At 40.9% G+C, this 288,358-nt stretch overlaps 5 protein-coding genes across 18 annotated transcripts; all 5 read right to left on the bottom strand.

The window, feature by feature from the left end:
- Window positions 1-1,321: 1,321 nt before the first annotated feature.
- On the bottom strand, window positions 1,322-43,421 carry CCDC138 (coiled-coil domain containing 138). 4 transcript variants are annotated; one of them, XM_055702513.1, is made up of 15 exons: window positions 43,354-43,408; window positions 40,342-40,480; window positions 39,487-39,602; window positions 36,819-37,003; window positions 35,646-35,804; window positions 32,101-32,220; window positions 30,579-30,656; window positions 30,389-30,499; window positions 28,066-28,230; window positions 27,178-27,294; window positions 25,889-26,081; window positions 21,610-21,786; window positions 20,907-20,984; window positions 5,177-5,315; window positions 1,322-4,064 (listed from the first exon to the last, which is right to left on the bottom strand). In XM_055702513.1, exons 2-15 carry the CDS (start codon window positions 40,473-40,475, stop codon window positions 3,893-3,895), a joined length of 1,944 nt encoding a protein of 647 aa, XP_055558488.1. In that variant the 5' UTR covers window positions 40,476-40,480; window positions 43,354-43,408; the 3' UTR covers window positions 1,322-3,892. The 4 variants fall into 4 exon arrangements, with proteins under 4 accessions (XP_055558488.1, XP_055558485.1, XP_055558486.1 ...); XM_055702510.1 differs by lacking the exon at window positions 43,354-43,408 and adding an exon at window positions 42,962-43,209; XM_055702511.1 differs by lacking the exon at window positions 43,354-43,408 and adding an exon at window positions 41,145-41,930.
- A 1,770-nt stretch (window positions 43,422-45,191) lies between these two features.
- Window positions 45,192-80,143, bottom strand: RGPD4 (RANBP2 like and GRIP domain containing 4). Of its 4 annotated transcripts, none has more exons than XM_055701313.1 (30): window positions 79,843-80,143; window positions 77,392-77,459; window positions 76,785-76,896; window positions 75,760-75,912; window positions 74,724-74,954; window positions 74,140-74,285; window positions 72,417-72,609; window positions 71,631-71,721; window positions 70,538-70,747; window positions 69,854-70,032; window positions 69,585-69,760; window positions 69,149-69,272; window positions 68,635-68,796; window positions 68,239-68,376; window positions 68,002-68,148; window positions 67,353-67,529; window positions 67,185-67,265; window positions 66,574-66,712; window positions 66,303-66,400; window positions 61,150-65,737; window positions 60,053-60,130; window positions 55,561-55,725; window positions 54,052-54,144; window positions 52,962-53,158; window positions 49,810-50,038; window positions 49,131-49,229; window positions 48,820-48,962; window positions 47,712-47,985; window positions 47,230-47,564; window positions 45,192-45,760 (listed from the first exon to the last, which is right to left on the bottom strand). In XM_055701313.1, exons 1-30 carry the CDS (start codon window positions 79,915-79,917, stop codon window positions 45,455-45,457), a joined length of 9,207 nt encoding a protein of 3,068 aa, XP_055557288.1. In that variant the 5' UTR covers window positions 79,918-80,143; the 3' UTR covers window positions 45,192-45,454. The 4 variants fall into 4 exon arrangements, with proteins under 4 accessions (XP_055557288.1, XP_055557287.1, XP_055557289.1 ...); XM_055701312.1 differs by having other exon boundaries at window positions 55,561-55,728; XM_055701314.1 differs by lacking the exon at window positions 60,053-60,130 and having other exon boundaries at window positions 55,561-55,728.
- Window positions 80,144-82,663: 2,520 nt separating this feature from the next.
- LIMS1 (LIM zinc finger domain containing 1) lies at window positions 82,664-159,075 on the bottom strand. Of its 7 annotated transcripts, none has more exons than XM_055702420.1 (10): window positions 158,914-159,075; window positions 100,860-101,019; window positions 94,201-94,267; window positions 92,066-92,186; window positions 91,050-91,199; window positions 89,712-89,862; window positions 88,785-88,877; window positions 87,335-87,383; window positions 85,003-85,078; window positions 82,664-84,174 (listed from the first exon to the last, which is right to left on the bottom strand). In XM_055702420.1, the coding sequence occupies exons 1-10, from the start codon at window positions 158,958-158,960 to the stop codon at window positions 84,060-84,062; spliced, it is 1,029 nt and encodes a 342-aa protein (XP_055558395.1). In that variant the 5' UTR covers window positions 158,961-159,075; the 3' UTR covers window positions 82,664-84,059. The 7 variants fall into 7 exon arrangements, with proteins under 7 accessions (XP_055558395.1, XP_055558397.1, XP_055558394.1 ...); XM_055702422.1 differs by lacking the exon at window positions 158,914-159,075 and adding an exon at window positions 153,447-153,466; XM_055702419.1 differs by lacking the exon at window positions 158,914-159,075 and adding an exon at window positions 126,636-126,695.
- A 6,070-nt stretch (window positions 159,076-165,145) lies between these two features.
- Window positions 165,146-193,606, bottom strand: GCC2 (GRIP and coiled-coil domain containing 2). Its single transcript, XM_055701599.1, has 23 exons — window positions 193,471-193,606; window positions 190,498-190,560; window positions 189,748-189,832; window positions 188,651-188,718; window positions 187,705-187,809; window positions 184,446-186,935; window positions 183,680-183,749; window positions 182,913-183,013; window positions 182,734-182,832; window positions 181,336-181,455; window positions 179,723-179,887; window positions 179,242-179,346; window positions 178,514-178,676; window positions 177,881-177,981; window positions 177,678-177,755; window positions 176,881-177,018; window positions 174,758-174,879; window positions 173,303-173,479; window positions 171,644-171,861; window positions 170,053-170,247; window positions 169,115-169,254; window positions 168,095-168,296; window positions 165,146-166,983 (listed from the first exon to the last, which is right to left on the bottom strand). Exons 1-23 carry the CDS (start codon window positions 193,564-193,566, stop codon window positions 166,913-166,915), a joined length of 5,172 nt encoding a protein of 1,723 aa, XP_055557574.1. The 5' UTR covers window positions 193,567-193,606; the 3' UTR covers window positions 165,146-166,912.
- A 7,032-nt stretch (window positions 193,607-200,638) lies between these two features.
- SULT1C4 (sulfotransferase family 1C member 4) lies at window positions 200,639-207,866 on the bottom strand. 2 transcript variants are annotated; one of them, XM_005438818.3, is made up of 8 exons: window positions 207,730-207,866; window positions 206,590-206,767; window positions 204,802-204,939; window positions 203,436-203,533; window positions 202,986-203,112; window positions 201,326-201,420; window positions 200,934-201,114; window positions 200,639-200,786 (listed from the first exon to the last, which is right to left on the bottom strand). In XM_005438818.3, the coding sequence occupies exons 1-8, from the start codon at window positions 207,742-207,744 to the stop codon at window positions 200,674-200,676; spliced, it is 945 nt and encodes a 314-aa protein (XP_005438875.3). In that variant the 5' UTR covers window positions 207,745-207,866; the 3' UTR covers window positions 200,639-200,673. The 2 variants fall into 2 exon arrangements, with proteins under 2 accessions (XP_005438875.3, XP_055558956.1); XM_055702981.1 differs by lacking the exon at window positions 207,730-207,866 and adding an exon at window positions 207,245-207,335.
- Window positions 207,867-288,358: the final 80,492 nt, after the last annotated feature.

Here is a 288,358-nt window from a genome sequence, read left to right on the forward strand (position 1 = left end):
TGAAGGAACAGAGCACAACTGTGCAGGCTGGCTAATGTTAGCCCTCTTTATTTAGATCTGCCAAGTTTCTGCAAATATAACTGTCCCCCATCCAGGGAACAACCTTTCTTACAGATCTGCCAAATCTAGACTTTGTAGATCAGGTCTGAAATACTGTCTTGCTCATTTATTGACAAGAAGCCTTTGATAAACAGCAAGAGTGATTACAATTCCACAACAGATAGGTTTGTTAAAAAAAAAAACAAACAAAAACAAAACACCAAACTATTTCTCTTCAAATTTAGTAGCCTTTTCTGGGATGAAAACTATACTAACATGAGCAGATACAACATCTTGTTGACTTTCCTAATGAGGACTCTCACAGCTGTGCCAAAAAAACAGCAACAAAAAAATACAGCTTAATTCTTTATCTTCCTTTAAAGTGGTAGGTTGCAACTACCAGAAACTTTCTTCGTTTCATGCCAGTGATGGTAGTTGCTCACTTCTGAAGACCTACCTTCAAGCAAGACATGGCAGACTGTAGGAAGTCTGAAGACACATGTTCTGACTGACCAGCTGGCTGCTCCCAAAAAGCGTGAGTCTCTGCCCTTCTTTTAAGCACAAGTATTCATAAGACCTCTCTTTTCTCCTCAAATTCTCTCAAAAAAATGGTTGAAAATTGATACTCCTGCCTGCTGCCAAATCTGGCCAGAGGTGGCTGGCATACTCAAAATAGTGTATCCCTTTTCAGGAATGCTGATTAACAGTGATCACATAAACCATGTTTCCTCAGGGATTTGGGAACCGTGGGAAATAGCTGGAGTTACAGTTAACTTATTCAAATGCCTCTTGTAGACAGTCTTCCGAATGAAGGATAAAGTAGTAGAAATTCATACTCATATTATAGTACCCAAATGCTACAAAACCAAAAAACCTCCAGGAAATTCTAGATTCCATTTGAGAAGGCAAGACTATATAAAGAGATGCCCAAAGCGTGGCCAGCCTGACAGAAATCCATCCTTCCAAAACCAAAACCAAACCAAACCCACAAGACAGCAGGGAATGCAACCAACTTGCTCCGTTCCCCTTCTCCACGGAGACTGCCAAGACTACTCAGGGAATGGTAACAGGATGGGGGTGTTTGAGCAAGGCCACAACATGGACCGGTGTGGACAGCTGGGGTAGGCTGGCCCACAGGATTGATGTTCAAGACAAGTACAACAGGCAGGTGTGTACAACACTTGATATACCAAATATTTAGAAGTAGAAATATAGAAATAACTGGTTTTGGTACAGTATTTATCCTAGTACCTACTTCTGCTTGTTAATGACAAAGGCAAGCCAGGTTATCTATGCTTTTAATGTAGAAACCATTATTAATTAGCTTAGTTACTCTAGATAATCAATTACAACTTTAAACAGAATAGATCTAAAATCTCTATTTCAGTTTCTAATTTCCAGTCATTTTAGTTCCATTTTTGGTAGACAGGCATTTTACTTCCGTTGAAGTCTTGGATCCTGAAATCATGTTGTTGTAAGACAGTCTTTCCACTTGTATTTATAGTCTGCAGGTCTCATAAAACCATGCACACTTAAAGATGCAATCCAACGCAAACTGAAAACCTGATGGCAAATAAAACCAATTCCAAATCCATCACTGTTCTACCTTTCTAGATATTAGGAGGCTTCATAAATATTTCTGCATTAACAGGATTGATTAGTAATAAATCTGGGAAAAACCATGGCATGGTTTATATTCTTTAAAGATATTCACTGAAAGTTTTATGACAATGTCCTAAGGAACTACTGTAAGTTGTCTGTCAACAACTGGCTTAAAAAAAAAATAAATCACTTCTACCATTGCAAGTCTAGCCTCTGTATGACTCTACTAAAGTGTATTTGTGACTTCCATTTTCTGTGCAAGAATTATTAACCTGAGTTGAAAATCGACATACACATTTTGGAACTTTATTATAGCTTTTTTAATTTATAGAAGTAACTATTCCTCACAAGACATTTCATATTTATTTGTAGAATTAATTTATTTCTGTTTGTGCTTACTGTAACATGAATGTGAAATCAAGAACTTGTATTTTTCTTCACAGAAAGAATATTTAGTTAAATTCACTTAAAAATCAAAATTTTTAGTCTCATCCTTAGTTCATCAATTTAACTGCATTAATATTTAACAGATTCAAATTTTTTTTTTTTTCATTTTAACAGAAACATTCTAGATGATAAAAACTTGAAATTAACAGTGATTCATCTTTTCAGGCTGTAAATGCTACTGCATATAAACCACAAGGGACCAATAGTAAAAACTACACCATACTCTATGCACCTCTTTTATTGCATTACCTTTGCCATTATTAGATGAACACATTGTGTTAAATTGGTACCACAAGGAAGATTAGCAGATTAACAGTGATGAAGTTTGAAAGCCAAGAGCACAATCAACATTCCTGTGGATACAGGAAACCTAACAACTTTCTATAGCTTTTTTTGGTTATTAATTTTCTAGTATTTTTAATGACCAAACAGATGGAGAAGCACATAAGGACTGGGAACACACTTCCTAAATATGAGAATTTTGTCTCCAGCCAAAGGTATATGCAAGATTTTGCACTGCTGGTAAATCTGACGGAAAACCAAAACTACTGATGAAGAAATACTTATTCCAAAACATTGTCAGCAAAAGCTTTTAGCTATGAATAGTGTTATTTAAAAATTACCTAAAATTGGTTTCCTGCCCAAAAAGCATGCACTGCTTGCTCTCCCTTCATACTCTGCCAAATCTGGTGTAGAGGCCTTTCATAGGAAAGTGTGTCAGAAATGTACATCAAATTGCTAGAAAAATATTTGCAGTTAGAATTAAACTTCAAAGACTCAGTTCAAAGACTTCTGGTAAAAAAACCAAAGGAAAACAAAAAAAAAAAAGTATGAAAATGAGAAGTAAACCCCTCTGAAGTTTTATATTGATTGCCAGTGTTATTCAAAGGCTAACATACAACAGATCTTTAAATTTTAACTGCCGTTTCAATTTTACAATTACAGAGTTTCAGTAATTACAGTACAAATCAGAAATGGAAGACTAAGTTGAATTTTTAAAAAGTATCTTATTTCCTATGAGTAAGAACTTGTGAACACTGAACGGTGGCAGACAAAAAACATATTCATTGCACTCAGAAATGTGGATACTATGAGGACTGTATTGCAAATTAAGACAAAATATAGCAGAAACAATAAAATACAATAATTTTTACATCAGGGATCAATATTACCAGGTATTTTAAGAAAAGCTTTTATTTACTTTTGTAGAGATACTACATCTCAAAGTTACACTAGAAATTCATTCGAAGCAGGACAAAATACTAAATGCTACAGAAATACAGGAAAAGATCAAACACTATGACATTCTGAAATCAAAACAAAATTTCTCATTCAACATGTCTAGTTATATTAAAGCAAAATCTGGTTTTAATCATTAAAAGTGTAATTATCTCAAAAGATACCTGTCTTTTACTTATCAACCATAAAAAGAAATGAATTTGTAAAACTCTCTGAAGAGTTAAAAGTAACTAAAATTCATACCTGTAAGGAAAGGCTGGTATTTCTGATCTGCTTACTCAAGGGATCCAATTCCTTAGATTGCATGAGTCATTCAGAACAGCAACATTAGTTCACTTTAAAAAGCACTGAAAAGTGATTTATCATATTATGCAATTTTTCAGTTTCCTTTTTATGAAAGAGGCAAGTATCAGTGAGATTCCACAAGATACAAAGTAACTTATACAGTACTGAGGTTCTGCTTAATTTATTTATATAAAACAGTATTAAAAAAAATTCCAAATTTCAAGTAACATATGCAGGTGGTATAAATTACGCAGAGCAACAGGCAGATAGAAAGATAATGCTAGTGACTTGTGCTTAGACTGGAGGTAAGAGAGTTACTCCTCAACAATCCCAAATTCAACAGAATTGAATTGAGGTTTATACAGAGGAAAGCATGATCTGGATTTGTAGCCCTATGCAGTTCTTGGATCATTTGGTGAAGAGCAAACAATTCAAACATCTTCTTATTGCTTCTGTAAAAAAAATTGCATAAAATAATTATCAATTGAAAATTGAGAGGTTTCATCTAAATACTAAAGATTCCACAGAAAATTATTTTTTTAATGAAATGTACATTATATTGGGAGTTTCATATCATCCCTTCTATGCTGCATACAATGTCTCTAAGCAGAAGGTTATTAATCAATGGTGAGAAAAAACTTGCAAAAAACACCAAAACCTACCTTTTCACTTAAGTGGTATGTACATGTAGTATAACGAAAGCTCAAGGAAAGGCTGTAACAGGGTTTCACTCTTGTGACATAAGATTCCAGACACATAAAAAGATTAAATAATTAGGATTTCTGAGAAAATTTTACTTTTAGTGTATTCCCAATGTAAGTTATGATTTGTATTCGATTATTGTACATGAAAAGATATTTTTTCCCCTAGAGTTCAGGTTTGTTCCTAATAAAGTCAAATGAAAACCTGTTTTGCCACCAGCTTTAACTCTAATGGAAAAAGTAGCTCATATATGCTTTTATAAATGAAACACTCGCATTAAGTAATGCACCAGTGGAGTCCAGCAGCACATTACTAGTGATACGATGAACACCTTTGTTACAATAAATGAATAACCAGTAAGCAATGGGAACGTATAAAGATTAACATTCCCAAAAGGGCTTAAATGGCTCAAGACTTTAAATTTTGTTTTTGAAGGAAATGCAAACTGAAGCAACTTGAATGCAAGTTTCAGATTAAGCTAAATTTCCAAAGGAGATTACTGCCAGGTACCGGAGTAAAACTGAAGGTCAGGAGGAAAGAAAAGAAGGGTTCTCTTCTAAACGTTCTTGTCATCTGCATACATAAGGAGCATTTCCTCTTTAGGGTAGGTTGCTTGCTGGGGTTTTTTTAGTTTGTACTCTGTAAATTGAACTAGAGTTATATGCAAATTGAGAGTCTTGTCTTACAAATCTGTGACACATACAGTTTAAATTTAACTGCTAACAGAGAAAGTCCAGCATTATCTACGGTGGAGTGAATAAAAAGCAAAACAGAAATGAGGTTTTTAAGAAGGAGAAAGATAAAGGTCCCCAAGTTTGCTAATCTAATAATAACTAACAGAATAATGGTTATAAAGGATTACTTTATTTTGGAGAGGTTTTGCAGTATAACACAGAGCTTCTCCAAAATCTGAATATCTAGCTTAGAACTTCGAAGCAATACAGAGCAAGCACGGAAGAAGGATTCATGACTGCAGGCTTCCAGGAAAGGCTGTAAGGAACCTGTAAAAGAAAATAATTAAAACACTGTATCACAGAGCTCAGTGGAGGGAAAAGTAGAACAGTTATCGATACCTTTAGAGACCTTTAAATGCCACATGTTGTGCAACTAGTAGAACAATGAAATAATTCAGTTTATGCTGACTGTGTGATGCAAAACTCAGGTAAAACTAGGAACTGAAAAAATGCAAGTTCCTAAGAATTCTGACATTACTGACCCTTGTATTAAAAGAAGGCCTATCCCCTTGAGAACAAAGAAAAACAGGAAACAGAATTTTAAACTCAAAAATTATCTTGAACATATTTATTCAATGCTCATTTATCATGGTTCTTTCCTTTTGATCATGTGAAAGGAACATTAAGCCATGCAAAAAGACTCAGAAGGACATATTTTAAGCTGCTGCGAATCACATGGACGGGGATTGCACATGTAGAAGCTAATGTGGTACCTGACAGCCTTTCATTATCAAATACTGCCACCATACTCTGCTTCAAGACAGGCAAAATAATAATTGAGAGTTAAAAGTAAGAGCTGGATAAGAACAGTCAAATACCAACAAAACTCCCTTAAAACAGAGGATGAGTTTTTAAGTTACATTGTATAACATTGCCCTCTACCCTGTTCCCCCAAATCTGTAATTTCAGAATAAGGTTCAATCTGTTCCCTTGTTATCTCATTCTTAGTTCTGGTATTATAGATTCATTTATAGCAAAACCAAGAGAATAAGTAACGACTGATTTTTTTGTTAAAATGAAAACATATAGCACATGGCATTTGCATTAGAAGAATACAGATGCGAGGGAAGTTTTTTAATGTTTACATAACATTAAAAACATTAAATGTTATACTTAATAAGAAACTGCAATATGCAAATTACAGCATAAACCAATAAACACAGATGTTAAAATTCTTTGCACATAAGCTAAATACTGTAATTTATAAATAGGATGTCAAGATGCTTTTATCAGTACAAAGAGGACTGGATGTATCTTTTGGTCAAATTTTCCCTTTCCTTGTCCAAGGACATACAATTTACTAAATATAACAAGTAGCCTTGGAGTGAATTCAAGGTTTTAATTTCTTTCAGGAGGCTTACTGATACAAAATCAGAAGAAATGCTACAGAAAACTGCTTGGAATAGGGCTTAAAAAAAAAAAAAAATCAACTTGGCAATTAAAGTCAGCCTGACAGCCTAAACAACTTAGAGTCTTATCTCAGAGCCTGGCATTTATACTGAATATTCAACAAGGACCCAGCAGTCCCCAGACCTTACTGTTAAGAAAATCTTTCAAAACCTGCCTTTTTTTTTCCAAAAAATACATGTCATTTGGCTACATCAATAAATGATCCTGTGCCACCCCTCTTAATGGTGAGTACATCTTATCATGCATTACACTATACAGTGAAATCAATGAGATTCGTGGGCCTTTGCTGGTTTACACTGTCAGATGAAGACACTGAGAAACAGCAAATGCCTTTAGAACAGATCAGAGAAGCTATGGCTACATGTAATCTTTCCTCTCTTTTCTGTGGAGGTGCTTTTGGCAGAACTGACTTAAAATGCTGGATTCAAAAGGCAGAATCCACGAAGTATGTAAAGGAATGTGTGGATGGAAACTATACAGATGCAGGATAATAGACTTCAGTAGCAAGGGGTCAACCTTGCAGCAATAAAAAGCAAGACATCAACTGATGTACTGTGAAATTTGGAAAAGGCAGGCAGATGTTTTCTCGTTTGCACAGGTGAAGTGCCCTCTATTCTTTACCCAAAGCAACACAAAACAATGTATATTTATTATCAAGGCAATAAATGGTTATAAATTAATTTGTTTTTCTGTTTACTTCTGTGTTTCTTGCATTTTTTTCTACCATGTTCAATGCACCTGTGGGTTTATGCATACTGTCCTCTCACTTTTAGTACTATCTCTAGTTACAACTTGCTGTCTCAAAATAAATATATAGTAATAAATATAAAACCAGAATGAAAGTAAAGTAGAAATGTAAGCAGCAATCAGTAAAAAATATACTGAAAAAATACAAGTACATATATATTTCTATGTTCTGCCAGTGAAGAGACAATTTCTCATTTTATTTTAGCTTACGGTCTTCAATTAAGAATCCCATGACTGAAGTGATGTGTTAAGTACCATTGAGAGCTTCTAAGACAAGAAAAACATCTTGGATATTAGAATAAAGAACTACGACTGCATTTTTATAAACCTGCAGATACCACAATACATTAAAAGCAAATTAACTGAAGATTGGAAGTTACAGGAGAATTCCTAAAAGGAACAAAGAAAAGGGCACAGCCTCCTTAAGATGAAAATAAGGTTCATGCTGAAGAATTACATTTTACATGTCTGCATAAATAAGTATTTTATAACAGATACATATAAAAAAAACCATTTGCCAGATATGTTTGAATTGACCTGAAAATGCCTCCTTATCAAATATCACAAGGGACCAGTGGAATGCTGATTTCACACACACACAAAAATTCTCTAAGGAAAATTTAAGTTGGGAATGGGAGATTATGCTGATGTACAACTCAATAGGTAACAGAACTGAACAAATTTGTCAGGAATCCAACAAGAGAACTCAGTAATGACTGCATTCTGCCCCTGGCATGTTATAGTTACTCAGGGCATACCACTTTTAATATTTCTCTACTTTTGCTGCAGAAGGTATAATTTTTCAGAAACTGTGATATCAAAACCTCAGGGCTGTCAATTAGAGCAAGCAGAAAATCCTTAGATTTCAGTATGTGCTAAATTTAGTGATACATGACTGACATAAACTTAAGATTCAGCACTCTTTATTGAGCCACTGCTATGACAGAACTTTGAAGTTATTAAATACATACAGCAGTGTCTTAAACCTGGAAAAATAATTAACCCAGAATTCACTTCTAGTATGATGGTAACATGCCCTAGTGAGTCTAACTTGCTAAAATCCATGAGAAGAAGCAACACAACTACCAACAGAAACAGCAAGTAAGCAAAGCCCAATGAACGGAGTCCTACCATTTTAAGAATACAAAGTATCAAAATCTTTCTCTCACCTAAAAGTGTTTGAAGTAAAAATTTCTACAAAGATATCGAGATAACTTTCTCTAAAGTAAAAAATCTAGGACTACAAATTATAACAACTTTATAGAAATTCTATAGAACTACAACTTTATAGAAATTCTGCTACAACTAGCTAGAACTCCTACAGATGACTGCCTGTTCCCAAGAAACAGAAATAGTCCTATCAATCTGCACTGCAGCACTAATGAAGTCTGTTTTAACAACAACTTGAAACAGTATCTCTTACTTACCAAAGATGTTTATCAGAAAGGTAAGAAAAGTGTAAATTAATGTGTGACAACACTGACATTCAAGAAGTAAACTGAGAAGAAAGGTTTTTCTTCTTTCTATTGCCTGTTAAAACAAGTAGCTTTAGAAACCTCTCATTTAACATGATGTCTCACTCAGCTGAACTCTGATGCACGAGAGATGGTAACAAGACTGCTGGGATGAAGAGGGTGGTCCAATAAATTATTCCTATAAATATCCCTGAATAGCCATAAAATGCTTTACATTCTTTTTCTGCAAGGGTAAACAAATACCATATTCAGGTGACCTGGACATTTCTTTGCTGCCTTGCTCTTAGAGGTTCCTTAAAAATACACACACAGTTCCTAAAAAATACACACACACATATATACGCTGTAAGAATGTTTTGATGGTCAAGTTTACAAACTAACATAAAAAATATGCATTACTTTTAAGACAAAAGGATTTTTACTATAATACAGGAAAGCCAAAGTGGAAATAATTTCTAAAAGTTCACAAAGTTGAATTATGTGAAAGTATACTGATAAAGGCACATATTTAAATGAACTTTCAGTACACTGCTTATCCATTCACTTCAGACAAGTTTTTGCAGAATATATTTTAGGTAATCAGAAAATGTACAAAACAAGCATACAATTTAAATGCATGTCTAGCTGATGAACAGAATATAAGCTTCACATTTTAAAATATTTTGGTAGTTTAGATCCGCACAGATTTTGGTTTTATTAACTATTTCAGAAAAACTGAATTGTAATTCATCTTGACAGGACTTTGGCACAATTTAAGTTAATCTGCAAAAGCCTCCACTGTTATCCTTAAAAAACCACAGCATGTTGTAGTTGCATTAGCTTAACTTGATTGGTAGACTTCAATGAACAATGAGCAATTTATCACTGCTGACAGAATTCATCTGAAATTTACCCTCAAAGTAATCAGTCATGCACAGCATAAAATCTCACCAGCTATAGTTATCTGGAAAATTCTGTTCTATACCTTAAGCTATGCCACCTCAGTAAATGAAGACTGTCAGGAATGCTAACTTTAAGTTCATGTTTTAATAAATTAACGATTATAGTTTTGCCTCATTTCTAATTGCATGAGGATCTGCTGGAGGAATGAATGGAGAACACATGAGAGCAATGCGAGCGAGTGATGCAGCACTGTCTACTAGCATGGAAAAGTTAACACAAAAGGTAAATATGCAGCACAGCAGACACACTTAAAAGGAAACAGTAATAGCACTTACATGTTGCTAATATCCAATTGTCTATAATACAGTCACCTATAAGATTTGAATTTAACTGATTAATTTGCTGGATTTAACTTTTTCTCCTGTAATCAACAGCAAGGACTGTTAAATGCACAGTTGTTTGTTAATGTGGTTAAAGCACAGTGGAGAGATGCTGACTGGAATCTCGAACATGAGGCACCTCAAGTGTAGATGCCTATGTGGGTGACCCTGAGTTAAGAGAGCTCAAGTGGCAATTTCAGCTGGTCACCCAATATATGTTGAATTCAGTATACTCTGAATTGCTCTTCATTTTCCTAGAATGTGCATGACATTCAGGCAGACATGAGACTGGATGTATGGGAGATCAATGTCATTCTCAAATGGTAACTGGAGGTTATACCCACAAAAAAATTGTAATAAAACCAGTTAAAAATTAGCAGTAATACTTCTGTCAGAAGAGGTGCCTGGAATGAAAAGAAGCCTAGAAGGAAAACAAAAAAGAAGGTCTTTTAGAGGTCAGAAACAATCTTTATAATAAAAAGCATAGTATGAAAACTCAAGTTAAGGCAGACCTCATTAAGAAAGAAGTTTTCCCAGACTTTTAAGTAAAAATAGAACAAAAAAGTGGTAGCAATGTCATCTCACTAACCAGGCTCACTAGATATCAAGCTGGGGGCTGGCATGCCAATGTTTGAGGAATAGTGTGCTAGCGAGGTCCTTCAATCTGCTGTTTCAGTGGAGGTAGGGGACAGAGAACCATGCAACAGCAAAGATACAAGGGCTACTGATGTGTAAGAAACCACGGAAGTGCCTGAGAATGGTCACATAGGAATTAGGGCTTCTCCCCACATAAAGGTGGCACAATCAATGCACGCAGTGTGGGCAACAAACAGGAGGAGCTGGAAACCCATGACATAGTTGCCATCATGGAAATACGCTGGGATGACTCACACAACTAGAGTGCTTCAATGGATGGATATAAACTCTTCAGAAGGGCTGGGCAAGGAAGGAGATGTGGTGGGTTAGCCCTGTATATTAGGGAGTGTTTTGACTATCTAGAGCTTGATGGTGGTGACGAGAGGGTTGAGTGTTCATGGGTATGAATCAGGGGGAAGACCAGCAAGGCACATATCATGGCAGGAGTCTGTTACAGACCACCCAAGCAGGATGAAGAGGCAGATGAAATATTCTGTAATAGCTGGGAGAAGTCTCACAATTGCTAGCCCTTGTTCTTGTAGGGAACTTGAACTTACCAGATGTCTGCTGGAAACGCAACGCAACAGAGAAGAAACAGACCAGGAGGTTCCTGGAGTGTGTGGAAGATAACTTCTGATCCAGCCAGTGAGGGAGTCTGCTAGGGAAGGTGCCCCACTGGAATTGTTGTTTGTGAACAGAGAAGGACTTGTGGGTGATGTGGTGATTGGAGGCCGTCTGGATTATAGCAATTGAAAATGATAAGACTTTTTGATTCTTGGAGAAGTAAGGAGGGAGGTCAGCAGAAACGATACCTTGGACTTCCAGAGGGCCAACTTTGGCCTGCCTGAATAGTTTAGGAGACTGCCTGACAAAGTCCCTTGGGATGCAGTCCTGAAGGGCCAAGGGGTCCAGGAAGGCTGGAGATTCTTCAAGAAAGAAATCTTAAAGTCACAGGAGCAGGCCATCCCAGTGTGCCAATTGGCCTGGCTGAACAGAGAGCTTTGGCTGGAACTCAGGAAAAGAGAAGAGAGCTTATGATCTTTGGAAGAAGGGGCAGGCCACTCAGGACAACAAGGGTGCCTTGAGATTATGTAGGGAGAAAATTAGAAGGGCCAAAGCCCAACTAATCTGGCTACTGCCATAAAAGACAATAAAAATGTTTCTATAAAAAAGCCACAAAAGGACAGCTAAGGAAAATCTCCATCCTTTACTGGATGCAGGGGGAAACAGTGACAAAGGATGAGGAAAAGGCTGAGGCACCTAATGCCTTCCTTGCCTCAGTGTTTAACAGTAAGACCAGTTGTTCTCCAGGTACACAGCCCCCCGAGCTGGAAGACAGGGATGGGGAGCAGAATGAAGCCCCCATGATCCAAGGGAAAATGGTCAGGGACCTGCTACACCACTCAGACACACTTAAGTCTGTGGGGCCAGAAGGGATCCACCCAGAGGTGCTGAGGGAGCTGGTGGGAGTGCTCACCAAGCCACTGTCAATCATTTATCAGCAGCCCTGGCTAACGGGGGAGGTCCCAGCTGACTGCGGGTTAGCCAGTGTGATGCCCATCTGCAAGAAGGGCAGGAAGGAGGATCTGGGGATCTACAGACCTGTCAGCCTGATCTTGGTGCTGGGGAAGGTTGTGGAGCAGATCATCCTGAGTGCCATCACATGGCACGTACAGGACAGCTGGGGGTCAGGCCCAGCCATCATGGGTTCTGGTTGAGTAACCTGATCTCCTTTTGTAACAAGGTGACCCGCTTAGTGGATGAGAGAAAGGCTGTGGATGTTGTCTACATACTTTAATAAAGCCTTTGACACCATTTCCCACAACGTTCATCTTAAAAGTTACAGAGAAAAGTTGGTTAATAAGTTCTGCTAGCCAAATACAAAAATTAAAAGGTGGGTATTGAAAAATTATTTTTTTAATTAAATCACACTTTAATTTCTTTGAATGAAACCATTTATGGAAACCTATAAAAATGTAAACTGTTTATAAGCAAGTGCAAGTTTAGTAAATAAGAGCAAACAGGATCCTAGTTGAATAAACTTCACTCTTATACAGATTTCATAAAATAAATCTATTTGAAAAGGGATGTGTATATCCAAGTACTGATATAAACAACTCCTTTGTATATCAAATGCTTTTAAAAATTTAAAAATGTTTTAAATAATAAATAAAATTTTTAAAAAATCAAAAATTTAGCATTCACATCTACCTTCAGAATGGTATGCTGCTTACGAAGTACGGTATTACCCTGAATGAACACCGAAGCTTTGCCTATTAAGTGACTACTTGGCTCTGCCTAAATTTACATTATTCTTCTGTTTCTTACTTTGGAGCGGATGAGACAGCGGTCAAAAATTCACAATGGCTAAACATTACACAACTGTTACTAGAACAAGACGAAAATAATGACAAGAACATTTTCCCTTATTAGAGAGAAGGCTACTATTACTTCACACTACATGTATTTCATCAAAATCTAAGTATGCAAACTAAGCTTGCAATTAATTAACAAAAATGTGTGCAAGCCTTTGGTGTACTTGCTTTCAGCAAGTATACAGGGTGGCTCTAACATCATCATAGGCTGCATTTAACAGAGTTAAAGAGATATTTATCTGTGGTTAGATTATTAAACTAAAACATCTATTAATCCAACATAATTATTCACTGTTTTCAGAAGAATGAATAAAAAAAATTACAAAGGTAAGACAGGATAATAGAGGAAGGATTTCCTTTTAAATGGTTTGTATTTCAATGTTCATCCCACATAAGCTGTAAATCATTCCTTTCTCTAGAGCTTCAAACACAGCTCCTCGGGATAACTTCACATCTGCCTTTCACACAGGTGAAGGGGAATCCTACCTTAGTATGGTATTCACAGATTTGACATTTTTACCCTTTCGGTACTGTAGAATAAGCTCATTTGAAAAGTTTCAATCTTGCAGTTACCAGTAAAGATAATATGTGGGAAAAATACAGTTAAGTTTTAATCTGTTTAAGCATACAGGCATTTTTTTTACTCCGTATCTTCACTGCTTGTAGTGTTTAAAGTCTCAAAATGCTAAGACTCACGGAAAAAAAATAATAAAGGACTGGGTTTGGGTTTCCTTGACAGATTCTGATCATCGACTTTTTAGAAGTACCTGTTGAACAGTGTGAATTGTGGAGTACTTAGCATTAGTTATGGAAGCACTCCAACACAAAGGAAGATGGGGAGTGTCCATATAGGCAGACCATATAGAAACATTCAGTTTACAAGTAAATAATCACAACTTCTTACCATAGAGACAGTATTTTTATGTCCACTGGCTTGATTAATTTCCTTATGAGATGAGTAAATCTGGACACAGACTTGGTTATCCATGACCATAATATTTTCTTACAAAAAAGAATTTGTAAGTAAGGTTCAGTGAATGTGTAAATACAGCTCACTTCTGCAGTTACTAAAAATCTTAAGTGACATTAATTAACTTACAGTAAGCACAAGAGATTAATTTAGAGAATTTTTTCAATACACATTCATCTCAGTTTGTGAATAAGCAGACACTAATGCAAAATACTCTCTGTAAAACAGAAGTAAGCTTGAAGACAAAGTAAACATAGGCTTATTTAAAGCAATGGTCAGCGCTTTGTAATGTCTAACAAGCAATTAAGTTTTGATTTCCTTAAATGAATGTAAGGTTGGGAAAGGGGAACCTACTCACCTACATTATAGAAGTCAGCTATTACTGCAGGAGGCATTTAAGGCATACGCTGTCCTTGTGTAAAACTGCAAAGGGCAAACTGAGGCAGGCAGCTGCTGGCTAATAGCAGACCTCAAATCAAGCATGAACCAGACTACAGTTCAACAATGGTATTTTTGATAGGTGACTATAAACTCACTACATCCTTTGGAACTCTTAACTGATTCACAGGTAAAAAAACCCACAGTAAGCTGCATGAGAAGTGAGAAGACAGGAACCACAGTATTCAACAAGATTGTATATGACAACTATTCAACTACAGAGTGATTTAATACTAATGATGTGATGTTCTTCAACACCCACAGAACAAATTTTCTTGCTGAGGTCATGCTACTTATTACTAGATTGTTTCCAGAAAATATTTCGTGTCTGGCATCTAGGAATTCTCTTGAACAATGTGTTACAACTAGTATCCTAGAAACAAGGTCTGCTGAGAAAAGAATCTGTATCCTTAGGGAGAGAACCTGAGGCATGAAGATGCCCTAGAAGCCACTGGTGTTATACTATAACAATCTGGCTGATTAGAAGTAACTATTAATTTAATTATTAAACATTAATTTTAATAGTAATTTAAATGAGAAATAAGAGCATTGTTGAACAATAGATACATTATAAACCATTTGACAAAACTGAAACATATCATTACTTAGCAGTTAATACTTCTTGCTCCCAAAATTTCAAAGGCAGTCAGAGCACCGCATCTGTGAAAGTATATCTATTTTCTGTGACAATACTATCAGAGAGGGTTTTGTTCTGTCTTCGGACAGGTTCATAGCTTAAACCAAATATGGCTTGGTAGCCTGCTTTCCTTAATGAAGGTAAGCAAACCTTCAAAAGCCTTGGTACCAAAATCTTTCTTCCCTGTCAAAGGAGCGGGAATATCTCTCTTCCCTTTGACTCAATGGGAAGCAAGAAAGATGTCTTCATAGACCACTCAGTTTCAAAGACCAAAAGAAGGACCAAGTTGTATTTTATGGCACTCATCTGAAGCCTCAGTTTTGAGCAAAATACTGCCACCATTAGAAAAAGACTGCAGGAGCTCCCTTGATTGTGCTTTTATCAGTCAATCTTCGCAGCGAAGGAAAGATGGGCATCCTCCAGAAAATGAACATGGATTCAAATGCTGGTAATGGGTATGGAGAGCCAAGTAAGAGATTGAAAAGGATAAACCTGAACTGGCACTCATCCCATCTGAGCATGCAACAAAATATTGATGAGATAGCGACAGTGAAGATATAGCTAAGCTGCTGCTTTGTTGCTGTGTTCCCATCTATCAGCTATTGGAAAGTACATTTAAGACAGAAGACTGAACAGGTTGAAATGTACCAATTTATGCACTATTATGGACATTTTTAGACAAAAATATCAGCAGAATGTAGTAAAAGAAAAGGGATAAAGTGTAAAGGGATAAAGTTGAGCTGATTTTTCTACTGTCAGGTTCCTAACAAGTTGTTAACTCTCCCAACTGTGGAACGTAGAAGCAATCTATTATTTCCACTGAAGACAGTAGACTAAACCAACTAGAATTCAACTTAGGCCACTGAGCTCATCCAAAGGAAAAGAATCACTGCAGCATGCAAATTACATGAAATGAAATATTGTTCATCCTAACAATTACCTGCAACTTAATTTCAGCTACTTATTAAATTTCTCATGTAGGTTAAATAAAACAACTATTTGCTAACAGAAAGCAAATGGTAAGGCAAGGACTCAGCTGCAAAGTTTCCTTCCTCAAATGTAGTAACAGTATAAGTAGTGAACAGAATCCACAGCAGTACTGGAAGATGTCAAAAAAGCCCCAAAATTCTAGTACAGCATGAAGGTAAGCTGAAACTGAAGTTCCCTTGATACAAAGCAAACTCTCTGAAATTACTGCATACCACCTCCAACAGCTCCTCTCACTCATACGTCCTGAGAAGCTGGGTGAAACTAACCTCAACTTTTTTCACCCGACATTTAAAAATCTGTCTTTGTTCCAGCTATAAAATTTTTTTGTATATTAAAATAACACTACTCAGTGTAACATTTTACCCTCCTCCTTAGGCTTTAACGTTTTTTTAGAAGAGGTGAGGCAAACAAAATTGGCACATATAAATATCTATCTGTATTCTGTATCCGTGACATATTGTTACAGTTTCAAAAACGTTAATGACTAGGTGTACTGGTTCTGGCTGAAATGAATTTTCCCCAGAGCAGCCCTTACAGTGCTGTACTGTGTATGGGTAGCATGAAAGGTGCTGATAACACACCAGTGTTTTGGCTGCTGCTGAGCAGTGCTGGCACAGCATCGGGGCTCTGTCTCAAACATTGCCCCTTGCCAGTAGGCTGGGGGTGGGCAAGATCTTGGAGGGGGGACACAGCCAGGACAGCTGACCCAAACTGACCAAAGGGATATTCCATACCATGCGATGTCTGCTCAGCAATAAAAGCTAAGAGAAGGCTGGCTGGGGGGGGTGTGGGGTGGGGTGGGGGGGTGTGATATTAATTATTTATGTTTGTCTTCCAGAGCAACCACTACACATACTGAAGCCCTGGCTTCCCTGGAAGTGGCTGGACATTGTCTGCTGATGGGAAGCAGAGAATAAATCTTTTGTTTTCCTTTGTTTCCATGCGGGGCCTTTGCTTTTGCTTTATTAAATTGCCTTTATCTTGACCCACAAGGTTTTTTTCCATCTTATTTTCCACCCCCTTGTCCTGCTGAAGAGAAGAGTGACAGAGCAGCTTGGTGGGCACCTGACATCCAGACAAGGTCAACCCACCACACTGAGACAGAATGGTGAGATTATTTTTGGCTGGCACCATACTTCAGAATTATACAATGGCACAAACACTCAATGATGTCTCAGAAATGCCAGTGCAGCTGGAATACTATTCAAGTCCTGACACCTAAAACATAACATCTGGTGACAAGCATGCACTTTGAGATCCCAATCTGATAAATACATACAACTTGAATCCTTCCCAAGAAATAATGTGACTGTACTGTATACTATAATGATGAAACTAAGTTTCAGGAAACATACACAAATAAGCTTCCCAAGGGTACCAAAGTTTTAATCATTTCTTCACAGAATTCCTGTGCTGTTAAGATCACTGTGTTTCTATGGTCTAGCTGGACAGGTACAATGGTGTTATCCTGTCTTGTACAGAATACCTGTCAATTCAGACAAATTTTTCATGAAGCTGTGGACCTCATGTGTATTTTTAATTTTAAATAAGCTTGCAGCTGGTTTATGATATCTAACAGACTGGTTTCATTCTTGTGGAATATGGTAAGCCCTCACTAACCTGAAGTCAAGAAGATTAAAGAGTAAACCCTGATCCTAGTGGTGACCGAAAACGTGCCAAGCTTTTGTAATGTAAAGTAATACTGAGAGGTGAACCAAAAAGAGCACCTTGAAGGCTGATAGTCCATCTTGTGGCTCTAATGAGGAAATGATGACAAATGGTTTTACCACTAAGAATGCAAATGGACAGACCTCTTGACACAAAGTGGGTCAAAATAAGATGATACTCTCCTTTTGTCTTTGGAGTAGGAACAAAATGCCCAGTCCCTGATTACTGAGGTTACATTTTCCACTCTTCTGTCATCTAAGTGAACATTCAGATGTTGCTTCAACAGTACCTCGTCATGAAGGCATGGATGGGAAAGATAATGCAAGAGTACAAATTCACAAAAAACTATCTGAATGCTCATATTTTCTGGCTCTCGTTAGACCTGGGGATTCCAAGTGAGGTTTCCTAAATGAAAGTCTGCCACTAGAAGTTGTGTAGGGGTCATTTGGTGTAGTAAAGCTGTGCTTCTTCCTTTGTACTTCACACAACCCAGTTGTGCAGTGCAAAGAAATGACATGTGCTTCCTTCAGGCTGGAATGTATAAGCTAACATGAAACACAGAGGCGCTCCAGACTCTCAATGTGCAGAGTTTCATTAGCCTTTGAACTGAAGGGGTACTGATCTTTAAATTAAGTGCATTTTATGGCTTGAACTCCAACCCTAATAGTTACCTTCATGAGCCACAGTCTTAAGGGCATGGATGTGCCCAAACATCCGAAAACATGTGCGGGCATACTGTATACAAGGTGGCACGACACACAGAGATTTTGGCTATCAGCTGCCTCTCACCATACAGATTTTAATTCTTCACACCTCTGTGTGAGTCTCTCTTTATAAACAGACAACCTGTTTTATTAAAGTTAGCCTTACCTTGACAGAAGCAAATGGTAAGTGTCAACACACATTTAAGAATGACAGAGAAGTAGATCTTGCCAAACAATTCCTGGTTTACTATCCTTTTTCTTGTAACTAAACTTACCTTAAGTGATCCTTGTTGCTTTAATCTTTCCCAAATAGTAGACATGAAATGCTGACTAGTGAAAAGAACGCCTTGAAAAGAATCATGGCATCTCTAAAGTGCCAAAAAATGATGCTGCAGTTCTATTACCAAAAAATTCCTTGTCAAATGTTATATGTTATTCCTAGCCTAGCAGGCAAAAAAAAAAAAAAAAAAAAAAAAAGAGGACAGAATGTTTAACACTATTTGGCTTTCTGGCCACAGTTTCCAGGAGGAACTGAAGAATCTGAACTTCATGCATTTTTTTCAGGTTTTGAAATGACCTGAAGCCACGCTCTTCCAAGCTTTCTCAGACAAGTAAATCACTCTAGAATTAATTACTCCTCCACTTCTGCCTCGTGATCCTTCTCTTCCTTGTGAAGAAAAGATCTAACAAAAGGTGGCAACAATCAGAACAGTAGAAGATATTATGTATGAAAGTGTACCCTGAGCTGGCCAGGACTGATGAATATATAATGACGAAGTCATAGGCAGACAGAGAAAAAAAGTAGTGAGGAATGTTACCATTTCCCACTGAAATGGTGTTGTCAGGCCTCTCCCAGATTCTTGATGTGAAGCTCCCGAACAGAAATATAGAGGGAGTGCATAAAAGGGCTGTGTGCCAGTAGACGCACAGCAGTAAGACTATTAATTTTAATTTGCCATTAAGGTCTTGCACATAGACAGAAAACAGATGATACCAATGCCTCAACTGTTGCATTTGACATTGTGTTTTCAGTAACTGAATGACTTATCAGCACTGTCAATGTTTTTATGAACATGCATGAATTGCAACAGAAACTTGGATCCTGGGCCCATTGTACCAGATATACTATGAAGCCAAAAGCAATGATACTGTTCCAAAATCTGAAAACGTGCATACCAAAATCAAATCAGTCAATAGGCTTAAGCATTACTTCAGATTCTCTTGTGGTAATTTCTATCCACAGAAATATCCATCTTAGACTAGTAGGTACTTATGCGTATGCATATATATGTGCATCATATGCAGCTTAAGTAATTTTCCTTAATATACGATGGGAAATCTAGGTTTCATTTCTGGAACATAAGGAAGATAATTTTTTTAAAGGAGAGCCTACATGAGGACCTCAGACAGGCCTGGACTGTACAGAACCATAAGCATTCATTGCCTCTTATAACAAAAAGTACACGCAGTTACACAGAGAAGTAGTGTAACCTTGCAGTTATTTCACATCTGAGTCACATCTTTCAGCCTGGGCAACTAAAATCTGAATCTGTAAAAGTACTTCACAAGAAATATCAAAACTTGAAAAATGAAGTTATAGAAAGGAATAGCCCAGGGGGTGGGGATGGGTGTGAGTGGGGGTGTGTGCCTAGGATTGTGCATCTTTCAGGAAAAAAACGTCTAGACTGCCTCCTGTTGTTCAGATGCTGTTTTTACAGGTAATGTGATTCCATATATGGCCAGCTACCTATGACTTCATATTTAAGGCTGCACACCAACACAGCTTTAAAATGGAGCATAAATTCCTGTTTTAATCTAATAGACCACCCTCTGAATATTCATTGCCACTTTCCAGTTTGTCCAAAAAATTTTTAATAGGGAACTTACAAAGGAATGAAAATATAACTTCCCATCGACAAAACTACTTCTCATTGTTAACAATTTCTTGCACAACACTAACTATGTATTGGTGAAACATGCCTACAACTTGTGTATTGGCAATTATTCCACCAAAGAGAAAGGCTCTGCAGAAGGCTTTTTACCCAGTTGCCAAGAAATAAATTCTCAATCAAACGTCAATTCAAATAAACATTATTCCTCCTTCCCTGACTTCACATATATACACCTTCTCTGAGAGGCAACAAGGCAAAATCTGAGTCTCTCACAATACATCTCCATAATTCTTTGAACTGCAGGCATCTAGTGTATTGGAATGACTACTGCTAGGTAGCAGAAGATGTATCGTTATTGGCATTATCCAAAGCAATACCAGACACCATCCACCTTGCCTATGTTACTTTTGCACATACAACTATCGCCTTCCCAAACACTTTAACAACCATATTTATGACTATTAGGGAGAATACTTTAGCGTAAGACTACACTAACTACATGGTCAGACAAAGAGTCTGCAAGGAAGAAAAATGCTTGAAATATTTCTGCCACTTACGTTGCTACAAAATGGCTTTTAACTCAATGCTATTCCACCCCACATCAAATACGCTTTCTATTTTTATCACTATAATGCATGGTAATAGAATACTTACAAAATAGCAACACATACGTCAAAAATAGCAGCAGACCCTTCCCCTCTTCTGTTCTAAAAGGCAGTGAGTGATTTTTATCTTTAAAAAAAAAGTCACAAGGTTTATTCCACATGGTACTGAAATGCCTCTCTACCTTCATGTTCATTCCAGTTAGTTACTGACTCTTAGCCTCTATCACTTGGAAAAGCCTGTGACAAATGAGATTATTAACCCTTTTATAATGCCACAGCACAGTAAAATTCAGCAAAACATAACCATCTCTTCTAGAAATGCCATTTGCAATTATTAGAAGCTGGGAAATTACTGGGGATGAGCCATTGATTCAAACTACAAAAATAATTTAAATAAAGCCTACTTTTTATCTCCACCTCCTGGCAGGTTTTCATGATATGGCTACTCTGGCACAGCCTGACTTCAAAGAAAAACATCAGCAAGGGAATACAGTGGAATAAATTGAAAAGTCAAACCAAAAATAGTAACAAAAAAATTCACATTAATATATAATTCAGTACAACTCTGAAAGAGACAGACAATTCAGAAATACATTTTATGTCTCCGATGAATTTACATGATACAAACAAATGCTAATACTAAATTAGATTATTTACACAGAAGAATCACGCTACTTTTATGCTGTATTTATGCTTATCTCACCTGTTTCCATCACAATTTTATCTATTTTTTTATAATTACCCAAATTTACCAGATTCCATGGTCATCTGAAGTAATCCATCAAGAGCACTGGAAAGAAGACCTCTACTGGATACTTTTAAGTGACTTAATATGACAGGCACACATTGGTATTCCAAAAATAAGGCCTTTCCTTCATCTGTCTTCAAGTCTATGCAAAGGGAATCAAACGCCTGAGCCAGGTAATCCACTGAAAGATATTAGAGCACAGGCAATAGAACTTCTGTAATTGTAGTTCCACTAAGCAATATATGAACAATTATCCTGAGACTTACTGTTGCAGATATATACTTAAAAAGCTAAACGGCTGAAAATATTAAATTTTATTTTTATTTAAAGATATCCTCTGCCTGCTTTTACCCCTTAACTTGTTGTGAGTGGAGAAAGAGATTCATATGTTGAAGAAAAATATACTTACAAATATAAAGTCCTTCTACTATTTTGCTTAAGAGGAAAAAAATTACAAGTTTGCATAGTTTGAGACAAATGTTGGTTTCAACATCTGGGAAACCTCTGTTAAAGGAGTCAAGGCCTGATTTGCCTGAATAAGAGCAATTACTTTCATGAAAGCAACTACTTCCATTCCTTTCTATAAAAAGCTGTAGTTTAAGTTTCATGCATACAGTTTACATACTTATACGTTGTGGCACTAAATTATATGAAAAACGTAGATGAAGTGAACCAATCTAGTTTTCTTAATTTACTGATGTCAAATCTTTCTCAGTATCTTGCAATAGAATTGATAACTAGAGTGCAGAAAATTAAGTACAAGGAAACAATCTATCCCACAGCAAAAGTTTAACTATGGTGACATCTACTGGAAGTTTTGCAGGAAGTGGGATATAAGTTCAAACCAAATGTACTACTTTATCACTAGATCATTAGTGTCATGTGGTCAGAGTGATCAAAATTCATACACAGTGGTATTCGACATATGCTTAATGACAGATCATATTTTCCATGTTATAGAAGCTAGCAGTAAAAAGCAACCATGAGAAGCCAAACTGATTCATTCTAATCAAGAATGTTCATCTGCTTAGGGTAAGTCTCTCCAATAACTATTTTTTGTATTCCAATTCTTCCTGCACCGTTTTTATCAAACATTTCTAGAAATGCGAGTCTCAATTTTTGAGTAATTTCATCAAAATATCTTGACTGAAATAGTTTCTTCCAACAGTTGAAATACTGTGTTTGTTCATTAATGATGTCAGGGTGGTCTTTCACCATGTTTAAATCATGTAAATTTTAAAATTTACAGTTTAAATATTGTAAATACCCATAATATAAATACTGCAAAGGTCAGCTAAGCATAAAGACACGTAAACCTGTTTAACGAACTAATCCAGAAGGATGACTCTCATGAACAAGAACATTGTTCATTATCTATAGATTTAAAATCTTTGGCATCCTCATTTAGTGTCAATCAGGGTGCCAGAGACTGCAGCAATTTTGTGATGTGGATCTCTGCTGTCTAAGAAATGGCCCAAAATTCTTAACGTATTTCATGCAACAGACTGAAAAAAATCATATGCCAAAGTAGGCATCTGATTCTGATATTCTGGCATGTTTTTTCAGGATTACTTTGAAAATTAACATCTCTGTAACCTGTCTCCATCTCTTTGTGTTACTAGCAGAGGGGATGTGTTACTAGTAAAGACATTTTAAAATAAAAACTGTTTTGAGAACAAAAGACAGCAAAAATAGAATCATGGAATAATTCAGGTTGGAATCTAGTCCAACCATCCTGCCTAAAGCAGGACCACCTCTGAAGTTAGGTTAAATTGCTCAGTCATAACTCCACTGAACAATTATTTGCTATCAAAATTATCTGTGCTTTTAATATGTCTTTGAAGAGGGAAAAATAAGTAGGTAGTATCACAAACAGTTGGAAAAGGGTTATAAATACATTGCTATACTATCCTTCCAAAACTTATTACTCCAGTTACGCAGCACCACAGTACTCCTAAGTTGCTGCAGGTAGGCAGTAATGACCTCTTACACCTGCTCTTAATGGTATATAATTAGCGTGTTCTGCCTGACTTCCATAAAAAGGACCTGCAACACCTCTTGTTCCCCATTACCCTTGAAGAGTGAAAAGGCTCTTTAACTGAAGGCAGCAGTTAACAAATCAGCTGAGAGAACAGTTACTCTATTCTTTGAGATAGATTTTCCACAGCTTTCCCTTACCCTGTCCAGACACAATCTGATTCTTAACTCATAGTGTCTGCTTTGAAACCTTTGCACGAAAGACCCAACATCCTCTATTTCTTTGCCAATACAAAATAATATAGGTTTTAAGTAGGGAATTCTACTTTACACTACTATTATACATATCTGCTAGTGTGAAAGGTGGAAGGATCCTGCGAACAAAGTGGAAATAGAAAAAAACTCACAGTGAAAGTGAAGAGTCGCCCTGTGATACCCCCCTGCATAACCCCCCTGACTCTTTTTGGTTAACAAAAGGCAGAAGCATAAGCTGAAAATGATGTAGCTGTTTCAGATACAATAATCCCCTAAGAGGCACGAAAGGCTGCCTGGACTATATTGTTTAAGAGGATATTTAAATTGTTTGGATTTTATTTTTTTGCCAAAGAAATAAATACACTCCCTCCAAAATCAATTCTTTATATAGTCAGAAGCTCAGCTTGGTAATATGTGGCAATTACGTTGCATTTAGGATTCAGAGGGGACCTATCAACTGCTGCTTTTATGCTGATGGACTCTCTTTGCATAGGTGATCAAAACTGCTTCACAGCAATCATTGAAGCCATTATTGAATTAAAACAATTAAGTCAAAAGAGAAAGCTAATAATAGAAGTCAAAATAAGACATTATTTTGGATCACTCATCAAATTGCATATTTATGAATGAAGAACCTTCAAGCATAATTCAGATCACATACTACTGTTGAAGTTTTCAAAAAGATCATACACAAATTAAAAATGGGTAAGAATCTCTTTAAATGACCAAGTTAATCTATAATTTTATTTTAAAATATCTCTATAAATCAGATCAAAGGTTTTTCTTCTCCGGCTTCTGACAGAAAAGTGTATATCAGTCTATATCAAAAGGATAAGGAAGGAAAACATTAAAAATCTGAGTTTGTGCCTCTTCTCAGTGTGCTGAACACAAGCTCACAAGAAACAGTCTATTTTTGTAATTCATTTAAATAAAATGTTTTATTCTTTTCAGATCATATCTGTTTTCAAAGAAGGCCCCACTGAAAAGATATGCCACAGCACCTTGAAAATTGCACAAGTGGAATAACCTGTCATGATCTGAAGCAGAAGTCACTGTGTTATCTTCTGATATGACCTTGTTCACTTTTGCCTAGTTTACAAAGTACGATACTATACTACATCAACATAGAGATTTTGGAAGATTTTGGATAAAAAGGTCGCTTTTCATGCTAGACAGGTGGCTTTGAAGTCTAAAACATTTTTATATAAAGAGAACATGGTGCCTTTGTAAATGAGTAACAGTGACATCTGAACAGACAAGTTTATCATGAACTGACAATTTCATGGAGTAGCATTTTTCAGTGTTTACAATATTTTATGGATAGCCATTTGCAGAGCCAGACTTGGTAGGAGAGGAGAGGCGCAGCACATAGGTAAGGGCTGGAGTATGAACTGTACACTAAACTTAGACCAAGGGACAAAGCAATTTCAGGACATCTATTGTATCACAATTCAATTTAAGTTCTAATCCACAACTTAAGTGGCTTTCCTTCTGTGACTACAGACTTCTGTGAGCAAGAACACCCATGAACATCAGCTTTATCCATAAAGATAAATGCAGAAAAGCTGTAACTACATCAGAAAAGAAACACTTGACACTGCAGCTGATCAGCCTTTCAGGGGATAGGTAAATAACCTACTAGCTTAAACAGGACAGTGAAATTCTAGAACTGTGCAAAACCTGCTACTTATTTCAGTTTAGAAAAAAGCAACTAGCTCTGCCATTCTATGCAGTAAAGATCTCTGCAATCCAGTCACTGCTGTAGTGACAGTTTGACAGAATTATCAGAATCTATTGTCCCCTTTAGAAATGGTGATGTGTCTGACCAGAAGTCATCACATTAAAAGGAATGCACAAATTTCAACATGAAATGAGTAATAGCAAGATTCATACTTGTTTCCAGTATATTTTGCTTCACAAGGTAGTAAGACTCAAGTAAAAACACTTTTCACTAATAAAGAAGAATAGACTCTACAGTATCACCAAAGTGTTTTTTGTCCAGGCACATACAGAAATATATAAATAAAACATAAAAACAAATCAGAACTTACCTTGTGTCACTGTTTTAAGCACAATTAAAGTTGACAGAAATCTCAAAGGCATACAGGAACTCTTAAAGAAAGCTGCCGATTTTGATTTACTCTCTGTAGACTGTTCAGAAGAACTATGTGGGTTTCCCTTACTTACTATGCCTTTGAAAATATCTTCACCAAGTCTCCTCATTGTTGATTTCATTGTTGCATGCTTTTCAAACAATGCACACAGTTAGTGTAAACATTAAACCACATCAAAATCCCATGTACTATATAAAGATACTAATGTTCCTCTAGCAATTAAACAGAAAATGGTTTGACCATGTATTGGAATATAATCTGTATAGGAGATACTACTTTGTGTTCCAAAAGCAGCTGAAAAACATCACAGCGCCTTATCAACACATACTTCACAAAGAGACTAGTTGCCAGGTCCCTTGATAACTGACATTAAGCTGCCTCTGGTTCCAGAGCAAGCTCAGCTTCAGCCAACTCTGTTTTGTAAGGTTGCCTGAAGTTATATCCTGTAAAACCATTTACAGGATCAAAGTCTAAATATGAACCTTAAGAACACTGTACAGGTAAGAACTATTGTCACCATAAGCTATACAGAAATACTACTTCAGAATCAGACTTTGTAGTATGCTCATTTAAAATACAGTTTCTCATTAGCACTAAAACCAACAGATTACTATTCTATTGAATTTAAAATCAAGACATTTACAAAGTTTCCTACCTTCTGCTTTAGCAAAAGCACTATTGACAGCACTATAGACTATATATTGAGTCTTAACAGTACAACTACTGTCTTTTTCTTTATTATACTACTAAATATTTTCTTTTAGCCGTCAGAGTAAGGAATGCCTTGTGGTTAGACACTGAGCAGAGAACAAAAAAATCAAAATTCATTTGCTGCTTTGCCACACACTTCCATCAATCTCAACAAATCACATGCATAAAATGAACCTAAAAATACTGCCTTTTTTAGTGCAAAAGTTTTGTAAATACATATATAAAAACAGAATTTCTGAGATGCTTAGAAACAACAGAAATCATGTACTTATGAAAACTATGTTTATATACACAATGCAAAATTTAAAATTAACTTGAAAAAGATTTTTTTTCTTTTGCCATATATCTGTGGTAAACACTATGAATTTACGCTTTGCAAAGACAGTAGAGTTTCTTTTATACATACTGCCTGAAAATATCCACTTTTCATATGTATTGGAAAGATAAAATCCCTTAATATCTTCTGTGAATTTAGTTTTTAAAAGAACATACTGCAAGAGCAATACTTGTTTTACCTGAATACCAGCGTCTAGCTGTCTTATTGACCAGTAAATAAATCTAATCACAGGTATATGCAGTTTAGGATTCACAAATGGCATCCACTGGAGTTGCTCAGTAGCTATAGGCAAAAGCTGTAAAACATAAAAAATTAAAATTACATGCAATATATGACAGTACTGTATAAGCTAACCATAAGGGAAAAACAAACAGAACTCCCAACTTTTACTTGGAGTTTAACAGATTACATATGCAAATACTCACTGGGCAGATCCAGCTAACAGAATTATGCACATACACAGATTTTAAATTTCACAGGGGTTTACATGCAAAAGTGGCGATACATCAGACGAGCTCAATCTCAGTAAATCCAATCTCAATAGCTACAATTCTTTAATATAGTGAAGAATAACATTAAAAGAAGATTTTCTGAACACCTTATTGAGTTTCAAATCTTGGTATCTCCAGAAGGAAAACAAGTTAGAAATATAGAATAGTATCACCTTTTATCAGTCATAAATTGAAACTTTTCTACCTAATATACACATCAAAATATTTTAAATTAGACATGTTCATCTCCTTAGATAAAAGGAATTATGTCCAGTATTACACAAAAATTATAAATTATCAACTGACAGAAGTGACTTGAAATAAAATGCTGAAACTTTCAAGTTGAAGCTGAACACTTTTCCTTAAATTTTATCTGTATGCTTTACAAATGACGAATTGTCACCTTATATCTCACTGCCGCAATAAAACTGACTTACCAACTGTGATTTTGTTTTAATTACTGTATCCAAAGCATGTATAGAACAGGCTGACCTGTATAATTCTCAAAATCAAGTAAGAACTCCTATAAAATCTCAAAACATATTCACAGAAGCAAACAATCCAACCCCCTTTACCTTCATACAGCTTTCCTGGATGCAGACTTTTTTGGAGGTCTGGGTAACCAGAAGTTTATGACTATCCTCTCTTTCTTCTTGTATTTTTATTTTGCTAAGGTGCTCGTCTGAGATCCAATCCATAAGAAAAGCTAAGAGCTCATAAACTTGTGAATTCAATGGTAGCTGTAATACATCCACAACAACAGATATTTCACCTTTCAAGTTAATGATTTTTCTAAGTCAAAACAGTAACAGACTGAAATATATGAGAGTAAATTAGTTCCGAAATATTATGCATAATTTAAAGGATGATGAGCATATGCCTGATAAAGCCTGGGAGGTATGTTACTGTATTGGGAGCCTGTGGAAAATGTTATGTTCAAGGAAACCATAATCTTGATCAAGCTATGTGTTCTCTGTTGGGCATTGTACCTAGGGTTTGAGAAGCCTGTATGTTATTAATATAATCTGTAACTTACATTATCTCTGGGAAAGGTAAACCTATGTGGATCAAGCAGTGGAAGGCAGCAATCCTGACCAGGAGACCACCGTACCTCAAGGAGTCAGAGATCTACATTACAGTTAATCTGAGCAGGTGCAGCCTGTGCTGTGCTGCATAGTTTATACTGTGTTTGGCCACACTATAAACTCTGCCAACAGTAACAGGAGCCTGCAGGCAGCTCCAACTCGGTACCAGTGATCATGCCTCCTGGTTGGCCTTGCCTTTGTATAAAAGGGCAGCAATAAGTTCTCCTGTGAATGTCCTTCAGGAACAGTATTGTTTTCTTGCAAGAAAATGATATAGTAGTTTGAACAGCCAAACAGGAGGAGCTTCTCTCCATGGACAGGACCTGTTCAGCCTGCCCTGGGAAAAAATCCACAGATGCTGCACATGTGCAAGGTTCCCAGCATCTGAAGGGACATAAGATTTACTCACTATCTATATTCCTCTTCTGTCTTATTAAAAGAGCTGTTTTATTAAGCCATCTGTTGTCAGGCCTTTCTTACAGAGAATCAGAAAGAACGCTGCATCATTTCTCTCTCTCACCCACACCTCACTCCCTTGCCCACTGCAGAACGAGTACTATTTGTGTTGGTTTCTGAGTATGAAAAAATACCCACGTCATTTATTTTGTAGATAGACAAACAGTTATAAAAGGCCTGGGAAAAAGATTTTCACATACAGTCACTCACTTTTTATACTTCTGGCCAAATAAATTACAGGAGAAGGAAATGTTTAATGTCCTTTGAATGTCAAAATTCTTACTTCAACATCCCTTTGCTTTATTTCACAAAATCCAGTTAAAATTTAACTGGGTAACCAGCATTGTTAGAAAAAGAACAAAGACTTCAACAAATTGTCACTCTGTCCCTGTACTACACTGCAATGAAATACTCTATGGAAAATATCCAGAGATACCTGAAGACAGGCTGCATGAACAGTTCTCTAGGGACTTCAAAAGTTTTCTTCTATCTATCTTCAGACAACTGTTTTCCTCTTTGTTCAGAACTGTAACTACCAATACCATTTATATTTCACTTGCAACCAAAGTACACTAAAACCTATGTAAACAGAGAAATATGTTGACTATATATAGACAGCACAGTTCTAAAGCATCTCATGCGGAATAAGTAGGATGCTGTGAATATCTCTCATTTCACAGTTTAGCCTCTAGCTGGAGAAAATCACCAGTTGGGAGATGTTGGTAGAGAACTATCAGAGAACTTGCTACTAAATAGAACAACACGGAGACAGAAAGCATTTCATTATGAGATGTAAGAAGATATTTTAAGGAACACAAGGTGATAATTTTGGAAATGTGTATGAATATTTTATTTATTATCTTTTCCTAATTAAAGACTACTTCTCAAAAAAATAACAGTAGTACAATCACTTTTGGCTTTAAAAATTAAGGTTATTTATCTGATACTCCTGACTGACTACTTTTTAGCTGGTGTTATTCATAAGAATGGCGCTGTACTGTAGCAGTAACCAGAATGAGTTTAAGATTTGCTCTGACACAGCAAAAGAAACCACATACAGTGTAGGCAGGTTATAATTTTAATTGACAGATGAAAGATGAAGTGACAGGAAGAGGAAAACATACCATATAAATAAAAATATATACATATAACATATACACAATGTAAAATCCACTTATTTTTAGCAACGAGCTTAATTATTTGTTAACTGTTTCCCCCCAATATAATCTGTATCTTTTCTTACTCTAATTCACTCATAAAATTGGAAATTATATTTTTTAATTCCTAGCAGAAGCACAGGGAATACTCCACTGCCTAATGTCTTTCAAACGAATCTTTTATTTTGCCCAGTTCTTACCTTAGCAATTTTTGATGTTACCATTGCTTTTGCCTGCTTGACAGGTTTCCTTTGTTGCACCACTTGACATATATCCTTAGACTTCTGCACCACTAAAAATTCATGCTTCCTCTACAACAAAATGTAACAATGAATTATATTTCACTTGTTACCTATAAAGGAAGCAGGTACATGCAAGAACAAACCTTACTTGTAGATTCTCTAAACGAGCTTGTACTTTTCTTGCTTGACCTTCCAACTTCTTGTTCAGCTCAGTTACATCATTTAACTGAAAGAATCAGGAAATATTAAAGTATCTGTAAATTCAAAACTCACTCGACTTAATTACCACACAAACTATTTGATGTTGTTGCTGATCAGCTAAGTTGTTTACGTTCAAGTTTTTTCTTGTGAGCATGTAAAATGATAGAAACAAAACCATCATCTACCTCCTCAACAAATCACAGAATCACAGACTGGTTTAGGTTGGCAGGCACCTCTGGATGTCACCTGGTCCAAACCCCCAGGGTCAAGCAGGGCCACTGAGAGCAGGCTGCCCAGGACTACATCCAGACAGCTTCTGAATACCTCCAAGGTGGCAGACACTACCACCTCTCCTGGCAATCTCTTCAGGACAAATAGGACAGCAGTAACTGTTTGTTGACCTGTAGCCCAACCTTTCAGTTTGCAGGGGAAGAATAAGGATTACAATGCCACTCTAGATAAACAGGCACTACCCATTTGATTACTTTTCACAGTAATCATAGAAGACCTTTCACAGGAGAAGTGACATAAAAATGGAGCACACATCTCAAGAATGGTCTAAGAGTCTTGTTAATGGGGACAGTGAATGTTTTATCCTCTGCAGAATGAAATAGTTACTGACCATGCTACAAAAAGTTTGCTCTGTGAGAGAAGATGAGGGAAACTGTACCCTCCGTTTAAATATAAGAAACATGGTCTATGCATACAACAATGAACAGCATGATTATCACAGAAGCCCTCAGTTTGCTCAGAAAAGCAAAGATTTTAGTGAGGGGAAATAAAGAGACAGATGAGTTGTATCAGAACCATCAACATTCCATGAATTAGGTCTGACCATCCCTAAGAGAAAGAATAAGGCTCTGCTGTAGACTTTTACTGTACTCAGAATATCAGAACTGTAATTAATTCAATAAAAAACAGTCAAATAGTTTAGACAGACTTAAAATGTTGACACACAAATTGCTAACTTAACAGTCACAAAATTCTTATTCTTGGTTTTACTATGAACCATTGTCTCAGTTTAAGAACTGCAAAAATACTACCTTAATAAACATTTGTAAAAAGAACTGAAAATACTCAGCAAAAAAAAGCTAGAAGTACATATTCTGTTTTTTATTTAATAGAATCAGCACAGCAATTCAGCACAGGTGGATTCTATTATGTTACACAATACTTTCTCTCCATCCACTCTCAGTTTGCTTCAGAGGACATGGATCTGTCCTTCCTAACAATTAGATGTTGCTAGTGGATCAGAGGAGTAAGTCCGACTTTTTTTTACACTGTAGAAGATCAGAGAGGCTAAATTTCAAGTATTGGAAAAAGGTGTGGAAAGTACTTTCAGTCATTCATCAATTAGTGTCTTACAGAAACAAAAAATCACCAGTTTTGCAAACTTAAGCTGTTCAAATATTTAAAATTGTTGACTGTAATTTATAAAATTATTGATAACAGGAAATAACTAATTTTACCTGTTTTTTTAAAGAGTCATTCATTTTCTTCAAGGTGTGAAATGATGACTTCAGCCTCCTGTTTTCTTTAGTTATTTCTCTTAAGGCTTCTGTCAGCTGTTTAACTTCTGCCTTGTGTTGCTATAGAAATAGCAAATTTAAAAACATGATTTACAAGGGAGTATTTAAAAATTCTAAGCTAAATTCTTTTTCAGTGTTAAAATAGTAGGACAAACTTTCAAAGATCAAGTTTGTAATTCTGCATAGCCAAATTTGCACATTCGACCAATAGTGAGAAAAACAACATAACAACATCCACACTGCATATTAAGAAGAATCTATAAAGAAACACAGCAATGTACACAGCCTATTGCTCTTAGTCTTTCCAGATTCTTCCTCAAAACAGATTATATCAATATGTACATTTCTCAAACAAGTCAGACGTGGGAAATGTTTGTGAAATAAAATCAATGGCAAACCTCTTATTTACAGCTTATTCTTCCATATAATTATAAAAAATTGTGATTCTGTTTTGCAGCAACTTTTGAGGTCTCAACTAGCTGTTCTGGCTTTGCTTACTCTGAATGATGCTGAGCAAGAAACTAACCCTGTGCCTCACAGACTAGTGAGTGTTCTGGTTTACAGCGCAACCATATGAACTGTTAACTACAACCTGCATATCCACTACTGTTCTTCTCTTTCCCCTGAATCTTATGAATGATTTTAGATTTCAGTTTCTTTGGACACCAGTGAATCTCTAGAGTACCTCAGGTTTGATAAAACAGCAAAGTTTTATTTTATTGAAAAAATATTCCAGCTATATATACTATCTTTCATTTGTCCCCTTCCATGAATTCACTACTCTTCATCATTCACCTCATTCTCGATTTTCCCATTTCCAATCATAGCCTCTCTTCCTACATGTGCAAATGATAAAATTAAAGCACAGTAGAAATTTAAAGGACACAAGCCCTGACGAGATACTTCTGTATATTTCTGCTTGGAAGCTCAGTAACTTCTATTCCAGCTATACAGGGAAACTACCCATAACTCCTTTTCCTCAAATGCTGCTCTTCTCAGGCAGCAGGCTCAGGACAGCTGTGGGCAGGACATTCTTGTCTAAAGCACCTAGCAACATTTGCCTAAGACGACACAGAATCATAGAATCATTTAGGTTGGAAAAGACCTTTAAGATCCTATGATCTTAGGATTCCAACCACAAACCTAACAGTGCCAAGTCCACCACTAAATCATATCTCTAAGCACCACATCTACACGCCTTTTAAATGTCTCCAGGGATGGCAACTCCACCACTTCCCTGGGCAGCCTGGTTCACAACCTTTTCAGTGAAGAAATTTTTCCTAATATCTGATTTAAACCACCCCGGTGCAACTTGAGGCTCTTTCTTCCCATCTGTATGAAATACTATTCATACCAATAAACACACAGATGCTGACAACATACAACTGAGGGCACCCTATCACATCACATGGAATGTTTCACTTCTGTTTTGCACATGCACCGTTAAGAGCTTTATCTGAAGTTCAGTAGTTGCTCTAGGAAGAATCAGTAGAGAACATTTAATCTAAAAGGTAAGTAGAACCAATTCCATTGTTAAGCCATAAGGTTATAGGTGATACCAGGATGTCTAAGCTATCCACTTCCATAATCAAATCAGGTGGTGTCATCCGTATCATAACTAGCTACACCATCTCACCCCTGCCAGACATTTGCCAAGTCTGTTCTTAAGTCCTCCAATTTTGGAAACACTACAGTCTTACCAATCTACCTGTTCATATGCTTAACCATTTTTGTTAGACCTAGTTTTTCCTATTACCTAATTTTCCCTTACTACCACTACTTCCTTTATCACAGGCATGAAGAAAACATTAGTTTCTTTTTCTTTGTTGCAGCCTTTTGTGTAGCTGAAGATTGGCCCATTTACCCTCAAGTCATCCTGTGTTTAATCCATGCATCTGCTCATCATCCTCTGTTTCTGTAGCTGGTATTTTTATTCAAATGCAATACTGTACACTCACACCTTCTGAACAGTATACTATTTTTTTCAGACCTACCATATCTTCAATTTGTCAAGAGAGATTTTAATCCTTATGTTCTTTTTCAGCATGCTTGAAATTCCCCCTCACTTGCTATTTTCTTCAAATTTAATAAACTGTCTTCCTCAACATCAAACTTCTTATTGAAAATACTGAATAACACTGGGATGGAAAAGATATTCCAGAATCCACTATGTACACTCCTTCAGCTTTACTGTGAACTACTGTCTCACTACAGCTCTACACCAACTCCATTACATTTATGTTATACTTTCCTAATATGATTACGCAAATGCTGCAAAACTATAAAAAAATTCTAATTAAGTCCAGGCATATATATAAGTACTACTCCTCCATTAGCAATACCCATTACCTTGCTAGAAATGAGACTAACTTAACAATTTATGATTAACACACACTAGTAGTTATGTATTGCATTGTTTTCTGCATTGTGCTTCCTGTGGTTTGTTGATAGCTTGTCTCAGGATCCATTTATTTATTTATTTAGAAATCTGACCCTAAGTTGATGGCTGTACAACTCTTTCCCTTTTGAAAAGAAAGGCACCACATTTTTTCGGTCTTCTAATACTCCATTTGACCTCCACAAATTTTCACAGATAACCTGTAATTTTTCCCAAGTTTTCATCAGCTGGTTCTCTAACTGGTGTAATATTCTTCTAAGCTCAGAAGATTGGAAACATCTAAATTAACACCTTAACTATTCCCTCCCTGTTCAAAAGTTGAGGTCCCGCTCCTCTGACACCCATTTTCCCCTTTTTAACACGTAGTCTATCCTCTCTCTACAGCTTGTGGGAAAGGTTTATCTGCATACTTCAAAGAACTGTAATTTCTCAGCTTATGGGTTTGACACAAAGTACACATATTTAAGGACTTCTCTTAGTGACCTTTTGGATAATAACAAAAACTTTCCACAAGACCTAAATAGCAAATACTCACAAGAACAGTGTTGTTAATTACTACTACTTGTTATAGAAAAGTCATACCATTTCCTCCCACACCCCCAAGTTAGGCTGATCTTTTCTTCCTTTGAACTTTTTGAGTGGTTTTTTTGCCAGTACCCTCTGCCATAGCTGTTACGTCATAAGATCTCATTGTGTCTTAAAGTCTTTCCAAGGAAATCTACTTCAACTACAGCTAATGCAAAGATAGTCATGTAAGTTACATGCCATTACAGATAGACAATATTTTTTTCTATAATACTGGTCATATAGTTTTTACTGTTTTAGAAACAAGTTACCTTCTTTTCTAAATTTTAACAGTAAAATGCACCTACACATCAGACAATTAAATACACCATCCTGAAACAGAAGCCATACAAAAACTCTAAGAACATTATTTGGTACTTCTAATGCAAACCTTTCATTTGGGAATTTCAAACATTTTAAAGAAATAAGCATTATATCCAGCAAACATGTGATGGCTTAAGATAAGTACAAACAAGTTAAATGGCATGTAGAGCAATAAATATCATCAAATATACTAATGCACCTCTTCCACAATTCCAAATTTTGTGTGAACTTCTTCCTCAACGCCTTTTATTTTAGCCAAAGCTGCTTCACGTCTAAAAAGCAATGCTTCTCGCTCTGTTAGAAAACACTCTCGTTTCTGGAGTTGCAGAGCATACTTCTGCTGTGCTGAACTTTCTCTCTGTATTAAGAAAAAGATTAATGTTGAAATTACTTTGAAGCCCATGAAATTGTCACAATTTCTACTGAACTTGGATTTTCTCTTCCAGAGATATGCTTAGCTTTTTGTAAAATTACAGTGTTACACAATAGTTGTTTAACTGATTAAAAATTTCTCACATCTACATTCAGTTTTCCCACATGTTAACCCAAACGACTTCAATGTGCGTCAGGATGGCTTGGCCTCCCAAAATACTAAATTAACTCTACATGGTTGTTCAAGTATAAGCCTAGAAAAATGTAGGCTTTTGCTTCCAAAAGTTTTGGATAACTGTATTAATTGTAAGACAAAACAGAGTCCGATGCAAATGTCTGTGCTGAACACTAGATTACTATATTGTTTCTTCAATTAGCGGGAAGCATCCTTGAAAAAGTGGTGAAGAAAGAGAGATACAAAATTATTTTTTATCTCATATGTTGCAAAAGAAAGACCTGGCAGGGAATAAGTCAGAAGCATGGGAGCTATTACAGAAAGAAACCATACAGGAGGTTCTTTTGTAAGTGGCCTAGGCCTGTTAGGGGGTGCACTGCTGGGATTCCCCAGCAGCACAGAAAGGTTTTTGCAGGAGGCCATCAAGGCGAGCACTCTGCAGTACCCAGAGTCAGGACAATAGTTTCAGGTGCTCTCAGGAGAAGCAATGGTTGCAGGTGCTTCTCTCCGTACCCACAGTGCATCAGAAAACACTCTTGGATGTAGCAGCACTGTGTTCAAATTCCCTCAAGCTCAATTTTATCTGATTTACCCACTACGCAAGTCAAAGCACCACTACCAAATCAGTGAATTAATTTAGGGAAAGAGGCAGATGATGACAAGAGTTTTAGCATGTAACTGATTGCGATTAGTTACAGTAACAGTAATAAATAATAGTTTTAGTACATAATAGCGATTTAACATATAATTTCCAAATCCTCTGTCAAAAGCAAGAATCTTCACAACACTACTCAACAAACATTTTAAGGCTATTCCAGTTCCTACCTGGAGCTTCTGAAGTATGACAAGTAATTCATCATAAATTTGACTGATGTGAGGTGGTATTAAGCTTTTACTATCACATGCTTGAGCATCAGTTCCACTCACTATTTTCCTTACCAAACAATTGGTAATATTTTGGCCACTATTTTCTTGTATATTGGCAGCCAAATGGGATGGTAAGGTACCGCCTATGGAAAGAAAAAAAACATTTCACATTAAAAAGTCAGTCTTAAATACTGACATGATTGTTGGCCCAAAAGAGCAAACTTTAGGCATTTAAAGTAACAAGTATAGAGCAAGAGGTATCAAAATGAGAAAGTGATCTAAAGAATTCTGGAGAATTGCTCAAAGGTAAGTTCCACGACTTGCTTGAATTGATCAGTTATCAACAGAGTTTTAGAAGTAAAACTAGGTCCTCCACTTCAGTATAGAAATCCCATAGATATCTGGATGAAATTTATGCACAGGTTGAATCATAACGTAGCCAAAATATCCTATTATTTTTCTAAGGGCTTCAGGCAAGTGATTTGCTTTGGCTTGCCGTTGGCCTGACATCTCAGTTAACAGAAACAGACTTAAGAAACTACCGGACACAACACAAGGATCTGTTGATCACAGTATAAGAAACTGATGAAAGTTGCAGATAGCACAGCGAGGAATGGCTGGGTTTCACAAATAGTCAAACAGCCAAAATTCACACATAATTGAAAGGAACTACTGAGCTCTTTTGGGGAGGGACACCTTGCAAGGCCAGCTGTAGCTAGGTATCACATCAGGCCAAGTTTACCCAGGTGACAGTATCAGAAATACAAATTTGGGTACTGTGCTGGTTTTGGCTAGGATAGAGCTGATTTTCTTCCTGGTAGGTCATACGGGGCTATGTTTTGGATTTGTGCTGGAAACAGCGTTGATAACACAGTGATGTTTCAGCCATTGCTGAGCAGTGCTTGCATAGTCAAGGCTGTTTCTGTTTCTCACATTGCCTCACCAGCAAGTAGGTCTGAGGTGTACAAGAAGTTTGGAGGGGACACAGTCAGGGCAGTTGACCTCAACTGACCAGAGGGATCCCACATCATTATGACATCATGCTCAGCAATAAGAGCTGGGGAAGAAGGAGGAAGGGAGGACTTTCAGAGATGTGGCACTTATCTTCTCAAGTCACCGTTACGTGTGATGGAGCCCAGCTTTCCTGCAGATGGCTGAACACCTGCCTGCTGATGGGAAGTGGTGAATGAATTCCTTATTTTGTTTTGCTTGTGCACATGGCTTTTGCTTTACCTATTAGAGTGTCTTTACCTCAACCTGCAAGTTTTCTTGCTCTTACCTTAACTGATTCTCTCCCTTCCTACTGGGGGAGCAGGGGGGCAGGGAGCGTGAGCAAGTTGTGAGGGGCTGAGCTGCCTGTGGGGCCCAAACCACAACAGGTACAGCTGTAGCAAAACTCAGACCAATGATGACAAAGTAATTAGGGATAGGTTGTTTATTTGACAGTCAACCAGGGAAGATAAAAGAAGGACAACGACAAGGACCCTCAAGAAACAGGAAAGAGGTTACTAGATAAGCAAAAGATGTAATCAGGGCTAACTGGTGGCATGCATTATGCAGCCCTGTGGTTGATCACCCAACACAGCTGGAGCAGGACAATAAACCAAACCTGTTGTTCTACCACAGCGTGATTGCTTCACAGGTGAGGAAGGAGAGTGTAATTATTACAATGCCACACAAATCTTAACAGAAGCATAAAAAAAAAAAGTGAAAAGAAACCAGAAAAACAAAGTAGTCGTATCTGAAACAAATGTATGTGACATTTACCAGAGTTTGTATTTATTTTCCCTTCGATCCCAGATAGTAATGCATTTTTCCTAGCACAAATAAATTTATTTATTTTCTTTTCACAAAGCATGTGTTTTCAGAAAGCTGTTCTTATACTCTGCCCACCAGTTTAACACAACCCTTGGTGAGAGTCTATTACAGTTCCATTGATCTGTTCTGCCTGGCTTCTGAGATTCCTTTTGGCCACTTTGGGGTTGGTTGGCTGGCTGGTTGTCACCGCACTTCCAGATACACTTTCAAAAGAGCAAATCAATGTTCTTCTAAAACTCCCCACAAGAGACAGAGCCACACTGATTCACAAACTCCTCCAACTGCAGCAGCATCTAAAACATCTGCAGTGAATTAATGCCACCTGAGCCCTGCTACAATCTTCTAGTTAGAACTTCCTGAGGTAACTGAACAACAAGTAACTCTTTCCTCATTGACAGTTCTCCATCCTTAACTGACAAAAGACATCTGACTTATCAGAGTTGCAGTATTCGTTAATGCAGCTAGCTACTTAAACCAAAATAAAACCAACCAAACAAAAAAACCTCAACCCCACCCTGTTTCTTTGTTTATATTATAAAGTCACCTGGCAACCAGTTTAATAAAAAGGTCGATTTTTATTTTTAAAATACATGTTAGTATTGCATCAAGTACGTCTGAAAATCCTAAACTGATTCTAAAGGAGTTACTCATATGCACATAGAAGGTTAAATCCCCAAATCAAAATACATTTTAGCTGATTATTGTATTTATGAACTGAGCAGAAATACATCTACTAGAAAATTTTTTAAATTACATGTTGTACTTCACACATGAGCTGTAAAAATATTTAAAATTCAGTATTTATTACCTGTTTTCACATATATAGCTGTACTTTGAATTACATCAGTTTCAGTGCAATTAATGGTCTTTTCTTCTATTTCTAGACCACTTGAACCACAGAAAGAATCTTGCTCACCATCAAAACTAAAAAAAATAAATTAAAAAAACCAGTAATTTGAAATTACTCGGTTCTTTTCTAACATGCTACATATATAGAGGACTGAGAGAAGTCTGTACAAAAAAGGAAACATTGCTCAATCTAAGATTTTGATATTTGACTGATAACAAATAGCAGAGTTAAATCATTTGGGTGGAAAGCATTATTACTCACAAGATTTTAACCACAACAGTTAATAATGTTGCTGACCTAAAAGTAGTAACAATAACTAGAATTTTCATGCTGTAAGCATATGTATACAGCAGGTAAAACCAACACTCTTCTCTCACCACCAACCAAATTCCAGAAAAGCTAAAAATATAAAATCTCTTCTTAAATTATTTTTACATATTTGGTGTAAAGTAGCCCCGAACAGAGATTTCTTGGCTTTTGGAATCAAATTATCTCTAAATAAACTTAAAGCTGTTCATCAGTCTGAGCTATCTGCTTTCCTCCTAGTTGCGTTTATATCATCCCTGTATCCCATTAGCAATTCCAACATACACAGATTAGATCAGAAAGTGAGCAAAACAATACTTCTCATCAGAATCAGCATTCACATTATTTCGTACATCAGCCACAAACATTTCTTTACTTAACAAGAAACAAGGATCTTAAAACTACTTCTGTATCAGTGCAATCCAAACATATTGTTTCATCATGGTTTACATGGATTATGAGAGATAATAAATGATAAAGGAGAGCTGAAGAGAAAACACCTCTTACCAATCCCAGTCTTTATAAGTCTGCAGAAAATCACCAGAAGATCTGATGCTCTTCTCTCTTCCACTTTCAGTAAATTCTGACTCTAAAGAACATCTGGATAAAGAAACAGTTGTATTTTCCAGTAAGCTGTCCATGTCACCTGGAATACATAAAATAATAACATTTTTATTTTGCATTTGAGAAGCTGACATTAAGAATTGGAAAAGGACTTGTTAGAAATACTTGCTTTGTAATCAGGTAGGTTTAAGAACCAAAAAAACCACTGACGCAGCCTGACAAATGAATTAAAAATTCTAACAGCTTAACCTATAGGAAGAATTATTCAGTTTTCAAACCTGATTTGTCTTTCTGAAGCTGTACAGCTTGCCTTCATATACTAATTTTTCTATAACCAAAGTCTGATAAACACATCGTTCTACCCTGCTGTCTGCATGTACCAGCAACACGTGTTTCTCAAGAAGCCCAAAGACATTCTAAATATTAAACACATATGTGTCTTTAATTAAAACCAAATGTATCCATTACAAGGTGGACTGCTAAAACTACTTCAAGTAGGACAAACACAAACAGGTTGGGAACCATTGTTCTAAAGCATTCTTTGTGCTCTTTATGTGAATGTTAACATTCCCAGGCTGGCTCCCAGATATCACATTCAAGAATGTCTACCTATTTAAATGAGAAAATACAAACCTTGAAGTAAATTTAGGAATGAGACAGTTTTAGTATATATTTTGTCTGAATATATATATTTGTATATATATGATGCCTGAAAAAGACATCAAAGCACCATTGTTTGTTATTACCTTTGTGTACCAGGGAGCTTCCACTTTTATGTTCAGTATGTAACGCTTCTGAAAGGCAATCTTATAAGAAAGCACAAACCCACTGTAATATAGTCAGAATTTTCAGGGAAAGTGTAAGTTACAACTGACTTGTTTAACAGTTACAGTGCCTTGTGACAGAATTCCTACCACCAACTATTGACTTTGAAAAGGGAAGTGGGTTTTTTTTTTCAATATCAAAATGTAAATGCCCCTCATATTAAGAGGCAAACATAGTCCCCACAGTCTAATAATGAAATAGTCATAGTGTTATATGTTAAAATATTTGAGATACTGTAAGACACTATGAAGACAGTAACATAAAATAAGGGCATAAAAGTAGGATCAGGTAATCACAGAAACAGTGCCATCTATCTTGATAGCTAAGCTTTTTATGTCAGTTTCCTTCTCCACTTTTTCCTACTAACTTTTAACTACATACTAAAAAACCAAATGACAGAAGTATTAGGCTACAAGCAAAATCAAGTAAACATACATTAGAAAAGATCACTCAACGCATGTCTCATGACCTTAGCTGCATTTCACTGCATCTCTCTGCTATGCTCTAAATGATGAGATCGACTGCTGTATTTTCTTGTACTTAAATACTGCTTTCTCATGAAATAACAAAACTTGAAAACAAATCTAGCATTTCCTTCCTTGCAAGCATTACACTTTAAAGTCTCAGTGATAGTTTTTTTAAAGATAACTTTTGGAAATTATTTTTCTTTAAAGAATAGTTCTGTAATTCAAAGCAAAATATTCCTCAAGAAAAACATAGCAACTAGAGCACTACAAAATGCTACCAGAGTTGCAAATCTTTCTGGAGAAACTATGGGCAAATACATCCAGATATTAGCTACTATAGAACTCAAACCTTCACCTCATATTTTAAATGGTTTCTGATCCTAAAATGGCAAGTCACACTTCCTCAGAAAAAAAAGGCTGCTTTCTGTATTTGATGATTCCCAGCACCAACTTAATCTCCCAATCCAACTACAAGTTAACTCAAATCCACCTTTCAATCAATCTCTCCCAGTCTTCGGCTGCTCACAGGTATTTTTTCAACATATTAGTTCCTTTGCAGCATGAGTTTGAACGCTTAAGGTCTGTTACACCCTGGACGTGCTGGAAGCATTTGACCCACGGAACTCAGATGCAAGCAACTGCAAGTTTGTCTCAGTGAAAGACAGACTTCAGGCAAAATAAAAGTAAGTGCCTAGTGAATGAGCATTCCTTCTACAAAGTGTCAAAGACTTTTGAAACACCAGCATGTGGGAGGAGTCTTTGCTCCTGGATTTTTAGGCAGATCAGTTTCCTAACCCAATTTGCAGACCCATACATTTTTACATCAGCACAAGTAGTGAAAACAGAGGAGAAGCAATCCAGTTCCTTCATTCCAATCAGTACAGAGAACCTGGCTTTGTCTGGTGTAAAATAAGACGACTTTACCTCAGCAAGGGAATGATACCCATCATAGTTTACATTCTGATCATTGTGGCAGTCTCTTCATGAACTACGGGTTTGATTCTAGGCGACAATTTCCTGCTCCCTGAAAACAGAACTAATCACTAGGCTTTGCAAAAAATCACAAACCCTTCTAACACATTCTAAATAAAGCTAGCAATTGCTGTGGCAAGAGAAGATATGAAATAAATGAGTTATCCTATTATATGTATTTCATATATGCCTAGCGTACTAAGAGGATCTACATATTATCTTGCCCAACTGACAGGTACCAGAAGGTGGTAGGCAAAAACTAAGTGCCAAGCTGCTCAGACTGTGTTTTGGGAACGCACCGAATTTGGAGTTGCAGTTTCCAGGGGAATTCCAAGCCCAGACAAGGACGGCGCTGCAGCTCTTGCACCGTAAAGCAATCAGAACCGAGGGGCAGAGGCACTACTAGCGGGAGGACGCCTCACACGTAAGCTCCTACTCTGTTTCAGTCCCTTTTCTGGCTCTACACCGTACGCGTACGCCACACGCCAGTGTTTACAATGGACCCTATGGAAGGGGACACAGACACCCCCGCCCCAGGCACCTCAGGGACCAGGCGAGGGACCAGCGCTCCTCCTCCTCCCGCCCCACCTCCCCCGGGCGCGCTACCCGCGCCCCTCCAATCTCACCCCCGCCGGCCCGCGCAGGCAGCGCCGCCAGAGACGCCCGGCCCCGGGGCCGCGGCCGACCATACCGCGCCGCCGCACCGCTCCCGCTCAAAGAAGCCGCCACCAGCCGCAGGCGGCGGGCGCAGGCGCGACAGGCCGCGGCGGAAGCAGCGGGCGCGCGGCGGGGCGCAGGCGCACACGCCCCCATCGCCCGCTGGGGCGGGGCTGGTGCCCCCGGGCCGGGAAGCGGCGGCGCCGCCGGGGGAGCGGGAGCCGGGGGAGCCCTCGGCCAGAGCGGGCAGGGGCGGGCGGGGCACCGGCGGGGCTGCGGAGTGCGGGAGTGGTTTCGCACTCCCACTCGGCTTCGCGGTGCTGTGCTGCGCCTGCCGCCCGGCCCCATCCCTTGGGGTTTATTGTCCAAGAGTCTTAATGCTGCTGCAGGAGCTTTAGGGAAGGAGTACTCCTACTAGCCTTAAAAAACTAATAAATCTCAAAGCAGAATATTCAAATTACATATTTTCAATTTAAAAGATCAAAATGCCAGATCGGTTACCTTGAAGAAAACTTTGATAATGGCAGCATTAAGATGTAGAGTAGGAATAAAAAAACCCCACAAAACCACAATTTTGCTCATGCTGATTCACTATTAAGAGACAAGTTTTTGTCCTGGTTTCAACAGGGACAGAGTTACGCAGTGGTTTGGGTCGGGTGTGAGACCAGTGCTGGTAACTGATGTTGTCAGTTGTTGCTGGCTGATGTTTGTATCGTCAAGGACTTTTCAGTTCCTCCAGCGAGAGGGCTGGCAGGGCACAGGAGACTGGGAGGGGACACAGCCAGGACAGCTGACCCAAGCTAGCCCAAGGGATATTCCATACCATGGGCCGGCAGGCCTGGTGGGGGGAGGGGTTGGCTGGGGGCTGCTGATGGCTGCTCAGGGACTGGCTGGGCATCGGTCAGCAGGTGGTGAGCAACTCTTATCATGCATCACTTGTTTTCTCCCTTCGGGTTTCCTTCCTCTCCCCTTCTCCCTCTTTTTAATTATTATTATTTAAAAAAATGCAATTACTAAATTGTTCTTACCTAAATCCTCAAGTTTAACTTTGTTCCCAATTCCCCTCCCCATCCCTTGGTGGGGGAGAAAGGGATGGGGAGTGCCATCCCTTGGTGGGGGAGAAAGGGATGGGGAGTGCCATCCCTTGGTGGGGGAGAAAGGGATGGGGAGTGCCATCCCTTGGTGGGGGAGAAAGGGATGGGGAGTGCCATCCCTTGGTGGGGGAGAAAGGGATGGGGAGTGCCATCCCTTGGTGGGGGAGAAAGGGATGGGGAGTGCCATCCCTTGGTGGGGGAGAAAGGGATGGGGAGTGCTGTCTGGTACTTAAGTCACCAGCTGGGGTTAAACTACAACAATTTAAAAAAGATAAAATGACCCATGGCATATGTAAGCCACACTTAAAGTCAGTTCTGCAGTGAGGTCAGACAAGTTGCCACAGCAAACAGCTAATAAACGTTGAGAAGATAGGCAAGACAGCCATGTCATAGCAGCTGCAGCGGGTTATACTACAGCATTTCAGGTAAAATCCCCATGTTAAGCAGATGTCTTTCAATAAACTAAGACCTTTAGAAATACTCTGTGTAAAAAAAAAGTTTGTACACTTCTCTAGCAAAATAGAGATTGAAATATTTAAGAACTATTCTCTAGCTTTCAAATATTGACATGCTATTCTGAGACTTCAGACAGCACAAGCCAGAATCTACCTGCCTCAGCTTGCTTTCTGCACATTTGAGTAAGCATTAAGTTTCAAATGCCTTCAGTTTACTGACCAGTAATTAGTACTTACAATTTACATATTTAAAATCGAGATTTGACAGAAGCCAAATCATGCAAGTTTTTCTTTTCTAAGCAAATCAGAGTGAAAACAAGACATTTATTTTAACAAGACTAAGATTTAATTTTTAAAATTTGACATTTAATACAAATATGTCAGGATAACACAAATACACCTGAAATATGCCAGTGTCTGAACTTATTTATCATGCAAAAAATCAATTAGAACACATAAAAAATCCAACTTTAAGCTGTAATTTTACATTTATACATCAGAAATGTCCATTTTAACAAGTTGAAATAATTAGTCAATAACATCTAAATACTGATTTATACTCCTAGAACATCTGTATACCCAAATTCTATATTTGCCCACAGTCTGTAATGACAACTCTTCCGCTCACTAGTCCTTTAGGAGAACCAAAGGATTCAATCTTTCTCACAACATCCATTCCATCTTTCACAAAACCAAATACCACATGCTTGAAGTCCAAGTGTTCTGCTTTTTTAAGTGTTATAAAGAACTGAGAGTTATTTGTATCCCTGCCCTTATTTGCCATTGACAACAATCCAGGACCAGTGTGTTTCACTTCGAAATTCTCATCTTCAAATGCTGTTCCATAAATTGACCGTCCACCTGTTCCATTATGGTTAGTTATATCGCCTCCCTTAAAAAAAAAAAAAGAGGGGGGGGCACACAGCATTAACTTAAACAAGTCCTGAAACATGAACCAACAGCAAAATTATATCCACTTTCAACAGTCAGGACTGCTTTGGAAGCACTCATTCTTAGTTTTCCACAAGTACCATATTTATTTAGATACAATGCTTCCCAGCTTCATTCAAGGTAATGGAAGCAGTAATGGAAAGTTTGTCCCTTGTTTATTCTGAATACAGTGTTTTATCTTCCTGCTCCGTGTAGCAACCATTCCTCTAGGCCAGTCTTTCCCACTGCCTGCTTCCTGCATCACTTGGCCTTGATAGCTGGGACCTGGTTATCTCACCGAAGGCCTGTCTTTGCTTAATCCCTGCAGGCACAGAATTGGTCACTTGAAAAGGGTTAAGGTACCAGTGACCAGTAACTTCCTGCTTCTGTGCAGGCATCGGCTTTTCCCACATTACTGCTTCTTCAGGAGAGCAGCTACTGCTAGTGAGCAGTGTCTTTTGTCTTTCTGCAAGGCAGCAAGCTTCTGTCTCCCAGTTACTGGACTGTACACATAAAGGTAAGAGCGTAGGTTATCATATCTTTGAAGGAAAGCCTTAATGCTCATTAAAAAGCTTCTCACTGGACCTGGAGAAAGTTTAGGCAAAGCAGAGCAAACAGAATACCCCAATTTGATGTGATAAAACCTCACTTTTTCTGAGGGTATGCACAGTGCAGTTAACTGTTTCAGAAGGAAGTCTGCTCCTTACGGGGTGTGGAATACCCCACAAGTTTAAACCCTACATGAGCAACACTGCTTTCCTTATCAGAAAGGCACAAAGTTTTAACAAGAGAGCCACAACGGGCATACTTCAGACACAGGTGACATCTAATCAAGAGACCGGATAGTTTTTTATTCTGGTGACAGGCCATTCATATATTACTGCCTACTTCTAAGTTTGTAGAGGGTTGTACCTCATCTTCAGGGATGTAGTAACATGCAGGAACATTAGTGCAGCATGTAAGGAAGTTGGTTATATAAGAGAAGCCTGGAAATATGTGTTACTAGCAGGTCAGCATACAGAAGTTCCTCTCCATAGAGAGAGGAGGCTGAATGGTAGTTTTGGGAACCCTTACTGTCCCTTGAGTTTCTGTTCAGCAACAGGCCCCTTGTCCATTTTAAGAGGAGATCCCTCTCTCTCTTCTTTCTTCCACACTAACATGTCAGTGCTAGGTAACACTACAGCATCAGGCAGCTGGCAGACACAGGTAAAAAGCATTTAGCTTAGGGCAGCATGTGCTGCTTGTACCATTTCTCATCTCCTGAAATGGCAGGAAGGCAGATGCCTGGAAGGGACAGATGAGCGTATCTCGCACACCAGATTCATGCTGCCAGTAAGAACGTGCTATCCTGTATAAGTGATTCTTTTAATTGCCATTGTTAGTCAAGATGCATCTCATTCTCTCAATTAAGAGCCTTCCTGTTATACTTACCTGACACACAAAGTCAGTGACTATTCTGTGAAAGCAGGAGTTCTTGAATCCAAATCCTTTCTCTCCTGTGCACAGGGCCCTGAAATTTTCAGCAGTTCGAGGGACAATATTTGAAAATAGTTCCATGGTTATGTGTCCTAAAGGTTCATCATCAGCAGAAACTTCAAAATACACAATGGGGTTGGTGTCCTTTGACAGTCCTGCTGCCAGAGATAAGTGTCCCTTCTGTAACTCTGACAAGCTTAGCTGGCATTCTTCAAACCTCCTCTTGAAAGAGTTAGCCATTTCTTGGCTTTTAAATCTGACTGCAAGCTGCTCTACTTTTACTTCACCATCTGAAAATAAATCCAAGAACAGGTTTCTTTAGTTCTGTTAAGTATAGTCAGAGACAAATAACTTTCATCTTACAATCTCCAGGGAAAAACCAAAGCCACAGAAACTACAGACCACTTCGAAAAACAAAAACCACCTGACAAACTCACCAGCATAATCTGTGGCTGTCCAAATTAAAGCATTGTTGGATGTATCAGAGGGCACTAAGTTCATTTCCTTGGTGATGACGTGGTTTGCACAGACCTTAAGAACTTGGTCTCTTCTCATTAGGACTCTGTAGTATTTCTTCTGTGTATGGAAGAGGATCTTTATCTCTCCAACACCACGCTCCTTCCACTGAGTAGCATCTCTGTCCCATCTGTAAAGTTTTGCCCTCTCTTTAAAGAGAATTTCTTCGTCTTCTTCTCCAGATTTTACCTCCACCTAAAAAACAGCAGAGTACCTGTGATTTCCCAAAGAACTGCTGTCATCAATGATATTAAGTATTACATACACTTACGATTCTGACCTATTACAATGGAAATTTATTCAGTGTATTCCTTTCTCCAACATCATATTCGCCACACACCAAAACGAGTAAAACATCTAACCTTTCCATAATTTAAGAGCCCAAGAAATTCCACTGTTTGAGATTAATTATAGTATTGCAATACTACTTCACCATGCTGCGTATCGTTTTGGTAGGTATTTGTTCCTGTTTTGTGTTGGGAGTGGGTTTTTTGTTTATTTTTCAATGGGTTTTGTACATGCATGTTATTTCTTAAAAATAAACCCCCCAAAAAACAACAGAAAACCCAAAGCACCAAGTGTTCTGGCAAGTTTCCCAGGAAAGGTGCAGGTTTGCTGAATGATGTGCAAAATGAGAAGCGAAGATACAGTACTGTTACCATTTCAGGCATTACCTTTTGAACATTGTTAAAGAACTTGATATTTGCACTTGAACAGAATGAACACCGAGTATAACAAACTGAGGCCACATGACAGCCGTATCTCCTCCTCACTTTATGTATGCATATTACTGGCCTCTAACCTCCTTTAGCTAACGTTATCTTCCAAAGATAAGAAACACTTGCGAGAACTGGAAAAGTAGGTAACCAACAACTCTTTGTGGAGAGAGAAATGAGACTGAAGGAGGGAAACAGCAAATAAGAGAACAAAGAAAAATCACGGAAGTTGCAATAAGCATTTTTTAAAAACTTGCTGTGTTAGCAGACATGCTTATATTAGTGTTGGTTTATCATCTAGAAGTCACCTTACCTCTGGTAAGGACACAATTGGCTCAAAGTGGATATCATCGCTATGTACCACCTCATCATCACTACCACCTTCATCTTCATCTACTTTATGGGCTGTCTCTCCAAACACAGCTGCTCCTGTATTTGCCCATTTGAAGTTTTCATCTACAATTAAGACAGTTACATTTCAAACTTTGTGTAGTTTCTTCTTCCCGACAAGAACTTACAGAAAACTGGTGTTAACTGATGGATCAATAGAAATTTGGTGCATAAAAGGTATACTGTATCAAGAAGTCCAGCTGAGTGCCTGTCTCAGAGACTAGTTTAACCCACCTTTTGAGCCAAAAGCAAAGTCTCCAGAGCTTTTGGAAGCCAGATCTGCAAACGACAAGCCTGCAGTATTGCCGAAACCAAATGAGATGATTCTGTTTTCTATCAAATAAGAGAGGAAAGTCAAAGGTTTTTTTTTCTCTGCCTTTCTTAAAGAAAACGCATTTAATATTATATATTCACAAGAATAAACTGGGAAGTATCTGTGGTATTTTTGCCTTCCAATAAATTTAAAGTTTACATAACACTTGTCACAACGATATCATTTAAGAAAAAGGCTCAAGACTGTGTGAGATTGTTTCAGTATGCTACTTCTGTGCAGATCCACAGAACTAGTAAGTATTCACGCGCTATTTAACAGTGAACTAATGAGAGAAAGTACATCATATATAAATTATGTAACAGCCACTAGCATTGCTCTGCAGTAGCGCTATCTGCACACAGCAGAATTTGATGTATATAATTATTTTAATCCCCAGTCATGTTTCTACTAGATTGGTACTTATGCTTCTAATTCAGTGTTGGTACTACTTCTCTCCAAGGCTACTACATTAGATAAACCAATCTACAGAAAAGCATACTTAGCTTCCTATCAAAAAAAAAAAGAAAAAGAAACCTAAACAAAAATCCAACCACCAAAAAGCCACCTCACACACCCATCAGAACATACCCCTGACCTTACCTTGTGTTGACTCTGAACAGTCCGAATCATTTTTTTTACTTGATAAGTCTACAGGTTTGTCATCGGCTCCTGATGAAGCTTGCGATACATGCACAGTTTCCATAGTGGAATCTGGTTCTTCATTGTTGGTAGCTGACTGGACAAATACTGTCACCTCACCAGCTGGTGGGCAAGGTACTTCTTCCTTACTGGTACAAACTAAGTCAGTTGAGCTTGTACTGTCATCCTCCTGAGATCAATACAAAAAGCAAAGTAGTAAGCTGTGGGAGAGGAGGATAGAGAATGTCTGAAGAGGAATGTGTGAGAGAAGTATGGAGAATGTCTGACCATTACTGATGGGAGATAGAGAGGAGGATGGAGAATGTCTGACCTGGCAGGAGATGAGAGAACAGGTGGGTATTGTGAAGAAGAGCAAGAAAGACAAACATGGTTATCTAGTAGCAACTAGACAGGTTTGCAGCTAGTGACTGTTAGAATGGATCCGTGACAAAGTGCCGGACTTTCCACCTGATGGCACTTTGCAAATTCCTGCCTGGCAAGCAGTCAGCAGACGATTGTATGATGCTGCTGCAGGGGGGGACTCAGCAGCAGGAATGCATTTAGCACCTTGGTAGCAAATTCTGACTACTCTTCACCAAGCGTGGACTAATTCTACTTACAGTGCTAAACCAGGGGAGGATGTAAATTCCATTGACAGCACCACTCTTCTCAACATACTGTCAATGATTGCACTGACCCTGTTTGTACCTCCTCTGCCCCCAAAGCTCCTGTCGCCGACTGCAGCAATCCTCACAACACAGGACCAAGTGCGGAAACAGGACAGCTCAGACAATGCATTGACACTGATAAACCTTTTGTTCCAGGTCCCACAGATCCAGAAAAGGAACTAGACCTTTTTCCTCCCTGCAATGGGTTGACTGTATTTTTGGGGAAGGTGAAAGGGGGTCCGGGGGATTGGTGGCAGGAATGCAAGTGGGAAGCACAAGCAAGGGGATTTGGGAGTTGCTGTGGCATGTCCAGTATTGTATTGGCCAAATCAGCCTCCAGAGTGGCAGCCTGTGCAATATAAGGCTGTTAAGAGTTAAGAAAAGCAGTGCAGGAAGGGGGTATTCATAGTACATTTGCTATATCCCTTCTTGAAGTGATGGTAGAGTCTTACACACTCACACTGCGTGACTCAAAGTCATTGCTTTGTATGGCACTAAGTCCAACGCAGTATATGATGTAGTTATCTGATTTTTGTGAGCTATGTCTAATGGCCTTGATTGAAAACCTTAATCAGGGAATTGCTGTTAACTATGAGCAGTTGGCTGGCAAAAATTATTATGCCGCTTCCATGACTCAGGCAAGGTATCACAGGGACGCCTATTTGCAAATTAAGGAGGTAGCTATTAAGGTAGTCCCGAAGACACTGAAGTCTGGGTATGAGTCCAGTGAGTCATCTGCCAGTCCTGCAGGGTCCTAAAGAGTCATATACTAACTTTATTGATTGGCTTCAGAATATTTTGCAACAACAAGTCAAGCATGGAGAGGAAGCTCAAGGGTTCCGTTTAAAACAACTAGCTACGATAATGCCAATGAAGATTGCAAGCGGGCATTGCAGCCCTTGCAAAATCACAACCCCACCACCTGTCAAATGTTTCTAATGCAGACCTCACAGCAGCCTGTAACTCTCGAGTTCTGGAATGCAGCGCAACACATTTTTGCTTCTCTAATCTCTTCTGTAGGAATAGTACATGCTCTTAACTTGCTTAGTAAATTAGGCTGCTAGCTTGCTGAAGAAAGTAATACTACAAACGCTACTCTTTCTGGCTTATTAGTTGATGTCAACCCTGTCCATTGTGCATCGCTACAGAACCAAGCTGCTATTGATTTTTTTATTGTTAGCACAGGGACATGGGTGTGAAGACTTTGATGAGATGTATTACGTGAATCTGAGTGACCACTCTGAATCAATTCACAAAATCTTACAAAACTTAAAAGTCTTTAACAAAGATTGGCAGCAGAGCCAGGGGTGGGATGTCTTTGGTCTCTTCTCACGGCTGGGAAACTTTAGGCTGTAGATCAAAAGTATTGCAGGATTTATTATAATTGCCTTAACCACCTTATTGATGTTTGTCTTATGTCTCCCATGCCTTTTTTTTTTTCCTGTATTCAGTGTTTAGTTGACCATAACATAAATCAGGTCACGGTCACCCAGCTACACACAACCTTTGCCTTGTCACAATTAACAAACCAAAAGCAAAGTAGTAAGCTGTGGGAGAGGAGGATAGAGAATGTCTGAAGAGGAATATGTGAGAGGAGTATGGAGAATGTCTGACCATTACTGATGGGAGATAAGAGAGAGGGGGATGGAGAATGTCTGAAAAGAGATATATGAGAGGTGGATGGAGAATGTCTGACCTGGCAAGAAATGAGAACACGTGGGTATTGTGAAGGAGAGTAAGATAAACATAGTTATCAGTAGCAAATACGCGTCTGCATGCTTGTAGTGATATGTAACTGCATGAATGGTTTCTACCCTGAGCCTGATTTTACATACAGCTGGAATTTGTATCTGGGCTCAGAGATACAAATATGAGCTTCTCTGTACAATGAAGTGTCTCTGGTTGCACCACAACCCGAGTCCATGCCTTCATATGCCACAGTAAAGCCAGAAGAGCCTAGTATGCAAACTACTTCCTCAGGAGACTAACAGTCATTTTAGAAAAAAGTATACCAAGAAAAATTGTTGTTGCAAGCTTTCTGAAGTTCATTATGCTTAACATGCAAAGACAAGAGACTGAAGTATCTTTGTAGTAGTATGCTTTCAAAAAACCCCCCACTATTATTTCCTGAAAGCAAATCGGGGGGGGGGGGGGGGGGGGGGGGGGGGGGGGCAGGCCAGGGAGAGACACATAAGATTTTACTAGCCAAAGCAGTGTATAATTTATGAGAACAGCTGTACCTCCTTTCCCTTCCTGAGGAACTTAAGGCCTAAGCTTCCATTTCAGTTGGCAAAGGTATGAGGCACAACCACAAGAGTCAAATATTTTTTCCCCACTGGATGTTTTAGTTCTCACAAGGTGAAAAAAATATGTTAAGTCTCACATGTATATGAAGTAATCACACAAGTTTAATGACAACTAGTTTAGGAAAAGTTTAGTTCTTACTTTCCTTTCTTGAATCTTAACTTTTGTCTGAAAGTCTTCTGGACTGTTATCCTTAGTGTCACTGCTGACACCACCGACAGATGTAGAAGGAACCTGGAGAGCTGCTGTTTCAGCCTTCTCCTCAGGAGTTGGTTTCTTTTCCTCAGTAGCAGCACATTCTCTTTCACTGTTGACTTCACTTTTTCCAGTGATGCCCACTGCAAAGAAATTTAAGTGGAAACTAGTTGGGAAGGCAGCTAAATACTGAAGTAATTTTTGGCACCTACATTATAAAAGATAGCCAAACTAACCTGAAGTAAGACTTAGGAGTTTTTCAAATAGTATTATTGTTTAAACAGTGGAAATGCAGACCAACTAACTTAACTCCACTTGGGGTGAACCAGAATTGGAAATTCATCATACTTTGTTTTCTATTGCTATCAGGGAATTTCCATGAAATGATTAAAACTTCAATCTTGCAGCTGCCACTGCAATAGCTTCTTTCCACATTTGTTCACATTTCAGACGGCTCAATACATACCTTCTTTTCTAGCACACATCCTCAACCCCCCCCCCCCCCCCCCAAACTTCACTTCTAGAAGTATCTATCCAAATCTTCAGTTATACAGCACTGAACTGAGGCACAAGCCAAAGCTGACAAACATAAGCAGCAAATTCACTCTTCTACAAAATATACCTGTATTTTTAGTATAAAGACCAATTTTTAATTGAACAATATTAACTCATAAGCTTATTTTAAACCTACTATCTGCACAAGTAGCAAGCATTCACAGATGTAAACAACTTATGTCTTGGACAGTATCAAGGCAAGCTGAATTCATCATATTCAAAAGGGGCTCAAGGTAGGAAGACACTTGAATGTTTTTGTTTAGAGGCCACCTGAAATGTACATTTCTCATTCAGGTACCACTTTACTGCTAACTAACAGTTCAACATACTACACTTAAAGATTTACTTTGAGATGCTCAGCATCATTGCTTCTAAAAACTCTCTCAGGAAACAAAATTAGTTGCAGTGCCCCACATCCTTCAGTTTTAAAGCTTGTATTTCAATATATAAGAAGTTTTAAGCACTGTGTTTTAAGACATACCTTTTACAGGATCTTGCAATTTCTTTTTCTTTTCTGAATCACTGGGATACAATTTCCCATTAAGTTTCTTAACAGCTGTTTCGTAGTCTTCATCTTAAATAGAGGAAATAAGGGATACTTGAGAACTTATGCTTAAGTACAGAGAAGTCTGCTAAGCCCTTCAGACTCATAAACATAGCAAGTATTAGTAATCTTTGCTTAGGTTTTAAAAGTTCCACAGATCAGCACGTAAGCTTTCACTTCCTATTTTGCATACATGTGTTTCAGTGTGCTATTGACACTTTTCTCAGCCTAGACTGTTGCAGATATACGGCACAGGTTTTGTTTTCAGAAAACACATTTCTTATTGAGTCATGTTGATTACGAGTACCACTAAACAGAACTGGGAAGAAGACTGAAGATCTTTTTTATATAAGCTAGCAAGCTCAGATGTTTGTGGGAGGGGGCTTGCCTTCTCACATTTTCTATTGAATGCAATGCTTCAGAACTTCAATTTAACAGCTCTGCTGCTGAATAAATGAGGAGTAATGTAGTTGCATCCAGTAAGATTTGATATAGAATATGTGCAGTTTTAGTGTCAGGAATTAGTTTTAGAGGAAAAATAAGCCATTAGTCTAGCATCTAGTGAACCTTAGAATGCTCCTTTTTTGATAAAGGCTGCCTTGTATTTGTCTCTAAAAATAGCTATAGAAGTAAACCTCTTGCTCAAATATCCGATTAACCAATTGCATCGGCAATGTGAGCGGCAACACCCATAAGACACCAATACAAATTCCCTCTAGTCATTCCTGGACCTCCGTTGTACTGTTCTGTCTCAAAGAAAGGAGTGTACATCCCTGGCCATAAGGAAGGTAACAGGATTATTTCCCATCAGTCCAAACAAAAATATTTGAGTGTCTAATGGTTCTGACAGTATCCAAAGAATCACAGAATATTTCAAGTTAGAAAGGACTCATAAGGATCAGAGTCCAGTGCTCTACTCCTTACAGGACTACATAAAAGTAAACTATATGATGTTGTCCAGATGCCCCTTGAACTGTGACAGATTTGGTGCCAGGATCACTTCCCTGAGAAGTCTGTTCCAGTGACTGTCCACACTCTCGGTGAAGGGCCTTTCCCTGATGTCCAATCTTAACTTCCCCTGATGCAGCTTCATTCTATTCCCTCATGTCCTGTCACTGGTCACCAGACAGAGATCATCAGCACCGCCTCCTCCTCTGCTGCCCCCCTTGAGGAAGTTGCAGACTGCAATGAGGACGCCCCTCAGCCTTCTCTTCTCCAAGCTGAACACACCAAGTGACCTCAGCCCCTCCTTCTAAGTCTGGCCTTCAAGGCGTTTCACCAAGTTGGTCACCCTCCCCTGGACACACTCTTAATAGTCTGACGTCCTTATTACACCAAGGCACCCAAAATTGCACACAGTGCTTGAGATGGGGCTGCACAAGTATGGTGTGTTACACCCTTTCCCCACAAAAAGGCAACACAAAGATCAATTTTGGCACTCCTTACCGTCATCCTCGTCACTCACATATCCAGGCTTATTCTTGTAACAGAAGAATGTTGAAGGTAGCTTGAGAAAGCCAGCGAGAGCCTTCTGTTCAGGGGTAGGCATTAACTCGTAAACTATTATAACCTCATCAGATGGAAGATAGTCTTTTGACATCGTTGTCTTCTCTGCTTTTTTACAGAAATTGAACAGACCATTAAAACTGAGTAATTTCAGAACAGGGAATAACATTAACACACTGCTATTATTACAGAACCAAGTTAATTCTAAGGCAGTTAGAAATACATTTGGAGCCTGCATTTTGTGCTGATCCACAAAAAACAATCAAAGTTAAAGGATGCTAGGACAGAACATCCTGTTAAAATTTAAGAAATTCTAAGCTGCATGTGCAACAACATCCTATTCCACTGCCTTTGGAATTCAAGTATCAGAACAGAAGCAACCCTGCATCTTTATATTGTTGTAACGATTATTTAATTCAGTCCTCATGTCAAACAAAGTACAGCTACAAAGAAGAGGGACAGAGGTGTTCTTCTAGAGGTAGAGTGACAAACTTCAGGCCTGAAAGAAGAAAAAGTAGTCTACAGCAACATGTCATATTCCATTGCTTAAAAGTGCTTTAAGTTCTAGACAATATTCAATATCAACTGAATAGAAATTACTTCAGATTACCTACAGGAAATTTGAACTTTTTGATAGCTAATCTCAATTTACCGTTAACAGCTGTTGCTGAAACTTTTATTGTTACAAAATAATTTTTAGTTCCATCTTGTTGAAGAACAAAAAAAAAAATATTGCTTTCAGTCTATTTAACTAGCTTTTCCAACAAGGACAAATAACACTATCAATTTTATTATATAGCTTTTTCTCCTCTCTGTTTCAACATTAAGGTGTCCATTCCACTTGTATTGAAAAAACCAGTGCATAATCAAAGGTTAAAGCTGAAAGCACAGCCTAGAGCAAACTGCAGAAAAACATAGAGCTATAAGAACAAGCAGACAGCTTTGAAAACAAAGATTTGAGTTCATTATGAAGAATGGAAACAAAGAGGGAGAATATACCAGTTTAAGCATGTATTGTTCAGCGTGGGTTTTTTTTTTTTGGGTTTTAGTGTTGCTTCGAGAGGGGGAGTTTGGAGGTAAAAGTGTAAGAAACTGATTTGTTAACCATATATAAGAATTACCCCATAAGTGAATCAGTAGCAACCCAACAGCTGTTTCTAAAATCAATTTGATAGCTTTAGTAGGTCAACCTATTTGTTAATGTTTTCCAGGTCTGAGTTAAACTAGTCAGGAAAATTTGAAGGGTGCTCCCAAAACCTCACTGTTCTGTTCATTAGAAAATATTTGATAAGTTTGTGGCACAGTGCAGTCAGTGTGAACCTAAATCTTCAGCTAGCAACCAGACTATTACTCATTTCCTGAGGAACACCAGTTTTCCTGCTCGTGCAATTTGATATGCATGATTGCAAGAGGAGACAAGGGTGGAAGTGGAATATTTATAGAATGCCCCTAGATCCTCTGACACAACTGACACTAAAATAAATCCGCTTTTTAAAAGCATTCTTCCCACTAGTATCTTCCAGTAGATAAAGAACAATATAAATAAAAATAGACTACAAACAAAATCCAAAGTACTAGTTTAAATTTAAAGTGTTTTTTCCAAGTGTTCCCTCCCCAACCTTTGCCGCAGCTGACACTCCTTTTGATTACAATTTAATCACATCAGGCATTTATACACCAGAGTGTAGCTCAAACTCATTACCAGCACATACACTCCTGTAAAGTAATGCTTTTCACTCACATTTTAGATCGCAATAGCTCTTCTGAGCCTGTATAAAGTAAATGTAGAATAAAGTTCTTGAATAGTAGATTTCTAAGTTCATATCAAGACGGCAGGCTACAGATGTTTTCATGTATTTTCTCAGAATTTAATGCAAAAAACTCACTAATTCCAGCTGATTAAAGAATTAGGAGTACAACTAGTACTGTGTTATGAATATATGCAAGTATCCTGCATATTAGCACGTGTTTTATTCTCTCAGATCAGTTAAGCAAGTGTCTCAATTCGACTGTGTAAGTCTGCACCAAATTCACCACAGAGGTTTAAGTGTGGAGTATTTATTTAGTCTTGCAGCCATTAAAGGTTACAGCAAAAATCAGCTTTCCTTAGATTAGAGAATTTTCAAAAAAGATAAAATTCCTTCTAAAGTTAGTCAGGTAGATGGTAAAAGTGTGGGCTTCCTTTAATCTGAGCACTATAAAGCTAGCTAGAAGAACCCAGCAACAGATGTAACAGTCCATCTATTCAACAGACAGCATTCCAAAAGCGTTATCATGCAGGCTCTTTGTGCAGGCTCAGTAGCCTTTGTGCAAAGTAGCAGTAAGAGAAACACATTAAGAAATTGCTTCAGATTAACCCATAAAGTTCTCCATGAAGATGATCTATGAAACACTGGATTAAGATTCTAGTGTTCCAAACATCCAAAGTGACAGAAGGGTTCAACACAGATTAAGATTACAACATGTATTTGCCCTCAGAATATTAAGACTGAACAAGATGTTCACTGGTTCAGTTCAGTCAGTTTCTACTCAGCCTCCTGACAAAAAGTTAACTTTTGTTACTCATTAACGCTGCAAAACAGCTTAAATATATCTTCACAGGCAGCCATGAAAACAATGAGCATGCATAGGTACAACATTCTTAAAAGACTGTTTGGTTTGTAATTAATAGAACTTTCAACTCAAGGGAAAAACCCAAACGAAACATTATTAGTATATGGAACAACCAAAATAAAGAACAATACGATGCACAACAGTTCTTATCACTGCTGTATTGTATTTTTCTTTTTGTTTCAACTGACATTAAGACCAGGTAGCCTAAATATCTAGCTAGTTACAGTACCGGTCATTTTTTCTCCTCACACATACATCCAGAAGATATTGACTGATATAAGAGAAAACCACCAGAATTTAAATGATAATGCATGTAACTGATACAGTAACATGCCACTGACATAACTCTGATTAAAACTTGGAAAGAACTTACAAAAAGCTCATGACCTGACCTGAGAAAAACTTAAGTACTTTTGCATGGAGGTGCAGAACTACTATGAGGCTGAACGTCTTTTGAATGTTACTCCAGCACAACTCAGAAGCTGCTCCCCAAAAGACATTCCCCAGGGGGAAGCCTCAGATTATATTTGCATTGGGTATGCTTGAAAACCCAATTTAGAAAGGACTTCTCAGAGTCATATGCTATTAAGTCAAAGCTCAAAACAAAGCTACCAAAAAGCTACACTGTAAATCATTAGCAACTGTAAATGAATCACTAAGTATATAATCATACCCTAACTGTCAGAAAAGTAGAAGTGAAGCACAGTTTGCCCTCACACCCTCCCAATATAAAACCAGGATCAGTGTGAGTTAGCAAAAGTTCTTGCATATATGCACTGGAGCAGAATGCTTTATCACTTCACATTATGAACATCAAATGATGAAAATAAAACTGAATCGTTAATAAACTGCATGCACAGGGATACCTAAAAACACAGAACAGCTGACTTCAGATCATATAAACAAAATAGGAGTTCAGTGTTTAAATAAGAACAGCTTCTCTAGAAATACAGTTTTGGGAAAATGGTGTCTGGAATGATATTTTGGCATTTTTAAACAATGTAAGACACTAGTATTAGACAACTGTCTTGCGCAGACCAGAAAAGTTTGCTTTTTAAAGTTAAATTGCTGTTGAACTGTGTAAGTTGAGTATACAGTAAGCATACTTGCAAGAAGCACCATTAATAATATCTTACAATGACAGACAATCAAACTATAAACTGTAACAGTTTTGATTAGAGGTTCTGAACATAAATCGCAAAAGTTTTCTGACCAGCTAAGGTGGACTTCACATTACACATGAGAGATATACACAGGAGCAGTAGTAAGGAGTTGGCTTTCTCATTTCTGTGCGCTTCTTGTTTTTAAAAGTGTAGTAGTTAACATAATGATAATAGAGAAACTGAATTAATTATTTCCAAGGGAGGCTAAATACATTCAAGCCTTCTACTGGATAACCTGTCTTAAGATCCTCAAGTGTACTTCATTAAAGTGCAAGACATCAAGTCGCTAAGAGATGTAGTCTCTAAAAATAAAAGAGCTAAATTTCTTCAGAAAACGGGAATTTTAAAAATCCAGTGTGCATGTTGAGCAAAACCGTGACGGAGCAGTGCAAGGCAGATACCCTCAGAAAATAAGGCAAACAAGCCAAAAGCTTAAACAGGGTCACCCATTATGCTAGTTCATATTAAAATACTAAGGGCTACAGACATTCTCCAACAGGCCAAATACAGTAGTCAGACACAGAACTTTAAATACTCTTCTTCAGCATGCATGTTAATTACAAGGATTACTGAGCCAACTGCTCTGACACAGTTGGGTTACTGTCCATGCCTGCTAAAGTGTTTTTTATCAAACATTCAGTGCAGTATGTAAATACCTTTACTATCAGGTTGCAAGGAAGATGTGCTTGTCCAAAAGGCCATTGGATTAGATTTAAAAAGGCTAAAATTAAATCCTAAAAAAATAAATTATTTGGATGTAAGTGTTTACATGGAATTTTAAAAGGGTAAACCAGACTTATCTAGTTCTGGAAACATTCCATAGTTGTATTTCACAGTAGGAAATTTAACCTGTTAATCCTACACAGCTTATCCAACCCATGTGATTAGACTGCAGCTCTCATCTTCCGCCACATCACTTACTATGCTTCAGTTAATACACAGACAGTACATCTTCATAACTCTGAGATTAGCATGGAAATTAAGAACTATAATCTGATTAAACAGTCTCACACTGATGGGAAGCAGCACACGAAGCCTTCAAAGAGAAGTACTCTACCATTAAAACACTAGCAAATCCCATTCTTCTCACAAAGACACTGCGGCACATTATAGTGGTCATGTTGCAGCAACAATTTCTGCAAGTGCATCTCTTTCAGTGAGTGTCAGAAACTGTGTAACTGAGGTATATAATCAGATGATCTCTTTTCAAGCTAAGGAAAGAGACTAACACCTGATGTTATTTAAGCTACACACCTGAAATTGCAGAGGCCAGTAATCAAGACTTTAAACATATGTACAGAGAGTAGTTTTAGAATACCCATCTGTTCAATCTGGTAATTCAAACTTTAGCCAAAGCATATGTTTGCTGCTCTCACACTTTACCACTCAAAGGCCCAGGTACAGACACTACCAATTCAACTACCTATTTAAGTCTTCAAAGTGAATCCATCCCTCCTTTAAGCAGTTAAGTCTGAGATTCAGGTACAGGACTTCAGAGTTACAGTTCTACCTGAAATTCCCCTTTCTCACTAATCAACAAAACTCCATTCTGCATCACACACTTTCATTTAATTATGACTTAAAATTCACTCATTTAGTTAAAAGTCTCACAAACTTGTAAAGATGTGGGTACCTGCACTGGAACTGAAAGAAACTATGTATTATTAAGACAACAAAGAGTAACCAACAGCATAGAGATGACTGCTTACTAAGCTGTGTGGTTGAATAGATTACTAGTTCAATTGACACTCACCTTTTTCCACAATTCTAAATGAGAAGTTACAGGGTCCACCTTGTGTTGAAGTTGGCAAGTTGTTTACCTTGCTGCCTAAAGGCATCTGAGGAGCACTAAAGCTTTTTGGTGGTTCAGAGATCAGTTCTTTCTGTGCTGTGTTCCGAGACGGTGGAATATGGTCTTCACTCTTTCTGGGAGGATTAAAGCTGAAGCCAAACAGAGAACCAGTGGCTGAAGTATTTCCGAACGTGAATGTCTTTGTCTTTTCATTACTGAAAATGCTCTTGACAGATTCAGATCCAAATACAAACTTTGGAGGAGAAACCACTGTTTTTGTTGGCGTTTCAGAAGTGTTTGACACCTCTGCAACCTCTACAGCTAAATCAGAAGTATCATCACCATGGCTGAGGTCAGTTCTTTCTCTGGTAGTTTCTTCTAATACGGCTACAGCATTTTTACCACACGGAGATTCCTTCGGCGTGTTGTTACGGGAAGAGAGAGGCGTTATCAGTGTCTCTCTCTCTTGGGCATGCTTTGCTTCATCAAAAATTTGCTTAAATGAGTCTGCCACATCTTGCAGCTTGAATCGCACAGCTAGAAGTTCTACTTTCCTTTCCCCATCTGCAAAGTCACACGCAGTCCATACCCATGCTCTATCAGATCCTTTCATTTGTTGCATATTCATATCTGGTGTTATTCTGTGATTGGCACAGAGTTTTAGTACCTGGTCCCTTCTCATTACTATGCGCACTTGTTTGTTGTCATAGTTCTGCAATATCTTGATATCCCCAATACCTCTCTCTTTCCACTGATTAGCATCTTTATCATATCTGTAGAGTTTAGCTCTGTGACTGAAGACAACTTGCTCATTTTCCTCACCACTGGTCACTTCCACGAGATCAGGCAGAGGTACCACAGGTTCAAAGTACTGCCCATCTCTCTCCTCTTCTTGAGTCACATCAGAATCTTCATCTGTGCCTACTGATGTTCTACTCTGGTTCTGTTTGGCAGGAGATTTGGATGGGCTCAAGGCAGATTTAAAGCTGAAACTAAAACCTGTTGTAGACTCTCCGAATCTAAAAAGGTTTTTCCTTACAGGGCTACTTGCAAGAGGAGATGCATATACAGAACTACTTACACTATCATCCAACGCTTCTTCACGCAAGTCATAGTTATCCCATTCCAGAGTAGGCCCAGTACTTTCAGCATGTGGCTTTATAACCACATCAGAAGTACTGCTGGCACAACCAGAGGTTACATGTTCCTCTTCTGACAGTTTGGTTTTGTCATCTGTCAGAAATGTTTTGAGATCTTTTAAATCACACTTCATTTCTTCTGCTTTCTGTATAAGTTGAGCTGTCCTACCTGTATCAACAAGTTTATGAGGTGTCTGCAGTGGTATATCTAGTAGTAGTCTCTGACATTCTTCAAACTTCTGTTTGAACTCCTCAGCCTGCTCTGGTGTCTTGAATTTTGCTGCCAGATGTTCCAACTTTGCATCACCATCAGAGAAGTCATTGGCCATCCACATCCATGCCTTGTCTGAGCCAGACAGCTGTTTCAAGTTCATTGTTGTTGTTATCCAGTGGTTTGCACAGACCTTCAGTACCTGCTCACGCCGCATTAATATTCTTACTTTGCCGTTAACTTCATTTTTAAGAATCTTCAAGTTGCCCACCCCACGTTCTTTCCACTGACTTGTTTCTGGATCGAACCTGAACAACTTTACTCTTTGGGAGTATAGCACTTTCTCATCTTCCTCTCCTGTAAATGGTTCTACTTTTTCAGGCATTTGAACTATAGGTTCAAAATGGATATCATCACTGTCCTCTGTCTTATATACATCATCATCCTTCTCACCAAGGTCAGCAGATGTGTTTGCTTTGTGATCTGTTTTAGAATCCTGTGAAGAGAACAGCTTTTCACCTGCACCTGAAAAGCCTTTGAAGTTAGGATCTTTCTTACCAAATTGAAAGCCTTCCCCAGGAGTACTTTTTGCAAGCTCAGCAAAAGTAAAAGTGCTGCTGTTTTGCCCAAAAACAAAGTCACCTTTCTCCTTGTTAGCTGTTTCTTGAAATTGGAATGTAATTCTGCTATCTGAAGGAGGTTCCTTTTTGTCTTTTTCATCAACACTTTTTGAGAAGCCAGTCGTACATTCTTTGGATGGTTCATCTTTCTTGGTGGTATTTTTACTAGACTCCTGTATTCCAAATTTAAATCCGCTTGCAAGCACTGGAAAGCTAAATCCTTCCTTTGCAGACTTAGCTTCAGTATCAGAAGGAATGCGAAATGTAAATGATGGCATCTTGCCTGGCTCATGACCAAACTTAAAGCCCTTTTCTGAGAAATTACACTTAAAGCCTGTTCCCAACTGTCCTGCAGCAGGTTCAGATAATTTACTTTTGAAGCCAAAAGTAGGAGCTGATGCAGCATCACTCACAGGCTTACCAGCTGGATTTGGTGTTTGGAGAGCTATGCAGGCTGGCGAAGAACCTTCATTCCCCATCAGACAAGTATTACAATCCCACTGCCCTTCCTTTTTAGCAAAAAGCCCTTCAAATCCATTTTTCTGTGGCTTACTTGCATCACCAATGGAGCCAAACCTGGGAGCAGGGGATGCCTGAACAGTAGATGTAGGCACATTTGGTTGACTTTGAGAGTTAGGATTCTGACAAGAACGACAGTTGACATCCTTTGCTTCATTCTGGACTAGGCATACAGAGCAGTCCCACTGACCTTCTTTTTTAGAAAAAGCAGTTCCCAAGTCATTTTGAATAGCCTTTGCAGCAATTGCTTGGCCAAATTTAGAGGAACTTTGTTGACCAGATACCGCTGTACTAGTTTTGTTTGGATTCTGGCAAGCACTACACTTGGAGGCAGTGGGTTCATTTCTCACTGAACAGACGCTGCAGTCCCATTGACCTTCCTTTTTAGCAAAAGCAGATCCAAATTTGTCCTGCACAGTGTTACCACTGGCTTTGAAACTCGCAGCAGAGTCAGGTAATGGGGTGCCATGTGTTTCCCACTTATCTGAATTTGGACTTTGACATGATACACAATTCTTTGCAGTAGCTTCATTTGGAACTAAACATACTTTACACTCCCATTGATCTTTCTTCAAGAGATGTTGTGCAAAACCACCAGAAGAATAGGTTTGTGGGGCTTCCTTTCCAAATGAAAAAGTAGTAGGGCCAGATGCAGTTGATGTAGCTGTAAGGTTGCCTTTGCCATCAGATTCACTGCTCACCCCATCTTTCGGGAACTGAAAGCCAAAGCTCAGGGTCCCAGAAACAGATTTGCTAGGCTCCTTGATGTCCTGATTTGTTGTTTCTCTTGCAGTCCCACTGTTCTGAGTCACAGATGTGTCAACATTTGATCCCAAGGTTTTTAAAATACTCTGTGACTCCTCAAACTTATTTTTGAAAAGCATTGCTTCCTCAGGTGTCTTAAATCTAATTGCAAGCTGTTCTGGTTTTGGCAACTCATCTGCATAATCTAAAGCATGCCACACAAATGACTTATCTGATCCAGCATTTGGAGTTAATTTCATATCTGTATTTATGTAGTGATTTGCACAAATCTTCAGCACTTGGTCCCGTCTCATTAAGAGACGAAATTTCCCAGATACTTTATGTTTCAGTATTTTTACATTTCCAATACCCCTTTCCTTCCATTCTTTAGATTCTGCATCAAAACGGAAAAGCTTAGCTCTGTTGCAGAAGAACTCCTCTTCATCTTCCTCACCTGTCTTTACTTCAATCTTGTCAGGGAGTGGCACCACAGGATCAAAATGAGGACCATCATCATCCTCATCTCCACCATGGGTGCTTCCTCCCTCTGTTTCATGACTTCTATTGGCCAAATCCGAATTTGAAGTCACAAATACAAGCTTGCTTGGTTCTTGGACACTAAACATATCACTCTTCTCAAAAGCCAGGTTTTTGTGTGCATTTTGTCCCATGCCTTCTTTAAAAGAGATGCCTGAAATATGTTTATTGCCAAAACTGAAGATATTTCTTTGACTGCCTGTGTGATCGTTAATTGGTTTTTGTTCAATGTATCTATCATCCTGTAAAGATTTATTATCAGATGTCAGAAGACCCAAGAGGCTTTCGCTACTATTAAAACCTGCATTAGGAGGCTGCATTGCAACTTGAAGAGAAGAAAAGGTGAAGTCTCCATCATTAGACTTGAAGTTAGTATTGAATTTAAAAGTTGTTGACTGGCTTGACTGTGCTGGTGTTGGCAGGGATGTTTTTGATCCTTCTGCTGTTCCTGGCTGGCTGAATTTAGATTTTGAAAATTCTATCACCTTTGATTCTGCAGGCTTTAAAGTTGGTGGAGCAACTGAAGGCTTTGTGAAATAGCCTGGTTCAGGTAATGGTGGATTTGTGCTTGCCTGTGGAACGCTGTAGTTGTAATAATCATCACCCCCACGCGGAGAAATGAGTCCAGTAGCAGGAGAATCAAAACGCAGAGGTGTGCCATATATTTCTTGGGAAAACATACAAGCAGAAGTGTTTTGCAGAGGTGGTGTATGCATTGGTTGTTGATAAGCATATATATGTTGCTGAGGTGCAAGTCTGTTCACGCCATAAACAGGAGCCTAAAGAAAAATCAGAGAACGATTTCTTTGCTTATTATGACATATCATAAGATGTGGAAGACAAAGTCTTACTGCGCTGAAGCCCACATAACATATACTCTTAAAAGCAGGTCATGCTTCCATACCAGTTTAAATCCAAACTAATTTTAACGTAGTTTGAACAGATTAGTTTAAATCTGGAAGGGCATCTGAAAACAAGCATTGAAAAAGGGCCACAAGATGAGTGGGTTTGTTCTTTTATGAAAAAAAGCTTGAAAACCACATTCTCTTTTGCCGTACTAATTTGCTGGGGGGGGGAGGGAAACAATTAAGCACTACTCATCCTTGCTCTGTAGGGACATGTACTAATGTATTGCAGACATTTTGCTGGCTTTTCCTCCCAAACTCTACATCCCAAAAATCAGGCAGAAAGATCAATTACTATCACATTAGTTTATCCCTAACAGTCCAAGTTTACCAAATATTCTAAACAGAACTGCAACTACATGCAACTGCATACAGAATCAAAAGCAGTCATTTTCAGTAAGTCATTGGAAGTAACTTAAGTAGACAGATTTGTTCTCACCTTTGTTGGCGTTACATTGGTTGCAGTAGTTCTGAGAAGATACTGAGAGTTATAGGCAGGCGACTGGCTGTAGTAAACAGACGGGCCAGTGGTAGCAACTAAAACGGAACAGCAGGGAAAATTTATACTTGATTTTTGTTGTTGTTTTATTGAATGGACTCTCCCAGGCAATCAGTTTTTAGTTGTGAATCATTACAACATCTCTGCATTGTTTTCAGAAGTCTTACTTGGTTTAGCTAAGCATTTAGATAAAAATTCAGCAGCAACTTACCTGTTAATGGAGCTTCATGAAGATTCTGTGCTCTCTGATATCCCTCTGACATTGTATCTGTTCCGTAACTTTCAGCAGGCCACCGATGAGATGACACATTTAAGTTGGAATTATTAAGTTTCATTTCTTGCATTTCATTCTGTGAAGACAGTGTACACTGAGAGCATAGAGTATATTTTACATAGGTATTTGTAGAAGAACACATAAGGAATGATTCAAGCTTAGGAAAACAAATTTAAAAAAATTAAGAGGTACTTGCCAGATCATGCAAGATCTGCCCATGCAGTACAAGGTACTAAGATTGCGTTCTAAATCCACAAGTAAAAACAGAGCCAAGGGATGAGAACCAAGATGATGAAAGTGGAACTCTTTCTGCACACAGTCCTTAAGACAGGTTGCCTCTGCATCCCTGCCCAAGTCCCAAATAAGAGTTTTTAAACAAAAACATTTACTCTTGCACTCAGTTTAGGAAGGCGTTTACAGAAGTTAATTCCACTGATTTCAGTAATAGTCTAGGAACTGTAAGTCAGCCCATGCTATTATCCCTAAATTCTCACCAGAAGTAAAAGGCCAACTGTTCTTCACTGAATACGATGAACAGAATTGTTTACCTTTAAAGCTTCCACTTGCTGACAGATCATTTGAAGTATAGACCTGTGATCTTCTGCCCACTGAGGAGTTTTAGGAGAAAACTAGGGGAGGGAAAAAAAAGTTAACTGAATCTTTTGAGTTTTTCTTTAAATATAATAATTCCCTGAAATAACAGCTGGCTAATATACCTTGTAGTTCTTAGATGGTGAAAGAGAGAACTTAGTTGGTGATGGAGCGGAATGTTTCATCTCTGAATCTACAGACACACCATTTCTGAAGGCAGGACTTCCATCTTCACCATTCTCACCAAGTTCCTGGATCACTGTATCTAGCATTTCCCTTACAGTTTCAATAGACACTGGCAGCTAGGAAGTTATTTGAAACATTAGTCATGATTGCAGTTCTCCCTCAGAGCAAGACTGACTACATTCAGAATTCTGGCTGAACAATTCACAAGGCTATCATTACACAAATGCTGTTTTTTCAGCAAAGCTCTAAATCTGTTAAGATTAGTGTAAGGAAACAATTCATACAAACATGAATTCCATTTTTTCAAACTACTGACCTCTATAAAAAGCTAGTGGCAAAAGCTATTTGCTTACATTAAAGCTTTCATGCAGAGTAGCCTGAATACTGCATGATCTGGTAGGTTACAGAAGTTACCGAGTTTATCAATCGACCAGTATTAAGCAGGTTATTTATCTTGAGCAAAAAATAAGTTTAACTTGCCTTAATGCAAAGACTGGCCTAAAAAAGCTAACATATGTGCAGTTTTGAAAGAGTAACCAAAACCACTGCATCTCTTTAAAACCAGTTTTTAAAGCAAGACTGAATTACTTTCTCAGTTACTGAGGTGTCTGAGGAGCCTTCCTCAATGATCTTCATTAGATAATGCTTGCTTTTAAGAAGATAGGTTTTGTGTTCTTCTTGCTCTTCTGGCAGCATGGCATCATTTTCAATCTCTTCTGCCTTTCTTTGGAAGATCTAAAGAACAGGATACAGATTAGTTAGGATCTATCAGAAGACAACTGAATAAAGCAAAGCATTTCAGGGTAATCAAACTCATGAACTTACCACAGCAAGATTCCAGTATGAAACCACATTCTTAATAGCTTCAAATGCTAATAAAGCATCATCAGTTTTGCCATCAACTGCATCCAACATTGCAAATGCTATATGTGCCTCTTCTTCATATGCTGCAACCTGAAAGGCCTACAAAGAAAGCGAAAGACAACTCACACCTAACAACAGAATGACAATGGTCCTCGTTTTTTTTTCCTACGTACACAAAGAAAATACGTTTTAAACAAAGTTGGTACTCAGGGTGGTTCAGTGCCTCCCAATCATATAGATAGTGTTAAAGTTTTGTAGTAACAACAGAGTTGTACAACACAGAGAAGAATCCCACAGCTACGTAAGTTTTTGACATAGACCTCCTCTTATTTCGGCCTTGGCTTAATTGATCTGTACCTGAATGTCTACACTATGGAAGTGTTTGAAGAGAGGATCAATAGGTTCAGGAATACTCCTCTTCTTTTTGATAGTTTCCAGCACAGGCAAAACTTTCTTCCAGTAGTAAACACTTCGTCCAATGTATTCCTTCTGGTCATAGAAAGAGTTAAGGCTAATGCCCTGGTGAAGAAGAGGGCATACAAGCACATGTTATTTCAACAAATTCAAGTCAAAATGCTAATCGTCTTGAAAAATTTCAAGAGTGCTTCTCCAACACCTGACACGACAAATCCCCCACGGTTTATCTCAAGAACTAAGTAACACTAAGCTAGAAAATAATGCTTCAGTTCAAGACAGAGTACTTTACAGAGTGACTAGAGCAACTAATTTACCTGACAAAATAAAAAGCAGTTCTCAATAATACATTCTCATCTGATTGCCACATATCCACCCCCACCCCTGTCTGTTTATAGCTGGAAGATAAGATAAAAATACCTGAGCTTCTACATACATAAGAATAAAACGAGCTTACTGTTTTTTGCAGGCTTTTTGCCCAGTGTATAATTAAGGCAGGTTGAAGGCCATGCTTCTCCAATGTTCGCAGAGTACTTATTCCATGCTGTACAATAAGTCTCAGTTTTGCTGCTGTTCCCGGTCTGAGTATCAAAAGAAACATTCCTCAATTAGTATTCTCTATTTTTCATCTGTTCACATGCCATTTTCTTGATAAATACAGCCCACAGTTTTAGTCCTAACTTGCCTCCAGTTTAGAAATACATTGTTAGAAATGAAAATTCTACTTTTAGAATTCTAATTTTAGAAGTCCCAACTACAACAAAGCTTCAATGTCCAAAACATGTCAAAACATAAATTTCATTATACAAGAATCTATTGGGACCAGTTCAAACTGCTGTAGCAGAAGCTGCCTAGCTGTTTGGTCAAACATTTCCAAACTGAAAAAGCCTTACATTGCTTTTCTCTGAATAAGAGTACGAACAGCATCCCACCAGGATCTTTGCTTTTCGGTATAGAGCTGTTTGCACACTGGCAATGGTAAAAATTGAGGCTGATGTGCACCAGAGTGAGAATTGAACTTCTCTTGCAATTGTAAGTTGCTAGTGAATACCACACCAAGTAGGAATACCTGTTTTTGTAAAAATAAATAAATAAAAGGTATTAAATATGTAAAAAAACTTCAATTGTGTAGTATGTTTAAGAACTTGCAAAGTTTACTTACTTCAAGGTCCAACAGGCAAATGGATTCGGGAGCATCTGTCTCAAGTCTTGATGTTTCTTGGGGCAAGTGAAAAAGCTGTTTTAACCATTTGCGCATTGGTGGTAAGACTGACATAGAGTTCCACTGCAAGCCAAGCCACACAAGGTGCTGAAGACTGCCATTGTGCATTCGAACAGCACCTATGCAAAAACAAAGTTGGGTGCAGATGTCACCTTCCAACATGACTGCAAGACTTGTATCCGATCAAAGCTGGGTTTCACATTTCGTTCTGTCAGAGCAGCCAAAGACACTGTGCAGAGCAATGAGCATCAAGATTCCATTCACTTATGAAAGATTTCAAACTTCAAATTAGCCAAATATATTAAGTGGCCAGCTCATCTTGAGTGTTCAAGCCATCAACCTCTTAAGCCTCTGAGGGGGCAACTCACATTTCCTTTCACTTCTATCCTCACCATATTCAGTCCAATAGGCAACTATTTTTATCAAATCCATTTACTACTTTAAAATCTTTAAGGAATTATTCAAGAAGCACTTTACTTTGCAATAAGTCTAAGTCTTGCCCAGGACATTAGGGCAACTTTGCACAGCTATTCCAGGTATTTGTCTCTTGTTGCAATATGAAGTATTCATAAAAGTTTCTGGAACAGAGAATTATGTTGTGTTTTAGAAAGTAAGCTCTCTTACCAATATCGTATTTATTAAGTTCCGTTTGCACTGGTGCTTGTACACTGACATTTCCAATATCATCCGTGCCGATAAAAGATCTCTCTCTAGAAGCTCCACTCTCAAACAGGCTATCAAACAACGTAAATGAACCACTCTTGTTTGCAAATGATTCCACAATCTCTTTAAAAAAGTCCTGCTTGCCATGGCTTAAGTTCAGGAGCATATGACCTAGAAAACAAAAACATTACTTCACGTAAGGCAGTGAACATTAGTATTTGATACACTGGATTTTCTTGCTACTGAAGTCTGGGTGGAAATCAGGATTTCCCTTTATGAAACGTAGATTGTTATGTTCTCCCTGTAATTAGGTCAGTGTTTCAGCACATAAGCTTTCCAAGCTTTTAGTGACAACAATCCCAAGGCATTTGTAAATCCAGTTCTTCAGGAAAAGAAAGCCATCTTACTATTATTATTCTAGGGGCATTCCAACTGTCCTTATAATAAGTAGCTGTTCATACCAACAGAAGTCTTACCAAAATCTGTTCTGAAACAATTGAACCTGATGATGATAACAAAGGAACACACCAGACAAGGCCCTGCAAGAATTTGTAGACTGAAAAACTGTCTATAGCATAGCAAAAAGAGCAAAGCTGATGAACAAGTAAGAGGATGGAAGAGACAGGGAAACAGTAATACTTCCTTTTCCTCTTGGGGCTAACAATACTTGCAAAATAGTATCAGCAGACAGAAGACATTTCCAGTAGATTAAAAGACCATAAAAGTTAATTCTATCTTAGTGTGCTGGAGAACCAAAAACTAGGAAAACACACCCCCACGCTTGAAAAAACAAACAACCCAACAACAAAAAAAACAAAACAAAAAAAAAAAGAACATGCTCTACTAGCATGCTAAAGATGAGTAAAAACCCTTCAGGTGCTAGGATCAAACTACTGTTTTATTTCTACATATGTAGTTGGAATCTGGAAGGTTTTGTTGCATACTGAAGTGTTAACGTTACATTTCAAAATAATGAATGTGTTCACAGACAACTTAGCCTTTAAAGTAACTATCCATAACACTAAAAATGGAACTAGGTAGCTATTTTTATTACCAGACTGGCTTTTTCGATCACAGGCCAACATTTCTAGCACATCTTGTCCAGTTTGATCCCCCTTTATTAGTTTTGACTTTGGTTTAGGAACCTGTAAGGAAGGAGAAAATTGTTACAGCTTTTTCACAATAAAAGCAGATTTTTTAAACTAGTTTTAAGAATTAGGAAAAGCTTTTTAGCATTAGGAAAACTAAAGAAAAAAATACATAATGCATTCTGAAGGTACTATATGTCACATATCTGGGGACCGGTGAGGGAGCAGGGAACCCACTCAAAACTCTGAGGTCGGCAGTTATAGCTATTTTAAGTAACATTAGGTGCACAGAATAGCAAGTAACATCTGGAAGGTAAGCGGTGGCATAAACAGCACAACCAATTTTACTTCACAAGGCAAAGAATTAAACCTGATTTCTTAGCTTTGCTGTGTACACAACAAATATATGGGAACTATTCAGTTCATCCCCTTTTCCCCCTACAGCAATAAGCCTAATTCCTAACATGTGTTCAGTGGTATTAAAACGGAATATAGTGTAGAAAATAAAGTCACTAACATTTAAGAGTCAGGTTACTCTGACAAGTGAAACATGCAAAGACACTTTTACCCCACACATGTCATTTGAAACCTTTTAAAGAACTGTGGAAGAGTAGGGTTTTGGCACATGAGGAGGGAGTCTCTCCTTAGGCACACAAACACTAGTTCATCTCAGCAATACAGGAGTTCAACACACGTACAGCAAGAACATTTCAAGAGCTGCATCAACTAAAGGCATAAATTGAAAATCTTACCTGGAAACTTATCAGATAACACAATGCTGCTAGTTCACACACAACTTTCCACTGTGCCTCATTGTGTTGGGCCATTTTCAGTAGCAAAGTTCCAGCATGCATGTATAGCTGTCCTTTCATTTCCACATAGGTACGAGACAACTCATCAGCCAAATTCACATATGGTTTCACTGACTGAAGCGCACGATCAAAACTAAAATGCAGAGAAGACTCATTCTAAACAAAGTCCTGGTAAAAGCTATAGCAGACGTTTTCAACTGATGTTCCTTAACTATGAATCAAGTAATTCCTTAAGTCAATGGTTAGTACTGTCTCTTGCTTAAACCTGAGTTGCGCTAGAAAGTAACCAATGGTCTCAAACTCTCAAAGCTCTCAATTTGTTGAAGTAAACCACACTAAATATTACCTAGATATTTACAGTCCTTTTCAGCACATAAGCACAGCTGCTTTCAGAACTACTCTCCCAAACTATGTGGACAGATTTGTTCACTACTGCAGATTTAGAGACATACAGGAGGCACCAGTTGCTCTGTTCTTCCCTTTCCTTCATTTATCAGAAAGGCCAAAAATACAGTTAGACAGGCTCTTCAAAAATAGAAGGTACTGTAGAAATCTGAGTAGCTGTAGGCTAGTATACAACCCACACTCAGGATAGGCTTTCCAGGAAAGTTAAAACACACTTTTGAATTAAACGACAAAACTATAACGGCTGTTAGCACTGCTATGATCCGGAAATGCTTCAGATGTGATCACTTTGAAAGGCTCTAATAAAATGGCACCAGAAAAGCCAAGATGGTTTTGGTCAATGTTAGAGGAGAAAAAGAAAATAAAACATACTTTGGCATTATGTATACCTCATCCATTATCTCTATTGCTTAAAATACTCATTCAAGACTGAGGAATGTAATTTAAAAAAAGATAATGTTAACAGCCGTCACATAACTGAGGAACAAAGGTAAGTCAATAAAAGCCAGTAAGAAAGGGAAAACAGAGAGAAAGGGACACAGATCACAACATACTGACTACGAAAACTGTTCTGTACTAGTCTAGGTGTGCAAAGATGATATGCCTTGAAGTCAGTTGGCTTAGCTGGCCCTGTAACACCACCAGTTTTCCCTTAAGGAAAGCATTCTTACTGCATGTGGCTTCCTCCCTCCCAATTACACCAAAGTTCCTAATTATTCCAGTATGAGTTGTGTTAATTTAGAACAAAATGAGCAGGAACAAGCTGACACACAAGAGGTGGCTTGGTATTTTTGTTTGGCTGGTTTGGGGGTTTTAGTTGTTTTGGGGGTTGGGGTTTTCTTTTTAGGGTTTTTTTGGGTGCTTTTTTTTTTAATTGTCTGAGAAATCTGTATTAGTTAATTGCCGAAGTACAGAATAATACTCTCTTACTGAAGGGAAAGAATGTACAAAGTTAATTGACCCAGGATATCAACAAGTACTCTCCATGGCTGTGTGCTGACTATTCAAACAAAGCTTGCATCTCTTATCAAAAGTTAGCTTGGGGTTTAAACCCAGTAAAAACCATGCTTAGTGGCAAGTAAGAGAAACTTCTGTCCCATCCACAAACAAGTTAAGCAGTGAAATAGAAGCCTGTTAAGATATTCTGTGACTCAGGAAAGAATTGTGCGGTGTGCTTTTTTTCCTTAAGTTGTTGGTTTTTTGTTTGTTGGTTTGGTGGTGGTTTTTTCTTTATACTACAGGAAAGTTAAAAGAGTACCTTTCAAGTGCCTCTCTGCATTCCTGAACATCTCTAGAAGAAAGCGTCATTTTGACAAAGCTGGAATAGGCCAGCAGATGATCTTTCTTGATAGTTCTCCAATTATTTTTATCAGACTCCAAGTCTTGTAAAGATTCCAGATATTCCTAAAGAAGAAAGTTCATCACAGGATAAGGAACAGTCATCCTTCCATGAAGGCAAGGGCAGTACTTCTCCAAAACATACTAGTAGCATTTACTGCATAATCCAGTTTCACAGGTGAGACCTTAACATATTCTTCAGCAGCAAAGTTCCAGGGAAATATTTGCCTGAGCAATTTCATCCCTAATGGAACTGCTGTATCTAACTCAGCTTTTGAAGTTAGCAATTCAATAGCTCTATAAGGCTTAATTTTAGGGAGAAAATTCCAATTTTAAAAAAAAAACAACCAAGAAGTATTTTGTAATTCCATTTTGTTTCAGTAGACTTGCATTTGAAGGAGTTAAATCCCTCGAGAAAGTGTCATTACTCTGACAGCTCTAAGAGAAACAGACCAGTTAAAAAGATACGGAAGACTATCACAGGATCAAAACATGATTAAACACCTCAAATGTCTCTACAACACAGGAACACCATTCCAAGCTTGACTGCAAAGGTATTTTCTTCTCTGCCTCCTGACAATGGAGCACAGCATCTCTTAATCTATTATTTGAACGGTAAAGTGCAACTAGTCTGATGTTTATGTAGACATCATCTGGTCTTGCATAAAGTTCTGCTTGAATCAAGTCAAAAAGCTGATTCCATCCATCTTCACCTTTACAGTCCAATAACTGCTCCTGTTAAGCATGAAGGCAACATGTTAATATTTCATTTCCCACGTAAGTCTTTTCAACATCTACAGTAGCAGACATTTTTCCTTCCTCCACTACACAGACTACATTACTCTTAATAGCTTTCAGGTATTACATAAAGTTCGATGAAATAGACATTTTAAAATGTAGATAGTGATCACAGAAGAAAATCCTCAGAAGAATTTGACTCTTACCAATGGTAAGTAATGCTTGTCAAACCACTTGGTTCAATGACAGCATACCCTGCCACAGACTACCTTGCTTAAAAACAGACATCTTAAGACGTCAATGTGATTGCTGCCTAACTACACAAAATTAATATACTTGTGCAAAAGTGAGATCGCACAACAAAACATTTACACAATATTTGAGAATTACAGCATTTCTCACATTCTGCAGAGTCCATCATAACACAGATTTAAAAACAAAAAAGCAGCGCAGAGCAAGGAAGTCTGAGTTCACAGGCCTGCTACCTTCCTGCAAGTGACACAATAAAAAGGTCAAGTAGTGCTTATCTAGTCTTAACTTCTCTGATGTGGCAATTAACACAGTTTCTTGGCATTTTTGAAGAGGATTAACCTTGGAACATTAAAAAGGGTATAAAAGCCTATAGCTGCAGCTGTCTTGAAAGCTAGACAGAAGTGTCAACCTGCAAAGAAAGTCACACCTAACAGATTTAAAGATCCTAAAACAATTTAGCCAAAGTTTTGTGTAAGATAATATGCAAAAAGCAGTTCAGTCAGATTCTGAAAGGTTTTTTAAGCCAAAAAAGAGGTAATTTGGAACTTACCTTCAACCTGTAAACAGCGGGACTCCCAGGGAAGAGTTTAGCTGCTCTCTCAACCCAGTATTTCGCTCTTCCATCAGTAATGTCATTACTGCATAGTAACTCCGCAATCTTCAATACAAGATCTTTCTGTGTTGGGTTCAACTCCACAGAACGCTAGTTTTCCCCACGCACGCACAGAAAGGAAAAAAACCGACCTTGATCTTATGATCCATATAGAACAGGAAAGAGTTATCCCCCCACAAACAGACCCAGCTATTCAAATTAGTTAGACCTATCAACACAGCCTATATTAAGAAAAGACCTTCTAAACACAACCAGTAGTTTACAGCACCCAGATACAACTGTTGGAATTCAGAAGCACATAAGAGATCTGTGTCTACGAGTAGCTACTGCCATATGCAGGCAGTAGGACTATAAGGTCCTCTCACCTAGCCAGATGTGGACACTTCTAAAAAATAAACAGTTAAGACACACACTTTTAAAAAGTGTGATAGCACTTCGTGGAGTTATGTTGGCAACCAGACTTCTGAGCTCATCATCTCCCTCCCCAAAACCAGAACAATAACATTCCAGTTGGGAATTTGACATTCATAGGCTTGCCTAATCAAAACTAGATTTGCCCCTCCCTTCCGCCCTGCCCCCTCGAAAACCAAACAACCCACCACCACCACTAGTAGCAACTAGATTCCTGTTGTCATCACAGTCCACATTGAGGAATTCTACAACAGTCACAGACCCTTACTCTAAAACAACGTATGATGTGGGAAGAGTTTTACAGCACATAGCACAAAGATCAAATCCCGAACAAAACACAAAGAATCAACTTAAAAATACACTACTGAAGCAAGTGAAGAATCTCCTTTGCAACGCTTCATATGCTTTCCTTTGTCAAATGTGTACAAATACTACAGTTTTTCCAGGAACATGTTTTCTTCTGTTGTTTGAGAATGTCCAGTACAGAAGGATTTTAAAAGTCCAATTACAAAGGAATAAAGCAGGACATTACAGGTCTATGTAGTACTTGCCTTGTAACACCCAAAAGCTTTTTCTATGTTATCCTCAGCTTCGTAAATCTGTCCAAGAAATCTGTGTGCTTTGGGATCTCTCTCTTGTACACTGAGGTATGTAGATATATACCTATGGAGGGGGAAAAAAGTCGTTTACTTGACCAGTATTTTTCAGTAATACTCCCTCACTCTGAGCTACAGTGATAACTTAATCTGCCACACAGGAAATACAGATGTATTTTGTTCTAGATTCTTTGTCTGTACCTTAAAGTAAGAAGCTACATTGTATTACATGTACAGATGCTACTTACTTGCCAGCAAGCATTTCTGTTTACTGAATAATTAAAAAAAAAAAAAAAAAAAGCAGTAGTTTGCAGATGGTAAGAACTACCTAATACACTGAGAAAAAAAGCCATTTCAAAGAGGTAAGTTTTTCAGTACTATATAACCAGCTTCTTTTAAACTGCTGTTTTATAAAGATTTAAATGGCATTCAATATCCATATAGTTACTACTACCTTAAAACAGCGTAATATTGAGCTTGGTTTCTCTGGTCTAATTCATATTAATTTAGCTTTTCTTTTACATTTAGAAAACAGAAAACCAAACATACACCAACACATTACCTTTTAGCAAGCTCATATTCTTTTATTTCAAAGTACAGCTTAGCAAAGAGGAATCCTTTAATTGATTTCTGAAGGAGAAAAAAACATGACAGTCATACTTTAGATGTACGTTACTTTTAAAATAATTCAACACTGTGACAATTCCTTTCCGCAATGCATAATACTTTTGAACGACTAAATTTGGCAACTAGCTATCAGTTCAAATCCACTCCTCATACTTATGGGTTTGGTTTCAAAAGGTGTAAGATTAAGAATGAAAAGAATATGGTTTTTTTTCCTATAACTGGCAAAGGCTACTAGGCAGAACAGAGATTACAAGTGAAGTAAGCAACAAGCCCTTTATGTGTGGTATTTCATAAACATTTCTGATTAAAAGAGAGTGGAAGAATGGGGTCATAAATGAGCTACATTTAATCTCTTTTGTGGCAATGTAGCAAGGGGGAAGAAAAATTCCAGCAAACCAAGAGAGATAAGCCCTTTAGACCTGCTGTGTAGACACTATGGTTTTAAATATACTTGATGAAAAAGCAGTTTCTACCCAAGTCATTCTCAGTTTGGGTAACGCTTATGCAGTAGTTTATTTCTGAAGTTACCAGCCTAAGATACACAGAAGGCAAGCAGAGGGCAAGATGGCAGAAGCATGGACAGGAAAAAAAAAAAAGAGCGAAAGGAATGAGTTAAAGTACAAAGTCACAAGCAAAAACCTTAAGGTAAATGTAAAACAGACAAATTTAAAGCTTGAACTCCCAGTATCGGTTCAAAACCAGATTTTGCTGGTGAACCACAAAATACCAGAATTACTTACATCTATGACTGCAAACAAGTGTGTACATTTTGAATACGCTTGAATTACTAGCCTCCCATCCTGCTATTTATGCAAAATTTTACAAAGTGGTTTAGAATGAAAGCAGGCCTCCTAAAATACTTCAAGTTTTCAGCCCGTATTTTTGAAGTATGTTATAAAAAGGAAATACTGAAATGTCAAGAGTGCAGTCACACTTGTCACCTCTTTTTAAACACGGATGAAAAGAAACCTCAAAATAAATGCTTTGCAGCCTTATAAGCACCACCCCTTAAAATCAACACAAGAAAACCAGTAACTATTTCCACCATTGACTGTACTAATACTATTAGCTGTAAGCATTACTTAACAAACAAACCAACCCTAAATATGCACCAGTTGGCCTTAAGCACATCAGAAGAGGATTACTTTTTTTTTTTTTTTTTTCCCCCGGTGCAGTTCAACAGGAACATCAAAACAATCTAAGAGCACTTCTGATTCTGGCAGTGATGTATTTGACATTTTCTAGTCTAAACAGCACCCAGGCCAATTACAGTCACCGGACAATTTTTTTGCTGTTGGGAAAAGGAGAAATGATTATGACAATGTACGGAGGCCATGCATAAAGACCCTACTGCATAATGGTGAACACTGATGCATTCACGCTATAGAACACACTGCTGAATACTCTACCTCTGCAATAAAAATCAATGCAGAGCAGCAGAACAGGATCTTTCGGGATTAAATAGCTCCCATGAATTGCATCAGACTGCTGTGACCTGTATACCATTTTCCATTATATCTGGAAAATGGTAACCAATTATGCAGAGTTCCTCAACCTTCTGTCCAGTTACTAATATACAGCAGGAAAATTATTTCCCCCCAGATCTCCCTCTCTTAATACTATTGTTTCACAAAGCAGTCACACAAACAAGAATATTAAATCATGCTGCACATAAAAGAAAGCTGAATGTGTCTCACATATTATTCCCTTTTTGGTTTGTTTTTTTTTGTTTTTTTTTTTAAAAAGAGAAACTTAGAAAACGTAGGAACTATGCTCCCACAAAACTGAAGAATTCCACACTTCGAGAGGCGGTGGGCTCATCAGAACTACACTAGGGCTGACCGGGTGTAACAGGCAGGTGCATAGCCCTGGAAAACCACTGCTCCTGGTAAGGGAGAGCACCTCCATCCAGTAAACAAAACCCCATGCCCTTCCTCACAGCAGCTTCCCCAGTCTCACTCGACTTCTAGAAACCCTGCGCAAATATGGACTCAAAAATACTCCCAGAGGCACCAGAACCCCTTTTTCCTCTCACCGCGAGGAACGAGGCAGGGCAAAGCCCACCCGGCCCCAGCACCCGGCACGGCGCGGGGAGCCGCACCACGGGCGGAAAGCAGCCGCCCCCCGCCGCCAGCAGGGCCGGCACGGCGAGGGCTCCCGGCGGCGCGGGAGGCCGCCCTGAGCTCAGCAGCCGAGGGAAGGCCGCCGCTGCCGCCCCACGCCAGCCACCCCTCCGGCTGGGCGCCACGCGAGGCGGCAGCGGCAACGGGCGCCGCCGCGGGCCGCGCCGGGCCTGGCGGCCGCCAGCAACCGCATCACCCCCCGGGACCGGCATGGGCGGAAAGACCACGGCCTCCCGTCAGGACCCGCCACCGGCAGCACTCACCTCTCGGGGGGAAGGCGCGGCGGCCTGCACGGAGGCGACGTACCGCTCCACTTCAGGCTTCGTGCGCCTCATCATGGCGCCGCGGCGGGGGCCGCGCCCGGCCTTCCTTCAGGCGGAAAGCCTTCCCAGCCGGCCTTCGCGCGGCGCCTTCAGAGGGGAAGGAGGAAAGGAAGGAGGAAGCGACGAAGGGACGCGGCAGCCGCCGCGCCTTACGCAAGTTCCCGCGCAACCGTACAGAGCGCCCTGCTCGGGCGAGTGCGCAAGAACCGCCCCGCACCCTCCTACCAGGCCCGGCCGCCTCCCAGCACCCGCGGCCGCAGGGCTCTGTGCGCCTGCGCCAGCCCCGCGCCTGCGCCGGGGGGCAAGGGCGGGAACGCCGCTTCCCCCGCTGAGGGGGCCGTGCCGGTGGCGGGGTGCGGAGCCTCTGCGTGGCCTCCGCGGCGTGTGCGCGGGGGCAGCGGGTGCGGAGCTCTAGGCGTTGCTGTGATACCAGTCTCTTCTGCTGGTTCCAGACTCTGTCGTCACAGGGAGACTGCTGGGCGCCGCCTCTGAAGAAACGTCATTAAAAATCCGCCCGGTCCTCAGCCTCGAGGAACCCATTGGCAGCTATAAGATTCCTGCTACGCTTAAAAAAACCCCGACATCCCCACAGCTCCTGCCGTCTTTGCAGGGAAAGTGTGGAAACACAGCCAACTTGCTCTGTAAGGAGACAAGCACCTGTAACACCCAGAAAGAGTTACCCCTCTTCTATTATTTCTTCTATCAATGGTGAGTTATTCAGGCGCTGGATTAAATTCCCTAAAAAAGAGAGTATTTTTTTCTCTGTGCTTTTTAATGTTGTGTCTACAGTTGGGGTTACCAGCACTTGCCGGGCTAAGTAATAAAAGCCTTGGTGCTGGTACAGAGGAGAGCACTGGGGGAAGGCCCTGCTCTTCATCTGATGGGGAGGCAGGGGGAACTGCCTCCACACAGGCAAGGTCCAGTGCCCTGCACTGGTCACTGTTTCTCACCCAAGCGTGTGGAAGTGGCATGTCCCCAGTGGTCACACCACCAGGAAGGCAGCTCACTAGGCAGCATTGCAGGTGACTAGCACTGTCCCTGCAACCTGACTGTGCTCAGCTTGGCTTGCTGCCTATCTGTTGGGACTTGCCACTGCCAGCAGGAGAAAGGCTTTAGGTTCAGCTTCTTCCCCCTACGGCTACATCTGCTGGGCTTTCTGAATTCTGAAGGAATCTCTCTCACCCATGCATGACTGATCCCATGCAGCAGAACGGGGCAAAGCTTCTGAGACATCCATTCCCAAATACCAGGCTTACAGCCTTTCTGAGAGACCTGGTACCCTGGGGTCATGGGTAGAAAAAACAATAATAAAACTCTGCCTCTTTCAGGAAAGTACATGCAGCTATGCAAAATATTTATAATACTGACAGCCAGGAAGTAAGCTTCAACACCAGGTGTGAAGTTGTCCAGGCTGCCTAATTGCTAGCTTGTTTCCTGGCTCTGTTTTAAAACTGCTTTTAATTAATCCTCTTCATGACAATGTCCAGGGTTTTTGTTTTATTGACAGTTGCCTCCAAAGACAGCTCCCAAGAGAGCAGCATGGATTTGGGGACCCTTCCACTAAAAACAGAACTCCAATAATAAATAAAAATTCACCATGAGGGTGATTAAGCACTGCAACACATTGCCAACAAAGGTCTGTAAAATCTCCTTCTGCAGAGATACTCCCAGCTTGGCTGAGCAAGACCTTCAATACTGATCCAACTTCAAAGTTAGACGTGCTTTGAGTGGATGGTTGGGCTAGCTGATCTCTACCTGTCCCTTCCAGTGAACATTTTTCCATGATTCATCAGGCTTTGAACCCTCAAGTACCCTTGGATGCTCTCAGTGCTACATTGCGGGGTCTGGGATACGTGCGTTTACGTTCATAAAACACAAACTGCTGCCTTGGGGAACCGTAGCACAGCATCCACCATCAGGACCTTGGAAACACAAAAAAACCCTGTTAGGGACACAGGGCTACCACAGAGTCAGGAGGAGACCCATGGCTGCACAGCGCAAACGAGGCCACTCTGTGGCAGATGGATGTAACCCCAAGCAATGCGGATGTGAGCCATGTCTTGCCATTTAGCCTCGGGGTTAGGGACCATTCCCGACTCTTTGAGCAGTAAGGCTGTGCATACAAGAACTGAAGGAAAAGACACGCAGTCAGTGTAATGTGAAAAACCTAGAAGTGAACTACAACTTAAAGGAAGTGTTGCTGAGTGTGGTCTAACTGAATCCATGGCACAGTCCAAAATGCCAACAGGGCTACCATGCTAGTTATGTAAACGATTTTAAACTTTTCTAGTCTTGAACACAGGCAGCGTTGCATTCAGTAATTATTAAGTATAATTAATAATTATTTTTAAGAAATAAATAAATAAATTTAATTGAATAAGACAGTAAAAAAATACCCTACCTAGCACTGAACTGGAAGTTTGAGGTGACAGTTTCATTACAGTGAAAGGAAAAGAGAAAAAATTGATAGGAAGGCATATGCTTTAAACTCAGACAAGATTATTTTCTTTAGGAAGACCTAGTTACTATGCCAATTCAGAAAATATCCAGAAGAATCAAGCTGTTCTTTATGAAACAAACTGCAGTTTCTTTCATGAACCTAAGAACTAACTACAATGGGATATTTAGGAAAAGCATGTCTCCTTTAAATCAAGATAATAAGTAAGTATTTACATACAGTCACCCATAAAAGCATAGGGAACCAAGAGAGCCTAGTTGCTTTCCCACCCTTTTCAAGCACTCATTTAAATGAGAGGTGATACAAGGTGTAATAACATAGCCTTTATTGATGCCACTGGAAAGCAGACATTTTAAAGCAACTAATTTTTCATAAACAGGAAATAAAATTTTACTTCCTATGATCTAATTACAGAAAATCTGTTTAAGTCACTAATATAAAAAAAAAATTAAAAAAAGTGTCTGCAAACTTCATAATGTAGTACCGTCAAGAAGTCCTAAGTAACTGTATTTTCTATGACAAAGGGAGAAATGAAACAGATTTGTATGGACAGAAGTCAATACTATAAAACATTAAATGTATGTTCTAAGGAATTCTGATGATTTGTGAGCTCATCAGTTCTTGAGGATGGCTAAAGAAGTAGATCCTAGCAGGATCAAACCCTGTATATTTACACTCATAGGTGTAAAAGTAATATTGCCAGTTAATTGAAATACATATTTTCAGTATTGTTCTCAAAATTAATGAAGTCTAGAAGCTAAATATTATGTTCAGGTGTGCACATCTGAAATAAAGTACTTCTTGCATCCTGTCTAATTAAGGCAAAGTATGTTATCCTTTGAAAATACCTTATATATAGTTTCTGCATAAAAATATGAAATAAAAAATAAAAATATATATATATATATAATGGAACACTGTTATGTATGGTCCAGCAGAATAAGGCACAAAAAGTAAATAGAATGCAAAAGCATATATAAAAGTTAATGTGTTATCTTGAGTGGAATATAGCAAATTTCAAGTAGTTCTGAGTATGCTCATTTCTTGCAATAGGAATACATATATAAGTATTTCATGCTAAGCCTGATGTACAAAGATTCATAATGTAAGCATAATCTATCAGAAGTAGGTCATTTGTACTGTGACTGTATTTAGAAATCTGATACTTTTCAAACCATCTAAGACAAGGCTCCTTAATGAAATGACTTGGCCTGAAATCCAAGCATGAATTTTTCCACAAGGCAAAGTATGTTGTTTTCTTGCCCAAGTCACTTGACTTGGGCAAGTTTTGTCTGCATGCTTAATATGAAGGTTAATACTTCCATTAATATAGATGAAAATACATGCCCCTAAAGTTGGACAAATTTGCAGTTTGTTTTTGCAGGTATTCACAAGCAAATTTTCTTGCTGTAAAATTCCACAGAGATTACTGTGCAGAATGGGCCACCTGCATCAGTCCAACTGCATTATCAGGGTCAGAAACCTTTTTGTCAGCTGGTATTTAATTTAGTTTGGAATTATGGTCTGTTTATCAACAAATAAACATACGTGTAGGGAGAACAGAGAATCTTAAGTTATTTTGATTTGATAGATGGCACACATCATCATTTGTTGTCTGACTGCAGCCTCAAAGCAGCCCTCCTCCCCCAAGTAATATACGTAAGATTTTCACAAAGGAAGGGGAGAGCTGATGAAGTCTTTACTTCCTTCCCAAAGTTTCAGCTAGTTTCTTCAGTCTTTTCTTCAGCTCTAGAGGAAACTTCTCATAGCACTTTTTGCAGACAGGTTTCATATCAAACTCAACAAATTTATTCCTAAAATGACAAAGCAAAAACCAGAAAAAGTTTTAGCAGCAGCGATAGTGAAAATACTATTTTTTAAAGTATCCTATTAAAGATGCACAGGAAAAAAATTACAACTGCAATTTATACATATCTATTAAGTTACTTTTACAAGATTATACACTATAGACAGCAATTACAATACTCTGTTAAGTCATGTAGTTTGTACCCAAATGTCCATATTTATTAACCGTGTTAATTAAAAAGCCTTTCAAACCTAACTGTAGAGCTAAACAGACTAAACCTAAGATAATGGAATAACAAATTAATATTTCAGGTTGCAGTTGTGTGAAAAGTATTTTGTTTTCGATTGCCATGAATTCATGTAAACACTTAAAATAGAAGCATTCTTAGCACTGACCAAAGAAGAAAGGAGTAGAGGTGGTGGTGAGAAGGAAAAAAAGTTTACAAACAGATTGGCTTTTTCTTTTTCTGCTTCTCTTTATCCCTTGCTTCACGTTCGCGTTTGGCAAGTCGTCGCTTAAATTCATCTGGCATTTTCTCGTAACAGTGTTTGCAGACAGGTTTTAGGTCAATTTCAACAAACTTATCCCTTTAGAGTTAAACACAGAAAAAATAAAGGACAGAAAAGAAGAGTTAAGAAGACTAACTGAAGAAAGACCTGAACAGACAGGTGAAAGAGATGTAAATTAGTAAGTGGAGCAAGAGGAAGAAATATGCATGTATTTCTTAATGCTGCTTATTTGTTTTTCATACCATAGCAGTTACACTGTAGCAACATCTACACATGGAAGATAACCACTGATCTGGTTTAAAGGGATCACACATTGATAAACTTACTTGAGTGTTAACTTAGTGTTGCAAGTTGAACAAGCAAAACAGTTCACACACCATGCCTTATTCAGAGCAGACACAACTGGGGTGATGAGAGAAAAAACCAAATCATTAGTGTTACAGAAACAAAAAAGCTAGGTAAAAATTTTAAACTCACATTTGTGAGGCATGAAGAACAGTCATTCGATTCTTGTATCAAGTATTAAGGACCATAACAATAATGTGGCAAGACTAGGTAGGCACATGTGGGTGTAGTGCAGTAGGACTGTGAAGCATTGATGAAGCTGTCTCTGAGACAAGACCCATTTAACAGCCACCTGTTTCTTGCTTCCACTTCATCTCATAGCATGCTGGCCTCAGGCAGCTGTTCTATGAGGCCATGTTTCCAACTTAATCAGGGAAACATCTTCAGCTGAAGAGTAATCCAGCAAAATTGTGTTTATGTTTCATTCCATTTCATTGCTCAGACCCAGTTCAGATTGCACTATCACCACCAGCAGCACTTGCCCAGCCAAAGAAAACAATGTGAAGCCAGCAGTAAGGATATCGCCAGCAAATCAGCACTAGCAAGGTGAAAAAACATTATGAACTCATGGGATAAATTACCTGATCAGGATAAACTTGGATGTATTTTTATTCTTTGCTTTGGAGAGAAAGTAACTATCTCAGTCTGTTCTCTGTTCTTCTTCTCTTTCAATATACCTTCCCAGTTTTTCCTGCCAAAATTTGCCTCTCTTCTTAATCTAAGTTAGAGGATGCAGGACAATGGTTTTCTCATAAACCCCTGTATTTTTTCAACAACAAACAGAACCAGAGAATTGTCACGCAGAGCTTCTTTCCTGCACTATGGGGCAAGAATGTCCGCACATCCACAGATGCATAGTTAATTCACTGCTTGTCAAAATAATACCAGTCAGATGAAAGTCCTCGTTCCCAAGCAACCTCTGTAATACCGTCAATAGACACTCTCCTGAAAAACTCCTGCCACAGAAGTTTGTTTCATCAGACAGAGAGAGAACAATATTGGATACTCGTAATTTGTGATGGCAGTGTCAAATTTGTGTGCATAAACAAAAGAAGAAATGCAACTGAAGATGTACATTGAAAATAAAGAAATTACTGTATTACACTATATTCTGTTCAGTTCAGAGACCAAAACAAACAACATGGGTGTCAGATTGTATGGTGAAAGGTCAGAACATACAGAGATGTAGTTATCAGACAAAGCTGAATTTATTAATTCACCTCAAGTTCCAGTTCTACTCATTCTAGCAGAATATTGCTGAAGAGGAGGACACAGTTTCCTCTAAAGCGTTCTGGATTGTCATTCTGCAGGTATGGTCCAGTCCAGAAAACGTTGGGAAAGCACATCTCTGGAATGTAGGTCTCACCCTATAGTTACATGACTATAGACTAGTTTATGTCTGGTTTTATATGTTAGAGGCTTCTTCCTTGCCCACTTTGCTAATGGCTTTGGCTTAGGTGAGGCTAACATTGGTATTATAGTATTTATTTTGGGCAGGGGTAACTAGGCACATAATGTTGCATTATTTCAGGCAGAATAATTTGCTTTTGGCATTTTATCATAGCTGGTTGTCAGAAAAACCCCCACCAACTCAACTGCCCCCCAAAGAAAAAAAATCAAAAACCCAAACAAAACCCCCAAACCAACAACCAAGCAATAAAAACCCAAACAAACTTAAACCACTTGCTTCCAGTTCTGCCTTTGCAGGACACATCTATCCAAGTATGATCTTTCCTGGTTTTGTGACATTATCATCAGCCTAGATTTTCAAAACACAGGTGCCTGCAATAGATGGGTAAATATCTCTAGGAACCAAACTGACATAATGGGAACTAGGCACTTTAAAAAAAAACAACAAAACCTTAAGAGTGCCCACCCATGTCTTTCAATATCTAAATACTTTTTCAAATTTGGTTCTTGGTTCATGATCCCTAAATTCATTTAAGGAGATGCCTGTGCAGTCATTCTCACCCTTGCATGTGTTCTTTTTGAAGCTGGTGGGGCAGGAAGCTCCTTCTGTGCATCTCCCAGCATCCCTGGCCTTTGAACATCACTAGGGGGTTTCCAGTTGACCACAGGTCTCTTCAGCAACTGGGTGGTCTTCTACCACCATAAAACACTTGCTGTAAGGTTTACTTGCCATTTGGTCTCTGACTAATCAGCTCTAACCTAATTTTCTGATCAAGAGAATGGCTGGTTTTGTTTTAAGGAGAACAATCAAGGATTCAACAGGGGGCTCCTTTCTCCCTTACTTCCACTTTTAAAGAGATCTTTCATCAGAAAGTAACATTAAGGAAATAGAAAAGTGCTTACCATCTCCCTCAATTACACGATTGCAATGGAAACAAACATCACCAAATAGCTGAAGAAGAAAGAAAAGTAACAAATTTTTAATGTAATTACTTTACCAAGGGTAACTTTTCAGACTAACAAAATAACTGTATTTAAGCTGATGGGCACAGTAGCTTTCCTATTTATTTTAGTAAAATAAAGAGATTGATGGCAAGTCTGGTTTGGTTTTCCAAGTATGTTTTGCATCATCTCATCACAAGAAGTCTTTATAATATTAAAGATGAAAACATTTGTTTACCTGTTTGATCCTCTGTAAATATGATTTTGTTTTGAATTTGAAATACAGTTGACATACAGCAGTTGGTGTCACATACACATCATTACTAATCAGCCAATTTAACATTTAGACTTACATGCATGACTAGAACAATATATTGCTCTTTCTGGCAAAAACTGTAAGAAATGTTATTTTATTGGAGAAAAAAAAAAAAAAAAGGAAAACGGAGGCCAAAAATTATTCATTCTATTTCCAGGCTTAACATTTGTCCATGATATAACAACTCAGAGGTGCCAAAAATGTCACGTATTTTTTCTAACTGTAGTAGTTAACCTAGTAAAAGACATCTACTCTAGATACAGCTCGTTTGGTATATGTGCTTGCCCCATCACGGCTGCAACACTATTGCTACTAATGTCATGGCATTTATTGTCCACAAGTATGCCAGCAACATTTCAATCATCTACCCTTCATCACTGAGAAATTAAAGAGTCCATCTGTAATTAGCAGATGCCTTACAACTCCCAAATGTAACCCTTACTCTTGTATTTATTTAAGGGAAGAGGTGGACGTGACACTATGCAGATGGCTTCCAAATAAAAAAAGTCTACGCATCATGGTGCTGGACTACGCAATCAAGGGGGTCTGGACAGAGATGATGGTACCAAGACATAGAACTCCTACATAAATGCAAGTGGTCACTAGGTGGTGTCCTCTGACAAATTTGGTGTTTGCAGTCTTCAGCAACCTAATGAATGAGCTGGATGGTGACGGTCATCCTGGAGTAGCAGCTGTAGAAAAAAACATGCTACTCCCTAGGGCCTCCTCCTAAACTGCAGCTACTGAGTGGCAAATCTTAAGCTTCTTGGGAATGACTGGGTGTCATTAGCTGCTCTGGTCTCACAGACATGTAAATAACAGCTCTATTTAAGTACCACTAAGCTCGAAGAACAACTCAATAGTGATTGTCCTGGCTAGCCTTTGTGAAATACCTGCAGTTTTCTTTCTCAATACCAGACCAATGCATGGAGAAACCTATACAAATTAACTGCAACAGAACATCTGCTAACTGACATTACACCCACAGGTGCCTGTAAAAAAACAGAAGAACATTCACGGTTTTCCATCTCTATCTAATAAAACCAATTAATGAGTTTACCAATCAACTCAATTTTTAAAAATATGCAACCTTACCTGATTGTAGTGGGTTTCACAATACGCCAAGCCTTTTCTCTCGTAATGGCGATGACCCAGGAATGGCTTTTCACATTTTGCACAAACAAAATGCTACAAAAAAATTTACATACATTGTTTTGGATTATTTGGAAGTAATGGCATTTTTTCTGGAAAGCAAACCAACCAAACCCAGTACTGAACATGACTGAAGTCTACTGAGATAGCTCTGCCATCTTGAAAAGGAGAGTTAAAACTATTTTGTTTCTACATTTAGACCATAAAATAATGTTCCTTTTAATGTCTTCAACATTTCGATCCAAAAGTTACCACCCCCACCCCAAAACAAATGAATTGATTCTCATATGTTATCAATGATCAGAGTGAAGAGATATTAAGTAATCTGCACCATTATTATACTCTTGTGAAGAAAGCATTTGCTGGAAGAGATTTTCAGAACAACAGGAGGAATAAACTGTTTATCTTTCTAACTTAAATGGAAGATGTGGAACTACATCTTGCACGTGGCCTTCAAATATGAACTCTCACACAAAGTGCTTTAGAGAGATTTACACGGCAGGTGACTTCGGAAGACCTAAGGGTATTACGATGCTCAGTAACATTATGGTTGCCACTGAATTTTACTGCCTTTCCAGAGGTACTGCTTTGCACTCTGAAATCTTATTTTGTAAGGACCTCACAGTGCCTCCTTTGATTACTGATCTTAGTTTCACAGTCAAAGCTCTCTGTAAGGTAAGATGTAACTCCTATTTCACAGTGGAAGACCAGTCACAATAAGGTTGAAGACAGGATTAGCAGAAGATATTTAATGATTTAATAAAAAAAGCATACTTTGCTAATCCTTTCATTGAAATTGATCAACAAAATCACAGACAAGTATGTTAATGTTTACATCTGTATAAGGCAATATGTTTCATCTGATTTTACCTCCACATGCCATTGTTTGCCCATAGCATTCACCACACGGCCTTCAATTGGTCTTCTACATGCCCCACAGATGGGGACACCCATTTTGTCATGGCAGGGTAAGCAGTATAATTCTCCCTTCAACTCACGAGCATCAGCAGTAAGTTCCTTCCTGTTCAGAAGTTAATGAATTGAGAGCATGAATAAAGGCACTGAATAATGTCAACTCTTGAGAGTTTCTGAAAAGAAAAAAATATTTTTTGGCATTTATTTTAGAAATTGCATTTGTACTGCAGTAATGTAGCTGCATCAAATATGACATAGTTCAACATATCTGATCACAGTGAACTGAGAACAGGCTGCTAAGCAAGATGCACTAAGTCCCTCTGAAAACAGCTACTGAGCTATTGTCATTCTGCGTTCTGGTTACGTAGCACGAATGACTGTATGCAAGCTCTAGACATATTTGGTTTATATTCTGGCACTCACATCACCAGTTTATTTTAGATTTGCATGACTGAAACTAAAACGTAGTCCTCTACGTCTAGGTACATTTTCCTTGTTGTACCAAACTTCAGAGAAAGAAAACTATGGACTCACAGGAGCTAGCTATGTTTATTCACTGCCAACTGAGGAATCTCACATACTCTACTTTTTTTTTGCATGGCTAAAATACTGAGACCAGCTAAACTTTAAAAATGACTGCACTCACTAATACTTTTAACTGGTTGCCGCTGACATAACATTACATGTTGTTATTCAAATCAGCGTTTGTTACGGCTCTGAAATGGTAGCTTCCTTTGCACCAGAAATAAAAAACTAAGAATCCACACTATATCCTACAATGATTCATGTTCTGTGCATCCGTGCAGGATGTAGAAATGTGCAGCTTCATGTACTGTAGTTGCAGAAGCTGACAAAATGAGGTGGGAGAAAGCTGCTAAGAAAAAACATAGGCTTCAGAAGGAGAGAACAGTCTCTTTTTGCATGCCACTCAACTAAAAAGAAGTAACATAGGCAAGAAGGTAGCTCAAGCAGCCAAGGAGGACCATTTTTCTTCCTCTAGTAGCAGAATAACAAAGTATCATTTCACTGCTACAGAAACTGTTATCTGGGTCCATACTTGATATTTTGTAAGGTACCATCTTGTCCTGCAGAGCCCAATCTTTACTCCCCAACAGGTCAGCTGCTGTTTGAACTCAAACCATCCCAAAAGCAGTAACACACATCTGGCTGCACGGCACCTAAAACCCCACCCGTCTTGCCAGCTGTACAGGACGGGTTTTCATTTTAAGATGTAAATTGATGAAACAAATAAACCCAGCATTTTCCTGTTTTCCTTTGCAGAACTCAAGTTACCCGCAGTTTGCACAGTTGAAATGATCAGGGTGATAAGGATCATTTTTGAATATGAGAGGCTGTTCATCAATAATGGCATGACACTTCTGGCAAATGTACTTTCCCAGGCCTCTGGCTTTTTCCCTGTTATGGCAAGGACGGCAGAGATGTCTGAAACAGCATAAAAAAAGAGAGGTAAGTACTGGTATCAGGTACCACAGTGCAAAATATAAACCAAAAAATCTATTAGAACCTCATTTCAATGAGCCCTATTTGGACGGAAAGTAAGTCTTTAAAACAATTTCCTTGCTAGGCAACCCAAGATTAGAAGAGGCAGGATGATAATTTTATTTTCTGTCACCACAGCAGTATTGTTTCTTCAGCTTATTTGAGCTTAAGCTGTGTTTTACTCCCAAAATCTTAGAAATTCAGTTTAGAAGCTGGACGAGCACACAGGTCCTAATTCTGCAGGTAACACTGTATATCATATTATACATATGGAGCCAATGGCCATAGAATCCACTTGTAAAACATTCTTCTGATCACAGCTGGTAAAAATATCCTACTCTGTGAGGAATCCCACTGAACTTAAAGCACTTATTAATAAATAAGGTGCTAAATTAAACCAAAATTGGAAAGCCAAGTTGGAAAAAGAAAGTAAAAATTTCTATTAAAAAAATTAAGACAGTGCTTCTGTGTCTGAATGTTTTCTCTCCTATTATGTTTTCCAATGGCCCCAAAACGTCACCGGGTAGAGAACATGTTTACCAAGAAACCTGGTGTTGAAGTAGGTAAACTGTTAATATATTAATTATATTATAATTACATAGAATAATATAAAATAATTATAATAATTATATTAAGTGTATGTTTAAAATACTCATTCTTCGTTTTGTGATGCACTCTTAGACCTTTTCACTACAGAAGGTGCTTCAGTTGTTCCACCTCAGCTGGAAAACTTCAGGAACCAAAACCTCTCAGTACCCCCTCTTAGTTCATTTTATTCATGATCAGTTAACCGAAGGGTGAAGACCTACCTGCCAGCATTCTTGACAAATCCAATATCAGCCAGTACTTGTTGGCAGATATCACAGCAGAAGCACTCTGGATGCCAGCTATTGTTCATAGCTTTAATAACACGACCAATAATGAACTCACCTGTAAGAAACACAGCACCAGGATGTAAAATACCATGCTAGGCAAAGTTAAAAGCAACCCACAACCAAATTGCTACAATGACATCATCATCCTCTCTCTCCCCCCCAAATCTGGCATGATACATGGCTTTCAGTATCACTGCTCTGGTTCTAAACTCTGGAATGTGGGTTTGTTTCAGGTTTTTTTTGCTAGGGGTCAGGAGAAAATGTCCTTGCTAGTGGAGGACCTTCTGTTCTTTACATACAAGCCCTTCTAGATACACAGTCCACCTTCTCTCTGTAACCATCCTTTTTAAGTCCCCTCCCTGGTTTTACTTCTCTGTTCTCAAGCTGTTTATTTAATACAGCTTTCTTGTGTCCTAATCATCTTTCTCCTCCTTTTCTTTAAGATGACAATTTTATTTTGCAATGTACACAGTAGTGGTTTCTACTCCACTAGGACCAAGCCTTGAAGGGGCTCTATATTCAAAGCACGCAGAACTGAGCTTGCGTGGCTGTGGACCTCCTAAAAAAACCCTCCCGTGGAGTCAGAACACAAAGCTGCAGTGAAGCAGCAGGTCAGTCAGTCCAACGCACACAACTTCTGACCTACCACAAGCGGTCCTGTCCTGTGAGTCATTAAAAAAAAAGCAGGAGAACTACTGCATGCATGGTGTGACTGTGCGGGGCAGGCAGCGGAGCGTCCAGCACACACACGGTTTAGTTGTTCTCTATGCGGACGTTGTGGCCAAGGCCCCTGAGCAGTGCAAAGGCTCTGCTTCAAATGTGCTGGAAGCTCAGCTTCCCGGTGCCGTGAGGGGCTGAGTCCTGGCTTTGGAGAATGTACAACTCCAACAGCTGCCAAAGGAGAGCGGTCGGGCAGGTAACCAGTGCAGACAATAACTGGTGTTCCCATGAAGTCATAGCTTTTCAAGAACAAAACCCAATGGACTCCAGAAATGTCAGGAATGCTCGAGGCCACATCGCTGACAACAGCCCCATCGATTCTGGCTGTGCTTACTAAATCCAGGCAGTGACAAAGCCCAGCTCTGCACAGGACCTTGATGAGGTTTTGAGGGAGCTGGCACTACAAGCAGCCAGGGCAGAAGTGGGAGCTATGCCAGCTGGGTAGGAGAAATCCTACCCAGGCAACATAGCTCCTCAGAAACGGCCACGGACCCATTCCTTCCTCTTCCCCTGCTTGTTCACATCTGCAGCCTTGAATTCAAAGGTCCATAACATCTGCTTCTCTCTCCCTCAGTGTTCAGTCCCTCCCTCCACATGAGGAAAAGCCTCACTGATCAAATTGAAAACCATAGCAACTTGTCGAGGTGCTACAGAAATACGAGAGCTTCCAGACCAGTTTAAGCAATAGCCAAGTAATGACTTCCCAGTCCTGCCCGAGCATGATGTGTCACACACAGGGGGAAAAAAACCCATGCAAATGATTACTGCACATCAGACACCCAAGCATTTACATCAGCAGTGGCAAATAAAAAGCAGCCCTCAGCGTGATGTTTGGTGGACATTAGACGCTGAAGCCTTAAAGATATTTGTTTCACAAATACAACAGGGGACCAGCTGACCATCATTTGATTATAACACTAGATGATGAAGACTGTCCCCTCTTGTATGGAGTAGGACAGCATGAGTGGGTTACAATAGTCAAAGCAGATGATAAAGATTTGTTGCAGGGTTTCAGCTGCATGAGAAGGGCCAAATACGAGCACATGCAGATGTACTGATATATATAATCAGGAATCATGAATGGTCTGTTCATTGGATCATTGGATCAACAGCTAAACTACTCACTCAAATAATGCAAACTTTTTTTTTTTTTTTTAATACTATTGTTTGATGACCTTCAGGAAAGGCAGCTACCCAGATTCTCTGAAGTCTAGTACATTCTGGAAGTTCAGACACCCAGATGCACAGTGCCACCTCCCAGAGAACACATACAAGGGTTGCTCATCTTCCCCCAGTGATGTTCCCATTTGTGAACAGTGTGAAGTGTTTCACCTCGATGTAAGACTTACCACATTGATGGCAGCAAGGGGCAAAAAGCATTTGAAAATCATGTTCGCAGTACTTTCTCCCTTCAAACTGCAAATGGAAAAAAACCTTGAGCATTAGAGGGACGAGGATCATGCCCTTAACATAAATGCTGTAACACACCAGTTTGTTTCCAGATGCAATTAGATAGTAAAATGTGAGGGGCTGCACAAAAAAACCAGACCATGTGCTAGGCATTAAATCCACCCACCTTAATTCAGCTACTAATTAGCACGTAGCATTAACAGCACATCATTCCTCTAATACTGCTGAGACTGTAAGGCATTTTCTGTCATGCATTTACATCACAAGAGACATCTGAATGTTGACAGACTGCTGAAACTGATGCAACTAAGTAAATTCTAGGCAGGAAATTAGCTAACAAAAACCTTTCCCAGGGGGAAGCATTTTCCCTGGATCCATTTGATCCCTCCTCCACTCTACATTTCCTGCAAGAATGACCCAGCATACCAGAGGAAGTAAGTACCGGGGGAGGAACAGCACCCAGGGACAGAAATCTTTGTAATTTATGGAGCAGTACAGCCCAAACATGAAGGGAAATAAGGCTTTTGCATTGTGATGCTTATTTCATAGAACCATAGAATCATTTAGGTTAGAAACGACCGTTAAGATCATAAATTCCAAGTTTTAAGGAACAAAGTTCACTACATAGACCAGATGAAACAGGGAACCGATCTTAGGGGATTTGAATCTGAATTTTATCACAGTTAGGAGAAGTTCAGATGCAGTTCAAGCTCAGGTAGAAAAAAAAAAAAAAAGAAAGAAAAAAAATTCTACAACACTGCATTAGTGACTTAGCCAAAGAATATGTAAAAACATGTAGGCAAGTATGTCCTGAAATGAAGGCAAATGTTTAGATACCTTCAGGCACGTCATTACTAGACACAAATGCCAACTAGCATGTCAAAACCAGACAGACAATATTAGGAATGCTATAAAATGTTTGGATTTGAATGTCTCAGTTTTTAACAGTGGGAAAAGGGGGATAGCAGGAAACCCCACTCCTTTCTTTTTACTGGGTCTAAGACAAAAAAAGCAATAGTGTAAAATAGGACCCACAAATTAAGTTTGATGCATGGACAGAAAATACAGCAATGTGCTTCAAGATTTCCTGTTTTATACTATGAAATTCCAAGGTTCAAATACAATATAAGTACAGTAATTACTCATGCAACAGCCAGGATGGGGATCTAATGAAACACTCTAGAAGTCACTGCGTAATTGAGCTCAGAAACTTAATTCCTGTGCCCAACATGAATTGCCCTTGCTAAAACCAGAAAGACATGTGCTCAATACAGACTTTTTCAGAATTCTCTGCTAGCAATTTATCAAGTGTTTTTCCAGTGTAATACTCTAAAACAGATGATGTTCTTAATTGGAGCTTTTTTTAAAGAAAAAAAATTGAGAGACAGAGGGCTATTACTTTCTCAAAGAGTAATGGAAATTACTGGTTCATCGTGAATCGTGCTTGCTTCCTGCTGGTTAAAATCCTTTTTAAATTGAAAAAAATCCGAAAGCTTCCTGTTTTGTGTAAACAGGTGATCCAATGGGAGATGCTTAGGTTTGCTTGGATTTCAGAGCCACCACATGTTGATCTAGGTGTACCAAACAGGTTTTGTTCCCTTCTGGTTTGCATCACACAGGTTGGTTGCTATTCAGTCTCATTTATATTTTCAGCCTTCTTGGCTCATTTGTGCTTCTTTTTGTGGATGACCCAGCAGTTCATCCATTGGAGGAAGCCTTGACCTTCTGTAACAAATCCCACAGTACATTTTAAAAGCAAGGTAATTTGACTGTTGTATGCTGGACGGCCATGAGTTAAATGGCTCTGCATAGAACATTTCACCATGACATAACCTCCAGCTGATCTCCAGGGTTAGCTAACTTAGTGGAAAGACATGCACAAACCCCAAGTCTTTAAAGACCCTTTCTCCAAGGCAGTTTCTGGTAAAGCCCGTTTTAAGAAAACACTCCAGGTGCAACTGGAATGGAAACAAATCTGACAAGCGCATTGCAGCTGCACCTTCCTTTTAATCTTCCTAGAGTATATTACAAACATCTTAGAAAAAAAACCCAAACTGAAAGGAAGTCCCTCTCATTTAGGATACAAAAGTCACATGCTATTTCATTTTATTATTTGAGATAATAATAACAACAATAATAGATACAGATTCCCCCAATTATGGCTCTTGTGAGTAATCCATAAGGATTCTGCTGCATTTCTTCTGTTGTGGGATGCACTGCCCTAAGCCCTTCCATCTCCCCCACCTCAGAACAGTGCAGAGCAGGTCGGGCTGCTTCTGAAAGCACCCAGCAAGAGGCTCTTAACGAACAGCTGGACCACGGGTAGGACTCATCTCTCCTAACCTCCCCTGCCTGAAGGTGAGGTGCCCACAGTCCCCAGTGGGAGATGGGGCAACCTCAGTAAGGAGGAGCCATCCTTGGACCCACGAGTAATGTGGGTTGGAGGAAATGCTCAATGACTGATTACGGTGGTGTCAATCTGTCCTTCTGAGCACACTGCCACTGAAGTTCTGCTATCAGTATAGGACTGTACACTGCTACCTATTGCAAGACTCTGCAACAACAGCTGTAGGGAATACATAGCTTCCAGATGGTGGAGTAAAAGCAGACCAGAATTACTACCACTTCACACCTGACAGCAAAGCATGGTGAGTTGGAAAACTGCTGGCACATGCTTTTGCTAATTTCTGGTTAGGTTGAGCGCATAAGAAAACATGCTAAACTGATGTGATGATATTGAGCAAACTGGAACACAAATATAACCTAGCAGGTCCTAAACCCACAGTTCCTGTACAGGATTAAGCACACAGCTCTCACTTACACCCTTATGCAACAAGGCCAACACTAGCTGGTTACAAATCCGTACTACCATTTCTAACAGGCTCACAAAGACATCAACAAAATTCCTGCTATGCTGTGCAGACTCCAGGCTGTGGATGGGCACTGCTCTGGCGTGAAGCTGCTTGTGCCTGCAGGCAGCTCATCTCTGGTGCCAGACCACAGCAAGCTGTGCTGCTCAGGGTCCTTGCAGGCAGCCTGGAGACACGTCCTGCGGTACACGAGACCTGCATTGGCCTGACCAGTTCAGCTCCCACCCATGGAACACAGTGTAAAAGCTTATCATGGCAGCATTTGACAGCAAATGTGATAAGCAGCTTAATGACTAACTGGAGGAACTCTGCAAGGCTTGCAATAGGCAGGGGAAGAATAGTTGACTTCCCGATTGCTAAGACCTGCAAATCATTTCTAAGAAACACTATCTTAGCTAAACCAGGCACAGAATAAACACAACCTTATGCTGGGCAACTCACAATGCCTGTGTTTACCCACAGCGAACCTGCTCAGAAAAACATGTTACCCAGCCATACCTCCAAACACAGAGTCACAGGAAGGTCAGGGTTGGAAGGCATCTCTGCAGATCACCCAGTCCAAGCCCCTGCTACGGCAGGGTCACCCACAGCAGGTTGCACAGAGTCGTGTCCAGGTGGGTTTGAATGTCCCCAGAGAAGGAGGCTGCACAGCCCCTCTGGGCAGCCTGTCCCAGGGCTCTGTCACCCTCAAGGTGTTTTTCCTCACGTTCAGGTGGAACTCCCTGTGTTGCAATTTGTGCCCGTTGCCCCTTGTCCTGTCACTGGGCACCACTGAAAAGAGCCCAGCCCCATCCTCTATGCACCCATCCTCTCAAAGAGCACATGAAGCCGGTCAGAGGAAGATACACTTTTCGCCCATCTTCTCCAGTCACTTTTCCTTGACAATGATACAGATCATCTCAAGTCCTCAGAACACTGTCAGCCATCTCCTGAGCACTGGCCAGCCTAAGACCACCCTCCACCTGCTCAGGGCTGTCCCTCTCTCTCCCCAAAATGCTGTCACCCCAGTACATTCTCATCTCTAGTATCGATGTGCCAAATGAAAGAAGAGCAAGCTGTGCCCTTGTCTGCTCTTCTCCCTGAGCAACACCACCGGAAAACATGTTGAAGTTTCCACTGCAATCATCTCACTGGCCACCTCAGTGCTAAGTGAGTCTTTCTGGCAGCATGGGACAGTCATGGACACCCTAAAGGGTGTGGAGACAGAGGGAGACGGCCCTGCCAAAGATTGCTCTCAATCCCAGTTGAAACAGCCCCAAAGGCATGGATATCCGCTGACCTCTCCATGCTCTAGAAGCCATCCAGGACAAGCCAGTATAGATGGGGAGGAAGGCTGGGTAAGATTTATGAGCCGTGACCTGAAGGCTGTCAGACCGCTTAAACAGACCAAAAAGTACCTCTCTTCCACAGCAGCAGACAGACTCACTGGTGTGGAGAGAAACTGCAACATTTTGTGGTGGACACTAAAAGGGCCAGTGGCAGAAGGGTGATGTGAAGTTCAAGCCACACACAAGTCTTTACGTATTAATTTAATCCTCAGCACAATTACTTTACCTTTATAATAGCTGTGGTAAAAAGTGTCTATTCTCAACTGAAACTTTCCACTTTCTATGTAACACCTCTCAAGAAAAATGTTTCTACTCAGCCTGAAAAAACCCTAGCAATGTTAACCAAAACCTGTTACCGAGCATTGGAACAGGCTATCCAGGGAAGTGGTGGAGTTACCATCCCAGGAGGTAGTTAAAAGATGCGTAGATGTAGCAGTTAGGGACATGGTTTAGTTGTGGACTTGGCAGTGCTACGTTAATGGTTGGACTCAGTATCTTAAAAGGTCTTTTCCAACCTGAATGATTCTATTATTCTATGTTTTAGTACATGGGGCTATTTTCATTCCCAGGACAATGTACTGACACTCACTTCTGACTTACTGTCTTTAATAGGGAGCATCACTTTGCAGTAAAAACAACCATAATGAATATGAATATTAACAAGGTAGCAGTAGGAAACAAAATGCCTACATCCAATATATCTAAACACCACCAGGATACTTGCTCCTGCCAAGGAGACTCAGGTGTGGCCACCCGTGAGCAACAGAGAGGTGGTAATGTTCCTGGACTAAGTGCAAAAGTAAGACTTTTTTTCCACCGCAGTCCTTGTCCATCACCTAGGAGATACAGGCTGCCTAGAGCAGGATTTCTCAAACTTTTATCTTTAACAAAGGACCATTCAACTTTCTGAAAGAGGTCCCTGGAATGTCTCCCTGTTTTTTGAGTCAGAAAAAGGATGAATAAAGTACTCATTATTTAGAGAAAATACATTTTATTGTTTTAAGAGAATTTTAATAACACCATTACAAATATCTTAGTTTTAAAACATTCGTATTGCTTTATGTTCGCCTGACATTTTAACATGTCAGGGTTAACTCCTTACCATGCAAGCAAGCAGGCAGCAGCTCAGTATAGACTAACAATTGTAATGCAACATGTAAGTATATAGAGGGTGTTTTGGTTTGTTTTTGTTTAATTGCTCCTGCCTTGCAGCTCACCTTTTGATGTCTTATAGAACACTAGTGGCTCATTTACCACAATTTGTGCAAACCTACCCCTACAGCACCGAAAAGTCTTTTGATCCTCAAACAAGGTGAGAGAAAGCAAACCCCAGGAATCCCCTTTGCCAGTGTCTTTTCCAATCCATGCTCCTCCCTCAGCTTCTCCCCATCGCTATGCGACGTGGCTCTGTAAAATCAGAAATATTACTGTGGAAGAGCAACTGCTCTGCTCTTACCACAAGGATGGCACACATGTGAGAACACAGCATTGTGTTTTTAACACATTGCTCTCCTTCCTTTTCAGATCACAGTATGACACAAACCCTGTAACTGCTACTGTAAGTTGGACTACAAGCTACCTTATCCTTCAGACAGTAATTCCCCGTCTTACCTCATCTACCCTTCCTTATAACAATCACTTAATATTTTATGAACTGTCTAAAGTTTTCACTAAAGCTACTTTGTGCTTGACATGGCTGAGCCACGTCCTGAATCCCCACAACAGGGGAAGGTAAAAAAGAAAACGACACAGATATCAAAACACCCACCTGAGCTGAGGGCAATCTACCTGGGGCTGAGAAATATAAGTGACAGGCGGTTTTAACCCTTGGAAGCCTGTAAGAACTACTAATTTTGAATGCTCTGGTTTGTTAAACCTAGAGTCGACCCTATGCAGGCCCCATCTGGTTTGGGCTCTCCACACACCCTGATCTCAGCATGCTGACTTACAGGTCATCTCTATGAGCAGCTTTTCAGATGCTGTGCTGGCCTCACTCGACTCAGCAATAAACCATCTATGGACTGCAGGATACTGGGTTTTCCCTCTGCATGACTGTGTTCCTCTAAGAAGGATGCTTTCTCTGTATTTCTGGTATGATGTATCAAATTTGCAGATTTTAGGGAGGAAAAAAAACTGCACTGAGAAAGAATCTCCAACAGTTTTTTCCACTGCCCTGAAAACATTAGGCTACACATTTAAATAAGGTTACATACACACATGTCCTCCAAATTAGCACATAAACACTTCTGTTTTTTTGTCCGTTTACCAGGCATATTCTTTCAGAGCCCAGTTCTTCTCACGGGACTTCCTGAGCTATCGATCTGCCCATAGCTACCTCTGATATGGGAATGAAGGCAGAAGGCAAAGGCTGGGGCGAGAGGGACGCTCTGCCCCACTTACCTCATAGAAGAGTCCTTCAGGAAACTGCTGAAAGCACTGAGCGCAGACAAAGCACTGCTCATGGTACAGCTCACCATTGCTGTTGACAATTTTCTCAGCAGGGGCAAAGCCACCCCTGCAGCGCTCGCAGATGGCATTTGCAAGCGCATTCGCCATGTTGCTGTTGTAAAAGAAAAAAAAAAAAAAGAAACAGAAATAACATTAGTTCAAATAGCCAATACCACTGGTTGTGGGTCTCTTTCTTTCTCCAAATCCAAATGCATCAGCCTAACACTAGGCTGCTCAACACAAGGTTTTCAATGGACTTAATGACTTGTGGCATCCCACCAGAAATAAAGTTGCTATTTCCCCCTGCTCCCAAACTCCTGAGAAACAAAACCCCCACAATGCACTCCAATAACTATCAATTAAAAAAATCCAACCAACCAAACAGAAATGTTGTTATTACAGATACATTTACAGGCTTTTTATGATGAGAAAAGGCAGGCAATTCAAAATAGTACTAAAAAAATGATGAAATACATTAGAATTACAGAAAACAAGGGCAAATATTAACAGTAATTGAGGACTGGCACCACATAGAAAAATATAAATGTTAATTCCAAAATAATTCCTAATTCTAAAATATATATATAACAGTGTTGGTTCCAAAGCTCTAAATAAGCAATGTGAAAGAGTGTATGGTATCTAGTCTGGCAAACTACTGAAAACCAGAGCACTGGTTAAACTGGTTAAAAAACAATTACTTCTTATGTAAGCTCTGCATAGCTTGACGTAATTTTACACATTTGGTTTGAAGTCATGGGATTTTTGTTTGGTCTGTTAGGGCTCATCTCAGGAAGCGCAGCTCATGGTATGCTGGCGTTTGTGCAGGGCCAAGGGGGAGGGTGGGAATGCCCTGGCTGCTCCACTGCAACCCACGTGCACGCCAACACAAGCTGACAAACCTGTGCCAGGGATGCAAAATATATTTGGTTGCTTCTCAAAGGCACATGACCATAAAATGACAGTGCAGTAGCTGCAAAATATGAGAGGAATTAGCTACTGCACTAGGATCATGTCCACATCTGCAGAAGACAGTACAGTTGTGTTTCAGTTAATTAAGGCTAGAAAAAGGTTCACTTGATTCTTCCTTTGCAAATATGTTCTTACTCATATCTAGACTCTCAAAGCTATGCCTTTCAGGATCACCTCTCTACCCCTAATATCATTTGATAGCACAGAGCAAATACAGCGCAATGGTCTAATTTCATTACAATCTGACCACAGCTCAGAAAACCACTGACTCGGACATCTGTCTGGAAGCTTCTTACACAGGTGACATTATTTTAAACGTATGTGCATGCATGCACACATTTTGGTTCAGCTATCATGCTGCGCCTGTAAGTGCAGAGCCCGCAGGCCTCTGCAAGATGCCAAGCCTTTCCCCGCCAAGACCTCTTGGCTCCCACCAGGTTCAATAGGAAATTAATTCATTCCTTGCACAGCATCCGAGGGAGCAAGCAAGCACCTAGCACGTGGTTCAGAAAGGAATGCGCTTTATCTATTTCTTACACTGTCTCACAGAAGAGCCCTATGCAAGGTCACATTTGACCAGTTATTATTAGTTGGCTTTCCCCCTCCCCCTCTCTCTCGAGATCTTTGCAGAAGAGAAAAACACTAACTGCTATCCAAATATTCACTGCCCTGTTGGTGAAACAAGTGGGCAGATTTCACAAGGAGATCAGATGGATGATGGTCTATCTCATACATAACAGACAAGCCTACAGACAAACTGCAGTGATTATATGTATGAACTGTGGTTAACTATAAAGCTCGCCGATGGTCTCCATAGATTGTGTATGCTTTCTGTGGAGGAAAACCTCAGCCACTCCACCTGTCCTCCTTATCAACCTGAATGAAGAATAATCACAACGAAACTGGGATCTTTCATCATCACCTCAACAGTTCTCGAGCACTAAGGGTGTTAAGTGCTGCCAGACATAAAGTATAATCCAAGCAAAAACACAAAACAAAGTTCAAAGACAAATGAAAACAAAGCTTTCCTCCTCAGTATGCAAAAGTACTTCACTTTGAAATACATCTTATATGTAAAAAGTGATGTACATAATACTTCTGCATTAGTGAATCAGTTTACCCATTTACCCAAAATAATAGGCAAACAACCTAAAGTCAGAGAGACAACTTGACAAATTCCAACCCCATTTCAACTGCCAACAAAAATTTCTGACGCAATTAATGTTGAAGTTTAAAGTAACAGTTCAAATTTTAGTTGATGGTTACAACTGGCAACGTATCAAGCAGAACAGTGGCAAAGGTTGCATTAGAGAATGGCTTGCACAGCCTGCCCGAAGCTCAGATAATAGAATACATATGTATGTTACACCAATGTCATCGTAGCTATACCCCAAAGCTGAACAGAATGAACTTACAATCTTGCATAAAAGTCACAAAACTCTTTGTAGAGTTTTATGTCACTGTGCCTACGTTGCAATTTTGACACCGGTTTCTCGCCTTCGTTTCCTGTGGAGTTGTGAGCATCAGGAGTGACCTTGTATGCAACTTCTTCATCTTCTGGGATGGGGTAAGGGTGAGCTCTGCGCTGGAAGTCCATCTCTCTCTAATTGCTTTCCTGGGTGTATATATTCTATGATTATACTGCAAAGAAGCTGTAGGCAAAGTCCTCAAACCAATATGCTGGACTTCCCCTTGTTCCCAGCAAAGTGATTTACTTTCACAGCTCCGTGTCATGTAGCCGGAGCTACTCAGCGCCCTGCTAGAGCTTCAAGTTAAAAGTTCAGTGGCGGGGCGGTCAGCCTGTCACGCTGTGATTTACTGGCACTGGCTGCAAGCAGAGGAGCACATTCCCCTGACAAGCCCTCATGCAAACTCGGATGCTGGAAAAGGGCTTTGCTGCCGGCTGCTGATAGAAGCTTCCCAGGAGGGCTGTGGTGTGAGTAACCTACGTGAGCAAGTACGTTCACCACCAAATTTGTCCACAGCTACTTTCTGCTGAGGCAGGGTGGAGGTGGATTCCAACACTATTTTATCATGGGCAAACCAGCAGTGGAAAGCACGAAGAGAAGACTTCTGTCATTAGGTAAATATTGCTTCAATACTATGGTATATTAATTACATTTTTAAAACAGCCTTTAATGTTCCTCTTGTGTCTTCTAAGTCATATGTGCTGAATTTATCTATAGGTGTCTTTCTTCTTGTCAGTACTTCAGAGAAGGGGTAGGTACAGACAGGTAGTTCAGCTTCTGTCGTGCTTCCCAGGCCATTAACTGAACTACCAGGTATGCTATAATGAGCAATATATGGAGGAAAAAAGAAGCTTGATTTCCAGTGATGTGCTGCATTTAGAACAATTATCTAATGTAAGAACACTTAGTGAAGTAATTTACTCTGGATATTAGGGAACTGAGAGAGCAAGACCAGGAAGAAAGAAGAAAGAATGAAAATTAATCATTCCTTCACCACAGAATGCTCTCCTAATGTTGCAATTATTTCATGGTTATGTTCTATTTAAAAGAACTTGTGCACTACTTACTAGGGAAGGCAGAGTCGATCAGCTGCACATCTGCAGCTAGTAATTACACCCCTGCAAGGTCTCCCTGCCTGAAGCACAGCGCTTGCGGCAGACACGGGACACTCGGCTTCCAGCAACTCGTAACTGTAGACAAAGCAGGCTTTGGGGGAAGCTGTCCCAAGTAATTATCTCTTGCACTGAACTGACTCAGCCACGTTAGCAATCTGTTCGTTGAACAACAGAACCGCCTGCGCTTTGTGCTCATGACACATGGCACCCTGGTATCTGAAGAATCTGCTCGTCTGCGAGGGGGTGTGAGAAAGCAGAGGAGGACGGGGGGAGATGAACAGAGAAATTAGGACTAGAAGGTGACAAAGGATGTGACGGGAAGTCCAGTCAAGGCTACTGCTTCTTAATATGCCTTCACTTTCCTAGGACCTACTGTAGAGGGTCTGGCTTATGGTGGTTTTGGGCCATCTCTCCCAACAGTACCTGGGCTAGCTTGCTCAGTAAGCGCACAGCAGCATGCACACCACTCTCCACACAGGCCTGGGCTTGCACGTAGCCACCTTCCTGCAGCCTAGCCAACACAGCATTACCCTTCTGCCGCTGCCAGAGTTGTGGAATGGGTTTGGTCAGCCATCTTTCCTTCACCTCCCCGCGGCAGGAAGCAACCCCTGGGCAAGTTATTCCCCTGCACCACGGGACACCGGTGGTAGGTGGGACCCAGGCAGCATGACCCCGCTTATTTACCCGTCCGTAGGTGTGATTATACAGCTTGCACCAGAGCTACCACAAGTCACAAGCTGTAACAGGCTAAGGAGGCTGCACCCTCACCACTGACACGGCTTGGCTGGAGCTCAAGCCCTATTTTTATCTGTCATGGAGCAAGCTCCAGATCAAGGAACACTCAGGTTGTAGCCCTAGGCCACGATGATCTTGCCAGAGCACTGTTGCAGGAAACTGTGCTGGAAGAAAAGGTTTCTGTGTCTGCTGGAGCACCAGTGATGAAAACGAGCGCTGTTTGCCAACAGAGATGCAGGCATAGTGATCTAAGTGATCTCTTCTCCTCCATCCTGCTTCCCAGCATTTCCTGCACAGGTCAATGCTGAGCCTCTCTCTGTATGAAAAACTTCAGGGACACTGACTGCAATGGACTAACCATGCTGATTCATCCAGGACTAGTACAGGTGCATCAGGCCACTAAAATAAGAAACAGCAAGTCAGGCTGTCTCCTCCCCTTATCACTGACCATCTCCTCAACAGTTTCCTTGCATTTTGTCCCAGATGGCAGCCAATTCTCCTGGGAGGCTGCTGCTGTGAATCAGAGCCCTGAAGAGTTTCTCTCAGTGGACTACTTCAGTCCCTGCAGTAACCTGAAATTCACAGGTTACCAAGGTGGCTGGAAGCCACTTCTACTGCCTTGTGTTTTCTGTGGTCAACTGGAAAATACTTGCTTCTTCAGCTTGCTGCTGTGCAGTCCTCTGCGTGGCTGTAGCAAAGCAAGTAGTACAGCAAGTCAGTGCAGTAAGATGTCCATCCAAAAAGCCTGTTTCAACCTTCCTAGCTTTTTTCAAGAAGCAGGCCTACAAGTTAATAGAGCTCCCTATGTGCAAGTAGAAGCTGCCTGGTTCTCGAGGCCTATTGCCATTGCTGCTGGTGGAATTACTCCCAATTTGTTTTCCATTAAGCAAGGCAGGAGCCTGCCAGGAGTTTAAAAAGGGCCTTTCTGCTACTGAAGCAAAACAGTTTCTACTGTGAACATTTGCTAATCCACAAATCCAGAGCATCTGGCCATCTTTCTCTTTTCTGTCATTTTGCTGGAGGCACGTTGCCAAGATCTGAAATAGTCTGTTAAAAATACATGGCATTTTCATTAGGGAATTCTAGGTTACTCGGAGGTGAAGCCATCCATGGGAGTGAGAAGCATGTAAGAGGTTGTTGATTTGCAGCAGCAGCTTCCCAAGGGCATTCCTTGGGATCTGGGACAAAACTTGCCAGCCTGCTGTTAAGGAAGCAGTGATAAGGAGAACAGGGAGAATCTGAGTATTTAACTGGAAAAGGTACGTAGGAAGGAAGAAGACAGAGAGGCTCCTCCTGGCACACTGAGGTTTTTATCAGAAGCCAAAGCCGATGGTGGGGAAGGTGCTAGAGGAAACAGCAGAAGTGAGGGGAAGCGTCCCACTGCAGCTATGGAGAAAGGCTTCGGAAAACAACAGCAAAAATAGCTGCACTGTTTTATCATTGCTGATGGATGACTGCCGCCCCACTCACTTGCTGCTTTTGCTGGAGAGCTTTCAAATCCAGCTGCCCGCGCCGGCGGCTGCCAGAGGCAGACGGGGACTCTTACAGAGAAGGCTCCGTGGCCAGCCAGCCCTGCTGAGCGTTTCAGTCCATGCCACAAATAGACGCGTTGAGCAGTCACGGCTCCAAACAAGGTGCTTGGCAAAAGCAGCTGCTGCTTGGCAACCTACTCGTGCCACCGTGAAATATCACTGCGTCACCAGCGCTGTTGGGAGGCCATATGCCCCATCGAGTTATGCAGCAGGGGGATAAGTAATCACAGTGTATCCCTCCCCTTCCCACATAGGCAAGGATGATTTCATTTTAACGATATTTAACACAGATGCTATGCAATAGCCCTCAGACGCAAAATACACAACAACTAGAACAGAAGTTTTGCTGCAAAATATCTGTGGACTTGCAGTGCCCTGCACTGATTTCTGCACCAACATTTTAAAGCACTAATTGACCTTTTGCATCTTTCAAAATTGAGATTAAATACAGTCTTGGGTTCTGGTTGCTGCAATTGTTTATCTCTTAAGCAATAAAATACTTTCCATGTTAAGCTGGTCTCCTAAGGCAATTTGAAAGAAGGTACAAATATTTTCTATAATAAAAATGGACATTATGGGTTGGATTTTCACATGTGCTCAGCACTGCTCTAACTTCTGCTACTATGAAAAAGGATGTAAAACCACCTTGAAACCACTGTAATAAAAACCAGGTGAATTCTGAGTGCTCCTAAAGTTTCATCCTTTAGTCTTTGCCACAAAAAGCATCATTAAGCTGATGTGGTGAAAGTTTAAACAGGGCAAACAAAAAGGCAACTCTAGCTGTTTCATATACTTCAATATAAACTCATTCCAGTATAAACATGTCCAAAAAATGCTTCGGTCTCTGCAAACAGAGAAGGTTCACATTCCATCTCTTCATAAGGAAATGAACATAAGTGGAACAAACAGGTAAGCAGCACCTTCTCATACAACATTTTATCAGCCATACAAGCACAGTGAAAAAACAGTCTCTGAGAGAATTTGTAGAAAGGGAGAGCAATATTTAACTGTAGAACTTTCCTGTTGTAAGTAATATTTTAAAAAATGACTGTATTTTCTTCATGCTGGTTACAAACACTACCAAATTAAGCCATGCCTCCTGTAAAACATGATGTTACTTCTTCTGTGTACAGATGTTCGATACAGCCATCTCTTCCCCCCCCCACTACTATTTTCTGATTCCTATGCAGACAGGAAAAACAAAAGAACAAAAAGATGCAGTATGGCCTATAAGAAGCTCCTGAGAGGTCTAATAAATTTGTGCTGCATAGGACAAAGCATACTATCAGTTATTCTTAAAATCTGAAACCTGTGTGGTTGACTGCATGTATACTTCAGTATTTATCCAAAGTATCCCAACTCAATACATTTTAAAGATGCATTTGCACTAATGCATTCATATAACAAAATTTATATCCCTATTTCCAATTTAAGAATAATAAAAAAGGTCAGCTACTCATACTAGGGGCTGCACACCAAATGCCTCTGAGACGCTCACTTTGAAAAGAACCATTTTTTCAAGACCAACGAGACAAGATCAGGCCCACCAAGCTCTAAAGTGTCCTTCCGTTTGGACATACACACAGTGAACTTTGTAACACCAAAGCCATTCAATTCTAAAATTTGAAAGTGTTTGGGCAGAAAAACGTTTATATTGGTGAAAACAACGCCACTGGAAAGTCAAGGGATGCACAACAGAGTGTAATCAAGTAATTGCAAGCAAATTACAATGCAGTGCATGTGTGCTCCTCCACCATTACTTAAGCAACAGATTTAAAGTTAAAATATGTAAAAATGTATGAGGTTGATCTTTGCATTTTCTGACAATTCAGGAAAACAGCATCCTGGCTTTTATTAGAAACAGTGTGGCCAGCAGGACTAGTGAAGTGACTATCCCCCTGTACTCAGCACTGGTGAGGCTGCACCTCGAATGCTGTGTTCAGGTTTGTGCCCCTCACTGCAAGAGGGACATTGAGGCACTGGAGTGTGTCCAGGGAAGGGCAACGGAGCTGGTGAAGGGTCTGGAGAACAAGTCCTGTGAGGAGCGGCTGAGGGAACTGGGGTTGTTTAGCCTGGAGAAAAGGAGGCTCAGGGGGGACATTATCACTCCCTATAACTACCTGAGAGGAGGCTGTGGCCAGATGGATGTCAGTCTCTTCTCCCAAGTAATAACCAACAGGACATGAGGAAACGGCCTCAAGTTGCTCCAGGGGAGGTTTAGATTGGATATCAGGAAAAATGTCCTCACTGAAAGGCTGGTCAAGCATTGGAACAGGCTGCCCAGGGAAGTGGTTGGGTCACCACCCCTGGAGGTATTTAAAAGACACATAGATGTGGCATTTAGTGACATGGTTTAGTGGTGGACTTGGCAGTGTTAGGTTTAGTTGGGCTCGATGATCTTAAAGGTCTTTTCCAACCTACACGATTCTAAAATGCTGCACTACTGTATTTCTCTTCAGTTTCCTAGCAGCAATATTCAGCTCCTGTCATCTCTCTTTGAAATTCACCAAAAAACTTTCGCTGAATCCTTAGTGTGAGCAAACTCCAGCCTTTGCTTCTGCCTTAGCCATCTACCCCGTGCTAGCTGGAACCCATGTTTTCACAAGCCAAACACCATGACCTGAGCAGTTCATCCAGGAGCTATAATTAATGCCGTGACTCAACATAACAGCCGGCTACCAGGAGAGACTTCCAGTACATCCATGCAGTCCCTTGTAGGACAGAGGTAACTGCGACACCAGGCTTCCCGCCTAGCAGCCACGTCCTTTACTACAGTAACACCACCGGAGACACCACACTGAGGACTGACCCTCAGCTTTACTAACACATCATTTCCACACGTCTCCCCTCTAATATTACTATTAATCTTCACCTCTAGCAACATAACCCCAGAAGCCATTTTTCACCTTCATTTTGTTTTTCTATTTTATATGAGGAAGTGCAAAGCTTTTCATTGCTTGAATTAATATATTTTGGGCAGAAGTCGAACGTGGCAAAGAAAACACTTCCTCAGCTGTTGCTCTTCTCTCACACACATGTTAAATCATAATTACTAGTCACTCTAGGTTTTGGTTTCACATTTTTCTCTTCCCACATTCACTGCAGCATCACCAAGCTTTAAAACCAGCAGAAGATGGCAGACAGCTGAGCCATCTGCAGTTAACATTGCCGAATTAAATAACGGGCCTAATATTCAACACCTGAAAGAGAATAACCTGAAACAGTTTATGTTGCTAAGAGTCAAGCATGAGCAATGTACTGACAAATAAAGCTAATACAAAATAGCATTGCTTTCATACTTCATTACGATGGTCTTAACATTTTGGGCGATACAAACAGAAGGTCTTAATCTTGTACTTTATATTTATTAGCTATTCAATGCTACTAGCAGACCTGTCAAGTAAGCATGCATGAATTTCAGTAGCAGTTAGTGCAAAGCAAGACTTCCACGCATTTCACAAACTGAAGGCTTTGGTAACTATAGCAAGGGGTTTTTTAAAGTTAGGTTTCCACCTCAGCAACTAACTAATCCTGAATGGGTAAAGCAAGAGTGAGTAGTTATAATAAGACTTGTGAGGGAAGATGTAGAAGTTACCCCTCGCAACAGTGTATCGCTGGGATTATCTGAAGGAGCAGCGCAGGTTATTTGCTTGGCAGAACAGAAGCCAAGAGAAAAAGGAAGATGGTGGGGTTATGTGCTTTGCATCAGAGGGGCTCAAGCCCTACTAAACCTCCTTTCCCTTTGCTACATACCACAAAGAAGCGGATATAATTTGAGGATTAGCTTTAGAAAGGAATGTATCTTAAAACTAAGCAATTACTTGTAGACTTCAGGCAAAATTCATGACATGCAACCTGGTAATTCATGGCGCTATCCTATCCTGAAGCTGCACTGCTACCATGTCCTTTAAAAAAAAAAAAAAAAAAAAAAAAAGTATAAGGAGCAGCTTTTTTCACATATCAGAATTATAGTGTATGCTTCAGTTTCAGAAATCAGTGAGGAGAAACGTACAAAACTATAACTGAAAAGCCAAACATCAAGCAAGACAAACAGCTTTCAATGCAAACTTTCCATACCGGAACAAGAAGGGGACCAGCCAGGGCAGTTTTGAGTCATGACTCCGAGTGGGTAACATTTTTCCAATAGCTGCATAGAAACAGAGTTCAAAAGGTAGACTGAACTCGGATCAAGAACTTTATGATTTATGAAGAGTGTGGCATGCATGCATTTAACATGCTGGAAAAGACAAACATCATTTCACATCCGCTTCACCTTCATCTGTTCATTCCTTGCTGGAACAGGTTGAATCTTTTGAATCTCATTTGAAAGGGCACAGCTGAGAAATGCTGCCAGGTATTGCTAGCTGTGTCTGCCAATATGTAACTTCCTTTGAGGATAATAGCTAATGCTTTTTAATTAATTTTCTTCTAGCTCTATCATGGCCATTACAGCAGAAAGAAAAGGCAGAAAAGCTACAGGGAAATATGTCACAAAAGGCATAAACAAAATTTCTCTTGTTGGACAAAAGGCTCCAAAAGATCATGGAGCTTCATCTCTTTGACATATAAAGACGCATCACAGGGTGATTTAAAATCTGCTAGCAAAGCTGAGCAGTATCATCCAAACACAATGCTCATAAAGCACTGTATATGAAACTGTCATTTCAGAATGCTACCAGGAACTAAGTAAAATCAGAAGTTTCTGCAAACCGGTAGATACAAAGATGAAAACTGAACAATGCCTGAAGCTGCTATGACAAATCAAGCAAAAAAAAAAAAAATTAACACACAACCATGTGCACTACGGCATCCAATCTTCTTCTCTGGAGACATTCAAAACCCATCTGGACGCGATTCTGTGCAACCTGCTGTGGGTGACCCTGCTGTAGCAGGGGCTTGGACTGGGTGATCTGCAGAGATGCCTTCCAACCCATGCCATTCTGTGACTCTGCAATCAGGTAATACACATGAAAACTCAGTGCATCACGCATGTTTGGGAAATGCCCCGAGATTGCTAGGTGTAAGCCAAGACTGGCAGAGTTAACCAACGGGAAAAACACTGTATGTCACAAACTGTAGGAAGTCCCTGAGCCACAGCTGGCAGCAAGCTGGGATTACTACCAAGGGAAATTCCATAAAAGGCCCACTCTTGCCTTCTACCTCCTTCCACAGGCATCAGCTTTTGGCCACCATCAGAGGCAACATACTTGGCAAGCTGAGCTGTTCACATGTCTGGAGAGCACCATGTACAAGGCTCACAGTCCTCTCGAGGTCACCATGTCTGTTAGCTTTGCATTTCCTAGAACAGCGCAGAGACCACAGGAAAACAAAATGAAATAAAAAGGAACCCAAACTTACGGTCTTTAAGCTTGTTCTCCCTAACGCCTGCAAACTAGTAATTTTTATTAAGTGGTGACATTGACAGGATTTAGTTTTCTCTCCACTGCAGAATACTTCTGTGCGTAAATACACTGAAGTGTGACTGACTGCATTCAAAGGAGAGCTTAACCATAACGAAGAAAAAGGAGGAATCACAGTACATTTTCTGTAGAGAACACCTCTGATTAACTGTTTTCAAAACACATGAAAGCAAAAGCAGAAAATAGGAACCTACAACTTACCATTAGCCAGCTAATCCTGTAAGAAAGAGCAATGAAAATCCTAATTGCTATAATCATTGAAGCTTAACAATTTATTGAAATCATAGATTATTACAATGAGGCAAGTGTAAAAGGAACAGTAGTAATTGCTTGGGTTTCTGTTACACAAGCAGCTACCTCTGGTCATTTGGAGTCACAGGAGGTGATAGTCAGGTGAGCAAGTCAAACAAAATTGGAGTTATTATGCAACGCAGGAGACAAGGGGTGAGAGAGAAGGCAAGAAGAAAAAAAGGGTGTGTTCCTCATGAGTTATTTTCATGCCTAGAGACATGAAAAGTATAGCACAAATGAAAAGTAATGCCTCTGGTCATTTGGATACCTTGGAACAGAAAATCTCAGTATCACGATACTAAAATAAAACCATGAAACATACTCTTGCTGGCTGGAAGTTACTATAATTAATAACAACAATTCAGTGTTATGGTTACATGTACAAATCCTCTCTTCAATTAGAGCAGCTAGCAGATGAGGCAAACTGTTTTTTAATCAAGAGCTCCCAAGCATCTGATTCAAATTAGTATTTCTAGGTCCCAACTCTCTATTATTCCAGAAGACTTACTAACCACAACAAATGAAGAATTTTCATTTTTTTGTGGCTTAACATTTATTTTCAAGCTCTTCCTGGTTTAATAAATTAGTCTCTTTTTTTACCAATGTATTGAATAATTACTGCTTTACCTGCTGACTCTGGCACCATGAGCACTTACAGAAAGCAGCTATATAAATAGTAACATTTGTGATGCTATTAAGAAACATTACCACTGGAAATCAAATTTAAGAATGCTTCCAGGTGCAGACAGGTCTTTTCTTTCTGCCTTCCCCCATCCTCAGTACTCTAAGGCATCTGAAAACTCAACACATGATTCCTGTTTTCCCTGATTCCTGATTCTCCAGGCAGTCCCCGACCAGCATCTTCTCTCCCTCCTAGGAAGACCAGGTCTTCAGGGGGGACATGCAGCTGGAAACAGCTGCACACCTTGGTGGCTGTTACGTACGGGGTTTTGATGGCAGGCTGAAGAGATTTGTGACCTCACACAACTGCCAAATGCTGTATTTCATGAAGAAAGGGAAGCACTAAGCCCTACTGCACTGCCAATGTTTGGGGGATTTTATTAATTTGATTCTTTTTATAGTCACCTATGAGCTTTGCTGTGCAGAGCCTATCCCCCCAAGGCTCAGTGGGACATAAGAATGTGCTTATGTCTCCTATTTTATCTGCATGGGCATCTGTGCGTGAAATTTTGGGGCACAGCCACATGCCTTCCAAAATGGAGTTGGCGTGCAGGGGCAGGCGGGAGCCTGAATGGACCCCGTAAAAGATTGCCTGCACCTACTCACGCAGATGTACCCATCAGCTTCAGCAGCAGAGAGCAAAGAAAAGGCAGACACTTTAAATCTATTAGTATGGAAAACATCTACAGTGCTTTCTGCAAAACACAACAGAGCAGTGAACTACCTGAGTAACTGACAGCCATCAACTGAAGCTTGCCAATGATTACTTGTTGCAGATGCTGAAATTTACTGTTTGGTAAAAACTTGAAACTAACCTCTTAAAAAGTTGTTTACATTTTTAATCACATTTGAACCCATATGTACTTAGAAAAGAGACCTACCAGCACTATTGATCAAATTGATTTTAACTGTAATTATAAAAAATAAATAAATAAATTACCCCTGTTCTTCCCAGTACCTTTTACTGAGCTTTGGAAATTAATAGTATCAAATTTTTTAGAGAAATAATTCTATTTTTACAAAGACTATGGGATGAGAAGGGGAAAGAGCAAAAGTAGCAAGCATACTTCTAGTTAAGTGACTCCTAATGATTAATCATAAATGTATGCATACAATTTCCTTTGCATCCCGTTTGCTGAGAAAAGCAAGAAAGAATAGCTCAGCATACAGTCAGAAATTTTTACATGCCATTTCTAAAGAAAACACAAGTTGAGATTTATCAGAGATGTCATTTTTTTCCCCCACCAAATCAATATAGCTGGAAAAGGACAAGTCTTCCCCTCCATTCTGAAAAGCAGACTTCTCAGGTTGCGGTTACTTCAATGACTGTTGCATCTGCTGCAGACAAAGGAGAGATGAAGGTGCAGGGCAGCCCCCAGCACTTTGAGCTCTGCACCTGGGGAACATCCTGCGTAGTGAAGGTCTAGGCATTGGTGACCCTAGCTCAAGCAGGGGAAGAGGACTGCATTCAGCATCCCTACCCAGCAGAGGTCTAAACCAAGCACTTTTTTTCACTGTGCAGGTTCAAGAAAATGATGAGCTATCCAGACCACATTTTACATGAGGCAGGGAGGCAGGCTCCAGCTCCCTATAAGGTCAGAAAAGCACCAGGAGCATCTACAGCAGCAGATTAAAAGGCTCCCAGAGAGGTTATGAGGTTTGTTAAGTGATACATGGAGTGGGAGATGTAGAAAGAGAAGCCAAATTTCCCATTCCCATCAATGTGCTGTGCTGTCAGGACAAGGGCTCCTTTCACCTCACTGCAGCTGCAGGGACAGCCTGGGCATGGGTTACCACCAGGAGGAGGTGGGGTGGAGGGGATGAGAGAGGCTCCCTGGGAAGGCAACTCACTCCAGCCTAGGATAGGTTTTTAAAAGAGGGGGATGAGTCCTACCTTCCCACCCCGGTCCCAATCTCAGTTGAGCTTAGGGCTTGCTATTTATGGCTATAGGTGCCACCCCTTGAAATGTCCTCACTCTCCTCAACTGGGTAGGCTCTGGTGGTCCTTCTCAGCCCCCTCAGGTCCTCACCACTGCCAGCGGGACAGCTCAGCTGCTCAGCCACTGCACCATACCAACTTGCAATGTTGAAGTTACAGCACCAAGCACCAGCCTGTAAACTGCAGCAGGGCAGTGGGAGCAATGCAAGGTGCTGGACTCTGTCTGCAGCAGGATGAGAAATTACAGCAACTGGGTAGGCAAAACGAGCAAAACCATGCACTAGAGTAAGCTCTGCTGCTTGTGAATCAGGCCCTGCAGATAGCCACAGATGCGTGAGAACAGTTCTCCTCAAGACGACCTGGCACCTACTTGCTAGAGCAAAAGATTTTTGGAGAGAGACTATTAAATATATTTAAGTATGTATTTAGAAGATGCTACTGTAAATGGAAACCTGACAAGCTACAAAACTTAATGGAAAGAGCCAAGCTATATTCCTATGGTCTTTCCTGCAAAAGACTGAGGGAAATGTGTGTAGAGACTGACTCATCATAAACTGAATAGCAGATCTGGAAGAAAATGATGGGGGTGAAATGACATCAGTGGACACAGATGCAGAAGCTAAAGCTCACCTTCCTGTTGTGGAGCTGAGTCCCATGGCACATGACCTATAATGAAGCTATGTCAACATAAGAAATTATTTTTATACTGTAAAGGTAATTGTTTTAAGAAATTTTGGTTCCTGGAAAATAAAATGTATGGGATACATTATATGATAAACATGCACTCTGTACATGTTTAAGAGTTCCAGTGCATTGCTGCATAGTGCCCTAATTATTAGTAATATCAGGTGGTTTAAGTACAAATGACACTGACAATGTCCCAGGAAGGAGCAAAGACAGAATTATGGCACCAAGCCCCCCCAAAGCTGCTTTGCAGCACTGCCACTGCCAGCGCTTGGCTAGGTTCAGCCACAGTTTGCACGCACACAAGCCCCTGTCCTACCAAGCAACGTCCAGCTCCTGCAGCAATGGCCGGACCCAGGAGCCACAATTACAGCGGTGCTTGCAACAGCAGAGCAGAGGCAGTCCCAGGCACCCTGCAGCCAAGGCAAAGGGGTGTGAGAAGCTGGGTTACTTACTGCTGTTTTGTGCCTTACCAGAGGAACACTCACCCCAGCCTAGATGCCAGGAAACCACTACCTAAGGAGACACAGACCTCAAAAAGGGCAGGAGAGAGAAATTTCATACTGGGGTAAGGTGTGAAAGGCTGTAAAATGAAAACTGGCAGAAAACCATGCATGACTTCAACAAAGAGTGATTTTCATTTTAATTTTTTTTTAAATACAGAAATTCTCACAGAATATCCTGAGGACATTGGCATCTCGATTACATTTTGGCCCAGGATTAGAAAAACACGGTACTTGAACTGAGAAAGCAGCTTTCAGTAAACTGTTCCTCAAGGGCTGATATTATTTAACACGTGGATTAATATGTATGTAAAATGAAACACAAAGGCACTAGAACAAAGAACTGGGGAGAGAAACTACAGGAGGGCATTGCAAAGCCATGGAGGATGGCAAGCTATATTTAGCAGATGAAAGAAATCTCTTGTCTTTCTTGTGAACTCTACATACTCTGAAAGTATTTGCTAAGGACAGGCGTCTAAGTGTCACCAGGGAGAGCATATGAAAAAAAAGCTAGATGTTTCCAGTTTTGGAAAACTACAGAACTTTTTCTCTTCATTCCTGATTGCTCTTTGCCCTGTTGTTACGTCGTTATTCTGTATTTACAATGCCATCGCCTTTTGTCATGGAGGATGCAGTAAAAATGACAAACAAGGCTGCTTGGCAACACACTGAAATATCACAAAATGGGTTAGGAAGGAGCAAGGTTTACTTTGAATAAGAAACAACTTAAGCTGTTAGCAAACATAAGAGAGGCTCTGTCTTTAGGTATGGGTTGTTCCCCTGCTCTAGAAGCATCATCTGACCATGCTCTATTTACCTTCCTGTATCTCCAATACCCTGCCCTGGGCTGATTCATAAGTCCCCTGATTTGCTGTTTCCCCCAACTTGGATTTTATTTCTCAAGATCGAGCCCCATTTCACATATTTCTCATCCTTAACCAGAAGAGGCTCAGGAAAAGATCAAAACACTTAGACTTACACTGGTACAGACAACCCCTTCCCCCCACCCAGCCCAAAAAGGGTCTCGTTCCCATCTTGGTTGTACATACAAATAAGAGAAACGGCAATACAACTGTAGAGCTAGTGCTCTTTTGTATGTACATACTTTAAAAAGCGGCTTTCTCTTCCATAAAAACATCTATTCTTCCTCATTCCTGAGCATAAAAAAGTCAAGAATCTCTGCACATCTCTTACTCTACTGATTATTTTTTCACCTATAGTCAAATTAATATAATATATATTGCTAATGCTATTAGAAATCCATCTAGGAAATCAATTCAGAAATACTACTATAAAGAGTTACCAAGCACACATTCAGACCCACAAGTTAGCACATTCCTAGAGCTGATCCTGTATTTCTGCTGTCTTGTGGCAAATAGTATCAGTAGACTACAGTCATATATTTTGCCACAGTGATTTTTAATTAAGGTGCTTGGTTATTACAAAAGGGTAATTTGAATGCCCATTGTTCTGAAATTGCTAACTCAGGTAATGAAAGCACAGTAACAAAAACCCTTTAAATTACACAGCACTCCAATCCGATGCACAACCACCACTGAAAAATAACCTAAAAATACAACACAAGAACAGGCATTAGGAGATAGGAAGTACTTCCTCTCCACTGAGGCTTTTGTTAGCATTTACACAGGATCCTTTTCTGCGGAGCTTGAAGCGGGAGGAGATTGCTTTCACACGGAGCACACTTAGAAAAAAAAAAACTTTGCATTTTTACTTCTTTTTTGTGTGTCTGCACTTACTCAGGTTACATACAATTCTTCAATCTCCCTGCTCCAAACAGAGGCTTTTTTGAAAATCCGCTGTTACTCTTTCAAAAGGCACATAGCATCAGGAAGATAACCCAGGACATTAAATGACTTTCCGATTTTTGGTCACCCTTCCTGGGTAAGGTCAGGCTAAGTGGTCCTGCTGCATTCTTTTGTCTAAAGCCCTTTCCACAACAAAGAACCCCCCATGAAGAAAGCCAGAGCCCAGGAGCCGACCCAGACCCTCTGCAAGGAAACCAGCCCAGCGGAAGGGCTGCGCCAAGACCCCCCGAGAAGCAGCACAACCCACAGTGCCCGGGTGACCCGAAACTGACTTCAAACCAGACCGAGCAAACTTGTCAGCCTGCAGAAAGTTATACTTGCAAGCGCTGGCTGTCAAAAGGGATCCAGAAGCAGCCGCTGGCTAACATTTGCCCTTCCCAGAGCCAGGGATGGGAGTCACACCATCGCCAAAACCCACAAGGTCACTGTATGGCTCCTGTTATCCTTCCTTTGGGATTTTTTTTTTCTGTAGCGCTTCGGGACTGCTTCTCAATGGATGTGTTTTTCAGTGACTTTCCAGAGCTGTGTTTGCATTTTATTTGATAAAACCACCGAAGCAAGCAGGCTGCCGAGAAGGGCTCGGCGCCCCGGCGGTACCCGTCAACTCGCACTCACCTCAGCTTCTCTTCATGTGACCCGGGCAGTCCCACGCTATCGGGGCGATCCCGTCTCCTTCTGTACAGACCTGAATGTGACAACTCTTTCAGCTGCAAGGCCGTCATATTTCTCCTCTACCTGGAGGGTTGGTTTTTTTAAGGGAGGGGGGGGTGTTGTGCTGTTTTGGCTTTGGGTTGGGTTTCTCCCCCCTCCGCCTCTTCCAGATGTTGCTGCGAGGAGCGTGCCTGCCAAGACGCCTGGAGAGAAGAGTCTCAGCGGCGTGTCGGCACACCTGCGCCCGCCCGAGCTACCAACCTCGGCAGGCAGGCAGGCAGGCAGGCGGCCGCTGCTCGGCTTCCTGTTTCTCATAGGTACACACCCTCCCGAAGGGCACCACATTTCCTTTATCACTCGATCACACCTAAGGGATGTCTGCAACAAGCTCACCCGCTTCCCTCCAGCTCTCTCCGAACTCTCGCTGTCCCAGCAGGCGCAACCCCGCCGTGTGCTGTGCAAAGCAGGCAGTTCTCCCAGCGCCTGCTGCGATCAGCTAAAAAACTCCAGGGCTGCAATGAGCTGTGAACTTTTCCATGCTATAATTTACGATAAAAAGAAAGTCATCAGTGCTATGAAAATTCAGTTACTCAAGCATGTGAGCAAACTCTGATAGGGAGATTAATGCAGCAAAGTGTGCCGCAAAGTAACTTCAGCAACCAGCATTAAAATACTCTATTGGAAACACAACAGCACTGTGCTTGTCAGAAATGGCTCTTTTCCACACATCTTGAAAATCAGAAGAAAACCACAATGTGTTTTTCTTCCTACTCTCAGCTATTAAAACATAACTACTTCAACTATTTGTCATATTTTGTAGTGATGGAGTGTCCTGTGTAATTGTAAAACAGGAATGAAAGCGCTTAAGGTTTCCTGTAAGACAGGAAGGTGACTGGCAGGGATCTGCATGCTCTGTGTCTCATCTTACTTAGTAATTTTTTAGTAATAAAACTCTCCATTTCAACTTAAAGGGAGGCTTCAAAATAGCTTACCACCTTTTGAAACATTTTTACAGTTTGACATTATCCTAGGCAGACATAAACAAAAACTTTATTCACAGTTTCTACTTCTACATTGAGAGTTGCAGAGGGTGTGTTTTTAGAATGAACTTGCATTTAATAAAAGCCAAGAAATGTAATAATTTGCAAGGACTGTTTTGACTAGGATAGGAAACATAGTTTACTATTCAAGTGTTTATTTTGTAGCAGGATACATATAAGAGTATTTCTGAACTCTTGTAATGGAGAAAAGCATAACATACGTAATACTGGGTGCACCACATGACACCAATTTTGTCAGGATTACCAGACTGAACACAGGCACAGTAATTTTATATAATACTATCAGCATGCTTCGGTCTGGAATGTCATCAACATATAATATAAAACATCACACAATGGAAAAATAACAGAAATTATTTTGGAAAAAGAGTCACATAACATGCCAAATAGATAATGGCTGGAAAAATTCAAAGTGATTTATATGATGTTAGAAGGTTGCACACACTGAAATGTCAACAAGTGCTATACATCTGAGCTCCTGTCCTCAGAAAATAAAAGAGGGAATGGTCACGATGTTTGCCTAAACATGCTGCAATCCAGTTTCAAAGTATTTAAAATTGTTTCTCAATATGCAGTAGGATAAGCTTAAACATAATTAAATGCCAATTCCCTGCAGTCAGTCAATCAGCGATTCAATGAAAAGTTAATGCTGTTAGGAGTGGAGGTTAAGGACGGCAGATGACAGACGCTCATGGCACAGCAGCTTTTAGACATTACCAACAGTTTTTACTGTGCTTTAAATATCACTGTACCAATGATTCACCTTTGTCCAAGCAATCAATTTTAGATCATACTAACCTAAAAAATGAAGACAGTGTACATTTTTTTGCTGTGAAACAGCTATTTGTAAATTAAAGAAATTGAACTATTACCTACAATTGTTCATAATCTTTTATTCACTACACTAGCACTCTCTCCAGTGTACACTGAATACTTTTGTATTAACACAAATCTATCAAAAATTAAAGGACAACTCTTCACCAACTTTGCTGCAAGTTGCGTTCATGTGAAATACACAGCATTAAAATTCATGTTTATCTGCATGAACAGCCACTGCACTTGGACAGCCTATGGGACAAAGGCTTTTACTAAAATACACTTGGAAACCAGAGCTGCACCAAATTGATATTATTAAAATTTAAAATCAACACCACCATACAGACCATGTAAATTATAGGAATACAAGAAGTCCAGACACAAAAATGTTTGTTATAGAGATCAAATCCATTGCAACATTTATTTAGGAGGGCAAGATGGTTAGTTTTTTACAACAGACCTGGCAGTGAGCTCCACAGCAACATTATTTCAGTGAACTCCAACAGGGGTCTAAGCTGATTTAGAAAAAGACTTTCCTGGAGGACTTGAGAACAAGCCTAAAGCTTTCTACAAGAAGAAATCCAAACTGGACACCTTTTTTGCCCTAGGGGACTCTCCATAAATTCTCATGAGAGATGAGGTTTCAAGTCTGAAATTACTCAAACAGCCAAACCTTAAGTTCTGAGTATCAAATACATATTGTTAAGGGCCAACTGTTTTTTTGGAGAGATGCTGGAGAACGCAAGTGATATTTCTGCACTCACTCGATTAAAGGTTGCCAGAAAACAACTCGGATGGACCTCACCCTGAAGGAAGAACTTCCTTAGCGAATGTCTCCTTTTACCTTCCAGCCCCTATCTGCTGTTTATAATTCCTTTTTTTGAGAGATTACATTCTTCTCATGTGGGATGGGGCCACTTGGAGCTTTCACATTCCATCCAAATTTTTGAGGACTGGCCAAGTTACCACAGCTTTTCTTATTACAGGTAACACGCAGCTTTCTTTTACGTCCTGTACTTTGAAGGTTCACTCTTCATTTTCCAGTGCATGCCTCTTCACCGCCTCACTCATGCAACCAACCATCCTCCCACCCCCAGAGAAAGCTAACATTGCTACTGCAATCTGATGGATAGGCATGGTATTATCAGTATTTTATTAGAGGAAAAAAATCACGCATGTCTAAGCAACAAAAGGTAGAACCTAGACAGAAACTATGCAGTTCTTCATTCATCCCAAGCCATAAATAACCTTTTATTACGTGGGACATGGCTCATGCTTGAGTTTTCATTGCAGTCCTACAAAGTATTTGTCTTGATATACCAGGCCTGAAGTGTGCTTTCTTAAATTTATGTGAAAAGTACAGCTTTTCTGGTGACTGTAGGAATTCAGCAGAATTTTGCACTTTAAAAATCATTTAAGACAGGTTATGTCTGGTTACTTTTCACTGTGTTCAAAGGGATGTGAACAGTAATCCATGTAATTGAATTTAAGAATAACAAAAAATACCAAGTATTTCAGATTCAGTACATTTCTTCATAAGTCTGTATTTACAGAGAACACGTTAAGTACAGAAACCAGAAAAGACAAAGTTTTAGCACTTTTATTCCACACAGAGAAGCCTTTACTGAGGTCATTGCTCTTTTTTCCACTCCAGTGCACGTTGTTCTGGGTTTGGGGTTTTTTTAAACTTTGAAGAAACCACCATATTTCAATTAAATTTAGTTGAAGATTTTCAAAGTGATAGAAAAAGCTGTTTTCAGGGCAGCATAAACAGTCAAAAAAATAATCAGGAGAGTGTTATAAGAACAGTATAGGAATATCAATAGCATGCACACAGTTAAAAGGTGACTGCAATGGAGGAGCATGTTTCTCCATCTTTCATCGCTCACCCAGCTTATCACAGGGATGAGTCTCCAGAGAAACGTGTCCAGGAACATTGGTTTTCTACTGTTTCTCACAAGGTTTGAAGAGAATCACTTTTTAAAGCCAAGGTAAAGGCTTGTACATCAGTGGGAATGCACAGGACGCACTGGAACAAGTGAAAGAAGGTGGCAATAACCCTTCCAGCAGTTTTGCCAGAACCACCGAAGCACCCAACTGATGTGCCAACCACAAATGAAGCTTTATGCCTCTCTGAATTAGGCTGCTGAGGCGAGTCCCCACAGATGGGTTTGGGTGTTGGGGAATAGCATACTGTGCCTTGGGTCCCCGCTAGGGCAGGCGGTGATAAAAGGAAATGAGCAGAGAGAAATCAAGCCACAAATCTAAGGATGCAAACCTTGAAAAAAAAATTTCAAAGCTTCAAGGGAGCCTAAACTGTTGATTCAAGGAGTTAAGTAATTAACTATCTACATGTTTCCTTCCTTGTCTAATGTGACTCCAACATCTGCTTCTTCCACTCAGCAATCAATCCTGAAGCACACACATTTAATCTGCAGATTAGGTTAAGTACTGAGGCACTTGAACTATATACCTAGACACCACAAAGCAGTGCTTTGGATTTATGTCCATGCTCTAGCTGACCAAGCATGTTTGCCACAGTTTAAGGTAGTTGCTGGGGTTTTTTAAATCTCTTCTATGGATTCATGCCCCTGCCATACAATGTAAAGTAAAAAACCTACATAACGGTGTGCTCTGCATCCTTCAGAGCAGTGACACACTCAACCCACCAAAGTCCTTTGGGGTTTCAGGGGGCAGAGGGAAGGCAAGGAGCTGCTGTGCTGATCATGGGGTCCCTCCTTGTCCTGGCAGAACCAAAGGCATTTCCACCTCCACTGCAGGCAGCCCATGAGTTTTGGTGAGGCAAGGCAGAGGTCCCTGCTCTCATTCCAACTATTCTATTCCAATAATAATAGAAAAAATATAAAAGCAAGCATGGGAAAACGTTCTGGCTACCTGAGTGAGGCAAGGTCTCTTGGCTGCCTCCTCCAAGCTCTCTACACACGCTGCCCCATGAATTCCTAAAATTCAGGGAAAAAACACCCTGCAAAGGCACATTTTTCTCCAGCAAGTGGAATCCTACTTTAGCTGAGCTTTACAATACCTCCCTCTACCGGGAAAATGCTGCCTTATTTCTCAATGCCAGTATTTCCCTCTACAGCCAGAGAGAGGTATGCATTAACCCGCGTGTATTTTAATAATTCAGACTGGGGCTTAGCTGAGAGCAGAGAAGAACGACAGACCAGCAGCTGAAGATACAGGTTAGCATTATAGCTAGAAATGTATGCTGTTCATCAGTGGATAATCAATGCTTGAGTAGCTGTGCAAAGAAGAATCCATGTGACACAGCATGAATCAATTTTGTCCTGCCATTTATACATAACCCTCTTTAAAAAAAAAAAAAGAGTGATAAGCATGCTGGCAAGCAGTTGAATCTTTAAGATAGGTACAATTAATCAAATGGACCCTGAACTCCATGGCATAAACATCTTTAAAAAGAGAAAAAAGAAAACGGAAAAAAAAAAAAGAAACCAAAAAGATGGGGGAAGGGAGGGTTTGAAGCCACCAAATTCAGAGTTTAGGTTAATCTTCATAGCCTAGAACATGTAGAAAAATACATGCAATTCCCAATCTGCATATCTAGATATGGGACATTCCCTTCAGAATAATTTTTAGTCTTGGGATTAAAAGCTTCTTCCCTTATGAGATTTTCAAACAGAGTCAGAAATATACTTTTTACATTTAAGCACTTTGTTTATGATGCATGAAGATGCTAAGTCTGAAAAAGAAAATTAGAAAGTCCTATCTTTAAACAAGGTGACTTGCATCCTACTACTGTATATATATTCAGGATGTTTACTTCACTGTAATGGGATAAAATGCCTTTGGAAATTGGGGTAAAAAGCCCCTGGTGCCAGCTGGCTTACTGGGCAACTTAAAGTCCCCCAGCAGATGACACAAAAGACTGAGGAAGCCCCCAAGACAAAGACAAAGACAGAAGCGAACCTGAAAATGGGTGGAAAGTGAAAAAAAAAACCTGCCCAGAGAACTGCTGCCCCAGATACCCTGTGGAATTACCTGCTCTGACAGCCAGTTTGTGCCCTGAAAGCCAGCAAGCCCTTCCAGGGCTGCAGAAAGGCTGACAAAGCTGTTCCAGACAGGCAACCACTGAGACCTGGTTTTGCTGGACATCTAGTGGGATATCTCAAAACAGGCCTCAGGCTGACTCTGCCTTTCCACTGAAGGAATATAAGGACCATTAGGAAGTCCTCATTTTTGTCCAAAACATCACTCATCAGGATTAAATCAATGCAAACAAAGCCACAGCAGCCTATAAACTGCTTATTCTGTTGACTGCCCAGCAATTATTCTCCTGGCCCCTTTGTTTTCCATCTCACAAATAATTTTCAAATTACTAACACTACATTACAAGTAGAGAAAAAAAAGCCTCTTATCAAGGTTTTGTGTTCTTTACACTGAAATTAAATTAAATTGCCAAGGGGAGAAAATGGCATGCTCCCCATGAGAAGGATGGAAGAGATGCTGGTGACCCTGAAAATGTGCACATGCTTTGAAGGCACCACCACCACATTGCGCACAACCAAATATGACCACCAAAGTAGCAGGTGACACTACTTTAAGGCTGTGAGTGCTGGGGTTTTGGAAGAACAACCCAACCCTGAGCTCCTGAGAGGGTACTGGAGGCTTTAAATGCTGTTGCTTGTAAGAACAATGAGCCGAATGGTGAAGGACAGTCAATTTAACAGCCCTGAGGAAGCACTGATCCTGACTGTACATCTGTGAATGTACCATACAGCCACCTCAAATGGCTCCTACTGCCAAAAAACAAGGTAGGGGAAACAAAGGAAAGAAAGTGAAGCAGTGAGGGCACAGAGAAAACACTTGAGATAGCACAGGAGACCAGATATGCTAAAAAGTGGTCCTATACTCTGACCACCATTTCCAGGAAAGGTAGAAAGCAGTGGTTCCTGTGAGATGATCACCTTTAGAAGGACAGAGACTAGTAGTATGATGTTTTCTACTGTAAGAACTAAGGTACTCTCTAAAGCAGAACATACAAAGTAGCTCACGTGTCTACAAAAATGAAGCTGAATACATGTAAACACTTAAGAAACACAGGCAAAGTGCAATTTTCAGCCACTCAAAAAAAATACCTTTAAGTGTAGGCATTTTCATTTTAAAGTTATTAAAACTTGTAATCCATATCCATGCAGAAAAAAATCCACACTGAGAAAGAAATTCACAGTGCGAAAAAAAATGAAACTAATTAATCCTGGAAATTCAGAATAATGTAAAACAGAAACACCACCACCCTCCCCAATGCTGCAAAAATTACCTCTGGATTCAGCACAAAAAATAAAAATATGATTTCACATGGACTTTTCATAATATTTTAAAGCACATGAAAAACACACTTAAGATTCTTAAATTAGAGCAAAAACCTTAAATCAAAAAAGTACAGCTGCCCTACCGTAAAAGGTTTGCTTCACTGGAAGAGTGACCAACTTCTGAACACAAGACTCCCTCAAATCGTATCAAAAGTGATAAAATTCCTGTAACGGGACAAAACTATTCCTTCCACTGGAATTACACTTTCAGGTTCAATTACTTTGTCGCAGTGCCCTCTTCCTCAGCTACCGCCAATTATCCCATTGCTCAAAAAACCCCATCAGCAATGAGTCATCTTCAAACCGACCATGAATCTTCTGTTCTGGGTGGGGACAAAATAGTGTCCCTAAAAACACTCCAGAATGGCAATGGATAAAAAACTACTGGGAATACCAGGGCTCCTTTACACATTTCAAGAACGATGAAGGACTTTTCTCAAAGCTCTGTTACCAGTGCCGCTCGCTTTTAGTAGTAATAAAACCTAGCAAGCAAAACTATTATCCATCCTCTTCCTAACTCTATTTATCACCATTCCCATGTGTGGCTCCTGTTTGTTAGAACTTCCCCAAGAATGGCTAAAAGACTGTAGAATTAGTTGCCAAGCTGCCAGCTTGGAAAGCAGAACAACATGCACTGAGGCAGACATGACAGACAGACCTCAGCCCGAGTGACTGGGTGGACACTTACCAGCACCGTGTAGCCTCCCTGGCAGCAGGTTCACAATGAACAGCCTTTCCCATATATAGCTTTACACTGAATACTCACTGTTCACATGTTATTTTTGTGGTTATGACTGGTAGTTGTGATAAAATTTTTTTAAAAAACAAAAAGTGACTTGGCAAACCACTTCCTTCTTTCCCCTGTAAAAATTTGATGCTGTAAAGAACAGGGAAAGTCCATCAAAGCTCACAGTTCAGCTCCTCAAATTGTGTCACGACAATTCTCCATCTCAAAACCACCAAGGAGAAAGAAAGAAGCAAATCCTCTATCCCACAAGAAAGGGTTCAGCTTTAGTTATACCATCGCTATTTTTTAAATGACAAAAGTACAAAACATGGAGAGGGAACAGCCAACAGCTGTGGAACCACTTCTTGGGATCACTGAGGTGTTTTCATCCTATACATTTCCTGATATTCCAGCGACTAAAGATGACTGTGACAACTTCAGTCCCTCTGGAGGTATACATTAACTTCTGGTTTTTTACAGTGTTATTCTAGGGACAAAGAGAAAAGGAACAGGCAACAACCCTGTGTGCCTAACCCCAGACATGTCAACAAGCATGACAGGGTCCCAGGTCCCTACTGCACAGGGCCACCTTATACCACCACAAGCACTTCTGTCAATGCCAAGGGGAGAAGGAAGACCCTCTCTCCCCACCTTCCCACCTGTTGAGAAAGGAGGGAAAACCCTCCAGTCCTCTTCTTTTCTGAGACAAAGACAGCCAGTTTCACTCTCCATCTCCTGGAAGACCACTGCCATCTCTGACAACCTCAGCACAAGGCAAGGACTAACTGGGAACAGAAAATCACCACCACCTCCTAGAGAAGGTTAGGGTGATCGACCTGCACAACCAAGCAAGAGTTGAGCTGTGTCTCTCTCTTGCGGACAGAGGCTCAAAGTCAGTTTTCCTAAAGCAATCTGGATCCCCTGCATGCCTCAAAGGCCCCAGGCAATCCTTTGCAGCTTAAAGCAGCAATATCCTCCAGATCGACAATGTTCCCCTGCCACTCGCTGCACAGAGCTGTATCAAGTGGAGCTTAAAACCTCGCTCACTGCCAGTGACGGGGACAGAGAAACAAGGCCTCAACATGACCTCCACAGGGGACATGCAGGGCATGCCTGCAGGCAGAACTTGTCCCCAGCTCTGTTCGTACAGCAGTATGGCTCCAGGCCACTTACAAGAGCAAATCTACCCACCAGCATTTTCTACTGCATGCTCATAATAACCTGCCTTTTGGCTTGCTACTGTTACAGAAAAATAAAAGTATAGTTTTTATATATTGTGCAATCCATTTAAAGGCAGCTTTCTTCCAGGTACATATTGGCTTGGACAGAGCAAGCCAAAAAGTTTTTACAGGTTTAACAGTTTTAATTGCAAATATCTAACCCTCATAACACTATTTTACCACTCATTGACACTAATGGTTACAAAGTATGTTTATAAAATTTACACAAGAATTCAAGAAAATGGGTATTTTTTTTTCTTGGTCACTCAGAAGGTTATTTATTAATTTGTCTGTTTATGGACAAACATAATTTAAAAAGCAAATACATCATGTGAAAACATGACTGGTTGCCCTCCATGCTCCCAAACTGTGAAACTAAGTAGAGCCAGCCCCAGAACTATAGCAGCATTTAATGGAGAAACTGATGTGCTGCCTTCAGACATAACATTTGTGCTGGCATTCAACAGTGACCCTAAAAGCAATACAGAGATATTCTCTATTCAGATATTTTAAACTGTACTTAGTGCACTGTTATGTGTTCATCTGCAAAATTCAATGCATCTTGGTGAAGTCTGGTGCACAAGACCTTGCCTTCTTATGAGATTTTTGGCAGATAATGCACATGCATCTCATTAATCTTTCTTACCTGCTTTCACCAAATAATGCTATGAGGGGCCTCATTTAATGAGTCTCTTTTTACTTTCCCCTATCCACCACATCTCTCTACATACTGCTTCTTGCTCCTTCTTTCTGTCTCCAGGCCACTTAACATTACCGCTAACCCTTTTCTGTGGGCAAATTAACAATGTAAGTTATCTTTCCAAGCTGCTGTTTCCCATACTATCGCATAGCACTTCCTCATTTGAACAACTTCTCTCCTGCAAAGGCCCTTCAAGTACAAAAGCAGCAGCAAAGTTGCATTAAACTTATCATTGGATAGTTGCTAACCTAGGAGAAAGAATGCACTACAGCTTTGTCTCTCAAAATAAGGTAGCAAATGTCAATGTAACAGCAGTTTGTTCTCAAAGATGAAGAAAATCACAATAAACCACTTCCATACAGAATCAAAGAGAGGCCTTGCTTGCTATTGCAATGCATGTTATTTCATATATTACTCATATGCCAGCAGTTTCACTTTTATAGGAAGACAAGGGCAGTTTGCTGATTCATGATAACTGTAAAAGCTGCAAGACTTCACAAAGAATGCCAATAAGCATCTGTTAAAAGGTAACTAGGAAAACAAGCATTAACTCTTCAATTAACACTTTTTAAAGCACGTCTGAGCCATTTATTAACCAGTTTGGCTTGGCTAAACTATGTTTTGTAATTTTGTTCACTTTGCAGTAGTTGGCCCTACTGTATCACCAATCCGTTTTCTAAAAGGGCTGTGCTAAAAGAAAACCTGTGAACAAAGCAAGCCTATCAGCTTGATTCTGGCACCAGGGCTTCCAGCACCAGCAGAAGATGGGATAAGCAGCTGTGGCTTTACAGTGATGATGAAGCTCCTGAGGTAGAAGAGAATGAACTGGACCTGGGCTAGGCATGAAATTAGATCAGTGGTGTCAAGCAAAGGTTGACTGTGGGAAGGAACCATTGCTTCAGACCCACATTCCCCACAGTATTCTTCTTTGCTCCTCTAGCAGGCCACCATGAACCAGAACAGCAGCATATGGGTGGAGACAGATCCCCAGGGCTGCTCCAGGCTGCTTAACACTTTGCAGCTCCTGGCCAGGTCTGCGTCCTCTCTGCTTCAGGCAGCTTGTGTAACCCTCCACAAGAAGATCTTTGAGGTGCCCGCATTGCCAGGAGCTGGAGAAGAAGCCAGACAGTCATACCCTGCAGCTGTCTGCCTTGCCACCCTGTGAGATCACCATTCCTGGAGCAAAATAAGCAGAAGGAAATACGTACACATGCCTCAGCTGTTCCAGTTCACTGAGGGTGTATACATGAGATGACTGAGCTGATCTAGAAGCTCACCATCACTGAAAGGGCAAAGTCTACTTCCTTTTCTCTCCTTCTGACGCTACTCCTTCCTCCACCACCACACTCCCTCCCCCTCTCACTCCACCCCAGCCCCAAGGAACATGTTGCATGGGCTTTAGGCCATCTCCTGTGCCTCATGAGAGCCCTCTCCTGGCCTACACAGCCTGCCAAACCAGCGTAAGACTCGGGTTTGGGGGGTAGGTTAGTGAATGCAACTAGTACAGAGCAAAGGACCCGTGAGCCCCATACCCAGCATAAGGGAGCAACTTGCAAGAAGCATCATATGTAAACTCTGGAAGCGTGTGTTAGATGAGCGGACGGTGGATTAAGAACAGGTTGAATGGCAGAGCTCAGGCAGTTGTGACCAGCACCACAGAGTCCAGCCAGAGGCCTGCAGCTAGTGCTGTTCCCCAGGGGTCAGTACTGGGCCCAGTCCTGTTCAACTTATTCATCAGTGACCTGGGTGAAGGGACAGAGTGTGCCCTCAGCAAGTTTGTGGATGATACCGAACCGGGAGGAGTGGCTGCGCTGCCATTCAGTGAGACCTGAACGGCCGACTCTCGTTGGGCAGAGAGGAACCTTCACTGAAGTTCAACAAAGGCAAAAGTGTAAGGTCCGGCACCTGGGGAGGAACAACCCCATGCACCAGTACAGGCTGGGGGCTAACCTGCTGGAAGGCAGCTCTACAGACAAGGACTAGGGAGTTCTGGTGGACCCCAAATTGACCACGAGCCAGCAGTGTGTCCCCATGGCCAAGGCCAATGGCACCCTGGGGTGCATGAGGAGCAGCATGGCCAGCAGGTCGAGGGAGGTGATCCTCCCCCTCTGCTCTGCCCTGGTGAGGCCGCACCTGGAGTGCTGTGCCCGGTGCTGGGCTCCCCAGTTCCAGAGGGACAGGGGGAGGGTCCAGTGGAGGGGTGATGAGGGAATGGAGCATCTCCCTTGTGAGGAAAGGCTGAGGGAGATGGGCCTGCTTAGCGTGGAGAAGAGAAGACTGAGAGGGGATCTTACCAATGCATACAAATATCTTAAGGGCGAGTGTCAGGAGGATGGGGACAGGCTCTTTTCAGTGGTGTCCAGTGACAGGACAAGGGGCAACTGACACAAACTGCAACACAGGGAGTTCCACCTGAACGTGAGGAAAAACACCTTGAGGGTGACGGAGCCCTGGGACAGGCTGCCCAGAGGGGCTGTGCAGCCTCCTTCTCTGGGGACATTCAAACCCACCTGGACACGACTCTGTGCAACCTGCTGTGGGTGACCCTGCTGTAGCAGGGGCTTGGACTGGGTGATCTGCAGAGATGCCTTCCAACCCTGACCTTCCTGTGACTCTGATCTCTCCATTTCAGCAGAAGTGCCATGTTCCCTCAGCGCGGGTGCCCTGCGCGGGGATGAGGGCCACGGGACTGGCAGACACCCTGCGGGCTGGGGAGCAGGGGGGGGGCGCGGGAGTGGGGGGGAGCAGGCCATGGGCACGGGTGCACTGGAAGAGAGGGGAACTTTGCGAAATCTTTGTTTGTCGTCTTTTCAGGACGCTTAGATCCCAGCCTTGTCCAGGTCTGCAATCATCTCTCCCAATGAGCCGCTATCAGTAAAGCACTGGCAATTAGAAGGCGGCCCTCGTACATTTCAGAAGGCACCCGCATGCGAACTGCGCGCGTCCCCCCGCGAAGACCCAGCCGGGTAAAACGCCCGGCTCAGGGGCGGTGCAGAGCCACGGCCCCCTGCCCCTCACGCCGAACGCTCCTAAACAGCTCCTGCAGCGGCCCCGCCCGCAGCCACCGCCGCCCGCCGGCGGGAGATGCGGCCCCGCAGGGGGAGGCCCCGCCTGCAGCCGCGGGCTGCCCCGGGGGCCGTGCCCCGGACCCACGCCGGGGAGCCGGCTTAGCCCGCCGTCCCGCCGCGCTCCCACCGGCAGGGGGAGCCGCCGTCCCTCAGCCGCAGCCGCCGCCTCACGGCCCGCCGGGCCCGCCCGCTCCCCACAAATCACCAAGCCGTACCGGCGCAGCCGTTCGAGAGAAGGAGAGGGGGGACCCCCCCGGACAGAAAGCCCCCGGGGTTTCCCCTGCAGTCCTTCCTTTCAGCGTCATCCAAGCGGCCACGCCAAGCCGCTAAGAACGGGTGACGGAAGGCTAGCAGAAAATCCGCTGAAATCAAAGCCGGACCTCCCAACCTGCCTGACTCAGGCTCAGGCAAGAAGTCAAAATGGCAGCCGTTCAAATGAGGAGGAACTTCTTCACGATGTGGGTGCTGAGACACTGGCACAGGCTGCCCGCAGAGGTGGTAGATGCCCCATCCCTGCAAACATTCAAGGCCAGGCTGGACGGGGCTCTGAGCAACCTGAGCAGGGGCAGGCGTCCCTGCTCTGTGCCGAGGGGTCGGACCAGATGACTTTTGAAGGTCCCTTCCAACCCAAACCGTTTTATAATTCTAAGAAACGGCACCATTAAAAATGTCTCCTACTCCCAACTGGCAAGAGGACTGACAGCCATTTCTCTCCTCTTGAACACACTGCAATATTTAAACACAACTTTTGAAATTGTGCTATCGCTACACCCGGGCCAGGCCTGGAGCGATACTCTGGGATGAACTGCACTGCTTGGCTGAGGGCCCCTCGCCAAGTCATGGGGAACACCAGCTCCACTGCTAGACCCGCTCTCCTTGCCGAGTGTCCTCTCCTGAGCCTGGTGGCATCTGCCATCTGAGCAGAGCAGGAGCAGACCACAGGGACTCGGAATACCAGGCACAGGCTGATGGCACACCTACTGCACTGTGGGACTGGACTCGCAGCAGCTGATCAGGGGAAGTATTTGATGCTGGGAGCCGTCAAAAGCTTCCTCTCCTCTAATGTGCTTAGGAGTAACAGCAGAAGGGCTTGACCTTTCTGCCAGCGTACTGCTGGGAGAAGCGAAATGGCATTCCTCTTGTTTAGCAGTTAAACAATGGAATCTGCTCCAAAACAATAAACATTACATGCTGGTTACTTTTTGAATCCCAAAGACATTAATGTTCATCTATTTTGAGTCTGCCCATGGTCCTGGTTACTGTTATAATCTCATCTGCAGAGTCCAAAGCCACAATGACCAGATCCCAACTCCAGGATCCTCATGGCCAGAAAGGGAAGACATCATCCCTGCCGTTCTCCCCAGCCGCCTCCTCTGCAGTTCCCATGATGGGGGAAGACAAACAGAAGGGCTAAATATTGCCCAGCATGGCTGGATGGTTCCACGCAGCCTGCACCCTAATATGTGGGGAGATGCGAATACCCTGCTGCATGCAGACAGCACAGCCGCGGGCACTTCTCATCCCAAACTGACACACAATCATCAAGAATATGTCAGGGCACAGGTCCTATTTTGGCGATCTCTTGTTTCCCCTACCTACTTCTCTGTAGCCATGCCCTTTCTGGCATAAGAGCACAGAAGGAGGAAATGCTGTTTTGGAGAAAAAAGTGATCTTAATTCCTGGGTAGGGCTATCATATTCCTCCTATTTCACTTACAGAGACTACAGACATATTAACAACCGAAATAGATTTGCCTTCCATGGACACAACCCTGTTACGTTTCAGTAAAGCAGCACGCACCAGCTAGTGGCTGCTGCACTCTTTCCAATCTTCAAGTACATTGTTGATTTAACAAGGCCTCTCTGTTATCCTCCTCTGGCAGGACAACGGCTCTTAGGCTTTTCCAGTAATGAATACACAGTCTCTTAAAAAAAAAACAACAAAAAACTAGGTCAACCCCTCTTTATATTTTACAAACAACATTTCCAAAATAAGCTCTGTGCAAGCACATAACAAGACATGCTAAATCTTTTCAATACATCCTCCAGATGGCCCAGCCCACATCCATTTGAATTCTCCTTCATGCGTACAACTCTTAGCACTTTGTGAAATTTCAACTTCTTCATTGTGGACCCTCTCTCCCGCCTGCCACAATAATTTTCAATTCAACTCCTATGCCCCTCGAGGTTCCTCCAAGTCAAGGACACCCACAAACTTCCTAAGCTAACTTTCAGCTCCAGCATCCATATCACTGATCAAGTTATTCAATGCAAGTGGGAAAAGAGGAACTCCTGCACGGTGCTGTCAAGAAGGTCCAGGGGTGGGGTGTGTGTGTCCGTGTCCATCCTGTTGGTGGCTCTGTGAAGAATTCCTACCCAAATGCTTCTTTTCAAGCAGCTGCACACCCGCCTTCTGGCAATTTGACCTAGACTATCACTTCCAAACTGCTATATGCTTTTCTTGAACAAGGCCAGCAGCAGTGAAAACTAGCATTGAGTCTGAACCAATACATCTCGCAAGAGGATGATAAAGGAAGGTAGGACAGCAACAAACCAGTGGCAAGAGTGGATGGGCCGATACTTGAAGAAAGAGAAGCTGCAAGGCTTGTGTTCCAAAGAAGTTAATCACCATGGCTCTAATTTTAGAGCCTCTTGTTTGCTTATAAAATTTTGTGCAAGAGGGCATCAGCAGATACACCTCATTTATTCCCTCCCTTCTGTTTACATGGCATGCTCATCTGTCAGAGTTGGAAAATTGGCTGCTTTGAAACTATCTGTTCTTAGAAATCCACACAGCTTTTTTAATGCTGTACTGCTCTGTAAGTGCTTGTATATTGACTGTTAGTTGCATTCATGCCTTGCTAGGGATCAAAGTTAGGCTGACTGAGCTTTAATTCTCTAGCAGCCTATTTTTGCCACCATTTTCAAATATAAATACAATGTTCCCTCTTCTGCACGTCTTCTGAGGCCTCTTACGTGAGCTCTGAAAAAGCATGCCTTATGAGCATTACAGCAGTCTGTGAACAATTCAGTACTACTGCTGGCACCACGCGCATAGTATTAAGCCAAAATATTACAGAAATGGTATCACACTATGCTTGATGTGAATGTTAAGAAAAGCATTCTTCCTCACCATTATTACTGCATACCATTATCTTTAAGGATTAAACAAGAACAGTGACAGCCAGGAGAAAATAAACAATGTGCAAACTGGAAGGTTAGGCCTGTCGAATGGTACAAAAGGACCAAAAGACAAATCTCCTGTGAGAAATTATTTAAACATTTCAGCCTGGTTTTGGCTCCATTCACTGCCAGGGTTTCATTAATCATCTCCCCCATCCCTGGGGTTACATTAAAGGGGAAATGAGATAAGGCCCAACCCTTCATTCTTACAGGCGCCAGCCCTTTGAAGAGCACTCAGCAGTCAGACTCTGACTAGCACTCTGACACCATCAGTAGCTGCTTTCCTCCTGCTTTTCTCCCAAACTTGCTGGCAGCGGACCAGGGGTCTCCCTCCGACACGTGCTGCCATGGATCCAGGGCCAGCTGGCTGCCCTGACTCCCTCTGAGCCTCTGCCTCCCTCCTGTCTCACCTCCCTCCCTTTTGCGCCCCACTGTCTCCCATCAGGAGTGAGGATATGAATTATGCCTTTCCCCCTCTCCTCCCACTGATATCAAGTAACTTTTGCTTGCCAGTGTCTCACCAGGCCACTGCAAGGGCTTGCCCTACTCCCCAGCCTTTGCAAGACGACAGCAGTGGCTCAGCTTGTAAAGAAAGTCCATGCACCCACTATATCAGGGGACATTTACTTCGTCTTCGAATCTCAGAGCCACCTCAGGGTTCTCTGGCTGAATGATCAGCCAAGATAATGCCTGCCTGGACTTGCCCACCCAGTCAGGGCTGGACCACAGAGAAGAGAAAGCTGGGGCATAAATGGCTGCCCCAGTCTGAGGGAAAACTCAGAAAAACCTACTCGCTGCAAAACTGGACTTCTTTCTAGAGCTATTTGCTCAATGTCCAGATTAACAGAATTATGTTACCTGTGGCAATCCTCCATGCACTGATGAACCCCAGGGTTACTGATTGACCGCAGCATTAACAAAAAAAAAAAAGTCATTAAAAAGGTTCACATTTAACAACACTACTAAAGGAATAAATTTAGGCAGCAGCAGAGGGAAAAACAAGTTGCTACATATCAGACTAGTGAAAATGAGCTCACTGAAATGGCTTAATTGTTTGGAGGGGAAAATACAGTGAGTCACTCTTCAAAATTTCAAGTGTTCTCAATATAATCTCTCACAAGACTGAAAAGTACTTTAAAGACTCAGAGAGAGACTGCAGGCTCTCCAATTCAAATATCCTACCTAAGAATAACTGTTTTGATTATTGGACTTCATTCACATTATCAGCTGGGTCCCCAGTTTGAATAAATCTTTGTTTCAACATGAAGCTGCCTTGAAGTTTTTTATTACATACTGGTTGGCATATTTGCATACTACACAAGCAACAGAAATTATTACCACCTATGTGTAGCACTGACTTCTGTGCTCACCATTCAACATCCCACCACACCTACCACACTGCTTTTCTCTTCTGCCCTTTTCCCACCCTATTTTGGGAGTCACAGAAAATGAAGAGTGCAAAGACTTATAAGCCATAATAGCCTGAAGTACGTCTATTCACAGGACAACCCTTTCTAGTCCACACGTCTGTCTTGCATGTCAGTGCAGTGACCCTCAAGAACTCCTCCACCCCTGCAGGTCAACAGCACTGGGGTCATGCACTTGCAGAAGTCACCCAGGCATCTCATCCAGCTCCCCTTCCATCACCCAGGTAGATTGCCAGTCCTTCCTCACCTCTCCTTCCTCAGCACTCTCACCCACTGGCTTATTCAGGCACTTACTGTGCTTTTATAGTAGCGCAGGGAGAAGGTGCAGCATTAAGTGCAGTAGCAGAGAGGCAGAAGTGTGTGCTGCATGTTTAAGCAGGTAAGGAGCAAAAGGATACCTTTCAGAAGATTAAAAAAAAAAAGTAACAACTTATCTGTAATCACTCACATTAAAGTCTTGTGTTTGACCTTAGAAGCATAAAGCTCTGGCATAATTAATATCAGCAACTCCTAAGAGCACCAGTTTGTAGAAAGTCAGAACACATATTGCACATATTTTAAAGCTCTTGCAAATAATTCTTCTTTATGTAAGAGTAGCTATGCAATAACTTTCCAAGCTGGCACCATTATTTCACTCTTCTTTTTCCCCTTGAAAAATGGGCACACCTTACAGCAAAGCAGGACACTCATATCTGCAGGATAACCCAAGGTACTACTCCATCCTGCTGGCTGTAACAAAAGCAATTGTTAAGGGGAAGCAGAACTACTTTCATTATAAATCAAGTTCAAGTTCAATCACCCTACTGCTTAGTACTGAATAATAAATCATATTGAATTAATTTACCATCAGTGCTTTTTTGTTTGTCTGCAGTTCCTCCTGTGAAATACTAAACACACTGCAGTTTCACCTGATTTTGCTTATTTTAGGTAGGAAGAAGGGGATATCAAGGCACGGACCTGCTCCCCAGATGACTAACCTTTTACATATCAGTCCTCCACTGTCTGCTTCCCTCTACTGTGTACAGATCTGACTGTAGTGTTTGAGCATCTTATGGTCCTTAAATTATTTGCCCTCAAGCTCAGCTGGCAGCCATGGAGCTGGGACAGAGGTAACACCATTTATCAAAGGTCCAGGAGCAGGAGGTGGTGCAGTGCTGGGGACCAAATCCTGCTCTGGGCTTGCACCCTCACCTCAGACCACCTGGAGCCTAGACATAAGCCCTAGCAGAAAGGCTGCTTAGTTAAAAAGAAAGGAAAAAAAACCCAGAATAGATTAACCTGAGCAAAAGGGAAGGACTTCAGGGCTCTAAAGCTTGCAAGCAAAGCACTCATTAGCGGTGCAGTCCCACCTCAGCTTGATCTGCAGCATTCCTGCCAGCCAGGGCTCTGGCATTTAACAGCTGGCTCTGATAGCGCTGGCTGGGGACACAACTACACAGGGGATGTCCATCTGTCCATCCGTTCCACTCTTCTTCCCTGCTCCTTTGCCGAAGTTTTTACACCAGGCAGTGCAAAGAGGAGCAAATTGCTTCCCCTCTGTGGCTGCCCACTTGGGTGCCCATGTGGTGGCCATGAGCATGAGCCCATATTTCTAACCCCAAATGGGGTGAAATCGCGGGTTCACCCAAGGCTCATCCAGCTGCCACTGGGAGCAAGATCCCACTGCTCTGCCCCACTAGAGGCCATCTTCCAAAGCACCTTGGCAGGCTGCTGCTTTTTCATTTTCAGAGAGGGCAGGGAAGCACCACTCCAAGAGAAAAGGAGTGGTGGACAGAAGGAATCCGGGCCCGGAGGCACAGCGGGGCGGACCAGTAGGGATGCCCCCTGAGTCACCTCACCTCTGCGTTTGCTGTGCCCCACCAGCCCCACAAATTTTGGCACTGCGCTTGCTCCCCTGCCCCGCTTCAGTCACCCTGCTGCCTGGCTGCGTCCCTTCCCCTTTCCTTCCCTTAAGCGTCCTCGGTAAATTGAGCATCAGACACTGGGCATTTCACTTTAGGAGAAGAAAACAACTGTTTTGCCTGAACCGGGAAACCAACCAGCTCCCATTCAAGTCAAAAGGAATGCATCCATCACGTGGATGCATTTTAATTAACTGTGCTGGAGAGGCAGACTGGCAAGCATGCTTCCCTCTCAGCCAGAGCCTTTTATTTGTGTCTTCTGTTGGAGAAGGGGTGGTATTCAGCCAAATTACCCGGGGGATTCATTTCATTACACAGTGGCTAAAATGTGGGAGGGGGCTGTATTTGTGGAGGGCTGAATTTAGCAAAGCTATAATCAGGTGGCAAATTAGGGATAAAAATTAAAGCTGATTTTCCATCTGCTACAGCTGTGGTCTCCAAACTATTTTGATTGCGTACCTCTACCAGTAAAAAAATTTTGAGCACGCACCCCCAATATATGTACATTTATTTATTTATAAATTATGTGCATGTACTACTGAAGTCTTAATATTTTCTTCCCACATTCCAATGCATCATCCTGCACACATACACCACTTTGGAGATGGCTGTGCCAGATAACATGGTGACAGTGGCTGCTTGGTGTCAGAAACAAGCCTCATATCAACTAGCAGACAATTTCTGAAACCAAATGCTCAGTCAGATGCCAGCTGAAAAGATTTAAAGATAAATGGTGAAGGAGATTGGAAATGAAGACCAGAGCAAGTTAGCAGGAGATCATATCTTTGCGTGCCCCCTACTCCCTTTTTTATTTCACCTAGTCTTCTCAGAAGTGCTTGTCCCAGGAAAGCTGACCCCAGACAGCCCCTCCACAGCCTGCTCTCCTTGGCAGGGACTAAAATAAGGACCACATCAAGTTCTACTTTTCTGCAGCTATACCTGCTCAGGAAGCCACCACAAGCAAAAATGCTGCTTGTGGGCTCTGCAGAAATGAAAGCACATGAACAGCCAGAGAAAAAGTGCACTTGTTCATACATGAAGACTGCAATGGTTGAAGTGCTGCTTCAATTTGACTTGGATAAACTGGCACAACCACCTTTGTTTGGATCTAAAGATCTTTTTAGGTTTAACTTTAAGGATGATCCTATGCACAGCTCACCACTGGTTCAAGAGGGATATAGATTCATGAACTGTCATCTGGTATCAGCCCCACCATGCAGGCTCTTATGCCAGTACCACCATGGCAAATACTCCATGGCAACTTTCAGGTAGCATGCGTATCTCAGGAAGGAAATAGAAAGCAAAAGGAAACACAGCCAAAAGAAAAACAGCACAAGGCTTTTTTGGAGCAAGAGGGTGTGGTATTTCTCTGAAATGTTCTCCCTTAAAAGTAATTTTTAAAGCCTCTGTGGGCACACACCCTTCATGAAAGAATGTGAAGAAGAACCATTCACAGGGATCCTAAAAACAATCTAAATAGGGGTCGCATATGAAGTGTGTTTGCATATAAATAATCATGTTCAGATAAAGAATTACTATCACAGCATACACAAGCATTTAAAAACAGAGGACTAAAGTCAGTACTAATCTGCAGTGGGTTTTGGCATGTCATTTGTGCTTCCTCTAACAGGCATTCCCATATCTACTTCCATTTACTTTAACTGCTATAAAAATAGCAAGTCATGAAGTTCCATAGCACATCAAATAGCATACAAATAAATATAAACATTAACATCAGGTTAGAGGTAAGGTACAGGTCACTTTTATTTGTGTGGAAAATAGGGCAAATGTAGAAGAATAAGGACAGTATCAGAACTCGTATGACAATTATATGCTTATTTTTTCCCTTAATTCATTCCTTTACGTTAAGTTACATGTTTATAATAATGATAGGAATAGATGAGGAAAACATAAGCCCTAGAAGGAAATGGCCTTTAACCTGGGACTTCCATAAACACTCAAAAGTTATGAAGAACTCATTTGAAAATACTACTGCCACACAGCTCCAAAAAACCCTGATGTACTACTTTCAGAATAACCATCACCACCCTAATTTGATCATTTTGCAGAAGAAACTGAAATCCCCAGATGTTGTGCCTAACAAAAAGTAAACACTAATTCTGTGTACTAGATATTCCAGTAATAGAAAGAAGTAACTTCCGAAATTTACTTTGTTGCTTTCTAATTAATACAGAGCTGCAAGGATTCCAAGTTATTCTGAACACTGCCCATAACAGAATTCATTCAGGACAGCAAAAAAGTGCCAGCCCAAAGCATCTTTATTTTACTATCATTTTTAGAGCATGGTAATGTCAATAACATACAGTTATCAATCCTGATGTTGGAAAAGAGTACCAGGCTAATTCTTAAAAAGTAACTTTGCTTGTCTAGCAGACACCTTTTTTGGTAGCTCTGATCTGCTAATGAAAAATGAGGCATCAGTCCAAAGTAAAGAGTAAATCCAGGGAGTGGGGAAAAAAAGGTCTTTGAATAACACTCCAAAATCTTTCCACTAGTTCTTTTGACAGAAAGAAAAAGAAGAAAAGCATTTTCATCTGAAACCACACATGGAAAAACAATTTGGGTTCCCTCAACTTCAGGGAAAAAAAAACCCACAGAGGAAGTTTTTATTAACAAAAAAAAAAAAAAACCATCAAAAACAAACAAAAAAACCCCCCAGAAACAACAAAACACAACTCAAGACAAAACCACGCTCGGCAGCTGGGAGCTCAGCCATGGGAGTCCACCTCCCTGCAGCATCTCCCACATGCCCTGCTCCCTGCCTCTCCCCGGGTACCACCCCATCGCTGCAGGGGGGTTACAGGTCTGCCACGCTGCGACCTGTGAGCAGGGGCAATCGGGAGAAAAGCGAAGCTTTCTGTCATCTTTCATTCCCACATGACACTAAACTTAAAGCCCTGGAAGATACAGTCAGCCAGACTGCAGCTGATGAAACCTGCTATTTAATGCTGGCACTTGTGACAACCAGAGATTTGAGAGACATTTTTGACTCCTGTTTATGTAAGAGCTTCGAAATACACTGGGCAGTTACAGAAATACGAAAAGACACTTCCCATTCTAAATGCTTAAAATGAAGAAAACAAAACAACAAAAACCCCTGGGTGAAAACAAGAATTAAGTAAAAGATGTGATGTTGGGCACGTACTCTTAATTCAAGTCTTATCTTTCAGACTGGGCCCCTGGCTGCTTTTCTGAGCCATTTGAATTTACTCAAAACTTCTTGCAGTCATTGCAGATGAAGCAGTTCAGATGGGATTTGCAGAAGTCAGTACCAGAGGAGCCTTCTGCCCCCCACATATGAGCAACTGCAGGCATGTTTTCCATCAGGACCACCCTGGGAAGAGACATCCACAGAATGGGGGGACAAAGGCAGCAATAAGCAGGGACAGCCTGGGTAGAAAAAGCTGGTGCAGTAGAAGAGGACTTCAGATGACTGAGGGTGGGAGGGAGGGGAAGGCAACTGCCAGCCACTGCCTGTAATGGGAAACAATGAGATTTCATCCTGGGAAGCCCAACATCCCACTAAGTCCCAATATGTTCCAGATTTATTAGTGGTTAGCAGTAAATGCTTGAAAAGAAAGCATAGGAATTCCAGTAAATGGATTCAAGGCAGTAATACAGCCAGACACGATGATATACCGACCAGTATGACATGAAATATATTATGTGACATGGGAGTAAGACTTAGTTGAGCACCTTCAAAAAGATGGTTAGGGCAATACATCTGAACTTCTGCTGAAATGAATGAGAATGGCTTCAGATGCTCGGTGGTTCCCAGAATGGGACTCATAACCCAGTGCCTTCTCTTCCTGGAATCATTACAGTAAAGCAGCTTTTAAATTATCCAGCTTTAAATTATCTTGAACGATCCTGTACCTAGAATTTGAAATTAAATATGATTTCCACAAAGAACACACTCAAAGTGCCCTGAAGTTCCTTTAAATTCTAGACTTTCCATGTCCTGACTTTCAGCCTACAGATGTGAAAAGATTTTTAAAACAAAAATGAAACCAGTTCTCAGCTTTGACCAACAGTACCAGGAACCATGGAACAGCAATTAGAAACTGGAAGTAAGAGGGAAAAGGCAAGAAAGACAAATGAAGATAAAACTTTCCTTGTGGTGAGATCAGCCATAGGATTTCTCACTGAATTCCTTTCAGCTATGGAGACCTTCATTAATATGTTATTCGCACATGGGTAAAGTACAACAGAAATGCATATTTTCAATAAAATCTTTAAGAATGTCTTTAGGCCAACCATGCAGAATACCTACCCAAAGGGAGGGATGAGATGACTGTTACTGCGGGCACTGTGCTATGCTACCATCACCCTCCAAACAGGAGCTGGAGGAGAACACTGCACTTCAGGGTTCAGAGCAACATCCTCTGCTCAGCGGGGAGGAGGCTGCTTTATCCTCAGGTCAATCGTTAATGTATGCTGAGATTGTATGCTCAAAGGCACCTGCCCAAATACAGAATAATCAGTCCAATCAATCTATAACTGAGGGTATAAAACCAAAGGATTTGTAAACCAGACACCACTAAGGAACAACAGAGACTGTTTTTCCCCCCTAAGGCAGAAGACGGATGCCAGTTAAAGAGCATCTCATCACTGATGTACTTAGGAGCAAGACATCTGGCACAGGAAAGGCTTCCTTTGTTTGCTGCTTGTGTGTTTTCTTATAAGCTCTCTTCTTCCCAAACAAACAACAACAAAATCTATAGGCCATTCCCAGCCCTGCTCTCTGACCTTCACCAAGCTACAATCTCCTTGAAATCGCAGTTCAGAGAGACAGTCTATGCACAGCCTGCTTCACAGCTTCTAAGGTAGGATCAAACATGCTGCCGTAGCATGGTGACGAGTACCAATCCACTATAAACTCTCCTACCCAGATCAGATATTTTTAACAAATATTGGCAGGTGACCTGTCCTGGTATAAAACCTACCAACATGAAATTATCTTCAGTCTTCCCACAGCTGGCATAAACACTGTGCCGTGTGCTCTGCCCAGTTCAACAGAGGTATCATTAGTGCCTGTGCCTGACCACATTTGTCCCACTGAGTGGTATTGTACATGGGTGTAAGCCCAGCCCCAAACTACACTTAACTTACACATAATGTGTGCCTCTGAACACCACCAGCCATTTGTTCTTTCAAAAACTGGGATGGGAATCAGAGTTGTGTATAGCGTAAGTGAAATCTGCCAGTACTGTTAACTGGAATAAAACACATCTAAAAATGCTAGCCTGTACTTTTATGGCATATTCAAATGTCAAGGCCATGCACAACATGCTCTAGAAACTTAAAAGCCTGTATTCCCACCTGGATGACCCATCAAAGAACATCAGCATTATAACCCTCCTTCAGGAAAAGATTTAGAGGACAGATAGCCTGTAATATATATGAATCCATTTTTTCTATTTTTTTCTAATTTTTTCTAATTACTGGGCAGCCCTCAAGTTTTTAAACTTCTCGAATAGACACCGCTTTTTTTGTGGTCAGTCATCTTTCACTCTTCCTGAGTGCCTGGGGAGAGGCTGAGTGAGATCTGGCATCCTTCCAGAGGAGTGGCAAAGGAGCTCCTGGATTTCCACCCAACCCTCTGACCAACGATGCAGGTGAAACACTGACCAGCATATGGACTTGAAGCTGGTCAAGTCACTTTTTGGAAGATCCTTTCCTCCTCTGCTCCCACAGCTAAACCTTGCTGCTGCCACCATACCAGCAAGGCTGGACCACAAGAGCAGCCACATGCAGAGGCTGGACCCACCCCTGCCCCTTTCCAGGCAGCAGGACCAAGCTGAGCATAGACCAGGATGGACCAAGGCACTTCATTGCCCTGCTCCTGCTGAAGACTACATAGCCACAAAACAAGCCTAGGGGAAAGAGACCTTTCTGAAAGTGCCCCTGCAGCAGAGACATACTCTTCATTTTATTGGCTTTTAGCAACTCTCGTAAACAAAGCACTCCCTCTCCCACCCCCTCGCCTTTGGGGATGCTACAATGGGAATCCTGCACAGAGGAAGCAAAAGTAGTCCAAGCATCTGCTTAATACCACATTTGGTTGCCACTGTTGTTGCCAGGGCGGGCAATCCTCTGTTCTAACATTGCCTTGCAACTATCCCCTTCAGAAGTTGGCTTTTCCTCATGTATTTATGAAGGAGATAAGAACAGGCAGCTCTGAACAGCCTGACCTGTCACTCAGCATTCAGCTGAAATCACCAGCATAAATTAATTAGGAACACAAATGCAATGCAACACACACAGATTATTGTTTCAGCAACTTAATGGATAAATCATTACAGTATTCCAGAATCCAGGAGTGGGGAATGATACTAAATGAACAGAAATCCTGTTTTTACCATTAAGTCCCAACGTGCTGTGGCTAATGTCATTGAGAAATACTGGTATAATGCCAGATAAGACAGAAAACATCTAGCAAGCAGTACAAATACACCAGGCACTTTAGACACCACAGTGACTCAGACATTATAGGTGTTATCTTCACTTTCCTTCCTTCCTTCCTTCTTTCTTTATCCTCTTCATACCGAAGTGCCCAGCCACAGGCATTTCAGAGCCCTGCTGCTTATGGGATGCACCATAAGTGATTAAAATCCCCTTGGCCAAGCTGATGTATAAATGCCATCTTCCCTGCTGCTGTTTTATTTGTGTACATCTTTCACTAACCACTGCTACAAGGTGCAGCACCTCTCCCTTGCTCTCCCTTTCCTGAAGAGGAGTTTCGGCTTTTTCAAAATATAACTACTGCAAAACACCGCCAGCCCGTGGCACGAGCTCCTCAGACCAGACCCACGCATGCCCAGCAGATCACCTGGACCTCCCCTCTGCCAGTGGCAGAGTCTGGATCACAGGCAGGTCACCAGGAGCCCTGCAGCCTGCAGTCCCATGGGACACCAATCCCACCCTACTCTCACCCACTTGCAGTAGTAACTCCACTGTCAACCCAGACCTCTGCTCCCTTTCATGACGCAACACTCACTGTAAAATTCACTCCCCAGAAATTATACAAGGATCCACGAAGGCTCCCATGAAAAGGCACCTCCTTCTTGCTTACTCATCTGTAACCATTTTATTTGCGCTGAAGCCCAAAGAACGCTGTGCAGGTCAGCAGCCAAGTGGCTACTGGGCTAAAACTGTAAATTAAATTACACCAGTTAGCAGCACACTGGGTTAATACAAGTTCTTAACACTGCCACATAAGACTGGAACCAAACTGTCATTTGAGTGCCAGCCTCTTGAGCAAGCAGACCTGCACTGACTCGCTTTTTGTAGCCTGCGGATCCAGACTTCAGTTTTCTTTCCCACATTTACATTTGCATGACTGTTTGCCAAACTATGCAAACCCAGTTATGGCAACAAAAGGGCGTTGCCAAGATCTGTTACAAAATGCTGCAAGTAAAACTATACCATCATATAGTACAACAATCACTTTTTAATCAAATTCGGGGGGGGGGTTATATGAAAAAAAAAAAAAGCTGAAACAATCTCAGTTGCTACTTACAAGCAAGACATAAATTATACAAAAGATACTTCGCTCCGTGTAAAATCCAACTTAGAACAACCTCACCGAAGGCATTTATCTGTGTGTACAAGCATGTGACACTGGGCAGGCATGTCATACCCATCTATCTAACAAGCAGCTGCTCTTCTTGAAATATGAGAAATGACAGATTAGCACATTATTTTGCCTTATTGGGCCATTGATGCTCCACTTAAGGACCCTGGAGTCCAAACCAAGACCCATTAAACAGAACAACGGAATTTCAATTGGCTTTGAGAAGAATTGGGAAAGACTTGCTGTAATCCGTAAGCACCAAATCAGTTAATCATGCTAACATTTAGCATTTGTACGTTATCACAACATTAAACAATGAATGATCAAACCATATGTCTGGAGGTATTTCTGTGTTCCTAATGACTTGCAGGAGATAATAAAATATTGCCTTAAACTGGTGCTGAATTCTTTATTTATAAGCATGCAGTCTTGAGGAATTGTCACAAAGCTCCACTAATCTATTTTTATTGAAGTTAATGATACAACCCCTGCAGATTTGAAAGGAACTTGATTCTGAGTAAGGGAAAATCACCTATATTTCTGACAGCTAATCATGTCAACCTTTATTATAGAAGCCGGCAAAGGTATAAATCAGAACAACCGTTTTTAATCAAAACTTTCTTTTTCTTTTTGAGGAGTTTATTTTCTCCATTAGAAATTTAGTTCCTGTCTGAGGCTACAAAACTCTCATGTGACTGAAAAGCTATTAACATGACAACAGCAATGGCAAGTGGGATGTCACAGTAAAACCTTAGGGCTCGTTCACAAACGGTTTTGTACTAGGACAAACTAATATCCGTTCTCAACAAGCATGCCCCAAATCTTCCAGATATAGGGCTCAGGGAAGAGAAAACTGATGGGTTTAGAATTAAAAATAAACAAGAAATAAAAAGGGGTGCGGTGGAGGAGGGAATATTCCTAAAACCTGTTCCTCAGGTATTTTCATATCACTGTCAAGCAGCAAAAAATGAAGTTACCCCCACATTTCAAAATACCTCTGCAAAAGCTGCCCTGTTTACAAAATCCTAAATGCAGCTGGTGGTCCATCTAATTTCCCTCTTGATATGGACCTGCAGAAAACCCCTTTTTGAATCACACTCCTCCAGTTTTGAGAGATGGACATGCTTCTTCCCCCGTAGAAGACACTTCTGTATTCTTAGAAAACGCTCCTGTATTCCTGGAAAAAAAATCCTGCAATTTAATCTTCATCTTCCCTGGGTTGCTGGCCTCACCTCCCAAAAGATACAGCCAGAGGGGTGATGCAGACAGCGGTTCTGCAGAGACAGCTCAAGAGAAGCAAGCAGTAGCAAGTTGGCCAGCTAACTAGAAATGACCTCAGTTTGGCTCTTTGTAACTAATGAATAAGCAAACAATTCCTGACTTCAGCTGCAGTTTCCTCTTTTCCCCCATGTATATAAAGTGCGATCAGTTTGTAGTGCAGCCTCAGTGCTGAGGAGGAAGAGAAAGTCACTGCTGTGGTTCAGGTTGACGAAGCATTGAAGACGTCCTCTGTAAAAGCACACATTTGTTAGCCCAGAAAATGCGTATTTGCAGAAGTAAAGAAACAAGATACACCTCAGCTATTAGCAAATCAAACCTTCTAGCATGCCATTATAAGGTAATAAGAAATTATAAGGTATACAAGAAAAAAAAAATAATTTGGTGTTGAGAATAGACAGGAGAGGTGGCATCACCACCTGGCAAGGTTGCCAGGAGGGTGCCCACACCCATGCCACCATGCAGGCTGCCGACCACTGCTTTGTGTCTGGATGTGTCTAGATGCTCTCACCATTTCTCTCAACTCTTTTGTTACTTATATGGAGCGAATCTTGCATTTCAGTGCACGTAGCCCACTGGGATAGGCACAGCAGGAAGGTCTGTAACTTTTACTGCTCACTGAGCAGCCACTTGGCACACCTCCTACAGCTGTGCCATGCCACGCCACCAGCTTCTCCTCGGGTATGGACAGCACCATCCTGCCGAAGGGCAGCTGCAGCTTTCCAGCATCCACGGGAAAAAATGCCATCAACGATAATCTGTGAAGGTGGTAGGCATAAACAAAGCACCCCTTGCCACAGTGATTCTGATGCTGTACCGTCATCCACTGAGGTTTTAAAATGTTAGCAACTCTTGTTGATGCATTTCTTGCTTCAGAAGAAAGGCTTCAGTTAGCGGCACCCTGTGTTTATAATACCTGTGTTTATATACCTGACCAGGCAATTGCTAGTAATATTTTGGAGGCAACATCCTGTTGCAACATCTGCTTGTACACAATGAACAGGGTTATGGAATGAATAAGTTATGCCAGAATCACTTAAAAAAAAAATCTGCATTTTCTCCTGCCACATTTCCTACCTCTTGGTAGTACCTACCTACTTGGTTGTTTTAAATACTTCACATGCTGAGAAATATATATCTTGTTAGAAAGCTTATAAAGAGAATGTGGTAGCACAGATGCAGTTTAACCCTCACATGAGGGTGAACCCAGGCCCTGTTAGTAGACGTATATCATGTCAGCTCCATGCAGTTTAGCTCCTGGCTCCAAGGATATGTAAATTTAAACTCATAACTTGACCTGAGTGAACTCAGGAATTTAATTCAAGCGCTCTGCATAAGCAGGACTCTATTGTCTTCAGACTAAATATATTAATCCAATTATTTTTATTTAGATACATTTCTCTGTCTATGAATTTCTGAAAAGCAAGTATGTCCTTTCTGTAAATTTTTAATGTGCACTTTAAGATAACAATATTTGAGACAAATAATATGAGGTCCTTGTCTTCCTCAATTTCTGTTAATATCATAAAGAAAAAAGCACATAGAAGAGTTTTCAGCAAATGCAATTATGTTAATATCCTTACAATATTTCCACTCCAGCACTAATTCAGCACTACAATCTGAAATATTGGATATTGATGGCATAAACAGTTTTGGTTTATTAAACTTTACATCAACATGAACTTTAGATATTTCCATGGTATGCAGAAAAATGTATTTTTAGTGTGACAAGTTATGTTTTTCCTTCTAATTAACTCAGGTAGACCTTGCATCCCCAAGACCAGCTACAAGAACTTTATCATTTAGACCATGAACACAGAGTGGATAACTTACTTTTTCCAAGTTTTATGGAAAACCTTTTCATCTACAACTAAGGCCCAGCTCATTCTGCACATACTTTCATGGCAAGGGATTAATGATATGTTAGAAAAATCTGGACTCAGCAGTTCTTTATTATATTCTCCCTCCACTGTGGCAGGGAGAACCGATAAATATCTGTAATGCAAACCAAACAAGGAGCATTACTCAACACATGACAGAAAAATCTTCTGCTTGACATTTGTACCATCAACATCCTTCATGCCTACAGAGGTGGGGCACCAGAAGACAGCTTTCAGTGACGTGGTTCCTCCTCTGGGAGGATGAAGTCCTTCCTCCCTAGAAAATGTCCCCACACCATGTTGCTACCACCCAAACTGTCCAAGTGATGGCTGCAATGGTGGTGGTGGCTCTGCTGGGCACACAGTGACTTACAAGCCAGCATCTGCCACATCCCTTCCGTGGACTCCGGCACTTGTTTCTGTACATGCATGGAAGTAACACTGCTGCACATTTTTAACTGTGCCTTTATGGACTTAACAGAAAATCCATTATGGAAATCAAGCCACTGCACAGCTACACATTATCAAAACACATAGGGTAAAAGCAACTAAACCAATTTTACCTCAGATGACACAAACACTCATTTCACAATTCTGCCTACCTTGGAAATCTGTCCATGCTGATACTGCTCTGAAAAGACATCAGGATCACGCAACAGCATCAAACTCCTTGAATATCTCTTTTAAATACAGCTTCACAAAGCTATTTATAAATTAATAAATAGCCCAAGGTGAGCAGAAAGCTTTTTCATGAAAGCTGAGCAATAACACAATATTACTGTTCCTGGATCCTCTGGCATTTTATCATGTTCTAGTAATTTTCCCAAAGGTGATGTCAAGGATCCTCTTAACTGTACTGTTTGCCCATCTCTGCATGGTGATGATAGAACTATTGATTTTCACATTTGTGACTCAGATGCAATTCAACACAAGAAATCCAAATAATTTCCCGCTTGCAGTATATCAGCTAAGCAATCGCAAGCACAAAGAGCTTTGTTCACGTCAAAATGAAGCAGCATTGTTAATATGTGACACTTAAAATAGCACTTTATTATCTCTGTATTTTTTAAAACAAAACCCTGGTCCAGCAGCTGATTTAATGCAGGCTGGGGAAGGGATGGTCTGAAGAGCAGTGTCTGCTGGGTGAGGTTTGCCTCAGATGTGAGCTGACACCGAGGAGCATCCTGCCTTCCCTTGAGAACAGAACAGTGCTGGGATCTGTACTCACCCAGCCAGAGCCGGGCACTTAGAACACCCGCACCGCTGAAAACCTTGGACCCTTCTCCAGGTCCCACCGGAGAGCTCAGGGCAATCATTCCCATCCTGCATGTGACTAAGGAAAAGGCAATTTTCAGTCTTAGACGAAGATTGGAAACTCTGACCTTTGGGCTTACACCACACGTAGCCATCGGCAGTATTCTATCCCTCCTCCCTTGCTTCACCTTGCTGCAAAGCTATGGAACTCATCCCCCTGCTGCCCCAGCCACACCTCAAAGCTACACTCAGCCTGGCGACTGGATGGCTTTGTACCACTGCCTGAAGACATCCAGCTCCCAGCATGGCATCGAGTGGGGCTGAGCGATGCTATTTCACAGGCGATGCTATTTCACAGGGGACATCACATGAGAGGGATGCCCAGGGAGAAGGGGAGCCTGTCTCTTTGAAAAAAGAAAAACTGTAACTGCTGAAGATTTCAACAGAGGGGGATTCATCCCAGGGCTGTGAGCCCATCAGTTTCCCCCAGAGACTATCCTGGCTCTACAGGTTTCTTTTATACTTTTTTTTTTTTTTCTTTTAATGTGAACCTGAAACAGTTCCTCAGTGTTTGAATGAGCAGGAAATCAGCCAAAATAATAAGCCCCACTGGCCTTTAGATTATTTCAAACAATTAACAATAAGTCACTATTCTTTGACATAGTTATAGAAATCACACTTCTTTGATGCACGACGACAAACAAGCATGCTGAAGGGGCAAAAGGAGGTAGATTTTTTTTCAAGAGAAGAAGTACTTTTCTAAGTAACACCTACCCTGAGGACCATATTTATACAACTATTTCAACAAGCGAGAGTTTTGAACGTCCACTTTAATCCAACTGATGAGAAAAGAACAAAGAAACTAACTGGAAGGCCAGGATGCAATCAAAATATTTAATCAGTGAGAGGTTTCTTATCTGAGCCATAAACTCAACGGCATTTCAGTGGGAGCTGTGGGAGGAGAAGCCGCGGTGAACACCTGGAGGCTTTGTGGCTGTGGCAGATGGAGCCCCATAGGAGAATCTTCCCCTGTGCCCTGCCACCACCCCTGTACGGGTCACCGCTGACACCCGCCATCCCCCATCTCCCATCATTTTCAATGCAGCTACATTAAACAACCAAGGGTGGAAATTGTATTCATTCCCCTAAATCCCACCACCTCCCCCGCCAAAGTTAAATATTTGGCCTTTGGTCAAACTAAACGTTTTTGGGGATTTTTTTTTTTTTCCTTTTAAAGCAAAGTCTCACGATCCCCGTGTGACCCCCGTGGGAGGACAGAGGGAGGCAGGGAGACCCCGCCGTGCACACACAGCACTGCTAGAGCCCAGTGTCAGCGCGCTGAACAGCAGAGATGGGTATAATGAGATTTTAATTACTTCCCTTCCCTTGGGGATCCTTTTCAATTTTCTGATTTTCCTCCTCACACGTTTTTTTTTAAATACACACTTAGCAAACATTAAAGAGCTACATATCTGGATGCAACTCACATTAAACAACTGCTTTGATAGTTTAATTTTTTTTAAACATAACAAATTCTCACTTTCTTTAAAGGCTTTACTTTTATTTGTTTGTATATTCCCTAGGTTATCAGGACATCTCCCTCAGCTTTTCTGACAGGAATATACATATCCTTGTAACTAGAGAAGTATGGGAAACTCTGGAAACATCCAACTGTGTACAAACACTTAAAGCTCAGATACCCTAATGCAAAACAAGTACCTCTCCGAAAAAAACATCTGGAGATGTTTGAACATATTTTTATATAGATATATATAAGATGTGACTCAGGCACGGAAAGCCAAAAGAATGTTCTCATTTCCTGAGGCTGGCTAACAAAAAGGAAAAAAACATGAATGAAGCAACAAAGATTTCGGAAGTCAGCTTTTTCATAACAGCAGCAGCTTTAAAATGATCCACTTCGATTACTTTTTCATATAATCAGAATATTGCCTCTCTTTTGCAACTGCATATACTCACAAAAGGAAACACAAAAGGAAGAAAAAACCCATTGTTTTCTGGGATGTTTAAAGTACTACAGAAATGTTGCACTTGAGAGGCTCCTGCCTTTCTCCTTTCAGCCCCAGTGAAGCTCACGGACGGCTCCCCTCAAGCCCCCTTTCCCACAGCAGCTTGCCTATCTCCACGGTACAGTGCTTGAGCAAAACACACAAGTGGCCACGTGCACCATGCCACTCCCATAGCTGTGTCTCTTATATGGTGGGACTCAGCCTGCAAGACCTCACAGACACAGCTCTTGCTCCATTTTTTTTCTCGACAGTACAAGTGGGTATAAACAGTGTTGAGTGCCTCTGGGACCCGAAAGCAATGGGTAAAGAAAGCCTCTGGGCACCCTTGAGATCATGAAGTCATACCATGCCAACAAATGTGACGTAGATTTAAACAGGCATCGATGTGTCACTATTCTCCGTGCCCCTTCTAACCATAACCTACATGTCACAGGGACGGGACATGGGGTCTCCTTCCTCTGAATCCTCTGAAGGTGAATTTCTGCAAACAAGCTTTGTGACAACCATGACAAAACCACTGCTGGGGTGGTTTCCCTTCAGGCAGGGCTGTAGGAGGGAACAACAAACTGCAGAGGGAACATATCCAAGTGTGCTTTCAATAGCAGCAAGCAAAAGTAATTGCCCAGGAGATCCTCATACAACAACCTGCAGGCAGGTGATCCCTCAATCCAGTTCAGCGGAGCATGGACGTGCTGCTTCCCGACACTGCGCCTGGGATGGCCGCACGCAGTCCCCAGCCCAGCCCACCGACACACACTGCTCCCTCCTTATTTAGATCCCCAGCCCCTCCTCACAGGACCCGAACTTTAGCACCTCTCTTCAGGCCATGGCTGCATGACCCAAGCACAAATCCACGTGTCTGCCGAAACGGGTGTTTCCACCTTTCCCACGTCCCTTCCCCTCCCAACTTCAGCACCACTCACAAGATCAAGGAATTGATCCAGATTGAGACAAACTCAGTTTTAAACCTAGATATCTACCAATGTCTCTCACCATGGGCTTTCAGCTGGCTCAGGTCCCCAGTGCTAACATGAGAGATATGGGGGGACAGGAGTGTGCAGGTCACCCCATTCAGTTGTAGCGCAACCACATGCCTAATTAAAAAGTCTCTGTAATCACCGCCTGCGGGAAGAGCAGCTGCCCTGGCATGGCCCAGAGACAGTCCGTCCGGCTTTGTGACACTGGCCAGAGCTGGGTCTGGGAGATGATCGCTGCCAAATGAATCTCAGCCCACTTACCAGCAGCTCCTGGCAAAAATGAATTACTTAATCCAGCACAAATGTTGGTCTCTCTGCCACGGAACACAGGTCTGTCCTGCGGCCGACACAGCTCAGACGTGCGTGGCGTTCACCTGCAAAGCTGCAAACTGTATTACGCGCCGGTGCGCAAGTGCTTCCTCGTGACCAGGGTTCACCAGATTTGCACGCAGAGGCTGCTGTGCTGATTCAGCCCTGAATCTGCAGGGGCCACCTTCCCCTGAGAGAGGCGGCTGCCAGCCCATGCTGCCGCCCCTGCCAAGCTGTATTCTTCACTCCCGAATCAGAGGTGGAGGGCTCTGGGAGACACGGAGGGAGCACGGGGGGATGCTGCGGCTCCAGAAGGTGAGAGTCTTGACAGCCAGTCCCTTGCCCCCGCCAGGCAGCACCCAGCCCCAGCAGGGATGGCCAAGCCAATCTCCAAGGCAGAGAGTCCTTGCAAAGCGCCAAGGCCCCCTTCCCCCCTCCCAGGGTGGATTTGAAACTATTTCTCTGTGTGGTTTTCTCTCCCCACATCAATCCCACAGCTGTTGCACGTCAGTGTGAGGTCTGGACAGGAGCCACTCTGCCATGTTGTTGCCTCCCAAATATTTGCTGGCGTTACTGCATTGCTTTGCTGTGGTCTTTCCCAGTGCCCCCAACTACACTAAAACAATACATTAATACAGAAAACCTTTATAACTCTGAGCATGGCAGCTTCCCCATGCTGCTCTGGCCACCCAGGAAACATTCGTAGTATCATTACATTGCCTTCGTTTCTCAGATTATCCACACCAACTCCCCATCCACGATGTGACCGAAAAACCACAAGGTTTTAACTCCACTGTTCCCACCAGTTTAGCTTTTACTCAATTAAAAGCCCATCCACCAGTGTGTTCTGATTTCTTCAAACTACATAATGCAAGCAGTGATTGAAACAACCTTAAACACACCAAGTGATTTTAGGTCTCATCTTCTTACCAAATTCTGTAGAAGTAGCTGGTGGGTTCTTGTAATGAATTAAAAAGTGATGAAAAAAGGATGATCAAAGGTGGAATTCAAGGACTACTTATTTAAAATATAAGGAAAAACAATATGAAAATTATAGAGTATAAAACTTCATCCTGGGTGCTGCTCTTGTAACGCTATTTTTCATGCATTCTAGGATACTCTAGACCATGCTATTTTTGCAGAGGAACATGGTTTCACTTTGCCCACAAATAGTTTGTCACTGGGCACACCAGCAGCTTCTGTCCCCTAGACCTTGCCGACAGTCTCCAGGCACCGAGACAAATTCATAAAACTGTTTTGCATAAAGGGTTATTTGGGTGCACAAAACCAGACAAAGAAATGACAGTATCTTGATTTCTTTTTTTTTTTTTTTCCTTTCTATCTGCTTAAAAAACATAAGTAAGCATTTTCATAAAGACACCACAGGAAAGGAAATGCTGAAGTAATTGCAAAGGAGTGTCCTAATTTGAAGAAAAGTATTTAACTCCAGGGCACAGTCCCCTACTACATTCAATTGTCAGACTGAATAAGGACCTTCCCAATCTTTCACCCTTTCTGTCCCAACATCAGTGCTTCTGTGCAAGCTGTGAGGGTGACGTGCACTGTAACACATCACTAAAACAAGGACCACATACATGGCTGCTTGATTCATGGTATGGATAGCTTATGCAAGGGAAGGCTTTGGCTATCAAAACATGACTGTCAGTTTGATTTTCCTTGTCATCAGCACCTGCCATCATGGAAAGACCTGACGTGAGTAATTTCCCCAACTATCAAGCTGCTTTTAGCACAGCTAATAGTTAAAAGCCTGCCTATGCTGAAAAGTAATGAGAGACCGCATTATGTTACAGAGTGAAAAACCTTTAAACTGGGCTTTGGAGATAAACAAGGCACAGATGAATCAGGATGTCCAACCTAACACACTTAGCACAAAGCCACAGTTGCAGGAGCTGAAAAGCCTGCCTTAAGTGCTTCAATAATAAATATTTTATTGTGACTTCAAAAAGAATTTGTTAACTATGCAAACCATCCTCCGTATATTGCAGGACATTAACGGCTCCCCTGCAGTAACTGTATGGAGCCAGTTCTAAGAAAAAGCCTTCTGCATTAAAACTGAGATCGAACTGCAGCATCACATTTGGCTTCTTATTTATGGAGTCCCCTGTCAAAGCCAGTAACACTACAAAGTGCCCACATTTTTGAGCTTCACAGTCTACAGAGGAACAAGAGCTGTAAATCCACTAAGTCTATGCTAGTTTTTCAAATGTAGCTATGCTTTGAATAAAGAGGAGCTTGCTTTGTTCAGTATTTTACTGCATGCTGGCCTGTATCATTGCTACAAAGGAAAACTTAGTTTGTGCTAGGAAACTACAAAAGCTTAAGATAATAATGGTTCTGAACTGCAAGCACATGTTTTTCTCTGAACCGCACAAGAAACTTACTCCAACGATAACATATCCAGATGAATTCAGCACAACCAGCTGGAAAAGCTGCCCACAAAACTCAGAGGACATTTATAAAGCAAGCTAGCTATCAGCCCCAAACAGCGCGGCCAGCAATCCCAAACGACAGACCACTACCCAGCACCAACCCAACTACAGGGCACACTGCACATCCCTCCCCAAACCTCTCTCCTTAGGGCACGCTGATCTCCCAGTGTGATGCCCAGTGAGATGGCGGTGCCTTGGGTAAGGGGTGTTTAGGTCACACTGCCAGCCTGCCGGTTCCTTTCATTGCAAAATAAAAGCCGCAGCAGAGACTCAAGTTCAAATAGCCTCCATAAAGTGGAGGGGGGGGCCGGGGGGGGGAGTTAAAAAGAAAAGTCTCCCTAGGAGAAAAACAAACCCCATGCGTGTACCTGCCAACCAGATGTCTGCTGCTCTTCCGTGTACCAAATCTGGAGAGAGACCTCAAGTCATTCTTTCCTTTTTTGTTTTCTTCCCCAAAACTCAGGTTAAACTCTCTAAATCAGAGCAAGAAGTCAAGATCCAAAACTTCTGAGGAGTTTCAGCCTGTGGAAGCCTTTGAGATCACCTTATATTTTGTTAAAATGTGATTTTGAATGAAACATTTGCATTTTCAATGGTTTTTTCCCCCAAAGAATCAAAATAAGAAAATGAACCAACTTTTTTAATTTCCTCTCCTTGCATTTTACTAAATCAAAATGTATCTTACACAAACCTTGCCCTTTTGCTTTATTTTGACCTCAACAGACTGGAATCACCCAAAGAAAACCCCTTCAGCCAGAAGTCTTGTAACCACCTCCCCCAAAGGAGCTGACCCCTGCAGCCTCTACCCACCTTGCCACCCTGCCAGGGGAGCCACACTCCCTGCCCTGGCCAGCAACTCCCTCTGCTCCCTTGAGCCACGCTTCTGCAAGAATCAACTGCACAGCACCTTCAGCTCCTCAGCCACAGCACAGCACAGTCCTTGACAGGACGATTCACCCCAAAAAAGTGGTGAGAAAAGATGAACAGAGGGGGCCAGCCAACTTAGGCAAGGGGCTCCACATCCAGCCCTTGCTGGGCAAGCAGTTCATATCCAGAGCACGTCAGCAGCAGTGGGACTCCAGGCTGACTCTCAGCCATGGGAGGATTTGCTCGGCCAGGAGGGAGCACGGATCGTCCCCGCTGGCAGGGAAGGATGCTCAAGTCACCGGCCGTACCCCAGGATAGGCGCTCTGCCGCTGGATGTGCCGCCCACCCGCCTGCCCGCTGTGGGATGCACCGCCTGCGTTTTGCGCTGAAGAAGCTCCCCCCCAAGACAGTGCTGAGGGAGGTGGGCTGCTCCCACCAGAGCACTCTGCTGCTTCATCTCAGCAAGTTTGTGCAAGCATTGGCTCTCGCCTGACTTCGTCCCAAAATTTCTCACCATGCCAGGGGTGTAGCCTAGTTCATATCCTGGGAAGCGTGTACCAGCAGGGCAGCTGGCCTGCTCCCCAACAACTTCAGCAGAACAGATGCCAAACGTGTAATTGCTCTATTTACCCGGAGAGGTGAGCTCCACACCCGAGCTGAAGCACCTGTGCGGGCTGGATGACACGCAGATCCTCACAGTCACAAGAAACTGATGCTCAGGGCACATACACCGGCAACCTGGCCACTTTTGGAAACACAGAAAGAAGCCCGGCCTGGAAGCACCCATCACCCACTAAGAAACCAAGTGGCTTTTGGAACGACTGAAGAAAAAACAGCTGTCTTAATACTGATGAACATCTGAACCACGCTATCATCTTTTTCTCAGCATGTGGCTGCACGGCAGCTAGGACTAAAGCTGGGCAAGGCTGGTGAGATCCTGCTGCCTCCCCTGCCTTTGCCCAGGGCACTGGGGCGCTGACCCCGGGAGCGGAGCCAGCTCAGCAGCCTGTCCCGTCCCACCGCACTGTGTGCCACCATGGCGGACCCAGCTCAGCTTGGCTTCACCGCTGCCACAGGTTTCCTCCAAAGGCGTGGTGCGGAGCTGGAGGAGTTCACAGTGGAGATCAGGTGTGGGAAAGATAAGGCGGTCTTTCGCCAGGCTAAAGTCTGTGCGCCAGTAGCCGTCCTCACCCTGCAGCCTGAGCCAGCTACAAAATCGCTCTTTCACCCTCCTCCACCTCTGGTTTCCGCATTAGCGCAACACTTGCCAAATGCTTGAATTAGGGACGTTGCTTCCCAAGACGCTACCACAACGGGTGAGGCTTCGAAACAGCAGGCGATCAGAACAGCCTTTGCTTTCCGAAACCCTTCCCCATTAACCTTTCCCGAAAACGACTCAGTAGTTACGGGATACGCACAACGCTACACGGATCTCGCCACATAAACCCCGAGGTGATTTCGCACCAGCCTTTTAAAACAACCACCTCCCGCAGGGCAAGGCGCCTTTTCAGGCAGAGGGCACCGACCCGTGCTCACGCCCCGTCCCAAGCGCGTTACACGTGAGCTTTGGGTACCAGCCCCAGTTCTCTGCAGCGGGGCCGCGCCAGCACCCCCATCCCCCCCCCCAACCCGCTCCGTCCGGGAGCGTGACCCCGACGGGGCGATGCAGGAGCGAAGGGACCCCCGCCGTGCCCGTCGCTGCCGCCCGCCGCGGTGCTGCCGGAGGGAAGGGGAACGTTCCCCCCGCGAAATGAGAACTCCACGGGGCGCGGAGGCAGCGCACCTGCAGGGCTGCACCCCCAGCCCCCGGCGGGACCCCGGCCCTGCACCAGCTCGCCCGACGGGCCACCCCAGCGCTTCCCCCCCGCCAGAGCACGGGGCCGCCGCCCCCCATGCCCCGCAAGGCGCGGGCGCGGCGGGACAGGGGATGCGCCTTCCCCGGGGCACCGGGGTGAGGAGGGGGGGGGGTCAAACAAGCGGGCAGCGGCCGGTGACAGCGGCCCGGCCGCGCCGCGCCGAGACAAAGCGCCGCCCTCGGCAGCCGCCCGCCGCGGGAGGCGGGACGGGACGGGGCGGGCGGGCGGCCCCCGCGCCTCTCCTACCTGTTACAGGTCATCCCCCCCGCCGCCGCCGCCGCCACCCCCAGCATCCCGCCGGGGCGCTTCTGCTCCCGCGGAGCGCCCGCCGCCGCCGGGAGGAGCCACGCCGGGCGGCGGTAATGGCGCTGGGCGGCAGCACCGCCCGCACCCGCCCGCCGCCGCCGCCGGGGGGCGCGCTCCGCCCGCGCTGCTGCCGCTGCCGTGTGCCGCGGGCAGGCCCCGCCCCGGGCCGCGCGGACGGGCGGGAGCGGCGCCCACCGCTCCCCCAGCCGGTGAGGGGAGCGCAGCCGCCGCCGGGCGCCGGGTCGCGCTGCTGGCCGCAGCCGCGTCCCGGCGGGCCGGGGGCGGTCAGTCGGGCCGAGCCCGTGGCACCGGGTGACCCCCGCCCCGTACCGGCACTCCGAGGCACCGCGCGGGGGCCGGGCTGCAGCGCCCCGCCGCCTCACCTGAAGCAGCTGCCGGTCGGGCGTCCGGTGCTGGTTTCCTTCCAGAACAGAAAACTCCTGTCAAAACAATTCCAAGTATTTTTACTATTTCTGACACGTGGTTGCGCAGAACGGTGGTGTTTCTCTCAAGAGAGCTGTCGCCTCGCCTTAAGGTGCCAAATACGTTCAGGTGAGTGTTTGCTGGACCACGATTCCAGCTTTAATCGACGTTATTTAATAATGTAACGGCACCGACAAGCAGTTGTGTGGGAAAAGGCCAGCCCCTTGCCCAGGTTCAGCTGCCTTTTTTAGAAAGTAAATACAAATAAGTAACCTTCGACACTAGTGCTGCCAAAACGGAGGGCAGAGGCCCCGCTTCACTGGGGGAGAAGCAAAACCATGCAAGCTTCGGAAACACACGGGCAAACCAAAACAGCATTACAGAACAGGCAGGATTGTTAAGCTACCCCGTGTCACTACCCCATTGCCATCCTTAATAACAGAACAAGGGAGCGGCGTGGTGAAAAAGAGAAATGCAAATGTTTGACTGCCAGGATTAAGGAAGTCTCTATGGCTCCAAGAAGATGGCATGCTCAGGGAATATGTTAAACCCAGGAAAAACCAGCATAGGCAGGTACAAGCGAACATGCATCAGAAAGAGTAATTTGAAATACATGTACATGGCGTACAGCTACCTCAGTATCCATTAAGACCAGGAAAAGAATGTAAATTCTCAGGGCTGTAAATCACAAAAGACACTTGATGACTGTGCTACCAGCATAGCTCTAGAAGGAACTACAACTCTACAAACAAAGAAACACCATCCTGCCTGCTGGATTTTTGTTTGTTTGCTTGCTTGCTCCTTGGCAGACTTCAGTTTTGCTTGCCAAGTTTAGGAACAACATTTTAGCATCACAGGGAATACATTTCTGCACAACGAGGGAAATAAAGTATATGCTTGAAAAACAGGGGATGGTAAGCCAGAAGAGGGGGAGGTGATCCTTCCCTTCTACTCAGCACTGGTGAGGCCACACCAGAGGGCTGGGTCCCCAGTAGGAGACACATGGCCATACTGGACAGTCCTAACAAAGGGCCACAAATATGGTTAGGGGACTGGAGCATCTCTTCTATGAGGACAGGCTGAGAGAGCTGGGACTGTGCAACATGGGGGATCTTACTGATTTTCAGAAATACCTGAAAAGGGAGGGTGCAAAGAGGATGAAGCCAGGCGCTTTTCAGTGGTGCCGAGTGACAGGACCAGAGATGGTGGGAATAAACTGAAACACAGGAGCCTCCCTCTGAACATCAGGAAACACTTTCACTGTGAGGGTGACCCAGCGCTGGCACAGGTTGCCCAGGGAGGTTGTGGAGTCTCTGTCCTTGGAGATACTGAAAAGCAGTTTGGACATGGTCCTGGGCAACTTGCTCTCAGTGGGCCCGCTTGAGCTGTGAGGTTGGACAAGTGACCTCCAGAGATGCCTGCCAACCTCAGCAATCCTGTGATACTGTTAAAACGACCAAAACAGGACCACACCACCCCTACCCCAAAAAACCCCAAACCCCCACCCCAAAACCAAAATATCCACTCATTTTAATGCGTCTGTCAGCAGAGCTTCCTTGTATCATCTAAGTACTCATTCTGTGCCAGTTGAAGGTAATAGTAGTCTTTTGTTTTTTTCTAATCAACTTTGGGCAGTCTGCCATTACTTGTAGGCAGCTTCATGAATGTCTTCAATTAACCTCAGTTTGTCTGCAAGGATTTCAGGGCCTCTCCCGTTGCATCCTCCTGGGGAGCCATACAAGGCAGTTGTCCCTGCCTGCTAAGCCCCAGATGAAGCGCAGCACTTCCCGCCAGCATAGCCTGAAACAGGGGGAGGTGGCTGGGCAGACATGCAGCTACCAGGGCAGCAAACTCCAAACAACCAGTAAATTCTGGAAATAATTAACAGGTGGCACCAGCCAGCAAGAGCAGCCGTTAGGGTCCTTCCTTTAGAGAGCACATTAATAGATTTAATGGCAAGTGAATTGCACCATGTGCAGTTTTCCCATGCTTTTAAGGACAACATCCCTAGAGCCTAGTTCGCTAGCAATATAATCTCAAAAGTAGCAAAGGCATTCATACAGAGTGGGAGAGCCTCCCCCAAACATGTACTTATGCCAAATGCTAAGTCCTCGCAGCTTTCGCAAATGCTGTACCAAGCCAGGAATTCAGTTTCACATTTTGCCTCCCTAGGCTCTGCGCTTTGTAGCAAGTTTGTGCCTTAGCTTTGGGGTCTGATTTAAATTTTTGCTGTGTCTTGCTGTAATCATTCTTAATTGTTAATAATTCCCCATTACATAGTATTAGAGCATGCTGACATTCTAATAAACTTGTAAAATTCAGCCCAGAATACTTAGGCAAATAATTTATAACAGGAGGCACAAACACACACTGCAAACTTAGAAGAAAAAAGGTCATGCCTTCCAGTCCAGTATAATGACAAGCTACAACCATTTTCTTCTTATGCAGTTTTTAAAAAATATGGTAATCTGCCTACTTATTCATCTTTACAAAACCATCACAAAGTTAAACATCCTACTGCTAATGCACTTGGCATCAGGAGGAGAAGTGCCATTATCCTCAGCAAACAAGTGAGGAAACAGAAACAGAGAAATTGAAATTAAATTCACAAAGGAAGCATGTGGCAAGACCGGGACCTTGGACTCCACGTCTCCAGACCAGCGTATTAATCACAAATGTAATCTCCCCCCACTGCTAGATTAGCGTGAAAACCAGTTTTAGGTAGACATATGTTTTTGATATTCTGTTTCCAGAGCACTTTAAGTCTTCCACCACTGCTGAAATGCCAACATAATGTACCGTGGCTGGCAGTGGCAGAAGTGACAGGACAGAATATTTACCTGTTCAGATCTATACATATTATCAGCTTTGCTGACACCAAACAATACCATTATTGTAGGTAGAAAGGGTTATTGGGGAGACAGATGAGAAGGCAGCTACTTGTTGAAAGAATTTGACTGCCTGTCTCTGATCACAAATTTCAGCATTTGTACATGAAGTTCTAATTTCAAAAAAAGTTGTAAAATTTTCCCATAGTCGTGTGAAGAGACTTCAGTAAGTAATTTACAAGTATTTGCTCTAGCTTTTGCTTTCTCCCAGAACTTCATGCAACCGCAGATGGTATATTCTTCCTTATGTTGTCATTGACTCCTGTGCCTGTTAACACAGCAATCCCATGGTTGTTTACCTTAATATAATCACTGGATTTCAGCTTTAAACTGTGTTCATGTTCTTCATCTTGTACCTCCAAAGCTATAAAATTAAAGCACAGCAAAGGGAACTTTGACGATTTAAGTATGAATGATTTTTGAACACAAGGTGTCCAGCTTAACCATTTCTAGCAAAAATGAATCTATGAATTCACCAATTATTTCACATTCTTGCTCTGCATTAATAACTTCACAACTCAATTGCAAAAATAATCTTTTATCACCATTTGATTGCCATAAAAATACATAAAAATAGTATGTAGTTTACTCAGAACGCTAAAACTTACTGTAGTGATTATTCTGACATCCTTATAAAAGCAAAGGCAAATTTCTGCTTCATGCATTTTAGACATGCTTAGTATATTTGGTTTCACCTATTCTTGGAAGATGGAAGGAGATTGTGCAATAACAGGGAGGTGGCTTTTATAGATCAGTCTCAAACCCCTGCAAAACTGATCATAAAAATTCCATATTTAGCTGTACAAATTTCTGCTTCCATGACAAGGTCAGTAATTGGACAGACAGACCAAGAGCTAAAGAAAAAGCTTATGGCAGCACCACAAAACAGGTACTTTAAAAAGTAACTTGATGACTTTTGGAAATCATGGTATTGCTCTCATGTTTTTGAGGCTTGTATGCCACTTGCATAATATGGAAATTTGTCCACAGCAACATTTAGTGGGATACTTTAAAAAAAGCTCAGGGTCTCTATTCAGACTGAAAGCTTAGTCTACATCAATAGATTAAGCTATGAAAAGAGTTAATATACAGTTATCCTTTCTGTTTATCAGGCTATTCTGATTATGCTCCACCTATCATAAAAAAATAAGCTTCTCCCTGAGCCACTCCAAATGCCTAACCTACCCATCAGAAATAGTTTTTCAGTCATCACTGTTCAACTGCAGAAGGTAGGGAAGAAATCTGATGGCAAATCCTGCTGACAAATCCATTCTTCTCTACCACATATGGACCATATTTTAGCACAAGCATTTCTAGATATTGCAAGATCAGCAGTATCACCATTGGTTAAAAAAAAAAGTCATTGCTTGATGACAACAACTTGATGCAACTAGTTATAATACCTGTTTATTATTTTGTAAAGTTGTTTGGATGGTTTTGCTACTGCCAGTGTTCAGAGGTACTCCAAACAGAGGAAATGTAGCTCAAGTCAAGCAGCACAGAAGTCAAATATCTTGGGATGGCTAAAGGATGGGGGGTGGGGTGGGGGATGACACCAAGTTCCAACCCAAAATACTGTAAGCCATTTTCCTATGTTAAACTCTTTGCAAGAGTTCCAAGAACAAATAGGTACCTCTGCTCCAGAAATGGTCTGAAAGTTCTCAGAACAAGCTTTGATTTTCAAGCAATAGAACGATAACCCTCCCTCAAATCCTATACTCGTGTACAGCTGCTACCCATAGTCTAGTTTATCAATTTAAAACACTTTCAAAGGTCATCATAAGAGGACTGGGACTGTGCCCATGCCCAAAATAGCACATTTCTTTTTACACTGATTACCTTTACCTTGGAGTCTTAAGACGCCTACAGGCAGTCAGCTGCCAGCAAAAAGAATAAATTATTTACTAATACAAAAGTGGATTGAATTGCTGGAGCAATAACTGATGTGCATTTTTCCATTTTACTATCTTTAGTCTTCGTTATTCAATCCAGCCTTGATTTTCAGGATGAGCCTGAGGTACACGGGACAGGAAGAAAGCTCTTGATCCTAACACACACCTTCTCATCCTTGCAAGACAGTATGATAAATTTTAGATCAAATTCAGTTTGAAAAGTAATCAGATTGTTATTTCTCTTCCACTAAGCATATATACATTTATATGAAAGCTGTTGGAAGTCAACTTATAATTATCAGGCTTTCTTATTTGACTGTCTTACATCCATTTGTTATGTCAACTTCTTTTCACTCTTTATGATCCCCTCTCTGACCCCATGTTTGTATAATAAACATAGCCTAACATAAAATGGATGGCAAGAAGATAAACACACCAAGCTCTCACTTCAATCCAACCAACCACCTCACCTCTTCATCCACAGAGCATCTATCTTTGAACTAGGACAACCGCAGATACAGAAAAAATTATCACAGGGAAGTAGGGAAGAGGTCGTTAAGTCCACTTTAAGGCTGACATTAGGAAGGAGTGCTGATTTATAAAGTGTCTAATATTTAAAGTTAAAATACTAAGTGCAATCCTTCCAACAAGCACATTAATACCTTCTGCATCCCTCTTCTCCACGTCAGATACTGTCAGATTGTTGGTGACAATTTATTAACAAAGTACTTTAAATGAACCCTTAAAAAAAAATATTGAAAAAACCCACATAACAGATTTCTTTTCCATTCATCCAGAAGTATCCAACACTGTTACTGTATCCCAAAGAAAAGACAGTAGCTACTAAACCAGATGCACAAAATCTTCTCTTTAATGCTACTGTAAGCATCCCCTTGTTTTCTACCTTGCACCTGACCAGCATTTTCTCAAGTAGAAACAGAGATTCAAGGAAAAAAGAAAGGCACTCTGTTGGGTAAAGTTGAATTTTATTGAACTGATGGCCACACGAAAAGGCCATCAAAGATATTTCCAACCAAAACATCTATTCAGACTAGCAATTCTGAAATTACTACAACAAATATACTTTTACCTCTTCATACATTTGGTTTCTCAGCTTGTGGGTGGTAGCTACTCTTTGCAAGGCTCCTAAGGGAGGTATTTTCACAGTACCAGTAATAGTAGAACTAGCAGTTGGTTGAGGAAGTAATTGTGCACTGGGTGAAGCCAAGGCATAACATAAGCCAAATGAAGCACTGGTGGTTAAGCTGCCTTCAAAGCCACTTAGTACACACTAAGGAGAATTTTGAAGTATACCTCCACAACTTCACCTAAAGATAGATAGGAAAGGAAGAATATTGTTTAGTATTGGTATGTATACCAGGGCATGTTTCTCTGTAAAACAGCACAGACAGCATGAAAATATGAGTGAAAGGGATGGAAAGACCCTGGCTGAAAGGTTAAGCAGGGTTTAAACACATGTGTATGTATTTTAATTACTTTCAAAAAAATTAAGATGGTGAAATGGTGAAATGCAGCAAGGTGGATAAAGGGGAAAACAAGACTGAAGCTAAACAAACATGCTGTGCTGGTAACAGAAGTAGTAATTCTATGGCAGATTGTTTCTTTTTCTTCAAGAAATATAAATTTCTGTTGAATAACCTGGAACACAGATTATCTCATCTGTGCAAAAGATTTGTGCAAATGATGTGTGCAAACACAGAGAAGAGAGAGAAGGGTATAACAGCTTCAGTCTTTAGAATATTTAAAAGATGCATCTACTGACAAAAGCTCCGTCCTTTTCTCTCAGAAGTTATTTTTAGGAGTTTGACCTATGGACTCAGATTCTTCCTTTAGTGTCTTCAATATGACTAAGTCAGACGAAAAGACTGCTTCTACTAAGTACAGACATCACTACAGTAATGAAACTTTCCTTCCTGGTCTTGAACACAAACTTCCAGCCTCAGGTTAAAAAGCCATAGCTTCGGCCCTTTCTCCCAAAGCTTCAGCTCACTTATGACCTCCGATTCTTGGAGTACTATCCCAAGACTTCCATAGATGCCATTAATCTTTACAACAGTACCATACTCTACATGTGCCAAGCATCGCGTTTCATACAGTTTTAGGCACCATCTATACTTTGTGGACCGCTGCCTTCATATTTTCAATCCAGCTTTTGCAGAAAGAAATAAATATAACGAAGACTAAAAATTTAGTCAAGTCAAAGCAGAAAATGCCATTTCTGTTTCCCAATGATCTTACATTTTGTAAGCATCAGCAGAGAGGAAATAATTTTAATTTCTTCAACATGCAGAGAATAACACTAACAATACAGATGAGCGAGCTGAAAAAAATACGTTAAAGAAACTGTAAACACTTTAAAATGCTTTAAGTCTAAAGTCTAGTTATTCCAGTTATTCAAAAGCGCCATCACAGACAGGTTCGTCAAATTATGTTTCCAAGCAATTTGCAATTAATTTGTCATTTCTCATTATACTATTGATCATCAGCTTTAACATTTACAAGAGAAATAGTTGAACTGCTGTCAGAGCATAATATACAACAGTCTTTCAGAGCTACCGCAGGCTTCTTTCTTAGAAGAGCCCCAAAAGCTGAAAATAACACACAGAAATAAAACCCTGTAGTTCAGTGCTATAACACCAACAGATTGTTGTTCTACATTAAAATTTCTCTTTTGCCACTGTGGAATGTGTTTAGAAGTTGAGTGTTCCCACTGTCTCATCGAAGTCCCGACCAGCTGTGAAGGTATGAGGCCCACCCAGAGGGCCGTGAGGAACTCTCTTCCTCACCTGGAGGAAGAAGAAAAAACATAGTTTAAACTAAGGTTATTACATTAGACATTGCGTCATTTAGTTATGTGACCTTTTTTCGCCCTTTGCCTCTGCTCTTTTTCAAATGTTGCCATCGTAAACTTGTTGAGGAGGTAACATTCAACGCTTACTCTTGGGCTGCCATAGAAATGTTCATGGATTTTATCACCAAATTGACTTTACTTCGGGGGTACTTAAGGATGTTTTGAAGAGGCCATCTATCACCTTTCTTCAGAAAAATCCAATCAGTGTTTGTTAGACTACCAAAACATCATCAAAATTCTATGGACTTAATTTACAGCACATCTTTCCAAACACAAAGCCTATCATGAAATGCAGTATTTTGCCACTTCACTTATTCATGTGATCTTGTTCATAAGTTTTAAGTACTTACATATACATATGGTACTTGCTCTTCATATTGATTTTAAAACGAAGTATAGGTTACTTGCTAATGAAGTACAAGAAGCTACAAGTTGTTATTGAGAAATGACAATCAAAAAGTGTTTTTAAGGGGACAAACAGTATTTGAAGCAGAGCCAGAACATTATTATACAGTCAGCTCTTGGGTTAATTTCTTGCAAAGGCTTAACTCTTTTTCATTCCTTCACTAGTTCCTTTATTTCTTAAACAAAAAGCACCTATCTTCTTGGAGATAATTTTAAAGTTAATATACTGAAACTAATATTAGATCTGCAGTACTGCCTTGGAAGGACCACTTTTAATTATCTTTTTAGAACACCTGCCAAGAAAGTAATTCATTTATATTAACCTTTACTTTAAGGTCAATTTGACAGAACTCTTCACTCAAAACAAAAGCACATTAAAGTCCTACAACTTACTATCGTCTTCCTAAAATGTACGTTTCAGAAGAAATTATATTTTAACTTAATTTTATTTATATTTTTGGGTATTTGTTCTGTTTTCTGAAAACGGAATAGTAACTTCCCAACAGAGCAAAATGGTTTCACTGCTAGCTGACTAGCATTATGCTGCTAAGTTTTGTTCCTCCTCAAAGGGCTACATAAAAGAAAGTAAGGAACTTCAGTTGCCTTTATTTCCACTTTTCTTTTTTTGCAACGCCACCTACCTTGGGCAATTGCAGTTAGCTTTCCCTTCTCTTCAGGGCTGAGCTGCAACATGGTGTCTATTACTGGGAGCAGCCTTTCTCTCTCACTTCCTGGTTTTAGAAATATGAACTGCAATAGAACATTCTTCAAGTATTCTAAATTAGCCACAGACTTTTCTCTCTCTTGATTTCTTTCCAATCTTCGTATTTCACTCTTAAGAAGCTGCAGATGAGGGAAAAAAATACGCAATATTATTTTCTTCATATAATGTGCAATTGAACCAAGGTCTTTTGAAGAGCTAAAAAGCTAAGTATACAGCTTCCTTCAAAAAGAACAATGTGTGCAACTTATTCTGGACAAAAATGCAGTGAAAATCGGATACATGATAATGCTGGCCAGAAACAACTTCTTATTAATCAAAAATAACCTTTTTTGATAAAATCTGTGCAGTAGTTATAATGATATACAGTACAAACTATTCAATTTTAGTGATGCAAGGTTGAACAGTTAAATAAGCAATGCAGATCAAAGATTTAACAATATTATCATTCATTAAGAAACATTTTATAAAAGAGAGCTTAGCATGCTTAAAGAGTATGTTAACTTCAAAAAATATCTTCAGAAAACTCAGGAGAAAAGAAAGCAGACAATGCTTCCCTTGGGATCTACTGCTTTCATCTACGTGAAAACAGTAAAGGCACTTCACTAAACATTAAACTTGCAAACTCTTGAGGGTGGTGGTGGTTTTTTTTTTTTTTTTTTGTAGCAAGCTTTTACTCCACTCACCCTTGACTAGAAATTGTGGGGAAAACCCCCCAAAAACATGAAGTCAACTCTGGAAGTGTTAATTAGTCTTGTGGAATAAAAGCCCTTCTAAAATTGTTTGGCATCACCAGATTTTTATATATTGGGATTTTCTGAAACATATTCGGTGTTAAACATTTTGTCTAAGACACAGATCATATGGTGGCAAACATTTTGTCTAAGAAACAGATCACAGAAATTAGAGCTGTCCCCACATTTCCTGCATGTCTGCTAACCTTTATCTGTTCCATTAGGATTGCATTGGTTGCTTCTGATTCACGAAGCAATTCATTCAAGTGCTCAGCACTCTTTGCTGTTGTGTTTAGTTTCTGAATCAGTTCATCCTTGCTAAGTTCTGTTTGCCACTGAGACGGTTCTGCATTTAATTGGAAAAGAAAACAGAGAGAAGGAAAAAGCACTTGCATCTACTTTATACATTAATCAAGTCCTAATGGTAAGGTTGTAGCTTCTCAGAAACAAAATCCATGCAAAGTCAGACTGCAAAATTAACAGGCATCATTGCTGCTGCTGTATGCTTGTTTTGCCGTCTATTTTTATATATATATAGATATAGATATATTAGAAGAGGATTGGCAAATCAGTTCTATGTGCATCAAGATACATGTTTTAATTTACCCCTTGTTTCCTATTCATAGATGATTTCCAACAGTCCTCCACAAAGTGTTCAGTAGACTCTTAAAAGCATGATTAGATGCGACCATCTCTTAGGGGACTCTTAGAACACTGTGCTTCATGCTGGCTTTCATTTTCCTAGTAAAACTATGAATAAATTCCTGTTCTAATAGGCCACAATAAGATGAACAGACATTTTATCCCTTTCATTTATAAATTGGCACCTAATTGCCTCTTGTAGAGACTAGTCCAGAACACAAGTTCTGTAACTATTCACTGACTTGCTCTTCCAGTCTTTTCCCTTTAGAAAGTCACAAATATGACATATTAAAATCATTAAAACCTGTTGCAATGTTTTATTCTTAGTCATCACTAAAGGAAAAAAAATACAGAAATTCAGGATAGTATAAACTCAGTGGCACATGTAACCTTGTGTCTTGCACCTAAAAGCATGAAAACACTATGTTCCTCATATTTTGAGGGCACAAACTTCTGCAACTTACGAAGGCAAGTGCTTCAAGAAGTCACATGTTCTACCTACCAAGGTTTGCTTCTGGGGAGTTTAGAAGTTGTTCCAAGGATGGTACATAGGTGCTGGCTGAAGAAACAGACTCTGTGTCTGTTGTTTCCATGCCTTCTCCCTCTTCCCTAGCTACAGTGTGCACATCGAGAACAGGAAGGTCAGTGTTTTGCCGTTCTCTTAAGTTCTTCATTGCTGGATTTGAAACAGTTGGACCTGAAAGATACTTACTGATGTCCATCATCAGAATGAAACTGATAGAGCTATTTCATAGGTGTGACTGTATCAGATTGGAAGGAAGTACATAAAACAATCTTCAAAAAGCAGGAGGATGAAAGGTGAAGAAAACTGAGAAAGCCAGATACACGTATAAAATTTATAACAGAAAATACAGCCTTTCACCTCCAAATGACCATTGAACCAAAGCCTGTTTCTAAATCCAAACTTGATTGGCAATTTTTATTTCGGTGACTATGAAACCTTCATGCAACTCTTGCTGTAGCTGTGATGAAGGTGTCAAATGTTTAATGCCAAACAGAATTGGCCTTCTTTCAACCAGTCCTGTGGAAGGTGCAAACTGTTCTGTTTTAATACTGTGTGCACTATCCTTCTGCTTCACTAACAGACGGAAACAGTAACTTCTTAAATTGTTACTGGTGCTTGCCAAATGTCCAACTACATCTTAATTAGTAACTTTACAGATACAAAAATAGCACTTGAGCTTGAACACCGTAAACCCATAAATTAGAAGAGGGATCAAATAGCAAATATACCAATAACAAACATTGTTAAAACTGCTTTCAATATGCTTTTCTTTAGCTGTATCCCCTCATACTTGAAGTGGAGGTCCAGGATGCTTCAAAATCTGAGACAAACTGGTAGGAAGAAGACCTAATATTTACAAAGCAATTTCCCTCCATCTGACAATGGGCATACTGCAGAAGAGGTAACAAGTGATGCCAATACTACAACAGAGTGGAATAGTTCCAATTGAAAGGGACCCAGAACGACCATCTAGTTCAACTGCTTAACTAATTCAGGGCTGACCAAAAAGTTAAAGCACGTTATTAAGGGCACTGTCCAACTGCCTCTTAAACACTGACAGGCTTGGGACATTGACCACCTCTCTAGGAAGCCTGTTCCACAGTTTGACCACCTGCTCAGTAAAGAAATGCTTCCCAGTGTCCAGTCTAAACCTCCCTGGCAAAGCTTGGAACCATTCCCACGTGTGAGTAGCAGGAAGACGACCAGGGAGAAATGCTCAGCGCCTCCCTCTCCACGTGGAGAACAATGAGGTCACGCCTCAGACTCTTTTTCCCCAACCTAGACAAACCCAGAGTCCTTAGCTGCTCCTCATAGGATATTCCTTCGAGCCCTTTGCTTGTTGCCCTCCTCTGGATGAATTCAAGTACCCTAAGATTATGAAGGGCCAGTAATAACAAAGATACGTTCCTTACTTGGTGGGTGGACTGATACGACATGTTGCAGATTCTCCAGAAAAAGTTTCTGGTGTATTACAGAACCACACACCACAACAATGTTTTAGATTCAGACTCAGGTACACAAATTTGTATCTAACCCAAGAAAACCTGGTATTATGACTGAAAGTTACCTCTAGTGCTTGGTTCACTCTTGAGTTGGAAGAACTGAGCTTCTACTCTGGAGAGTTGCTGCTGAAGAGTCTCTACTGTCTTCCTGTGCTCTTCTTGCAGGTTCCTGACTTGATCTCTGAAATTGTTCCGGAGAGCTTCATTCTGGGCTGTCAGCTGACTCACAGTCTGGGCATGCTCTGCTTTCATGACCATGTTCTCAGATTGTATTGTGCAGAGCCTGAAAACAGCGTATACGTGAATGAACAGCAAATGTCATCATTTTAGTTTTTTCATTTTAAATTTCAAACTTTCTAGAGTTTAAAGGAGTTTTCAGTTTTCATTTAGATGATAATTTTAGAATTACTGTGCAACTTTTTTCCATTTAAGTTCCTCTTTTTACAGGGAAAATCGAAGATTGAAAAAGTTACTACTTATCATATGAATGCACTGTGCTATATAAACACTTGTGTTAGAGAACAGTAAATTCAGACATCTTTGTGAAAACATTAAGGTATTAAAAGACACTGCGGTCTAAACATTCTTAAATTCTAGAACTGCAACATGACTATTTATAGTGTCATACAGGGTATGTCACTTACTTTACACTCTACTTCCTTTACCATTTATTTACCAAACACTTACGCAGGACTTCTGAAAACCTGCTTCTAAGAAGCCAAATTTAATTTTTTTTAAGCTTCAACTTTCAGTGCAAGAGAGGGTAGAAGAGCGTAGTTGTTAGCAGAAAAATATTAGTAATATCAACTGTACTTGTTTTGGAGGTATTCCAGAAGCATGACAGAATTGTCACAAGCAAATAAATGCACGTATGCAAAAACTAAACATAGGACTTGCCCTTATAAGCATACAAACTTAAATATAGCCATAGTAGCAAGTCTCTCTGAGCATAAAGGGAACCTGCTGTGATATGGGTTGTTTCCATAAAAATGCAGAAGGATTTAATTTAGCCATGTGATGATTCATTGTAACCAACTATCGGGAACAGATAAAACGGTACAAAAAAAGTGACAAGAAGTCAACAGTTCCTAATACTAAGATGTAATTTCTAATAAATATTTCATGTGAACTTCTTTGTACCCTAGATAGAAAAGACCAGACAAGGAAAGACCCTTTTCTGAAAAGCTCAAGTATTAGGCAGTCAAGTGACTTTTCAAGAAGTGATACAGGTTAAACAGATTGCATTCATTTTGAAAGAATTAGCAAATTAAGATTGTGGCAAGCTTAAGGTTAAAACCCGATACTTTCTGGAAGAAAGGCACTTAGTGGACACAGGACTGGATATTTTGCCAGTGAAATAGTTTGCTGTGCATTTAACTACCTTATTTTTCCAATAAGAAACATCTGTAAAATTTAGTTGAGCAGTCTAACACAAATGTAGTGCTGAGTGCTGGACTTAAAAAACATTAATTTTTAAATCTGATAGTTAACAGGTAAAAAGCTTTCAGAAATCTCAAATTCCCTGATCAGCTATTACTTCATTTTCATTGCTGAAACTTCTGAAGGCTCAAGAAAAACAGCAAATAATCCTTTTGGAAATTCCTTTAACTTTGTCCACAATTATGCCCTTTCTTTGGGAAGTATAATTATAGGCAACTACATGCCCAGCCCTTATAAGTTCACACAAAATCAAATATCTATATCTATTTATCTGCAACCCATACTTTTCACGGAGCTCTGCCTCTTTTGCAACAGTCTCTTGCAGCATCTTATTGTGTCTTTCCAGCAGGGTGTCATGTTCAGACTGCAATGCCTGGAGTTCAGATGCATTTATCTGTGAATTATGCTGAGCGTCTTGCAGCTTAACTTTAAGTTGATCTATCACCATTTCCAACTGTTCTCTACGAAGGGAAGAAAAACAAATAAGCAACATACATTTAAAAATAGTTATATTATTTCAAAACCTATATTATATCCACAACACTTTGGATAGCTGTTCCAAATTGCTTATTTATTAATTAAATCAATACAGCACTATGACCAATATAATCTTAGAATGCAACTGCAGCAGAAACAATTTGGAAAAGTTCTGATCCTGTTTCAATGTATGCACAAATAGGTTTATCACATTCTTCCTGAACTGCTGGCAATATAATCATTGGGGTAGAAAGTGTGACTGATACAATTTTCTACTTCCAGCTGGCAGGGGAATAGTATGAGACGCAGATGTGGCAAACAGTTTCTTCTTAGAAGTGGTGGAGGTTTTTTTGTTTGTTTTCTAAATGCACATCATTCAATGAGACTGAATACAGCAGACAAATGGCTGGAATAGATTTTAAGCAAAGCAATAGAAAGCAACATCAATCCCTAAACCCGGATAAACTCTCTTTGTCAAAAATAAATCAAAATTAGAAACACTAGGAGAAAAAAAGTCTTAAGTCACACACATTCTCCTTTTATACTTTCTGTATTAATATATGCATACATCTCCACTATCTCATGAACTGTATATCTCATTAATCCTTAGAGTTGACACTTATAAATAATTTCTTTGAAAACGACATCATCTGTTTATTGCTCAATTACTTGTCCACTTTGTTTCCATGGTGACCCTCTTTCACAAAAACCTAACAAAACCAGAACTTAAAATTCTGCAAAAAAGAGAGACAAAGAAATGGAACTCTTGCAGTTTGCTTCCTTCCAAGAAAGGAAAAGCTAAGATGTATTTAAAAACCCTCAAACCAACAATAAACCCCAAGTACTCTAACAAAGCACAGGTCACCCTCTGGTGGATTTTCTGCCGCAATTGCATGCACTGTTCTAAGCTCTGCATATGAACTGACATCTTGCACATAAACACCCAGTCTGTCACCAAAGACAGCTACCAATAACTTATAAAAACGATACAAATTGATGATCTTTCTTCTGTTCAGATTGGCAGAGTCACAGTTAGATTACAGGCTGAGATAAAGTTTATGAAAATAAAGAGGGTTTGGTTTGATTTCTTTTTTTAAACCCAAAGTAACTGGGCAAGCAAACTGTCTCCCTTCTGGTATTTTCCTTATTGAAGTGAAGGGCTAAACAGTGGAACTCCCTTGTTGATCAGCAATTAGCAAAGGCAAGTTCAGTAACTCAAGCATCAGTATTCTTCTGTATGTATATAAAAATTTTAGTTTTACCTTTCGTGTTTGGCTCCTTCAGATTCTGTCTGAGAAACAGATTTATTCTTTTGCTGTTTTAGAACATTATGAACACGAACTTTGTAGCTCTCAAATTCAGATGTAATAGATGCTTGTTCAGCCTATCACATAGAAAACAAACCCTTAGTAAGTTATGCTATTAACTATTGCTCCCTTATTTCTCTAAAATGAAATGCATCTTACATTGAAAAAAAATTAAAGAACCACCTCTTGCATCTTCTTCTTTTAAATGGATAATTAAAATAGTGACTACCATAAAGATCATGTTTCTTTAGACTGTAACTAAATATCATAAAAAGAGAAAACTTAAAAAGAGAGACACTGATTTGCAACATCCCAGTATTAAAGAAGAGTACTTGCAAATTCAAAAATTGCATTAACAGAGGTTCACAAGCAAGGGGTTCTATCAAACGGCTTTAAATGAAGGCAAAAGTGAAGGAAAAAAAAGGGATCATTCTGTTCTCCTTTTATGCTACCCAGGTGACAAAAATCTAGTATGCCTTGAAATTCTGCATGGTTTTGAGGAGTTAAATCCGTCTTGTAATGGATTTATATAAGCACAAGATACAATATTCTAGTTGATTGTTAGGGTGTTTGATCTGTCTTCTCCTCTAAATTCAGCTGATACACAAGTTTCTGTGGATGTACAGAAAATTACCTCACAACATACTAGCTTCATCCTTGACTGTACACTATACAGCAAGAATAATTCCTATTCTTCAAGTACTCATGTTGTATACACCTCCAAGAACACACAGCTGCAGTTTTTCATTCTTGGATATTAGGAGAAGCTCATGGGTTCATTAGTAACCCTTGAGACGCTAAAAACTAAAATGTTCTCATATCCAAGATGAGTATTTTGGAAATTTTTTCTTCAGCTGAACTGGTGAGTGGAATTCCACAGTGCTGACCCTGATAAGCCACTCCTCCAGCTTTTCTGGAGCCTGTAACATTAGTGGCCATTTTCTTTAAATTAATCCTTCTCTTTTCTTCATCAAACTATGTGAGCTAGAATATTCCTAAGTCCTCAGGTACACAGCCTTAAACGTCAGCATGACTTCTGCCTTCTAACCTACCATCTGTTTTTGTGTCCACCTTTCCTTTAGACAGAATTTTCCTTTGTTCATAACCTTGTGATAACATCTGTTTTCTAGATGTAGAGCACCTAAAGAGGAAGGCTAACCTTCCAACAGCTTCAAGCCATGCCATCATGGAAGATCTACACCCTTATGGGTTTCACAACATCAAGGAGCAAGCCACCATGGATAGGTACAGAGTTATGAAGACCACATTTGTAATACCATGATCCATATCTACCAGTACAACTCAGGCAAGCCTCCTGTGGTAGCAGCAGCCACAAAGTTTGTCCATTTCAGTTCATCTTTTTGAAATGTAGACCTTTTTTTGAGATACTGCATTCAGCTGTTACTTATCTGCAGGATGCACGCCTATCAACAAAAGGGGCCATAGAGTAATCTCCACGAAGATAGTTTGAACATAACAGTCCTACTGTATTCTGAATCTGTCTGTCTCCAACGCAAAGTCTAGACTCCAGGAACATCTGACAGTGTCATATGGACAAAAACCTAGAAATAACAAAACCCTCAGTAATAGTGTCAGTTTCACACGTAGCTCAGCTGCCAATGAAGAAGCTGCACGTATTAGCAGCATATTAAAAAGCGCTCGCAAGTATTTTTCACAGGTTTATTTTTTTTGTTTAAAGTGGTATCTGTGTTAACTGGTTTTATATGGAGGAAACGGCATTTTTTTTGTTTGTTCTCCTCTTTTCTTTAAAGACATCTGTTCCCCGCAGTGTACACTTGCTGATTGTCTTAAATAAACTCTGACTACCACCACAAGGTTTTCCCTACTGGGAATACAGGAGCGCAGTCCAGATGTTCCACCAGTGATGTATGACAACCAGGACAAGAGTCTGGCTTGCCCTCTATACCACCACTCAAACACATTAAGCACTGGAGTAATTCCCAGTTCTTGACAGAAAAAAAGAGAAGAGGGAAAGATCTGCAAAATACTTTTAGAGAAGCAGAGTGCAGCAAATCTCCCTTTTAAAGCTTCTGACATTACTTCTTCCACTAGAGTACCTGGGCTGCTCTGCACTCTTCTTGCAGGGTTGCAATTTTTTGTTGGTAGGCACTCAACATACGCTGGTGTTGCTCCGAAGAAGTTCGCAGGTGTTCCTGAACTTTATGCTTTTCTGATGTTAGTACAGCCACTTGAATCTGAAAAAGTTAGTTCAACACTTCAGTCTGACTAACTTTTTTCTTCCGTCTCCAAGGGATGTGCTACAGAGAACATAGGATTCTGCTACAGGCATTCCTGCACAGAACTGGTGAATATATAATTAAAATCCAATAAAAACAGAATAAAAAATAGACATGGGTTACCACATACCTCATTACAAAAATTATGATGTTTAAAGAGAGAATTGAAGATAAAACTACAGTGGTGGGGTGGCAGCATTTAAGAAAGCCAACCCCTCTCCCTTCACTTCCCTGCTAACTTTCATTATATTCAATTCCTATTCTGCCCAATCATCAACATTTATACTGATGGACAACACTTAAGATTTTTGCTGACAATGTTACATCCTTTTGTTTTTAAACTGAGCAACTTCCATTTCTGAAGAAAATATTTTAAACCATATCCCAGTTACAAGCTTCAAACTACACAGTCCTCTCTGGTGAAAAGGGAAAGAGGAACAAGAAAGGGTAAACCAGCACCAAACAGACAAAACTCATTTAGGAAAAAGAAACAGTATCCTTCTAGTAAAAACAACACCTTCTCATTCTTCAGCCTATATTCCATCTGCCCAGTGCAAATCAAACCCTTACTACTTAAATAAGAAACCTTATACTAACGAAGAAGTGAAGTTTCTTGCCTTATAGGCTTCCACTTGTTGTTGACTGGCTTCCAGTTCCCCTTGTAATGATGCCTGCAACATTAGATGGTCATTTTCCTGCACAATAAAATTATCTGGTTATTTAAAAACACCAAACCACAGCAACTTCATAATTCAGCTACCAGCTCATTTTTTTAAAGTTGGTTTAGAAATGGAATAGAGTCATTAACATCTGGACTTACAGCTTGTTTTGAATCTGCCAGTTCTTTCTTGGTTTTCACCAGGAGTTGTTTTATCTTGGCATTTCTTTCCTCATCCTGTTGCATAGTTAACTGAAGTGACTCTAATGCAGAAAATAGCAGTTACATGCAAATGAAACTCCCCCTCCTGTATTTCCTTAAAAATACTGGAAAATATTTAAGCAAATTCTGACAGCTTTTTCAAGATTTGCAAACACATAGCCTACAGAAAAAGCAGTATCCTATTTCCGAGTATCACAACTACCTTCAAACAAATGAAATTATTTTAAGACTTACACTCAAGGACTGGAAGAAATGGAACGTTTAACCACGTGCTAAGTAGTAAAGTTTTATAGTGTAGTAGAAAACCCCCATTAGTCACTGACTTTCAGAACTTACGAGTAACTTAATCAGGGAAGAAACACAGCTTATTAGGCAGGCAGTTTGGCTTTTACTAGAGCAATACTAGATCAAGGGACTGATAACCTAGTAAAGTTTCCTTTATGGAAAAGTAATTTTGACTATGTAACTGTTTAGCATTCCCTCTCACTCATCAGCCTGAGTTGTTGTTTCCAAATTGCATTTTCTACCATCACCAACTATACCATAGTTACTTGCTGTTTATAGTTTACTCACTTATTTCTTCCTGTAGGGTCTCTTGCTTCTGTTTCTGAATTCCTGTCTCTTGCTCAAGATCTTCTATTCTGTTGTCTTTATCAGTAATCTTCTGATTAAGTTCTTTTACTAGCCTTTCATAGTCAGCTATTTCCATATCCATCAGTGTACTTTTCTGAGCATCCTGCAAGTTACACACAATGAAGTTAAAGCTTACAATCTGCTTTGGCTGCTAAGAATTTATTTTTTTTTAATTGTATTAAAAAGCTATATTGCCCATCTAACAAACATTTTGTAAATATCCATATTCACAAGTAACACCCATCCATAAAGTGTCCATGTCCTCAGTAAATAATCTGTTTTCAAACAAGAACCAGAAGCTTTGAAAAACCTGTTGCTAGTTCTACCAGTGTGTATTTTGCATATATGAGTTTCTATCATTTTTCAGTCCTTACAATAAGGGCAGCTTCTGAATAGCACACCATGCAAGTGCTCCAGACATCCGAATTCTATTCCTATTTCTACTCATGAGAGGCCACATAACCCAAACAGGCTAAAACAAAGAAAGATAAAAACCCCCAAACCCAAAAGTATACATCAACTCTCTGAACACAAAACTGGTGTAAAAGCCCACATTCTCCCTTTTACAAACCTTGGGCTTTAAAATCATCAGAACACAAAGGGAGGCATTCAACACAGTAAGATGGGCCAAAATCTATATTAAACATTAACATGAACAGCAGCTCTACCTTTCTGGCCAGCTCTAGTTCTTGCATGGTTTTCTGCAGATGTTTCTTTTCCTTCTGAAGTTGCATCTGAAGCTCCTCCATTTCTCGGAGAGCACCAGTATGTTCCTGAAATTCAAATACTTCTCAATTAAGCAGTCCAACTTCAGAACAGATGTCAGCATCTATTTACACTTACACACACACACTTAGGTTGTACAGAGACAACTGATTCATTTTTTACGAAATCACTGGGAACCAAAGAAAAACCCAGATGATTATGAAGTGTTTTTCACATTCTGTAAGAATCCCCGATCTACTTGAAGTGAAAGCCTTGCAAAGTTCTTTCAATGAACAGATGAAGCCTTCAAAAAAGACCAAGTCAAATAACAAGAAGAGAAAGTATGGAACTTGTTCTATAAAACCACAGTTTACAAAGGTCTAACAGAAGTCAAATCCAGTGAAATAATGCTTAAGCCCATTTGCCATCTCTACAGAATACTACCTTTGTTTTCTGTTCTTTTAGAAGCTTTTCAGCTTCTAGTTCTTTGTCAGCCTTTGCCTTGGCTCTTTGCATCTCCAGTATCTGAGTTTCCAGCATCTTAGAATTACATTGCAGTGTTTCAACACGAGCCAGAAGGTCTTCATTAGCAGAGTGTAACTGATCATGCTGAAATGATCATAATGGAAAGATAAAAACATAAGCTGAATTTGCATGCATCTTTGACTGGTAAGATATTGTCTCTATTTAAAAAACAAACACTGATTTCTATGCAACTCCCTTGAAACAGCACTGCTACAGACGAGCCTTGTCCATCTTAATTGTTTTAAACCAGATTAAGAAATAGGCTAAATTAAAGTCACCAGCACAATTTGATTATTTTGGTCAGAGTTCATTTGCCCAACTTTCTGTAAGACACTAGAATGACAATAAATCTGAAAAAATACCCCAACGTTTATGCTTTCTGCAAGAATCACCTTCCTCCCACAATAATATGCAACGTTCGAGTACTTATTGCCCCACTTCACATACAGTTGTCTTTATAAATAAATGGTCATACCATTAATTCCTAAAAAAGTTTTAACTGCAGCATCATCAAGTCTTCAATGAGATCATATCAGTACATAGTAAGCATGTCTCCTGTATCTGGCCTATTTTTGAAATTATTTTAACAGATTTAATTCAGACGTCTTCAGTGTTTTATCTCAGTCTCTATTATGCAGATTAAGAATAAAGTATAAATGAAAGAAGCTGCCAATTACCTAAACAGTGTTTTTATTTACAAAATACTTCATAACAAACTTGAAAAATTCAATACCCGCATAATCATAAAAATATATGCTTCTGTTTGTTATTTCTTCCTAAACAATTCACTACTAGCTTTTGTTTATAAGAAAATGGTGGCCTAGGTAGATCTTCAGTGTAACTACATACGGGGTCTGGGAGTTTAAAATCATAAATTCCATTTAAATCCTAAACCCACTGCAGTTAGCTTTGCAAAAATATGTCTCAGCTGCTTAATTACCATCTTAGAATCTTCTAAATGCCACTACAGTAGTCTACAATGCATCCTAAAATCTAATCCTTGTGAAAGATGCAAAAGCCCATAATTTAGTAAGTTTGAACACTGCTGATTAAATAACAAAAGAAATTTTGTCTAAGAAACAGAAAAAACCCAAATCTAACAGTTAAAGGCTACTGTACTTCATGAGAACTGTATGTGTGAAATTGCGAGAAACAGTGCAAGTTTGGTTTTGTATCTGGAATATCCAGCAGAATCGTATGTCCAAACCAAGCCAGAGGTGATCACCTGCTCTTTTCTGTGAGTTAACCTAGGGTAAATTAAATTCTTTCTATTGAGAAAGCCAGCTGTTCTACATATATTTAATTTTATCACAGTCCAGATGAAGGTATTAAAAGTTAGGGGAAAAAAAAACCAAAACCCAAATCAAAACCAGAAATCACAAAAATCCTCCTGAATTTCATGTCACCATCCCAAATGCACTTAGATTAGGAAACTATATATAGTAACAAGCACATGAGTAATATTTAGACTCAATAGGCAAAATAATTTTTACTGTAATTACCAACAGATCAGACACACATACATTACTGACCTGCTGGGATGACACCTGTAGCTGTCTTGTGAGGTCATCTATCTGACGTTCAAGACTATTCGCTCTGCTTTTTTCAGAATCCAGCTGTTCTCCTTGCTTATCATATTCCATCAAAAGATTCTTAACACATCCAAACACAAACCCGTCATTTTTTACAATAGACATTCAATAAGCACATTCTATACCTCAGACACTTACCCTCCTAATATTTCAGCATATGAGTTATCTTATTGCAACCTCAGAAATACCAGAATGAAATCAAAGCTATTGTTCCGTTACAGGCTTTGGGAGAAACCTTTTTCAGTTCATGAAGTCCTAGAATAATTTGGGTTGGAAGAGACCTCAGGAGTTCTACATTCAACCTCCCACTTAAAGCAGGATCAGCAACGAGATCAGATCGTGATCCTTGAATTTTTTTTCAAAACTGTATTTTTTGTCCGCAGCCCCACGGTCCCCAGCTCGTACCACGGAGTTACTCTCTCCCACACAAAGAAATCAGCATCTGTCTTTGCTGAACTTCAGAAGGCTTCTGTCAGCCCACCCCTCAAACCTGTCTATGTCTCTCTGAATGGAAGCCCTGCCCTCAAGTCTATTGACTGTTCCCAATCAGGAATAATCTGAGAACTTGATGAAGGTGTACTCCATGATTTTCTCTAGGTAACTGCTTAATTTTAACAGGACAGGCCCCAGCATAGTCCCCTTTGTTACTGGCATCTAGTACCAGCCATCAATCACTGCTACTCTGAGCCAAGCCACGCAACCAGGTTTTTTAATTTTTTTAAGTTGTTTACCCGTTTAGATTGTAATGTCCTAGCATGAATGAGAGAGTACTGTGAGACAACATCAAAAGCCTTCCTAACGTCAAGTGACATGCACTGTTCTCCTCTCATCCGCACCTCCAACCATTTTATCATGGCAGCCAATCAGATTAATCAGACACAATTTATTCTTGGTGAATCGATGCTGACTGTCCCCAGCCACCAGCTTCTGATTCACGTGCTGAGACATGCTCCAGGAGGACTCACTACCAGGGAATTGTTAGTTTATGCCTTCACCACTTAAGGACTTTCCAACTGATCCCCAATTTAATGTACTTCAAAGAATTCATAAGGATTTATGCTTTCCCTCAGCAACACGTTGTTTGATAAGCATGATGCTAAATTTAAAAGGTTTTGAAATACCATCCAGTAGAAAAGAAGTGCCTTATTTCCTTCTGACAGCAGCTGCACAGTTCCATTACTAGAACCTTACACCTCTTGATTTGGGTACTCAGCTGCACTGACACAATTTCTTTTGCCAAACTTTGGCAAGTAAATAGCAATACATATCTAGGCTAGGCTTCAAAAGCCAAGTATTTTCTGACAGTTAACTGTCTCATAAACACAGTACTATTCTTACCTTATAGCTTTCAGCTCCTTGAATGACATCTTTCATTGAAGCAGACAACTGATCTTTTTCTGATCGAACCAACTCCAACTCTTCTTTCAGAGTCTGCGTCTTATTAAAAAGAATTGTGTGGCATTAAAACAGAACATCACATGCAGAATGTTCCATATATTAGCAAGCAGTTAGGGTACCTCTCTTCGGCTGGCATCCAATTCTTTCTTTGCTTTCACAGCAACAACCTTAATTTTATTTAGCTTCTCTCCTTTTTCTGCAGATTCTTTTTCCAGTCTTCCTAAAATAAATAAGAAAGTGAAAAAATATGCCTCACCTCTCCCCCAAGAACTGAAATGCATTTCAATTAGAACACAAATACCAGCATGACTGTAAAAGAAAACAAAACAGAAAGCAGGGGGAGACTTTAAAATGTTTCATTCAATTAAGCATTTAAATTTGATCTGAAGCTAAAACATCCAGCCACACAGACAGCTTAGGGTCAATCCTTCCCTGTTTCAGAGGCTTCCATCACAGTTAATGTTAACAGCCATATTCCTGTCTACTCCTGCATACAGTTCTAACAACTCAAAACCACTTTCCTTCTAATGTGTTGGGATAACTGCAATAAGGTAACAGTAGTTTTGGCAGAATGTTGTTTTCCTCTCCTCTTGGCAGTCTTAGGGATTCTTATTGACACAGTTTTTCCCATATTTAAAAAAATAAAGATGAAATCCACTACAAATGTACACAGGAAGAAAAAAAGCTTAAAAAATATCAAATGATAACCAACTTAAGATGTGTTCTAAATCCCTAATGGAAGGAATATTGTAGGAAGCTGCATTGGTATCTACTTCCCCACCTTCCTTGGCTTGCAGGAAATACAGGAAAACTATGAAGTGAAAGAAAAACTAACAACTACAAAAACCCAAACTGTTTACGTAAAAGAGAACAGCAAGAAAGATACCAATTTTTTCTTGAAGCTCTGCTACTGCAGACTGTTGATGAGTTTTCGCAGTCTCTGCCTCCATCAAATTCTGTATTATAAACAAAGATACAAGTAGTATTACAAAAAATTATTTGTGATATCTGGTTTTCCCCTAAGAAGCCATCAGAAGTTTCAGCTACAGCTGGACTGTGTCTACTTCTTACTACCAAGAAAGTCCTTACATGCAATTTCATAACCCTCTAGTAACTGGAAAACATACTTATGTTGAAAAGAAAACATTCCAACCTTTTAACAGCTGCTTTCCATCCTGCCCGAGGACAAAAGACGGGAGACCATTAATTCTGCAGCTGTCAGTTTTACATAATTATCAGTTCCCAGGACCTGAAGTTAGGAGTAGTTAATGCAGATCAAGCAGTATTTTTGTTTGAGATGGAGCCATAGAAAATTAAGAGGTAAAAGATTATGAGGTCAGTTAGTCCATCTAGTTAAATGATCACTTTGAGGGGTATTGGTAGGAAGAGAGGTTCAAGTACAAGCAATTTTTGTCAAAATAGCATTATGATTGGTTTTGTTCCATTGTTTCTTTCTGGGGGGAGGGAGGTGATTTTATGGTGCTAGGAGACTCAGAATCATGAGCTTTCTAGCAGGGAAACTCACTTTCAGGCCAAGGGAGAAAGAAAAAAAAAAAGAAAAAGAAACAAAGAGAGAATTGAAAGTATTTTTTGAACCTTAATTCTGAAGACTTTAGAGGTTTAGACTGTATACTTCAATAACAAAATATAACCTTTAGAGAACTCAGTTCGTCTTTCACATTTCTAAGTTCAGTTTCCTTTTGTTCCAGAATGAAATTTAAGTCATCTTGTTTTTCTGATCCTTTTTGCTGTTCTTGTATTTGACTTTCACAAAAAGCAAGTTTTTGAGTGATCTCTTCAATATTAGCTAGAAGATCTTGATTTTCAGTCCTTGCTTTTTCACTGGCATTCTTCAGCTCCTGGATATCATGTTGAAGTGCTGCTTTTTCAGACAACACTCCTTCCAATTCTTCTCTCAAGAGATCCTTTTCTTTTTCAAAATCCTCAATCAGGGATCTATGTTCTGTATATTGAGCTGCATTTTCTTCTTCCAGTCTCCCAACTTCCCGCTGCAGATGAAGAACTTCTTCCTCATACTGTTTAGCAAGGCACTGCTCTTCTTTAGTTTTTGACAAGTACTCATTTGCAATTTCTAACAAGTTAAGAGAATCATGTTCTTCGTTAGAATCTGAAACACTGGAACCCACTTGCTCAAGTAAACGGTACAGCTGGGTTCTTATAAGAGATCTCTGTGCTTGTTCACTTTCAAGTAATGTTGATAAATGGTCTTTTTCTGCATTCAACATTTGCAGTTTCTTTTCTAAGTTTTCAGACTGTTCTTTCAACACTAGCCAACCATCTTTTTCAGAGGTAATCTTTGCCAGCTCTTCACTTAATTCACCTTTTTCCTGAATTATTTTCTTATTTTTCTCATGAAGAGTATATACTTCACATGAAAGGTTCTCTCTTTCATGCAACAGGGATACAACCTGGTTTTCCAGTTGCTCTAGCATCTGTGCATTTTCACTCTTCCTAGTTAAAGCTTCATTCAGTCTCTCTGTTAATTCCTCCACTTTTTTCTTCAGGTCGCTATTGTACTGGTTAACAACATCCACTTCTTTCTGAAGTTCCTGATTTTTTCCTTGTTCTTGCTTGCACCTTTCCTGAAGGGTTTCTCTGTCTTCACCCAAGCATTTTACTTCATTTAAAATACCCTTGTTTTGATCAGTAAGAACAATGATCTTCTCTTCCAGTTCTTTTATAGCAGTCTCTTTTTGGTTGATGTAGCTTGTTATTGTGTTATTCTCCTCCTGAAGACTAACAATTTTACACTGAAGTTCTTCTACCTCTGGCTGATTAGATGACAGTTTTTCTATTTCTTCCCGGAGGCGATTCACAGTTTCAAGAAGAACATCTTTTTCATTGAAAGCAGCCCGGAGTTTCTGTTGCAGTTCACTGACATCAGAAGCTTGCTGTTGTCTCATTGATTCAAACTCCTGGCTGATCTTTCCAGCAGATTCCCCTAGCTCAGTCTGTAGAGTTTCCATTGTTTCTCTCAGGCTGTTGTAATTGGACACTGCTTCTTCTTTCTCCTGAGTTAGCTTTTCAAGCTGTTCTCTTAGTTCCTGTGTTTCAAAAACTAATGCCATCTTTTCTTTTTCAGACCCAGATAATAAAGTTTCATTTAGTTCAGAAATGTCTCTCTTATGTTGCTCTTTTAGAGTTTGAGTCTCTAGCTTATGCTCGTTTACAACAGCTTCACAGTGCTGTCTTGCTGCTTGAAGCTCCAACTTTAGTTTTTCAATTACACAACAGTAATCTTCTTTAGTAAGCTGCAATTCATTTATCTTAAAGTCCAAGTCTTCCCGCTCATGAAAGTACTCATCCTTTATGCGATGGATTTCCTCTTCCAGTTCCAGTTTAACGTTACTCATGTATGTTAACTCATCTTTTAATATACTGTGTTGGGATTGGAGCTCTTCTAAACTATTCTCCAGGTGCCTAACCTTTTCTTCCATTTTTGCTTCTACACAAGGTTCTTCTCGAGTATCTACAATATCTATCTTGTTATCTACATTTTTATTTAAGACTTTTCTCAGCTGCTCCAAGTCATACTCATGCTGGTCAGCAAGAGCAGACATTTCATCCTTTGCTTTTTTCTCTCTTCTTAGGCTCTCCTCTGATAAACTGTGCTGTAACTGATCTATCTGATTTTGCTTTTCTTCATTTTCTTTAGATGATATTTCAATCTGATGCATCAACTCTGACACCTCTTCCTGATGGGCAATTTTTAATTTTTTAAGCTCTTCATTCAGATTTTTGATTTTGTTATGGTAACACTGAGAGCTGCTTTTAATAGTTTCTTGCAGATTTGTCACTTCTTTGTTTTTGTCTTCATTCACCGTTTCCAATTGCTTGCTCAAACACAAAATTTGCTCCTCATAAGTAGATTTAATTCTTTGGACATCATCTTGTAATCTTTTAACTTCTTTTTGACTATCATTATGACAATTGATCTGTTCTACCAGCCCCATTTGTTTCTTCACTTGTTCCTCTAATTCCATTTTCAGCTTTGTTATGTCCTCATTGTGTTTACTTTGTGCATTTTCTAATTCACTCTTCAGAGCTTCTATTTCTTTCAGAGAGTCAAGACTTGATTGCTCCAGTTGCTTCTGCAATTCTTCTGTCTTAGCCACTGCAGCCTAAACAAACAAGAAAGTTATTAAATACAGTAATTTAGCACACAGAATTTCCAAATAAAATTGTTTGCAATAATTAATTAGAAGATTTAGGAGTTTTTAGTTTTTAAAATTGCTATCATTTTAAAATATCTGCCTATATTAGGACAACTCAATTCAGAAGACACCGCAGAGAGTACAAAAATGTTTGCAGAATGAGAAAGGAAAACTAAGTCTTAAATCATGTTTACCAGCATAATTTCACAAAATGGTCAGGATAGAGTTCAACTTTAACAACTATTCTGGTAATGTATTAATGACCAAATTACTTTAGGCACATCAAAATCAAGTATCTGGAATATAACTATTAATCAATTGCAAGCAATTCGCTGTTATTAACCGAGATCACTGACAAAATATAGATGTCTTGGTTGATAGGCTACTTCCTATGAATATCTGAATGTAAACCTCCTATTTCCTATGAAAACCCAATGCTGATTGATTGAAGCCATCACATATGTTAGGCCACTAATGCACAGACTGAATTCTTTTTGAACAGCTGTGGATCCAACTAGTGCATTTAGAGTCCTATAAAAATTATAAATTAAGGGGTACGGAGAAAATATGCTTTAACATATGAAGTATTTAGACTTATTTTTTTTTAAGGTAAAACAGAACACAGGTAAGTGAAGAAAAAAAGATTACAACGGAAGTAAAATACACAACAAGCAAAACTAGAAAATAAACATATTTCTGAAATATTTCACTAATGTTCTATTGCTCGTTTTAGTACCTCTGCTTCTTGCTTTCTTTGAATATTTTCCTTTTTCAGAGCTACACACTGCTGCTGACTTTCAGCTTTTTCCAGAAGTACAACATCCAGTCTTTCTGTGAGAGCCTAATTTTAAGGGAGAAAGATCACTGAAAAAAGGGTTACATAACAATGGAAGCCTGAAGAATTTTTGCAAACCATATGAACTCATCCATTGGTCATGACTTTTTTTGTCAATTAAACAGATTAGTCTGATTTTTAAAATTAATTTCAGCCCAAACATGACAGACATAGAATAGACAGACTAAAACAACAACGTCAAATAACAGGTTCTGTTCAAAATTGTATTTCTGATCAGCTAATTTATTATCACGAGGTAGGGGGTGGGGGAGAGCTTCCCTTCCACAGAAAAGAAACCTCCATCCAAATTATTAAGAAAGAAATTCTGAGTTGATAAATTCCTCCTCACTACCATTTTTCACTTTCATATGCTGTCTATGACCCTTACTTTGTGAAAAACAAATGTTCTTGTGAATTTAAAAAAAAATGCAGTTATCTTCCTAAAAGTATTTCCTGTGACATGCAACTTTAATTTTGTGTGTTTCTGATCTCATCAAATGACTGTCTCTGAAGTTTTCTAAATGGCTGAAGTCTTTCCACAGTGGTCATTCTAAAATAAACAAAAGCCTGTCTAACCAGCTACACGAGGAAAAAGTCTTGCTGAGGAAACTGTATGTTCTGTACTGTTCCTCACAGAGCCAACAGTGTTTTCTGAAAAAGGAGAGTAAGGATATGGGGAGAGGAGGAAAATAAAATGATGGTTTTGGACTTGTCTTGAATTCCCGAAAATTGATTAAATTCAATTTGAGTAACAGTTTCAAAGCTGTTTACTATTTGCCAAATTATTTCTGTAACCTATTTCAGCTAACATTATGTAATTAATTAGAAATCCATTATTTATTCCTACCTGAATAATATCATCAGCTCCTCCAGTAGCTGCTTTAGATCTGAGTTCTTCAATCTCTTTCTCTAGTTCTTAAAAAAGTAATTTCACAGTGTGAATTGATGCTCAATCACAGTAGCAAATTACTAGCAAACCTAGCAAAACTAACCACACTCATTCAAACCAGAGATGTCTTTTACTTCATCAGTTTTTGTTTGTTACTGAGTGACAGAAGGGGCTAACTGGAAGAGAACAAACACTCAGTACTAATTCTCCAGTCCTGACATTTAGCATGGTTTCCTGAGGAAGCAAAGCTTCCTCGTTGGGGCAGAGGGACAAGAGATAGGAATTCTTTTGATGATCGTCTTACCTTCTACTTCACAATCAATTTAAGCCAGAGAAAAAATATTAAATTCCTATCGGTTCTCTAAAAATAGGCAGCAGGTAGAAGAACAAGACCTTATGAATAACCCCACTGAGGAAAAGCCTAGTATAGCCCACGCCATCCTTATTATTTCGCTGGGCAGCTACAAGCAGTCAGCATAACTGTAACTCCAAACGGCAAGTGACACCAGTCCAAGTAGTGGGCCACTGGAGGAAAAGGGACAGCACATGAGAGCACAGACTTACACCGGATACTTTTAGGTGGTCAACACAAAATTTTGTTTAGTATAATTTACAATTTCTTGTTAAAGAAGCAAATGATCAAACATAAAGTAGATATTTATTTCAAAGAAGCCACTGCACTCTACAACTGTACTAATTATGCAAAACATGCATCAGAGACATTTCCCTTCGCATCTGCTTCCTGAAAAGCAACACGTATCCTGCAGCTGATAAGGGGAACAATTACAAGTCCCACTTTAACTCTTACACAAACTACATTGATCCATCATGCCATACTGCCAGATCAAAATTAATTTAATACCCAACAAAAGCAATGCTTCTTTTTCTTCCCTTCCTTGCTTGAAGGACTTCAGTCCTTACCCTCCCACAAAAACCAGTGAAATCGCAGGAAAAAAATCCAGGATACTTGCCTAGAATTTAAATATACCTAGCAAAAATATGCAGTGATAGTACCAAGCATTAACACAGAAATTGTTCTCTTTCCAGTAAAGTACCTGTACATCTTAACTTCACTTTCTGTAAAAGCATCACTTGTTTTTTTGCAAACTTGATGACATATTCTTTGGGCAATGTGTCCAGCTGTAAAAAAAGTACATATTAGAGAACCAGACTCCTCTAACGCAGAGGTAAACTGAAAACAGAGAATTTTAGCATCCAGCTTCCAAGAAGTCAAATTTTAGGGCAAGAAATGGTCTTACCACACATTTGCATGAAAACTAACAGTCAAAGTTACTGCTGTTCTGTTATCCAACTCTGTTATTTCAAGTCCAATAACCAGAAGCTACTCCTAATTCTGTACTTCTCCAAAATCATTCTAGAGCACACAACTGGGCTCAGTTAGACGGAAAGCTCAGGAAGGGTTACAATTCAGTAATATAATATGAAGTGTTTTGAAAATAGCATGCTGACCTAACATTGATATTGCATATGTTGGAAGTAAAATTAAATAAAGAAGTCTGTGCTTTTTATGAACCAAACTGCTGCTAAAACTGGCTGCTACTAATATTTTATCTCATATTATAACAGGAAGCAAACTTGTAAGTAAGAGATTCCCCCCTGCCCCCCACCCCAGTTTCCAAAAAACCGTAGCATTAGTTTATAAATCAAGTTTTCAAGAAGTCTAAAAGACAGGAAACTCTTTAAAAATACCTTTATGTCTTCCTATTAGTCACAACTTGCATGCCAAGCCGTAACCCTTTCGACTACTGCTATGCAAATAAATGGGGTCTGTGAAGACTGATTACCTTTGATTTGCCTGATACTGGCGTGACAGAAGACGCCACCATCTCCTGCCCAGCATCTTGCACCTACAACAAGATAAAGCACAACCTGGGGTAACCGAACTTTTAAATTTAACACTATCAAAGGAACTAACTGCAAGCCTGCAAACACTGAGAGTAACTGAATACAGTGAGAGCTCAAGGAGAAAAAAAAAAAAAAAAGTAAAAAACTATTTGCAGGACTAGTCAGAAGGATAACTGAAAAAAACTGTGAGTGGTCTATTGTGATTTGTACAATACAATAGAATAGAAAACTCCAGGTTTCCAAACCGGTACGACCTTATGATTCCATTACTGAACTGATATCCAGAGCTGATACGCTACTTAAAAATTATTTCATTTACAAGAGGTTACAAAGGTGCAAATCACTATCTTGTTCTTAAAAAGACTAATTTAAAAAAGCATGAACAAAAAAATCCCTGTAGCGGATTAGCTATTAAATCAAACTTTGGGAACTTCTGAGCCATATGTACCCCTCAATTTTTTTTTCTTTCTTTCTTAAACACACTGGTTATCGCTAAAATTGTTGGCCGAACAAATATATTTGAAAAGACTGTAAAGCTAGGAATAACCCTCCCCCTACCCATTCACTCTTTTTCTTTGTTTTTGTTTTGTTTTTCAAAAACATTAGTTAGTACTAGAAATGCTGGCCTGGCAAACATATTTGAAAAGGCTTTGGAAATTCTGGGCCCCCTATTCCTAACATACATATATAATGCCTTCTACTTTAAACTTCCACAGATCTAACCTGGGAGACTCTATGTTACTTTACAGTGGTTTGTATGAGAGATGCTTACCTATACTCCAGAACATGAAAAAACGCACATAACTAAGATGGGGCAAAGGAAAATGGAACAGACAATTCCAATATATTAAAGGCAGTATTTCCAAGCCTTGACCTTTACCCTGCTTTATCCTTCTTACTATCATGCGTGTACATATAAAGTGAAGGGGTGTATATATATTTGTATTTTTATGTATCTACGCGTTTGTGTGTGTGCATATGTATACACATGTATCTTCACTTTTCTTTTGCTACTCTGTTCTGACAAAAAATCCCTCTTCTATTAGAAACTATGGAAAAAACAAACTGGATCTAAACACTACTAAAATAAAGAATTACTAATAATTTACAGAGAACAGCTGATACAGATAATAAGGGAAGTCATCCTTAAAAATATGAGTTCAAGTACAGACCAAGGTCAAAGGCAGTTACAGTTATCTCTCTTTCTGTATCACATGAGCTAGAGGCTTCTTTTAAAAGGCAAAAGCAGACTTATCAAAAAATAATGTGCCTGTTAAACAAAACACAGCACTAAAAAAACAACTAAAAGTTTACGTTTCACATTTCCTTGGTGCACAAAACTTTGCCAACATTTACATTCTTAATATTTCAGCATTGCAATTAGCAAAATGCTGTTACCACAAGCAGTATGCTTACAGAGTATAATTAAATTCAGCAAATTGTATGTACTGTTTAGAAAACAATAGCACATGTCTCTCCACACTACAGTAAGGTCAGATGAATCTACATATTACTTTTACTCTCCTTTAAGCTAACAGGCACAGAGGCAGAACCATGTATCACGTAAGACAATACATCCAGTTTTGCAGTTCTGGTAGCAGAAACCAGAAGCAGCTTGTGTAGAGGGGTCCATTCACCCGCTTGAATCAGAAGCACAAGGAAGATGAGTCACTGAAAAAACCTAAACTTTTTATTGATCAGGTGTATCTGAGCCTGTGAGCCAGCAGACAGTAAATACACTTCTAAGCACAACCCTGAATCCTGCAAGGATTCTCGAATTTCTATTCCACCATTCTGAAACCCGGGTATGCTGCCTTACCTTACTGATATATTTTAATGTAAAGCCTCCTTTATCTACACTAAGGCGTTTTCAAGCCACAGTTTAGCATGCTCTGTGTATTTTAATTGCTATCTACTCCTTACTTTTGCAATGGCTTAACAGAACCTTAGAAAGCTTAAGTGATGTATAAATGCAATATATTAGGCTCTGATGCGAACCGCAGCAGCAGTGACCATTACTAACTGCAATTTTCTGAGCTGAGTGCAACTTCCAGACATCGCCAATTCTAACCATACCAGGTCACATCAAAACATGTTCAGAGTCCCAATCCCTTCAGCAAACAGGCACTCAGTACGCCTGCAGCTCAGAAACCACCAAGAAAGTCAGTGGCATGTATCACTTTTAAACTCTTCGGCGTTGCCTTTGGGTTTGCTAAACCAGATAACATCGCTGAAATAGGTGTATTTGCTGGTGTTCACAGTGTCTCGCAGCTGATGTGCTGGTAACACACCAGGTGCCCTGCGGAACGCCTGTTCGCCCCTGGGTGCTCTTTAAAGGGCACCCACGCCGCGCACCCGCTGTGTGTCACCGGGGCGCTTCTCCCCGCGCCGGCTGCGCGCCCCCATCCCCTGCGCCGCGGCCGCCCCCCCACCTCCGCGCAGGCGGCACCAGGCAGCCCCCGCAGCCCGCACGGGCGCCTCACGCAGCCGCAGGGCCGGACCAGGGGCCCCGCTACCGGCCCGGGCGGCACCGCACCGCAACCCCCTCACCGCTGCCGCCAACGGGCCGGGCTGCGCCGGGGGCGGACGGGGGCGAAGGGGCGCGCAGCGGCCCGCGGGCTACCCCTGCCGCCGGCCAGCAGCCGCCGGCCAGCAGCCGCCGGCCAGCAACCTCCGGCCGGCCCCGAGGGCAGCGGCGCCGCCCGCCTGGCGCGACCGCTCCGCTCGCCGGAGAGCGCTGGCAGCGCGGGGGGCGCTGCGCGACAGGGGGAGGGGGCGGGGGGCGAGGCTGGCTACCCCCGCCCCGCTGCTGAAGCCCAAGGTCACGCGCCTCTTCCCGCCTCCCCCCCAGCTACAGCCCCCCCCGACGGCCCCGCGTTCCCGGCTCCCCGCCGCGCCGCCCGCCCCGTTACCTCCATGGCGGGGCCGGCTGCCTGCAGGGGCGGGGAGAGCGCGGCGCCGCCGTCAGCCCCGCTACACGCCCCCCGACCCACTTCCGCCTCCGTCATCCCCGCACGCCGGTAGCGCGGCGCCCAGCCGGCGGGGCGGGGGGGGGGGGGCGGGCTGTCCGCCACCGGGCCCCGCCCCTGGCGCGCGGCGCCGGCAGGGTAACGCCTGCCTGGGCGGGGCGGTGGCCGCTGTGGCGGAGCCGTGAGCGCTGAGGCCGGGCCGCGGCGGCGGCACAGACCGGCCTGGGAGGCGCAGGGAGCGCTGCCGGCCGCACGCACTGCGCGTAATAAAAGCGCCCCAAGGGAAGGGGTACGGCTGCGCCCCGGCACGTCCTGCTCCCGAGGGGCTCCTGAGGGGTGCCCGCCACTGCACCTTTAGGTGGGGGAGCCTGCTGTGAGCCCAGCGTGCCTGTCACCGTCAGGGGCGTGTGAGGGCAGCAGCTTCTGTGCTCGGGCAGCGACCTGGGGATTTAAGACCCTGTTTCTGGTATCTCGGTGGAAGCACAGCGTGAGTTATTTGTCAGGCGCTGGGTGTGAAGGCCCACCAGAGCAAGTACCAGAAGCCGGGCACTACGGCCTGTAGTTCTGGTGTTACAAGAGACATTTTCATACCGTTTGGGTAGGGGTTTGAGGGGAGCGATACCTACTTTAAAGTACACACATTTTTTACTGTAGTCATGCTTGCATTTTGGTAGCACTTCAGATGTTTTTGATGTTTCATGATAAGTCATTGACTTACTGAGGAGTTGCCTGTGAGAAAAAGTTTAGGCGTATTATTCTTTTTACAGTTCACTGGATAACTATTTAATATCATCAAATGAATTACAATGCCATGAGAGAATACCTGTTAGTTGCATGTAAAAGAAGTCATGTTAGTCAAAAGGCTGCTCTCTGAAGAATAACTTGGTATTTTTCCACGTCTGGTTATTGTCCTTCATCTTTTAAAATTCAAGTGGCAAGTAGTGACAAAAGGCAGAAAGGTTCTTCACATATACCTCAGAAATTATTCCCTTGTCTTTTCTTTTTTTTTCCCCTTCAATGCCTTCGCTGTACATTATATTATTATTTATTGTGATCTATGCAGGTACACAACCACAGCAGCATATGGTTCCTTGCTCTCCCAGAGGCTGCTGGCAAGGAATAGATCCTAACCAAACTGCAAGAAGCTGTTTTCCGTTACTTCTGTTATTACACTTTTCAGAAGCCCCACAGGGAACTGAACAGATTGATTCTTTCTTTCCCCGTCCACTTTGTGAGATATTGAGCTGGGTACCTATGCCTGTGCTGCCATGGTCTAACGTGGGTTTCACACAGCTTCACAAAGAGCCTTTCTAGATATAGTCCTTCTAAAACCATCCTTCAGCAAAGGGTTTTGACCGTAAACTGCACTATACTGCAGGGCTCTGTCCTTCCAGGTCAGTCTCCAACTAAAGTTGGGCATTTGGGGAGGACGCTGCAGGAAAGCTTACCTTCTCTTTGGGAAAACCCCAGAGGAAAAAAAAATGTTTCATGTGAATTTGTTTCTTCAGTGTATACTCAGAAAATAGGTATTAGGATCCAACTCTTGGGTCATCTCATGGCTTAGACTATAAGGAAACTTATTTTGGAGATTTTCAGATGGGTTTGTACTGAAGACAATGAAGCACTGGCTCACTCATTGCAGGCTTTCTGAAACAGATTCTGGCTAGGGAGCACTCAGCCATGCCCCCTCCCCGAGCTCCCTGCTCTTGTGAGAGAGGTATTTGACAGGGACAGGCAAATTCTCCCCTCCCACCCAGGTCCATTTGGTGCAACAGAATTTAGGTATGCTTTACAGCTGAGACTGTCACGACAGTCTGTCATTCTGGTCCTAAATTGCAACAGCAATTGAGGCATCCTGGTTAGGGAATGGTAGAAGAATGTAAGAAGTTTCTAGTATAACTAGAAGAAAAAAGACTGATGATTTTGATTGTTTCAGTTACAATAAAGTACAAGTTGCTCCTCATTTTGTGGGAAAAATTGTCAATTTGTACTGGCAATAGTCTTACATAATTTTCATAAACAGTTTGTGAATTGTATGTCTTACCTATCCAGAAGGAGCCAGTAAGTTGATACATATTGCATTCAGCTACTTTGAGACAAATGAGAAAACCAACCATAATTTATATGCTTCATATATTCTATGATTTCATTATCTTTGTAAAAGATAATTAGTTCATCTTTTTAAATAGTATTGTTTATGTAAAACAAGTGACAAGACGTTTACGAGATGTGTTGGGGCAGAGCATAACAAACTTTAAATTCCATTGAAAAGCCAAGTCCTACAGGGCTGTGATTAGCCCTTACATCAAGGCAGGGTACAAATGCTTGTTCACTATCATTGGAATTACTAGACTTCAAAGAATTTTCTGAAGAGCAAAGAATGAGAAAATTACTGTAATTTTGCAACTGAGGAATGTGTTTCCAGCATATAAGAGCTGATACTTTAAATACTTGGCACTGCAGAATCTGCCTTTCCAACAGGTTCTGAGGATCAGAGACTTTTACTTACGAGCCACGCTGGGCCAGTCAGCATTCTTGCTTTGAGCTACTTTTATGGCTTTTCTACATGTGAAATTAGTATAAAGGAAAGCGGGGTATGAATTTACAGTATGTTAACTATTCTTCTTTGTTTGGAAGCTTAAAGCCCTGTGCAAATGAACTGTAAATTATTTGGCTGACTATGGCCATTATGTTGGGTTGGATTCAGGTTCAGTAGGTTCCTGCTGAAGTGGAATGGGAGAGGCTACAGGTACGGTGAAAGAGTTAAGGAAGTGTAAAAGGGGAGGTTAATCTGAATGAGTAAATTAGATGCAAGGGCGGTATTGTTCTTTGTATTTATCTTGATACTGCTTTGTACGTGAAGGATTTGCTTAGGTATTAGAAAAGAAATTCTACTTGTAGTCCTTAATTCTCTTCTTAAATTGTAATAGGAAACAGAGGTGAGAAGTTTGGTGTTCTGTTACTCATCTGCAAAGCCCACCAAGCCTGCTGAAATATTAGTGTGAAAATGAAACAAGGAAGCTAACGTTTTGTTTGAACACTTAGGGCTGGGTCTGAGTATAAGACTGTTCCATTGTTGACAGAACATGAAAGCCCACTTAATCACACACAGAGATAATAGCAAATATGGATAAGGGAGGGTTGCTGGTACAATAACAAGTTACTGTCAATCAAGAGGCCAAATTTTAACAACAAAGTTACCTAAGAATCTACCTATACCTATATTGCCTGTACCAAGGCAGGACCTGGTGTGTCTTGCTTTTGACATAATCCCTCTGTCTCCATGGTCGTGGTAGATGGCTCTAATTCAACTGTGAGCCTTCACACAGTCCTAAAGCCAGTCTGAGCTCCCACTGCTGATAAATACTGACTGCCCTTGCAGCAGACCATGCCAAAGCCCTTCTGCAAAATAATCTATGAGTAACTTGCCTCTTCAGCATTAACCATGGGACACTGCTGCATGACAACATTCCTGACCCACCTACGCAGTGTCAAACTTTGTGCTTGTTCTGGAGGGTGGGCAGAGCCTTGTTATCCAGCCTAAGCCTATGGCTTTGGGTCTGGCAGCAGTTTGGTTGCATCCTGTGAGTATGAAGGGCTTAACTTTCTCAGTGTGCCTCTAGGCTCACCTGCAGCCTATACTAAGATGGGGCTTGCATCACTCGTTGAGGACGTTAGGGAAATAGAAGCTTCAGTCCAGGTTTAAACTATAATCTTAATGCACCTCTGGGAAATGCCAGAATTAATAATTAACCTTGTTGTAAAGATAAGGCTCCTTGTGAACTTGTTGACATAAACCATTATAAAAAACATATGGAATAGGATACCCATATCCTATATGGACAGGACAAATTAAATAAAAACTACTTCCTGTCCATGATTTATCTCCTGACTGGGTAAACATGCCAAGCATGAAGCAGATAATCTACCATAAAATCAGTAGAAAGGAAAGCAGTGTCCCTCTGTCTTTGACTGCTAACTAAGAAGATAGAACAGCTCCCTTCTCTGTCTCTTTCTTCAATCCTTTGAAGCTTGGTGCTTCTTCCATTCTGTTTTGTAAATGGTTGCATTGCTATCAACAGTCACACTGAATGGTGATCATGACTACCTTAGAATTAACACAGCAGTTCCCGTTAAAAAGTCTGTATCAAAGCAGGAATCTTCAGTCATTCCTGGGGGGTGGTGGTGGTGGTGTGTTTTGGTAGTTGTTAATGCAGAGCTACAAAACAGAATCATGTGAACGTTAACATGTATTAATCAACGTTGATTTTCAAATATTTGTTAGAGACAAATAACAAGGTTTTCCCAATATCAAAACTCTTCAGGTATACTTTCTTATAAAAGAAGGAGCAAGCAGCATTGAAGAAATTACTGTGGAATTGCATTAGCTAAACTGACACAAGTCCTTTTTAACTGACGTAGAAGTTGCATCTGGTTAGTGAAATCATGCATCTAGGTAACTGGATGAAAAAAAAGCTTAAGTGTATATTCAGGACATATGTCTAATATAGTTCTATATGGAGCTCTATCACCATAGTAAACAGAGTCACTTGTTGCACCAGAAGCTTGACAATAATTTAAGGTGACTTGAAATAATTTTGTTCAACACATGCAATCTCCTTCTGCAAGTGCTCACTGATTTACAGTATCTTATGTAAAAATAAACCTCTTACCAACTTATGTCAAAATTAGTGAACAATCTCTGCATACAGACACATAATTTAAAGCTCTGTACAAAACAACTGACAAACCTAAAGATATTTAAGTTAAAGGTGCTTTAGCTGTAGGCACCCTCCAGTCATCTACCCAGAAGCATATGCACATCTCTATAGACATAGTGTCACAATAGACACCAAACCACAGTAGCGTCCAGGCCCATTGGGGGATGCACAGCCTATTAACCCCTTTCCCAAACTTTCCTGGTAACTACAGATCCAATCATTTTCCCTGGTAACAATTCACTGTTCCCTATGCCTTTACACTGGTACAATTAATAACATTTTGCAAATTATGGCTGAATGTACAGCTTAATCTCTCTCAGCTATGGTGGCTTGACAAAGCATAAAAAGCAGAAACATCCCACTTTTCTATCTCCCTGCCAGCTATATTTTATGATAAAGTTAAAATTTCTGTCTGTGAATATATATAAGGATAACATCAATAGGATAAGAAAAGCCAGTTTTTATGTAGCCACCCACGCAGTGTTTGTTTCCCTCCTTTTTTTTTTTTCTGGGACTGTACTCTGACCTGTCTAACTTCTTACCTGTTTTTCAGAGCAGCTGAATTGCAGCTGGGTGAAGAGTTACTTAAGGAAGCTAGAGCAAAGGTGACTTTGCCAGTGTGATACAAGCCCCTTATTATATGGTGCCTCTATCCTTGCAGTGGCTGTGCAGCTCCCTGTCAGACCAGGCTTCAGTCACTGTCAGCATTTTGCACTTCTGATAGATTCAGAGATTTCAAAGGAGGAACAAATAGGTCATCTGTGTGACCTTTTGTACAGCACCACTCATAAAATGTCACCAAGCTCTGAGTTAAGCACATTTTCCATTTACTGATGGCTCTTATGACACTGAATGAGGATTAGATTGACAAACTGAGCTAACTCATGTGGCTTCATGAAGCAATCCGAGAGAATGGAAATATGTCAGCAGGCAATGCTTCTTCCTCATACTGGCAATAGTAAGATAGCAAGTCAAGTTAATCATAAACAATAAACAAACAAGTAGCAAAAAGCTCCCCAGGCTGATATTTAGCCTTGCTGCAATCAACAGCAGTGCCTCTGCCAGATTAATATTGCTGCTTTTTAGAGAACTGAATTCATTTTAGATATTTGGATTAAATAGGTAGCCTGAAATGGACTGTGTGTGTTGACAGCTGCTCTTATTACTAAACCCGTGGAACTCTCCACAGGCCAAAGAGAAAATACCCCCAGAAAACATCTGTGTTAAACTAAAGTAGACTAAATGAGACCAAGACAGTATTTTCCTCCAGCTGCTGTAGTCTATGTTGTTTTCCCTCTGACATTCAGAGTGCAAACCCAGTTAAGCAGGAGCTCACTGGGGCCTTTTTGTGCACCAGGCTCAGTGGTGGCACTTTAAAATCAAAAGTGGATTGGTAACAGTTGTGTATAATTAAATGGGCTAAGAATTGCTTCAGTTAATTTTCCACAAACTCAAAGCATGGCTATAGTGCTGGTACTAATACTAAAGCAGAACTGGTCTTTTTTTGATAATATGGACCAGGCTCTGTGGCAACTAAGAGACCTCAATGGGATGTTTGTATGTTTGGTTAGCAAGGGAAGAGTGTAGAAAAGGAAGAGGTAATAACATGGTACATCTGATGAAGACTTTTGCAATGGTGGAGAAGAGGGAGGCAGTACATGCAGCACTGACTCTTGACGTGGTTCATACCAGCTTTCAGAATTCGCCAAATGTTAACAGAAGATTACGCTGTCCGTTTCAAAAGGCAATAATAAGGTAAGCTTCTTCTCTTGATGCAGTAGGGACTACTGCCTCCACAGCTGGATTGCAGATAAAATTTGCTAAAGGGCTCCATGGAGGCATTTATCAAAGGAATTAATGGGTGTTTGGTGGTTTTGGAAATGTTGCCTTCATCTCAACGGCATCTATGACATCCCGCTTAAAACAAGAAAAAAAGAAAATTATTCTATTTTGTACACTTCTGTTGCTCTGTTTATACTGACCACCTTTAAACTTGTTTATTGTTAAATGTTCATTTAATGTGTGAATAGCACATAATGCCCACATCTGTTACTGGGAAAAAAGGTGTTAAAAGAGTGTATCAGTTAAAGGTTAGTTTCAAAATGCCAGCAATATCAACTGCAGTTTTACAAAGACAAAAACTCAAGGCATGACTGCAATATTTTTGTTGATGTTGAACTTTACTGTGGGAGGCATGAATAAGAAGTATCCAGAAGGATTATTTTCTTCAGGGAGACCCAAACGTCCCCATAATTTGGGTGCTCTCACAATAATGAAAAATCAATGGTGTGTTGAAGAGAGATGTTTATGAACAAGAGATGAAGAGAGAGAAACTTTAGAGACATGGGCATTTTGTGAAGGAAAAGCAAAATATATAAAATGGAAAAAGCTGAAGATGACAGAGGATGATTCCCATTGCTAATAATCACACTTGCGTGCGAAAAACAAGAGAGGTATCAGCCATTTTCTTCTTATAATCTTCATCAAATTTCTCATTCTGTGCCACAGTGAAATAATTCTTCCAGTCCCCGACAACCCCTAAGAAACAGCAAAGCAAAAAGAGAGAGATTAATTTGCCAGTATTTCCTGAAGCCCGCTAGCCATGACTCACTAAATACTTGTACTTCAAGCTTATTTCAAAGCAGAATGACAACCAGGAAGACAGAGGTGATGCCAGTAACAAACCTTTTCTCATGAATGGGGAAACAGAGTGATCCATTATTCCCTGAAACTCTTTGGTGTAGTTTGTCATGGGATTTTCCTTCATTATCTCAAATGAGGTGTAATGGAGTATCTTGTTTAGAACCTCCTCATTCACGTCCTTCTCCAGAAACTTCAGAATCTTCTGAATTTCTTGCTTTGGATTCTGCAGAGAGAATAATGGGTTAAAATACAGAGCCAGGAAAAGCAAAGAAATCAAACATAGTATTAAAGTTGCAGTTGCCAGGGTGAGAAGATCAGATTATTGGAAGATTTACTGATACAGATGGCATTGTAATAGAAGTCTGTTGATTGTAGGTAGTACCTACTGAACGTCCAGATTTCACAGCTTTATAAACATACATTCAGCCTTTTACCTCCTTCATATCTTCATAGAAGAGGTAGAGAATACGGTGCTTATCTTTTGCCTTCCACCATCCTTTTACATGGTCATACCAGGAACCCCAGAGCACTGAAAAAGGAGTAACAGCAGCAGCAGCTATAAATGCCCAAACTGTCTTTAGGTACCTGTGGCACTCATGTTTCCCTCATAACCAGTGTCTCAGCATTTCCCAGCTGCGTACTGCGGCCTTGACTGCTGTGCTCTGTGCTTACCACAGCAGTCACGCTATTAATGCCTCAGGTGTATGGATGCTTAGAGAGGATTCATGTGTAACTGTAGGGGGCAACACATGCAGGTGCTTACACTTGAATGAAAATTCAAGGCTGCCTACAGTCGATGGAAAGAAATAGATGTTTACAGAGTGATTCATCTGATCAGCTGAACAAGACTGGGCTTAATTGGCCCTACTTTGAGCCAATTTTGGCTCAGATTTTACTTTTGGACCAGACAGACACCAAAGGTCCCTTCCAACTTGCATTATTTTGTGATTCTGACTGGCTTAAATATTTGGTATACTGTCAGAAGTACCTGTTTCTTTCCAGCATGTATCAATATGACTACCGTGGATAGAGTAAGCTATGTTCTAGATGTCTGCGCTGGGACAGATGGCTCCCAAGCCAAGCTGGTCAAACACAAGACACAAGGTCTCCTTTAGACTTGAGAGTCTCATGATGGTCCAGACAGTGGTGTTTCTAGGCCTACATGGTGGCAAAAATATTAAGGACCTATGGAATCTACTGACCTGAATTGCGAACTGCTATTCACCTGAACAGGTTTTCTTGTTGTGCCAGGGGAGGTTTAGATTGGATATTAGGAAGAATATCTTCACTGAAAGGGTGGTCAAGCATTGGAACAGGCTGCCCAGGGAAGTGGTGGAATGGCCATCCCTGGAAGTGCTTAAAAAACGTGTAGGTGTGGTGCTTGGGGACATGGTTTAGTGGTGGACTTGGCAGTCCTGGGTTAACAGTTGAGCTTCATGAACTTAAAGGTCTTTTTCCAACCTTAATGATTATATGGTCCTGTGATTCTATGATTGTATGATTCTTGGATATAGGTACCTCTTTCAGAAAGGGAAGAATCAGCTTCTAGGCTTGCTTGTCTTCAGATAACTGGCTTTGCTCATATGCCTGATTTTTAGATAGATGTATTTAGGTAAAAGACTCATCTCAAATGCGTGGTGCACTTTTCTACACAAAATTGAACTTTGCTTTCACAGAATCACAGAATGATCAGGGTTGGAAGGGACCTCTGGAGATCATCTCGTCCAGCCCTCTGATTCTTGTATATCAGTTTAGAGTTAAACCAATTAAACTACTGTTCCTTCCCAACCGGCTTCTTTCAACCTCAGAGAGAAGAGATTAAGCCCAAAAATTGTCGTATGTTTCTGAATGATAACAAAATAAAGACTAGCATTTTTTTTTTTCCAAAATGGGAATGTAAAGATAGAATTAATCCTTTAGGTACTAATAAAAAACTGTGAATGAAAATAAATTACTACTGAAACACCTTCAGTAGATATCCTTCCATGAAGTGTCAGCACTGGATTTCAAACCATAGCTGAAATAACTAGATCAATGTCATGCATTTTTTAAAAATTCACAAAATCTTTTATACAACTAATTGCAGTTCGTCACCTTTTCCGGTCATGAATTTTACCAGGAACTCTTCCCAGGTTCCTGGCTCAGGCATTCCTTTATTCATTCTGTGGAAATGGTAGTACGACACCAGGTTGTCTTTCGCATTTCTTGCCACATAGATTATCTTATTGATATGAAAAGAGAGAGAGAGGAAATAAAAATAACTTAAACATATTTATATAGATTTTGAGCACCTCCTGGAGTTTTCTCTTGGAGCCTGATGACAGAGCCTTAAGAGTTTTTGCTTTGAAGCTGCCATTTTCTGAAATCCAACTCAGGTAACTTAGTCATGACTTCTTCAGTTTCACACAGGCTTTGCACATTAAAGGGAGAAGATCTGGGGAGACCTTTAAGTTTCATAAAGATTCTGGAAACCATATTCAGTCCTGGTTTATGTCACTGTCTTTTCAAGTGGAGTAGAATTGAGTCCTACCTCTCCAGCCTTACCTTACAGTTTTGTTCCCAGAAGGAGGGAGGCACCAGCTGCACAGGGAGATGAGTTTTTATTGTTCGTGGAGAAGGCATGGCTTCAGCTAACTCCAGGCCTGTGGGATGTTTCATTATGAGATGTGACTTGTTCTCTAAATTACATTAGCACTTCTTTGCTATTCTCATATGTCTGACTGACTTTTCAGCAGTTCAACTTGCAATGATCATTCATCTCCAAAGCAATTACATAGCAGTGTAACACATACAACATTGCGTAAGCATTTTCAGTGTTTCTAGAGAAATTATTGCCTATATATTCAAGGAGGAAAGGGGGAACACTGAGTCATATGTTTTTGTTGCTTTCTTGGGTCCATGTCTAACCCCTGCCTTCCAAGAGTTAGTGATGAATACTAATTTAATTTACCCTACCAAAGTTTTTCCTTCGCAACGTTTAGTGATATTTCCCTTCGGAGGTAAGAATTTTTTGCTTCTTTCTAGGATATGAGAATAATGTACTGGCTGACTAGGCTTTCTGGATAGCATGTAAAGAGAAACTAGGCATATGATGGACAGTGGATTTTGAGTAGCTATGCGTACATAGGAATACTTGGGAATATCTGGTGATATGTGGAGATGTGTTACCCCTTCCTTCTTCCTTTTTAAACATCTGTCATCACCTCTATCATTTTTTTTCTTATCGTCTGTCATCCTCTATCATTTTTTTTGTCTCTCTGTGTCAACACAGTGTAGCTTAGAAGAGAAAAAGTAGCACTTCTGGTGCAGATTTAGTCAAGCTTTTTAGCTTCAAATGTGAAGAGAGTCTGGCTTGAAGATTTGTGTGGCATGAGAGCCCTTACTGGGGGAAGAATCTTTTAGGAAACTGTCTTTGCAAAACCATCAGTCCTGCTGGTTGCCTGAATGCCCCATAGCTTGTTTAGATGACTAGACCCTAGAATTTAACAGCAGTTATTTAAAATAGTAGCAAACCCACTGAAAACATTATTCACCTTTTGGGAATACATCCATGACATAGGTTTCTCTTCCATACAGCCCCTAATCAGAGAATGGCATTCAGTTGCCCCCATGTTGCCATTTTACGCATAACTGCTGCTGGTTTAGGTAACTGTGGAGCATCAGCTTTCAGATGCCACTCCGAAACACCATGGTGTTCAGTAGTGCCTGAATCACATCTACCAGCCTTTAATTGGCTTGAGTAGCACTGGATGTTCATGTTAAAGCAACTGAACTGATCTCTGATACCCAACACAGTGCATAGGTCAGTGACAAAGCATGTGGGACTGTCCCCAGGAAACCTGTGGCATCAGCACTGAGTGCATTTTTTGCTTAATTTTGTCTAAAATACAAACTTATTTATGATATTCACCTGAGTAACGCACAGATGGAGGCTCTTGGATAGACCACTCAAGGAAAGGATGGCGTCTGTAAGTAGTGGCACGTCTACACTTCTCAACATCTCCACTTTGTTGAATCATATCCACTATCTCCTGTGTCCATGTGGTACCTGAAAATGTCAGTGTTTAGACATTTCCCTCAGGGATAGCCAAGAGTTTGTTCTATTTTTTTTCATTTCTCATAGGGAAATGAAAGCCCGAATAATGGACTCCCTGTTAAAGGAGGAAGGAACAGCACAGAAGATGATGGACAAAGTGGAAAGAGAGGATAATGAAGGAAAACCACATAATTAAGAATACAAAAGTAATTCCCAAAGCACAGTTTCAGGGATTCCATTTTAGACAGGATTCTTGCCAACAGAAATAGCCTCCACCCCCACACCAGTAATAAAAAAAGCTCTGGGATAAACTCACTGTTATTTTGAGACTGTATTATTTGCAGGGAGAAATTAAATTCCCTCCTCCCAATTTTCATATCTCACAAAAATTCAGGTATTTCAACATTTGTTTTCATCCTGAATTTGAATGAAACAATTAAATACCTGAACTTTGAGTGAGTAAAAATTTCATACAGTTTGAAAATAGAAAAAAGTTGCAGTATTTGCAACATTCCCATTTGTAATACTTTAATGAAGGTCGGTACATTTCATTTGCTTGAGCTACTGCAATGTCTTCTAAGAGTTACAGTGTTTTGTCTCTTAGGTTCTTCTTTTCCCTTGTAGTCATGATCACTGGGTTAACCACATCTCCTCTGAGGTACTGTGGCAAGTCAGCTAGAGAACAGGCTAAGGGATAACTTGGAATGTGGCTTGGAAGGGAACTGCCCTTCTTAAGATGTTCGATTTGTGTATCTCTGGCAGATAATGTCAAATGGGCTCCTAACTTTCTTTTCAGTTCAATAGCTGAGAGGTTTTAATCCAGACTGGACATAATAATATGGTTTTGCTTTCAGTATACAGGAAGTAAATTAAAAGCTTTCGAGTTTTACAAAAATAATGGGGTTTTATTTGTAATAATGTTTTCCGCTACTGAAAAAAAAATACTTCAAAATTCGTTCTAATTCAAGTAATTATTTTTTTATGATCATTAAATGCTCCAAAACCTGTTCCTGAATCCTCTAAACTATACATGGTTTATTCATCCAGGATTAATATTGGTGCTTGTTATTAATTGTTCTCCTGTATAGAAAATAAAAAGGATCTCATAAAGATGAGAAATAGCAATGAGCTAAGTGGTTAATCACTGAATAAAATACCAGATAACTGAAGTTAATGGTGGGAATTTTATTTTATAGGCTGAAATTATTAAGTGAATGTGGTTATTTCCTTAAAATAATTAACCCATTTCCAGAAATCAGTACTGGTTTACACACTAAATTACACATTCCCCAAATATGTAATACAATCCGTAGTTTTTCAGTCAGTTTCTATTATTTCTTAGTAATGATGACTTTTTACTAGGCATTGTTAAACCATTACCAGTTGGTGCAAAACTTCTATTGGTGCCATTTATGTATATAATCTAAAACAAAGGAAACATTTAAGCATAGGTAATTAGACTTCAAGCATTTAAACTTCAGTAATAATAGATGGTTGTTACTTCTGCCAAAGAAGTCACAGGTTACTAGTCTCAGCTGACAGAGCTTCACATCTTTAAAATATATGTCTGGTTTGGGATAAAACAGGTATCAGTCACCACAGGACAATTCCAACAATAAGCATGATCCCAGACTTTCCTATTCTGTTCCTGCCCACACCAACCTGCTTTAGCATAGGTTGCAATGAGCAGATCATCAGGTCTGGCTTTGAAGCTCCACACTTGGTCCCACGTGCTGCATATTGACTTTGTGAGAGGAATACCTTTCACTTCACCTATCTCAGCCCTGGGTATCGTCTGTTTCAGACTCAAATCTTCCATTTTGTCCAGGGCCATCGAGCACTGCATGAAGAAAGAAAGTCTTGGAATTAACACAGTTACTCTGAAAAATACCTCCATTTACTCATCCATTCTTCAGGTCTCTTTTATTCACTGAAGTTCATGTCCTCTGATTTCTTTGGCTGTGATTCAGCCTACCTAGAACCATGCATAGGCTCCTTAAAACTGGATATGATTTTCAGAAATGCTTGGTATGTTGCTGGTGGTGGTTCTCAACATCTCTAAAAATCACTCTGTTTACTTAGATACAAAAAGAAAAAAAAAGCGCCATTATTCCCATCTTTAAATATTTTACCAAACATATTTATGTAAAATTCTCACTAAGTATGTGGCTTTTGAAAGATAAGAAAAAGTAATCAGTGGTGTGATTCAAAAGAAGGCAGAGTGTAACAGCTCCCACTAAAGTCAGTATACAGGACCCAATCCTTCCTTCTTCAAGAAAGTAAACAGCTGCTAACACCCTTTGGGCCTTATACTCACAAAAATATTTGCAGAGCTCTTCTGTGTTTTGTTCCTGCAGCTTTTCGCTCTTAGAGCACTTTGCTGTATGCTGAGATTTGTTGCAGATAAATAATCTGAACTAGACAGATCATTAACTAAAGGTTGTTAGACTTTCAATCAATCTAGTTACATCTACTGCCTATTATACAGTTTTACAGTAACTAGTTATTGATTTCTGGATTTCTCTCAAGGAGGCCGCTTAGCCATAACTTTCAGAGTTCCAGAATCTGGACAGAGGAAAGTTCTGCTTAAAGGGAGGCTAGAAAAATAATCTCAATTTAAAATATCAGACAGCAAAAAGACATTTCAGTCCCAACAGCAAACATTGCCAAGGTATTTCCTTTCATTTCGTTGTTTGCTCACACCCGATTTCCCACAGATTCAGTTGAGCAAAGCGAGAGGTTAGGTTTGTAGCTGGGCAGTGACCCAGGAAATTTTAAAAAAAGAAGGAAAAAGGAATTTACCAGAGAATTTTTCATGCTTGAATGTCTTCGATCCTTGGCTGTATTGATGACTGTGCAGCCACTTCTATCTTCAGGCAGGAGTAGGGTGAAAGCCTGTGTGCAGTTTCTGTTCCTCCTATGAGTATGAGGGAGAGTGAAGGAGGAGGTGCTGTGGCAGCCAACCACTGAAGAGCTTTTCTGGCTTCCTTTGTGAATTCTTTTTTAATCTTGTGAAGGAAAAATACTTTGAATTCTCATCTAAAGTATGATTCTTTACTGGCATCAACATTTAATGTTGGTCAGTAGTTCCAGCAAGATTATTTTAACTTCTCTGTCATTGTCAACAATCTTGGAATAATTAATTTTCCTCCTAATATCTAATCTAAATCACAAAATAGTTTATGATTTGTTAATAATTAAGTTCAATGAGAATGAATGAATTAAAAGTCACTTGTTTTCATTTTCATCATGTACTGCACTATGCTCATTTAATAGATATTTAAGGGTCTGTTTCATTGCTGGGGTCAACCATTTATGTTTTACAGCACTTTCTAGACAGGTTCACTTCTTAACTAGCTTGGCATTAAGAGGTTAGGGATCACTGCATGTTTGGTAATGTTCTTTTATAAGATTTAAGTCTCTGCCTATCTTTATATGAGATACTGGGAGAGATAATAACATGCCCCAGACTAGCCACAAACAGCATAGTAACATTGGCTGCCAAAAGTAAACCAATGACACTTTTATATCTAGTTTTCAGCTGTTGCAGTCATCCTGAAATGTTTGATTACATCAGGAAAAGCTGTTGTTGAGCAAAAAGTAGGTCACTGCAGCTGAACTCAAGCAAGTTTGAATGGATTGCGTTCATAAGGGAAAATTATTTTGAAACAGCGTTTGCTGTCAGGCGTTGCTTCTGCATTCCATTGAAAGCATGCAAGCACTGTGAATTCTGAAGGTCCTTTTTGGTCATGCGTTGGATGGTCTGGCAACATTTGTATCTAAAATGACTTTTGGCTATGTAATTTTTTAAAGACATTTCATGTGTCCTAATCAAGTGAGCGTGCAGCCATCCTTGCAGTAATCCTACCCTTGTATGGAGAGTTAGCCAGCATGACCAGTAGAGTCTAGAAGTGATTCAGCTGACCAAATGTGCGCTGACTTGCTCTGCATTCTGTGAACTGTATGGATTTGCTCTCAGTTGACTGTAGAAGGAGAATAGGTATCTAGCTTGCAAAGGCTTCTGTGTATTTTAAGGGACAGGTGGGAGGTACGGATGTTCTGCCCCAGGGGAGAGGGGGGAAGGGAGAGTGAGCCACTGCGGGGCTCTTCTGGATCTCTGTAAGAAAAGCCTGACAACAAATGGCTTAATAAAGCAACTGTTCTGATAAGACAGAATAAGAAGAGGAATATAGATAGTGAGTAAATCTTATGTCCCTTCAGATGCTGGGAACCTTGTGCTTGTGCAGCATCAGATGGAGCCCTGGTGGATTTTTCCCAGGGCAGGCTAAGCAGGTCCTGTCTGTGGAGAGAAGCTCCTCCTGCTTGGCCATTCAAGTTATTGTATAATTTTCTTGCAATAAAGCAATTCTATTCCTGAAGGACATTTCACAGGAGGACTTCTTGTTGTCCTTGCATACAAAGGCCAGGCCAGCCAGGAGACATGATCACTGGGACCAAGTGGGAGCAGCCGAGCACAGGATAAACTATGCAGCACAGGCTGCACGTACTCAACATTAGCCGTGCTGCAGATCTCTGAGTCCTGGATGTACAGTGGTGTCCCGGTCAGCATTGCCACCTCCCGCCCCTTGATCCGCATGCAGGCCATGACTTCCCTGTCACAACTCACAGCAGACAGGTAGTGGGTCCCTGTTGAGGGACTGTGGGAGTCAGTGAATTGATTCAGCATTCCTTGTATGATTTCAGGAAAAGTTTCCAAATAATCAGGAAACAAACCAAGAAACCAAGAAGACTGCTTGATTTGCTTTAAGCCAACCACTTGTTCTTTTTCTGGCTTTGACACTAGGTTTTTCTTCTGAAGGCTGGCAACACTAGAACTAACAAATAACACAAAACAAGCAGAGAATATATGGTTAAGGAATAATATTTCTTCCTTGGTTTTCTTTTTTTTTTTTTTAATGTGACCATTACCTTCAACTTCAGTCATGGGAGGATTTGCCATTTTCCTTTCTGTATTGGCCTGTGCAGATTCTGCTTCTCCTCACACCTGCACTTGCCAGTTGGTTTGTTGGTTTGAAATGGTATTCACCCCCCCTTCAGTTATGCAACCATCCTGATAATGCAGTAATCCCCCAAGCACATCAGATGATATATCGCAAAAAAGGGAAACCTAAGAGCTGCTGATTCAGTGGCTCCCTTTTATTACAGTTGTGAATCTGAGTAGTACTGTGCCAGATAAGATGGAGTGAGGTCAAAACCCACTGCCTGTAGCTTTAAAACTGCTTTCAAAGTAGGCAACGGGTGATGGATTTCTCCTGTTGTGAAATAAGGAGGTGAGGGTTGAACAGCCCAGCCCAGGGACTTGGATTTCTGGTCTGGGATCAGGGTTTATTGGGCCACTCTAGAAGACGATGGGGCACTCTCTGCAAAGAGCTTCCTCTAGGTTTCCATTCACCTTTTCCTAAATGCAAACTGATGGCAGATGTTTCTTCATGTAAAACCCAGTGTGTATATTTTATTTTATTTTAGCTTGGCTGAAAACAGAACTTTAGCTGGAATGGAAAGCTACAGGCCACTCAACAGAAATAATAATGGGCAGAGACTGCTGGGTGCTCACAGCATGGAGACAAATGACTGCGACTCAGGAATATGTTTATTTGTTCTTGGAAGTATCCTTGCTGTATAGCGTTATGTGTTAGGGTAGTTAGTGCTGGGTTTCATAGTCACTGTGATTTGTGAAACCTGCATCTCGTCAGCAAAGGAAGTACAAAGGGAGAGTAGAGGAACCTTTATCTTACTTTTGTCCTCATCTTCCATTCGTAAATCTACACATGGTAAGCCAACAATTTTTCATTTATCATTTAGTTCCAGGTAAAATTCTCTTTTTTAGCACACAACAGTTTATAACAGCAGCAGAGAGGTTCAGGAATATTATTGCACAAGGTAACCAAGTTGCTGGGGTGACTGCTCAGAGTGCTGGCTCTGGCCTGGCCTGGGCTGGACAGCCTCCTCTTCTGGTCCGTGCAGGATACAGCTTCCATTTGGCATGGTGTCACCACAGTTGTTTCGGGGATAAGGGCATGTTTGTACTATGTACTTACATACTTTTATTCAGTGGTGTAGCTTTATTACCAGTTCTAATTCTTCCTTGGTGGGAACTGAAAACACAGGTGTGTGTCCTGAGGGCCCCTCAGGGATTTGGTGGATTCAGGACCCCATTAATACCTGTTGCTGCTACGCTTCATGGCTATCCATGCCCACACTTTGCTGTTCTTGACGTTAATATGACTACTTATATGAGTGAGCAGAGATACTCAAATGTTAGTGACTAGAACATCTGAAGGGAGTTAAGCAAAAGTAAACAGCACTACAATGGAGTCAAAACTAGAAGAAAATGTATTAGCAAAGAATACAATATTAGAGTTTATGATTCATGTTGTATCTGAAAGGAATACTTGTATATCTAATCAGTGAACAAAAAGTAAATGTTCTTGTTGAGTTTGTACAACAATAAACCTGAATTAAACCTATTCAGGCTCAAAAATGCAAATATGCCACGTTTCCCATCAGAAAGAAAATAAAAAAATAATATTTAAAACCCCATCTGTAGTACTGTGTTCAGCTCTGGGGCCCCCAACATAAGGACATGGACCTGTTGGACCAAGTCCAGAGGAGATCCCTAAAGATGACCGGAGGGCTGGAGCACCTCTCCTATGAAGCCAGGCTGAGAGGGTTGGGGTTGTTCAGCCTGGGGAAGAGAAGGTTCTGGGGAGACCTTACAGCAGCCTGCCAGTACCTAAAGGGGGCCTACAGGAAAGCTGGAGCAGGACTCTTTGAAAGGACAGGTAGTGATAGGACAAAGGGGAATGGCTTTAAATTGAAAGAGGGTAGATTTAGACTAGATATCAGGAAGAAATTCTTCACTGTAGGGGTGGTGAGACTCTGGCACAGGTTGCCCAGAGAAGCTGTGGATGCCCCATCCCTGGCAGTGCTGAAGGCCAGGCTGGATGGGGCTTTGAGCAACCTGGTCTAGTGGAAGGTGTCCCTGCCCATGGCAGGGTGGTTGGAACTGGATGATCTTCAAGGTCCCTTCCAGCCCAAAACCTTCTGTGATTCTATGATTCTATGAATAAAGACGCAGTTTTCTTCTGTTAGCCCTCCAGATTCTGGAGTCGGGTGTATGCTGGATTTTTTTCTGTTTTTCAGGTGAGATCTTCTTTAAAATCTCTTCTTTCATTCCTATTAAATATATCAGTTTTAAGTTTTCTAGCTTAAAAAAAATGCAAAGGGAATATCTAAGAAATAAAGTATGTTTCCCATTACGATGTGATGCTTTCATTTTTAAAAAAATTACTAGAACATTTCTTACTGAAGATGTCTGCAACCAGATCTCTTCCAAAAGGTTCTATTTCATTAACTAATGGAAAGTCCTAACATTTCTACATTAGTTTGTTTTTTTTTTTACTTGCCCCGCGATGAGTGTTTCAGGGGTAATTTTCATGTAGAGAAAGAACATTTGAAAGAATGTGAGTAACTGAAAAAACTCACTGAATGTATTACATCAGATTTTAAAACCATCTGAAAGAAATGTCTTGAACAAGAAATCTCTCAGGCTAGTGGACATGAATAATACTCAAGCTATTTAAAGGCAGAGGAGGCTGCTTTTAATCTAAATTTTACGCGGATTTGAATATTTTTGCATTTAAAATTTAATCAAGAAACACAGCAGGACTTTCAAATCATGTTAGAAAAAGTGTGTTTTCTTTTGTTATTTGCACGGTATCAGACTTGAAGTGGGATGAAGGCTACAAATCCTACATCAGAATCAAGCACTATAATACAGTTTTAAGTCTCATTTTTGTCAGAACTTCCCTATATTCAGTTGTCTGTATGATCTAGGGTACTATGTCTTATACACTAAAATCTATACTAAAATCTATGGCTGATACATTTGAGTGAAAAAAATTTTGTCCTTGTTTTGCTTAGTGTTTATATTACATTTCTCTAACACTCTAGTCTCCCTCTGCTGGACAAAACACACTCTTTATTCCCAAAGATGTTAAAAAGATTTAACATTACCTTGAAAGCTACTGAAATCTTTAGATACTAACCTGTATTCCTCATTCAGAAAAATGCATACTCCAGAGAAACTAGAGTGGTCTGGACAGGCCCAAGTTTCACTTTCAGCCTTCTTGATCTTTAAAAGCTGGTTGTCTATGTTTCTTTCTTGGTGACTTGAGTTAAACTGACCTGACTATCAGTCGATGAGCATGCTTAGGCAATGAAAACTTTTGGTATTGTGGGACACATCTAGAGTTAAACACAGACAAGTCCTGTCGCAGACTCCTGGCTGTCACAGCCCATATGTTGTCAAGGGCAATCCTACAGGTATATCTGTAAAATAGGAACGGTACTACCAATCTTGTTATGGTTGTTTAGTGAATGTCTGGGTTGCAGCCAGATACAGTTGAGATAATAATCACAGATATATTTATATAATAGCAAAATAAATACTAAGGGGAAATATTAAGTGTAAACACAGAATGAAAAGTCCAGGACATTTAAGCACAATACCTAAGTGCTGTCCCTGTCAGTAAAGCACTCGTGTCCCACTGCCATCACACTCCAGAAATGTCTTTGCTTTAAGTATCCTCTCTCCAGCACAGTTTCCTGCTAGAGGAAGTGTTGCAGCCCACGGTGTGTATAACCGACCAGCTCTGCGTGTGTTGGGGTCACAGTCATATTAATATACGATCTTGTTATCGTGGGCGTGCATAGTTAGGTGATAAAGTTTAATTGGAATCCTGCAGCTTTTCCCAAATACTTTTCCCAAGAAAATATGCTTATGAAATGCTGTAGTGTCACCCTGTCAGTGGCACTACATGCTTTTGGCATTGTTTCTGGAAATTACTTTGTAGAAATAAAAGGTCAGGTGTTCACTATGCAGAATAACACATTCCCACTCGTAAATGAGATTTGGTTTAGAGCCACAAGGGGAAAACAGAAACCTGTAATCAACAGTTACAGCTTGGTGCCCTTTATATATACGAAACAATGGAATTTACTTACAAACATTACTTAGCATGTTAATACATGATTCACAGCTGGCTGCAGACTTCACTGCTAGCAAGCTTAGTGTGGACAATTTAATGCAGGCAGCATTGCTTGATATAGACAGGATAGAAGCTGTTCACATTCTCAGGCTTAAACTTAAACATGGATGTAGCAAAAGTCTGCATTAGAGAACTTGGGAGCACTGCTTAATTTTAGGTGCCTGTCACAGCTATGTACTTGTTTCTCCCCAAAGGAAGCCCCAGAATTTGTGCCAGATGCTATGGGGGACTGGTGCGCCAAGACCCCAGTTTGTGCTGTGATGAGCAAGCAGAGGTGAAGACAGATGTGGCCCAAGAGCAGATGTAACCGAAGAGCCAACAGACTGCAGGTGAAAGGTATGGGTCCAATCTTCCAGGCAGCAGGCATGCATGGCTTGATGAGCAAGTGCTAACGGAACAGTTATGGTCCTTTCCCTTGGAGCAGTGCAGTGCTAAGTGGAAAAGTAATTTATTTTCTCCATCCTTTTGTGTCAACCTGCCCTACAACTGCCAAATCATAGTAGGAAAGAAATGCTTTTTAAAAAAGGCACTCCAAGAAATTATGTAAGTTGTCCACAGCTCTCTGTTGATTCCTTTGTATCAGCAGGTGAATCTCATTCTTGAAGCTCGATCCAGGATTCCAGTTCTCCTAAACAGACTAAGTTGTCGTGTATTGCATTTATGGATCTGAATCCAAGCTTCATGCCACAATAATAGTGGGGGTTCTTTTAATGACTCTTGATGAACTGATGTGCAAGTTATTTCCAGTCAAGCCAAACATCTGCTTTGTAGCACAGCTTCATGTGAACACCTCTACTTGCATTAAGTGAAGTTATGCAACAGGTTGTTTGCGTGATCACTTTATTGAGCTTTCTTTATGGATGTAAGCAAACCTTTGAAGTGGACTTTGTGTACTGCCATCATTTCATATCTGTATCTCTTTCAACTGGCATTTCATTCTGAGGCCTCAATTTGGCCCTTTATTGAGTGTTTGTACCACAGCAGCAGAACAAAACAGCCTGCAAGCCAGGGAAAATTAATTTCCTCTTAAACCCCTGTATACACCTACCCTTTAGACAGGATGTGATTGAGACAAAATAGTTTCACTGCTTTGGATTCACTACTGTCATACAGATCCCCCGGGGCTAGTGGCAACTGCAGTCTTCCACTGAGGCTACGTGAAACTAGAAACCCAGGTCAGAGCAAAACACCATCAAACTTGTGCAATTATTTTTTTATTTCCTGAGAAGAATCACGTACTTCATTACAGCTGAAGACTGGAGATTGAAAATTTAATTTTTGACTCTACTGGTGGTATAGCAGGATGCTCAAGCTATACCCGCTGCTACTTTAGGCACTAAAACATCTTGACCTTTCATCTGGAACAATTAAATGGAGTTTTGCTTAAGTGGCACATCTGCTGTTCAAGCTGAGACTTCCTCGCATGAAGACTGCCATTCCCAGTTCAGAAGACATTTGCTTAGCCAACCAAATTATAACTCCAGTTTCCTTTTTACAAACATCTGTTTGGAGACAGGAAATTCTCTCTGGGTGTGAAGCTTCAGAAAGCAGATTCAGAAATTTTCATGCAATGTTGAACTTGTGACCAGTAGCCAAATTCCTCTCTGAAATTCTTCAGGCCCAACAATATTACTTCTTCAGTCTAGTGCTGCTTGGTGCTGGGAAATCCTTGCATGATTATTTCGTAACTTAAAGAAAGGAATCCAGATGCTACAGAAACCCAAAATTTGAACATATATGCTATCATTTTTTCCAGTACAACAGGTCCATGTGTCACAATTCTTATTAGGTAGCAGAAAAAACATTTTATGTGAGATACCTGAGCAAACAGAAACTCCTACTAGTAAGGCTTATACAAATTTCTCTCTTGGCAGGGCTGCCTTTATGCAGGGTTTGTAAAAAGATCTTACTCTGTTAAACACAATGCAGTGGGGAAAAGCAAAGCTGTAAAAATTATTCATTTTCGTGTGACTACAAAAATTAAATTATTACCATGAACATTTTATCACGAACATTCATTAACAGCATAAAATCTAATACTCTTCAGAAATAAAGAAGTTTCTGTGTTTCGCTTGCCTGTGTGTTCTGATAGAGGCAGCCAGCTTTAATTTACAATGGTGGATCCTTAATGGTAGACATTTTAAAGGTATTTTATGTATTTTGAAAAGTCTGTTCACATTGTAAATCACAAAGACATTTTGAGTAGTTGAAAATTTCCAGAGCTTCGGTTGAAGCAGACTGGAATCTGCACCCCTTTCCAGCCTCATAACAAAAGAGCACTTTAACAGCTGGATGAATACCAGGATGAGGTTACCTGGTGTTAGCAACAGCTGGCCTCACTGTCCTACCGAGCTTGCCTGTTGTGATGTTATTGAAACGGATGCAGGTGGGAATATTAAAGTGAGAAATGTGTCCTCCCCTTTTTTAAATATTCTTTTAGGGGTTTTTTCAGCTTATTGATAAAAATCTACTCAGAGCTGAGTGGATGTGTTTCTCCTCTCATTTAGGCACTTTTGGGGACTGTACCATTCACATTAACAGAATTGCATGGGTACATAACTAGGAGAGGAGTTGATACAGGATTCATAAAGTCTGTTGATGTTGCCATGTATTTTTCTTCCCACAGGTCAATAAATCAGTTAACCTGTTTCCTTCAGGCCACTGGCATAAAAACAAATAGCAGTGTCATGTTTTCTGAAGAACTCATGCCATTCTGAAACAAATGACCTGTGTTTCAGCGTTACATGGCGGACTGAGGACTGTGCTATTCCTTGTGGCAGCATTAAAGAGGAAGAAGCTCTCATGCTTCAAGACATAACTTTTGGGCTTAAAATATCTGTTCTCTTTCCCTCAAGATACCACAGCAATGAAACCAAATAGTGAGGTGTCAAAGGCTGTATTCGTACAGCCTGTGGGTGCCCTTCTGTTCTTGTGTAACTCCTGTATAGTGGAAAGATGATTAGAAAAAGCTTTTCTGAACATCCAAGTCTGACAAGCTGTCTTTTCACATCAGGGACTAGTATGACTGAGAATCACACAGTTAAAGTTTGTATTCAGTGATTGAGACATGTTTGGTAGGAATCTCTCCATATTTTAGCAGCACTTAGGTGCTTTGCCACATGTGAGGTCCTCCTTTGCGTGTATAAAACTGCACATGCATGGTATCAGCAGCCTTAGATGCAACTGAATTGCTTTGGTGGATGTCTACCTATCTTCATTGGCAACTGGGGCAGCGAAAGCACCTTGACTCCTAACTCAGGCGCCTTTCCAAGTTCCTGAAGTTAGGCAAGTTAGATCCAGACTCTATTATGCCCCCCAATAAAATGGGATCAGAGCTGTACATTTGAAGTAGTCTGACCCACAAGCCCCTATATGAGGGACAGTAACCTATATATAAACACATGTATATGTAGAAACAAAGAAACTTCTTTAGTCTGAGTCTTTGTTGTCCAACAAAATGTTTAACAGAAGGTCTGAAAGAAATCCTGCATAAATAGCCTCATTTCTAAAGTGCATGGCTAGTCTTGCTTCCATAAAAATGTAGGGTAATGTGTCTATTAATTTAATGGGAGAAGAGCTTGGTTGTGATATTCATTGTAAGGCTTTAAAAAAATCTTAGAAGCATATGAAAATTCTGCACTAAACAGATACCGTTTCCACTCTACTTAACAGCATATCTCAGAGAGAACAGTCCTCTTGTCCAGAGATTGTAAAGGAGGCACATGACGTTCTGTTTCTCTGTGTACTCAGTGTCATACTTTCTGTTCCTGTAGCTCCAGCCTTGTTCCTTGGGATGCTGAGGTACACGATTGTCTGTGTCATCTGCAAGACAGAAAGACAGGATTTTGCTGTCAGTTCTTCCCAACAAGAAAAGTAGAGTTTCAAGTCGAAACAGACATGAAATAAGAAAGCTATAGGAATAAAAAATGGCCAGTCAGTTGTTTGTGTTTTGACCTAAACTGTATGAATGACAGAAGTGTGACAGCATGGTTCCTGAGTTAATTAGAAAAACTCTTACCTTTTAAAAATGTTTGTTCTTTACTCTTCTAATTGTGCTGGAAAAAAGTCTCTTGGAAAATCACTACTGACCATTAAATCTCAGTTAACAACTTTTATGTTGCCTTCAGCACAAAATGAAGAAAAATATGGTCACTTATTTTACCAATTTGGATAGGTGTCTTTCCTTAGATTGCTTGTGTCTGATGTAAAACTACTCTGTTGAATTTGGTGGAAGTTCATAAACTCTGTGCTGTTTGGAACTTTCCAAATGGCAGGAAGTTCAGCAAAATATTAATAGTCCAAATTTATGTGATTTTTCTTTTTCAACAAGAATGATGTGAGACATAAGGATTCCTAATGAAATTAAAGAACAGAAGATTGCAAATTAAAAGCAAATATCTTACTAAGTGATGTCCTTGTAACAGCTATGGTTGAATTTGAAGGCTTGGGTAATTATGACCATTATTATAATATGTTTTATTTCACATGCTGAGAAAAATTCTTCCTGTCACAGTAAATGACAGTCCTAATGCAAGATGAACACACTTGATGTTTGTATGCTTAAAAGATAGCTATTTTTCGGTTAATATGTGCTGTTCATCAGGGTCATTAAAGTATTAGCATAGTTTTGTACTTTATGCAAGGACAACTTCTAATGCTACCCAGTACAGGAAGAGTAGTTTATTTTTGTTTGCTTTAATGAAGATGTTTCTTCTATAGAGCATTCAAGAGAGGGAGACCTACACAAAAGATATGTGTGAAGTGTTTAAGTATAATATACCGGATTAGGGATTTTTAATGTCAAAGAAGCATTCTGGATGCGTTGTCTGCATTCATCAGTCTCGCTTTTGCATGCATTGAATATGGAAGCTGTCAAAAGTGTTGAAAGTCTGGCAGATTTTTTGAGCTAAGTGTTTTATTTTTTGACAGAACAGTTCGCTTTCTGAGTCCTGCATCTTTGCTTCACTGAGCAAAGGATGCTGTTATGTTTGGCTTAGTTCATTTTGAAGTCTCCAGTGGTCATAACCCATAAACCGGAGTGACACAAGGCCATCAATCAACACACGATGACTCTTGTCTAGCTTTGAATTCTTGAGGCTATCTTTGCACATGATGTTCAGAGTGCAACTTGTGGAATATCAATCATTTTTATAATGTGATAGTGGAGCTCCAAGATTGGAGTTCCTGCCCATATCTCCAGGTTCTGAACATTTAACTGCTGGGTGAGTTACCTGACAGCACTGTTTCTTCAGGCATGGTGCTTTCACATGTAAGAGTGCCTCTGAATGTTTTTGAGTTGTACTTTAATGACATGGCATTCAATCAATGAGCCATGACCATTCCTGGGTTTTGGTGGCTAAATGGCCACACTCTGAAGGTGATTTTCTACAGGCTCAGCATTAATTCTATTCTTTCTACTGTGATACTAGGTAGTAGTTACAAGGTGAGTACTGGCATATATGCCAGGTTAAAATGACCATGTAATCTGCCCGCTGTTTGCATTATCTATGCTCATTTCCAGGTTTTACCTAAAGCTGACTATGTCTTTTGCACCCATCCTGTACAGTTACCTACACAGATTGCCTATGTTAATTGAAGGAAAACAGAATCTCTTAGCTCAACTAAACCATTGCAAAACCCTAACCTAAACAATGCAGGTTATACTGTTCTACTCCAAAAACTGGACCTAGAGTTTGCCAACATGCTGAATTGTGATTTTGTTATACCAGAAGGTTTGTGACTTTTCCTGACCCACTCAATTTAGGGAATTCTGCAAATCCATATTTTACAAGATGGGTGACTCCAGAAATTTGTTCAGAAATACCAAAAGCAGTTAAAAATTTCTCTCCATGACCTTCATATTTTATGATGAAATATAATTGAAATAGGATACAGCAGGGAAGTTAAGTTTGTGGCTGATTCAAAACACTCTGAAATCCCATTATTTTTTATTTCACTGATACTGGAAACTTTGAAGTCAAGTATTTGTGTGTTTTGTTGTTTGGGGTCAAAAGTTTGAGGATAAAACTAATTTTTTTCTCAGTAGAAGCTAGTAATTTTTTTCCTGTCTTGCATAGCCTACCTGTGAGTTTTAATTAAACTTTCATTGTAAGTAGCCCGCTGAACGTGATCAATAAACACACCTTTCTATTAAAAAGTATTCATATTTTTAAACCACAAAGACATAGCTCTACATAACTGTAGCTGCTCCTTTAGGTTGCTTGTCATCACTTGAATGATTTTTTTGCCACGCTTGTGCTTTGCTAGTCCTGGCTCTGCTGTAAGCCTTGTTACAACCTAGAAAATTCTGGGACTAATTTACAGGGATTTCCAGTGATTCGCTAGGGGGGACACGGCTGTTCAAAGGCAGCAGCTGCTGCTGGCTCCAGGGAGTTTTGTGGTTGGTGGTGAAGCTGTGGAGGGGCTGTACAACACGTGGCTATTCTTGGGCTGTAGGGATGGGCTAATCTAGGGCCAGCGTAGCCTAAGGGTTATGTGGACTTATTTGCCTAAGTGTAGCAACCTAATTGCCTTGAATGCCCCAGTCTGGCCTCCACTTGCCTCTCCAGAAGGGCATAAATCTCGTGAGTCATATCTGTCAACCACGGGCAAATATCTTGGAAATACGCTGAATTAGCATCTGACTCACTTGAAGGACCCTGTGTATGTAACTCAGCCATCCCTTAGTGGGCAAAGACAGTGGATACATCCCAATGCATATAGGCAATAGCTCTGATAACTCAGTGCAATTACGTGTGATAGTTATAGATATAAAACCTAGTGAAAAACCTCCGTCATCTTCAAGAGCTGCAGGGAACTGATCTCGAGACTTAGCACCTGAAGCTGCTGTCTCAGAACATCGTATGCAGGAACTGATGGCTGGTTTTGCTTCTCATTGCCAGCTTGCAGACAACACTTGGCAAATCTAATTTGGAAAGTAAGGTCAGGAAATAGTCACATGAGGAGCCTTATCGCAGTTGTCAGAAGTGTGAGCACTCTGTGATACAAGTGCAGAAGTGGGTCAGAAATGAAAATTTTTTTCTATGTTAACACTCCCTCAAAATTCGAAGCAAATGATCTCCTCTATTTAAGTGATTGGTGTTGGCAGGACTTCCACCAACATTTTTTTAGGGACGAATACTTGGAATTAGTTGCCATATGGCAGGGTTGTGTACTATATGGTACTTGTTTCCTTTTCCAGCATGTAAACGCAGCCAGCAATGCCTTCTGAAGATAGCCAGTGTGTCTCTAGCATCTACCACGTGTCAGCAAGTGGGTGGCAGTGGGCTGGAGCACTCTCAGGAGGGCTGTCCCAGGAGGAAGCATTCTGGCTACATCAAATCAAAGGGCTCCAGCTCTCACCTGGTGCGGTCTCGGTGACCTGGGCACCCACCAGCTGCCACCTTCTGTCCCTGGTGTCTGCAAGAAGCAAACCCAGCTGTGGGCTGCTGAAAGGACCAGGGCTCTGTAATGTATCACAGTGGGTATGTGATGCTAAATCCGTAAGTGGATTTTGTTGCCACGTTTATGTTGTAGTTTGACTGTAGGCCCTCTCAAAATTCAGTGCAGAGGGAGTATATGACTGTTAGTAAAAGAGAACCAGAGAGTGATTCCTGGCGCAGCAAACCCAAGACTGCACTCAGGGCATGGCTTATACTCACGGAGGAAGCCGGGTCTGCAGTACCACAGCAACCTCTGCACACCCTGGCTGCCATCACGCATCCTGCCTCCGTGCTGGAGGTGGATCAGCAAGACTGGGCTGGGGAGTACATCAGGCTTGTGCTCGCTCCTTGGATGGGCTTCCTAAGATCCATTCAGCCGGACTGTCCCGCTGCATCGGGCCGGAGATTGTCCAGTATTCTTTTGAGCCTGGGCATCTAAAAATGATCATTAGCAGTACAGTCCTCTGCCTTGGGAGTAGAGCAGCTGAGAAGTGAACCAGGCATTGCATTCTGCAAAAAGCTTTAGGGCATCAGTGACAGACCCACTTGTCTTTAAAAACATAATAACACATTTGATTCCCCCCTTGTGGCAAACTCCCAGTAATAATCCTATCTATTTGTGACAGGCATAAAAATACATGGGATTAAATTTAGCTGGGAGAGTGTAACTGTACAGTAGTGTGATTTTCCTTATGTTAAAAAGTCAGTTGCAGCTGTGCTGCACATTGCAAGAGCTAATCCCACAAAAAAATGAAGCTCCTGTCCCTTTGCTCCAGAGACAATCCATTGTTTAGAAGTACTGCCAGACATACTTATTGGACTCAAAATATAGGCATATACCTATATGTGTATTGGCATATACCTGACGGTGCACATGTATGTCGTGTGAGATGCCTCAGGACTCCCCATCGTGTTTACTTTCCAGAAAAATGTATTCCTATCAGTCCTGTGTTTTAGTTCAGAATGAGATAAAGTACAATATCATGCACTTTACGTGTAAAATACAGAATAAAAAGAAATTTGTCATAATCCCATTTTTCCTTCTAAAATCACCTTACTTACTTTCTCAGATAGACTTGGTTTTCCCTTCCTAGGGAAAAAACCCCAATGTGTTTCAGCAACTAAAAGATTCAAACCTGGGCAGTTTGCGTGAGGAACTTGGTGATCTTCCAGTTAGTGGGCCACTATTCTTACTGTATGTTCACTTATTCTCACAGTAAAACCTAATCTTGCATCACCTCCTGCATCGGCTGGTCACTCATCCACCTCTCTCATTGTCAGATGACAGTAGTAGCAAACCACAGGAGCAATCACATTTTCAAAGGTTGAAATGAGATTTTTTTTTTTTCCCCATAAGACAGGCGTGGTGGTCTCCAAAGCTTGTCTGTCTCTATCTGCTTTCCTGCCAGAGTTGTCTTCTGCTTGCACTCCTGCTCCACTCTTAGATCAGTAGAGATACCTTCATAACCATGGAGCTGCTTTTCATGCCCTATTCTTCTTCTTCATTAAATTCAGCCTTTTGTGTTTACATCCCCACTGCTTTCCTCCTTAACAAGCTCTTAAATCACCAATGCAGGATGCTTGGAGAATTGACGTGGGAACTTAATTATGAAATGAAAGCTTCTGATCCCAGAACAGGTAATGCTGCACCAGGGCCTGCTGGATCTGGTACAGATAGCAAGTGCTATCAGGTGGCTTTTGTGTGGCTGGAAATAAGTGTTTGTGGGCCTGCTCACAGCCAAGGTGGGTATTAGATGCTCCTTATCACTCTCACTTGGTTTAGTTTCTCATGACAGCTGTAGCCACTCACCAGGTCCTGAATCAACCAACCTAGTTTTAGAAGGGTGTTGGTTTTTTTCTTCCAGAGTAATAGTTTCCCTTTGGAGCATGAACCTTTTCCTGGAAGTGTGCTCTCTGTTGGACTAGATGTTAGAGACATCACCAACATTTAAGGAAATCCCATCCTAGTGCGGTTTAGGGAAAACTGGATACCAGGGATTTAAGCAACTTCCACTGTTCTGAAGGAGCTGGCTGGCTCTTCTGAGGCTCCCTGGCTGCCTACAGAGATGATCACATTGCACATGGGTGCTCAAAACCTTTCTGTAGATGGGGTGGTAAGCTGCAAGACAAAATGATCACAGTTGGCCACTAATGATGTGTATCGCATTGCCTGGAGAACAGTAGGAAAGACCTAGGGATAGATTTGTGGTGGTGCTGAGCACACTCACAGCTGATACAGGAGCTGATTGAAAATGTGCTTTGAATATACATATGACTACAAAAAGGCAATTCTGAGAAACAAGAATATAGCACTATAGCTCTTTGGTGGAGTTATCATCCATGAATTTAGATAATCCTTTTGGAACATACTTTTATACTTTTGATATCCCTAACAAAATGTAGCACTGAAGCCCACAATTTAATTACAAGTTATTCCAAAAATATATTTCTCTATGAAAAAACCCTCAGCAGGATACTTTCATTAGAGGTCCTTTCTTTTTTTTTTTTTTTTTTTTAAATTATTCCCTTTCCAGCTTCTTTGCATTGTTCATAAAGTGATAATCTCTTATATCTGAAACAGACTCCATAGGTAGCTCAGGTTGGTCACCCAAGAATGATAAGCACAGCTTAAATTCTAGCTTTAGACACTCTGAGTTTCTCAAGTGTAAAACTAGAGCTGGTATAAAGTTTGTAAAATTAGTATTGTCATTGCTCATGATGCTCTTAGACACACAAGTAAAGAAAGACTTTTAGTATATTAAAAAGTCCAGGAAGAGTCTGAGGTTATAAGCATCAGTTCTGCAAAGTCTATAAATATAAAAAGGTAATGTAAATTTTTTTGAACTACTAAATACTAAGTTACTAACGACTCTAAATGATCCATTTTCTATTAGTTCTAATTCAAGCGGTGGAGTGATTTTACAATGTATACATTTTCTTCACCTAAAACCTAAACTTTTGCTTCACATACTCTTTTCATTGCTTTTTTTTCATTCACTATTCTGAATCTACAATATATCTGGGTGATGCCTTGGTAAATAAGAGACACTTTCATAAGCATGTTTCTTTTTTACCCTGATTGCTCTACGGGACTTTGAGGAAATGCAATTATTTCCGCCCCCATCAGAGAAGCCACTTAGATGCTTAAAGGTGAGCATTTGCTTAAGTGCTTTACTGATTGGGCTTTTAGTGCACTGGAGAGTGTAAATTAAAAAAAAAAAAAATTAAAACAACACCTTTGTCTCCCTCATCATTCGAAAAACTAAAGAAACTGAGCACCGCATGGAGCAGCTTGACCTTTAGAAAACATTTTGTAAGGCATTTTAATGAAAGGCAAAGGGTACTTCTGAAATCTTCAGCATTCATCAGCCGTTGCCTCGTCTGTGAAAGCACCGACGTCGCTGAGCAGAGGAACCGGCCCCAGCCGCCGTGCCCGCCAGCGGCGCCGTGCCCGCCGGCCCCAGCAGGGGGCGCTGTTCGGTTTTCGCCAGATGCTCTTAAAGTAACCGGGCGTTTGTTGCTAGCGAGAGAAAATGATCGCTAGCATCCCACTGCTGTAACCGTATTTTGTCTGCTGCTGGTATCTGTTGCTTTGCTTCGTAGCAACTCTTCCCCCCTTTTTACTGCGTAATAACACTCCCCTCTCCTCCCCCACCCCCACACACCCACCTTATAGTTTTCAGCAAATTCAGTGATCGTTTTATAAAGTTACAGAAAAAGCAGCTGGTGTCGGCGGTAAGAAATACCCCTTCCTGCCCCCACCTTGCAAGGAGCTTTGGGGGGGGCTGTGTCTCTGCGGGGGGAGGGGGTGAATTCACCCCGTGAGTGTATCTGTCTGCTGATCTGCTTCCACAGAGGGAAGCGGGGACCTAAATATTCCCGATCTACAAAGGGAACTCGGGGACTGGAAAACTTTAACTTTCAGGTACCCTATTGCCTAGTACAATTCTCTGTCCTGGCTTAGCAGCTCAGGCTTCCCCGAATGCGAGGAGCTGGTGTCACGCCGGACTCAGTGCTCACCCTTGGGGTAGACAAAGCCGTTCAGGTTTTAGTTGCTAATTTTATTTGTGAATTCTCTTATAAGGTTTAGTGCTTAAATCATGCCACTCTTTTCAGGTGAAAAACCAGGGATGTTTTTCGGATCTGGGAGCACTTTTTGGCTAGTGACTTCGGGTTATTGACCTGGCCTTACTCCTATTCCTGGGAGGGGGAATATGGGTGCCATCCCCACCTCTGAGATGTAGGGAAAGTAGATGTGAGCATGAGGAACAGCTTGGATATGAAGTACCGAAGGGAGTACACTGCTTCCTCCCTAGGTTCCTGGGATTTTGGGGACCTGTCTTAGTTTACTCATGTTATCAAGAGATGGGAACTCTGAAATAGATCCTTCTCCTCTTGTTCCATTAGGTATAGCAAACCACAGAATTTCTGGATCCTTGTGCTGGAAGATCCCGCAACTTCTCTGCAATTTGCCATAATCATGTGGGATGAGCCTTCTCCACAGGGTAGATTGTTCTCTCTAGTGTGAGAACAGAATGAGGAATTTTTGTTTTCAGTCCTTTCTTTTAGACCCAGTCCTCCTCAGGGAAGAAACAAGTGCTGTTTTAAAGTGTTTTTTTCTGAGGTACTCGTTGACCTGTGAAGTGGAAATGAGATGGGTGACTGGTGTAATCACTATCCTATTGCACAGATTACTCTCTCCAGCACCGGGGCTGACATCTATTAAGATGAATTGTATAAAGTGTATATATAACAAGTAGACTGGGAAGATCACAATCATACAGCTTTGTTGAAATTTCCATTGCATGGTTGGAGAGGCAGGAAGAAATCTCCCCAGACAACTGTGGAACAGGATTTGGTGCTCCCAGCAAGTGAAAATGCGTTTGTTTGGAAGTGGGGGCAGCCCCCTCCCTTGTAGGCTAGGCTGATGCCTCCTTCCAGGAGAGAGCAAGGCTGCTGGCAGCAGAGTGGTCTTCAGCTCTACCTTCCTCTGTTGAACAACTGTTAACACCTGTTGAGAAGTTCAGGTGGCTCCCTGAGCAGCGTGCAGGTTTTCATAGTTCCTACTTTTAGCCCTGTGTAAGATCCAGCCCTCTTCTAAAGGTACAAGCCTTCATTGTAGCCTTTTGCTTCCAAGCACTGCTTTTACCTCTTCTGTTCTTTTTCTTCTCACCACTGTCTGGTTTTGTTTCTCTTCTTGGGTGGAAGACACAGAGAGAACCTCTGTCTTCAGAAATCCCTGTTTCCCTATTTCCCCCCTTTTTGTCCCCTTCTGTCAGCAAACCCCAGGGCCAGCTTGCCAGCAATGTGCTGTGCAAGTGGGCAGGCTCTGGAAGTAAACAGCATTTCTTCTCCTGATCAGTTTGGATGCTAAGGAAACCAAAGTGGAGTAAAATAATTCATCTCTTACAGAAACTCAAAGCAGAAATGCTCTTTGAAGGACTCATCCCCTGACTGTGAGGTCCTGGGGATTATATCCATAACAGGAGAAACCTGGTAACCATGTCTGTTATTTCTTTGATGCAACCCACCTTAGTTATTTCTGAATTGTGCTCCATCTTGGTGGTGCTGGCCAGACACGGAGGTGGAGGAGTGCTGCCTTCACCAGCTGTGCTCCGGGCAACTCCATGGCCTAAACTGGGTAAACTACGGGCTTTACCAGAGGAAAATGATAACTGAGACACTTTTTTCTTAGGGCTTCCTAAAGGCTCAAGAAAAATAGCCTTCACTGAGCAGTCTTAGCTCCTGCGACATTTCCATTTTAAAAACTTTCAGTGGGAATTTCAGTTGGTGTTTCCTGAATGCGTACGACAGCTGGCTCGCTGTGCTGCATGCGACCCTTCAAAACCCCCAAACTGAGGCCAGCCAGAGACCAGGAAACATTGGATCCTCCCCCACCTCTTTCCCCAGGCAAACAATTCCCTAAACACAAAATTTCAAACAAGTGAACCTGAATATTGTTCATTGCCATTTCCTACTGTAATAAGTAGTTTAAGGTCATCTTTTCTGTATTTACAATATATGGCTTAAAATACAAACACCCTTTGTTTGTGCTTTGTTATTGTCTGCACCACTGAATGCTTTCACAGATACATGCTGCAATAAAAGGATGGCTTAGAAATTCAATGTAAAAAGGCAGCCAGTGCCACTGGGGAATAGAGTACTCTACCAATCAAGACACATACCCTCCACTGACAAAGTTCACAATATAGTGCTCTTTTGAAAATGTATTTAGTGCAGGGCTGAAATTTATGCATCATAAAGGGACAAGACAAAAACTACCTTCCAGTTCTTTTCTGCCTTTGGTAGAAACTTTGATCAGCAATTTAATTAAATACTTAGTCGTCTAATTTGTAAGGTCTTCTGCAATTTTACCTGGAAGTGAAGAAAGAGACCTTTCTAGATATCCTGTTCTTACTTTTCTTTCTGTACAATAATGTCATGACATTTTAAAACCTACGGACACTCTCATTTCTTCCACTCCCTAATTGAACAGGGTGATACATTTTGAACTGCTCCTTCACTGTGGTTCCCATGTACAAAACATACCCAACAGTGATGGCTCACTTTCGTCATTCCTTTTCCTTCCCCTTTAAAAATCTGATCTCCCAGACAAACAGGTGAAGCTGGAAAGGGTTTTTCTTCAAAGCAGATTTTAATTCTTGTGCCTGTGATTGCCTACTACAAAACATAATAAATGTGATTGCCTCTGGGCTTGAGAGTAAGCCTCAGATATCCATTCTGGAACAAGCACTTTCAGAGCTACTAGGCTGCAATTATAGTTGTGTTAGTGGGTGTGAATTATTTAGTTAAGGTCAGGAACCAGTCTCCTTTAGAATAAGGAGATTTCAGATGCAGCTTGACCATTTAAAATGTGTTAATTGCTTGGCAGAGTAGGTTATCTCATTATGGATTGGATTAATTTTTGCTGAAATTAGCAGATTCTTCATTTAAAATAGTTTTAATATGTACTGGGGCATACATGCCTGCCCCAAGCAGAGGCAGTTGAAAGCAGTTTGGCAGTGTGATATGTGTAGATGAGCTAGGTCTATGTATTATTTTGGCAAGACAGGGTATGTGCATGAGAGAATAACACTAAATGATAAAGGAAAAAATCACAATGCATATTGTATAGCATCTGTGTGTGGCCATGACAAGAGTGTACAGTGTAGAGGTACCAGGTTGAAAGAGTGGGAAAACCCCCTTCAGTGTTCCGTCCACCTGACTTTCAGGAAAGTAGGAGGTTGTATTTCACTGTGAACATCCAAAATTACCCTGAAGTTCCTGGATTCAATCACTGCGATTTGCATGAAGCAGAATCTCACATCTATTCAACAGGATCCTGGTGGCCTTGGGCCTTTTTGTCCAGATCTCAAATGCCTTTTCAAAACCTGTATACTTTTTGTAGTTCATTTTTTCATGCATGTAATGCTCATGTTTGTGTTAATACCCAGTGTGTGTCCAAACAGTCCCGGTGCCACAAAACACACAAAATAACCAGGTGTGTTGGGACCAGCTGTAAGGGTGGGAGCATTGGAGTTTGAGGGTACAAAGCACCAAACACGAGATGAGCAGGCTGAAGCTTTGTGGCTGACTGAAATTAATTTCAGTCTCCTCTGCTGTAGAAAAACAGTCTCCTCACCCATGGTCATGTCCCTTTCACCTGGGTGTTTGCTAAATATCTGCCAGATGGGTTCGCTGAGAGAAACCTACTGAAGGGGGAGTGAAGGGAGAGGAAATAACAACAAAGAGTTATGAACGCCCAATAGGTAAATGTTGGAATTTGAACCTAAAACCCCAGTAGAAGAAGTTGCCCTGGCAACAGCATCCTGAAGCGCAGAGGTGGAGAAGGAAAGAGAGGGAGACCCCATCTTAGGGCTGGACCAGCAGCTGCCGAAGCTGAGGGAGGTGCCTAATCAGGGCTAATCAGCATCAGGGAACCTGCTTGGTGATGGACCACTCCTCTGAAGCTGCTGCTGAGCAGCCTGACTGTCCCACATTATTCACTGCTAAGATGTTTGGTGAATAATCTCCAGTAGCCCAAGAGGGCTTTAATTGGGTACGACAAAGTTTTCCCCCTGAATTTGCTTCTCTGCAAGGATAAGGCCCTTGGGTCATATACTGCTGTCAGGCAATCCTCACGTGGAGGATGAAGCTCAATTAGTTACTGTTTTCATGGTTCTTGCAGCCAGCGGAGCTGAGACATTGTGTGTCATCTGCTTTGGACCTGGAAATGGGAAAGTTAAAATAAATGAGCTGGACAGGATGCCAGTAGCAGTATTATCTACAAGGGAAGAGTATGTAGAGTGTAGTATGGTCAGCTCCATGTTACTCACATGGAAGGAAGGAAAGATGAAACCAGAAACCTAGGCAAATTTTTTTTTTCCTGTTTGGGCATTCTTCTAAATAAAGTTATACTGATGATGGCTAACTACTTCACTGGCTTCTCCTTGCTGGAATCACTTGCAAAACCCCAGCTCTTGGTTAGTCACTCAAAAGGCCAGAAGATGCACAGCAAAAAGGGCAAGAAAAAAAGATAAAATGCAAGAGCTGGAGCATGAGTGAAATGTTGCTGCAGTGAAACTAGCTTGGCATCTCTAGGCTGTCCTCCCTAACATATCCAGACCCATGGCAACTTCGTGCAGTGCTACAGCATAGTGCCTGCCTGCCTGTCTTGCTCCAAAACCAAGTTCACCAGGCGCATAAGCTCTCCATGAATGCCACCATGTCCAGCACTGTGTATCCCCATGCTGGAAAAACCAGCAGCTGGTGGCTGTGTAACTGTTGTTTCTTTCAGCAATTTACCAGGTACTTGGCAGAGATACTCTAAAAAGTGCTGGTGAGGGAGTTTGGTTTTCCTCAGTACATCAAAGCACTTTGCAACTTTATTAGCAGAGCTTGCTGAGGCAGACTGTTTGTGGTCCCAATAGAAGAGCATCTCCAGAAAATAAACAAAAACCCTAAACATTAAAATCAAGAGATCTACATACTCTCAGCGTTTTGGATATGATGCAGGGATTGTAGCAAAACAATGTTGGAACTGAAGGAGCTAAGGAAATTTGTGGTTTAAAATTCAGCCCTAGTCAGCACTAATGACCTGAAATTTGTTACCAGCTGGTGGCTGTTCCAGTTTATTTCTTATGAAAGTCACATTCATGAGCGTGAGATGAAAGAGGGGAAACACTTTCCTATTGCCATTTCTAATAAAACAGTAAACATCGCTGAATGCCAGAATAAAGAGTACACATTTGATTTTTCCTGCTGGAGCTTTCTGATGCAGAATTGAATCTGCCTGGTAGCTCAATTATTGATGAAGGTTGCTGTTTTTAACCTTACTATATTGTCTGTGATGTGGTAAACATAACTTCTCCACAGGTTCTCATCCTGACCACTGGCCAAATTTTATTCTTGATTGTCCATCTGTGGCTGCTATTAACTTAGATAAGAGGCAGAGCCATGGCTCTGCAGGTAGTAATTAGGCACATTTTATTTTTGTCCTAGATGCATCCTGAGTGGCGAATAGGAAAATTTGCATAGAATAATTTTTCATCCTTAAATGTTAATTCTTCTCATAGTTTCTAACCAATAGACTGTGACTTGCACACAGTACACGCAGACAGAAACAACGAAGGATCCCACTTTCCCTGTCTTCTTACCCTTCGATGCAGTTATTTGTTGTACAGATGTATCAGAAGCACATCTTGTGTCTGTCTTCCAGTCTTTGCCTATGCAACTGAATAAGGATGTTGGGGTAATTGTAAAGGTATATGGATTATTGCACACGTAGGGCAGCAGTAGTCTAAATACAATTATGCCCTTAGTGAGCCTTAAGACACAAGCAGGATGGAGCTGTAACTGCTTAAGATGCAATTCATATGTGTTGAACTGCATCCTCAGATCAGAGATCCATCCTCGGCCATTCGGCCTGGTAGGGATAAGCTGTTGGCTCTCACTATTGCATTTCTCAGTGCTTTATTGCAAAATTGTACAAAGCCCGTATTCATTCTTTGACCTGCCACAGTACATTTAACAAAATAACTTGTGCTGATGATGCCAAAAGGGAGTTTTTTTGCAATGAAACCTTTGACACAGAAGGCTTTGGACACATTCATAAGAAGAAGAAACCCAGGTGTATGCAGCCATATAAAAGTGTAGGTTACAAGATGAAATGAATGTGGGTGGGGAGATCACTAACAATAAAAATCACAGCATGTTTTTCAGGAAAGATTTCTGTGCTGGTAAGAAAAGCTGCATCCTCTGTGGCAGAAAGCACTTGACATTATCATCCTGTTTCTGAACACAGGTTTGCAGCAGCTTTCTGATACAACGTTTGCATAGACTTCCATGAAGTTACTCTTGTTTTGCTGGAGGCCGAAGTCTGCCCCAGAGCTACAGTTTATAGAGCAAATGACTGACATAAAGGCTTTTTTTGCTGTTTTAAACAGCAGGGAAGAAATTTTTTAAAAAGTCAGGCTTGTGGTTGATGAATAAAACATGGCTCAATGTGATGCCATTTAGCAAGGGAAGCTGTGGAATAATTTAAATTTTCTCACACACAGGTTTTGAACACTGGTAAGGACTCATGGTCACATTACTGTAAGTGTTGAAATCTTAGAAAATTGTGCGAATAGCAGGGCACATAAGAAGTAACTATCATTAAAATTGGGAATGAATTGTTCCTGTTAGAGGAACACAAGCACACTTATTAGGCATACTTGCTGCCTGTGGGAGATATTTCTTTCTCTTTTTTCTCTCCCAAGCTCATCAAAGGACAAAAGCAGAAAAAAATGAGTTTAATGGGTATATTCTTTCTTTGTGCAGTGTTTGTGGAAGTGAGCAGCAGTAAAAACCTGTTGTAGGTTAAAATAATAGTTCTTTATAAACCTTTAAAGGGAGGTACATCAGCAGCAGCAGAAAAAAATAGCAGGCTGCATGTCATTTATAGACTGATTGGATTTCAGCAGACTCCCAGTGTTATTTCCAAAACGTATGTTTAATCTGTCACATACCCTCAACTGATAGGAAGATAATCTTTATTAGAATAGCTGTTTCAGCAGGAAATGCCTTAGATATTCCTCAGAGCCACGTTTTTCACTTGCATTTTTAATTATACAGAAGTCATGGGTAGTATCTCATTGTCCTGGAGGACAGTCTGTTGTGCCACTACTTTGATGAGCTGTTAACTCAGCCACAGCTGCTAAAGGTACCCTGCAAAGCTTTTTTCCAAAATCAAGCCAGTCGTGGCACTGCATTGAACAGAGCGGTGATGTCAGCACATGCTTAAAACTGGTGATAGCCTGGGGTGGTTAGCTCTGTGTGCTCATTCAGGCATAGCCAAAATAATTGCTGTTAAATAATGTTGTCTTCTTCTTCCTTTTCTTCTTTTTTGTTTTTATGAATACCTCTGCTTAAAACTTGCTCATTCTGCCTTATAAATATAGCCTTTTGGTCACTAGCAACTCAGTTACTGGAGACATTCAGTATGCTTATGATTTAGTTGGGGCAGTTTGTGATCTTTTCTGGACACTAGTATATGCTGGCAAGGTATTTATGAATTTATCTAGACTCCAGCTACGCAACAAAAGGTCAGCTATGTAAAGTTCCTCACAACTTTTCAAAAGTATGCTAATAAAAAATTAACTGTATCAGTAACCCCAAGATTAAATAATCAATAAACAATAAAGGAATGGTGAAATTCAATAGTATAATTTTTAAAAAGCTGCATGTCTTAATCACAGATGTGAGGAAGAAAAAGATGCAAACAGACAGAGTGTTCGTTGGTTTGTGAGCACTGAGTGAAGCTGATGACAGTGTGATTAGTTTTAACTAGTATAATTTATTCCGGTTAAAGTGATTACGAGATGGGACCTGAGGGCTTATTTTCTGTAAGTGAAAGAAGACTCTTCCTAGATAAGGTCAAGTTGTGTCTGGTCTTTCCAAAGCAGTAGCATCTATGATGACTCCAAAGACTCCTGACAATTGCCTTTGGCTCTGGAAGAGCTTTTTTTGCCTGTTTGATCTCTGAATCCTTGTTTGGTCTCCGAATACTCACCACATCGAAATTTAATATATACTATCTCATTTAAATGGTCAGAAGAATTAAGTAGATTTTTATTATCTTTAAGTTTCAGTCCAGAGTAGTTTCTTATGAGTTCAGTATTACTTTCCCTCTAAATAGTGTCAAAGGTGGTACAGAACAAATGCAGTTGAATCTAGCCCAAGCCCTGTTTTATAAGTATTTTTTAAAGAAAAAATTATAGCTCTAGGGACTGTGAGCAAAAATACTTGCTATTTCTTTAACAGAAAAATAACTTTTTAATTGATAGATTTCTTGTACAAGAAAGCCAGATGTTAAATATTTGTTAGCTTCTTGTTGGATTGAAAATACAGAGATGTGCAGATCTCTTTTGTTGCCAAGAACTAGTGATGGCCATCACAGACTGAGAAAAGTGATATCAGTCCCACCTGTCACCTGAAAGGGATTTGAAGGGCAAGTTGCTTCACAGGCACTGCCAACATATATTCCTGAAACACAGTGGTGTTTATCTGTGGGAGCTTGCAAGCTGCTTCATTCCCTTCTAGGTGAACACTCATTGGACCTCAAGGTTTGAGACTTTCAAAACCCTCCCTTCCCTGCAACCCATAAATATATATATATATATATATATATTTTCATGTTTGCAAAGCGGGCACACACATACAGATGCTGACACATTTATGCGTTCAACATTTTTCTCCCAGTAACATTAAAACTAGATTTCAGCTAATATTTTTTAATTCCAGGTAGGAAGAGGTAGAGTTGTGAATAGGAACGTGATTATCATGGTAAAGAGAAAGCAGAGTCATTGACTTGTAAAACTTGCTGGAAAAAAATTATGGAGGAGAAACTATTTTCAGTTTGATGTCTTTATTGAGGTCATGTCTCTTTCACTCTACCCAAGAGGTTACCTATGATCAGTTAGTGAAAAATATACTTTACTATACCCTGATTGTGAGTTGCAGTATGTCAATAAAAAAGTAAACAAAATGGGAGGTAACTGGAGAAAGCAAAACAAAGAGAAACTGCAACAGATCTACAGTGATACACCTCATCAAATCTTCCAAGCAGATTGGTAGAATATTTTTTTCTGTTGTAGTTGTAGCCCATGACAAGATTGTGGCATGCGATGCTATGGTTTATCTTTAATAAAGGTGCCTTTCTGTCTGTCCTGGATAATTCTCATTCCTCACACTTGCTTTTCCGGAGATAAGCTTGTAACACTCTCCAGTTACTCCTGTTGTCTTTTTTTCCCTCAGCTCAGTAAACACACAGTTTAAAGTGCAGTCCCTAGTTCTTCTTCTGTCCCATCCTCAGTCCCTTCCAATACATTTTCTCTTCCTCACACACTGAAACAGCTCCTGACAAAATCTCTCATGAATAACTCTCAGCCAAAGCCCAGAACTGCAACTTCTCTAATAGACTCCAAATATCGCACAGTCCCTGCACCAGCTCAGTGCTGAGAGGGAGCATGAATAGTTTAAAATTACCTGAAGCCCGTTCTCCTCCTAGAAAGTCTGCATGAAGCCTTGCCTGAGATAGTTAGAGGTTGCCGACTTAAACAATAAGTCTACATGGCTCTGTTCATTCATTGTTGGTTTGGTGTGTGGAAGTTTAAGAGGGAGTGGCTTTATGGGGAGCTGAGAAAGTTCTTGCTGCTTCATGAGAAATACATGGACTTTGTCAAACCCTTGGTCTTCACCAAGCTGTGCGTTTGTTTATTTTTATTTAATGGAAGGAAAGTAATGTATGTTATATGGGAGTTTGGCCAGAGTTAGTGCCTGAATGTTGGTTTGGTTTAGAAAGCTGGGGAAGAAAAACAAAATAGGTCACAAAATCAGGATATCTAGGTGTTTGAAGAAGAGACATTCAGGAGCAGTGATTTACTTGTGGATTGGCTGACTATATGTGAGAGGGCTCTCAAGGAGAGACAAATAGTGAACTACCTACCACTGGGTGTTTGGTATTTAAGTGGTTTCATTTTGGCATATAGCAATGAGAACATGGCTGGGCAAAGAGAAAGAGAACTGACTGTGATTAAGAAAGAAAATCAGACTGGAGATTGAAAAATGCTAAACCAGTGAGAACATGACTGTAAAGACCAACCTCCCCCGAGGGGCTAATTCATGGCCGTAGCCTCCTGCAAGATGCTATTCTTTGCACAGAGTTTAATTTGCAAATCATCTTTCTTCCTCTGCTGGTGTCCTGCAGTGTAACCCCCAGCCCCATCAATAAAAGATGTGATAATGAGTCACACGTTCATTGCAGTCATCACATCCGCAATAAAAATTCAGTCCTCTGACAGTTTACCAGACACAAATCATATCAGCGTGCAGTTAAGGTTGAGACTACATAGGAGTAATTTAGAGAAGAAAAAAAAAAAAAGGCATTAGATGGTGTAATTGTCTCTAAACTAAGCATTAGACACCGATAAAATTCAGATTTCAGTTTATAAGTAAAAACCATCTGGACGCTCTTAAGACCAGGAATGTTGGCTCTGTCCTGCCATAACAAGCTGCAAATGCATTGAGTGTAAACGGAGGAGTTAATAACGCCTGTGCTCAGGTACACTTGTTCAGGCTTGAAATGAAACAGCTGGGCCTTCTTTCGACAGGTTTCCAAAAAGCAGGTTACTGTTCAGATCTGAAGCAAACTAATAGTGACTTTCAATAAACCATTCCTGTGTCCTACTTGTTACCTTTGATGTGCAAAGATTAAACTCTTATTTGTAAACTCCTAGGCAAACAGACTTCTGAAAGCACTTTCCCCATGGATGTCTTAAAGATGATTTATGCCATTTTTGCCTGTGTGTTGTGCAGTAGAGAGAAACAACTTTACTATTTATGCTGTTTTGCTTCTAAGAGGAGGACGACAAAATAAATTCATCAGAATTTCTTATGCAAGCTCCCTGCAGGCCTCAAAGTATTCTGAGAAGAGTCAATATGCAAAATGAAATCACTATTTCAGTTTTGTATATTAAAAAGCTTTGTATTTTACTGCCTATAGAAATGCTGTTCGACTTGTCAAACCTTTCAAAATGCTAGGTATTGAAAAATAAAAGGATGTGTTTATTGGGAGATGAGTAGCTTGCATACACGTTGTGGATACCTGTTAATATATCTTCCGGGGAAAAAAAAGCTATGTATACATAGAAGAGCTTGTCATTATTGTTAGGTTTCCTGAAATAAGGCTGTTTTTTTCATCTGCCCAAAGTTAGTATTCCTGTGAATGCTAAAATAGTGACAGATGTGTCATATCAGACACACAGATGCCAGTACCTGTGGACACAGAAGCAGTTCTGCTCTTCCCTTCTTGCACCTCATATGCACGCAGAAGGAATGGCAGGGGCGCAGAGGCACCACAGGTAGGTCCTAATCAGTCTTAATCAGCTCCAGGCTAAAACACCTAAGTTTAGGTACAGGCATGTGGGTTTTCACATGCGAACTAAGGACATGGTTAAGTTGCCTAACTGTAGGTGAGATGCCCTCGTTATCCTGCTGGCCTCCGGCAGCTGCCCCGGAGGGAGGGGGTCTCTGGCAGGTCCTGTGCCTGCTGTGTTTGCCAGCCCCCCAGGGAGGTCTCAACAGCAAGGCTTTGCAAATGAGATGGTGCTTGGGCAACTGAATCAAGCTGCAGGTCTCCATCGACTCAAATGGCTGCTTCAAATCCTTGCTCTTACAAATACATTTACGTGCAAATGGCTAAATTGAAGTGGCTTCATCTTAAACTGAACTGCACCCGTAGTCTGGTTCCAGGGGAGGTGACATGACCAAGCTGTTTGGGTAGCCAGTCATAGCGATCGCTGTGTCTCACTGCACTCAGCGATACGCACACATGCTTGGAAACATCTATCTTCACTTTGTTCAGGGTCACATTTCACTCTCTTCCTAGTCTTAGGCAGCTCCCCGCTCTGCAGATATTCCCCCTGAAATCAGTAAAACTTGTAGGATGAGGTGCCCCTCCAGGTTCAGAAAAGCTTCTTGCCTGCTTCATGGGAAATACCATCTGTGTGAGGGAATTAGGCTAGTCTGGAAGGAGCAGTAGTTGTCACAGAAAGGTAAATATTTAGCAAGCATTTCCACATATTCCTGTTCCACCCACCTTCATTGATGAATTAGGAGCCACTGTGAGCCCAGGCAGCCTGTACCATGTGTTCCCAGCCAAGGCAGGGACTCTTCTAGTTTTGAGCTTATGCCTGGGTCCAAACAAGTTTGATGAGTAGGTTCAGTGTGACCTTTTTTGAGTAAAGCCCTCGTCCCTGTTTAGACGGAGTCTACGCTGAACCAAAAGTTTGAGAGCAGAATGATGTAAAACAGTAGGTTTATTGTTTGCTAAAAACCTGTGACTTGATTCAAAGGTAGCCTTGGCTCAGAAGGCATTGTATTCCAACTTCATAAAATGCAGTTGTGATACTTCGTGTACACTATTTGATTACTGGGTGATAATAATAATTTGGCATCAAATAATCTGAGACTATTAAACATCCTTTTTCCTTCATGAGATTGCAGCCATTTTATTTCTGTTTTCTATGTTAAAAATTTCATTAAAAATAGGAGAAAGCCTAACCTACTGGGTAGTACTTCTGCTTTCTGGTTTTGCTTTCTACTGAACCAGGCTGTGTTTTAGACTGTATGGAAGTTAACTTCTCATAAGAGAGCCTTATATTTGCTTCCAAACATGTAGCAGTAAGGAGTTTATCCACTTCTGAAAGGAGTAGGTAGTGAGTTGCCTATATATTTTGCTCTTCAGTTAGAATCACTAAAATGGAAGAGCTGGATTAGTAATTCCTTGTAAAATGGAAATAGCTATCTGTCTCTTGGAAAGTAAATATCTGTCTCAGAGAGGAAAATAAGGTGGTTATTGTGCTCTCATGATGTATGAATTAGAGTGTCCCTGGAGGTTTCTTTCAGTCTGGAGTAGTTTGTGCACCGCCTCTTGCACACAGCTGCACGTGATGCCAAACCCTGGCTCAGCTGGTGGAGCGAAACTGAGCCAGTCACTTTCTCACAGTACGTACTTCAGCCAGATTTCTAGTTCTTAAACACTGCTACGATTCAAACCTAATTGGCTTTCTGTTATGGGTGTGAAATACCAGCTAAATAAAATATAAACATCTTCCTGCTGTCACCAAATGATGACCACATAATTTTATTTTTAAATCAGGCTTTGTAATCCATCCTCACTGCTTTCACCTGATCAGTTTTCCAATAGGAATATTTGTGCTCCAGTAGACTTACTTTGATGCCTTATTATTGTATTATTTCTTTACTGGGAAACCCTATAAAAGAAACACAGATTTTGCTACTGACTTCAGTGGAGCCAGGTCTTTACTATTTACTTGCAGGCTGATACAACACTTCAGCTTTCATGGCTACTGTGAAAAACAATGGTTAGTATGAATGACTGTGAATCGGTTGTGAGGACTGATGGTGCAGTGGTAAGAGGACACGCTTCCTGCTGTGTAGGACAACCTAATTTTAACTCAGACATCTATACATTTCTGTACTGACTCTTACTCAGTCATTGTAAGAATGTAAAATTGTCAGCTATGTCAGCTATGAATATTTTCCACTATCATAATTCTTTGTTGCAACTTGTCACAATTTCCTGGACAGAGTACAGATAGATGCTCAACAAGTACCTGAGCAACCTGGGGGGGGAATAATGCATTGATCCCAAACTAAACTTATGCTTTTGCTGTTTGGTTTCTCAGTACTCAGGTTTCGGATAACATTTACTTCAAATCAGTCTAGAGTAGGCAGACCTGCTTGTATATGGGGTTTTATATTCTACACAATGCTTAGTTTGAAGGATAATTACAAGATGTTTGAAGCATAATTATAGGAAGGTTTCAAATTCCCTTTTCAAGTCTGTCTAAAGTGTCAAATTTCTGGTAACTCACAAGTTTGAGGAATACTTTTTCTTACTGATGAGTGAACCTAAGGAATTTGCAGGAGCCTTGGAAAGTTCAGACACTCATCACACAATGTCTGGTTACCACTCATCTTTTCTCATTCAGTGCTTTCAGTATGGGGAAAGCACATACTGAACTTTCTCCACCTACATCAAAGCCATGAGTCAAACACCTGATAGTATCCCCATGTCAGCTGTCTCTGTGCAGCATTTCCAAGCTAACTGGCCATCAGCAGTAACATTTTTGTGGTGCCATTTTAGTTTTCCTCAGCCAAATAAAATAGGAGAGCTATCCTGTTTTTACAGATGTACCTCAGCTCCAGCTCCTACTGACATTCATACTGTGTCTCCCACTAAAGCCAGTGGTGAGATCTGACACCTGTAGCTGACAGATAAACGCTGGCATTTACTGATAAATATCCATTTGTTAGAAGGTCTCTGTTTCATCCCATGTAGGCACATTGAAAGCCGAAGGTAAGTATCTCACTGGCATGCTGGGCTTTTTTCAGGCTTCAATAGCATCATCTAATAAATTGAAATTATTTTTCTTGAACCACATTTATTACTTGGTTTTTTTAAAGTATTTTTGCCTAGCAAATCTAAAAATCTTTTTGTGTGCTTACATCCTGAAGACAAATTTGCCATGGTTTCATATTCAGGTGATTTTGTTCTATTAGCTCAAATTCATTAGTGCTTTTTGGTACCAGACTGTGTAGGAAATACAATTCAAATTCCTAGACAGAATTAAACATGCCAAAAAAAGCTAATAAATTACCTGTTGTAATTCGTCATCGTTTATCTTTTTACCTAGAACAACGCAAGGAGGTTGGAGATTGTCCCAGTCAGTGTGTTACTGTACTGAAGGAAGGATTTGCTGTTACCTGTTGCTATCAGGAGGTCACAGCTTGGACTGGGGACCACGTCCTGGGGGAGCATTAGGTGCTGAGCTCCTAAAATGGTCACCAGCACTTGATCTGAATGGCGACAACTTCCGTGCAGAGGACAGAGGTCCTGACCAACCCCACGGAGACTGGCAAACAGCCTGCTGAGTCAGCCTGTCCTCTGACTCAAAAAAAGTGCCTTTCTCCTCTGGGGACTCCTTGAACAAAACTCCGGGAAGTAAGTGCCTGTGCTTATTTTTATTCTAAGAAGTAGAGCAAGGGGTCATGCTTGTATAATGCCACCAGAGGAAGCGTCTTTCCTCCTCCCCGGTGGTAAGCTTTGTGTTCTGCGCAGTCATCTGTGACGTGATGGACAGAAGTTCAATCCCCTCTCCTGTCTGGTGGGAATTCAAAGAAACATCTTCCATCTTAAAGGAAGGTCCCCGCATAGTGCACTGGCTGTATCAATCCTTGCTGCAAAAAGCTTTCATACCTCTTGTATAAAGACTCTTCATTATAATACCAAAATGTGCCCAAACAACCCTCAGAGTAGGCTGGGTGCTCTGTTTAACTCTAGCATGATGCTTACTTCATTTTTCTGTGCTGGTGTTTCCAAAGGAGGAGCAGGTAAAATTGTCTGTCTTCTGAAATGGCTTCTACATCAGCGATGAGCGAGGAGTGGGAAATGAAAGTCTGAACCCATCTACATCATGGAAGAAATTATTCCCGCCCCCCCCCAAATGAATGTTTTGGTTACTGTAATTGAACTGCAGGGAATTTATGTAGCATCTGCACTGGGCATCATGAAATAGGTGTTTTGGTGCATTCCTGTTAGCGCAAATCCATCGGAGGCAGAGGGAGAAGAACCCAAAGAACACAGGAAATTCCCTGCCAGGTTTGATGGGGGTCTTGGGCTGGGAGCCCGGTCTCCCACAGTCCCCTCTCCTCAGGCTCCTGGCCAGCCAGAGTGGCTGTGTTAGGGCTATTAGAGCATACCACTGCTTTCAGGGTCCATTTCTAGATCTAATTGCTTTTGAACACGCTGATACTGTCTGCCTCCCTCCTCCCTGTGGCAGCATCTTGCAGAAGTCCTCTACCAACCCGCATTACTTGGGTTTCTTAAATTCAGGCTGGGGCTACGTGCTGCTTCGATGGAGCCCCGCCCCGCTGTGACAAGTTGGTGTGCTCCACGTGGACACAGAGGCATTGATTTCAGTAGGTAAAGCACGGATGGAGGGTCACTGTCTGTAAGGCGAGGTGACAGCTGTGGGTTGGCAGCTGGGGTTGCAGTTTTGCTTCTAGGGTCTGATTTCCACCTCAGGACTTGATGTGTCTCAGAGTTTCTCCCTGCTCCCTTTCCTCTCTTGAAGGGCCATGCTGTCGTTCCAGCTCTTCTTTCAGCAGGGAGACAATCAAAGGCTCCAAACACAGCTGATGAATAAAGCCATGGGTTTTTCTAGCATGGACGTCATGTGCAGGAGAGAGGAGAAGCAGCAGCTGTAATCAATACGTTGCTAATTAGGTCTTGCTCCCTGTTCAGCCTCATGCGGCTGCCTCATACTACTCTGTGTGCTTACAGGCAGCGGAAGCAGGAGGGAGGATTTAACTTAAGCATTTGATTAACTCACTATTCCTTTCTTTCTGACTGAAATGGAATCAGCATGCAAATGCCGTTCTGGATTTTATTTTTTTGCACTGACAGCGTAGCTACACAAAAAATATTATGACCTGCTGCTGCCAAATGCAACTGAATGAATTATTCTGAAGCACTCCTGAGCCTGTCTTTGTCACAGTCTCCTATTTCAGTCCCTGTCATGCACTGTGCCTATCATTCATTATAGTTGATGGTTGAGGGCAGATAGGTGTCTCTCGTCTTGTTCTCTGGAGAATTTCATCTTGGCTGTCTCACCTTCAATCACTGCTAATAGCTCTGTTGGCACAAATTCAGAAAGTGGCTGTGAGGAGACAATGAAAATATTTCACAGGGTGTTTTATATTTTAATAGCTAGTTTTAAAAAATGAATTTGCTGGAGCAGACCAAAAATGAAGATTGCTTAGAGAGATTTTTCTTGCAAGACTTTTAATTCATTTTTTTATTGTTATTAATCTTTAAGCCCTTTGCATTCTTGTTGCTTTTTTTCCTGTGAACTGCTATAAGGATTGGGTTGTACTTTGATTAACTAATGACCATTTGTCTGATGAATTCATTAGGATGATTTACTGTTCAGCAAGTTCTCTGTTGGAGGAAAGAACAAAATAGCACTGGAGCTTCAGTATTGTATATCTGTAGGATGCTCGTCCACATTTTTAACTGCTGCCTCTACCTTGCTTAAGCACATTGTGGCTGTGTTTGTGGCAGGTATTCTGTCACAGCTCTGATGTCCTGCAAAGGTCATAGTAGAAGAGTGCAACAGGGCTCACCATTTTGGCAGGAGCACGGTGGATGACTCAAGTGAGAGTAGAATTGGTGTACTGTTCTTGAAGTTTTTAGTTTGTATTTACTGTTGTTTTCTTGTGTAGAAGGGGATTTGTGATCTGGCTTTCTGATCTATCTGTGCCACTGAAATACCAAACTGAAAAGACAGAACTGACGATGTAGTCCAGCTATTTGAGAAATACAACAGTGTGGAAATATTCTTAAGTATTTCAGTCAGTATTTTTTCAAACAACTGTAATTAAGTGCATGAGGTGACAGATGCATGAAGGCATCCTTAGGCAAATATATTCTTTTGCTTATTTTTATCCTTGTTAGGTTACAATCAGCTATACAAATAAGTATCAAGTGATCAAGTATCCATAAATGGAGAGAGCTCTTTACACCTGTAGTGTGAATTATTATTTGTTTTTACATTGCTCTCTTTTCTGTAACCATGTGGGAAACGTGCTTTTAGATAACAAGTGAAGAGGAGGTTGTAACGCATTGCTGGTTACAAAGGTAGACATCTCTGTTGATATCAGTATAACCGGGGATTTGGTTTGATTTTTGCATCTACATGCTGTTGTTTTTTCAGATTGTGATTGTGCAAAAACTGGATCAGAAGTATACTATTAAAATACTGGAGCAAGACTGAGAAAACACGCTTCATACTTGGCTCTATTGCAGGCTCTCTTTGTCAAGGTGGGCAAGTCATCCTGCATGACTCGTGCAAGATATAACTTTTAGGCTCATAGGACACCAAACAGGCTGAAGCCTGTCATTCCTCCTGTCCCTCTCTGTTCATCGTTTCAGCTCAGGATGCCTGTGGCTGTGTGTGATTGTTTTCTCAGTATCAGAAGGCACAATGAAAATAAAACACAGATCTGTGCATAATTTCCAGAGTAACACTTAAATCTGGTTTGAAGAAATTTTTGGTAAATAATTAGTTGCTAAAGATTGCTTGTAAGATTACATCCACAACTTCAGTAATGATTTCTATTTCATTATTTGTTGTGTTTTCTTACAATTTAATTGCTTTGAAACAAATTAGACATTGTATGTTGGAACCTTTTTGAATTCACTGATTGAAGTGTTACCTTTTCACACTTGATTTTCCCCCCTGGATTACAAGATTAGGATTCATTTGGGAAGAAAATAGGGCATTTTTATGCTAGACTTGATGAAATCATTGTCTGCAACTGTCAAGACAAAAATGACTTTAAGACAGATCATCTTGTTATAGGAGGCTTGCTTCAGCAGTCTGGAACTTACAACCAATTTAGTTATGTCAAAGCATAAAACCTCCTTTTCAGTGAAGACAAGGTGTGAAGTGGTAAATTAAGTATGTTTTATCCAGTTCTAATGATGACTATTTTCTAATTAGCTGCAGAAACAAGCAGTAAAGAAATCATGTTAAACATTCTAGTTGAGCAGTTAGAGATTAAAATATTCCCTTCATGGCTAACAGAAGTGCTAACTGAACCTTTGTCCCTCATGTCATTACTCTCCAAGGGAACTACTAATGCTGCTGTCATTTTGCCGGCTCCAGGAGCCCACCCTATCAGCTCTGGCTGCTTGTGGGCTTTTGCGTCCTGGAGCAGCACCCCCTCTACAGCCCTGGTGCTGTGTTGCCTACTGATGCAGATGGAGCAGAGATCCTGCCAGTGTCATCCCAGCAAAGGGATGAGTTACTGAGGTTTTACCCACATGTAGTGTATATTGTGTCAGCGACATTTTTTATTGTTTCTTTGGGGTACTTGTAAATGAAAACAAAAGGGAAGGGGTGCAGAATGAAATTGCCTGTCATATCTGAAACTCAAGAACCCCAGAATACAGATTGGATGGTTAAAAAATATGCACAGTAATTAACCTCCTCTTTAGGCCGTAGTAGAAAAGCTAGCAAAAATCTTTGGAAAGGTATTTTTATTTTGGCTTCAAAAAATACTGATCTCTGAATATCTGTTTAGATAAAGCTTCAAGAAACAGTGAAAATATGAGGCAGCTCTTCTAAATAATTGCATTTTAATAGGGCATAGAATACAATTCTTTCTTTGCTTGTGTTATGTGAGTAAAACCCCCATCTCTGTTACATGCAGTTGACACAGCAGAATAAACCCAAGCCCACTCATTGATAAGTACAGGAAAATGTGGATTCTGCCTGTATGAATAATGGAAGTGGTGCCTGAGTCTATGGTTATCTAGACTTAGCAGTCATTAAATTCGTTTTATCTTGACATGTGAACTTAACCTAAGAGAATTCCACTCAGAGCAGGATAGGGAGAAGTTATAATCTCTGGAAAGTGCCAGACCGTCACTTCTAGCATCTTCCACACCCCTCACCCCACACTTCTAATCTCACTAATGGTATCATGACTGTTCCAGCACTTATGGAGCTCATAACTGGAAGGCTACACAGAGACAAATTCATACATTCAGGCATGGGCAATGCTACTTCTATTCTGGTTCCATTGGAAGGGGCTCAAAATGAGTTATTCTTGTCCTCTTCCATTAAGCATTCCTCTGCTTAGTAGCATAAATGTAATTAAGATTGTGGGCTTCATGACTCTTTAACAGAATTAAACTCATGACTCACTTGGGCATTATCTGAAGAAAGTCTCCCTATACAAAATGACTCAATCACTAAGATTGCTATCTGGAAGCATGCCACAATATTAGGACCCAAAGAGCTAGCACTTAATCTGATTCAGGGACATCTTTAATATTTTCTGAACATATACACAGGCCTATTCCAAACCTCTTTCCTTCCAAAAACAGAAGTTAAGAATTTATTTTAGGCACACTCTGCACAGTGAGATGTCTTCCAATATTATTGATCCTTTCAAAGTAATTGCATTTAATTCTGAAACATCTTGCAAAATTTCAGATGAAAAAATAGTGCAATCAAATCAGGACAAAGTTGAGGGCTGTGAGGAGGTCACTGAGCACTGGAGGCTGGTTTAGTAATTTCTCCTTTTTTTCCTCTCTTGATCTTGAGATCAAGTAAAATATTTGGGTCAGACTAAATATCCATTATTCAATCTCCACCATCATATTCAGTATCTAATGCTTAGGAAAATGTGATAGGCAACAGCAAGCTTTCTTGTAGCATGCTCTTCCAGATTCTGAGCATAGGTAGAAGTAGGACTTCTTGGCCTGAAGGTTGTTTATATATAAAATCTCCTAGTGGATTAATCTTCCCTGAATTGACTCAACCGTTTTTTGATCACATGTTAAGCTTCTGTGGCATTCAAAATACATTTATGTACTGTGCCAAAAGGTAATCAATCTCTTGGTTTAAAATCTCGTGTTTGAACATTTAATATTTTATAGTTTTTCTGTTGCAAGAGATAATAACTGGTTTTAATTTCCCCATGCTTTTCATGGCTTTTTGACCTATCTGACCCTCTCCTCCTGGAGATCCATGGTCCAGTCTGAGGAATCGTAACATATCTAGCCCATCTCCCAAGGATGAACAACCAACATGTCATCTAAGACTTCGAAGACCTGCAGCCTTTATCTGCTGCAGAAACCTTGGGGTTGTCCAGACAGCAGCTTGTCTTCCAGTGAGAGAAAAAAAACCCCTGATAATGCTTGCTATGACTGTATTCCTAAAATTAGTCATTTATATCTGTCCTGAGATGATACTTGCATACGAAAGGCCTAGTTTTCAAGCATGCTGATTTGTTATCAAAAGCCAATGAAGCAAAAGGGAACTGCAGGTTCTTCTTATATGTCTGATATGACTTTGTCCAGTTGTAGGTATTTGGGCTTAGAAATGCTTGCCAAGATTTTACGTGTGTTATTCCTGTTAGAATTATTGCCACAATGTATTATTTCTCTGCTGATTGCCAAAAAGCTGATATTTCCTCCCTGTAAAAGGAAGAGGGAATAATTAATAATTATATTAGCACAATGAATCACTATCAAAATAATTTCTGTCAAGTTTAAAATTTCTCATGGTGATAAATGCTGAGCAATGTCATTCTTTATATTTTTTCTAGCCTGACAGAGGCAAACTCATGTTCATTTATGATAGGTCACTATATGCCATACTTTGTCAAAATCAGAACGGTGAACTTTCATTTGTCTAAACCAAAGTTGTGTGACATGACACAGAACTTTATGGCACCTCAGTGGATATAAAAGAATATAATACCTATTCAGAGATCATGAAAGATCCTTTTAATTGTTGAAAGTGTTTTGCTCACCCACAGCTTGTGAACAGAGTACCTGAAATAATTGTCTTTGCCAAAGAACTTAAGTGTTAGGCCTGTGCTGATCCACTGCTGAAATAGGACCAACAGAACAAGTGGTTTTGTGCTTGAGGTAAATACCAAAAAGTTTAAAATAGTGATAATTGTTAAGTTCTGGTTTAACAACAGGGCTTGATCTGTTGTTCAGGTCAGTGAGTGAAAAATCTGCCCTCTCTGAAATAAAGAGGGACTTTGCCATTGTTTTTGGCGGGCCAGGGTAGATTATGTGGCCTGAAGAATTACTTGCCTGTAGATAAGGCCCATAATATTCAAACTGTTTTAGAAAAAGAACTGTGGAATTATTATTTATGATTTATGAAGCAGAAAACTAGAGGCACCAAAGTAAAAGACTGAGAATTCCCAGACCCTGAGCCATGAACTTTCCTGTCTCCCTGGGTGGAGAGGACAGGCATGGTTGTTCAGAAGGTGCAAGTATGCATTATTTGGAAACTTCATCACCTGGCACCAAAAATGCAAGGAATCAGTTGTCTAAGACAGTGTCATTTTTTTTTCCCCTTCATAAACCTACAAAATGCTTTAGATAACTCTGGATAAACAGCCTAATCAGTCAGCAGCAGCCATCTGAATGCACGAAAATGATTGCACTGAGTGGTTTAGATGATTACTGATGCATTTACAATCCTTTGACCACAAGCTATGGTTAGTTTTGTTTCCAACCCCTGTTTTGACTTAAATGCTTTCTTTGCAGGGCCCATAATAACTTGTTAATATGGACAGTTTTTTAGAGAAAGTGTTTAATATCCTGAGCTAGTGGAGTTGACGTCATGAAACCAGAATCTTGGTTAACCAGGAGGCAACTGTGCATGTGAGCAGGCACCTTGCCGTAGACTTTTGACAAATTTTTCTGTATTGTTCCTTATCAAAGGGACGGAAGGTGTAAAAGGTGAAAATCTTACTATTGGTATGCTGGGCCTCCAAGGTATGACTCCGTCCTTGGACAAGTCCTGGTGTAGCAAAGCTTGCTTGCACTGAGCTATACTGAACTGCTCCATCAACCCTCATTTCCACTCTGCTGCCGGTAAAGCAATACAAACAAAATACTGTGTGCTTTCAGGTAAGTGTAAAAGATAAATAAATAAATACATAAATAAAAAGAGAAAAAAGGAAATATCTCTTTCAATTACCAGGACTGATACCTCTTTAAAGAAAACGAATAGAAAATAAACTTCCCTCATGGTAAATGCCTCACATCTCTAATTCTGACTTCCTGAAACATTTATGAATTTTCCTTTCTTTTTTTCCTGTGCAACATGTGGTCTTTGCTGGAGAAATTAGTCTGGTGCCTCTTCAAAAGCTGAACTTTCCTTATCTGAACCATGTCCATTCAATCTGACAGATACACTGCTTTATTAAATTACTTAAAGACACTGACAAAGCCCATAACTATGAATCTTAATCTTAAGGAGCTCAGTCCTAATTTGTACAATGGCTTCCACTAGATTAGCACAGAGAAAAGATAAAGTGAAAAGCTGCCTCTGTGTGCAAGCTAGACAGTGCACAGCAAACCCCAAAATCAATAAAAGCAGCAGAAAGTCTGCCGCTCTCCTTTAGGCATTTACTCATGGAGTGAAAGCATTTTTATCATCAAGTTAACTGGGTTCCAGAACAGGCTTTATTTTACACAGGATTTTGCCTTTCAAGGAGGAGCAGTTTTACTGTGGAAACAATAGTTTTCTTCCTCTTAGCAGAAAAAAGACATAACATGTTTATAAATATAATAATAAATTCTTGTGACTTATTTTGGATCCTTCATAGGAGCAATTCTACTAACAGAGAAAGGGGATACAGGTTTTCTGCTACTGGTCAGCCAGAAAAACCCTCTACCTGCGTGGGAATTTCAAGACCTATTTGTCATCAGGGCATCCATACACTGTATTCTGTGGAGACTGAAAGCTAGAAATGTCATTGTAGTTGATTGGGGTCTCATATAAACAAGAATATTTTTTGAAATGTGACGTAAGGTGTGTGACTGTAGAGTCAGAGTCGTTCTGGTTGGAGGAGACCTCAGGAAGTCTCTGGGTCAACCTCCTACTCAAAACAGGATCAGCAATTCAGAATTTTGTCTAAAACTGGATCTCAGAAGCTGCCAAAGCTGGAAATACCATGGTCTCTCTGGGCATGCTGTCCCAATGCTAGTTTTCTTCATAATGAAACAGGTTTTTTCCTTATATCCAGTTGGATCCTCCCCTGTTTCTATTTGTGACTACTGTCTATTGTTCTCCCACCGTGCAACTCATTACAGAGCCTGGCTCTTCTTCTGAGTTATGTCCTCTCAGCTATTGGAAGTTTGCTATGAGGTTCCCTCCAGACTTCTCCAGACAAGAAAGTCAGAGGGGTAAAATGCATTTGTATTTGAGGCATAATAAACATTTGTGACTCAAGTCCAACACCAGATTGTTTTTTTGTTTCATTGCCATCCTTACAAACATACATCAGTGAAAATAAAATGTAATTTTTCTGGAATAAAGTGCCAACATGGAAAGTCAAAGCAGCATTACTGCAAAAAAAATCCATTTCTTTATACAAACAAATTCTGGGGAATAACTCGATAATCAATGCTAAGTTGAAACATAAACACACAGTACCTACTCTCTAATAAAAAACAGGTATTTTTTAAGTAACAGTAATCTTATTCTTTTCATGACTGTATGCAGAACTACTACCTAAACCAGAAGTCAAACATTACTAAATTCATATTCACTTGAAGAGGGAATTTGTTTTTTTCATAACAACCTTCACAATGAAGGCACTTACTTTTATAGTTACTGCATCTGCAAGGTCAGTTAATGTGTGCAGGAAACCTTCATCACCTGAGGCTCCTTCCTACTGATTTTAGATGCATAGCTTTTTCTTTATCTCTTCACTACCTGGGGAAGCTCCAGCTACTGTGAATGGAAAGAAGCAAAAATCTTCAGAGAACAATCCTTTTCAAACGAGGCAAGTATGCTGCTTTTGGCTGGGGTAGGGTCAATTTTGTTCATAGTAGCTGGTAGGGGGCTATGTTTTGCATTTGTGCTGGAAACACTGTTGATAATTCAGAGATGTCTTAGATATCGCTGAGCAGCACTTACACAGCATCAAGGCCTTTTCTGCTCCTCATCCCACCCCACCAGTGAGCAGGCTGGGGGGGCACAAGGAGCTGGGGGGGGGGGGGGGGGGCACAAGGGGCTGGGAGGGGACACAGCCGGGACAGCTGGCCCCAACTGACCAAAGGGGTATTCTTCATGCTCAGCATATAAAGCTGGGGGAAGAAGGAAGGGGGGGATGTTTGGATGATGGTGTTTTGTCTTCCCAAGTCACTGTTAGGTGTGATGAAGCCTGGCTTTCCTGGAGATGGCTGAAAACCTGCCTGCCAGTGGGAAGTGGTGAATGAATTCCTTATTCTGCTTTGCTTGTGTGCACAGCTTTTGCTCTACCTGTTAAATTGTCTTTATCTCAACCCATGAGTCTTCTCATGGTTACCCTTCCAATTCTCTCCCCCATCCCACTATGGGGAGTGAGTCAGTGTCTATGTGGGGTATAGTCACTGGCTGGGGTTAAACCATGGCACAAAGTAACTGAAGTACTTAAATTATATGGGTAAAGTTTAGGTGAGATAAATCATGTCTCCTAGATATCAGAAGATTACATCACGCAGGTGTTTACCTTTTGCAGTTTTGGTCCAAATCTGCAGGCTGAATTATTAAGGCCCCTACACAGGAAAAAATATTGTTCACTTCCAAAGAAAGTCCCATATGGGACACTTTGCAAAATAACCAGCATGTGCATGTAATATCAACATTCCACTCTTTCTCTGGCTCCCTATTAAATGTCCAGTCTCAAAGAGTGTTGCCACAATGCGGAAAGTCGCCTGCAGAACTAGATGGTTTTGTGCGTGATGTCCCACAATAGATGGAGCAATTCAACTCTTGACTGCTGTGAGAGACTTAATGCCTTCTGTTATATTGCCTCCTACTAGCTGGGGGGAAAAAACCCCACGTTTTTATCTCATTTTCTTATCAGGACATCACATCTTTCATTAGTGCTGGCTGTGGAGCGGCAGTAGTTCACTATGCATTTCTGGAGCAAAATGCTTGGTGGTGGGAAGTAGGCACTTGGTTTTTAAATAGAATCATAGAAAAATTTGGGTTGGAAGGGACTTCTGGAAGTTAGCTAGTCCAACCTCTTGCTGGGCACTGCTCACGTCTGAGAAAAGCCTGAGGAGAAGTCTGTAAGGTGAGATGAGTCCTGAGCTTCTGCTTCTTTCCACTGACTGTGGAAGGAGAGGAGCTTAGGTGTAGATATTGATGTTCCGTACATGTGGTGGTGGCACTGAGGAGCAGGGCAGAAAGCCACAGTAGTTTTTTTAGTCCCCTGCTGTAGAGAGCATTTCATTTTTATCATGTCAGGGTCTTGTGCAAGTGGATCACACTGTCCCTAATGCTTCTTCAGATAACTTGAAAACTCACTATGACTTGTTTAGGCTGGATGTGGAGCATAAGCAACGTGTTCAACTGCTATATTCAAGGCTGTGGACAGTGCCTTGAATAGCATACAGCATATCAGTAGGAAAGTACATCTAAATAGCTTAGCCTGAATCTAAAAACTGTGTGCTAAAAGGGCCAGCTGTTATCTGTGGTATGGCAATTCCTGTATTTGCACCATGAAAAATAAGGAATTTTAGGAGGCTGAAGTTACTTAGTACTGAATTGCTTCTTTGTAAACAAATTCCCAGCCACCTGTGTATTTTCTGCATCTCTACATCTACAAATGTTTTAATATTGTCTAGTAAAAGGCTTCCATAGGTAGGCAGGCATTAGACATTTTGTGCTGTTTCTTATTTCATTTACAAGTCAGTATGAATTCCCTTTTTTCCTTTTTGACATCCAGACAGTCACTCAAAGTCACATGCAGGTTCAGAAGATACCCTGTGTACTTGGATACTCATGTGGCACAGAAGCTGTTATGGAACTTGGCTTCTGGTAAACTAGAGAATAAGCTTAATTTGTTTGATTACATTTGTCATTGTGGGGCAAGCATAAGCAATTTAGAGGATTAAACTGGAGCTGCACAGAAATGTGAGAAGTCCATTTAGGGCTCTCAAAGTTTGATTCTTTTGATAAGAGAGTATCTTGTGCCAAATGAACATTGGAGCAGCCTTCTGATTACTTTTCAACTGTACAATATAATTTCATTATGGTGACCTTGAATGCAGAGTTATATCAGTTCCTTCCAGGCTGACTCATCTCCGCTACTCTCAATTACTCCAAAAAGGGTCAAATCTTGCCCTTCTTACTTCTTATTCCTCCCCTACACGAAATTCCCACGGATGTCTGAACCACATATAGTTTTGAGTCACCACAGATTTTGGGCAATGTGTCCACGCAGTATTCAAGTGAGTGACTGACACAGCCAAAGTAAGGGATGCAGTGTCCCTAAGTTTGTGCATTTTGGATTGACCTCTGCACACAGCAGCCTGGAGGGCAGTGCTATTTCGGAGGACTCCCTTTCCATTAGCCAGAGCAAGCTGCTGTTTCAGGCACTCTACGACACTCCTGTTTGGCTGCAAACTATATGACATTACCGGTGCACTCAGCACCATCACTGTAGCAGGTTTCTGCGCACAAAGGAAGGCATTTAAGCATTTCTCTTATGTCTACGAGCCATGACTCTATTGTGAGTCATATCTTGAAATTTTATGTTATCAGAAAGATGCTATTGTGTGTGCCATTTATAAATGAATCTGTACTTTGCTATGGGCACATAAATTATGCAGTAATATGCCATGCAGTTTGAACAACAGTAACTTCTTTCCTTTTTTAATTAAATCAGAAAAGTACTGTATTAAATGCTTAACCATTAAATAGAAACAGAAGAGGGAGAGTGGCTACAGAGTTGTAATCTATTGCCTGTATACTTGTCAATCTGAAGCAATTATATAGAACATCTCAGACAACGAGGGTGTATCAGGCAGAGGACCACCTATCATCTATATGCTATGAGGAAAGGATCACAGTTTAAAAAGCACTTCCCCTGGGAAGGTTTGATAATCAGTCACACTAATGACCACTTTCTTATCTGCTTGACTAAGGCAGGAGCTGGGGTCATCGCCCTCTTTTCCACCTAAATGTGAGTTTGACTGAACTCATCCTGCTGCACCTTGTTAGTATCAAAAGGATGTCACACAGGGAACTCGTGAGACAACGTGATGTCCAGAGGTCTCACAGTGCCCCTAGAGCAATCAGTGACTTCTTCAGGGCTTTCCACCTTTCAGTAAGAGTGGAGTGATAGTCTGTGCTTAAATGCTCAAATTAGTGCCATAAGCTCTCTTCTCTATCCTGCAGTCTATACCTGCACATGTGATGATCTGCCTCAGTTCCTTAGGAAGAGCCACTGTTACCTCCCCTAGTATGGAAGCCAGAGGGTTGACATTTGCTTGCAGAGAGCTGCCTTAGGGGCGAGTTATTATGAGGCAGAACAGATGTTGCTGTTTTCCTCAACAATTCTTTTGGCTTGGATGACACAAATCACACTGGGGAGTGGCGATCAGTTTGCATTAGGGAAAAGTAAACAATTTACTTGACTTTTTTAATTATCCTAGAGAATTACATTTATTTAAGACTATGCTCTTTCTAGTATGCCACCCTTTAGTTATTTTCCTGCTTTCAGGGAGCAAATTTCAAGGAGGGAATCTCATCCATCTTGTCCTGAATCTGTCAGAATGCTGCAGAAGGCTGCGCTGCCTGGTGTTTATAGAGCCAGATCGAACCATTGATTTTTTAACATGGAACTCCCCATTGCCCTGAACAAATTGTACAGAGGAAAAGGTAAGGGCATAACTATGGCCCTTATTAATGAACAAGACTTGGTTTATCTGGCATTTTGTTTTGTTCTACAATCTCTGACTAAAACAGCTCTCTGTTAGTATGCATTTCTTTCTTTACTTTGCTTTCAACCTTTTTGTAGTAAAGTAGTTAAGAGAAGAAAGTCACAGCAAATGGGTTATTGCTGCTCTCTTCTATGACAGATTAATAAATGGAAAAATTACTTAATGAATTTTTTTTTCTGTGTCAGCTCAAACCATTGGCACTTGTAATTACTACAACACCTTTGGGAAGGAAACTCACGCTGGAAACTAAGTAATTTTGGAGGGAGATCATAAACAGCTACTCACATACCTCTGTGCAAAATGAGGCTGTGTACTCTTAACCCTGGTGATTTCTCAAAGCTAAGCAAAGAAGATGAGGTTGGCTGGCTGAATCCTATGCTTGATGTACAAATGGGGTTCCTGCAATTCCCACCCTGATTTGCAAAAAATAATTACCTCTAGAAGAAATGGAGGGATACGTGCTTTACCTTTAGAACAGTTAGTGGTTCTATCAACCGGACTGTACTCCAGATGACAAGTTTTATTTCCGGCTCTGCAGGGTGATGGGTAGATTTAACCCTCTTTCTCACACATAACACGGCAATTTTTTAGCACTGTCTAGATGGAGGTGTGATAGCAATGCAAGACTACTGGAAACCAGAGCTATCATGTATCAGAAAGACAAGACTGTGTAAAATGAAAAAATCATAAAAATATGCAACCCCTGTTTTCACTCCAAATACAAATCTATAATAAAAGCCAGGAGGGCAGAAGTACAAGACAAAGAAAATGTATATTAATGATTTTCTTTAAATACAGGATTTCAAAATAAGAGAGCTACCAACTATGCATGAACCATTCTTTCTCTTGCAAAAGAGAAAACTTGCGATATATTTTCTGCTTTCCCAGCAGCTGCTTATTACAAGAACATGAGGTAACTGGACACCTCATTCAACTAGAAAGGGATTGAACTCTGGCCCCTTAAGGTTTTGCTGCAGAGATTCCAAATTTTGCACCCACAAAATGATAGATGGTTTAATTAAGGTCAGAGAATGTTTCTTAGCAATCTACAAATACTCTTATTACTATGTGTGCTATTGGGAGTCCTTTTCACTGTTTAATCATAATTATGTCCGCTATTTTCCAGTATTACAATAATTTCTGTGTTCCATCTTCATTCTAACCTCCCTGCCACTCACTGCAATTATTAATTTTTCTATTTTATTTACCTAAAACATTTCTATAACTTTTCATATTTTGCCTCAGGTCATTTGTTAATATATATGAATACTTTCAGCTCAGGAAAGGGGAATAAAATGCAGAACCATGCTAGTTTTTGATGGACTAGTTGATCTGATTCCATGGATAATAGTACTGTACTGTGATTCTGCTATACAGTACAAAGTATATTCTTCTGGCAGAAAAAAAGGGTCTCAATTTATCCCTTAGTGGCATTAAACATCTGCTGAGGTTTGTTTTGTTCCCCCTATTTGTCTTTTTGCAAGTCTGTGAGAGAAGCAGCTTGCTTGCTTTATAAGCTTGGAGTCTGTTTTGTCCTTTCAGTAAAGAAGCATGTGTTTCTGCGTCAGGATGGCTGAATCATTGCCATGTTTGTTGTAGATGCTCCTGTTTTACTTCCAGAATAACCCAACAGAGGCTGGGTTGCCCCATGGACAAAAGTGCAGGAAGGTAGATGTAAAGAGCAGTTTTTCAAGGGCTGATCACTTTTGGACTGATAACTTTTGAGCTGCCCTTCAATGGGCAGCATGGTTGGCTGCGTGAGTCTGAGAGTGAAAGGTGACCATCACTTGTTGCTTCTTGAGCTGACCTAGTTGATCTACTCAACTGGTTTTCAAGCTCCCAGGGTACTACCTGCATACAAGTAAAATGGCAAAAACTGACCTTGAACTTGCCTGTGTACATTTCCTACTTTCGACTTGTGAAAGTCTCATCGGGACCTCTGCCTGGGACCAAAGACATTAAAATTTTCCTGCTTGAAAAATCAGCTTTGAAATTAAGTACACACTTTATGCACACACATTTGGAAAAATGCCAGTAAGGATCTCAGGAATCTCATCCTGTGTCCATTGCACTATCTGGAAAGTTTCCATTGTTTTTAAAGAAGATGGAATTGAGCTGCTGCTTTGAAACTGGCACTTTCTCCTTTAAACAAAGAGGAAGAAGATTGTAGATTGTGAAGATAAAAAGCTATTTCTGAATGAAGTACTGCTGTAGCTATGCATAGTGGGTGGAGGACTGGGAATTTAAAGGGTTCTGTTGTCAGAAGTGTCTGAAGGGGATGGTCCTTACAGAGTGAAAGCAAAAAGGTGTGCTTTCTCCTGTGCTGGCCCCCTCTCTTGCACACTGAACATCACGAGGCTGGTTTGGATTATAGGTAGATGTCAATCTCACTTCCTGCAAGTTATCTATTTGTCTTATCAAATGAAAATTCAGCAGTGATAGGAAAATACTCTGACTAGCCTGCAAGGTGAATGACATTTAGTCCAAGTTATTTCAGAGACTGTTCCCAAATTTTGCATATGAGTTCTATTGCAATTCGAGATCAAGTGAAGATGTCTGGCAAGGATAACTGGAAAAGACATTCTTAATGAAGAAAGAGAAAACACCAATAGAGTTATTTTAAAATTTCTCCTTTGACTAAGTTCCAGCATCTTTATCTCACTGGAGACTACATATACACTGTGAGTAAATTAAAGGCATTCTTACTCAATAACTATATCAATCAACCAGAGAAACCAGAAAATCATTACTTGCAAAATTTGCAGGTAACCTGAAGCTACTGGATTAGTAAATAAAGACAGGGACAGACCAGTTGTACAGAGTAGAGTTGGATTATTTTGTAAAGTGGGTTGATCTGAGTTGTGGACCTTTGAAGACAACTTAATTTAAGACTGTAGATTTTGAAACAGAGGCTGTGGGTCCCACTTTTGGGATACACTGTAATGCTGTGACATCAAGAAGATCTTAAGAGAAAGGTACACAACTAGCAGGACAGGCATTTCCTTTGAGACAGTTAGCTGAAGAGTTAGTGTGACCTGTGGAGGTATAAGCAAAGGCACAGGTAGGAGGAGAGGCAGGGCTGTCTGTGTAACCACTTGCAATGCCATCACTGAAATGCTTCAGCTCTGGGGTCCTAGTTTTGAGAATTCTGCTGAAAAATTAAAACGGTTTTAAGAGTCCAAGCTGTAGTCTGGAAAACAGGCAGAAACCTGAACAGCATTACCTTAAATGACTCAAGTTGCAGATGTGATTTCCTCATTGCTTACAGATACCTACATGTAGGAAAAGCCTCAGAAACCCAGCAGCTCTTTAATGCAACAGCAGAGAACGCAAAACTGGGATCTTTGATAGGAAAATCAAGATTTCAAGCAGGGTGCAGATATTTTAAATGGTGACTATGGCTTATTTTAAATGGTGACTATGGCCTATCTTCTGGAACAACTCAAGGGCTATGTGGTATATTCCCATTGCTCCAGGTTTAAGAAACCTGACTAGATGTGTTTCTGGAATACTTGATTTAGATTCAGCCAAAGTTCAGGACTAATATTGAATACATTACGTGAAGTTCTAGTTCCAGGATTTAGACTAAAAGATTAGTTGTTCCTTCTGGCTGAAGGATTGATGAGCCTTTAAAGAAGTCCTGTGTCAGTGAAGAGGGGTATGTTCAGCATCGTTGACTGAAGTGTTATTATCACAACACTGGCTACTATTTCAGTATTGTTAGACCTTTTAGCCAAGGAATCTGTAGTTTCAGATGCGCGGTTGGAGAGAGGAACCTCCCCTTTTCAGTCCCAGCCACCCCTCTATCTGATTTGGATGGTGAGAGGGGGCATAGGAACTTCCTCTCAGACAGGAACTTCACCCCATGATGGAGCAGGGTGACAGCAGGACTCTGTCCATCTCCATCAGTGGCCTGATGCATGGGAGTTGCTGTATCAGCATAGCTGCCCCCCTCACTCACTCATACATTCCCTATTTGATCCTACTTGTTCACCAGCTCTGCTCTGACAGCTTGCTGTGGAGGAGGAAGGTTGCTGCCACTTGAGGCCAGGAAGAGGTAAAGGAGCAAAATGCAGTGAAAGGACTGTGCAGAGAGCTTAGTCCAACTCTGGTGAAAGGGAACAGGGTGGAGGCACAGCTGGAAGCACAGGGGAACCAGGCAGCCAAGGGCTGGACTAGTCTGTGCAGCACTCCTGGAGCCAGCATGCAAAACAGCTTGTTTAGCACCTCAAAACTTTGTTACTATTCATTAATTTTAATGGGGTGACAAGACCCAACAAAGGGAGTTGGAACATTCCTAAAACCTAACAATATGTGGAGGTAGGTGTATGCATATAAAACAGTCTTCCTGGAAGGAGGAAGACTTTTAATTCAGGTTTGAATGTGTTGTGGTGCTTTCAGAAAGAGTCTTCTTGGATGCCGACCTCAAATTTTCTCTGCCAGGTCAGTGTGCAGCCTGCTCACCTGGCTCAATGTTTTAGGTCTGGGCTCAGCCCAGCTGAGAAGATCTGAACTGGGCCAGGGACCTGGGATCTCAGCTGTGGGAACAATTTTACCAGAACTAGTGTGGAAGGATTGTAAGGAGACTGACAGTAGTCCGAAAATAAGTTTTGCTCGGAAAATAATCTCGCATTCTGATTGTGCCTACTAGCAGAGTTACAGGAACTTCTTGTTCCTGGAACTGGATTTCATATCAGAGTGAAAGCCAGTGTCCATTGCCCATGAGCAGGGAATGTTGCCTCCATACTATGCAATTACCTTGCAAGAGCTCTTTCCTGAGTTTTACGGAGTCCAGTAAACACATGGACAAGCTTTTCTGAACTTAGTCAAAGATCTGTAAACATAGAAAACTTACTCAAGGTTGTAAACATATCTCAAATATAGAGTCTGGATGCCTTGATTGAAAGAGCTCCCCAGTAAAGCAGAACATACCAATTACGTCCATATCCAGAAACAAATTATGTTCACCTTGTAATTTGATTTTGATGTTATGCTTTGCAGTTATCTCCTTTGGCTTTGAGTCATTATTTGTAGTGGAAATACTGACACATGTAATGGCTCATAACAACATATGGGAAGCAGCACAAAACTCTCCACTCTTGCCTCTGCCTCTGGTCACCAGGACTCATTCACTCATTGTCTTTTAGCAGCAGAAAACCATTAGACTGCATATAACCATAGCATTTCTGTGTGCATCTGGGGAAATGTTGAAAAATCTTCCAATATAAGTGATGATGATTTTTAGCTAGGCTGAACCTCATAAATGTGGAGCATCTGAAAGGATGAAAGACTTCTGAACACTGAGGCTTACCAGGGGTGTTTTTCTGATGTCCTTAGAAGTTTTGTGTAACTTATTCCACCCTCTCTGTGAATTCCTCCTTTAACTTCTATGCAGTTAATGCAGACTGGTTCTGGAGATGACTCTAGGGATCTCATTGGAGCTACATATATTTTTTTCTCTGCAGTCTGAAAACCTGGAAGAATAGGTAACTCATCTTTGCACTTTCTTGCAAAGCAGATAAAGGAAAAAGAAATGGATTCAATTGAAAACCCAAGAACTGCCTTTAAAAAGGGTCTTGTTACAAATTAAGCCAAAGCCATTCTACTACCTCTGTAGGCAGCACCAAACTACAACAAATGGCAACTAAGCACTACTTTGTTCCTAATGTAGAGAAGCTGCCTTCTTTCACTTCCAAGTTGTAGATGCATAGTTAGAACAATGACTTCTTTCATTTATTACTGCCAGATTTCAAGGTAAAGCCCAGTTATCTATGTTAAAAATTTAACTGCATATCTTGCAAGTAATATAATAAATTCCCATTACTGAGTTATAGTAATTTATACTAGTTTTGTATTTTAATATTCTCACTTTCTCAAATCAGAAGATGCTCACTCTCAGACCACTGATTTTAATCTGTATGTTGCTTTTCAGCATCAAATGTAATTAGACTACAGTAAAGGCTGACACTATTTATCAGCAATGTACTAAGAAACAGAAAATAGAATCCCTCTCTAAACTTACATGATCTCCAGAATCAATGGTGTTTTCCAAGATTTTCTTGTTGTGCCTGCACGTGGAATGTAGTCCTTTGTGCTGAGATTTATGTAGGTAGAATTCTGTAAAAAGAAGGAAAATATTGATTCTTGAAAGCATTCTAATTATATGTGTTAACATTTAAAATTCTATTTATGCCTCTGACAGCTAGAAGCAATACTTGGAGCTATATCCATGAAAGTACTCCTGACTCATTGCCAAGGAAGACTATTGCAGTGCAGCATACTCTTTGCTGAGCAGAGTGAAACTAAGATGGCATTTAGATCCTGAATATCCTGCTCCACTATCTAGCATGGGGATGTTGTGAGCTGCCACGGCTGCTTTGCTGTCTGGCAATTCTCTTTCACATCTGCATGACTGCCTGGGCTCAGCAGGACAGAGACGTGACAGAAGACCAGCCTGGAGCTGGAAAAGAGTCATTCTTCTTCCTATATTCCTCCAAAGGGCTTGATTTGATAAGCCTTTTTATTAAACTCATAGCACGTTCCCACAGACTTTTTGTAAAAGGCAGCCATAACTACCATTTTTTTTTTTCAATATACACGAAATAGGTATGGTGTTTCTTTTTAATTAACTTGTCCATGATTGGAGCACTTTCCAAGAAATGGGATGATTTCTGCCTTCTGAGCAATCCCCTTTCAGGCTGAGAAGGTGCAGACCCATGTGTCCTATCTCCTAGGAGAAGCTGTAATTATAAGGTTAAGCTAGGTCATGTCATCATCGACTCTTCACCGGTTGGGAAGAGGCCACTTTGCTAAGAGCCCTCTGCAAGACCCGTTGTGTGAACAGAGGAAGGCTCTGTGGCTGGTGTCCAAGACAACCACCAGACTCGATAGATACTTATCTCCTAGGCTTGGGCAAAATAGCAAAGACCGAGGACTCGAATTTGGGGGGATCTGGGCCAGTGTGACTGCTTGCCTATATTTTGGTTTGATTCAGCAGGAACTAAAACTTCCTTTAGTTTGTTTGCTTCATAAGTTTTTGCATGTCAAGAGATTCAATACACAGCATTTGTACTTTGCAGTATGGAAGGAACTGTCTGACTTAACAGCTGGAGGAAAGAGTAAGTCATTAGGACTTTACAAGTATCTTTGCAAGAGGGCAAAAGGCCCAAAGGAGAAAACAGCAAAACTTTGCCTCCGTGTACCAATAATCACTGCAGCCAACAACTGTGCATAGAAGTTTACAGAAGTTATCCTTTTGACTGGTGATGAGAGAAATAATTATGAAAAGGCATAGATATTTCATCAACTAACAATTTGAGGTGCACAGGGGATAGTTCAGACCTCCATCTTCAAGGTACTTGGCTATCTCTGTACCAATAAATGTGATGTGCCTGATGTGGTTCTCTGCACTGAGGCAAGTTGCAAAGCAATACTTGAATTACACTGTTAAGTTCTCCCATTCTCTAAAACAAAGTATTTGAGTGAAGGCTGGGTGAAACCCACCTCAAAGACCTTTGAAAAACTGCTGTCATTCCTATCTCATGTGACAGAAGAGGGGAAGTCTGTAGAGGATTGTACAGATGCTGGCCTGGGAGACAGTCAAGATCAGAAGAAAAAGCTGTTCCAGTAACCAGTGATGTGACAGTCTACACAGAAATTTTAGCAGTGAGGGTACACGGGAAAAGCTGTTGAGCTTTGTCATCTGCAGTTCAGTTTGTTTTTGAGGATGAAGTTACTGAGAAAAATGTTGGCCTAACAGGGAAAGAATGGGACACAAAGTTTGAGAACAGAGGCTAATGAAGCATGAACAGTATCAGACACATTATTAAATATAAAGAGGAAAAAAAACACAGAGGAAAAAAGGGAGCTGGCTCTTGCCCATTGATGGGAAATCATGAGGGAGCAAATGGCTGATGCTGAAGAGATGACCAAGAGAAGTTTAGCCACAATAAATTTAGAGAAGCAGCATCATGGCCTGGAGGCCGACTCCAGTGAATAGCTTTCAGCTGGAGCACTGAATCTTGATGGAGTAAAGATCTGGGGAAACATGGAGGGGAAGGGAATTAGACGGGGGAGTTGGAAATGCTGAGGATTAATTTGAGAAACTGGGAAGAGAGAAAGAGGGAGAGAGTGAAGGGGTAGGCGATCCCCAACAGATAGGCTGATGGCACAGACTTCCTTTTGGAAAGGCTTCTTTAATTGTCAAGGCTTTAGCAAGCATCTTTTTTTATCTTCTAGGAACTTTACCCTAGAAGTCTTATTTAACACCATAATTATATCATTTTGTGCTCAGTTAGCTTTATGAGCCTCAGAGGAGGATCATGAGCATCCCTTCCACATAGCTCTGCATTTCTCTTGCTGTTAATTTAATGCTTATGAAGAGCCCATAAATTTGTATTGATCTTTTTTTTCCTCCTTGCAGGCTTCAACCACATTAGTATATGGAACAGATGGGAATCTTTAACTCATTAGAGGCAGCCAGTTTAATACTGACCCCATCAATCTGTTCTATTTTTACCTTGGAGACAGAAGGTTTTCTGTAAAGAGTGTAGTTATATGCATCTGCTGTTGTGTGTGTACCTAAATGGTAAGTTCTGAAGTTACTGAGGCAGAACAAAAGGAAACAGGAACGTTGCAGGGTGGATGAAGAGGAGACCTTTTGGCATGCTACCAAGCAGAAAGCATAACTAGAGTGTATTTATAACTGTGCTGCAGTTACTTAAGGAAAAACAAGAATACACAAGCACAGCTTGGTATGTTTCACAGTTTGACCTGCTCATGTTTTAAAAAAATTAAATTAACTCAACTGATGCATACACCACCTCTTCTAAATTTAATCACCCTGGGAAAATCAGAGTAATTTTGTGTTTTCTACTTTAGTGCTCCTCTGAAACTGTAGCATCTGGATAGCTTTAAGGACTGACTTGGTTCAGTAAAACAGAAAAGCAAAATATGTGCTTCTGTGATTAACAGCTTCCTTTCATCAGGATTACTTTCTCTTCTTTCTTTTGTTTTTCATTGCTGAGTCTGGCTTTCTGAAAGGTTAGTGTATTAACTAACAGGGAAAGATTCACTTGAAAGATTACCACACATAACATGCAAATAAAACAAGAAAGAGTGAGACATGGAAAACTGTATGGCATTAGTTTATTAAAAAAATTAAGTTTCTGCAATGACAGTACCTTTATTTCTAGTAATTAACACAGTGTGCAATGTAGCAATATTTATTTTTGCTTAATTTGGGAAACTCTTGGAAAGATGGCTGAAAGGTGGGGCAACTGCATGTACTGAACAAAACAATTACTGGATTTTACAAATGTATTTCAAATCAAGACCATGGACTTCAAAACACTGAAAATGCATCATAGAATTGCTCATTTGAGCAGCAAGTAAAACCTGAATTGTGATAATATTACTGGAAGTGCATAGAAGAGCATAAAGAAAACAAAAACATGACTGCAGAATACATTTGGGTTTGTTTTAAGAGTTCATGTTGTCTCGTAAAAACAGTAAGAAGAAAATGTAGATACCATCCAAGATAGAAGCAGTTATACTGACAAACTGGACAACAGATACATTGTGTGGGTTTCTTACCATATTTCTAGTTGGTAGGAACAGGATCATAAAACTGGATCTTCATTCTCTTAGAGATTTTGCCTTCTCCTATTACTTATCGCGTAACGTGACACCAACACAACGTCTGTAGCAGCCAATTGTCATATCCCAGCCAGATGTTCCAGCTGGAGAATTGGCTTTTTAGTGACAAGCCATTAATTCCATTCCAGTAACTAATTACGGTGCCTGAAGCACCATCTCCAAAATAAATTCTTTTTAGTTTTGCCTTCACAAAGAACTGTCGTACCATTTCCTGAAAGTTCAGTTTGTTTCCTTTAAGTAAATTTCCAAAGAAGATAAATGAGTGTAATTTCACATTATAGCCTGAAGTAAAGAATAAACTGCAAGACCAGGTAAATCCCTATTCCAGTTTTCATAAAATAAATAGATGTAAGAAATTGCTGCAAACATTTTCTGAATATGGTTTTAATTAAACAAATCCTTTTAATTAATTTTTATTTAAAATTAAACAATTTTAATGTCAAAAAAAATCTCTAAATCAGTGGCTTCAGACTTCAGGCTTAGTACAAAGGACTTACAGAACTTAAATAAACATTCAACATATATTAGTTCTAGCGTCTTTCAAATTTGAATTTGTTAGCCACACATTTGTTATTTACATTGTTTTCTTTAAATAAAATAAAGCAACAGGTGAAACATGAAAGTATTAATGATTTTAACAATGGGGTTTGTAACTGGCCATTCCATATCATACGCTTATATCCCCACAGGGGGAAAAACCCCCAAGATGTAGTCAAGGATTGAAGTGACTTACAGACAGCCTAATTTTTCTTTTTGCATCTGTCAGTAAGCAAATAATTAATAAAACAGTATTGCCAATGTGTATTGATTACAGCATTAAGTTTCTGGTATTTTTAAAGGGAAGGTGTGATTAACAGTGACACTTGAAAATAATTACACACTTCTTAAAAGCTGACATAATCAATCCAGACATTGCCACACACACTGTGCAGCTCAGATCAAAGCATGAACCTCAGCTAACTTGCATCCCAATACATAAGTAACATTTGCCATGACAGTCCTTCATTTATAGTGAAATAGCAAAATGTTCTGGGGCTTGTTGCAACTGTAAGATGTGTCTTACATGCACAGCTGAACCTGGTAGCACGAGGAAACTGCTTTCCATAAGTGCTGTGTCCACAGCTGGGAGGCGATTCTGGGTGGGACATTGTCCACTTGCTCGGTGGAGATGGACCTGCCGCACTTCAGTAATCAACCGAGGGCAGAACAAGGTTGGGAGGAAGAACTTACTCTGCAGTACGGAGGCTAGAGCTGCAGGCTGGTAAGAAAAGCTGGAGCCCAGCCCTTGCTCCAGATGATGCCTATTTTAGCAGATGGCTATGTAATGTAAAATACTGATGCAGTCATTGAGGTGTGGCTGGTACTCAGGATTTCCCCCTTTCTGAATGAGTGTCCTGTGCCAGCCTTGGCTATTGCAGAGTCAGAGCCTGACCATAGCACAGAGGCGCAGCTTCAACACAACACCCTCATTGACAGTTGAAGTGATTTTGAATAGTGAATAAAGAGCTAGAACGCAGGTCCAGCAAGTCTCAGGCTTTAGTGAGTAAGCTGCATTTGCAAAAAAAAAACAAAAAAAAACAACCCCAAACCAGCAAACAAAAACCCAAAAACCACACCAAAAAAACCCAACCAAACAATTAAACAAGGTAAAATGTGTGGGTTTTGGAGAAATCAGGATCATCCTTGAAGAAAAAGTGGCCTCAACTTCATTGACCTCCAGAAAAACCTGAACCTCCCAGTGTGTGTTAGGCCTGGTTTGAACTGGTGGGCTGATAGGAGGAAAGTGTGGGAGGGCTTCAGAGCTAAGCCTTGATGGGACAGAGGTCTGAGGTCTGTCAGGCTGCCCAAGTGGGGTTAAGCCTCAGCAGGGACTTTGGGAATCAGTATCTCTGTGGTACAGGTATGCAGTTGTGACAGCTGCACAGTAAAGCTGTTTCTAAGGCTGCCAAGCAGAGGTTTCTGGACCGCATTTCTTGGTGCTGGTGGCCAGGTTCCTCCTGTTGCAATAGCTCTGAGCCAGAGCTCCTGGATGCACTTGGCTTTGAGCCTGACCAAATAACAAAGCTAGCAACTGAGTTTAAGGCCTTAGTTAATATTTTAGTCTTCAAAAGCAAATAAAATTCAGTCAACTACATGGTAATTAAAGCAAACATATTTTCTTTGGGGTAAAAAAGAAAGAAAAAAGAAAGAAAAGTGAGAATTTCAGCTGAGAAAGGACTATAGAATTTAATCTGCACAGTTAAAATGTACCTGAATCAGAATCAAGGGTAACCCCCCCACTAACTTCACCTGAGAGAGGAATTCAGCTTTTTTTCCTCTTATGCTTAATGTTCTAGCTGGCAGGCTGAATTCTTTTTGAGGTGATTTCAAACCTGTTTGTAGAGACAGATTGCTTATTTAAAATACAAAGTAGTAGTATTATAAGATTGATAAACCAGAAAATGTAATTTTAAATGTTCCTAACGTATATAATTTTTTAATTGTCTTCCTAAAAACATCTTACAAATGAGAAATCCCAGACTTTGCCCCAGGTAGTCTTTGAAGCCTGATATCAAAAGGTGAATATATGTGTATGTGACCATATATATTATTCTGTCATGTGTTACCTTACAGCGATGAGTCTTTGATCTCTCTTAGATGCATATAGCCCTGCTTAAAGTCTACATAATGCAACGATACCATGAAAATTGTAATATCTTAAATAATAAGATTTTTTCCATTTTTTTGTTTTAGAAAAGGCTGCCTAATTGTAGTTTTGGAGATATACTTGATTTAGAAATTAAACTGAGCCACAGATTCTTATATATTAAGATCCAGAACCTGATGAATTGCTGCCGTCGGCTACATGCAAATTACGTCTGGAAGCAGAGCTTTTGCCTTCACTTCCCAGACAGCATAAAGTTAATGAGCCAAACACATGAGGTCCTCTTATACAACCAAAATAGAAGGGAAAAGAAAACTTTGGACTGGCAGTTTTTCAGAAATCTTGGAACTTCTTGTGATTTTGAACCAAAAATGAACAAGAGGCAAAGGCTATTAACAAATGAGCATTTGTTATCAGTGGGAGGACTTTGTGATGGAAGCAAGTTAAGGGTGGCATTTGTGAAAGGTGATGGGGTTTTGATTTAATTTTCCATCTATCAGTTCCTATGACAAAAGTCTCCTGTAGCAACTCAAAGGAGGCACAAGAGAAACCGAGAAGTTGCTGCAAGTGGTTTAAGTCGGTTAGAAATGTGGATGTTTCTGTGTGTACCTGCTGTGTGACTGTCCTCTCAGAGGCCCAGAAGCCCTGCCTTGGTTGCTTTGTGCAAGGAGGCTGGCATGTCTTTCCCACTTCTTCTGTTGTGTTTGGGAGACACAGTGCAGGGGGTGGGGGGCTGGAGCAGCAATTTACTTATCTCTCTCAGAGACTGTTTTATGGAACAGAATATCTCTTTACAGATCCACTGTCACTCTCTGTTTTCACGACACACAGCCTTCCAGCTATTAGCTGGCTATGGCCAGGACTTCTTACAAGGAAGTGTGTGGAGCTGTTGAATAGCAAGTAAAACTCCAAAGCATAGAAAGAAACCCCAAGACGCTGGTTTCACAAAGAATGTGAAAAAGGAGGGCATGGGAAGAGCAAAAGGTTGCTAGGTCTACTGCAAAGGCAGCTCTAAGTGAAGGAGACCTCAAAGATGGGACAGCTACAGCACCTACAAAAAGAAAATGACTATGCCATGGAAGAAGAGGACTGTATGTATGGTACAGAGGTTGTGTTGGTCTACTCCTGTCAGTTTTGAATTTCCCAAATGGTGAGTCCAAACATTTATTGGAGAGCTTTAAGGAGAGAAGATTAAGATAACTGAAGTCCAGATTTGGACTTGAGTGGCAATGGTGAACATGTAAGGAGACTATAATTTCGTTTTAGTAAGCTTGATCATCAGTTGATGACTCTCCAAATTGGCAAGGAAGAACCACAGAGACAGAGTCACATTCTCTGTTTTTAGATGTGATCCTTTCACATTAGGGCTGTGGACAGCTCTGGGTGAAGTGGGACATGGTTTACTGCTGGTGGTGTTTTCCTTGCTGTCCATGGGCCAGGGATAAATAACTGTTGTAGAAGCTGTCAGTTTGTTACCTGTCACAAAAAATAGATTACACTTGCTTGTTTGTTACTTCTATTTAAGTCTAGCTTCTGGAGTCACCCTGCTAAAACATACACAGTCCTCCTTCAGGCTATGTTGTCCTTATAAATGATACAGCTACAGCCTTAATGGTTTTTACATCATTCTTCTGTAACTTCTACATGTCACATCTTATTTCTCTTGCTGAGTTTGGCAGTTCTAGTTATTGAATTAAAACTTTATATAATTATACTACCACCCTCTCTAAAAAAAATAATCATCAAAACCAAACCCCCTTCTTTGTTAATGTCTCTCAAGATGAGAGCCAATTTAAATCAGCCTGGAGCCTTTCTGCTTCAACATTAATCATGAAATCAGGAAAACCATGTGTATTAGCACTTTTTGCCATTCGAGAGTTTGTGGTTTTGGTGGTGGTAAAGCTCAGTGTTTTAGTGATTTCTTATCTTGGAACTAAGCCCTGAGCACTAAAAATAATTATGTGCCCTTTACAATTTGTTATTCTTTACTAGAAGGACTGGAATCTAGTTTGTAGCCATTGTAGATCAGACTTGTGCTGCTCAAGATTCCTGTGTATCATTATGGTGTGGGAAAGGCAGATGCAATTTCATCAGGGCAAGGAGATGGCATCTAGCTCTCCTCCCAGAATGATCTGAAGGCATTCTAACAAATAGGAAAATAACCATCTTGCATGCTGATCTTCACTAAGGAAAAAAATGGAGAATGAGCATAGTGTGAATTGCATATAAGCGTCCCTCTATAATGATTTTGGTGGAACTTTTCCAGGGTATACCAAGGACAGAAAGGCTTTGTGTTCATGTGGAAAAAACTGGTTTTAATGTGTTTGAAAACGCATATTGAAGTGCTCAGCACTATAGGTGGGATGCATTCTACCTAACTTCAGGCATAGACAGCATGGGAATCTGCATCCTGAAACAGGATGTCATCCTACACCCAAAGATCAGCTGAATCGCAGTTGGAAAGTCTATACTACATCTGCAAAGCAGCTGAGGTCAGTCTGCTTAGTGGTGACCTTGGCAGAATAGCCTTTTTTAACTCACCAGGCAGTTCTTAGGGAACTTGGCCCACGCTCTGGTTTAGCATCCCCTTACAAGAGTGAAAACACAAGGGGCTGGCCCAGATCCACAGACGTCCCACTAACGTCTGAGTTCCAGTGCACTCTGCTTGCTATTCCTGTCTCATTTCCCTTTCTAGTGGAAAAAGGCCAAAAAAGGGGGAGAGATCTTGGACCTTGCAAGTTTTCCAGTCCCTATAGTGAGTTCATGATTACTTTTGTTTTGGTTAACACAGACGCCTGTTAGATGACCTTGTCATCAAGACAACCTCCTCTGCCAGCAAAATACTTACTTCAAAGGAGGTAGCTTGCTGTCTGGGTCCATTGCTTTCAATAGGGCAGGACTAGCCAAGAGCCTGCTATGAGACAATTCGCACTAAGGTGCGTGGGAAAATGCACCAGAGAAAGCCGTATTTTCAGTAAAAGTTGTAGAAGTTGAACATCCAAAAAGTACTTGACAGCTAGGTGCAAGTCCAAACAAAGAGTTTCTAATTCTCATATGTTTTATAAATCAGAGACAGAATCCCCAGTAGTCTGTACTTTGATGTACGTAGGGCTTTTATTTTTCTACTATGGACATGATTTCAGTCTTTTGAGGGAGGAACTCTATCTACCATATAGTGGTTTTATGTGGTCTTCTTCAAGAAGAGAGAGAGCTCTGCCCCTATCCTGACCCAGCCAGACACTGAACATTCACGTTAGCTCAGCATCAGGCTGAGTTTATTTACTATTTCTTTTAGTAGGGCTATGACTTCTTGTTTACACTAAATATATTCTCCCTCACCAAATATTCCAGGACCTCACATGGCTCAAATGCTGAATTCAAATGGTTGTGGGAGGGGAGAATCATGGGAAGGAAAGAAATGGAACAGCAAATTTTATTTTTAAATAGATACTCTAAGAAATAAATAATTTAAAGTAAGACTGTAATTATCTTATTGGTATAATATTGCTACAAAGCAATATGTTATTCTTCCATACGCATGCTCTAGAAAGCAACTTTTAGGAGGATGTGTTATTTACCACCCCTGCCTTTAACTGGACTTTCTAAATTATGGAAGATATTATGATGATGTCTTGCACATACTTAATTGATACTGTCTTTTTGAACACCTTTGTAATACAGCCTTCTTTTCAGTCCCAAACTAATTGCAGCTGTTCTTAAGGAGAAGTTCTTTGAAGGGGGAAAGGAATAAAACCAGGCTCACTAGAGGTAAGCACACCAGTGTTTGAGGGGTGGTGTGCTAGTGAGGTCCTTTGATCTGCTGTCTCAGTGGAGGTAGGGAATGGAGAGCCATGTGACTACAAAGGTGCAAGGGTTAATGGTGTGTTAGAAATCATAGAAGTGCCCAAGAATGATCACATAGGAATTAGGGCTTTTTTCCCCAAAAAAGGTGGCAGGATCAATAGCCCAACTGAAGTGCATCTACACCAATACATGCAGCGTGGGCAGCAAACAGAAGGAGCTGGAAGCCACTGTGCAGCTGGAAAACTATGACAGTTGCCATCACAGAAACATCTTAGAATGACTCCCACAACTGGAGTGCTGCAATTGATGGTTACACTTCTTCAGAAGGTAGCTTTGTATGTTGGGGAGTGTTTTTGATTGTCTAGAGCTTAACGATGGCAATGATAGTGTTGAGTGTTTATTTCAGGGGGAAAGCCAGCAAGGCAGGCATCATGGTGGGGGTCTGTTATTGACCACCCAACTGGGATGAAGAGGCAGATGAAATATTCTATAAGCAGCTGGGAGAAATCCCATGATCACTAGCCCTTGTCATGGGGAACTTGAATTTACCAGACGTCTACTGAAAATACAATGCAGCAGAGAAGAAACAGTCCTGGAAGTTCCTGGAGTGTGTGGGAGATAACTTCCACCTGTTGAGGGACCCAGCTAGGGAAGGCGCCCCACTGGACCTGGTCTGTGAACAGAGAAGGACTTGTGGGTGATGTTATGGTTGGAAGCTATCTTGGGTATAGCAGTCACAAAATGGTAAGTTTTTGATTCTTGGAGAAGTAAGGAGGAGGGTCAGCAGAAATTATGGCTTGGACTTCCAGAGGGCCAACTTTGGCCTGTTTAGGAGACTGGTTCACAGAGTCCCTTGGGAGGCAGTCCTGAAGGGCCAAGGGATCCAGGAAGGCTGGACATTCCTTAAGAAGGAAGTCTTAAACCCGCAGGAGCAGGTGGTCCCCATGTGCCAAAAGATGAGCCAGCAGGGAAAATGACTGGCCTGGCTGAACAGAGAGCTTTGGTTGGAACTCAGGAAAAAAGAAGAGAGTTTGCAACCTTTGGAAGAAGGGGCAGGCCACTCAGGAGGACTACAAGGCTGTTGTAAGGTTATGCAGGGAGAAAATTAGAAGTGCCAAAGCCCAACTGGAACTTAATCTGGCTACTGCCATAAAAAACAATAAAAAATGTTTCTATATATACATTAGCCACAAAAAGGAGGGCTAAGGAGAATCTCCATCCTTTATTGTATGCAGGGGGAAGTGTAATGTCCTCCTCTCTCCTGAGAAGGACTTGGGGGTGTTGGTAGATGAAATGCTCAACATGGCCCAACAATGTGTGCTTGCAGCCCCCAAAACCAACTGTATCCTGGGCTGCATCAGAAGAAGCGTGGCCAGCAGGTCAGGGGAGGTGATTTCCCCCCTCTACTCCACTCCCGTGAGACCCCACCTGGTGTGGTGTGTTCAGCTCTGGAGCCCCCAATGTAAGAAGGACACGGAGCTGTTGGTGCAAGTCCAGAGGAGAGCCACAAAAATGATCAGAGGGCTGGAGCACCTCTTCTATGAAGACAGGCTGAGGGAGTTGGGGTTGTTCAGCCTGGAGAAGAGAAGGCTTTGGCGAGACCTCATAGCAGCCTTCCAGTACTTAAAGGGGGCTTATAAGAAAGATGGAGACAGACTTTTTAGTAGGGCCTGTAGCAACAGGACAAGGGGGAATGGTTTTAAACTGAAAGAGGGTAGATTTAAATTAGATATTAGGAAGAAATTCTTTACTGTGAGGGTGGTGAGACACTGGAACAGCTTTCCCAGAGAAGCTGTGGATGCCCCATCCCTTGAAGCATTCAAGGCCAGGCTGGATGGGGCTCTGAGCAACCTGGCTGAGTGGAAGGTGTCCCTGCCCATGGCAGGGAGGTTGGACCTAGGTGATCTTTAAGGTCCCTTCCAACCCAAACCATTCTGTGATTCTACGAGTCTACGATAAGGAAAAAATTATTCACTGAAAGGGTTGCTGTGCATTGGAACAGGCTGCACAGGGGAGTGGTTGAGTCCCTGCAGGTATTTAAAAGACACGTAGATGTGGCACCCAGGGACATGGTTTAGCAGTGGATTTGGCAGTGCTAGGTTAATGGTTGGACTCAATGATGCTAAAGGTCTTTTCCAACCTAAATTATTCTATGATTCTATGATTAATTGACATGAGGCACAAATCATAACCGTGCTATTGATATGCATTAAGGATGCCACTAACAGTAGGAATAAGACATCAGTCAAGTAGCTAAAAAATTGGAGCCACCTCAAAACATTTGTCATTGATTAAAACAGCCATGTCACATCTTGCATAGAATAATGGTTATCTAGCATTTGCTACCAGAAATTCAGATGGTAATAACCAGTTAAAGTTACAAGACTGTATTTCTCATTTGGATGAAAGCAGGGGTACCCAGAATATGGAGCAGCTACAAAATAAAGATATATGTCAAAGATACCCACATTGAAACTTAATTGAAAAATAAATCAGAATGTTTATCGGCAGGTACACTGAGATCTTTTGCTGGTATAAATCAGTGTAGCTCTGTTTACTTCTGGAGTGATTTATACCAACTGAAACTCTAACCAGGCATTTTTTTTAAAAAAATCATTCCCTGACCAGCCAGTTTTATCAGGGCATATAGTCATGTCTCACACAGTCTCACGTGTGTGACATTTTCACTAGTCTGTTTAAAGGTAAACTTTGTGCACTACCTAATCTCAGTTTCTCTTGTGTGTTTATAGGGGGCTAATCATGGAGGAGGTTAAGATTTTCTGCAGTGGCTGAGATTGACTCTCATTTGCCCTGCACATTGGCCTCTATGGGACAGCTCAGTAATGCTGCCCAAAATGCCCTGCCACTAGCTCAAAAGGAAGGAAGCTGCTGTGGGCGTGAAGGTTAGATGCTCACCATGGCCTACTGTGAATTAACATCTTGTAAAAACTGCTTCAAAAACAGAATGCACTTCACAGGCTCCCTCGGGGTAGAACTCCCTTGATTGTTAAAAACATAAGGTATGAAATGTTAAGGAAAAAAAAAAAGAAAAAAAAGGGGAGAAGTGTAGTGGAATGAAGCTGGGTTAACTATCATTGATAATATACAGCTGTGGGCTGGCTTCAGGGGCGGCGGGTTGGCCGATGTAGATAAGGTGCAGCTGTGGCTGGTTCTGTTAAGGGGTTGAGAGGCAGTGAAGGGAGGGCAGCTGGGGAAGAAGAGAGAGAAGAAGAAGCAAGAGAAGAGAGAACACATGCCCCGGAGGAGGGCAGGGCAGTAGAGGGACTGTATGAAGAGTATGCTGGTATGAGGTGGTAAAAGACCTTGTTGCAGCTTGATAGTTTGGAGAGTGCTGCGACACTCCCTGACTTGGGATTTGCTTGCTGCTTTTGTTTCTGGCTCACCACCCCTGTGCTGGTCATTGGAGGGATGAGGGGAGGAAAGAGGGGAGCGCAAATGGGCCAGCGACAAATCAGATTTCCATGGGAATCATCCCTTGAGTTGGTTGGGCATTTTGTCAACATATTCCCTAGAACATTTCAGTTGTGATTAATCTGGCATTTTCTGTCAGAAAAATGCTAAGTCTAGAAATACTTGTGCCATGACAGTTTTATTTTCAAATATGTGCCTGTTCATGTTAAAGCTTTTTCTTTGACACACTGCTGCTTTTCACTTGGGATTTATTGAAATAATTGAAGAAGCCACTCAGAACACGCAGCCGTGAAAGGCACATGTGTTTATCTTAACCGTAAGAGAAAGACTTGGAGTTGTGGTGGGGAAAGACTGGGGTTAAATTGGTACTAGGCGATGGCTGGGAGCATGTGTATAGTGCTCCTGATAGTCAGGCACCACTGTGCAAGTAAGCGCACTTACAGGAAAAGAGAGAATCAGGAGGGCCTAGCACCTTGGCAGGTCCTTACTGAAACCACGAAGACCTGGGGTGAGTGTGGATGCCTGTGCTGGGACCCTCACCCTAGGTATGGGGCTGAGGTGGTGAGCTGGGCTGCTGCAGTGGTTGCATAGAGGAAAGTTGCACCGTAGGGATGGTGCGTGAATAGCATAACAGCTGACATGTATGGATCATTTAAATTGGTTTACTGCTTTGTAAAATGCTCTGTATGGTGACTGATGTGAAAACAGAGGAGGCAGCTTAGGTATGAGCTATGTTACTCGGGTTCTCCAGAGAAAATTGGTTTATCTTCCACTGGTCCATAAATTCAATTTGCCTCTTTGACTTCCTGTATTGATACAAATGGAGTAAATCAGAAGACAGCTTAAGCAGACATGTTGATGTAAGCGTTTTTCATTCCCTTTTCTCAATTAAATGAGCTGCAATTGCATTATGGGCGACTCTGCTCCTCCAACTCATAAATATTCTTAATGCATTCTGTCTAGTGAAACCTGTGGTGACGCAAACAACTGCCCCCCTGACCCATCCTCTCCATTCTTTGACATATGTTTGGAGAGCTACATTTTGAATTGGAGCTATTGCTAGCTGGGATATGGAAATACTGAGAGTTCTTTGTATATCCACTTTCTTTCATATGTGGGTAGACAGTCTAATTGTCAGATGGCCATTAGACATCAGCAAATTATAGCTGGAAGCAGGATTTTATAGTACAGGCTTGCTTTTAAGAGCCATTCTGGTACTGGTTCAAAATTAACTTTCAAAACATTTTATAGGGCATTTTCTTGCCTTAGAGAAAAGTGCAATTGGAATGAAGAGGAGATTTAAGGGGTGCAGATGCTTTTGCAAAGCCAGACAGAAAAAGGTAAAAAAGAGTCTCCTGCATGATACTGCTTTACAGGCACCTAATATACAAATCAAAAATCAATGATGGTTGCAGAGAAAAAGAAAGGAAACAGCACCAGTATCTTTGTGGTTTTGAATTCATATAAACTTAACTTATTCTGAAAAATGGTGCTTTATTAACCTCTGGAGTGTAGGGGTAATTTAAAATATGTTCTGCATTTTACCCATGAACTAGTTATTCACTGCACTACCTGCAAACAAAGAAAACATCAGCTCTTTCAGCAGTGTTGTGCTATTTTTTTTTTTTTTTTTTTTTTTTTTTTTAGTGCTTTGGCTGAAAGTTTATAAAATGAGGATTTTCTTTTTTAAGCAGAACAATCCTGCTTACTAAAAGAATGCAACAGACATATTCAAGGATTGTCTAATTCAATTCAGAGTTTTGGACCTGCTGTGAAAATCAGTTACCGCTTTCTAATTTCAGGTTTTCTTACTGGCTTAATGACCTGATCCTGTCCAAATATTCATCTTTTTCCTTACATCTGGTAAGGAAGAGATTAATATACATATTTTAGTTTTCTGTCATAATTCAAGTAAGCATTTCAGTTTGTAAAGACTATTGAAACACTGCTTTGGAAAGGAGATGTAGAGGTAGTATTTTTATGCTGCCTTAGGAACCCACCATAGTATTTGCAGCATAATGATCAAGTTTATTTTTCCACAGTGAGACATCATTGAAAGTGAAGGTATTTTCGGAGCATAAGATGTAGTTTTGAGCAGCAGACAACTTTCCTACCAGTGCTGTAGTGTGTAGGAAAGCTCCACAAAACATTTCTTTCTAATTTACTCAGCTTTACAAGACGACTGTAGTCCAGACACTCTGAGACCACTCGGCAAGACCACTGGGACTTGTTCACCCTGTAAACCAGAGCCCAGGACCTCCATCTACCAGGTTAATGTCATAATCAGTAGGCTGCAAAGTAAGTTATCGACATTTAACTTCTCAGTGTTGAAGGCTTTTATCTTCTTGGCTGCTGAACTGCAGAGGCTTCATGGATATTTCTTTCATTAGAGCATTGTATAGACGTATGGTGAGGACCTGCTCTTCCGAAACATGTATTTTTGACATGGTTCAGGACCTAAGGCTTCCTCTTCCTGAAAGCATCTCAAGGTACTTTCCGCTAGGAGAAGACACCTCACTAGATATGGCAAATGGACCATGTCTAAACTCCAGGGAGGAGGTGAAAATGTTAATTAACTATAATATCTTGGCTTTATGTGCAGTGTATCAGATTTTCAGATTGACTCTTGGAACTGTGCTTAATTTGCTCCATTAATTCTGTAAGGATGCCAAGATATCTGTCCTTGTTCTTCTGAGTTGCACCGCACGAGTTACAAGTGCTCAAACTTGTACTGTGGATCTAACCTCCAACCTGTAACATTAGGTTTGTAAAAAAGTAGAAAGCTAACTTTGTAAAGCCAACATCCATGAAGCTGAGTTCAAGAAAAGTCCCATGGTGAACCCTGTGTTCTATATCCTCACTTCAAGAACGGGTTGTTCAGATTAGCATCACATCGACCACATGCGTATGTGGGAAATGAAATGCTGACACTGGGGAGAGCAAAGTCAAGCCTGGATCCACACTGCTATCCACCTTCCAGAGAGGAAGCACTCCTGAAAACTTCTCATTGCATGGTGATACTGGGACAAGATCTTTGCTTCTTCTCAGACTTCTGTAGCATCAATCCCTGCTGAGAGGAGCTTGGCACATTGAACTTCTCTGAAACCCCTCATCTATGCTGGGAGACTCCAGTGGGTGGTAGGAGCAGAAAGCTGCCAATGTGACAGCATGGCTTGCTGGAGTTGGACCTAGGAGGGGCCTGAATAAGAAATACTTTGTACCTGAGCTGAAGGTGTTGCTCCAGGGTAATGGAAAGGAAATGCAGTCCACTGAAAATTGTTTGCAACAGTCCTGGCCAGTGTTTCTGTCACTTAGCAGTGTTTTAATAAGGAGTGCTGGTGCATTAATAGAAAAAAGGTGGGTTGCTTGATGCCATCATTCCTGTCTAATGATCACTAAAGTGTTTGTATTTACCAACCTATGCATTGGCAGTAGGTACCTCAGGTGCTGTTTAATTGCAAATGGAAGATGCAGAGGACAATATGCATAGTGTGCTGTGGGAAGCCTGAGCAGAAATTAATTGCACTGGATTTCACTAAGAAGCTGTGGCCCAGACTGTGAAGGAAAGCATAAGTCCTGTCACTGTAAAGTTCTAGAAATCATCTGCTGAGCTGGATTAACAAATCTTTCAAAGCCTGCACAGTATGATTCTTCAGATATTTATTCTTAATATGTTTATTCTAATAATTCTTAGAATAGTTTTACTCTGTGGAGCATTGTTTAAAAAACTTAAAATAACTGCATAGATGCTATTTAATGCTTTTAGTGTAGGTCATGCCTGTAGTAATAAACACTTATTGTCTTGATTTCTAGATAAAATTTTATATGAATGCATTATATCAATTACATCCATTTCAGCTGACTATATTCAAAGAAAACTACGTATTATATGAGGTCTGACCCAAGAGTAAAAGTGAATAGAAAGTTCTCAGAAAGCAATATATGTCATACTTGAAATTGCAGTTAGTCTCAGATTATTCACATCCCCACTTAATACCAGCCTAGAAGGTTAGTGCAATTTGCTCCTAATGGATCTGACTGGGGTTAGAGAAGGCTCATCTTTTACCAGAAGAGTGGCAGGGATACAACACCTCTCAAAGTTAGTATTTCTGGGTTTGTCCTGAAGATTTTCCTTTTCTTCTGTCTTGTGTCAAAAATAATAAAGCATGTAAGATGACCTGCTTAAGACCACAGCGTGGTTTATGCTGCTGTGAGAAGAAGCACAGATGGGAATGTGGTCTCTTCAGACTCTCTCTCCCCGTAGGGTGCAAGAAAAGATAACTCGTTTAAAGCAGCCAAGATCAACAACTGTCATCTTATCAATGAGATGGGGCTGTGTGATCTTCTTGGGCACCAACAGACTGCAAGAATTCAGGCACTCTTCAGAGTGTTTCTGAAAATCATCACAGTGGGTTTTTTTAATATAGCTTTAATATTAACACTGTCATTGGTAGCCATTGTGCACTGATGAAGCAAGCTTGGTCCTTGCTGGCCTTAACTTGCCAACAGATGGCAGCTGGTTCTGTGTTGAAATAATAGAAAAGCAAGCAGTAGCTCTGTTTGGGCTGATTCTGAAGTAGTTATCCTGGTCTTTATCCCAGGCTATTAACTTTAGCTGTTCAGCTCAAATACTTTACACTGTCCAGGTCTGTGACTTTTGTTTGCTGAACTATACTCCAAAGTAACTTGCAATTTTTCTAATTGTATACCTGCATTGTACAAGCTTCTATCCGCATCCTTCTGATGGTAGGCAGAGCCAGGCTGCTACCAGCAAGCTTTACTGTCTAAAGAGGCTTCTGAAAATATCTTTGTAGAAATATTTATATAATGCTGCAAGTTGCTTTTTACGGCTAGACAGTTTTAAAGGACTGAAGCTACTGCATTAGAAGTACATCTTTAACAAGTCACTGTGCCATTTAAAGACATACAACACAAACCTGTTGAAGACAAGAGAATAACAGTCTCAATATATATTCTCATACATTTTTAGTTCCCAGTAGTCATCAGTTGTATTAAGAGAGAGGAATCAAGAAATGTGAGCTGCTTTTGAGTCTTTCTGCTTCTCCTATTCTCATCATCAGGGCACTAAACTCCAGTTCATGTTGTGGTTTAACACCAGCCAACGACTAAAGCCCAGGCAGCTGCTTGCTCATTTGCCAACAGTGGGATGGGGGAGAGAATTGGAAGAGTAAAAGCGAGAAAACTCATGGGCTGAGATAAAAACAGTTTAATAAGTAAAGCAACAGGTGCGCGCACAAGCATAGCAAAACAGGAGATCCATTCACTGCTTCCTACCAGCAGGCAGGCGTTCAGGCATCTCCAGGAAAGCTAGGCTCCATCACACCTAACAGTGACTTGGGAAGACAAAACACCATCATTCCAAACATCCCCCCCTTCCTTCTTCCCCCAGCTTTATATGCTGAGCATGAAGAATACCCCTTTGGTCAGTTGGGGCCAGCTGTCCCGGCTGTGTCCCCTCCCAGCTCCTTGTGCCCCCACTGCCTGCTCGCTGGTGGTGTGGGGTGAGGTGAGGAGCAGAAAAGGCCTTGATGCTGTGTAAGTGCTGCTCAGCAATATCTAAGACATCTCTGAATTATCAACAGTGTTTCCAGCACAAATGCAAAACATAGCACCCAACCAGCTACTATGAAGAAAATTAATTCTATCCCAACCCAAATCAGCACCTTCTCCACCTCTTATTCCATATAATTTACGTTGTGCTCATGTCTCACACTATCCAATACATCCTCATTACCCACCGCCACCCTTCTCATCCTTTGATAGAATACACTGATATCATTCCCTTAGTCTATGGACTACCCCTGTGAAATGTCTGTAAGATGTCCACTGAGTTCATTTAGTCCCTGCCTTTGGGCTCCGTCTGCTATGTTGGTCACTCAGGACAGGAGAGGTGATGTGTTGCATGGAGCTCCTGGGCCCAGAGCCAGCTCGTTTTGGGTCACTGCTGCATATGCACTACTTCTTGTGAAGCTTGTCTTCCACTGGTTCAGGTGGCTTCTGCTATAGTAATTCCCCTAACATTCAACTCAAATCCCATGTTAAAACAATTTAAAGGTATTTCCATTATAATCTCCACCCCTGGTCTCTTTGGACCAGACGATAGGATTTAACATTGTAATGAACTGCTCCCCTTGTGCCTGGTCTGGCTTGGACATATCCACAGACTGCAGTCCCTTAGGGTGGCATCTGCTCCACATGGAGCCTTATCAACGAGGGCTTTACCTAGCTGCAGAGCTATACCTGCTGCAGCAGACTCATCCACAGCCACAACCACTTCAAGGTGCACCTGTTCCAGCATGGTCTTCTCCATGGGCCACAATGCTTTCAGAGATATATCTGCTGCAGCGTGGCCTTACCCACACAGCCACAGTCCCCTCAGAAGTAAACCTGCTTCAACATGGCCTAACCTGTGTCTGCAGTCCCTCCAAGGGTGAACCTGCTCTGTCATGGGCTTATCCATGACCACACACTTTGAGGTGCTCCATCATGATGTCATGCACAACCACTGATACTTTAGGGTATACAAGCTGTAGCATGGACTTATCCACAGCCAGAGATGGTTTGAGGTGTACATTCTCCAGCATGGCTTTACCCTTGGGCCACAATCCTTTCACAGGCACACCTGCTGCAGCACAGACATAACCACCGCCACAGATGCTTCAAGACTGTATCGGGTCTGCACAGCAAAGTTTTGGTAGCTGGGGGGCTACAGGGGTGGATTCTGTGAGAAGCTTCCAGAAGCTCCCCGTGTCTGACATCCCCAAGATGGACCCGCCGCCGGCCAAGGCCGAGCCCAGCAGTGATGGTGGCAGCGCCTCTGGGACAGCGTGTTTAAAAAGTGGGAAAGCCAACCCCAGCCGGAGAGAGGGGCGAGGAGGTGTGAGCGCAGCACCCTGCAGCCCCCCGGCCGGGCAGGAGGGGCAGGGGTGGCTCCAGGCGCCCAGCAGAGATGCCCCGGCAGCCCCTGGCGAAGCCCCCGCTGGGGCAGGCCGTGCCCCCGGCCCATGGCGGCGAACGGGGGAGCAGATCCCCCCCCGCAGCCCGCGGGGGACCCCAGGCCGGGGCAGGGGGTGCCCGAGGGAGGCTGCGACCCGCGGGCAGCCCGGCCGGAGCGGCTCCTGGCAGGGCCTGTGGCCCCGCGGGGGGGAGCCCGGGCCGGGGCGGGTTCGGGGCCTGTGACCCCGCGGGGGGCCCGGGCTGGAGCCGGCTGGGCCTGAAGGGCGGCACCGCGGGGGGGCCCGGCCGGGGCGGTGCGTGAAGAGCTGCAGCCCGGGGGAAGGGCCCCCGCGGGGGAAGGTCGCGGAGGAGCCGCTCCCGGGGGAGGGACCCCGGGCTGGAGCAGGGCAGAGTGTGGGGAGCCTCCCCCGGGGGGCAGGAGCGGCAGGGACCGCCTGAGGGACCCCCCAGCCCCCCCCGGGAAAAGGGAGGGGTCAGGGGGAAGGTGTTTTTAAGTTTTGATATTTATTGCTCATTAATTTATTACCAGTCAAATCAGAGTAGGGTAAACTAATTTCCCCAAGTCGAGTCTGTTTTGCCCATGACAGTAACTGCTGAGTGATCTCCCTGCCCTTACCTCAGCCCATGAGCTTTTCATTCTGTTTTCTCTCCCCTGTCCAGTTGAGGAGTGGTGTCAGTAGGAGTTGCAATTTGAGTTAAGATGGACAATAAATGCTGCAATACTCCAATGTTGATGAGTTGTCAACAGCTCACCTCTCACAGTGCCTGTTAGGGGTCACAGGTTCTCCCACTTGCTACATTGGTCACCAGCTGTTGTAGTCAAGAGTCCAACCCAGCTGTCCTCACACAGGGCACCAATTGCTGCAGCACAAGCAAGCTATCAGGCTGCAAAAAGGCTTTACCTTTGGCCAGATTCTACTGTCCATGCTGTTTCTCCTTCCTCCAGAGGTCAGACCACACTGCTTCTCTCTTCCACGCCTCAGTGCTATTTAACTACTTAGCAGGAAGGAGCTACAGCTGCACATCATCCATGTCAATCAACCCACTGCCTTCGGGGCAAGGCCACAGCTGCATATTGTCAATGTTAATTAACCCACTGCCTGCATTCCCCTACAGGTAGTCTCCTGGCACCCAGTTAAGGTCAAATCAAGACAGAGATGTACCTTCTCTGGCATGGGCTTATCCACGGCCACAGATGCTTTGGGGTCTTCTGCTCTCATGTGGACTCATCCACAGGTCACAGTCCCTTTGACTCAAGTTCACGGTGGAGCCCCAGCCTGTCCAGTACAGGAGCACAGAAACAGCAGTGATGCCCTGGCCATCTGCCAGCCCAGGAGCATCACCTTTGCTGTTATCAAAATGTTTCCAGGCACAGTAGAGTAGTAGATGAATTGGTTGATTGCACAGTACAGTAGTAGATGATAGGCAGCACAGCAAGCAGGAAAAGCAAAAAGCAGCCACTAACAAGCACTATACCACCAAGCTCTAATATACAGTAAGGCAAGTAAGCCCTGTGGCAAGTACAGAAACTTGCTGATTAAGAGCTGAACAGTTACCTTTACCCCAGCCAAACCCAGCACGTTCGTAATGTTGTTGTTTAGCTTCCTCACACCCACAATTGTCAACGGGCATGTAGCAAAGTATATTTTGCATTAAACACAGATAGCTATGAACAGGTCCTGTCTTCCATTAGAGTCAGAGCATGCCTTTGAACTTGACTAGCACCTAATTCAGGGTTCATTGGTGTATTCTGGGAAGCACCACTGCTGTACAGTTCTCCATCTTTCTGGACAGTAAGTGAACTATTTTTAATGTTATAGTAAGAAGAAACTTCTACAGGAAGAATCCAAAAGTGCTGCCTCAGTTCTTACTTGAATTCCATCAATGTGATAAGGGAGACACTCAGAGCTGTGTCCTTCAGATTCTGGGCACTTTTATTATTCTGTTAATCTGTCTAATCTGTTTATAACATTTTAATTGTCTGTGACATCAGACCATGCTCTTATTAATTTCTGTTTTTTGCAGTTGAGGAATTTTGCTAATACCTTTTAGCATAGGCTAGTCCTTATGTAGTCCTTTGCATTAAAAACATGGGTAAATCCAATTCATTAATGGCCAGAGACTAGATACCATAGGTAGAACATCCGTCATGCACTTAGACAAAAGTTTAGTACTGCATTATTGTAGAATACTTTATTTTTCTTGGTATCTGTCTGTATAAAAAGTCATATGATCACTGCAACTTTTACTTCATCAGGTACCTGGGGATCTGTTAATTCCTTTTATATCATACAGTATTTGGACATTGCTGCAAACATGATGATGAGCTTTGTTAAAGGATCACACAGCATCCCACCAAAGACAGCAAAAATTTCCTTTAGACTTAAGATGACAAGTATCAGATGCCTTGATTTATATCCCACTGTTGGCTTATTTACAAGATTAATTATTCTTCCTAGGTGAAGCCAATGGCTTTAGCCATAATATTTCTGTGTATCTGACTGCAAAAGGCATTAATAAACATGCTTAATAAATCAGGTTCATTTAGAAACCATGCATGTCAGATGTTCTGTGGATCTGCTAATTAGCAGTGTTGCACACCCCAGATAGGAACCTCCAGAACCTGTTACAAGCAGCCTGGTGTTCAGGAAGATTAATCACTGGGCTACAAAGCTCAGATGCTGAATGAGAATGTTCAGTGGAGAAATTAAATCCCTCCAGGCAAACTGTAACTTGCACACCCTGTTTCCACAGTCGTCACTTGCCCATTTGTTTATTTAAGATAGCAAATTACCACTCATGCCACTTCATAACTTGCTTACTGAGAGATGAAAGGGCTCCATTGAGCTCTACCCACAGGCAGAGCAGGGGGTTGTGAGCACTGAACTTGGATCCTAAAAAAATGTATTACAAGAGAGCATTTATTTGCTTTTTTTTTTCCACAGCGAAGGGAATAAAAACTGTATGTGACATAAAGCACCTGCTAGGTTTGTGAATATTGTAGGAATCCTATGCTTCCCATGGTAATTTTTCTCTTATTTCTACATTGGTTTCCATGTATGTGTGGAGAAAAAAGGTGCGCAGTAGAGTCATGCACATTTAGCTAAACAAGAGTGACAGCAGCTTTGCAGAGAAGAACCTGGGAGTCCTAGGGGGCAGTGAAGTTGATCATGAGCCAGCAATGTGCCCTTGTGGTAAAGAAAGCCAGTGGTACCCTGGGGTGCATGAGGAGCAGCGTGGCCAGCAGGTCGAGGGAGGTGATCCTCCCCCTCTGCTCTGCCCTGGTGAGGCCACACCTGGAGTGCTGGGTCCGGTATGAGAGAGACATGAATGTACTGGACTTAGTCCAGCAAAGAGTCACAAAGATGATTAAAGGATTGGAGCACCATTTCTGTGAGGAGAGGCTGAAAGAGCTGGGACTGTTCACCCTGGAGAAGACAAGGCTCATGAGACATCTTACACAAGTACATAAATACCTGATTTGGAGGTGGAGGAAGTAGAGTAAAGAAGACGGAGCCAGACTTATCTCTGTGCTGCCCATTAACAGGACAAGAGGCAATGGGAACAAACTGAAATACAGGAAATCCCATTTAAGCTGAAGATTTTTTTAATTTTTTTTATAGTAGGAGAGGTCAAATACTGGCACAGGTTGCCCAGAGAGGTTGTGGAGTCTCCATCCTTGGAGATATCCAAAGCCCAACTGGATGTGGTCCTGGGCAACCTACTCTAGCTGGCCCTGCTTGAGCTGGGGCTTGGACTAGATACTCTCCAGACATGCCTTCCAGACTCAGCAGCTCTGTGATCCTGAGCTTCACACGATGCAGCAGCTGTCTTCTGGCCAGCATGACAGTCCCTTTAATATACACCTCCTTGCAGATTGTTGTTATGTGCTCTTTGGGAGGCAGAAGAGAGGGAAAAGGACCACATTAGAGGGATCTGGCTTTTCTGCTCTTATGATAAAAGTTACAGATTCAGGGAGCAAGAAAGCCTCTCCTGTTGTGACTGTCAGCTTGTGTTATGCAGCAGAAAAAAAGATATATTTTATAATTCTGTTGGGCAACTGTACAGCTGATCTTTTGCCCTTTCCAGAAAGAAATACGTCAGTGACCAATGGCTTAGGTCACATTATATGGCAAAATTAAACACACAATTGTATAAGTAGGAGCCATTTTTCTTCTAATTTTATGACAAATGCTTCTGTGTCTAGCTGTAAATAATTGATGACTAATGCACTAAATTAACAGTAGTAATTTAAGATGGATTATAGCAACGTCAACCAACAAGCAGATATGCTTGTTAAAAAAAAAATACAGCGGGCTCATTCGTCCTCTGTATTTTAAGATTTTACATAAGATCATATGTCCTGTCTCCCTAGAATTTCCTTTAACAGCCTCATATCCTTAAGGTTCTATATAAGCAAGAGTTGTTGTGGAAAAAGGCAAGGCATCTGGACTCTGTCTGACATAACGCAATTTTCTTTTTCTTCTAAGGTCAGCCGAGTTCCTTGCAGAAAGCCAGCCCAGCTATTAGCCATTGGGAAGATTATTCTGTGACTCCCATTCTTTCAGGAAAGCATGAAACCAGATGTCAGTTGCTGGAAACGTAACGGGTTAAAATGCAGTAACAGCCTTTTCTTCTCACTTTTTATAAAATGATAGAGCTTATAAGGAAAGAGAACATCTGCATTCTCAGAAGGGGCAGCAGTACAGTTGTAATGTCAGTTTTCTCTGGGACATGCAGCTTCCAATAAATTTTATGTGCTGTCAGTGTGGAGGATAATGTGTCCCTGAAAGGGACAGGTATTGTAGAGCTGAAGAGCTCCTCCAAGAAGCATAAAAACCATCCTGAGTTCAAGATAATGTAAAGCTGTGTTTTCAAATGTACAAGTTTTCTTGAGGGAATTATTAGGCAGAAAAGGAAAAATGCCCTTAGTATTATTTTTTAAGTTACAAAATTTATTGAAATACAGAATTCCCTAGGCACAGAAGGTTAAGCCTGATGGCTTGGGCAAACTCAGCTTTAGAAGTAACTCTGAACAGACGTTAAAGAGAGAGCTAGCAAAGATGAGGATCCCTAATTTCCCTTTAAGACTTTACACACATTTTAAACATTGAATAGCATTACTTGAAAGTGGAAGGTATGTACTCCGTTTACCCCAAAAGGGAGAATGCAAATAATCAGAATATTCATGTTCTTTTAGAGTAAAACCAAGACACTTCCCAAACCAACCCAAAGGATCTGTTTTTGCAGGAGTGGAACTAGGTTCAACCTGGTGAGGCAGGAATGGGCAAGAAAAGACTATATTTGATCAGGAACCTCCCCAGATCATGTTAAAAAGAGGTGAAAATTGACATAACCTAATCACCTCCTAATTCCTGCTTGCCCCAAATTAAGATGCTGACTCATGCTGCTGCCTGTAAACATGCCCTACCTTGCCAGCATGTCTTACTTCTGTCTTGTAGTCCTGTTGGTTATGTGTCAGACCTCTGTGCCTATATCACAGATAATCTGAACCAGTGACTAATTCTTTATTTATACCTTGAAATTCATAAGTTAGTGTTCATTAAATTGTGTGAGACGTTGTCAGGCAGTATGCAACCTGACTGAAGTAATAATAGTAAAAAGCTCTACACATTTTCATACATGGAAACTTACATGCAAGTAAGCTAGCAAATGTAGGCAATGTAGAAACTTTAAAATTAAATCTAATTTCCCTTTTGGATTGTAAATGAAGATACAGAGATAACACAGCATAAACTGGACTATGCAATTTTCATAAAGATCAGTTGTCTTTCTAATTAAAAGAGATTGAGAAGCACTATGTTAGGTGATACTTTGGCAATTAGAATAAATAAATCAGTTCTCTCAATGTAATTTATATTCTTAGTTAATGTGATTGTCTGTGAACTGCCTATAGTGTGTTTTTAGACGTGTCATTTGCATAGGCTCTTGCTGTAAAAGGATGCCCAGCCATTAAAGCCATGAGTGAAAGCTGAAGCAGTGGGAACATGATGAGTGGCAGGATGAGAAGATTGGAGTTTTGAGGCACTTGGGGATTCTAGTTTCAGAGGAAGATTTACTGTATTTTGATTGTTATGCAAAGTTTATGAAAATGGGAAATAAAGCAGTAGCTTCCTGTACTGCAAGTGAGCAGTGCCTATGGAGGGGTCTGAGGAGCTTGTGTTTTCAGTGGGCAGTGGTTTGGTCCAGGTATTTTTGTGTTCAGTATGAATGAGCTTGCCCTGAAACATCACTTTCCAAGCCAACAGGTCATTATAAACCCTCCAAAACACTTGTGCCTCTCTGACAGGAAACTGAGAAGTTGCTACATTACACTGCTCAGCATACCTTATCAGTAGCCCTTGGACTACTCTGGCCACAGTTTAGCCACCACTACTCATCATTTTCAGTTGGCGGCTTGAGAAAATTTTGTGTTAAAAGGATGTTTCCACACACCCATGGGCTAAAGGATATGTGATATCATCAGCTGTAGATATTTGCGCTGTAATTTGCAAACTTAGAGTATGTGGTCTGTATTTATGAGCCTGCAACTAGCTGTTGGTAGTCATAGAACTGGTTGAGTTACTGAGGAGCTCAGTGCATTCAGACAAGGTGGGAATGTGCTCATCCTTTTACGTCTCTTATTTTAAGAAAACAGATACTTATTTCATTGAGATTAATTTCAGAAGTTTTTGATTCTTAGCAAAAGGCACAAGAATTAAGAGGTTAATAAAAGTTTCTTATAGGAAGCTTAGCAATGAAAAACTAACATTCTAGATACAAAACACTTGTTCACATCATCAGCCACATAATTCTCTCCCAAAAGTATGAACTGGAGTGGATGTAAATAATGGGTTGCTGCAGACACCTTGATGAACAATCAATAGCAATTTTTTACAGGAAGCAAAATCTTAAGATCACAAAAAGAAATCACCACATTCAATTCTGCTGTTGTTACTGTCATTATCATCACAGGCCCTGTTTCAGCTGAAGAAGTGGAAAGCAAAATGAAGAATAAAAAGAAGGCAATAAAATAAAGAACACTCCAGAAATCATCCCTAAGGGATGAGAAAGGAGAATTTGAGGAAAACAGACATTTCTGTTATTATTTAGGATAATAGGTTCTGGGAATTCCACTTTAACTGCAAACAGGAACTGGATAAGGGCTAGGCATTGCAGTTCTCAGAGAGGTAAGAAAAGCAGAAGGAAAATTAGTGCAAGTCTCAAAGTCAGGCATATACATACCTCATAATTTATGTGTATGTAGACCAAAGATGTTTATGAAAGCTGGCTCCAATGCACATGAAGCCAAATCAGGTAAACAACTGGTCATATACACAAACCATGTAACGTGCATGTACACATACACATATATGTGTTCACATATTCATGTAAACACAACAATTTACTTGCTTAATCTGGACCCATGTCACTCCAAATTAGGTCTGAAATAATGAATGAGGGAAAACATGCAGTTCCACCCAAAAATCAGCTCAATGTATGTGTACTAAGGTATACCTGGAAAGAGGCAATGACTGATGCAAAAAATGTGGACACCAAAGGCTACAAGAAGCATCTTGCTGCTGGTGCAGATGTAGTTGTATTGTGAAAATGATCAGCTGATTTGCAAGCTTTAAAAGGACGTAGTGTGCAAAACATGCTCCCTAGTATTACAGAAATGAGAACAGTATTAAGATAGGGTAGTAGTACTAGGATGGAAGAAGGAAGTATTATGGTTATGGATGGCTCAGATAAGACTTAAGAAGATTGCTTAGCTGTGGTCTCTCTGCCTATGTTATCACCTGTTAAACAGTAAAACAACGCCTCTTTTGTTTTACTTGCCTATTTAGATTATCCTTAGCTTTTTGTTACGGTGAATTTGGAGAACAGGGGCTGCTGTTAGCTGTGCTGGCCTGCAGTGCTCTGTGCCTGGTGGCAGCAGAGAGGGTGCCCTGTGGCACTGCTCTGCTCTCCCTCCCACTCCCTGGTGCCTGCACCTTGCACAGGTCTGTAC

This window comes from Falco cherrug, chromosome 2 (genome assembly GCF_023634085.1).
Source record: "Falco cherrug isolate bFalChe1 chromosome 2, bFalChe1.pri, whole genome shotgun sequence".
Classification (NCBI taxonomy): Eukaryota; Metazoa; Chordata; class Aves; order Falconiformes; family Falconidae; genus Falco; species Falco cherrug.

Bases quoted from the DNA above. Each gene is read 5' to 3' on its own strand.
- GCC2 (XM_055701599.1), bottom strand. From the start codon at position 193,566: ATGACGGAGGCGGAAGTGGGTCGGGGGGCGTGTAGCGGGGCTGACGGC. The intron at 177,756-177,880 runs GTAAGTCCAGAT...TTTATTGTGCAG, and splicing joins TGGCAGATTCAAAACAAGCT to GAAAATGACCATCTAATGTT. The intron at 170,248-171,643 runs GTAACTTTCAGT...AGTATCTTTCAG, and splicing joins GAGTGAACCAAGCACTAGAG to GTCCAACTGTTTCAAATCCA.
- LIMS1 (XM_027804896.1), bottom strand. From the start codon at position 103,473: ATGGACTTCCAGCGCAGAGCTCACCCTTACCCCATCCCAGAAGATGAA. The intron at 87,384-88,784 runs GTAAGGTTGCAT...TTTCTTCTTCAG, and splicing joins GTGAAACCCACTACAATCAG to CTATTTGGTGATGTTTGTTT. The intron at 84,755-85,002 runs GTAAGTTTATCA...TTAACTCTAAAG, and splicing joins AACACTAAGTTAACACTCAA to GGATAAGTTTGTTGAAATTG.
- CCDC138 (XM_055702513.1), bottom strand. From the start codon at position 40,475: ATGGACAGCTTACTGGAAAATACAACTGTTTCTTTATCCAGATGTTCT. The intron at 39,603-40,341 runs GTAAGAGGTGTT...TATTTTTTTTAG, and splicing joins ACTTATAAAGACTGGGATTG to TTTTGATGGTGAGCAAGATT. The intron at 32,221-35,645 runs GTGCATTAGTAT...CTATTTCTATAG, and splicing joins AATTTGGAATTGTGGAAGAG to CAACACAAGGCAGAAGTTAA.
- RGPD4 (XM_055701312.1), bottom strand. From the start codon at position 79,917: ATGATGAGGCGCACGAAGCCTGAAGTGGAGCGGTACGTCGCCTCCGTG. The intron at 77,460-79,842 runs GTGAGTGCTGCC...TTTCTCCTTCAG, and splicing joins CCGCGCCTTCCCCCCGAGAG to AAATCAATTAAAGGATTCCT. The intron at 45,761-47,229 runs GTAAGTATAACA...TTTTTTTTTAAG, and splicing joins TCACTGACTTTGTGTGTCAG to GGAGGCGATATAACTAACCA.
- SULT1C4 (XM_005438818.3), bottom strand. The intron at 203,113-203,435 runs GTAAGGCTGGAG...CATATCAATAAG, and splicing joins TCTGGGAACAAAACTGTAAG to ATAATCTATGTGGCAAGAAA. The intron at 201,115-201,325 runs GTAAAAGGCTGA...TTCTCTCTGCAG, and splicing joins TCTATGAAGATATGAAGGAG to AATCCAAAGCAAGAAATTCA.